The sequence below is a fragment of the Meriones unguiculatus genome, chromosome X (assembly GCF_030254825.1).
Source record: "Meriones unguiculatus strain TT.TT164.6M chromosome X, Bangor_MerUng_6.1, whole genome shotgun sequence".
Classification (NCBI taxonomy): Eukaryota; Metazoa; Chordata; class Mammalia; order Rodentia; family Muridae; genus Meriones; species Meriones unguiculatus.
Window position 1 is genome coordinate 37,391,877 of NC_083369.1, and position 288,358 is coordinate 37,680,234.

The following is a 288,358-nucleotide window of genomic DNA, read 5'->3' on the forward strand; positions in this document are numbered from 1 at the left end:
AGATGAATGAGTTTTCTGAGGGCCAATAAGTGGTAAAGTCTAGGTCCAAACCCAAGTCTCTGACTCCATAGAACACATATGTAATAATCCAATATTGAGAACACATTTTAATTGTTTTGACTTACGTGCACATTCCTTAGATGTCTGTCATGAACCTGTACAGTACTTGTTCCTTCCCTTCCCATTTTGGGCCACCTTTAGAAAAAGACATTTGGAAATCTCCCTCCTTTCACTTTCCACTCACCAGTGTAGAATGACTTTATAAATTGAAAACCATGTCATAGCTATCACTTATTCACTTAGCTATTTATGTAGAAGAAATATGCATATGCAAAGTGACCCTTAGAAAGGATAATAAGACCTATCAGAAATGTTAATTATATGAGGCATGGTCCCATGCACCAGTAGTTCCGGGTAATTTGAAGGCTGAAGCATAAGTAAAGTCTTACCTTGATTCAGTAACTCAGAACAAGCATGGGTGATTTGATTTTGTAAAATGAGCTACTTAAATTAAGTGACAGGTGGTGAAAGGTTATTAATATTTAATATTGATTTATACTTCTAGTAAAACAGCAGTTACTCTCTAACCAGCTATATACCCAAATAATTACACAGAGGGACTAGGATTTACTCAATTAGCCTAGAGCACAATACTGAGCAATAATTACTCCTAAACCTCTACACTAGTATAGCTTCCTCCCATTCAGATTTCTCATATTATAATTGCTTTTTAATCATATCTTAGGTCTGGTTCATTCTCCTGATGTTTCCCTGCCCTCTCCTCAGGGATCCAACCTCCACTTCCGTTCTCCTCCCCTCACCAGACCAGGATGTACCACCCTCTCTATTGCTCAGCACTGGCTAGTCAGCTTTTATTGTCAACACAGAGAACAAATGGTGGCACGTTTATACAAATTTGAGACAGGAGATGCTTAGAATAAACATCACAATGCAATGTCTGGATTGAAACCAGATAGTGGGGTAGAGAAATCAGCATTTGAATGAACAAGGGTAAATTGTACACAGTCCACAAGGACTTTATGCTGACAGACAGGTAAAGGCAGTTAACCTTAGTTCTCATCTCCTGAATGTTCTTATTAGATAGTTCTAATGTCTTACACACTCAAGTTGCACCTGTGAAATCAAATTGGTTGGGATAGACCTGATTCTTATTGCAGTTAATACAGATGACTTTTGGAGTCCCTCAGACCAGGTTTTCTGTTCTAGTTTATAAAGCTGAAGAAGTACCTAACTTTCACAGCTACAGTGAGTGTGTTTTCACAATGAATAAAGGGTTTAATATTATTTCTCAACTAATAATAACTACCTTAAGTCTATTTAAACAGTAACTACTTTATTTTTAGTTTTTTGAGACAGGTTTTTTCCTGTGTAGCCTTAGCTTTCTTGGACTCACTTTGTACACCAGGCTGGGCTCAAACTCACAGAGATCCACCAGCCTCTGCCTGCCTAAGTGCTGGGATTAAAGGCATGTGCCACGATGCCCAGCTAAATAGTAACTCTTTTAACTCCACAGATCTCTCTTTTAAAAGAAAGACATGGGCTGGACAGATGGCTCAGCAGCTAAGAGCACTGTCTGCTCTTCCAGAGGTCCTGAGTTCAATTCCCAGCAACCACACGATGCTCATAACTATCCATACTAGGATCTGATACCTTCTTCTGGCCTGCAGGTGCACATGCAGCACTCATATACATAAATAAATAAATCTTTGAAAAAAAAAGACATGACTAAACATAACCCAATTTCGTTCCATTTTGCATTAGTTTTACAAAATTACTAGCACAGTTATAGACAAAACAAGTAATATTTACCTAACAGTTGGGGGAGGCTCAAAGGCAGCTACATCCATTCAACTGTCTGAGAAACCACACACACACAGCCTCTGCATTGCCTCATTACAAGTGGGAAGGGAAATGGCTGGGTGAAGGGGCCAATTGTGTGTTGTTCTGCAGGAGCATGCCATGAGAAAAGCACTCATTAAGAGCACTTGTTGCAGTTGGGCATGATGGCGCATGCCTGTAATCCCAGCACTCTGGGAGGACTCACTATCTGTGAGTTCGAGACCAGCCTGGTCTACAAATTGAGTCCAAGACTACACAGAGAAACCCTGTCTCAAATAAACAACAGAAAGATCCATGTTCAGTTCCCAGAACCTGTGGTGAATTATTTAAGAAAAGAAATAAATTCATCATTTAAACTGGGCTGTGGTGACAGATGCCTTTAATCCCAACACTCATGAGGCAGAGGCAGGCAGATCTCTGTTTGAGGCCAGCCTGGTCTCCAGAGTAAGTTCCAAGACAGCCAAGGTTATACACAGAGAAACCCTATCTTAAAAAAAAAAAAAGAAAGAAAGAAAGAAAGAAAAAAGAAAAGCATTAATGCTTTCATGAGGGTGGTATCCTGTCAAATTTCGGTGAGGCCTCATTACCTCCCAATACTGTCATATCCAGTATAGATGCATGCCAGTAATCCCAGCACTCAGGGGGCAGAAACAAGAGGTCACTACTAGTTCAAGCTCAACCTATGCTACACAGTAAAACCTTGATTCAAAACAAAATGAAACTCTTTTGAGGGGCTATAGGCATGGTGGCATACCCATTTAATCCCAGCACTTGGGAGGCAGAGGCAGGCAGATCTCTGAATTCTAGGCCAGCCAGTACTACATAGTAAAACCTTGTCTCAAAAAAAGTACTTTGAAAAATACAAACCATGTATAAACTGTTGAACCCCAAGATTCATGTTCTTGACAATGCAAAATTTAGTCCATGCAAGTGCTTCCATTATTTTAAATCATTTTAGTATAAATCAAAAGTTCTAATTCTTGTCTAAGACTCAAGGCAAATCCCTCATTGTGAACCTGTAAAATAGAAAGCAAGTTATCAGGCTTGGGATATGGTCAAGTGCCTGCTATGCTCAAGGTACTCATTCAACACCCTCCTGGGGAAAAAGCAAACTGTGTAGGACGTCTGCTTTCAACATACAAAAGAAAAAGAGGAATAAACTTTCCCCATCCAAAAGAAATAGAGAAATAAAATGGTAATGTCCCCAAAACAAGATTGAAACCCAGAAGGGTAGACTTACAGTTTGAAGTTGCATATCTGATAGCCTGTTCCCACTATAGCTTTTCCATACTGGCTTTGCATGCTGCCAGTGATTCTGCAAGTCTCGGGCTTAAGCAGCAAGCTCACTGATCTCCTATAGCCTAGTCTAGGACATCTACAGTATCTCTGCTTCTACTATAAGTGGAGCAGCACAGTTAGTCTTTGGAGCAATGGTACAAGCTGTATTTGGGGGCCACTTGAACAACAAAGGAACCATAGAGAACTTCATTGAAAAAGGAGGAATAGCAATGCCAAGGAAGTCCTGAACAACAGGCTGGGGAAGCTCTTCCCCTCCCTAAAAGCATTTTGCTCTTCTAGACCTTGGGGCCTGAGTTGAAGGGCAGTTTTAAGGATTTTTAAAAATGTCCTCCAGGCCTTTCCTCATTTTTCTTTACAACCACCTGTAGTGCTAATAGTCCTTTAGACATGCACTCATCTTCACTCTGTTTGATTTGGGATTTTCTGGTCACCCTATAGACCAGGCTGGCCTCAAACACCTGATCCTCCTCCTGTCTCAGTCTCAAAGGGATTACAGACTGTCTGTTTTGGCCTTTTGTTTTGCTTTGTTTAGATAGGGTCTCATATAGTCTAGGCCAGTGTCAAGTGTGACCTGAACTTCTGATCCTCCTCCCTCAGCGTCCGCAGTTCTGGAATTACAGGCATGCATCATCAAGTTTGGCTTGTTTTCAATTTTCCTGTGTGTGTGTGTGTGTGTGTGTGTGTGTGTGTGTGTGTGTGTTTGTGTAAGGGAGGGAGGGAAGGAGTGAGAGAGAGAGGAGAGATCTCTGTGTATGCACAGTTTTGTGTGGGTGTATCTCTATGTGTGGAGACCCATGGCTGATATTGGAGAATTATTCTCAATCACTCTTCTACCTTATTTATTGAGGCACATTCAGTCAAACCCAGAGCTCACTGATATAGCTAGTCAAGCTGGCCAGCAAGCCTGCTTGACATTTACTTGAATTCTGGGAATTTTAACTCTAGATTGTTTTGTTTTGTTTTGTTTTGTTTTGTTTTTTTAAGGCAGTTGATGTAGTTAGGTTTCTACTACTTTGACAAGGCACCATGACCAAGGCAACTTCTATATTTAGAAAGCTTATTGGGGATTTTCTTGGTTTCAGACAGTCCACGACCATCATGGCTCCAAACATGGCTGCATGCAGGCTTGGTGATGGCACAGCAAAGGTCTTATATCCTGATCGACAAGTTGGAGGGAGGCTGAGAGGGAGAGAGAAAGAGAGAGAGAAAGAGAGAGAGAGAGAGAGAGAGAGAGAGAGAGAGAGAGAGAGAGGAATGGTATGGAAGCCAGAAAACCTACCCCCAATGACATACATCCTCCAACAAAGCCACACATCCTCCAACAAGGTCACTCCTAATTATCCCAAGCAGTTCCACCCAGTGGAAACCAAGCACTCAAAAATGAGCCTATGGGAACCATGTTCATTTAAATCACCACAGTAAGGTCTTATACTGTAGCCAAGAAACGTCTTAGAACTCTAATCCTTCTGCCTTAGCCTTCTTAAATGCTAGGATTTCAGGTATGAAATCCCATTCAAGCCTCCATCTTCTGATCCTCCTGCCTTGTCCTTCTCAGCAGCTTGGCTGATGGCTTGTGTCCCATGGCAGGCTCTACTAATCTATAGCAAGAAGTTGCTTGTTTTGCCCTTTTTATTTTGTCTTCCTGAACGTGTGTTTTTACAAGACTATGAGTTTTCTAAGGAATCTCACTATAAATCTCATTCCAGAGTGCCCAAGAAAAAAATATGCAACTGCCTAAAATTCTGTGTTGTTTAACTATCTCTTCTGCCACAGACTGAATACGATTGCTTGTAAACTGAGCTTTCTACAGCATGAAGGCATGGACATAATACAGCTTAGCAATAATGGCTGTCTTAGGCTTTCCATTGCTGTGAGGAGACACAATGACAAAAGCATCTCTAATAAAGGAAAACATTTTCATTGTGGCTAGCTTATAGTTTCAGATGTTTAGTCCATTATCATCATGGCAGGAAGAGGTGTGCAGGAAGACATGGTGCTGGAGAAGACTTAGAACTCTACATCTTGATATGAAGGCAGCAGAAGGAGACTATGTTGCACACTGGGCATAGCTTGAGCATGAGAGACCTCAAAGCCTACCCCCACAGTGACACACTTCCTCCAAAAAGAATACACCTACTGCAACAAGGCATACCTTCTAATAGTGCCACTCTCTATGGCCAAGTATTCAAATACATGAATCTATAAGGACCATACCTATTCAAGCCACCACAATTGCCAAGGATGGCTCCCCCCGCCCCCAAACACACCAGTTTCCAATAGAATATACCTCATTTCTCTCAGTATTCTGGTCACAACTACTTACCCAGCCTCTAAAATATGTTAGCTGCCTTCCTGGTCTCACCAACTGTACCCTTTCCCCAGAATCCCCCACAATACTCTATTTACAGCTTTCTCTAGTAAGTCACTCTAAATTCTCTCAACCTACAGCTATGATTCATTTCCAAATCTGCTTCCACATATCCAGGTGTTGTTATAGTGATTCCCTTGGTCTCTGAATTTGTTTCTTTAATGTTATGACAAGGAATCGATATTTTTGTATTGTGAAAAGGTGTTCTGTGAGATATAAAAAAAAAAGTGTGAAGTTGGGAAGGTAATGTGGTGGGGGGTGTCTTAGAGGAATTGGACAGAAAGAGTGGGAGTGCATATGCTCAAAATACATTGCATACATGTATGAAGTTCTCCGCTGGGCACGCTGGTGCACACCTGTGATCCCAGCACTCAGGGAGGCAGAGGCAGGCAGATCTCTGTGAGTTTAAGGCTATCCTGGTCTTCATGACAGCAAAGGCTATACAGAAAAATCCTGTTTTGAGAAACAAACAAACAAAAACAAAACAAAAACATGTATGAAGTTCTCAAAGAATAAGTACTATTTTTTTTAAAGAAATATAATGAACCAGTTGGTGGTGGTGCACACCTTTTATCTTCCAGCATTTGGGAGGCAGAGGCAGGCAGATCTCTATGAGTTCAAGTCCCGGTCTACAAAGTGAGTTCCAAGAGAGCCAAGGTTACACACAGAGAATGCCTATCTTGAAAAACCAAGGGGGGGTGCACACCTTTAATCCCAGTGCTCTGGAGGCAGAAGCAGGTGAATCTCTGAGTTCAAGGCCAACCTAACTACAGAACAAGTTCCAGGACGGACAGCCAGGGCTGTTACACAGAGAAACCCTATCTCGAAAAAAAAGAGGGAGGGAGAGGGGAGGGAACTATTTCAAACCATGTAAAGAAATGAGGTTTTCTAAAGAGATAAACAAGAAAGAGGACCCAGGGTAAGATGATAAACCCTCAGTTAGAAAGACAAATGAGATGGACATTGGATGTAGCCTACCATAGAGGGCCTCTGAAAGACTTTAACTAGCAGATATTAAGACTCATAACCAAACCTTTGGCAGAGTGCAGGGAATCATAAGAAAGAAGGGGGAGTTAATATGACCTGGAGAGGACAGGAGCACCACAAGGACCAAATATATCTGGGCACAGGGGTCTCTTATGAGACTGTTTCTCCAACCAAGGACCATGTATGAATGCAACCTAGAACCTCTGCTCGGATGTAGCCCATGGTAGCTCAGTATCCAAGTGGGAACCGTAATAAGGGGAACAGGGACTGTTTCTGACATGAACTCAATGGCAGGCTCTTTGACACCCCCCCAAGGGAGGAGCAGCCTTGCTAGGCCACAGAGGAGGACTTTGCAGCCAGTCCTGAAGATACCTGATAAACCAGGATCAGATGAAAGGGGAGAAGGTTCTTCCTTATCAGTGGACTTGGAAAGGGGCAGGGAGGAGATGACGGAGGGAGGGTGGGATTGGGAGGGAAAGAGGGAGTGGGATACAGCAGGGATACAAAGTTAACAAACTGTAACTAATATTAAAAAAATAAAGGAAGGAAGGAAGGAAGGAAGGAAGGAAGGAAGGAAGGAAGGAAGGAAGGAAAGAAAGAAAGAAAGAAAGAAAAAAGAAAGAAAGAAAGAGAGAGAGAGAAATGAGGTTTTGGTGCTCTGTACTGTAATTTCTGAAACAAGTTTTCTGCTTACATAGTTGCACCCATTTATATCAAAGATAGGAAAAGCATGATGTGTTTTCAAAATAAGTTTGATCTCATTAACCTTGGTCTGATTATTTATATAAATCCAGCAAGAACCATGATGGTTCTTTAAATTTGCTTTGCTAAAACTTTTTTATAAGAAATCTCAGAGCTAGGGGACTGGAGAGATGGCTCAGTGGTTAGGAGCACTGGCTGCTCTTCCTTAGAGCACTCCCAAGTTCAATTTCCAGTACCCACATGGCAGCTCACAATCTGATGCCCTCTTCTGGTCTGTAGACATATATGTATGCCTGTATATATAAAAGCAGCTGTATACATAATAAACAAACAAACAAAGGCAATATATTTCGAAAGGAAGGAAGGAAGGAAGGAAGGGAGGGAGGGAGGGAGGGAGGAAGGAAGGAAGGAAGGAAGGAAGGAAGGAAGGAAGGAAGGAAGGAAGGGAGGGAGGGAGGGAGGGAGGGAAGGAATATCAGAGGTGAACATGGTTTGTGCCTTAATTCCATCCCGAGAGGCAGAGTCAGAAGGATCTCTGAGTTTGAGGCCAGCTTGTCCTACAGAGCAAGTTCCAGGACACCCAGGGCTATATGGAGAGACCCTGTCTCAAAAAGCCAAAAAAGAAAAAAGAAAAGAAACAGAAAGCAAAGCCAACTCTCCAGCTCCAAGTCAGCTTCTAAGCAGAGCTTTATTGACTCGTATTGGCAGATTTTTATTGGCCTATCTAAAATAACCACAAAAATAAGAGAACTAACAAATAGTTTCTAGATTCTGGCGAATAGGGGAAAAAGGTATCTGGCGAATAGGGGAAAAAGGTAAAGATTTCAATTTTTTTTTTTTTTCTTGGCAGAAGTGTACTCTCTATCAAATTTTTATAAGGTGTAGAGAGATGAAGAAAAAACATTTTCTAACTCTGGGAGAGAAAACATTTAACAAAAAGAGTAAGTCATTAAACTTATGCTCATCATTTCATGAATGAATTCTTGTTGGGTTTGAATGGTTAGGAAGCTTGTGTACCTTCAGATTTCTCAGTACAATTATAGCAGTTCTTAAGCATTAATTTAAAGTTACCACGAATGTGGAAATTGGTTAAAGTCTATTCAGTGACTCTTCTTGAAGAAATAGTTCTGGTCAGGAGCTGGTTGTCACTGTTTTCAGAAAAGAAGGACAATGATAATGGAGTATGCTCTGTAGGTAATGATTAGAAAGGAAGTTGTGTTATTTCTCAAGCATGCAACATTTAGCAAAATAACCACAGTTACATAAGAAATTGTGCTGGTTTTCCAGGCATGTTCTGTTCAGGAAACTCATCAGTAGCCTCCACATAAATAAGGCTTAATGTCAATTATTATTTGACAATGTTTTGTGTACGATTTAACATTAAGTAAACAAATCTGTTTAATATCCTTCTTTTACAAGATAAAATATACACACTTGTACTAAGAATGTAGCTCAGTTGGTAGATTTCTTGCCTACCATGTATGAAACTCTGGATTTATGCCCAATCCTTCATATGCCTGGCATGCTAACACAAATCTTGAATCTTCACCCAGAAAGTGGAGCTAGGACAATCAAAATGTTTTAGGTAATCCTTGGCTACATAACAGGTTCAAGTTCAGCATACCCCATTGAAATAAAAAAGGAGGGAGAGATGAGCAGACTTTGGACATTCCAGGGGCCCAAGTAGAAAATCCCAAATTTAATCTGAAATTCAAGAGCCTTAATGTGATATTTGAACAGGCCTGGTAGCTAATAGTAATCCCAGCACTTGGGATACCAGGGCAGAAAAATCACAAGCCTGAGGCCAGGCTAGGCTACACTGTGTTTCAGGACAGCCTGAGCTACAGAGAAATACAGACCATCTTAGTTAATGTTTCTATTACTGTAAGGAGACACCATGACCGTGGTATTTAATTGGCTCTGGCTTGAAGTTTCACAGGTTTAACCCACTGTTATCATGATCTGCAGGCAGCAAAAAGAGAGAGCAAGACATTGGGACTGGCTTGAACTTTTGAAACCCCAAAGTGTACCCCCAGTGTCATATTTCCTCCAACAAACCCATACCTACACCAACAAGGCCACAACTCCTATTCCCTCAAGCAGTGCCACTTCCTGATTATCAAGCATTCAAATACATGAGCTTATGGAGCCATTCATACTCAAACTACCATGGTCACTCTCGAAGAAGAAGAAGAAGAAGAAGAAGAAGAAGAAGAAGAAGAAGAAGAAGAAGAAGAGGAGGAGGAGGAGGAGGAGGAGGAGGAGGAGGAGGAGGAGGAGGAGGAGGAGGAGGAGGAGGATTCACTAGTAATCACAGCACTTAAGAGGGAGAGGAAGGAGGATCAGGAATCCAAGGTTATCCTCAGCTATATAGGAGATTTCAGGACAGCCTGGGATACATAAGACTGTCTTTAGATAGATAAATAGACAGATTGATAGACAGATAGACAGAAAGACAGACAGACAGATAGAGAGAGAGACAGACAAATAGATATATAAAGCAAAAACTGAATTTGACGATCTGTCAGAAATGTCAGTTGGTGGAGCCAGGTATGGCAGCTCACACCCATAATCCCAGTACTTGGGAAGCTGAAGCAGAAGTACCCTGCATTTGAAGCCAGCCAGGACTACAGAGGGAAAACTTGTCTCCAATAACAGCAAGAAGATGAGGGCTGGAGAGATGGCTCAACATTTAAAAAGTGCTCTTGCACAGAACCCAGGTTCGGTTCTTAGCAACCACATGGCAACAGGCAAACATCTGCTGTCCCTAGTTTCAGACGGTCTGACACCTTCAGCCTACCATGGGCACTAGTCATGCAAGCGTTGCACAGGCATACATGCAGGCAAACCACTCACCCACAAAAAGATGTTTTTCAGAAGTTAGTTAAAGACATTTAATTAGACCTTCAGTATCTATTTAACCAAAATAGCAATAAAATGTAGAGATAAACATGTAAGTCAGTTGGTGGAGTGTTTCCTAGGGTGCATGAATCTGTCCTTAGCACTGCATAAACTGGGGTGGGGGTGTGCACGCCTGGAATCCCAGCACTTGGGAGGTAGAGGCGGGGATACCAGGAGTTCTAAGTCATCCTCAGCTGTGGAGCAAGTTGGAAGTCAGCTTGGGATACATGAGACCCTGTCTCAAAACAGTTCTTATTTTATTTTCTAATATTTTCCTTTTAAATTTTCAACCATAAGATATTTTGAAGACAAATACAAAATTTTATATAGACATAAACAAAATATATCTCTTTTAATGTTGAGAAGACATGTTGAACAGACCTGATAACTAACAAAGTATAAAGGAATTACTTTGATAAAATACAAAGTTTTTGTTTCTTAGGTTCATCAGTTAACCTTTCGAATTCTTAGGCCAATAAACTGAACACAGCCCTCACCTCAGGAGGAAAGGAAAAAGAGATATTTCCTTCTGAGCCAAATATGAGTGACCCGTGAACATGAATTCAAGTTGCCTCCAATAAAATGTTCCACTCCAAAATCAAAATCAATGCATTTTTTCAAGTACAGTCGTTGGAGGACCAGCAAAGCATGAAGACACCGCTCTGGGGTTTGAGATGCTATCTGAAGACTTTTTAGATTTTATTTTTGAAGAAGGGTCTCACAATATAGTCCAAGCTGTCCTGAAATCCACCTAAATTCATGGCATCATCCCGCTTCAGCCTCCTTTGTACTAGGACTAGAGGCATGCAGTTAATATGCCCAGCTCTCTTAGTGGAAATTAGTAGTCTGCTAAAAATGCATTCTGAAGGTTTTTTTTTTTTTTTTTTTTTTTTTTTTTTTTTTTGGTTGTTGTTGTTGCTGTTTTTTTCTTACCCGATCGATACTGAAAAAGATTTTTAGTCAAACAAAGTGGTGAAGAGTGAATAACTATTGGGGACTAAAGATAGCCCAAATTCATTTGGCTTTGGATCGACAACTTTTCAATTCTCCACAATCGGGAAGCTCTGATCAACAAGCCTCGTGAATTTTTAGCACTATTGTCACCCTTTGAGTAGAATGTTAGTTTACAGTTCCAAATAAATTTTATTATATTAAGAAATAACTAGGCTGGGTGGTGGTGGTGCACACCTTTGATGCCAGCACTTAAGAGGCAGAGGCAGGTAGATTTCTGTGAGTTCGAGGCCAGCCTGGTCTACAGAGTGAGTTCCAGGACAACTAGAGCTATATAGAGAAACCCTGTCTCAAAAAACCAAAGATAATAATAATAATAACAACAACAACAACAACTAAACTGGGCCTGGGGAAAGGGTTCGGTGGGTAAAAGCTCTTGCCATGAATGCCTGAGATGCTAAGTTCAGATCTCCAAAAGCCACATAAAACCATTAATATCCCAGCGACCCTACTGGAAGATGGGAAGCTTCCCATTGGGTTGCATGGAGTATGTAAAGCAAAGAGACCTTGTCTGAAGGATGAAAGGTGTGGTCCAACACCCAAATGTTGTCCCTTATTGTGTGTATCCACACCCACACACAAGAATGTACATAGAAATACACTCACATATTACATATTATACACACAAAAAATGGATAACTCCTTTGTATCATGTACTATTCTTATGAAAATGGATTTTTATAATGCTGATTTTAATGAAACATTATAAAACTACATCAAATTTCAACCATCTTTGGTCACACAATGTATTTCCACAACCCTCAGTTTTTCTTTTTTCTTGTTAATGAAATGCATATTTATTATTGTTTTTCAAGACAGGGTTTCTCTGTGTGGCCTTGGCTATTCCGGAACTCACTCTGAAGACCAGGCTGGACTCAAACTCACAGAGACCCACCTATCTCTGCCTTTCAAGTGCTGGGATTAAAGGCGAGCACCACCACTGCTCCCCTATATACCTTTCTTTTTAAAAACAGCCTATTTCCCTTGCAGACTTCTGTTTTTTATAATTTCCAGTAGTGTAATTACACGTTAATTATAATTTTTACACTGCATAACCTTAATTCCTAATGAAAACTAGAAATACTGGCAATTATCTCCTATTTGTATTTTCTATGTCATAACTTCTAGAAATGATTTTTCGTATTTATGAACATGCCTACATATTTAGTTTCATGCCAGGACTGGTTGATGTCTCAGTGCTTAAGTGCACTGGCTGCTCCTCCAAAGGACCCATGGTTCAATTCCTAACACCGACATGGCAGCTCGCAACTGTCTGTAATTCTAGTTCTAGAGAATCTGATGTCCTCACAAAGGCAAACACCACTGCACATAAAAAATTAAAATTAAAATTAAGCACACAAGGAGGCAGAGGTAGGCAGATCTCTGTGAGTTTCAGGCCAGCCTGGTGTACACAATGAGTCCAGGACAATTAGGATTACACAGAGAAACGCTGTCTTGAAAAACAATTAAAAATACATTTAAAGGGCCTGTAATCCCAGCACTCAGGGAGGCAGATGCAGGAGAATCTGTGTGTCTGAGGCTAACCTGGTGTATAGAGAAACCTCCAGGACAGCCAGCCAGGGCTACACAGAGAAACACAATCTCAAAAAACCGAGAGAGAGAGAGAGAGAGAGAGAGAAAGAGAGAAAGAAAGAACGAACATGCCATACAAATAACAGTATATATACTCAAGAAGCTATATTTAGGATATATTATGAACATATGAATATACAAATACATATATACATGCAATAACAGTTGTGAAAAAAGAAACTATGCATTTGAAGAAGAGCATGAATAGGTATATGGGAGGGCTTGAAGTAGGAAAGGGAAGAGAGAAATGTAATTAAATTATAAAATTAAATTATAATCTCACTGAGCAGTGGTGGTGCATGCCTTTAATTCCAGCACTCAGAAGGCAGAGGCAGGCCGATCTCTGAGTCTGAGGTCTACAGATTAAGTTCAGGACAGCCAAAGCTATATAGAGAAATCTTGAACCAAAAAATATATATGTATATGTATATGTATATGTATATGTATATGTATATGTATATGTATATGTATATGTATGTGTATGTGTATGTGTATGTGTATGTGTATGTGTATGTGTATATGTATATGTATATGTATATGTATATGTATATGTATATGTATATGTATATGTATATGTATATGTATATGTATATATATTCATTCACAATAATAAAACAAAAGGAGAACAACAACATCCCAAAGTATATAAGCTTAAACTCAAGCTTATTAAGTAGTCCAGCATTCTAGCTCACCCACACATTTAAATCTTTTGCCTTGTAATTTCTCTTTAAACTTTTCAAATTCAAATTACCAAAAGTTTTGAAACCATGTTCAAGTAGAAATAGACTATAAGCCACAAACATTGAAAAAAATTCATCTATAAACATCCCATTTCTATCTCACTCTGTTTTATTTTAATTTTTAGACTGGGTCTCCAGACTGGCCTTAATCTCCCTATGTCTCTGAAAATAACCATGAAGGTCTGATCCTTCTGCCCACGTACAGATTACAGGCCTGCATCATCACCCATACTATGGGTAGAAACCAGAGCTTCATGCATGCTAGGCAAGCACTTTACCACATGAAGTGTAACCCCAGACCCTGGGTCTTCTAAGTTATACTTGAATTGTTAGTGAATTTTGCGAGACACTGAACAAAGCTACCCATAAGATTTACTAGTTTGGTTGGTTTGGTTGTTTCTGGCAAATCAAACAAGTATCAAAATCACCATGGAAACTAGGAAATTAACTTCTAAGTTCTCTTTTTTTTCCCTCTTTTTTTCTCTTGAAACAGGGTTTCTCGGTATAGCCTTGGCTGTCCTGGACTAGCATGTAGACACGGCTGGCCTTGTCACAGCGATCCACCTGCCTCCCCAAGCCCTGGGATCACAGGAATTACCAGCGCACCCATCTTAACTTCTTTTTAATAATACTTTATTTACAAAACAAAATAACGAAACTGTGGGAGCTAGTTAATGGAAACTAACACGTTAAACTTGTTTCTTCTCTTCTCTCTTCCTTTTTCTGAGAGTAATTTCCTGATGTTTGTGTTTTCAAAAGGTAAGTATTATGCTCTAGAGAAGACCTGGTAGAAAATATGTCTCAAAGGCTCAGAAAAAAAATACAAGATTTTTTCCAAGAAAGAACTGAAGGTGTATCACATTTGAGAAGGATTTAAAATGAATAAACAGGCAACATAAAATTATAGTAATTTACTCCAGGATTTTACAAAGTATATAAGTGGCCATAAGATAAGGTTCAAATTTGGCAATAAAAGCTGAACTCCTTTCTTGCTGCTTGGTCTCAATGGTTTTCCATCTTTTCACTACGAAGCAGAGAAGTTATCATCAGAGATTCAAGAGAAGTGGGTAGAAGAGCAAAGATGGCAAAGGAATGCAGAACTGCAAAAGGATGTTGAAAGAATAGGTTTGAGTGGAACAGATATGGGGAAGAGACGAAATTTACCAAAAGGTTAGTGACATTCCACGTTATCCAAGAAAGAAGGAATCAGACACAGGGAGTGTGTTAGTCAACTTATTCATAATAAATACAATTCAAACCAGTAACACCATGGCCACACATGGTATTCTCAAATTGGACAAGGAATTCCCAGCTCCCTTAAGCCCAACAGTTCTCTCTCAAACAGCCTACAGCCAGGCATGGTAGTTCATGTTGATAACCTCAGCACTTGGGAAGACTGAGGATTCTGAAGCTGCCCTAGGCTACATAGTGAGTTTCTAACCATTTTGAGCTAGAGGTAAGATCCTATCTCAAAAAGATCACCAAAACAAACAACTCCCCTTACCTTTTATTTACTGTATTTTGTTGTTGTTATTGTTGTTGTATGTCTTAGAATCTCATCTCCAGGCTTTGGAGTAAATCACAGGTATTGAATGCCAGAGACTGTACAGGTAGAACAGTGTGATATGTCAACTCACCTATCAGGGTCACAACAAGACATTCCATGTTGCCTGAAAAATCAGGGTCACAACAGACACTCCACATCACCTGAAAGTGTCCAAACTCATCTTGGAGGAGGCTGTGGATATAGCTCCCCAAAAGAGCTCTTACCACTGATGCTCAAGGCCCTAAGTCGCCCACCACCACCACCACCAGCAAGTGAATGAAAGGAAGAGAGTGAGGGAAGTAAATGTCTGTAGTCCCAGTACTTAGGAGGCAGAGGGACGTGGATCTCTGTGGGTTCAAGTCAGCCTGGTCTACAAAGTGAGTCCAGGACAGCCAATGCTACACAGAGAAACCTTGTCTCAGAAAAACAAAAAGAAAAGAGAAAGAAGATTAACAAAGATGTAACAAGTTTATTTTATCAAAGTTGTATTTTTTTATGTATTTATGTTTAAGTCAAGGTCTCTAGGCAGCCCTCCCTGGCCTGAAAGAGCAGGCTGGCCTCAAATTCTACCTGCCTCTACTTCCCAAGTGCTATGATAAAAGGTGTACATTACCACACTTAGCTCTCCAGCCTATCTTAACTGCTGAGCCATCTCTCCAACCCAAAGATTCAAATTTTATGCTCAGGTTTGCTAAGGGATGGACAGCCATGGGGACTGCACAACAGGATAGGACATAATTCGATCAGAATAAGGACAGAAAACCCAGGCTTAATCAGATCTTTCTTTCTTGTAATATCCCTTAGTCCAGAATACAGGGCAGGAACCTTCAGAGTGTGAAGGTCCTCAAAGAAGATGGGAGAAAGAAGGGAAGGACCTTTCTTGGCTTAATGACTTGTTTGGGGAAAGGAAGGCTTCAGTTTCTCTGACCTGGTTTCTGAAGTTCCTTTTTGGGGAGGAAAGGGGACTGGGGCTAAGAAGGGAAGGTCAAAATCACGGGTCTACCTCGCCCCTGATGTTGCTTCTTAGACCTTCCATTATCCTTTAGTTCAAAGCATTCAGAACGTAAAGTGTCATAATTTGGTGTACAATTTTCTGAGTTCAAAAGGTGTCTGATCATGTAATAAAAATGTTGGTCAGGTGGAAAAAGCAATCAAGTTGGGAGATAAGACCAACATATAATCCATTTGAAATGTATCAACATTAATGAACACCGCCAGGTAAAACAATGAGCTGACAGAATTGTATCTGTGACTAAAGTGTTTGATTCTGAAGTAGCTTAAGGGAGAATAGATGGGTCTTGGACAGGTTCTCAAGACAGGAATAAAGGAAAACAACAGAGATGATAGGAGCAGGGCTTGGGACAGATTAAAGAAAGGCTAACAGCAAAGTTCAGCATTGGAAGGGGTTAGTACACACTACATGTTTCAAATGAGAAAATGTGCTCAGGTATTTAATATCAACAAACACCTTCTCCATCCATTCCAGCTCACTGCCTCTCAGACCTGAATGCCTGAGAATCACACAGGGAACACTTTCAGATTTTAAAAATTGTGTTTTGCCAGTCCTGAAGATACCTGATAAAATAGGATCAGATGAATGGGGAGGAGGTCCCCCCCTATCAGTGGACTTGGAAAGGGGCACGGTGGAGATGAGGGAGGGAGGGAGGGGCTGGGAGGGAATGAGGGATCGGGACATGGCTGGGATACAGAGTTAATAAAATGTAACTGATAAGAAAAAATAAAATTAAAAAACAAAAAAAATGTGTGTTTTGATTACACCACAAGAGTGTGCTTTTTTTTTTTTTTTTTTTAGTAGTATTGAACTGTACACCTAACAATGGTTGAGTTATGTGTGGTACTTCATGCCTCTAATCCCAGCCCTTGGGAGGCTAAGGCAGGAAGATTGCCCTGAGTTTGGGGCCAGCCTTGGCTATATCATGAATTCCAGGCCACGCTGAGGTACAGTGTGATACCTTGTCTCAAAAAGAAAGAAAAAGAAGAAGAAAGGAAAGGAGAAAGAAGGTGAACATTTTGCTATGGATATCTCATACAGTTAAAAATAAGAATTTGGGGGCCTAGGGATGTGGCTCAGTAGTTAAGAGCATGTGCTCTGCAGTCATGAGAACCAGGTAGCAAGCCAGGATCCCCACAAAGGCTTATAACTCCAGCTCTAAAGGGGCTGAGACAAGAGCACTGTTGGAACTTGTTAGCATCAAACCATGCCAAGAGGCCTCTGCACATAAGACATGCACACACCTATGCACATATGCACATATACTCACACACACATGGACACATATACACCTGTGCACACATGCACCTATCCTCTCTCACACATACATAGACACACAGAAATTAATCTTTTCAAAGAAAATTTAAACCTATGGTCTTTGCCTCATCTGTCTAATTAGTTTTCAAGAGACCAGAATCTCACTACATTTCCCAGATTGGCCTCCATCTCCTGGGTGCCCGCCCACTTCTGTGCCTTGGATTGCTGCTCACACAAAGTGGCCCGGTTCAGCCTCTTGTACCTGACCTTGTCAGCCCTGCCCAGCCTGCCCATCTACCTGTGATCAGAGTAAACCTGCATTTCCTTCTACCTGTGTAGGCAAATGTAGCTCATGAGCAAGCACATCAGCTACCATCCCTGCTAAAAAGAGAGCCCTCTTAATCCTGGTCAAGACTGTTATCATCCTAGGGACAAACGTTGGATGTCGGGCTAAGGTGGAGCTGCTCCTGGTAGTCTGGACTGTAAGTTCAACAATGGGCTGTCTGTGAAGAAATATTTCCTGCATCTGGCCAATGCCAACCATCAGGTCAAGGCTATAGTATACTCCTGTGGAGACACTGAGCTGTGCAGTACCTCCCACAGTTCCTTTGCTGCATGTGCTTCCACTAGTACACTCAAAATTCTGCCTGCTCCATACCTACCACATACTTTCTGAGAACACCCACGTGTTGATTCCACCTTGGACTACAGCAGGAGGCAGCAGGTACCATATTGCCAACCATCAGCCACTTGCATAGCCCCTGGCTCCACCCAACCTGTGCAACACATGCTGGTCTGGTGTGGTCCTGCACTGCTTCTCAAGCCCATAGTTCTGCATGCCTTAGGACACAGATTATTGGGTCAACTCCAAGCACCTTGGAGAACATTGGATGGATCCTGAGAATCTGGCTTTTCAGTCAGTCACCACCAGTTTTAGAGGTTTTTTTTTTTTTTTTTTTTTTTTTTTTTTTTTTACCCTGGTTTTTCCTTTATTAGTTACAGGAAATGGAGATTTAACATTCAGGCTTGTTATATGGTTTTACATTATCCATGCATTTATACCATACACTTTACATGCCACCATTTTCAGACACAGTGTTGAAGCTGGATAAAAATCTTTTAAAAGGGGCTGAAATTTTGCTCTGTGGAAAAAAGAAAATATAAAAACTTTGTGTTTTCCCCCTATTAGCTGTGTACAGTGTAACGCACCTCCCTTTGAGCATGGTTTCTCACATTTCTTGAAATACCAGTGATTTCTAATGTCCCAGTAACGGCTTCATGGGATGATTATGTGGGAGACATTCTAAATTGTACTTGACACCTCTGATATAGCCTGTGGATTGCTTTCTCTTACACCATGCTGTAGGTGTTCAGGGTGAAAGAGATAAGAACAGTCCTGTGCTATGTCGTCCAACACGTCTTCCTTTTTTTTTTCCCTTTTTCTTTTTCTGAGACATAGTCTCACAGCCCAGGCTGATCTTGAACCACACTATGTAGCTGAAGATGACCTTGAACTTCTGCCTCTCAAGTGCTGGGACTAGAGCTGATGTCTTAGGCATTCTGAGCAGTCTTTGAAGGCTGTCCTGTCTCCATTAATAAGAAGGATATCCACAGCCAGGCATAGTGGAGCACACCTTTAATCCCAGCACTCTGGGAGGCAGAGGCAGGTAGATCTCTGTGAGTTCCGTGTCAGCCTCGTCTACAAAGTGAATCCAGGACAGCCAAGGCTACACAGAGAAACCCTGTCTCAAGCAAAAACAAAAACAAAAACAAAACAAAACAAAAAAAGAAGGCTATCCACAGGATAGCATGGAACAGAGGAAATCCTTTCCACTGTGAGCTCACCAAGCACCTTTGTCATCAACTCAATTTGTCCCGGTATTTTGGAGTAATTGATCATAATTGGGGCTAACAGGAACTCTTTCACATTGCACCCCCCCCCCCACACACACCGTGTTCTCTCTTCTCTGTTTTTCAAGACAGGGTTTCTCTGTGTAATAGCCATGGCTGTCCTGGACTTGCTCTGCAGACCAAGCTGGCCCGGGACTCACAGAGATCAGCCTGTGCCTTCCTCCTGAGTGCTGGGATTAAAGGCATACACCACCATACCTAGCCTATTTTTTTTTAAGACAGGATCTACATGGCTCAGATTGGTTTTGGGCTTGCTATGGAGGTTGACTTTGAACTCCTGATTATTCTTCCTCCACCTCTTACCTGCTAGGATTACAAGTGTGTGCCACCACACCTAGTGTCTGTCTTTTTTTGTCCAAGTCTTGCATCTGTTTCCTCTGCCTTTACCTTCTTCTCCAGCTTTCTCTTCATCTGTCTTTCTCCTTTAGAACCTGGGATGGTTTCTGGTCTGCCTGAGCCTTTCCTCCCATATGCGCTTTTTGGGGTTTTGTTTTTAAATATCTAATTTATATTTATTTATATAGTAGATATGTATGTGTGCCTACATATAAGAGAGAGAGAGTGTGTGTGTGTGTGTTTGTGTGAAAGAGAGAGAGAGAGCAGGCACACACAACCCTTAGCATGCAAGCATGTATCTACCAGTGCCCATGAGGGCTAGAAGAAGGCATCAGAAGTTGGAGTTACAGGCATTTGTGATTACTGAGAAGTAAACACTGGCCCTCTGCAAAGCCAGCAATAACAGAATAAGAGATCACTGTTGAGCCATTTCTTCAGCTTCAGCCCTATCTTTTTTTTTTTATTTTTATTTTTTTTTTTTAGTTTCACATTGTATATGGTGCAGGCTGTCTTGGAACTCACTGTGTAGTTCAGCCCAGCCTCAAACTCTCAACCATCTTTCTGTTTCAGCTTCCTTTGAGTGTTAGTTTTGACAGCCCTGAGCCATCACCCTGAGAGGCAGCTCATGGTTACACAGCTTGGAAAGGGCACAATACACACGAGGTACTAGAGAGACCCCTCAGGAAGGGGCCTCAGCATTCCGCAAACTCTGGAAATAAGTCACAAGCTCAACTGGACTCTTTCCTTTGTGGTGGCTTGAATGAAACTGCCCCCCTCCAAGCTCATAGGGAGTGGCATTATTAGTAGGTGTGGCCTTGTTAGAGGAGGTGTGTCACTGGGGGTGGGCTTTGAGGTTTCAAAAGCCCAGTGTCACTCTTCCCACTGTTTATGGATCCAGATGTAAAACTCTCAGCTACCTCTTCAGCACCGTGTTTGCCTGCCGTGACAACATGCTTCTGCCCTCACAATAATGGATTAAACCTCTAAACTGCAAACCAGCCCCAAATTAAATGTTTTCCTGCTAAGGCTGCCATCGTCATGGTGTCTCTTCACAGCAATAGAAACCCTAAGACATCCTTCCTGGCTCCGCAAGTCCTTACATGAGCCAGGCTCAAGATAAGGCTCCTCTCTGCCCACCCTCTGGCATGCATTGTTTGCCATGAATTGGATTCTCTGCTCCTCCTTCACTTAAGGGAGTCAGTGCTATACCTGTACTTCACATTCACATGCTGAGTGACAGCAGGGGTTTGAATCTCTGTTCTAGTAAAGGCCAAATTATTTTTTAACATTTGTTTATCCGTATGTGCACATGCACTTTCAAATGCGTGCCACAGAGCACGGTTAGGGACCAGAGGACAACTCACAGATGTCAGTTCTCTCTTACCATGTGGGTTCCTTGGAATCTAACACAGGGCTTCTGGCTTGGCAGCAAGTAGCACTATCAGCGGAACCACCACACTAGCCCCTGAAGCCAAATTCTTTTTGTTTTTTCGAGACAGGGTTTCTCTGTGTAGACTTGGCTGTCCTGGACTCCCATTGTAGAACAGGCTGGCATCAAACTCACAGAGATCCGCTTGCTTCTGCCTCCCTGAGTGCTAGGATTACAAGCATGTAATGAACCCATTTCTATGGAACTAAAAATGCCTACGCCCTTCCTGCTTTTGTGTTGCTGATGATGAACTCTGGCCTTTCATGTACTATACAAGTGACCCTTACTGAGCCTCTGGAGTCTGTCTTAGAGCAAACAGATGGCAGGAGGTTTCATAACGTGGGAGAAGGGGTTGGTGTCCACTCCATTCTTTTTCTTTCACTTGAAGATCTTTTTGTAATGTTAGGAGTCCTACACATTAGAGACTAAAGACCTATGATGATTCTCTCTGATTTTGGGAATACCTACGGGTAGGCACACAGTGAACGCAAAATAGTAACCATATGCCAGCATCTTCTTTTTTGTTTTGGTTTTTCTGTTTTGGCTTTTTGAGACAAGGTTTCTCTGTGGAGCTTGGTTCTCCTGAACTTGCTTCCTAGAACCCACAGAGATCTACCTGTCTTTGCATTCTGAGTACTGGGCTCAAAGGCGAATGCTACCACACCTCAATTGTGCCAGCATCTTCTATGCCTGGGATTATATAAAGGAAGATAATAGCACACCTTTAATCCCAGCACTAGGGAGGGAGGCAGAGACAGGTGGATCTCTGGGAATAAGAGGCCAGCCTGGTCTACAAAGTGAGTCCAGGACAGCCAGGGGTACACAGAGAAACCTTGTCTCGAAAAACCAAAAAAAGGGGGTGGGGGAGAGAATAAGCAAACAGATGAGGTTACTCTTAAGCTGTACAGAAGTGTGATTTCTCCAGTGGAGAAAAGCAAGCACGCAGGTCTGACCTCCCTGACACCACCACACACCTGTGCCTGTCAGCAAGATGAAAGGGGCACAGAATGCACCAAGAGAAGAGAGCTCCTGATGACCCACATGACTATGAACGAAGGATGCAGTAGGAAACCCTACATTGGTCAGAGCTCAGAGATTCTAGAAATGAATTGGTAACACTGGGACTGTGTCCTTCAGGCAGGACTTGATGATTGCAATCTTGAATTAGAGTGTTTCATAGAGAATGGTGGAGCATATGAGGGTGTTCCTCTTCTCAAGGATGTAGAAGCCTGTTAACAATGGCAGCAGGGAGGAAGATGCTTCAGTGGCATAGCTGCAAGTGAGTCACTCATGCTCCTGTAAGTAAACCTGGATAAATTTATTCAACAACAAAACCATCTGCTTTCTTTCAGTACCCAGCTCTATTCTTGTAGTGGTATTAAACTTGTTGAATAAATCATTGCATCTCTATTTCATCGATGTGGTAGGAGTTTATGAGGTTATTTAACTTGTTAAAGTTATCTCCCCAATAAAGAGCTGAACTTGTATTGAAACTAAGACCTTGCTTCCAGAATGCACTTCCTTCTGCTTCCAGGTCTTTTGGCATCTGCCTTCTCTACCTTCTCTATGGGCTATCACCACTGTAGTTTCTCCTGGGTTGCATATGCATGTTAAGGGTCTTGTATTTAAGTAAGAAAGCAAATCTGAACAAGTTTTAGCAAGAAGGGGATTTTTAAAGATGGAAGCCTCACAAAATCCAGGGATAATGCAAATGGGCCTTTGGAAAAAACAAAGCAGCTATTTTGATATACCTGGGATTTTCACCTCTCCTCCTCTAACTCTATAGCAAACTCTCTGGCAAAACACATGAAGGGTAGTCCCATACAGCCAAAACAATAAAGTAAAGGAGGTGGTAGGAAAGGAGAGCACAGAGACAATCCAATAGGTGTTTACTCATAATGCTCTTCTTGGCTGCTCTATACACATGTATGCCATTCTCCTATTCATACAATTAGGAACATGCCTATATCAACAAACCCCATGAATAACTGCAAGCGATAAATAACTATTAATCCAGTTATAATGGGATCACATGGCCACATGCTTTCTTCCTCTAGTTCAGTTATAATAAAATGTGGCTCCTTGTAATCTCGATATCTTTGATAAATGTAGCTTCCACCAATAGATTATGTAACTGTATAGAAACACACACACACACACACACACACACACAATCAAAATTCCCTTTTAGGGAAGGCGAAGTCACACACTGATCCATCACTGGATCTGAGGATGCACCCTTTTTACCTGGATGGGAAGAATGGAAATAAATCACAGGTATGTGAAAACTCATGGGAGTCCCTTTTTCATTATTTCCTTGCCTAACCAGTCTGTACTTAGGCCAGGTTATGCTAAAAAAGAGGTTCTTAGATGTTGAGATGTGTTTGAATTTCCTGGATGGCTAGAGGAGTCTGCAAAATACACCAGTATGTTCCTTTCATACCCCTGCACTAAGACATTTGGCCTAATTAACAAGGCTTCTAGCAACGTTAAGTCAAATCACTAGGAAAATTCAGTGTGCCATTCAGTAAAAACAGGGTTATTAAAAGAATTCAGTTCCTTGTACCCCATAACTGATCCACTTTAGAGTGTTTACCAAACAGGGCTTATAATTGTCAATCCTTCCTCTTTTACTTAGAGACATGTACATTTCTCCTCCACCTCAGGAGTGTCCTTCCTAAGGACCTGTGAGACATTCCTTGGAAACCTAATTGTCAGGGACAATAGGGCCTGTCTCTCTGTCTCTGTGTTAGTAGGATAGAAATCTAATTGCCAGCCAGCATACACATTTGGACTAATCACATTGACATTGATTGGTCCTCTGTATTTTTTTTTTTTTTATTTCTTTGATGCTATTCTGCCCCTACCCTATATCCTCTTATATTTCCCCATTCTCCCACTCATGTCTATACAAATGGAAGCAAAACTTAGCTCTTCCCTTTACCACCAGTAGTTAGTAAATAGACTGTTTCCAATACTTTAACATCTGCCTGGTTTTATCTTTGATACTATTAAAACCACAGATTTCTGGTCCTGTGCTCAGTGTTTCTAATGTTGGAAATCTAGGGTGAGGGTTGAAATTATCCTGTTTAGAAGAGTTCACAGGCATTGCTGATGTGCTGGTCTTGAATTATTACTCTGGCTGGTCAATTAGGATCCCAATTCCCTAGATGTGTTTTTCTACTAACAGAAATTCTCTAAATCTTTATTTGATTGCCTATTGGTTTCATGTGAGAGCTCTTTCAGTAACAGGAATTACTAAGAGGTAGTAAAAGCATCTTGCTGTTGGTCTCCTTTCTTCTTTCCAGTGCTGAGGATGGAACTCCTTGTCTCACACATGCTAAGGAGGTGCTCTCCCACTGTTCCAGCTTCTATCTCTTAGCACGATACCTAAGGTTTCAGGTCATTCCCTCAGCCATTCTGCTCAAGATCCTCTCAATCATAGATGCAACAGGAAATAGTAAGCTGGGCTGAGCTCAATACTGTGAAACTTTTTTTTTCTCTTTGTCCTGCCCTGGGTATGTTCACTTGTTTCTTCCAATCCAGTTGGATGTGCTTATGTGAGAGATCCTCATGCTGGGGCGGAGTTGGTGTTTGAGGAGTTACTATTCCTTAGAGATGTGTAGGTGATTTGGTGGTGTCAGTTTGTTAACCAGTGAAATCTGAGATTTTCACTGCAAGTCAGCAGGGCTTGCAGATATCTGTGTGCAGAAATCAAAACTCCTGAAGACAAGCGTAGACACTGCTTCAGTTGTTTTTGTTTGTGGGGCTGAGGGATGGAAACTGGGTAAGAACTCTACCACTGAACTGCATGCCCAGCTCCCAGGGCTTCTCTTTTGAGTCCCAGGAACATTAAGTAACTGGTTCACTGCTGTAACCATATCAATTTAACAATGAATTTCAAGAAAAATGATGCTGGGCAAACTATCAAGTGAGCACATTTTACTAAAAACACCTTATTCTCTCCATCTTTCATCCCTTCAAGATACTGCATTTCTTTTCACTTCGCCTCACATCCCTGCCATTCTAGATGTTCTACTTTTATGAGAAATTCTTGTATAGAATCCGCAGCCTGTTTGCATCTTCATCCTAAGAGATCATTCTGACGTCATTCATCATGATCAGTCCTGGATGCTGCACTTTCATGTTCTGCAAATTCTAAGCCAGATACAACTACTCTGCACTGCAGATCTTGTTTTCTGCTGTATTCTGGCTGAAGGGGTGGGTCCTAATAGCTTGACAGAAGACAGACACTACATGCATTTCATTGGAGAGGCATGATGAAGACATATTTTTCAAAGGATTGTGATCAAATTAGAACTTTTGAATTGCCCCTACATGAACAAATTCACTAGGTTTGAAAACATCCCTGAACCATATGGTAGGGAGTGCAATAAGGTCCAGGTAGTAGTTGCTTTTGTGTGGGTGTTTAATGTCCATGACGAGAGAGCCTGAGGGTAAGTTATAGTCAATATCATGTTGTCTCTGCATTCATTACTTCATGTCGTAAGTAAATGTTTTATCGTTCCTATGGGGGACAACTCTTCAAAGAATGACAGTTGCTTAAAAGCAAATGGATTGATATAGAAATAGCAGTGGTTGTTATGTTTTATATGTGTTCTTTTCCATTCATTAAAAGTTATGCATATCATCTTTTCTATGGAAGGAACAAATTCTCCCTCTCAGGGAACTTTAGCTCACTTTAGCCAAATTCAACCACTCCATCACCTCCATTCCTTTCCCTGGGAATGGTGGTATAATACCCTGAGGCAAATCGGTTGGATGCCAGGAGTTCTGGTAAATCCTGGCAAATCCTATACACACGATTTCACGCCCTGCTTCTTCAGACCGTTTGAAAACCAAGGCCTGACATGGGTGATCCTCCAGTTCTTTGCATCCTGAGGCCATCAGGAAAAGACTACAACTCCCAGGATGCCCATCCGCCCCGCCCAAACACCCCTCCCCCAGCTAGAAAGGGAGTATCACAGAGAAGACGAGGCAACATGGCTCCCGGAGGTGGAAGGCAGAGGCTTCACCCCCTTTGAAGCGGTGAAGAATAGCAGCGGAGGGGAACGGGAAAAGAGAAGTGACTACGATTTGTCATCGCTTTTATCTTCCCAGCCTCTTCTGAGTCTGGTCAGCCTCACCTCTGCTCTCCACCCGCACCCAGTCTGTGGTCTCCTCCCCTCCCCGCCCACGTTCCCTCGCCCCTCCGGTTTGCAAACCCTTTCCCCGCCCACCCCTCCTCGCCTCTACCCCACCCCCTGCGGAGTGCGCCCGCGCCCGCCTCCAGTTTCGCGTGGGGATCGCCTACTGGCCGGCTTGCGCAGCCGCTGTTCCTTCTGCCCACGGAGGAAGCATGGGCGTCCAGGGCTTCCAAGAGTTCCTGGAGAAGCGCTGTCCCGGGGCTGTGGTGCCTGTGGATCTCCTCAAACTTGCGCGCACCGTGTCGCGCCAGCAGCAGCAGCAGCACCTGCACCGCCAGCTGCCACCAGCAGCCCTAGCGCCAGGGGCTCCACGCATCACCAGGGGCTCTGCTCCTCTGCCGCCACCGCTCCCGCCCGCTGCCTTTGGTGCTTACTCCAGGGGCACGGGGCCGACTCGGCACCATCACCCTGCTCACCATTTCCACCACCACGGCCAAGCGCCGCCAGGGCTGCATCCGCTACCGCCCCCTCCGCTGCCTGGGGCTCGGGTATTGGTAGACGCGGGCTCGGCGCTGCCACGGCTCTATGGTGGCTACCAGACGGATTGGGTTTGTGGCGGCCAGTGGAATGCCATGCTGGGCTACTTGTCAGCGCTGTGCCAGGCTTGTGCCTATCCGGGCGGCGACGGCCTGGAGCTAGTGGTCATGTTCCCTGGGGGCCTGGGAAAGGACCGACTGGCCGAGTGGGGCCGTCGGTGCCAGGCGGAGCGACAGACGGCGCAACTGATCGTGGGACACGTGGGCAACAAGGGCACCCCTCCACCGCGGGCCTGGTTCCTGCCACCTGCCTGCCTGAGCCACTGCGTGAGGCTAGCACTCATCCACTTCCGGGTCAAGGTGAGGGAGGGGTTAGATTTTAAATGAAATGCCCCACACCTGTTCCTTCCAGACTAAACACTTAACCATTTACTGACTTAGCTGCCACTCACTCAAGTCAGCTAACCTCCTGGCCACCATTTTAGCCACCCGTGCCCCCTTCATATGGCCTTCTACCAGTTCACTTACCTACATGACTATCTCTATCCATGTCATCCTAGGAACCCATTACTTACCCAATTGGTCTACCTATTGGTTTTAGCAGAACTGACTCAAAATTACTTCTTTGGGTCTTCACATTTCTATTACTACCATCTCCCTCAAACTGATACAGGTTTTTTTTTCCCCCTTCATTTTCCAGTTGACATTCCCTCCTGTATATCTTTTTTAAGCTCATGACAAATAAAACAGATAGCAGTCGAACACCTTTCTATATTTTCCCCCATTTGACCTAGTGCTGCTCCCCCGCCCCTGATTCCATTGAATCTTTTTCATTTCAACATGCTTTTATCTTGGCATGCCTTAGCCCAAATAAACAACCCACTGATTGAATCACTGTTCAGGAAGATGAACACTGAGTAGGGGGTTTCAAAGAGTGTTGGGTTTTCAAGATGTGAGACACTGTTCCTGCCCTTGGAAGATCAAATATAGAACATTTATTTAATGGTGTAAATATGCATGGTGACTGTTTTCTGGTGCAGAGAGTACAATACCTGTATGAGTAGAAGGGTGGGGTGATAATCTGTGGGCTAAAATGGTCCAGGGAAACTTCCTGAAGAAGACAGACCTTACTTAAGGGTGAGAACGGGCTGGATTTGAATGGCTCACATGTTTCAGAGAGGGTTGTTTAAAGTGGTTGAAGAAATGAAGCAGAGGCAAAAAGAAATAGCATGTGTGTGAGACCCCATGAGCTTAAATTTAAGCCCTGTCTGTGAGCATTTGGAGCTTAGGGAAAAGCTTGGCAGCATCTCTGGTTCTTGGCACCACTGCTATAACGCTGTTGCTTTCCCATACTCTTAGGTTTCAAGTTCCTACGTGTAGAGAATAGCAAGGCTTGAGAAGTAAGGAGGTGGGCAGGAAGGAGCAAAAGAAAAGCAGTGTGGGGTTTTAGAGGAAGAAACTGCAAATCCATTTCCTAACCAGAGTTTTGCGGCATGTCCTCTCAGGATTAGGGGTTTGGGAATTCTGAAACCAAACAGGTGACAGCTGGTGGAGTAAGGAGGAACTCGTGACTGAAAGATCTGCCACGTAGAGAAGTTTGCAATGGTTGGAGAGTGTGACTAGAATCCTATTATACCAGACATGTAGGGCTCAGCAGCAAATCTGTGCCTCCCCTGGATAGATTGTAGCTTTTTTTTTTTTTTTTTTTTTTTTAATTTGAAAAGCCCAGTAATGGGCTGGGGGCATAGCTCAGCTAGGGAGTGTCCTTACTAACCAGGAGGTCCTTGCTTCAGTCTCTTAACACCATGCATGCAAAAAATGCAGTCATGAGCTAACATAAAATTTAACTGTAACAAAACCCACTGGCCTGTTCTCCTGACTGAACATTTTAAAACAGATTCATTTACAGTCATTCCTTCCACGTTGTTTGCAATGGTACCACCAAGGCTTTAAGGGATTTCCCCCCCCTTTATTATTATTTTTTTTAATTTTGCTGGTACTTGCAATGACTATGTTAATGGGGCAGGGTTTTCCTTTCTTTGTTTGAGGAGGGGAGGTCGGGTAGTGCTGGGGAAGTGCTTTACTGTGTACTTGTACCTGGAGTTAGCCCTTCAGTGTTTGAAAATGGTCTCATTGGATCTTTACAGTAACTCATGAAACAGTATTACCTCTGTTTTCCAAATGGGGAAAACCACACCCAGGAGCTTTACACACTTGCCCAGAGATAACCTAGTAATAAATGGTAGAGCTGGGATTCTGGGGTTTATGTGCATGTAGTCTGACTCCACAGCTCATGCTTGTAACAGTTTTTCGAAGATGAATCTTTCTAAAAAGGTACTGGGATCAGATTATTTCCACACTGGAAGAAGTACATCATTAGCACCTGGATAAAAACAGGTTTGGGTTATTCATTAGTTTTATTCCTTTGCCAAGTGCTTGCTGTAGGGTAAGTACTGTGCTGGTTGCAGAAAATGCATAAATAAGTGCTCTCCAAGAGGTCAAGGTTTAATAAGGATTGAAAACACAAAATTCCAGATGTTCTGTGCTGATTGCTCATGATGAAAAAATATAGCCCCATATGCTAATTGCAGTAGGTGTGGTAACACACACACTCTCTCTCTTGGCTTTTTGAGACAAGGTTTCTCTGTGTAGCCTTGGCTGTCCTGGACTCACTTTGTAGTGGCCTCAAACCCACGGAGATTCCCTTGCCTCTGCCTCCCTGAGTGCTGAGATTAAAGGTGTGGGCCACCATGCTCAGGTTATGGTAATTTCTTAGTGAGATAGTAAATTTTGGGAGCACCTTTGTAGACTGGCCATGAAGTTCAAGAATATTATACATAGTGAACAAGGGTATGGGGACCTAAAACAGCTTGCTTGTGAGTTCTGAGTAGGTTATTACTTATTTATAGCATATTTACAACTTGTTTTCCAAATATATTTTGATTGGTGGTTGGCAGGAGAGAGGAATACTGTAGGTTTGTATGGATAAATATTCTCCACCAGTCAAAATTTTTGAGAACCAATTGGAAGTGTATTTGTCATATTTAGCACAGGTTTTTGTCTGTTTCTTTTGTTTTTTTGAGATAAGTTATCATGTAGTTATCATTCTACCTTTAAGTTCAATGTATAGCCAAAGCTGACCTTAAATTCATCCTGATTCTTCTGCCTCCACCTCTCAAATGCTGCCATCACAAGCATTCACCATCTTGTTCACCATGAACAAGAGTTCGTATTTGATGCAGTCTCACTTAAAAATTATCTCAGCAGTGTTCATGGGCAGTTGTGTATGTCTGTGTAATTCCAGCTACTCAGGAGTCTGAGACAGGAGGATGGCTTGAGCCTTGGAGTTTGAGGTCATCCTGGTAATATGTGAGACACCATCTGTAAGTAAATATCCTAGCAATATATAAAAAGTGATGGCTTGGATAGATCCTAAGAGAAGATACTATAGGTGTGACTTCTGAAAAGTGTTTACTGTGATAATTATGATATCCCAGTATCCAGGGAGCCTGAGGCAGTTCTGGGGTACATAGTGACACATGTCTCAAAAAACAAAAGTCAGGAGCATGTACTGCTCTTGCGGAGAACCTGAGTTTAGGTCCCAACACCCATATTGTGTGGCTTACTACGGCGTGTTATTCCAGCTCTGGAGATCTAACATTCTCGTTTGGATTCTCTGAGCACACACACAAAATAAAGCTATATATATATATATATATATATATATATATATATATATATATATATGTAAACTGTGGCTATTAGTGTAAAGTGACTTAAGACTGACTGCAGAATTGTATAAATGGTGTTGATGCTCCCTGAGTTCTCCTGGCTGTGACTGGTGACTTTTTTGGTGTGGGAGTGATGAAGAATGTCTTGGGTTGTGGTATAGGCACAAAAGGGTGTGGGCCAATAACTGCTCATTGCTTTTTCAGAACTCTGTTCTGTCTTGAAGGTGGCAGTTTTTCACATGGTTGATTTGCATATGGAGCATTTCTTTTGTTTGAATATTAGTGCTTTGGAACAAAAACTGGATCTCTATTATGCCTTGGTTTTTGTTGTTTAGTTTAAGAAGGCAGGGTGAACCTTTATTTCTAGTCTCATTTTCATTTTTAATAGAGAATACAGAAGTGGCAGGATTAAATGCTTGTTAAAGTGTGCTGGGTTGTCTGTTTAGCTTTTGACAAATTTGGACTTGATAAAAATGTTTGGTGTCTATTTTTGGCATGATGTTTGCAATTTCATGTGTTATAATTACTTGCTCAGTATACCTTTGTAAGTGAAAACAACCAGTAGCAAGAAATTTTAGTAACCCCCAAGTTCCTGGCCCAGTCTCCTTCCAAGGGTCTCAGAAATAGAGTAATTGTGACTTGGGGTATGGAGGAGTGATGTGCTGTGATTCACGGGAATGGAAGCTTTATTTAATGTTAATTGTAAATGAGCAACAAGATAACCAGCACATAAAGCCCTTCTCTTCCCATCTGGAAATTTTAGAAGGAGTCTAAATGGATTCATGAAAACAAAAATTTGCCTATGTCAAAAATCATACTGGTATTACATGACTAACTAGACTTTGAGACATTTGACCAGACAAGTGTCATTTGGCTTTCTTCCTTGAGGAAGGAAATGGCTGATGTGCCTCCTGATTTTTTACTAACCCTGCCATCCAGACCCTGAAAAGCCTACAGGTAGATGAAAAATGATCATAAAGTAACCACTATCACTTCTTGAGTGCCAAGTTGGCTATAAAATATTTCTTAAGCAATGTCTTGTTTTGCCCTCAAAGAGTTGCAAGATGCACATTATCACACCCCTACTTTACAAATAAATAACTGAAATGCAAAGAGGTAAAATGGGGGTCTGGGATATAACTCAGTGTTGAATAAGGAAGATCCTGGGTTTAGTCCCCAGGCTCAAAGCCAAACCAAACCAAGCAAACAAACAAACAAAAAACAAGATTAGTGGTTTAAAAATTTTTTTGGTGCTGTGGATTAGTACTTATGCAAGGTAGGTACATACTGTACCATTGGACCAAAAGCTAGGTCCAGTAATTTTCTATGAAAGCAGGATGGGCACTGCTAAGTGAATAATAAACCTATTGCTTTAGATCTCTATTGCTTATTTTTTCTGCAGAATCCCATCACTTTTTTTTTCTTTTTAAACATTTCTTTTGTGTAAGGTTGTGTACTTGTCTCGATTAAGTGCAAAGAAATGGTAAGAATTGTTGAGCATTGCACTTGTGCCAACAATGCTGAAATCCACAGTCCTGCCAATACAAGACAAATGTGTTAGCTAATTGACAAGTGAGTCACACAGTGATGTTGAGGAATTCAGAAGTAGCAATCCCTTTCTATGCACAAATAATTGAGGTGTGTGTGTGTGTGTGTGTGTGTGTGTGTGTGTGTTTTGAGACAGTGTCTCCTCCGTATAGCTCAGGCTGGCCTTCTACTGAACTTTTTTTTCAAAGGTCTTGTTATATAGCCCTTCCTGACCTGAACTCACCAAATCGGCCTCCCCACTACTGGAAACCCAACTGTGCACCACCACATTTGGTTTATTTGGTGCTGGGGATAAAACTGAAGGCCCTATGTATTCTAGTGCTCTACCAATTGAGCTATGTGCCCAGCCTAGGCTTCCTCTTCCCCTCCCCCCCTTGCATCTTTTCCCACCTCCATAGTGCTGAGATTACAGGCATGCACCACCATGTCCACCTAGAATATATATTTCTACCAAATTCCTTGGTGATTATGGTTGTGGTCAAGGTTACATTGTTTTGTTTTGCTTTGTGTGTGAGGCAGGGCCTCACTATGTAGCCTTTTCTGGCCTATAATTTAGTATGTTGACCAGGCTGGACTGTTCTAGAGATCCAGCTACCTCTGCCTTAGAGTGCTAGGATAAAGGGCATGTGCCATCATGCCCAGCTCTGCATCCTTACCCACATCCTTTGTTATTTGTTTTGTTTGTGATAGCCATTCTGAATAGAGTGAAATGCAGTGTCATTATAGTTTTCGTTTTCCTTTTCCTGACAGCTAAGTATGTTGGGCATTTTCTAAATATTTATTGGCCATTTGTACTTCTTTTTAGAGTTATCTGTAGTCACTTGCCTGTTTATGAACTAGATATTTGGGGAGGTAGGATGATGTTTAATTTTTTTTTTTTTTTTTTTTAGTTTGATAATATACTCTTGGTATCATTCCCCTGTCAGATGTATGGCTGCAAAGATCATCTATTCTGTAAGATGACTCTTTACTCTGTTGTTCCCTTCTTGTTCAGAAACTTTAATTTAATGCAATATCATTTGTCAGCTCTTTCTATCCCTTCATAAATTTTGGAGCCTTTGAGAAAGCCCTTGCATATACTTATATCTTGAAGTGTTTTTCCTCCCCCCCCCCCCCCCCGTGGCAGTTTGAGAATGTTGGGTCTTGAGGTCTTTGATAATTTTGAGCTATTTTTCTTATTTTTTTATTTTTATTTTTTGCAAGTGAAAGATAGGGATCTAGTTTCATTCTTCTGTCTTATGACTATCCAGCTTTTCCATCATTTTCTTCAATGAATATTTCTAGCACTTTGTTAATAATTAAGAACCTGTAGCTATGCTGATTTTATTCCATTTCACTGGTCTGTGTATCTGTTTTTGTGCACAAACTATGCTTTATTTGTTAGTCTGTCTCTGTATTATAATGTGAAATCAGGTAATGTGATACTTCCAACATTACTCTTACTGATCAGGATTGCTCTGACTAATCCTGGTCTTTATGAGACTATAGTCATCTTAGAATTTTTTATCTATTTTCATGAAGATACCTTTGGAATTTTTACAGGGACTATATCAAATCATATCTGTAGATTGCTTTCAGAAATATGCTATTTTTACATTTTCTGTTTACTTTCATGTGTTTCTACGTGGGTATGTTTATATGTGCCATGGCATGTGTGTGGAGGTTAGAGGACAACTCGTGTGAGTCGGTACTCCATTCCTATCATGTGTATACTGAGGATCAAACTCAAATCATCAAGCGAAGCCATTTTGCTGGCCCTGTTATTTTAATTGTTAAACATTTGTTTAGTGTGTATTAAGACCAGAGAACAACCTTTAGGATTCAGTTATCTTCTTTCACCGTGTGAGTCAAGAGAATGGAAGTGAGGTCTGGGGCCTCTGAAGGAAATTCTAGTCCGTAGGCTTGGTGGTACATACTTTTACCATCAGAGTCATTTTGTAATACCACTTTTTATAGTCTTGATGCTGTCAATCCATGAGCATGAGTGGTCTTTCCATCTTCTTCAAGATTTTAAACTTTTTATTAAAGAGATCTTTCACCTCCTGGTTAGATTTATTCCTAGGTGTTTTTAAGGGCTATTCAAAATAAGATTTTTTTTTATTCTTTTCTAGAGTTATTTCTCAAAATGTTCATTATTAATACACAGAAACATTACTGATTCTTGTATGTTGATTTTTTTATCTTCCTACTTTAGTGAAAGTGTTTACTAGATCTAAGAGTTTTATGGTGGTGTTTTTAATATCTGGATAATTTGAATTCTTCCTTTCTTATTTCATACATTTTATTTTTTTATTTTAACTTATTACTGTAGCTAAGTCTTCAAATATTCTGGATAAGAAATAGTGGGCACACCCTTGTCTATCTAGTTTCTGATCTTAAAATGAAATTCTTTCCCATTTGGTATAACTTTGGTATAGATTTTTGTATGTTCCTTTTACGTGTTGAAGTTAGTTCCTTTTCCTAGTTTCTTGCAGTTTTTTTTTATTATGAAATGATACTGAACTTTGCCAAATGCTTTTTCTGTATCTCTGTGATGACCATGCAACTTCTGTCCTATAATTATAATATATATATAATATCCTATATAATATATAATAGATAGCTTATGTGCTATATTATATATTACATTAATTGGTTTGTATATGTTGTATCATTCTTGCATTCCTGGAATGAAACCTAGTTGACAGTGGTATTTTTTTTGGTGAGGGTTATTAGGGGTGAAGACAGAGTCTTACTATGTAGCTCTGGCTGTCCTGGAACTCACTACATACAACCAGACTGGCCTTGAATTCAAAGAGATCAGCCTGTTCCTGCCTGCTAGTGCTAGAATTAAAAGTGTGTGTCACTATGCCCATCTTACAATGGTATATTTTTAATGTGTTGTTGAATTCAGATTGCAAGTATTTTTTGTTGAAAATTTTTGCACTGTGAGAGAGAGAGAGAAAAAAAAAGAATTTTGCATCTGTGTTCATTAAGGACTTGGGTTTATAGTTTCTTTTTGCTGTGTTCTTATATGGTTTTTGGCATAGACCTTTTATGTTAATTCTTCCTTAAAAGGCTGGCGGAATTGGTTTCTAAACCTGTCCAGTCTAGGTGTTTTGGTATAGGAGACTCTCATAGATCTGTTAAGATTATTTACATCTTTTCTTTAATTTTGATGTCACACTTATGAGTTAGGAATTTAATTGAGATTTTTTTTTATTTTTAGCATATATACATTTATATGTTTATTGTATATGTATCTGGATGCATGTGTGCCATAGTGCACAGGTAGAGGTCAGAAATGAGAAGCTTTTAGTATATTCCTAAGGGTATAATTAATTTCATTTTATTCTAGGGTTTTAGAAATATTTCCTTGGTGATTTCTTCCATGATGCAGTTATCATCCGGAAATGTGTTGTTAAGCCAGGTATTACTTGGCTGAAACCCCAGCAGTTGAGAGGCTGGGCCAGCCTGGCTGTATAGCAGATGCCAGGATAGCCAGTTCTACATAAGACTGTCAGTACACAAACTAGAAAATTTGTTGTTCAATCTCCATGCATTTGCATAATTTCTATCATTTCTTTTGCTGTCAGTTTCTAGTTTTATTCCGCTATGATCTGATGAGATACAACAAATTATGTTGATTCTTTTGTATTTGTTAAGGGCTCACTTCATGGCCTCATATGCATTGTATTTTAGAGAAAATTCCTTGGGCTACTAAAAAATGTGCATTTCATAGTTATTGGATGTAATATTCTGTAGATATTTGTTTATTAAATATATTTGACCAGTGGTTCAGTCTAGCTCTGAAGGGTTTTTTTGTTTATTATTTTTATCTGGTTGAACTATTAATGAGAGTGGGGTAGTTAAGGTACCTACTATTATTCTATCTGTATTTTTTTGTTCATTTATTACTTCTTTTCTATATTGTTTTTAATTATTTTCCAGTATACCAGAACATGACCTACTGCTGCAGAGATTTACAGAAAGGGGGGAGGGTCATATATACCTATCACACTAACTTTTCCACAAAATATTACTCGGTGTATCTTTGGTGGAAGTATGTCAGGATGTTGATTACAAGTGACACTTTCAGGTTTTTAAATTAAGAATTTCATACATGCCGGGTGGTGGTGATGCATGCTTTTAATCCCAGCGCTCAGGAGGCAGAAGCAGCCAGGTCAAGGCTCACATGGTCTTCAGAGTAGGTTCCAAGACAATCTGTCTGTCTGTCTGTCTGTCTATCTATCAATCGATTGATCTATCAACCTAGTTATTGGGTTTTCAAGACAGGATTTCACTGTGTCTGATTTCACTGGCTGTTCTGGAACTCTGTAGGCCAGGCTGGCCTTGAACTCACAGAGATCCACCTGCCTCTGCCTCTCAAGTGCTGGGATTACAGGTGTGCACCACCACTGTCTGGCTCTCTCTCATTATTTTTAAAACCTACTGCATCCACTTAGTGCTGTCAGTATGTTCATGGGTATAGAGCCATCTATGGGAGGGAGTATGAGTAGCCTTTGAGGGGCCACATCCCTGAAGAAAACAGACTCTTATTCCTCTTATTCCAGTGGCCATTCATTGCCAATAGCTCCTGGTGTTTTTAAAATCTCACTTTTCTTGCTTTCATTTCTGATGCTGACTCTTTTTTTCCCCAGGTCCTGAATTAATGCCTTTAAAAAGTTATCCTGTTGTTTATTGGTCATTTTTACAATTAGACTTTCAAATACATTATGCAACATCTTAAATATTTCTGTATTTTTGGATTTGGAAATTGGGGAATTAGGATCTTTTAGAGGAATCCCCTGTCTTTTCACTCTGAGGGTGTGTGTTTCTGTGTTGTTCTTAGTGCACCTGTTGGAATGATACCGCTTATGGGGTGGTTTTTCTTATTTGTTTGTTTGTAGGTACTAGTTTGTAGGTTTGGTTTCTTAAACCTCTACCTTCCTTCCACTAAACCCCCAACACTAGGTAGCAGAGAAAGAAGTTTAGTGGGGAGAGAGGATGGAGTTCTCTTTGGTTATTTCCAGCTGCTTAGGGTCGTTGGGTTCTTTGGGGCAATACCAATCTTAGTCTTCAGGATATCTAGCAGTCCAGCAAACCGTCAGCCTTCTTACTCCTCTGACTGACTCCCCAAAGTACTCCCCCTCTTTCTCAGAGCATCCCTCGAAACCTTCCTGACCATCTCTTCGAAGCATCACCTCCCCACCATCTCTCAGAGTGTCCTTTTTCTCTCTGAGCTCTAGTATTTATACCCTCTCAGAGTCTTCAGAATTAAACTAACTCCAGCTGGCAAAACCATGCCTCTCTCCAAGCCCCATCAGGCTGTTATTAGCTGTAGATAAACTAAAAGCAGCTCCATATCCCACACTTGGGATTAAAACAAAAACATATTTACATAACAACTGAGTTTTTTTAAGAAACCAAAACTTCCACTACATGTCCCCCTTTTTGTTTTTAAAAAACGATCTTTTCTCTAATGTGAATAGACTACACACAATAAGAATAATTATGAAAATTATCAGGTAAAAATTACATTTACAATGTCCAGTCTATTTATATTTAGCAGTCTTGGAGAAAGTGTTCCACCATCCTATGCTGGTGAGTCCAAAGTTCTGTACCTAAATCACTTTCATGTAACTTACATTTATTAACCTAGAAACATCTTTTTAGACCCAAAACATTATCTTAGTTCCTAAACAACTAAGCTTAATTGTAGTAAGACTATCTAGTTTTCAACCCCATCAGAGACTTGAGAAGAAAATATTAACTAAGTTTGTAGGAAGCGTAGAGCAAGCAGCTTCCAGAGTTAAAGAAATGACAGAGACAGCTGACTGCCTGGACAGTCACCAGAGGTTTCTCTGTGTCTTTGGAGCATCCAATCTTCAGCCTACCAGCCCAGAATATCTGACAACCTTTTGTGTGAAGCAGGAATTTTGAAAGACTGGCCTACTTAGTCTCTGCAAAATTGGACAGTCAATTTCCAGTGTCATGCTTGTTGACAGTTTAGACAGCCTGCTGTCAGCAGTTGAAGTAAGGACAGTTTTTTGTCCAGTGGCTATTTTGCCGTATTTGTTTCTTTAATGCCCATCATCTTTTTTTGAAGTAGATTGGAGGTGCTGTCAAGAGCAGATATGTCTATCTCTCAGAAAAGTTTTTATTATTATTATTAAGACATCTTTAAATGCTATATTTTGTAGGTCTCTGAAGAATTTGAAGACCACCTATCTATCTCAGTATATCTAAATAGACAAACATTACTTATTTCTAGCTATTTGCTATCGGCTTAACCTTGAAAACCTATACAAGAGACTAAATAAATCTTATTTCTGTAATTAACTAAATTAGTACCTAAGAAGACCACAATTAAGTTTATGTACAGGAGACTAACTACTAACATGCATCTCCAGTCATCCCGAAAAGTTTATAATTTGTTAGCTTTTTTAAGACTGGAACTTTACATCACGTTTTAAACGGGTTGCATATGTGCAATACATTAAGCAAGAGTGGAACAAAATAACTTTCAATTTCTATCGACATACAATAAATGAGTTGTATATGTACTATACATTAAGCAAGATTGAACAAAATAATTTTAAGTTTCTATCAGCATACAATAATCCATACCAATATATTTGGGACTTGTAGATTTTGTAATCTACCTTTCATTTGATCATCCTATTCCCCCCTGTTTTTCATACCCCTTTCCTCTCCCCTAACACTAGATGATAAGAAAGAAAGAGGAAAAAAAAGGATAGAGGGGGAAAGAAAGAGATCCCTATTCTAATCTTTACTTTGTTTCCTTGCTGATCATGACCAGTAACAACTTATAACCCCCACCCCTGCCACAGATGACAACAGACATCCATAACCCACCAAATCACCTAAAACACTTAACACAACTCTTGGGAATGGGGCCTGTCATGTTCTCAAAATTACTTCTTGCTCTCTGTGGATAAAGACATCTTTTGGGTTCCCTAAGAAAATTGAGATATTGGCCAAGTGCTGGAAGAGCTAGCTGTATCTTTTTCTGTCCAGTCTCTGTGGGATTGATCATCTGGGCTAGCCCTTTTGAAGTTGACCTGGATACAAATTCTTGAGGAAACAGTAACTGAGGCAGTATGTGAGGCTGAATCATCTAGGCTACTTGCCTGTCTTCATTGTTATCTGGTCTTTTGCTCTGAAAATAAACTTTTAATGGTAATGTTATAGATACATTTCTCCATATATGGAATAAGTAAGGTGCACAAATCATCTAAAGATAATTTTTTGTTCTATGTTTGAGCAGGTGAAAGGCATTTATCAACTTTATAAGTCTGTTTGAACTGTAATATAAATCTCCATGCTATATGAAAGGATGACATGTTATGATGACCAGGTAGCCAATAAGATTCATTTGCTATATGAAGACATTCATGTCTTCAGTTAGTAGGAGGTCTTCCTTGGTCAAATCTAATCTTTATAAATTTTGTTGGTAACTATATTTTTTTCATTCTCCGTAGATACATAAGCATAACTACATCCCTATCTCAAAACTAGTGCAGCTTTCCTTTCTGATGTCAACACATTCTTATAGCATATGGGTTGATCTAGTTCCACATTTTTTTCTATAACCCAGTATTTCTAGGCTGCTGTTTCCCTTTCACTAACATTAAGAAAATTTAGAGTTAACAAAGCATTATTTAGTCTGTCCCTTAGGATCTTATGCTCCCTTATTGTTTAATTAGCACCTCTTTTAAAACACCATTGGCTCTTTGTACAACTGCCTGTCCTGTAGGATTGTGTGGTATACCCATAATGTGCTTTATATTGTAACAGGTAAATAATTGCTCCATCTTACTGGATACATATATGAATGCAGTATCAGTCTTAATTTGTGTCTCCATAATTGCCATTATTTCTAATAAATGTGTAATTATGCAATCACCTTTTCAGAGCTTATAGCAATTGCCCATTATTGAAATCCTAAATATGTATGAGTGGTATGGTCTACATATCTTTGTTTTCCAAAATCTGCTAAATGAAACACATCTATTTGCCAGATTTCATTTCTTTTGGTACTGCTAGGGTTACTTCCAACAGGTAATGGAGTTTGGTTATACACAGAAGATGTAGGACATTAAAACAAAATTATTTCTTTGGCTTGTTGCCAAGTGATAGAATTTTTTTCTTTAAACCTTTACTGTTAACATGTTTTTCATGAAAATTTGAGGCTTCTAACATATTTATTAGTAATTGCTCAATTTCCTCATTTTCTTATGCCAGTGGATCTGGTAAGAACCAAATATGGGTGATGTACAATGGATAGTTTCTACTTCTGATGGCCTGTTGCAATTGCATAAACAACAAAGTTAATTCTGAGTTATTAGGAATAAATTCAGCAGTTTCTGTATGCAAAACAACTCTCTACATATTGAGAGTCAGTAATTATATTAAGAGACGCAGGAAAACCTAATATCATAAGGATTGCAAACAATTCTGATTTTTGAACGGAAATATATAGGCTTTGAATCACTGCTTATTTTGTGTGACTTATTAACCTGACATTCCCATCTTGTTTGCATCAGTATAGAATGTATACTGTATAGTATAGGTACCTTAGGAATTGGTTTTCCCTTTATAATATGTGGAAGAATTCAATTAGTTCTTTTTTTATAAACTCTAAGCATTTGCTTTTAGGATATTTATTATTAATTTCTCCCAACTAGTCACTAAAAGCTCTTTGACAGTCTTCATTGATTACCCACAATAACATAATCTCAGCATTAGTAAGGCACTACAATTTCAGCCAGGTCTGTTTCTGACAATTGACGTAGTCTTATTCTATCTTTTATAATTAATTCAGAAGCCTTTTCTATGTACATCTTAAATCTTTTTACTTTGTTTATGTGCTAAGAAAATTCTTTCCATAATACTATCTTCCCTTTGCGTAATGAGCCCAGTAGGAGAATGAGTTGAAGGCAAAATAACCAAAATACAATCAAGTTTTGGATCAATTCAATCCATATAGGCATCTTGCAGGCTTTGTTCTATCAGAGTTAACTCCATTTCTGCTTCAGCTGTTACACATCTTGGACTGTTTAATTCTGAACCTCCTTGTAATGTTTTAAACAAATTACTTATAAATACTTGATCTAGTCATAGGTTTCAGCCAGTTAATATCTCCCATTAATTTTTGAAAATCATTAAGCGTTTGGAAATGATTTCTACGGATCTGTACTTTTTGTGGTCAAAATTTTTGTTGACTTATTTTATAACCCAAATAGCTAATGGAACCTTTTCTCTGTATTTTTTAAGCAATTTGTAACCCCCAACATGGCAGAATTTTTTGTTTCCTTACATTTCCGCTAAAGTATTTTCGTCAGAATCAGTCAACAAAATACCATCCATGTAATGATAAATAATAGATTGAGGAAATTGCCTACGAATTATTTCTAGCAGTTGTTGCACAAAATATTGACATAAAGTTGGACTATTTAACATTCCCTGTGGAAGCACTTACCAATGGTATCTCTTTATTGGACCACTATTGTTAAAAGTAGGTACTGAGAAAGCAAACCTTTCCCTATCAAGCTCATGCAAGGGTATTGTGAAAAAGCAGTCTTTTTAATCAATTACTATTCTAAGCCATGATCTATGTAACAAAGAAGGTAAAGGAATTCCAGGCTGTAAAAGGCCCATTGGTTGAATTACTTTATTTGCTGCTCTTAAATCCATTATTGTTCTCTATTTTCCTGAATTCTTTTTTACAGGGGAATTCTATGACCTGGTAGACTCTTCTATATGTTGAAACTCCAGCTGTTCCTTTATCAGTTGTTCAAGTGCCTTCAATTATTCTTTTGTTATAGACCATTGCTCTTGCCACACAGGTCTGTTTGATATCCATTTTCAGGGTAGGGTTGTTGGTTATCTCAACCATGGCACCTCTTATAAATTTAGAATCTCAATCCCTGTGATGTCCTGTACTTGGAGAGTGGGCACAGCTTGTAATTGGTTTTAACTGCACATATCAATACCTTCTGCAGGAAAATGTACCATTTTACCCCTAATTTCATCATTGCCTGTCTCTGGGATTGTGGAAATATTTGAGTACTCCATTGTTGTGAAAGACTTCTTCACCATAAAATTTATGGATATGTCAACCACATAGGGCCTCATCTTCCCTGTTTGTCCTTCTGGTCCCACACATTTAATCCATACACTTTGTCTTATTTGGGATAATTTAACAGTTCCTGTAAACTTTTTTTCTTTTTTTTTTTTTTTTTGTTCTTCTCAATGCAGTTTATTCAGGAACCTTGAACAATCTTCTGACCCTGGGGAAAGCCAGCCCACAGCTTAAAATAGCCTCTGGGTAGCCAACCCCAGCCTCGTGGGCAATGCAGATAGGTCCACATACATGGAAGCAAGCCAGATCCTCAGCCTTAGCCAAATGTGGAGTTGTTCGTGACAGAGAGCACTCACCATCGGGAAGGTGGAAGGCGGAAACCAGCTCCATCTTTAAGACATAGCATTCCGCAGCTCTCTACAGTTCCCCCTTTTTGTTTTAGACGTATCAGGCAAGAGTAGAGGTCTGATCTCTGATATTAGAAATAAATTGGGACTTTGTACCAATGTTCATTTAGGTGTCATCCACCCAGAGAGCATCAGACCCGTCTGATACCTTTTTCTCAGAGGCGGGACCTGGGGCATCAACCCGCATGCAATCAGACATGCTCTTCTCTGGGTCCAAAGCAGCTGACCCTGAGTGCAGTGCTTAGCCTTGCATCCTGAGCGTAACATTTTAGCTTTTTATGATAGCCAACCATGCTTGGGGAGACTGTCCTGCTTCAATGGCTGTAAAGGCCTGAATGATCATGGCTGCATTACGCTGTTGTGAGACTCTAATCTTGCATATATACCACAGGCAAACCAAGGAGACCAACACCAGAAAGGCTGCTAATGCTCCCATGCCCACCCATTCCTTCAGATGATTCATGGCTGCAGCAATCCATGATGATAATCCTGTGGCTAGTCCTGCGTCCACTCTGGTAGAATTTGCCGTAACAATGGCCACTCTCAGGTGCTCCATCATAGTATCGAATTCTCCCGTCCAATTACCTAAAATATAGCTAGACAATTGTTTAGACAGATTTGCAGCACGGGAAAAATTCTCATATTGTATGCTAGTGACACAAAGTCCAGCATACTTCCATTGACAGCCAAGTTGAGCAATTTGCCATAGGGTATCAATTTGCTCCTGCACGAGGTCAATCCTCTGATTGAACACCATCAAGTCTCCTTTTAGTTGAGCATTAATTTCTTTTTGTACATCTAAAGCATGAGCTACATTGGCTAAATGATTATTCAGGGTCTGAGCAGTCTGCCCAGTATGACTCATGGCTAATGCCCTGGTGGTAGCTCCAACAGCTGCCAATGAGATGGTAGTAACAATGGTGGCTGTAGTTCCAAGATCCCTTTTCTGTCTGAAGAGAGTCATAGCGTGAGGGGCATCAACGGGCACAGGCACCCAGCGAGGCATGCGAGTAACCAGGGCATACCTAAATTCACTAGCATTCCAGCATTGGGCAAAAAAGCAAGTGTCATTACCACAATTACTTGGCTCTATCTGGCTAATAATGAATAAAATGGGGGTTATAAACAAACAGGTGTGGACTTATAGGAAATATTATGAGAAGCCTTAACCCCCTCGTTGGAACATCCTGCATCTGTTCTAGAACTAGCAGTGGTGGTATCCGAGGTCTGAATAGGTTCAGGAGACCATTGCCCCCAGGGGCGAGACGTGCTCCATGTAAATTGACTAACTCCATGTTTTCCTCCACTTTTGAAAGTCATTTAAGGTTCTTAAATTATCTTTTCTTTTTTTTTCTTTTTTTTAAATTTTTCATCAATTACACTTTATTCATTCTGCATCCCCCCACAAGCCCCTCCCTCCTCCCCTCCCGATCCCACCCTCCCTCTCCTTTCTGCATGCATGCCACTCCCCAAGTCCACTGATAGGGGAGGTTCTCCTCTCCTTTCTGATCTTAGTCCATCAGTTCATATCAAAAGTGGCTGCATTGTCCTCTGCTATGGCCTGGTAAGGCTGCTCCCCCCAGGGGGAGGTGATCAAAGAGCAGGCCAGTCAGATTATGTCAGAGGCAGTCCCTCTTCACATTACTATGTAACCCACTTGGAGACTGAGCTGCCATGGGCTACATCTGTGCAGGGGTTCTAGGTAATCTCCATGAATAGTCCTTGGTTGGAGTATGAGTCTCTGGGAAGTTCCCTGTGTTCAAATTTTCTTGTTCTGTTGCTCTCTTTGTGGAGGCCCTGTCCTCTCCAGCTCTTACTATTTCCCAGTTCTTACATAAAATTCCATTCACTCTGCCCAACAGTTGCCCATCAGGCTCAGCATCTGCTTTGATAGTCTGTAGGGCAGAGGCTTTCAGAGGCCCTCTGTGGTAGGTTCCTAGGTTGTTTCCTGTTTTCTTCTTTTTCTGATGTCCATCCTCTTTGCCTTTCAGGATGGGGATTGACCGTTTTAGGTAGGGTCCTCTCTCGCTTAGTTTCTTTAGATGCACAGATTTTAGTAGGTTTGTCCTATATTGTATGTCTATATGAGTGAGTATATACCGTGTGTGTCTTTTTGCTACTGGGACAACTCACTCAGGATGATCCTTTCCAGGTCCCACCATTTACCTGCAAATTTCATGATTTCCTTATTTTTCATTGCTGAGTAATATTCCATTGTGTAGATGTACCACAATTTCTGCATCCATTCTTCAGTTGAGGGGCATCTGGGTTGTTTCCAGCTTCTAGCTATTACAAATAAAGCTGCTACAAACATGGTTGAGCAAATGTCCTTTTTGTGTACTTGAGCCTCTTTTGGATATATGCCCAGGAGTGGTATGGCTGGATCTTGAGGAAGCGCTATTCCTAGTTGTCTGAGAAAGCGCCAGATTGATTTTCAGAGTGGTTGTACAAGTTTACATTCCCACCAGCAGTGGAGAAGGGTTCCCCTTTCTCCACAACCTCTCCAGCATGTGTTGTCACTTGAGTTTTTGATCTTGGCCATTCTGATGGGTGTAAGGTGAAATCTCAGGGTTGTTTTGATTTGCATTTCTCTAATGGCTAATGAGGTTGAGCATTTCTTTAAGTGCTTCTCTGCCATTCGATATTCCTCTGTCGAGAATTCTCTGTTTAGCTCTGTTCCCCATTTTTTAAGTAGATTACTTGGTTTGCTGCTTTTCAGCTTCTTTAGTTCTTTATATATACTGGATATGAGTCCTCTGTCAGATAAAGGGTTGGTGAAGATTCTTTCCCAATCTGTAGGCAGTCATTTTGTTTTGATGACGGTGTCCTTTGCTTTGCAGAAGCTTTTCAGTTTCATGAGGTCGCATTTATTGATTGTTGCTCTTAGAGCCTGTGCTGTTGGTGTTCTGTTCAGGAAGTTTTCTCCTGTACCAATGAGTTCTAGGGTATTCCCCACTTTTTTTTCAAGCCGATTTAATGTGTCTGGTTTTATGTTGAGGTCTTTGATCCACTTGGACTTCAGTTTTGTGCACGGTGATAAGTAGAGATCTATTTTCATTTTTCTACGTGTAGACATCCAGTTGGACCAGCACCATTTGTTGAAGGTACTATCTTTTTTTCCATTGTATGGTTTTGGCGTCTTTGTCAAAGATCAGGTGTCCATAAGTGTGTGGGTTTATTTCTGGGTCCTCTGTTCGGTTCCATTGATCCACCATTCTGTTTTGATGCCAGTTCTATGCAGTTTTTAAAACTGTTGCTCTGTGGTACAACTTAAGATCAGGGATGGAGATACCTCCAGAAGATCTTTTATTGTAGAGGATTGTTTTAGAAATTCTGGGTTTCTTGTTATTCCATATGAAGTTGAGAATTTTTCTTTCCAGGTCTGTAAAGAATTGTATTGGTAAATTGATGGGAATTGCATTGAATCTGTAGATTGCTTTGGTAAGATGGCCATTTTTATTATGTTAATCCTGCCAAGCCATGAGCATGGGAGATCTTTCCATCTTCTCATATCTTCTTCTAAGTCTTTCTTCAGAGATTTGAATTTTTTTTCATACAAGTCTTTGACTTCCTTGGTTAGGGTTACTCCGAGGTACCTTATGTCACTTGTGGCTATTGTGAAGGGTGTTGTTTCCCTAATTTCTTTCTCAGCCCTTTTGTCTTTTGTATACAGGAGAACTACTGATTTTTTTGAGTTAATTTTGTATCTGACCACTTGCTGAAGGTGTTTATCAGCTATAGGAGTTCCCTGGTAGAGTTTTTGGGGTCACTCATGTATACTATCATATCATCTGCAAATAGTGATAATTTGACTTCTTCCTTTCCAATTTGTATGCCCTTGATCTCCTTTATCTGTCTTATTGCTCTAGCAAGGACTTCCAGAACTATGTTGAAGAGATATGGAGAGAGTGGGCAGCCTTGTCTTGTCCCTGATTTCAGTGGGATTGCTTTAAGTTTCTCTCCGTTCAGTTTGATGTTGGCTATAGGTTTGCTGTATATTGCCTTTACTATATTTAGATATGTGCCTTGTATCCCTGATCTCTCCAATACTTTAAACATGAATGGATGTTGGATTTTGTCAAATGCTTTTTCAGCATCTAGGGAGATTATCATGTGTTTTTTTTTTCTTTCAATTTGTTAATATGGTGGATCACATTGATGGATTTCCGTATATTGAACCACCCCTGCATACCTGGGATGAAGCCTACTTGGTCATAGTGGATGACATCTTTCATGTGTTCTTGTATTCAGTTTGCGAGTATTTTTGCATCAATGTTCATAAGGGAGATTGGCCTGAAGTTCTCTTTTTTGGTTGGGTCTTTGTGAGGTTTAAGTACCAAGGTGACTGTGGCTTCATAGAATGAGTTTGGTAATGTTGCTTCTGTTTCGATTTTGTGGAATAGTTTGAAGAGAACTGGAGTTAGCTCTTTTTTGAATGTCTGGTAGAATTCCGTGCTGAAACCATCAGGTCCTGGGCTTTTTTTGGATGGGAGACTTTCGATGACTGCTTCTATTTCCTTGGGGGATATAGGACTATTTAATTGATTTACCTGGTCCTGATTTAGCTTTGGTAAGTGGAATCGATCAAGAAAATTGTCCATTTCATTTAAATTTTCAAATTTTGTTGCGTATAGACTTTTGAAATAAGTCCTAATGATTGCTTGGATTTCCTCAGTGTCTGTAGTTATGTCCCCCTTTTCATTTCTGATTTTGTTGATTTGGATGGTGTCTCACTGCCTTTTAGTTAGCTTGGCTAAGGGTTTGTCTATCTTGTTGATTTTCTCAAAGAACCAGCTCTTGGTTTCATTGATTCTTTTAATTATTTTATTTGTTTCTAATTGATTGATTTCAGCCCTGAGTTTGATTATTTCCAGCCATCTGCTCCTTCTTGGTGTGTCTGCTTCTTCTTTTTCTAGGGTTTTTAAGTGAGCCATTAAGTTGCTTGAATGCGCTGTCTCAAATTTCTTCTTGAAGGCACTTAGTGCTATGAACATTCCTCTTAGCACTGCCTTCATTGTGTCCCACAAGTTTGGGTATGTTGTGTCTTCATTTTCATTGAGTTCTAGGAAGATTTTAATTTCTTTATTTCTTCCGTGACCCAGCTGTCATTTAGTAGCAACTTGTTCAGTTTCCATGTGTGTGTAGGCTTTTTGCTATTTCTGTCGTTACTGAGGTCCAGCTTTATTCCATGGTGATCAGACAGGATACAAGGGATTATTTCAATCTTCTTGTATCTGTTGAGGCTTGCTTTGTGACCAACTATGTGGTCTATTTTGGAGAAGGTTCCATGAGGTGCTGAGAAGAAGGTAAATTCTTTTGTGTTTGGGTGTAAAGTTCTGTAAATGTCTGTTAGGTCCATTTGATTCATGACCTCTGTTAGAGATATTGTTTCTTTGCTTAATTTCTGTTTTGTTGATCTGTCCTTTGTTGAGAGTGGGTGTTGAAGTCTCCCACGATTAGTGTGTAGGGATCTATGTGTGGTTTAAGTTTTATCAATGTTTCTTTCACAAATGTGGGTGCCCTTGTATTTGGGGCATAGATGTTCAGGATTGTGATGTCTTCCTGGTGGAATTTTCCCTTGATGATTATGAAGTGTCCTTCCCCATTCTTTTGATTAATTTTGGTTGAAAGTTTAGTTTATCAGATATTAGAATGGCTACTCCTGCTTGCTTCTTGCATCCATTTGCTTGAAAAGCCGTCTTCCATCCCTTTACCCTCAGGTAATGTCTATCTTTGTGACTTAGGTGTGTTTCTTATATACAACAGATTGCTGGGTTTTGTTTAAGCATCCATTCTGTTAGTCTGTGTCTTTTTATTGGAGAATTAAGTCCATTGATATTGAGAGAGATTAATGACCAGTGGCTGTTAGATCCTTTGAATTTGATGTTGGCTGTGGTCATATGGTTGTGTGCTTGGTTGCTTTTTGTTTTACTGTAGTGGGGTTAATTATTTTCTGTGTTTTCTTGAATGTAGCTAGTTTTCTTGGGTTGTATTTTCCCTTCCAGTGTCTTCTGTAATGCTGGATTTGTATGTAGGTATTGTTGAAATTTGTTTTTGTCATTGATTATCTTGTTTTCTCCGTCTATGAGGACTGAGAGTTTTGCAGGGTATAGTAGCCTGGGCTGACATCTGTGTTCTCTTAGGGTCTGCATGATATCCGTCCAGGCCCTTCTGGCTTTCATAGTCTCTGTTGAAAAGTCAGGTGTAATTCTAATGGGTTTGCCATTATATGTTACTTGGCCTTTTTCTCTTGCAGCTTTTAGTATTTTTTCTTTGTTCTTTATACTTACGGTTTTGATTATTATGTGGCGGGAGGATTTTCTTTTCTGGTCTAATTTATTGGGTGTTCTATAGGCCTCTTGTATTCTTATTGGCCTCTCCTTTCAGTTGGGGAAATTTTCTTCAATGATTTTTTTTGAAAATATTTTCTGGGCCTTGGTGCAGGGAATCTTCTTTTTCCTCTATTCCTATTATTCTTAGGTTTTGTCTTTTTATGTTGTCTTGAATTTCTTGGATGGTCTGTGTCAGGAGTTTTTTAGATTTAACATTTTCTTTGACAGATACATATATTTCTTCCATTGTATCTTCCACACCTGAGATTCTTTCTTCCATTTCTTGTAGCCTATTGGTTATGCTAACCTCTGTAGTTCCTGCTTTCTTCCCTAAGTTCTTTCTCTCCACAATTTCTTCCATTTGTGTTCTTCTTAATTTTTCCAATTCTATCTTCAGGTCTTGAGCTATTTTGTTGGTTTCCTTCCCCTGTCTGACTGTATTTTCATGTTTTTCCGTCAATTCCTTCAGCTGTTTGTTTGAACAATCCACTGTTTCTTTTATTTCATTCAGTGATTTAAGCATTTCCTCTCCAAAGGCCACAAACTGTTTGGCTGCAGCTTCTTCTATTTCTTTTCGTATTTTATTTGTTTCCTCTGTTATCATCTTCGTGAGCATAGATGTCAGGTCGTCTCCTTGAATTTCATTTATGCTGGGGTGTCTAGGGCTATTTGCCCCTGGATAACTGGGTTCTGGAGATGCCATAATGCTCTGGCTTTTGTTGGTTGGACTTTTATGCTGTCCTCTACCCATTGGGCTATCTTAGTTATTTGAATTTAGTTTCTGGTTGTTCCTGGACTCTTGTAGTGGAGAGAATCCTTTTGGCAGGAAGATGGTTTTTCCTGAAGGAAGCCTTCCCAGCTTTTTGGGTATAGTCCCTGGATGTCCGGTGTTTTTCAGGTGTTGCTACAGCTCACCTCAGGCATAGAGACCTGGGTGGTAACTGTGGTCCTGATTAATCAAGAGGGCTCTCCTCTCACCGGGAGAAGTCCTGGAGACAGTTGCCCTCCTTCTGGGTTTCTTGCTGTAAATTTAGTGATCAGCTGCTGTAACCTGTGTGTCCCGTGGTTTGGTCGGTTTTGTTAGGGATAACTGGTTGCCCCTTGGAGCAGTATCTGGGGGTTGATCTCAGGGTTCCCGGTTTTTTGTAGGTCTGAGGTTGGGGCTCTGTGCCCCAGAACCCAAGAGGTGATCTGTGGCGGGTGAGTACTGCTCTGGTGTCTTGGGGCACACAGTTCTGTTTGTAAGGAGTAGTTGGTACAAAGCAGGCCTCTGGGCTGGCGGACCGTGCGCCCACCTGCTAGTCTGTGGGAGCTGAGTTTCCAATTACTCTGCACTCCCTGTTTAGGCCCAGATCTGTGATGGCTGGGCGTACTCGCCTGTTTGTGATCTGCAGTCTGCTAGACTTTCCCTAGGTGACCCCAGCAGCACGGTTTCTTCCTTCTCTGTGGGGTCCTCTCCTGACAGGGGTTCCAAGTGCCTGTTGTACTAGGGTGCGCAGCTTGTCTGTACAGCTGAGCTGAGCACACAGCTCTCCATGCTGGGCAGGAGCTCAGCTGTGATGGCAGCGGGCAACCGCCGTCCCGGAGACCTTCCGGGGAAAGACTGGGTGACCCGCGATCAGACCCGCAACCTTGCTTCCCCGTGGGGTCCCCCCACGACTGGGACTCCCAGCCTCAGGCACCCTTGTGCCCACAGATCAGCCTGGGAAAGTGATGGGGACACGCAGGTTTAAGGCACCAGCCCGGAGACCCAAAGCCCGCGCAACCCGGGATTTCTTCCGGGTTCTGGCTGGGCAGCCGAGAGTGGACCCGACTGATTCCCACACCGTGGGAGCCTCCCCTCACCTGGGAAACATGACCGCTGTGGTTTCAGGGCCCAGAGTTCAGTCTCCTGGTCGCTGCACGTAGAGTGCTGTCCTGCTTCTCAGACACAGTGCTCTCCCGGCGCCGCCATCTTGGCTCCCCCTCCTGTAAACTTCTTTTAAGGCTTCTGAATTGGCCATTCTGGTTTCCAAGACTTTTGAGAAAGGGTCATGACATCAGCTTTTCTATATGTCAGACCTTCTATTTCAACATGATCCTTTTGTAATATTAATTTGGGTCTCTGATTAACTACTGTTTTCCAAGAACACATGTTTTCCAGTACTCCCAAATACCCCTGTTCTTTCTATTGGAGCGGTTTTGCCCTTGATGTAGGGAAACAATAACAGTTAAACAATTCTATTCCCTGCATTAATTTGTATCTCCTTTTTGACATGTGCCATGATTTTAATTTCTTCCTTGCAATCCCCATGTATATAATGGCTAGATGCAAAATAAATCTTTAAGAAGTTACTCCATTTTTTCCCCAAGATTATTCCTACTGACCCTGAAAGCAAAGGTCCATAAACACAAGTGGTTGTTTTGTAACATTCAACTCTTGGGAATAGGGTAAGGGGTTTATATATAGTATGAACATTTAGTAGCATATATGAGATCAGCAATACTTAGTTTCAGTTTCCCTACCTGCTTGTTACCTCCTGGATGACCAGAGGAAAACAGCTCACTTTTTTTTTCTTTTTGCTGTGTGAACTCAAGTTGACAGGCCTCTCAGTTTGTTTCTCAGTGGCAAGTGGGTACCTTGTGTGTCTCTCTTCCTAGTCAAATGATCCCTTTTACTGTAGTGTTTACAAGCCCCAGGAAGCCTGGACATTTCATTGCAGCTAGAAACTGCTTGTTTGTGTCTATGAGTGAAAGTACTTTGTTCCTCAAGAGTTAACACACCTACCATTTTGAGCTCTAAAGCTTTTAACCTTACAATTTTTTTCTTTGTAAATGGTCGAAGTCATCACAATTAAAGAATCAGGTTTTTGATATCTGAGATCTCTAGCTATGCCTTGTCATATGATATTGTCATGATGCTCCTGAGAGCCAATATCAGTTGTACTCATCCATTTGTCTATTGCTGTTGCTTTTAATAGTCTAATTACTCTCTTACATTCATTATTTGCATTTGCAAACACCAAAGGTATCTATCAATACCTTTCTGGCATTAGGGTTTGATAGAGTTTTGTTTAAAGCTGAAGACAATCTCTAAGAAATCTATGAAGGCTTCTCTAGAGCCTTGTATTGTCTTGCTAAATGAAGTGGATCTTTTTCCTGGCTTCTTAACTTTATCCCAAGCTCTTAAAGCTGCCAAACGACATTGTTCTATGACATCATCAGATTAAATTTGTTCTTGTAGGGCAGCATAATGCCCTTCATAAAGCAACTGATATTTAACAACATTTATCCCCCTTGCTATATTTCATTGTTCTATTTTTGTGGCTTCATCCCTCCACCACTATAAGCAGTATCCAGCACAGCTGATACCATTCCTTTCCAATCTTGGGGAATAAGTCTATTTTGGATAGCCCACTTAATACTTGTTTAACGAATGGGGAATGCATTCCATCGGGAACAATAGACTCTTTAAAGTGCTTAAAGTCTAACATTTCTATTGATCACCATCTTATCTCATCATATTCATGATCTGGCATGTGCTGTACAATTACTGGGAAAACCTGTTAGTGACTCTAATCCCAGGCAACCCCTCTGGTGTTGCAGTTGGCGCAAGATTAACCCTTTTGCCCTCTACAGTTTCCTGTTCTTCCCAGCCCCTTGCCTCATGCAGGGGCTTTGTATACCTGGCAGTGAAAGTGAGTGGACCAGGGTAGGGCAGCAAACTCTGGCTCTCAGTCTCCAGGTGTGAACTTTATTTTTCTCTCTGGCACTTTTTGCTTTCCAAGCACTTCAACCTCTGCTCGCAAACTCTCTAGTTGCATATCCAGCTCTATAACCTTTTCTAACACTGTAGAATTGAGTGACACTTCCAGTTTTTCAGAGATTCTCCTGAACTTTTTAAAAACAAAACACAGGAAGAAGATGAAGAAGAAATAGAAAAATCCACTCTGGGGGCAAAGCGGGAGAGAACCCAGTAGCAGCCGCTGCTATGAACCTTTTGCTGACATCTTGAAACAGTATTTTCATTCCTTTTTATCCTGATGTCTCCTCTATGGCATTAGAAAACATTTCCCATTATGTCCAGCCATATCTAGTTGACACTTGTAGGTGCTATTTTAAAATCTTATTTTAATAGGGTTTCTTACTCCCCCTCTCTCTTCTACCAACCCCCCACACACTAAGTAGGAGAGAAAGGAGGTCAGTGGAGAGAGGGGGTAGAGTTCTGTTTGGCTACTTCTAGCTATTTAGGGTCATCACATTCATTGCAGCAATAGCAGTCTCGGTCACCAGGATATCTAGTAGTCCAGCTAACCAGCAAACACAGCAGCAGCTTTCTTCCTTCTTGGAGTGTATCTTTAAGTGTCCCCCCTCAGAGCTTCATCTTTTTCTCTCTCTCTCTCTATCTCTCTCTTGCTCTCTCTCTCTGGACTCTGATATTTATACCCTTTCAGAGTTCTCAGAATTAGTAACTCCAGCTGGCAAAGACCAGGCCCCCATTCAAGCCCTATGAAGCTGTTATCAGCCCTGGATAAACTAAAAACAGTTCTATATCCCACAATTGGGATTAAAACAAAACATATTTATATAACAACCGAGTTTTTAAAGAAGCCAAAACTTCCAGTACATTTGTTTGTTGGTCTTTCTCTTTCTTCTTTCTCTTTTCTTTTCTTTTCTTTTCTTTTCTTTTCTTTTCTTTTCTTTTCTTTCTTTCTTTCTTTCCTTTCTTTCTCTCTCTTTTCCTTCCTTCTTTCCTTCCTTCCTTCCTCCGTCCTTCTCTCCCTTCCTCGCTGCCTCCCTCCTTCCTTTCTTTTCTTTCTGTTTTTCGAGACAGGGTTTCTCTATGTAGCCTTGGCTGTCCTAGACTTACTTTGTAGACCAGATTCACAGCAATCTGCCTGCCTCAGCCTTCCAGAATGCTAAGATTAAAAGTGTTCACCACCATACCTGGCTTGGTTGGTTTTTTGAGACAAAGAGTTTCTCTGTGTACTCTTGATTGTCCTGAAACTTGATCTGTAGATCAGGCTGGCCCAGAATTCACAAGAGAACGGGAGAGGCTGAGATAGGTACTCCTGAATGCTGGGATTAAGGACATGTGCCATCAATGCCCAGGTATTTATGGTTTTATTTGGGTATCTTTAAGGAGCCATTGTAGGTTCTATGTTCAGTACTACTCATCAAGTAGAAAAGAAACTGTTGTAACAGTAACAATGCCAGGCAAGATCAGACTTAAAAATATACTTCCAAGCTAGTGAACCTGACAACTGGACCTGAGTCCCAGGACCCGCATGGTAGAAGGAAAAAACTGGCTCCTGTACTCCTGCATGTTGTCTTCTGACCTCCACATATATACCATAGAAATCGTGCACACACTACTACTACTACTAATAATAATAATAAATTTGAAATATACTTAAGGTCAATTAACGCCATATTATATACAATCAATGACCATAAAAAAGTACGGAAATAATGTAGAGTTTGGTATGAAGTTAAAAATTAATAGACAAAGTAAAAAAAAAAAACAATAATAAGAACAAGGAAAAGGATATTCAAAAGGCAAAGCAAAGTTAAACAATAAAAGAAAAATGGCAGTTATGGTAGTACACGCCTGTAATCAAATCACTTTGGGAGACAGAGGCAGGCAGATTTCTGAGTTTGAGGCTAGCTTGGTCTACAAAGTAAGTCCAGGGCAGCCAAGGCTACACAGAGAAACCCTGTCTTGAAAAGCCAAAAGAAAAATGATACAGAAGAGCAGTAGAGAGAGAAGAGCAAGCAATTAAAGTAATTGATTGTAAAATAAGAAAAATTGAGTAGCAAAAATTGATAGTAGAAATAAAAACATTAAAAATGAAATAAAGTAAAACTACTAAGCATGTAAAAAGAGGGAAAAAAGAAAAACAGTTTTTTTAATTTTTAAGATGAAAATGTATTGGAGTAGTGTGTTTCTGAGTAGTATTAGAATCTGCCCATTGGAGGGCACGGTTAATTTAAGTTTGGGTATCTTACCTTTGGGTCACTAGTGACTGTGGACAGCTCAAGGTTTTGATGTTCAACAGAGCCTCCCTTCTGAAGCCTCTCTCTCTGCTGGCCACACAGTTCTTTAGCCTATGATCCAGGCAGCGTCTAAGTTGCTTCAGAGACATCCCTGTTTCTATACTTTTGGCTGGCTAACATTCAAGCCTAGGGATGTCTTCTGGGTATGTTGGAGAGTTAGGGAAGCTGTGCAGAATGGTGAGATCTATTGTGGAGGTAGAGCCCAGAGCTTCAGAGTTCTCAGTGTCACCAGCAGGAAAGCAGGAAACAAGAATTGTTCCCCAGAAGCTCAGCAGTCTACTAATGCAGGTGTGGCCTTTGTAGTTTTTCTCAGACGATTGCATTTGTGTCTTTCCACAGAGGGCAGGGCCAGCATGCAGTGTACCTTTTCACAGCATAAGTCTCTAGCCACTTGAACAAGTTAGCATGCCCAACTCAGTCTTTCCCCTTCTCTTGTACTGTTTCCAGTGGCAGTATCCCACTCAGGAGCACACAGAGTTGTGTCACAGTATCCCTGGCTCCCTGACTTGTAATTATTCTTTGTGTTCAGGTTTCTAGAATAACTTAGTCTCAAACAACAGGTTCTCTTTCAAGATGCTAGTGACTCTGGCCTTCGCACAGTTAGTGACAAAATGGATTTAAACCTCCTGTGCTTACAGAGGAGAAGATATAGCCATACTGAATTCTCCAGCTGGATTTGTGGCTTTTTCTATGGTTTGATTGCCAGTTTCTTTTTCTCCTGGGCTACCTGGCTCATCTTTGGGTTATTCTCCCAGCTTTGGATGGAGTCATATACTGCATACTACTTAACACTTCTTAGCCTTTTTTTTTCTTTGTGTTTCCAGTGCTCTTATTATTTTCTTTGTGTGTTTTATCATGGCCTTCCAATCTTCCTGTCTTTGGAATAGTCTATCCTTTGTTACCCCAGTTCTCATTTAGAATGTCATACAGGAACAGTTTTTTTCATTTTAACATACGTATTTATTCACTTTATATCCTTATTGTAGTCTCCCACTCTTCTTAGTTCCCCACCCCCTTGTGCACCTCTTCCCCTTTTCTCCCCTCCTCTGCAGAGAAGGGTGAGGTCCCCCTTGGGTACTGACCTGCCCTGGCACATTAGGTCGATGCAGAACTAGGTATGTCCTCTCCCACTGAGGCCAGACAAGCAAGGCAGTCTGGTTAGGGGAATGGGAACCAAAGGGAGGTGTCAGAGTCAGAGAGGGTCCCCACTTCAGTTGTTGGGGAGTCCAATCTGCAGTTTTTCTAACAGAATTCCTTTTGGAAAACAACAACAACAACAACAACAACAAAACAAATACAGTGACTTACTATATAGCATGGCTGGTATCAAACTTGTGATTCTCTTGCCTCAACATCCTGATTGCTAGGATTATAGGCATGTCCTTCATGCCTGGCCTCAGCTCTAAACATTTCTGAGTTCCCTTAAATATAGTATAGAAAATAATTTGTTTTTGTTTGTTTGTAAAACACAAGAGCCCACTCTGCTTTATGCATAACACACAGGCTGTCTGTACAAGTAGCCAACCAGTATTATTAAAAACAAGGTGAGTAATAATTGACACTTTTTTTGTTTTCCTTTCTCACTCCACCATGCTATAGTATTCCAGTTTTGAGCAACCATGCTGGAACAGGGGAGCCCCAAATTAAAATACAACCGGTGTATAAGAAAGTCAGTAGGAGTGAAAGAAGAAAATATGAGGCGAGAGTTCTGCATTTACACTCCAGTTTTCAATTAGCAATAATCATGCCTCATATAAACCTCATTGGCTACAATACTGCCAGTGCGCAAAGCTTACACTCCAGTTTTATAGACAACTATCCCATTATATCCCAGTTTGAGCCCTGGCCCTGAAAGTGAGAAGGGAGGCAGGTTTACTGGACAGAGATTTTTGTCTACAGATCCAGCCTCCCCTGACCCAACTGTAATGGATCAATTTCAAGTCCATGGAGGAGGAAGGACAGTAAAAGACACCATTTCCAAACACGTCTGTCCCCCTTGGGAATTCTCAGATGGGGACAGTGTTCTCAATTCAAGGAAAGGCTGAAGATGATAAGGCTCAGGTTCCCAAGTAATAATCAGAAATTCCAACCTTATTATTGCCATCAGGGTTCTCCAGGCTTGGGAAGACCCCCTAACAGGCCTCTGGCCGAAATTACTTGCATTTCTGGCAATAAAAGATTTCAGGAATGTTTTTTTTCCCCTTCTTAATCTTAACACAGGAGAGGTGGATCCATGTCCCACACAGGCTTCACTCAACCATAGGCTGCCCAGCAAAGGGCTTTCTGCAGTAATGTGCTAGATCCAGTGAGTCATCACCTCCTACAATGATGCCCTCATCCATGACCTGCATCTTGCTTTCTGTCTTGGCTTGTTTTGTGCTGCCCACATCTTTGCATTCACTGTTAGTAGGGGGAGCACCTTCAGGGTGCACTGTAACAGGGGGGCTGGGGCCTCAAGGGGGTGTTTGGAGCACAGAGGCTGCCACTCCACTCCTCACCACTGCTGTCATCTCTTCATCATCATTATCGTCTTCTTCCTTTTCCTCTTCACAGTCTGTATCACTGGGAGGAGCCCTAGGAGGGCCAGGAGGCAGGAGTCTATACCCTGTGTCTGCTTTTTTCCCCCCAATTTCTGCTTCTTGCTCATTTCGGTTTGAGACTGGTTTTTCCTAACCCCAGGAGCCGGTGGAGACCTCTGAAGCACCCCAAAACCAGCCCCACCTCCTGGTCTTAACTTTCTGTTCTCTGGGTCCTTCTTTTTGAGTCTGAGAGAGGTCCTCCCCCCCCCCCCCCCGGAAAGTGGCATTAGGGTAAGAGCAGCAAGGGCCCAGGAGGTATGCATCAGGGGGATGGGAGACAGTAGAAATGCTACTTTGGGCCCATCCAAATAAAACAGAAGTCTTTGAGCTTCATCATCTCGAGCAGAGTGGCACTGTCAAGGGCCTTCAAGCAAGAAAAAGTGGACCTTGGGAGCCCTGGCTAGGTAGGACCTGCTTGAGCTGCCCTTCCCTTTACCGACTTTGCTTTTTTAATGAGTGGTGCCTGAGTCCCAGCCATCACCATCTTCTGCACTCTCACCTCGAAATGGAGAGCTAAAGCCTTAGGTGCTACGTGTTTCTACTACCTCACTCCACTCAAGTGCCCACCTTGGCACAGTCCGCCACTCCCCCGGCATGGCTGTCTGTCTGCTCCTTCCTTCTCCAAAATTTTTGTTTGAAAGTTGTCAATATCAAGTGCTAGAGAGGTAGCTTAGCAGTTTGGCTGCTCCTCAGAAGGCACAGGTTCTATGTCAGCTCACAACCACTTGTAACTCCAGATTTCAGGGGATCCAATGTGCTCTTCTGGCCTCTGTACACATACCTGGTACACTCACTCACATGCAGGCAAAACACCCATATACATAAATAAAAATATTTTTTTAAAAAATTGTCATTATGAAATCTTTCATTCTGCTACCATGAATGGTACCTTTCCATGCACTACCTGAGTACTTTTTTTCTTATTTCTTATGTTTTCTGTTTTTCTAGTATTTACATGTCAAATTATAGTTCTCTCTCTGTCTCTCTCCTTTGAAACAAGGTCTCTCTATGTAGCCTCGGTTCTCCTGGAACTCAATATGTAGGCTACAGTGGCCTTACACTCACAGTGATCTGTCTGCTTTTGCCTTCTGAGTACTGAATTTTCTTTTAAATGAGTTCTAAGAGAGCAGGAATTTGCTTTAGAGCTTAACATACTATGTGCAAGAATCTAGAGCCAGTGGTATGTGCTAATTCTATCTAGGTTAATCAACTCTGATTCCAAACTGTATTACCAACCACTTGTAACTCCATTTTCAGGGGATCCAATGTTCTCTTCTGGTCTCTGAGGGCACCAAGCACATGCCTGGTACACACACCTACATGCACTAAAGTTTGGTTAACTGTATTCAGTGATGAATTTATAGTATATAATCCTATTTCATAAAAATAATAGGTATTACATGGGCTGGGCAACATGCATATATGTCATTTAGTCCTCAGAATCTCCTTGTTTATAGATAAGATAAAAATAGTCTGAGTATAGTCATTGGCCTCATTGTACTGCTGTAGTGTAAATGGGCTAAGATGCGAACCTTGCACTTGACATCAAAGCCTTTATCTCAAAAGAGCAGCATTCCCTTTTGTGGTTGCATTTTACTTTCCTTATAACACTTTTACTTATATTTAGTTTATGTAGAATAATGCCTGATAACATTGATTTTGAACCAGACATCTTGGGTTGAAATCTTTGTTTTTTTTTTTCTACTGGCTGTTTCTGGAAGATGAGAATAGCATGAGATAGATGAGAATAGCAGACTTGAGTGTTCAACTATTTAATATAATAAATATTAGATCATTATAAGGCACACATAAATACCTTCTACTCTTACTTTAACAAAAACAACTGTGTGCCAGTTGATTGAACACAGATCACCTCATTTTTAGATTTTATTATGATTATTTTTGTTGTTATTTTGTTTTTTTCAAGACGGGGTTTCCCTGTACCCCTGGCTATCCTGAAACTTGCTTTGTAGACCAGGCTGGTCTTGAACTCACAGAGATCTGCCTGCCTCTTCCTATTGAATGCTGGGATTAAAGGTGTGTGCCACCATCACTCCCTGGCTGATTGTGATTATAAATTATTATTGTGTTTGTATGGGGGGAGCACTCATGTTCCATGGTTTGCATATGGAGATCAGAGGACAACTTTTGGGAATTGGTTCTGTCCTTCCACCATGGGATTCAGGAATCAAACTCAGGACACTAGCCTTACAGGGAAAGTAGTTTTGTCTGCTGAGCCATTTCATTAATCACCTCACTCTTATGCTTTAATTTTAGTATGGGTTGGTATGCAGGGTTTTCATGATATATCTACTATTCATTCTTTAGCATCATCTTCTGGTTTTTCTTACTAGGATTCTAATTCCTTTTCAGGATTCTAATTTAGTTAACATTTTTGAGCACCTATTTTGTGCCAGACAATTTGTGCTAAATAATGTGAACAGTGGAATTCATGAATTCCACCAATATTCATTGGGTTCTTAGTCTAGTTGATAATACAAGAAAAAAAAAATAGCGTATGATTCCCTAGGTACATTTTTTTTCTGGCCCTGTCACAAGCCCCTCATTTTTTATTACTCTGATGAAGCAAGCTGCCATGTGAGCATGCATGCCCTGTTATGAGGCTCACATGATAAGAAATGAGCAGCCTCCAGCCATCACCAAGTGAGGAACAGCCTGCAGTTCCACAATCTGCAAGAAGCTGGATCCTGCCAACACTATGGGTCTGGTCTTAGAAGTGGATACTTCACATTAATCCTTGATGACTTGATTGTAGCCTGATGGTGCTGCTACTATTCAGATAATAAATGTTATTTTAAGTCACTAAGTTTTTTTATTAATTTGTCACATGGAAATGGATGACTCCATTATTAGTTGTGTTTATACTATTAAAATAAAAGTTTTGATGTTTTTGAAATACTCACTATACTCTGTGCAAGGTAAAAAAAGATTATGCAAGAAGAACCACATACTTTGTATATGTTGATATATCTCCATGGTATGGTATTTGTTAGCTTGTAGTTTTAGCTTTAAAATTACAAAATGAAATAAGTAGGACTGGGCATGGTGGCTCACATCTGTAATTCTACCCCTTAGGAGACTGAGGTAAGAGGATTGCTGTATAATTTGAGGCCAGCCTAAGAGATGCAGTGACAACTTGCCTCAGTAAACCTGTGTGTGTGTGTGTGTGTGCGTGCGTGCGTGCGTGCGTGCGTGTGTGTGTTTGTGTATACAAGAAAAAAGATCATATGCTTAAAGGAAAATAAGAAATGTATTTTTTTTGTGAAACTGATTAACTTCCCCATGTATCTAAATAAAATGTGGTTGCTGAAAGAATACAACTTAAGATATTTAAAATTAAACCATTGCAAGAGGTATGACCAGAAGGCAAAAATGATGAATGCTGAAATGCACTTTGAAACTGGCTTGGAATTCAAATGTCTGTGTTCTAATACAGACAGAATTAAGCGATGTGTTTATGAAATGCAGGGATTTATTAAGTAAAAATACCTACAAACCTCCTGTAGGCAGTGGTTTTATTAAAAAAAAATTTGTGTTGAGCACAGTAGAAATTATACCATTAAGCAAGCATTTGTAAAGATAGAAAACTACTGTTGCTTGGTATGTTAAAGATAGTGGTTGAAAATTTATGGGACAAGTAGTGCTGGGATGTTTACTTATTTGTGAAGCTTTTTACAAAGCAGCCACGGAAAATAATAAATAGCTACCATAGCTGCATACTTAGCTTCACCTTAGCTAGTGAGTTGTAAAGTGTGGTCTGGACCTACAGCAGTGCACTATCTAGAATTTTGTTAGGCAAATTTTCAGGCTCTGAGATTGAGGGAAACGTCTGACCCAGCACCTAGTGAAGACCTGAGATGCTCTGCCCATCAACCTGCAAGGAACTGAATCCTACCAAGGACCTCAAGTATCATCTTAGGAGTGAAGCGTTGATGTGATTGCAACCCGCACAATTAGATTGTAGCCTGTGAGAATGCCTGAGCCAGACTTAACTGAGTCAGAAAAGGGGAGGCTCGTTGTTCTATTTTAGCCATGCACCCAGCTGATGAAGATTCATGCTACATTTGACAATTTTTTTTGTTTGTTTTTCTTTTGGTTTTTCAAGACAAGGTTTCTCTGTGTAGCCTTAGCTGGATTATAGGCATGCACCACTGAGCCAGGTCAGTCTATCTATCTATCTATCTATCTATCTATCTATCTATCTATCTACTATCCATCCGTCTATCTGTCTGTCTGTCTGTCTATCTATTTTTATATACATTGGTGTTTTGCCTGCATGTATGTCTGTATGAGGGTGTTGGGACTCCTGGAACTGGAGTTACAGACAGTTGTGAACTGCCATGTGGGTGCTGGGAGTTGAACCCAGGTCCTCTGGAAGAGCAGCCTGTGTAGCCAAACACCTGCAGTGCATGCCTGTAATCCCAGTATTTGGGAGGGAGAGGCAGGCATATCTCTGAGTTTGAGGCCAGCCTGGTCTACAAATTGAGTCCAGGACAGCCAAGGCTACACAGAGAAACCCTGTCTCAAAAAAGAAAAAAAAATGGTTGTAAAAATCAGTTGTTGTTACATGTGCTTGTAATCTCAGCACTGATGAACTGAAGCAGGAGGATTGTTGCCAGTTTGAGGCTATCCTGGGCTAAACAGCAAAGACTACTGTGCCATTCAGGGCTACATAGCAAAAGCCTGTCAGAAAATCAAAAAGAAATAAAGAAAATGCAGCATGTCAGTTAAAGCTGGAAATACCTGAGTTTTGTCTGTTGGAAACAAACAAACAAACCTGCCAAGTGTGGTGATACATGCCTTTAATCCTGCCACTACAAAGACAGACAGGTGCAGGCAGATCTGAGTTCAAATAGAATCACTGCTGGATTTAGGAGACTTCTTTTTGAAACAAATCCAGACACCTGCTCGGCTTCCCTGGAACTGGAGTTAACAATGTTGTGAGGCTATCATGAGGGAGTTGGGACTCGAACATCAGTTCACCAGGTCTTAGCTGTTGAGTCATCTCTACAGCCCTTGAACTTTATGTTATAAAATAAACAAACATTAAGAACTGAAGACTTCTTGGTAGTTACAAGCATTAGGCTTATTGTTTTAAGGAGAGTGTTTTTGTTTTTGTCTTTTTAATGGAATGATTGAAGTTGTCTGGGGTTTTTGTTGTTGGTTTATTTTTTCTCTCTGTAGCTTTGGCTGTCCTGGAACTCACTTTGTAGACCAGCCTGGCCTCAATCTTCCAGAGACACTCCTGCCTCTGTCACCCAAATGCTACGATTAAAGTGTGTTCAAGGTATGTGCCATTGCATTGGCTTTTCTGGGTTTTTTGTTTTTTTTTTTTTCTGGGACAGCCTGTGTAGACCAGGCTCCCCTTGATTCACAGAGATCTGCCTGCCTGTGTTTCTTGAATGCTCAGATTAAATACATGCACCACGAAGCTTGGCAATTGTCTGTTTTCCTTAAACATTAATATCACTGTGTGTGTGTTTATATGCATGTATGTGTACATGTATGTGCAGGTATGTACATACATATGTATGGAGGACAAAAGCAGACACTGATCCCTTGGAGCTAGAGTTAAAGGCAATTGTGAGTCACCTGACATGGGTGCTGGGATTTGGACTCTGGTCCTCAAGATTGAGCAGCAAGCACTCTTAACTACTAAGCCATCTTTCCAGCCCCAGTTATCCTTTTCCTTCAAACAATTTTCACTTTTGATTTATGTGTGTGAATATTTGCTTGCACGTATGTATATACACTACATATGTAGCTTGTGCTCTAGTAGGCCAGAAGAGGTTATTGGACTCCATGAAACTGAAGTTATGGATAACTATAAGTTACTGTGTGGGTGCTGGGAACCAAAGTCCTCTAAAACCAACAAATGCCCTAAACCACTGAGCTATCTCCCCAGTTCTCACTTGTCGGTTTTTTTTTTTAACGCAAGTGTTTAACCTGCAAATCCTAATATGTTGCTCTACATATTGTCAGTATCCAGAAACACAATTTTGTTTATATTTCTGGAAATTGACTTTTGATTCGGCTTCCTTCATTTATACACACTAACTGCCAGCCTTCTGTAAGTATTTACAGCCCCTAGTTCAAGAACACTTAGACCAGAGGTTCTCAATCTTCCCAATGCTGTGACTCTTTAATACAGTTACTCCTGTTGTGGTAACCCCCAACCATAAAATTACTTTTATTGCTACTTCATAACTGCAACTTTGCAACTGTGATGAATCATAATGTAAATATGTGATATGCAGGATGTATGATATATGACCCTGGTGGAAGGGTTGTTCAAACTTAAAGAGATCATGACCTAAAGATTGAGAATCACTGCCTTAGAATATCTTGTTTCAACTCTCTTTCCTCAACATTTGTCTTATGCTTTCTTTCAAGATGGAAGGTTTTAATCTTGGAAGTAATACAAAACAAGGTCAGAAAATAGTATTATCTGTGGTGTGAAGTTACTTTAAACAATTTATTATACTATTTTCATAGTCCTGTCCGAAGATATAAATGGCTTTAATAATTATGCTGCTGACAGGCTCACAGCCTAGTTATACCTTGTGGCCTGATGTTGACCAGAAAAAAAAAAAAAAAGGATGTTTTTCAGTTGTTTGTATTAAAGAGATAATGTATTTGGTAAGAAAGAAAAAAAATAGTTTTAAAATTAGAATTCAGTTTTTGCTCTATAACTACCTGTGTGATTTGGACCAAGTTAATAAAAAAAAAATTAAGCTTCAGTTGTCCCTGTTTAAGGGAAGGAAGGGGGAATTAATGATATAATACTCATGTCAACAGGATTAGAAGGATAAAAAAGATGACCCTTCCATTGGCCTTGAGCTCACTAAGTATCCCAGGCCCAGGCTGGCCTCAAACTTGAGACATTCTTCCAGCCTCAGCCTCCTGAGTGTGAACTTTATGCTTGTACGATTATGCCCAGCTAAAATACTTCTTAAATTGTATAGTCTAGAGTCTTGATTATCAATCTCTACAACATCAGCCCTATGAGAGCAGGGATTTTTCTCTTTGCTTCAATGCAATATCCACCACATGTAGACACATGCTGAATGTAGTAAATATTGGTTTTTGCCTCAGCTCTTGAAGCCTAAGTACAATAAACTCAAGTGTCACTAAATTATCAATGTATAGAGGAAGTAGTAACTTGAGAAAGTCTTCAGTGAAGCTAATGAGAGCAGCAGCCTCATGGGCACGTGCCTGGATTCTCTGCTTTCCCGTGGGTTAGAGAAGAACTGCAGTCCGCTCTTGAAGTTCCTTTTGGAAACCACATAAAAATCTGTAACCATCTGTCCTACAGCATTGTGTTATATCTACCTTACTCTTGGATGAATACAGATTCTAGAGGAAAGGCAAAACAAAAATGTTTTGAGGCAAGATGTTGCTGTGTAGCCTTGGCTGGCTTGGGACTTGCTACATAGACCAGGCTGGCCTCCAGCTCATAGATGCCTCTCTATACTCAAATTAAAAGCATGTACCATTATGCCAACACAAAACAGAATCTACTATCTTAGAATTCCTTCCGATTGATGATGACCCCCATCCTAATGGCAGATTAATCCTGCATCCTGGTAACTTGTCACTGTTTTGAAACATTTTCGTAATGGTGATCATTGGCAGAATGACTTTTCTACCAAATCCATGAAACCACATTCAGTTGAAAGTACTCTTAACACCACAGTGTTGCTATCACGGTTGTCACCTTGTTCATCATTTACCCAGTCCTCCTTTTCTGCCAGATGAACCATCTTTTCTAACATCCGAGGAACCGTGTGTGTAACAAGATTAGTATGCTTTCTTCTTTCTCTCTCCCTGACTCCCTCCTGCCTGCTATCCCTTCCCCCTCTCTCTTTTTTTCTTTTATTTGTTCATTCATTCTTAGAGTCTTAACTACGTAGCCTTGGCTGCCCTGGAACTCACTACATAGACCCGCCTTGCCTTAAATGCACAGAGATCTTCCTGTCTTAACATTCTGAGTGTTGAGACTAAGAAATAGGCACCTCCTTGCTGGGCCTCACCTCCTTAATGTAGCAGTTGAAGTCTCAATAAAGGGTCTTGATCACTTCAGGAGCAGGTTGGTACTGCCTACTTTCTTCACATGTTACATTTAGTGGTAGAATTGCCTCCAAGTGAGATAATAAATACCTTGAAGCGGTATCTGCAATCTCAGCGAGGGGCTTTAGGACCAGATCATCATTTGGGTAGCATGAGTCATTAAGTCTGCAAAATTTTTGAACATTACGGTCATTTACAAGCATAAATTCCCTCTGTTTTGAGGGAACTCTACCAGAGTGTACATACATGAACACTCTTTTCTTCCCCTCTCTTTTTTTAAAATTTATTTCTTTTTCATCACTTACAGTTTATTCACTTTGTATCCCAGCTGTAGCCCCTCTCTCTCGTCCCCTCTCAATTCCACCCTCCCTCCCTCATCTCCTCCTTGCCCCTCCCCAAGTCCACTTATAGGGGAGGTCCTCCTCCCCTTCCCTCTTGACCCTAGCCTGCACAAACACTCTTTTTTTTATTTTTATATATTAATTACAGTTTATTTATTCCATTCTTAACGCCTAATAGAGAGTTTTTATTGCTGGCCAGAGGCTGCATGGGGAACTTGCCCAAATCATGCAGCCCTGAGCTTCACTGTCTTTCATGTACAAAAACCACATCCTGGTTGAGACACTTCAGTTAGCAAGAACAGTTAGTAAGAAGCAAAACTACAGAAGCTATAAAGCAAAATTAGGACATTTAGGGACTTTCTTGGATCTTGAAAAATACAGACTAGGTCTTTGATGGATTAGATCTTTGGTCCCATTTTGACAGGTGTTGAGGCCTGCATGTTAGGTTCTAAGGTCAGATTGGTGCCTCTAACATGGTGTCATTTACGTTAAGGTCTTGGGGCCTGTTACAGCTCCAGCAGATAATGTCTTAGTCTTCCATACAGTAACCCAATATTCATTTGATGGTGACTGAATAGTGCTATTTCTGATTTCTAAATATTGCAGAAAAGTTCCAAAATACATGAAGCACGGGTTCTCCCAGGCCCAAGTTTTAGGAACTGAATGAATGAGTGAATGAATAAGTGAATGAATGAGTGAAAAATGAACTTCGAACCTTCAGGCCAGTATTTGTTGCCAACCTCATCTGTTAAATTCATGGTTAATTCAGTAGCAGGTTTTTGTTTCGTTTTTGTTTTGCCCTCATGATAAATTATTTCCATCTGTGTATTTGAACATCTGACAGAAGAGTTGGATAGGAGAATACCAGCCATTTGTCTAGCCTCTTTAGTAGCCGATGTATTTATTACAAGCTGGTTTGTAAGAGTGATTTAATCTTTTATTGGACTGGGAATTCCTATAGGCTTTCTCTATCCATCTCCCAGGCTGAGAGAGCCTCTCAGGTAGGACTGTTGTTGCTATGCAAAAGTGACCTCCAGTGTGCTAGGCCTGAGAGGAAGGGTAAAGGGAGGCAAGACCAGGAGGCACAGAAACACAGGCAGAAGTGGCAGGGCAATTCCTTATCTTTTATTGTTTCTAACATATATCACCGTTATGATTGTGTATGCATGTGTGGGCATATGTGGAATGGTGCAAAATGTGGATGTAGAGGACAGCTACGTGGAAATGGTCCTGTCCTTCCACCTCTTTGTGGATTCCATAGATGGATCTCAGGTGGCCAGGGTTGCATAGCAAGTGCTTTTACCTTCTAAGCCACGTCTCTGAACCTCGTTCCTTATTTGTTTTTGATGGGTCTTTGTTTGTTTGTTTCCTGCATCGTAACTATCACCTTGTTTTTGTTGTTGTTGTTGTTGTTGTTGTTTTAAACAAACTTCTAAACTCTGGAATTAGCCTCTTCAGGGGATAGGACCAGAGAATGAAGAAAAGCTACTTTTCACAATATTCCTTCCTATATCGTTTAGCTTTCTCCCATGTTCTCCTTTATTCAGCCTTAAATTTTATTTATTTATTTATTATTTATCTGTTTATCTATTTATTTATGTCGTGCTAGGGTCTTACGCATGATAGGCAAATTTTGTACACCTTTTCTTTCCTTCTTCCTTTTTTCTTCTCTTTCTTCCCTCTTTCCCTTCGTTTTTTATCCTTTCTTTTTCTTTTTTTGTGATATACCATCTCACTTTGTACTAATTGGGAATTTATTACGTAGTCTAGTGAGTCATAGCAGTCTCCCTTTATCAGCCTTCTAAGTGCTGTAATTACAGCTATTAGTCACCATGACTAACTCCCCAACCTACTTTTTACTTTTATTTTTTGTTTGTTTGTGTATTGACACATGGTCTCACTGTATACACTTGGCTGGCCTAGAGCCCACTATGTAGACCAAGCTTGCTCTAACTTACAGAGATCCACCTGTCTCTGTCAGTTGAGCATTAGGATTAAAGGCATGAACCACCATACCCCAGCTTTATTAACATTATTATTATTTTTTTTTATTTTTACTTTGAGAATTCTTGCAAAGTTGTCCAGGCTGGCTTTGAACTTATGCTGTACCCTATGAAGGGCTGTAACTTAACAATCTTCATGGGCATCAGTCTCCAGAGGAACTGTGGATTACAGACCTGCACTAGCAAACAAAGCTGTGTGTGTGTTTGACATTTTTATTATGGCATTTCTATACATATATATGTATATAACATACTTTTATTGTCTTCACTCTTCCTCTGTTGTCTCTGTCCCTCCCTCTTTCCTGCTACTATCCCCCTTTCTTTTCTCAAATAATCCCTCTTCTACTTTCATGCCTTTTTATTTAACTTATATTATATATGAGAAAAATTGTATTTGTCTTTCTTAGTGTAGGTTATTTCATTTGATATGATGGTCTCCATTTCCACCCATTTTCCTGTAAATGAAAGATTTTGTTGTTTATGGCAGAATAACACTTCACTGCATGTGCGTGTGCATGTGTGCTTGCATGTGTATTGCATTTTCTTTACCAGCTCTTCCATTGATGGTCATCTTGGTTAATTCCATAACTTGCTAATTCCCAACAATGCTAGGATAACATGGCTGCACACATATTTCAGCTTTGTAGCAACTCTGACTACTTCTGATATAGCTGGGTCCTATGATAATTCTATTCTTGGGTATTGAAGGACCTCCATACCATTACTCAAAGTACATTCCCACTAACACTGTTTGAGGGTTTCTTTTTTCTCACATCTCACTAATATTTCTTATTTATTTTCATATGATAATCATTCTAACTGGGGTGGTATAGATTTTCAATATTGTTTTGATTTTTATTTCCCAGATGGAAGTAAGTGTTCAAGGAAGTAAAGAAATGGAACTTCTGTGCAGTATTGGTAGGATTCTCAAATAATGTGATCACAATGCAAAACACTATGGAAATTCCTCAGAAATTAAAATGAAACTGCCATAATCCAGTAGTTCTATTTCTTGACATATATCTTTAAAAACTGAAAGCAAGAGACCAAATATTTTTACACCTATGACCATAGCAGCATTATTAACAGTAACAAATGTCTCTCATCAATGGATGAATAGTTAAATAAATAGTTAAGTACATGTATATGTTTGTAGTTGAATGTTTTCCAACTTAAAAAAAGAAAGAAACCCCATCACATGCTACAACATGGAGTGTAGAAGACATCGTGCTAACTGAAATAGGCTAGTCACAAAGGGACAAACACCGTTACACATGGTATGTGAAGTAGGCAAATGAATAGAAACAGAAAATAAAGCTGAAGGGAGAAAAAAATGAGTTGTTTGGCTGTGAGTTATAGGATTTCATGATTAAAAGTTCTAGAGATATTTTGCACAACATTGTCATCATTAACACATCTAAAGTATATAGTTGAAAATGGCTAAGATGGAAAACTTTGTGCTTTTTATCACAAGTAAAATATAAGAAAAAGAGGATAAGTAGATGAGAAATGTTTGATTTTAATATTGTTAATTAGATTGCTAATGACTTGGGTTTGATTCCCAGTATGCCCATGGCAGCTCATAGCCATTTAATGCCAGACTCAGGGGACCCACCACCTCTTCTGATGTCTGTAGTGAGTTCTTGCACATGGTGCATGCAGGCATGCAGGCATGCAGGCAGGCAAAATACCCATACATATAAATAAAGGGGTTTTTTTTTCCCCATAGTGAGAAATTAGTCATTGTCACACTACTTTTTTTCGGTGTCTAGCTCTGTAGCTATTGCTGGCTTCAGATTTGTGATCATCTTAACCCCAGTGTCCATGTGCTAAATTATAGGCTGGGACCACCATGCCTAGATTGAATACACTTCTCTTTTCCCCTCTAGTAGACAAGTACCATAAGTTATAGCCCAAGTCCTTGTCATTGTTTTTATTTTTGATGTTCTCATTGCATTGTCCATGTTAACTTTAAACTTGTGCTATAGCCCAAGCAGTTCTTGAACTTGTGATTCTCTTGCCTCAGCTCTTATCTAAATAGAATTACAGATCTGTGCCACCAGGCCAGGTGAAAGAATTTTTGGAAGTGATGTTTGAAGCACTTCTTGGCCTTCATGGATACAGCCAAATTTGAGTCCAGGCTCTACTTAAATAAATAAACATATCATTCATATACCATGAAATTTGCCATTTTTAAAGATTTATTTATTATTGTTTATACAACATTCTGCATTTATACCAGATCTCATTATAGATGGTTGTGAGCCACCATGTGGTTGCTGGGAATTGAACTCAGGACCTTTGGAAGAGCAGTGAGTGTTCTTAACCTCTGAGCCATCTCTCCAGCCCAAAATTTGCCATTTTAAAGTGTGTGAGTTGGTATGTTCACAGTATCACAACTACTATTGTCTGATTCTAGATCACTTTTATAACCTCTAAAAGTTATCCAGCACCCATTCGAAGCCACCGTTTTCCCTTTTCCTTCATTCCAATCAATCATCAATCTTTTTTTTTTTCTTTCCATTTCTATAGATTTATCTCCTCAGGAGATTTCCTATTAAAGGGATCATATAATGTTTGGCTTTTGTGTCTGGTTTGTTTCCCTTGCACAATGTTTTTATTCTTTTGTGTGTGTGTGGGGGGGGGAGGAATTGTTGTTTTGATTTGGAGACAGCCTTAATTCTTAGTTCAGGCTTACCTTAAACTTGTGTGCTCCTGCTCCAGCTTCCTGAGTACTAGGATTACAGGTGTATACTGCCATGCTTGCCTTAGCATGTTTATAAGATCCCTTTACATGGTAGCATATATCCACACTTTATTTCATTTTGTGGCTGAATGATAGTCCCTTGTATAGTTTTATACCACATTTTGATTATTTGTTTATTGTGACTTTCTTTGTGACTATTCTGAATAATTCTTTTATGACCATTCATATAATATTTTCAGTACAATCATAGATTTTCAGTTATTTTTGAAAAAGACTCATTTTTGTGTGTATGTGTGTGCGTGCATGTGTGCCTATATGTGTTTATGCATATTATGTACAGGAGAACATAGAGGCAGGATGAGAGCTTCAGATCTCTTGGAAATGAAGTTACAGGCACTTGTGAGTTGCCTGATGTGAGTTCTGGGAACTGAATTCACTTCCTCTGCAAGAACAGTAAAAAGTCCTGATTCCTGAGCATCTTTCAAGGCCCTATTTTAGTACTTTTAAGTTATGTCTCCTAGATCATGAGGTAATTGTCTAGTCACTTGAGGACGTCCTAGATTCTTTTCCAAAATAGCTAACCAGTCTATATTCCTGCTCCATCTGTCTCTCCGTCTCTCTGTTTCTGTCTGTCTCTCTATCTCTGTCTCTCTGTTGTTGTTATTATTGCTGTTTGTTTGTTTCTTTTGTTTAATTTGATTTCATTTTGAGATAAGGTCTCAGGTAGCCCAGGCTGACTTCAAACCCAATAGCTACCTGAGAATGTCCTTTAACTCCAAATTGTCTTTCACGTTCCCCCTAAATGCCAGGAATATAGGTGTTTAACACTATGACTTTTTTTCTGTTTTGCTACATAGTCTGGACTGACCTTGAACTCATGATTCTCCCGCCTTAGCCTCTTGAGTACTGGTATTATAAGTATGTGCTATTACACTTAACTTGATGATTCCAGTTTCTCTACGTTCTTGCCAATACTCATTTTTCATTTTTCATATTACAGTAATCCTAGTGGGCCCTAACTCATTTGTAGTTATGGTTTTGATTGGCAGAGAGTAGGTGACTGTGAGTGCCCAATCCTAATTGCATCATCTATAGCATAGCCTTTATACCTAAGGCTCAGGGAATACCATGGAAAAGGGGGCAGAAAGATGGTAAGATCCAGATGACTAGGATACCTGCTGTTAGACATTATCTTGTAGACGTGATAGAGAAGTTGCACTTATGAAACCTCAGTGTGGTTTCTTAAACAGGGACTGAATAATGGCAACACTAGTCAGCATGCCCATGCAGCTGGGTAAAGTTTCCCAGTGCTCTGCCCTTAGATGAAGAGCTGCAGGCAATCAAAAGGTGCTGAGAAAGGGAGACTCAGTCTTCTCCAGAGACGAGCCCTTGTATGCAATCCCAAGTGGTCTTCCCTAAACACATACATAATCACCACTAAATGTTCTTAAAAGATATGTGTGTATGTATGTGTGTGAGAGAGTGTGAGTGAGGGGTGTATGTGTATCTGTGTGCATGTGCATGTGTGAGTGAATGTTCTGCGCGTGTGTATGAAAGAGAGAGAGAAGCATAGTAGATAAGGAACTTGGGACTATCAGCTCTATTGGAGATCTTGGAAAAGGCTAGCAAATGAGTAAAGATTACTGTAATAAGCTAGATATGGTACTACATGCCTTTATAGGCAGGTGGATCTCTGTGAGTTTGAGGCCAGCCTGCTCTACAGAGCAAGATCCAGGACAGCCAGGGCTAGACAGAAAAACCTTGTCACCTCATGTGGAGTGATTGGGACACTAACCCAGCCACAAAAACCTTCAACCTACAGTTTTTCTTGCCCATAGAATGTTCTGGGACTGGAGCCTAGCAGAATCATCATCAGGAAAAGTTCATCCAGCAACTGATAAGGAACATGCAGAATCTCACAGCCAAACATTAGGTAGAGCTTGGGGAGTCCTGTGGAGTCTTGTATAGGAGGGGAGAGGATTAATAGGGGGGTTAGGGAAACCACAAGAACAAGGCCCACAGAACCAACTGACCAGGACTCAAGCGGACACACAGAGATCAGGGACCCGGCATGGATCTGACCTAGGTCCTCTGTGTATATCTTATGGTTAGGTAGCTTAGCCCAGTGTTCTTGTGGGACTCTAAAAGTGGGAGTGGGAGTAGGGGTTGTATCTGACTCTCTTGCCTTTTACTGAATGCTTTGAAATCCAGCCTTGATTGGAAAATATGTGCCTGGTCTTATTGTAACTTGTTATGCTGTGGTTAGTTAATGTCCCTGGGAGGCCTGTTCTTTTCTGAGGGGAGATGGAAGGGGTTTGGATCTTGGGGAAAGAGGATGTGGGAGTGGGGAGAGAGAACGGGGGAGGAGGATGGGGAAACTGCAATTGCAACGTAATATATGAGAGAAAAAAATTTAATTATACTCATGAAGTTGACAAAATGAAGTGGAAAATTCTCTTGAAGTATTTGTGGATGTAATCCCAGCACCAAGAAGGCAGAGGCAGGCAGATCGCTGTGAGTTCCAGGCCAGCCTGGTCTACAAAGAGAGTCCAGGACAGCCAAGACAACACAGAGAAACCCTGTCTCAAAATAAAACAAACAAAAACCCCAGCCCAAACCAAACAAAAAACACTGCTCTTTCAAAAGACCCTGGTTTGGCTGGGCACAGTGGCACACGCCTATAATCCTAGCACTCTGGGAGGTAGAGGCAGGCAGATCTCTGTGAGTTCGAGGCCAGCCTGCTCTACAGTGTGAATCCAGGACAGTCACGCTACACAGAGAAACCCTGTCTCAAGAAACAAAAAACAAACCAAAACATATCCAAAAAAAGACCCTGGTCTGAGTCCCAGAGTCCATATGGTGGCTAACTAGTATCTGTTACAAGGCATCTACTGCCCTCTTCTGGCCTCTACAGGTTATGCACACAATTGGTGGCTAGACATTCATGGCAAGCAAAACACTCATAATACATAAAACAAGAATAAAAAAAAGATAGAACCTGTCGCGTTTGAAAATTGAAGATGATTATGTTGACAAGTTACTCTGTGCCTTTATGATATGTCTTGATGCTGTAAGACTGAGGGGCTCTGTGTGAGGTGGGGAATTAGATGGCTCAGTATATGAGTAAAGGTCTGCCACTAAGCCTGATGATCTCCAATTTCAGTCTCTTAGTCTTTAGTCTCTCTTTAGTCTCACATGATTGGAAAGAGAAAACCAACTCATGCAAGTTGTCATCTGACCTCCACATACATACTGAAGAATGTTCCACCCAAAATAAATACATTGATTAACGTAAATAAAATCAAATTTAAGAAGAATGAAGAGGAGAGAATCACCTGGGAGTATTCAGGTCTTTCTCAGGTTGGACAGCACGGTGGCAGTAGAAAGGAAAGAGCAATTTAGTAGTTATTAAGGTGGAAACTATATTGAAAATTTTTAAAAAGGAGATGAAAGCTCTCATGCGACTAAATGAGCTAGGGTGTCTCGTAGGAGGACTCCCCTATTCTGAGGAATAGGAAAGGGGGAATGTGGGAGGGAGGGAGGGAGGGAAGTACTGGAAGGAGAGAAGGAAGGGACCTATGACCCAGATGTAAATTAAATTAATTCATTTTTAAAATGGAAAATGTGTTTAGATCATAGGAATCATTATAGTACATCAGAACTGAAAGACATTAAGACTTTAATTTATTTATCTGATTATTTATTTATTTATTTCAATTTATTCACTTTGTATACTGGCTGTAGCTCCCTCCCTCATCTTCCTATGCCCCATCCCCAGTGCACTGATAAGGGGAGGTCCTCCTCCCATCCTATCTGACACAAGCCTATCAGGTCTCATCAGGACTAGCTCCATTGTCTTCTCTGTGGCTTGGTAAGGCTGCTTCCCCTCAGGGGGAGGTGATCAAAGAGCCACTGAGTTCATGTCAGAGACAGTCCCTATTCCCATTACTAGGGAACCCACTTGGAGACTGAGCTGCCATGGGCTACATCTGTGCAGGGGTCCTAGTGATTGTGACTTATATTACTAGTGTTCAAAGATCCACCAGATTAAAGATCATTAATACTACTATATCTGATGGTGCAAAAAAATCCCAACTTTGATGCCTACTACTTTGGGCAACTAGTAACACCCTCCTCAAAAAATGTAAAAGGTCTATCATTCACAAAGCTCTGCATTCAATCCACACTGCCATAGACATACAGAAAGTCTTCAGTTATTTACCTGTTATGGAAGCATGAAAGTATAGTCCCAGATATTCAGGAGACAGAGACAGGAAGATCACTTGCATCAAGAAGTGTGAGAGCAGTCTTGGTAATATAGCAAGACCCCACATATATCTCTCCTCCCTGGCCCCCTTCCAAAAATCACCACTCCTTGGCTTTGTAGAGTTGAAATCACTTGGGCTGTGGTATAATCAGCTTCAGTCAGGCTGAAAGTTACGTGTCATAGAAAGAACATGGATATTAGTGGCAGTCTGACCCAGGTTGCTGTTTTCTAGGTTGGGCTCTGGGCATGATACCTTTCTTTTCCAAGTCTGAATTTCCTCATCTATATGATTGAACTTATAATGGCAGCCTAATCAGGTTATGGTGATACAAGAGGTTAGATCATATTTTGTGCTCACCTAGCATGGTGATGGATGAGCTAGAACTTGTATGATAGGTATGCTGGAAGAACTATCATCATAGGACAGCACAAACCAATTCTATTACTCAGAATTAATTGCATCTGTAGGTATAAATATGCTATAATACTTTTTTGGTTCCTTTGCCTAGATATTCAATTAATACTAACCCCGCTTCACTTTCTGCTTATTAGTGCTTTTGTCATTATGAGTCCTCACACGTGACATGAATATCCACAGTGATTAAACTCTTTCTCCATCCTACCAAAAGTTTAATGTATGGAAGCTCCTGTTAGACTCCAGAAAATTATTACTTTAGAACTTAAATGAAAGTTAGATCAGTTGAGCGAGGCATGGTGGTACACACCTTTAATGTGACCACTACACAGATCTCTATGAGGTTGAGGCCAGCTTGGTCTATATAGTTTCTGGCCAGCCAGAACTACATAGTGAGACCCTGTATCCACAGTAGCAGAAACAACTACAGTAACAAACCATAGGTTTCTTGAGTTAACAAACAAACAAAAAACATTATCAAGATCTTTAGACTGCAGAACCAAAGTCTGGGTTTTGTTCCTTCTAGCTATATGATTTTGGAGAAAAAATGGCCTCACAAGATTATTTTTAAGTTTAAATGAATTAATGCATATCAAGTATAAAGGTACATGACTTTGCACACAGCACACAGGCAGGATCTGTCAGTCATTGCCATTAGTATTACTATGCACTAGGGTGATGGTAGAGCTAGACACACAGCGATAAAGTCTTTGTAGTCAAAGAACTTAACCCAGTGGAGCCAGCATATGAATAACTTTGGTATGCTTCAAGTACACCTAGTAGAACATGTGTAGGAAGGGCCCTTCCTTAATAGTCCTCCATTTCCATAAGAAACAGTGCTGTTAAGAGGATGTTTGGCATCAGCAGTGTATTTGTTCTGGAGTTAGTTTAGCTTAAGCTATATCTTGTCTCACTCATGTAACTTTGAGGCTAGCCAACCTTTTGCTGCTTAGTTTATCTATTTTTAAAATGGGGTCAAGTTTTTGACCCTTGTCAATTTAGAAATAACCTCTGTGGGTTACCTCTGGGGAACACTATTAGAAACTTCCCTTGTGGAAGTATCCTCTCCTTCCTAAGAGGGTAGGGGAAAGCACATCAAAAACTGTAAAAGGAAGGTGGCGGTATACTTGGACCTGGGTTCAGTTTCTTGCACCTACTTTGGGCAGCTTATAACTATTTGCAAGAGTTCCAGGGTGTCCACTGATTTCTGACTTCCACACGATGTTGCACATGCATGCACCCAGCACACACACCATACACGGAAATTTAAAAAGTGTTTTACTCACTTTGTAGACCAGGCTTGGGCTAGAACTCACAGAAATCTACCTGTCAGTTCCTCCCTGAGTGCTGGGGTTAAAGGCGTGTGGCATCACGCTCAGCTACATATAATCTTACATTTTATCATTAGAAATTAGGAACTATGAACATAGTTAAGCAAATGTCCTTGTTGAATGGTGGATCATCTTTTGGGTATATGCCTAGGAGTGGTATAACTGGATCTTAAGGAAGCGCTATTTCTAATTGTCTGAGAAAGCACCGGATTGATTTCCAAAGCGATTGTACAAGTTTACATTCCTACCAGCAGTGGAGGAGGGTTCCCCTTTCTCCACAGCCTCTCTAGCATGTGTTGTCACTTAAGTTTTGATCTTAGCCATTATGATGGGTGTAAGGTGAAATCTCAGGGTCGTTTTGATTTGTATTTTCCTGATGACTAAGGATGTTTCTCTGCCATTGGATATTCCTCTGTTGAGAATTCTCTGCTTAGCTCTGTAGCCCATTTTTAAATTGGATTATTTGGTTTGTTGTCTAATTTCTTTAGTCATTTATATATTCTGGGTATTATCCCTCTATAAGATATAGAGTTGATGAAGATCTTTTCCCAGTCTGTAGGCTGTTGTTTTATTCTCTTGACCACTTTACAAAAGCTTTTCAGTTTCATGAGGTCCCATTTATTGTTTGTTGATCTTAGAGCCTGTGCTGTTGGTGTTCTGTTCAGGAAATTTTCTCCTGTGCCAATGAGTTCAAGGCTTTCCCCCACTTTTTCTTCCAACAGATTTAGTATGTTTCGTTTTATGTTGAGATCTTTGATCCATGTGGACTTTAATTTTGTGCAGGGTGATAGATAATGGGCCTATTTGCATCTTTCTACATATAGGCATCCAGTTAGACCAACACTGTTTGTTGAAGATGCTATCTTTTTTCCATTGTAGAATTCTGGCATCTTTGTCAAAAATCAGTTGTCTGTAGGTGAGTGGTTTTATTTCTGGTTCTTTAATTCGATTCCATTGATCCACCAATCTGTTTTTATGCCAGTATCATGCAGTTTTTATTACTGTTGCTCTGTAGTGCAGCTTGAGATCAGGGATGGAGATACTTCTAGAAGATCCTTTATTATAGAGGATTGTTAAACTATTCTAGTTTTTTTGTTTGTTTGTTATTCCATATGTACCAGCTTTGTTTGTAATATCCAGAATCTGGAAACAACCTAGATGTCCCTCAACGGAGGAATGGATACAGAAATTGTGGTACGTTTACACAATTTACACAGCTATTAAAAACAAGGAAATTATGAAATTTGCAGGCAGATGGATGGAGCTAGAAAAGATCACCCTGAGTCAGGTAACCCAGAAGCAGTTAACACACATAGTATATGCTCTCTTAAAAGTGGATATAAGCCATATAATATAGGATAAACATAGTAAAATCTACAGACCTAAAGAAGCTAAACACTAAGGAGGACCCTATGGAGGATGCTTAATTCTCATTCAGAATGGCAAACAAGATAGCCACCAGAAGTGGTAGAAGAGAGGGAACAGGATGGAAGCTTACTATAGAGGCTTCTCTGAAAAGCTCCACCCAACAGGGGATCAAAGCAGATGCTGCGACTCACAGCCAGACTTTGGGAAGAGTGCAGGGAGTCTATCGGAAGAAGAGAGGTTGGGGATAGAAGTATATGGAGGGGACAGAAAACCCATGAAGAGACCAACAAAGCTAAAAATCTGATCCCCAGAGGTCCTGCAGAGACTGATAAACCAACCAAGGACCATAAGTGAAGAGGACCAAGATCCCCTGATCTCTGAGTAAGGGGAGAAGGGACAGCTTCTGTCATGAACTTGGTTGTCTGCTCTTTGATCACTTGTCCCTGGAGATGCAAGCCTTGCCAGGCCACAGTAGAAGAGGATCCAGGAAGTCCTGATGAGACTTGATAAGCTATGGGTAGATGGCAGAGAAGGAGAACTCCCCCTTTCAGTGGACTAGGGGAATGCAATAGAGGGGAAGAGGGATGGAGGGTGGGACTAGGAGAAGTTGAAGAAGGGGGCTTCATTCAGGATATACAATGAATAAATTGTGGGAAAATGTTGAATTGAAATTAAAAACAAAGAAATTAGGAACTAACCTTCCTGATTTACAGTTTTGTCAGTTGTATATAGATCTGTTTCTGTGTCATGACAACTTGTCATTTTCTTCTTTCCTAGGTCTTTCAGAGCCTTGAAGACCACCATTTGGAAGTGGTGGCTTTTTTCAGGGAGAATGGCTTTCATGGCCTTCTTGCTCACGACTCTGAGTACGCGCTCTACAATATTCCGTCCTACTACAGTTCCCATGCTTTGAAGCTGAGCTGGAATGGGAAGAACCTCACAACCAACCAGTTCCTCATGCAGGAAGTGGCCAAGCAGCTGGGTTTGAAGCGAATGAATTTTCCCATATTTGCTGCACTGCTAGGTAGGTCATCTAAAACAGAGGATCCATCAAGGTCAGCCTGAGCAATATGAGAAAGACTCAGTCTCAAAAACAAAACATAAAGTTCTCACATCATGTGATGCTGTTAAAAGCAGTAGGCCGTAGGGGATTCTTAGTACAACAGCCTAAAAACTCAGTATTTTTTTGAATGTATTAGTGATAAGAATGTGAGCATAAAAATATAAGTTGTGAACAGGAGCATCTTACGAAGTGTTGCATGATATTCTAGGACTGCATTTTAATTCTCATAAATCTCTTTTGTTCTATTCCAGGACTTAAAACAGAGTCCTATGTTTCACTAGTCCCAGAGAGCTTTGCTTCTCTACTCAGACTGCTAGCATTTCTTTCAACAATCAGGATGTAGAACAGGAAGATATGTGGACTATGCTTTTCTCTGTTTCTTTTCTGTTATTTATTATAATAATTTCTGAATAACATTCAGCAAAATTGTGTTTGCAGTGAAAACTCTTTATCTACCACTTGTACCCCATCATTAACATTTTACAACACTTGCTTTCTCATGTACCTAGCTGTTCCTCCATCCACTTACCTACCTACCTTTTTCTTTTCTTCTCTGTTATTTTCCTTCCTTCCTTCCTTCCTTCCTTCCTTCCTTCCTTCCTTCCTTCCCTTCCCTTCCCTTCCCTTCCCTTCCCTTCCCTTCCCTTCCCCCTTCCCTTCCCCCTTCCCTTCCCCCTTCCCTTCCCCCTTCCCTTCCCCCTTCCCTTTCCCCTTCCCTTCTTTCTCCTTCCCTTCTTTCTCCTTCCCTTCTTTCTCCTTCCTTTTTCTTTCTCCTTTCCTTTTTCTTTCTCCTTCCCTTCTTTCTCCTTCCTTTTTCTTTCTCCTTTCCTTTTTCCTTTTTTTGTTTTATTTTTGATCAGGATTTCATTGTGTAGCTTAAATTGGCTTCATTCATAAGAGCCTCTTGCCTTAACCTTCCTAACGTTGGGGTTGCAAGCATGTATCATTACATCCAACTTTCAGTTCATACAATTTCTACATTTATCCAGCTGTAGCCCCCTCCCTCATCTCTTCCCAGTCCCATCCTCATTCCTTTTTCTTCCCCCATGCCCCTCTCCTAGTTCACTGATAGGGAAGGTCCGCCTCCCCTTCTATCTGACCCTAGCCTATCAGTTTTCATCAGGACTGGCTACATCTTCTTCCTCTGTGGCTTGGCAAGACTGCCCACCCCTGCCCCAGGTGGAGGTGATGAAAGAGCCAGCCACTAAGTTCATGTCAGAAACAGCCTCTGCTCCCCTTACTAGAGAACCCACTTGAAGACTGAGCTGCCTATGGGCTGTATCTGAGCAGGGGCTCTAGGTCCTCTCCATGCATGGTTTTTGGTCAGAGCATTAGTCTCTGCAGCCTCCCCTGGGCCCAGATTTTTGGCTCTGTTGCTCTCCTTGTGGATCTCTCCAGGTCTTTCTATTTCCTCCTTCTTCCATAAGGTTCCTTGAACTTTGCCCAAAGTTCGGCTAAGTGTCTCAGCATCTGTTTCGATACCCTGCTGGGTAGAGTCTCTCCGAGGCTCTCTGTGGAAAGCTCCTGTCCTGTTCCCTGTCTTCTCTGATTCCCAATGTCTATACTGTTTGCCCTTCTGAATGAGAATTAAGCATCTTACCTAGGGTTCTCCTTGTTGTTTAGCTTCTTTAGGACCATAGATTTTTGTATGTTTATCCTATATTATATGGCTAATATCTACTTATAAGTGAGTATATACCATGTGTCTTTCTGCTTCTGGGTTACATCATGCAGGATAATCTTTTCTAGTTCCATCCATTTGCCTGCAAATTTTATGATTTCTTTCTTTTTTTTTTTTAATTTGCTGAGTAGTATTCCATTGTGTAAATGTACCACAATTTCTGTATCTATTCCTTGGTTGAAGGACATCTAGGCTGTCATTTCAAACTATAGAATTGCTGATATTTTGAATTGGTTTTCCAAGTCTTGACAGCATGAGCATTAAATAGGCTAACTTAGCTGTGACCTCTGCCCTATAAACCCAAAGAATATCACTTTGCGTAATCTAATTGAATCAGCCAAGTTTTAGAATTAGATTTTATGCAATTCACTGAAGTCACACTTCCCTGGATTCAGTTTCCTTATCTCAGAAATGGAAATAGTAATATCCTATGGTGTTTGTTTGTTTATTTGTTTGTTTCTTGAGACAATGTCTCTCTGTGTAGACTTGGCTGTCCTGGACTCACTTTGTAGACCAGGCAGGCTTCGGACTCACAGAGATCCTCCTGCCTCTGCTTCCCAGAGTACTAGGATCGTAGCCATGTGCCACAGTGTCCAGCTCACAAGGATTCATGAGATTGAGTGAGAAGAGATATGTACAGTGCTTTGTACTTGTTAAGAAGTCAGTAATTTGCTATTACAAAATAAGAGTGGGATATACTTTTAATCCCAGCACTCAGGAGGCAGAAACAGGCAGATCTCTGAGTCTGTGTCCCATCTGATCTACATAGTGAGTTTCCAGCTAGCCAGGGGCTACTTAGTGAGATCCTATCTTAAAAACACTGGAGAGGATGTGGAGAAAGGAGAACCCTTCTCCATTGCTGGTGGGAGTGTAAACTTGTACAACCACTCTGGAAATCAATCTGGCGCTTTCTCAGACAACTAGGAATAGTGCTTCCTCAAGATCCAGCTATACCACTCCTTGGCATATATCCAAAAGATGCTCAAGTATACAACAAGGACATTTGCTCAACCATGTTCATAGCAGCTTTATTTGTAATAGCCAGAAGCTGGAAACAACCCAGATGTCCCTCAACTGAAGAGTGGATACAGAAATTGTGGTACATTTACACAATGGAACACTACACAGCAATGAAAAACAAGGAAGTCATGAAATTTGCAGGCAAATGGTGGGAACTAGAAGAGATCATCCTGAGTGAGGTATCCCAGAAGCAGAAAGACACACAGGGTATATATTTACTCATAAGTGGATATTAGATGTATAATATAGGATAAACATACTAAAATCTGTACACCTAAAGAAGGTAAGCAAGAAGGAGGACCCTGGGTAAGATGTTCAATCCTCCCTCAGAAAAGCAAATGGGATGAACATCGAAAGAGGGAGAAAACAGAGAATAGGACAGGAGCCTACCACAAAGGGCCTCTGAAAGACTCTACCCAGCAGGGTATCAAAACAGATGTTGAGACTTATAGCCAAATTTTGGGAATCTTATGCAGGGAATCTTATGAAAGAAGGGGGAGATAGAAAGACCTGGAGAGGACAGGAGCTCCACAAGGAAAGCAACAGAACCAAAAAAATCTGGGCACAGGAGCCTTTTCTGAGGCTGATACTCCAATTAAGGACCATGCATGGAGGTAACCTAGAACCCCTGCACAGATGTAGCCCATGGCAGCTCTGTCTCCAAGTTGGTTCCCTAGTAATGGGAACAGGGGCTGTCTCTGACATAAACACAGTGGCTGGCTCTTTGATTACCTTCCTCTGAGTGGGGAGCAGCCTTACCAGGCCGCAGAGGAAGACAATGCAGCCAATCAGGATGAGACCTGATAAGCTAGGGTAAGACAGAAGGCGAAAACAACCTCCCTTATCAGTGTATTGTGGAGGGGCATGGGAGGAGATGAGGGAGGGAGGGTGGGATTGGGAGGGGATGAGGGAAGGGGCTACAGCTGGGATACAAAGTGAATAAACTGTAATTAATAAAAATTAATACATTTTAAAAATAAAATAAAAAGAACACAGGCCTATGTTTCATTCAGTTATTTCCTCTCCTGGGAGGATCTTCTTTATAACCTAAAAGATCTACACAAAGAATTGTATAGTGAATGAATGAAATATATATTTTATAGGAAACCACATTCTACCAGATGAGGACTTGGCTGCTTTTCACTGGAGCCTTTTGGGACCAGAACATCCTCTTGCATCACTTAAGGTAATATGCCTTATTTTGTCCTTGTACAATTAGAAGACATCAAGTTTTGATTGAACTTTGATGGAATAGAAAAGTTGTCTTTCATTAGATTTTTTTAAAAAAAATATCTTTGTTTCTAAAATCTTTTGCTTGTTTTTGAGATCATATTTTAATTACAATCTTTCTCCCTCTCCTTCCTTCCCAAGTCCATATATATATATATATCTCCAGTCTCCTTCAGTTTTATTGTCCCTCTTTTTTTAAATCAATTGTTATTGCATGTATATATGTATTTGTATATTTTCTTAAATATAACCTGATGAGATCATAAAATGTTACCTGTACATATGTTTCCAGGGCAGACGGTTTGGCCCTGAAATACCAATTGGTATACTTTTCCCCAGGAGAGCCTCCTCTTCCATTCCCAGCTCTCAGAACTACTTGCTTGTAGTTCTTTGTGTACGGTTGAGGCCTTATGGGCTTTTCCCCATGCAGTTTGGCATTGGTGTCCTCTTTCATTAGGTTTTTAAATATTTCCGATTTAGTCCAGGTTAAGGCTCATCTGTTGCTCTTGAGATGTGGTGACTCCTATGATACTCTAAAATGCAGGAAACTTGACCGCATAATTCATGGTAGCATGGGACTGCGCTCAAGTTTCCCTTTAAAATAAAGTAAAACTGTATTTTTCATGCAGATAAAATTAGTTCTGATAATACCCACAACTTAAGAATTCATATAAACTGGAAAAGAAAAATACTAATTCCTCAGTATTGAAAAAAAAAATGAGTAAAAGCCTGAACCAAAAAAACTGACAAAATGGTAGCTCAGTGTCCAAAGGTGTTCTCTAACAAGGGGAACAGGGACTATTCCTGACATGAACTCAATGGTGAGCTCTTCGACCCCCCGCCCCCCAAGGGAGGAGCAGCCTTGCTAGGCCACAGAAGAAGACATTGCAGCCAGTCCTGAAGATACCTGATAAGCTAGGGTCAGATGGAAGGTGAGGAGGTCCTCCCCTATTAGTGGACTTGGAAAGGGGCAGGGAGAAGATGAGGGAGGGAGGGTGGGGTTGGGAGGAAAGGAGGGAGGGGCTACAGCTGGGATACAAAATAAATAACCTGTGATTAATATAAAAAATAAAACAGTTTAAAAAACTGACAAAACTAGAAATACAGTGGCTAATCATATAACAAGATGCTCAACCTCATTAATGATCAGACATGTACATCAAATGAGTGATGTGATCATTTTTGTTAACTGTTTAACACATAATAAAAAATGAGTTTACTGCTATGAAGCCTGTAGAAGAAACAGTATTCTTTGACACTTGTGGTAGTGCTGTAAACTGGTGATAGCACATATCCTGTTTTTCAAGCTCTAGAGATAATTGTTTTATACTTTCTCCCTCTTTCTAATTGACTCACCCACGTTGCATGATCTCACTTCCTATTTCACTGCGCAAATGGAAGTGATGGGAAAAGAATTTCTGTGAATTTCCATTTCCTCTTCACAGAACCTATTTTAATCTGTGTTCCGAAATAGTGTACTGATGACCATGGGTTACTTGTCCATGTCCCATCTAAGGCAAGCTCTTCCATTTATGAAGATCCTAGTCACTCATGCCAGTTAAAAGGTTCAGCAGTTCTCCTTTCTCTAGCATCATCCATTTTTCTCTCAATTCATTGGTAACTTCTTATTTGATGTATAAATATGATCCTTTGAAAATTATTTGTTTATTTTTCAATTTCAATTTATTTATTTTATATGCATGGATGTGTTTTCTGCAAGTATGTCTGTATATTACATGTGTGCATAGTGCCTACAGAAACCAGAAGAGGGCATTGGATCCCCTGGGACTGGAGTTACAGGTGTTTGTTTGCTGCCATGTAGATGCTAGGGATTGAACCTGTATCCCCTGGAACAGCAGCCATTGCTCTTTACCCCTGAGCCATCTCCCCATGAGTTATCTCTCCAGCCCCAATCCTCTTTTTTAAGTGGAGATAGGGCCTGGTGCCAACTATCCTTAAACCCAAAATGCTCCTTTGTCAGCCTCCTGACTGCTAAGATTATAAGCATGGGCTACTATGGATGTCTGTACATGATCCAGGTTTACAAATTAAAAACAAACAAAAAAACAAAAAAACAACTCTGTGTGCATATATTTGCGTGTGCTTCCATTTCTGACTTTATAGAGCAATAGGGATCTGAGCTCTGTTTTGTATTTATACAGAAAGCACTTTGCCAATTAAGCATCTCTCCAGCCCCAAGCCCACTCTTGATTTTACTCCCTGCCACAGAAGCCTGTTTTTTCTTTTTTTTTTTTTTCAAGAATGTATATAAACATGTTTTTTTTTTTTTTTTATTCTTTATTATATACACAGTGTTCTGCCTTCATGGACACCTGCACACCGGAAGAGGGCACCAGATCTCATTTCAGATGGTTGTGGGCCACCATGTGGTTGCTGGGAATTGAACTCAGGACCTCTGGAAGAGCAGCCAGTGCTCTTAACCTCTGAGCCACCTCTCCATCCCCCTGTTTTTTCTTTTTATATTGAAGAATTATCTAGACGCTAGGAGTGGGAGATGGTTCCATTGATAAAGTAGCTGCTGTATAAACATAAAAATGAGGGTTTGATCCCCAGACATGAAAAAAAAAAAGCAAAACAAAACAATAACAACAAAAAAAACAGGGTTGGTAGCACATACTTATAATCTTAGCCTTGAGGAGGTAGAGACAGGCAGATTCCTGGGGCTCTCTAGCCAGCCAGCGAGGCCTGCTTAAATGGTGAGCCCAGGTCCTAAACAGAGACCTTGTCTTAAAATACAAAGTGGTTGGTTACTGAAGAAGGATGTTGACCTATGTCCCCACCCCACCCCAATCAACACACATTCATACACAAAAGATGGGGAGACTATACTTGAGCTGTTGAGTATCTTCTATGATCTGGTTTGCTGAAACTGCCCTTAATAAAGTTACCAGTAAACCCAATGGCCAGCTCTCTATTTTCATTTTACTGATCAGTCTCCTAACAACTCAATTATCACCCCAACCCCTATTTTTGATAGTTTTTATAAAGTACTTTTATTTTTTAAGATTAATTTATTTATTTTACATATGAGTGTTCTATCTGCATATACACCTGCATACCAGAAGAGGGCATTAGATCCCAGCATAGATAGTTGTGAGCAACCATGTATGTGGTTGCTGGAAAATGAACTCTAGAAGAACAGACAGTGCTCTTAACTACTGGGCTATCTCTCTCTAACCCCCATAAAGGCCTTTTAAAAGCTACCATGGATGTGGCCCGTGGTAGCTCAGTAACCAAGTAGTTTTCCAAAGTAAGGGGAACAAGGACTCTTTCTAACAGGATCTCAAGGGCAGGCTCTTTGACTCCCCCTCTCCCCAAGGGGAGGAGCAGTTAGGCCACAGAGGAGGACTTTGCAGCCAGCCCTGAAGATACCTGATAAAACAGGGTCAAATGAAAGGGGAGGAGGTCCTCCCCTATCAGTGGACTTGGAAAGGGGCAGGGAGGAGACCTGGGAGGGAGTGTGGGGTTGGGGAGGGAATGAGGGAGCAGGATACAGCTGGGACACAGAGTTAACAAAATGTAACTAAAAAGAAAAATAAAATCTAAAAAAAAAAAACAAACAAAACTTGGAGATGTAGCTCAGTGATAGAGAGCTTACCCATCATGTGTGAGGACCTGGGTTCTATCTCTGGTGCTGTCAAAAATGTCTTAAATTTATAGGAACTTCGAAGGTGAAACTCAGATCGCTGTTTGGGGGTCAATCATTCATATTGTGTACAAAACTATTGTGTTACATGCTATTTTAGTGTTTTGGGAAAGTGTACAATAAAATTTTCTCTTGGGTCTGATGAGATAGCTCAGATGGTAAGCTGCTTGCTGCGTAAGAATTGGTTCCCTAGTAATGGGAACAGGGGCTATCTCTGACAGGAACTCAGTGGCTGGTTCTTTGATCACCTCCCTCTGAGTGGGGAGCAGCCTTACCAGGCCACAGAGGAAGGCAATGCAGCCACTCCTGATGACAACTGGTAGACTAGGGTCAGATGGAAGGGGAGGAGGACCTCACCTATCAGTTGACTTGGGGAGGGGCATGGGAGGAGAAGAGGGAAGGAGAGTAGGATTGGGAGGGGATGAGAGAGGGGGCTACAGCTGGGATACAAAGTGAATAAATTGAAATAAATAAATAAATAAATAAATTTTAAAAAATGAGGACCTCAGTTCTAGCCCCAGCACCCCTATAAAAAGCCAGGTAATATGGCTTGTGCTTGAAATTCCATTGCCAGGAAGTTGGAGAGAGGTGGATTCCTGAGGCATATTGGCCAACTGGCCTGCGATATTTGAGCAGCCCAGTGTACTAGTGACTGACTCTATCTTTAAAAAGCAAGAACAACCATTTCTGAGGAGCAGTACTGCAGGGTGACCTCAGATCTGCCTATGCTTGTGCATCTGAACCCCCTCCCCAAATATGCACAGACATACACAATATGTATTTGGGAGGTACACACACATGTCACCACACACACATGCATATCCTATGCAAATTTGTTCTGAAAAAACATTGACAGTACTAGGGATTAAACCCAGAGCTTTAGACACTATAGAAAATCACTGTACCTCTGAAGTATATCCCAAGCTCTAAATTTGTTCTTCGATGTTATGAATCTGTCTTATTTTGTCTGTGTACAAAAAATAAACACAGATAGGCTAGGAGAACTAGATTATTTGGGACTAATAAGTAGACTATTGAGAGGGTGAGGTTGAGAGGGTAATGAGAAGGTAAATATGATTAAAATTTATGATATATGTGAAAATATCATAATGAAACCTACTCTTATATAATTAATATATACACATTTTAAAAAGAAGACTCAGAGCATGTCACTTTTCTATTAAAAATCTTATAATAATGTTTTTTTTTGGTTTTTGCGACAGGGTTTCTCTGTGTAGCCTTGGCTGTCCTGGAACTCACTTTGTAGACCAGGCTAGCCTGGAGCTCCAGAAATCTGCCTGCCTCTGCCTCCCCAAGTGTTGGGATTACAGTTGTGGGCCACCACCACCCAACTAAAAAGACTCTATGCTACTCAGTCCTTCTCATAGCCTGCTGACCTCAGCACTTCCTAGCCCCTTAGAAGCTTCATACTTAACATTCTCTCTACTTAGATTGCCTTTTTGATTACATAGCTGTTTCCTTCTAAAAGTTTTGTCCAATGTCATGTTCTCAATGAGGCCTTTCCAAATCCCACTATTCAAAAATTATGGCACATAGGCATGCATGCATGCATTCACATCACTTAATTCTGACACACTGAAAGCCTCTTGTCTTTAATATTTCCTACTGTGTCCCTGGTACCGTAGGACAGTGTCTGGGCCAATGCCTGGCAGTAACCGTTTGATTGCCACAGGATTTCTGTATATAGCCCTGGCTGACCTGAGGCTCACTAGGTAGACCCACTATAGAGATCCACCTGCCTCCACTTCCAAGGATTAAATATGTGTGGTACTACACCAGGCTTAGTAACTATTTTTTTTAATTCTTTTTGTTTCTGTGTAAATTGATGTATATGGGTGGTTTGCCTGTTCGTATATCTATGCACTGCCTGAATTTTTGTTGTCCATGGTGGCAGGAAGATGGTGTTGGATCCACTAGAGTTAGAGACTGCTGTAAGCTGCTATGGGACTGCTAGAAATTGAACCTGGGTCCTCTGGAAGATCAACAGGTGCTCTCAGCCTCTGATTCATCTCACCAGCTCCACCAATAGCTATTTTTTTTTTTTTTTTGTGAAGAGTGAAAGAGACAGTAGGTTGGCAAAATAATTATTTTTTTCTCTCCATATAAATCCTTGTGACTCTGCATAGTTATGAAGCTTGCTTTTTAAATTCATTTTAGTTATGCATATGTATATAGGGAGAAACTGCACATGGGTGCACTTTGCCCACAGAGGTGACAGGTGTGCATTCCCCTGGAGCTGGAGTTACAGGTGGTTGTGAGCACCTGGTGCATGGTTACCTGGAATTGAACAGAGGTCCTCCTGAAGAGAAAGATGTGTTCTTCACTGCTGAGCCATCTCTCCATCTCCTAACAAAATTAATTTTTAGGGTCAAATAGAAGAAGAGGAGGACCTTCCCTATCAGTAGACTAGGGGAGGGGCATAGGGGGAGAAGAGGGAGGGAGGGTGGGATTGGGAGGAGACAAGGGAGGGGGCCACAGCTGAGATACAAACTGAATAAACTTTAATAAATGGTAATAATAAAAAATGCTTAAAAAAGAAAATTTATACTATTTGACTCAGAAATTATAGTGTGAAGGAACTTATACTTCTATTTATTTAATTTTCTTTTATGTGCATAGGTATGAGGGTGTCAGATCCCCTGGAACTGAAGTTCCAGGCAGTTGTAAGCTATCATGTGGGTGCTGTGAATTGAATCTGGGTTCTCTGGAAGAGCAGTCAGTGTTCTTAATCACTGCACCATCTCTCCAACTCCATACTTATAGAATGATCAAGGGGGCAACAAAATCCTACATTTCTACATAGCGTCAAAAAATTTCACCATAATCGTGGGCAAAATAACAGATTATTGCAATTACTTACCATTGTTTAATCATTTAGATCACCTTCCTGGGTTTTGCCATACTTGCTGGATTTTATTGGTTTTGCCAATATGGTTTTTAACAAATTGCAAGGCAAGTTATTTCACACATTCTTTGTATACATTTCTAAAATGTTTGCTCATTTTTGTACATATACAGATGGACATTATCACTCCCAGCAAAAGTAATGCTAATTTCTTAGAGCTATCTTTTTATTTGGAGGACAGTTTTTTTTTTTTACATTTAGTGTATGTGTTTGTGTGTGTGTGTGTGTGTGTGTGTGTGCGTGCATGCACGCATGCATGCATGGATGCATGCCACAATGATCGTGTAGAGGTCAGAGGATACCTTGCAGGAATTGGTTCTCTCCCTCTATCATGTGACTTCTGAAGATCATTAGGTCATTAGGATTGGACATAAGTATCTTTATCCACTAAGCCATCTTGCTGGCCTGTTATCATTTTAATATCTAATACATTTGATTGTTTCATAAAGGTCTTTTTGTGCTTAGTTCAACTCAGGATATGAAGATCCTCCATATACAACAAAAATATTTTTATTTTAAAATTTTGTAACAGTGAATGTGTGTATGGGTAGATGTATGTATGAATGTATGGTATATGTGCACATGTGTGTGGATGTGAGCTCAGAGACCAAAGATGAACACTAATTGTCATGCTGTATACGTTATTACCTATACTTTTAAGATAGGGTCTATAGTTGAACCTAGGTTTACAGATATGTGTGACCATACCCAGCTTTTTATGTGGCCCTGATGTTGTGTCTTCCTGATCATCCAATATAGTGAAGCTTTCTACTGTGCTTTTAATTTAACTTGCTACATTTTTAATTTTCAATAATTCAGTTTGGGTTTTTATTAGTAGTTCTGTATTGAATTTCATTTCAATATCTTGCATTGACTTTCTTATTTCATTCAGTTGTCTCCCCCTCCCTTTTTGAAATTCAGTTGGGATTTTGTGTACTCCTTGATTTCTTTGAACATATATATGGTTATTATGTTGAATTCTTTGGAATTTTGTTTACGTCGCTATCATTGGTAATTTTTAGAGGAGACATGTAACATTGTATTTTCCTGTTTCTTATGTTTTTATGTTGGGACTTGCAAGGATACAGTTAGGTCACTCCTTCTATTTTCTAGTTAATGTCACCTTTATTTTTTTTGTGCAAATGTTTGCAGAGTTCAAGAGGAGGTAGTTTTTTAATTGGTTGAGGTATCCTTCCTCTGTTACATTGGTGCCTAGAGCATCAGACTTGATCCCTAGTATTCCCCAAGGATATAATGCTGTCACGACAGTAGTCACTATCCAGGCATAGACCCATTATGACACTGTGAAGTAGTAGTAAAATACAATACTATTACCAGTTAAACATCAATCATTTTGAGAAGAGGCAGTGTTAGTGTGGGTGTGCTAATATATCAGTTATTATGGATCTGAGGAGAAAGCATAGTAGTCTAGTGGTTAGAACTGAATTGATAGAAAGGAGAAAGAGCATAAATAGAAGGAGAAATGGCAGCACTCAAAAGTGGAGGACACAGCGGTTTTCACTAACAATAGACTGAAAAGAGAATGGTAATGATATGAAGTCAGGAGGCTGGTGAGATGACTCAGTGGTTAAGAGTGCTGGGCTGTTCTTCCAGAGGTCCTGGGTTCAATTTCCAGCACCCAATGGCAGGTCACAACTGTCTGTAACTCCAGTTTCAAGGGATCTGACACCCTCACACAGACATGCATGCAGGCAAAACACCAAAGGACATAAAAGAAAAATAAACAAATCATTTCAAAAAAGGTATGAAATCAGGTAGCAGAACCGTCCCAGTTTTTAGAAGGCTAAGACATGGAGACCCTCTGCATACTAGGCAAGGCTATGTTATTTGAAAGAGGAAACTGAAAAAGGAAGTTGTGAGGAGAAAGAAAAAGAACAGCTATAAAAAAAAATCCAAATCAAACCAAACAAACAAACCAAAACAAACAAACAAACAAAACAGAGCAGGACCAAATCTGCTTGCTAAATTGACGCATGATATTGAGTAAAGGAGAAATAATAGTGAAGGGGAGAGTGCTGGGCTTGGGCATATAGTGAAGAAACACTACCGAGCTTGATTGCTGGTTAAGTTCAGAGTTTCTTGGCATTCATTTCCAGGTTCCCAAAAGACTGGTTTGCCTTCAGAGTTTTCTTGAGAGGTCAGGTGGCAGATGCTGGCCATATCCTGGGTAGCTATGTTTTTGTTTCCAGGTCTTCCATTGGGAAACCAGCTTACACACGGGATTCCACTTCATGTGCACTGCTTCACAGATGGAGTCTCAGGTGTCACTTACACATCTTAGGGTTCCCTAAGGAGGCTCGTTGTAAATGCTGGCTTTGCTCCTGTTAAGTCCTCCCAGTTGGCTAGAGTGCTACTTTCAGTTGATAGGATGTTCCTCTGCAAATTCTGGCTCCTAGTAGGTTTTCTGCTCGCTTAATACTGTGCTTTCAATGTAAAGTTCCTTTATCTGGTCTAGCAGTATTCTGCTGGCCAGATTTCAGTATCGTACCTCAAGAGTTTATCTTGGTTAGCCTGCCCACTGACACAGTATGGCATCTCACTACTGCTCCACTGAGTTCTGAGTGCCAACCACCCAGCCCTTGCATTATTCCTGATGCTATACAGAATATGCCCTGATTTTTTTTTCCTCCTGCTGCTTAGAATGTCTGTTATAGACCAGGCAAGATGGCTTTGTAGGTAGAGATGCTTGCAATCAAACCTGACAACCTGACTTTAATCCTGTGGACCCACATGGTGGAAGGAGAGAACTGACTCCTACAAGTTGTCCTCATACCTCCACACACATAAGTAAATGTAATAAATAAAATTTCTGGTATTGAGACAATTGTGCAGATTGTGTAAGCTTCTCGGGCTCATGCCCAGCTACTCTTGATGCTCCCTCTACTGAGAACAGGGAGCCTCTCCAAAGCAGCCACTCCCACTAGGCATAAGCTGAACTTTTCTGCTTGGTAAAATCCCCTATTTTGTTATTTATCCTGGAAATCTTTGAGTGTCAGCTACCTCTTCCAATAACTGTTTTATCTAGTTTTTTCCCCCCTTCTGTTTCCTAGAGACTCTGGCAAACAATGCCAGGCTGCCATTCATATTTGGAATTTCTCTTAGTGATCTGTCTTTGACTTTGGTATCCTTTACTTATCTTTTCTCCTCCAGGTCCGAGCGCATCAGTTGGTTCTTCCACCTTGTGATGTTGTGATCAAGGCTGTTTCTGAGTATGTTAGCGCCATCAAAGACCCCTCAAACCTGGATGTGGTTGGGAAGGATGTTTTCAAACAATCTCAGGTGAGCTAGTCTTTCCCTTCCTAAGAATCACCAGCTTACTTCATTTTTAATAAAAGAATACTTTGGGTACACACTTGTTTGCAAGTATAGATATGCCATGCTGTGTGTGTGGAGGTCAAAGGGTAACCTGTGGGACCTGGTTCTCTCCTTCCACCATGTGGGCTCTGTAAATCAAATTCATGTTGTCATGTGTGGTGGCAAGTGTCTTTACTTGCTGAGCCATCTCACTGACCTTCACCAGCTTTCTTACATTCTCCTGCTACACTACCAAGTCCTCTGGTCTTCTTTGTAGCCTCTAGCTTCCCTCCTTGCTACTTGATTTCTTCTTACTGGCTGAAATTCTAAAATTTTCTTTAAAAAATGTCCTACAATCCGAATAGAAATGGTCCTTTGTATTTGTTTTTATTTTCCACTGATAATTAATGTACTACAAACATAGTCTGAAAATTTAGAAAATAAACAAGCTGCCTAAAATCTCATTCCCGAGAAACAAATTACCACAAGTAATTATGTGTCTTCTTTCAGTGTTGTACGCAAGGCTTCAGACCCAGGGCTTGGCGCATGCTGGAGAAGTACATTACATCTAAGCTACACCCTCAGCTAATATACATATATGTATATGTATATATATAAATTATTATTATGTTTGCTTATTTATTGCATGTGTAAGTCGCAGTGCACATGTGGTAGCTAGGGGTCAACTTTGGGTAGTTGGTCCTCTTCTTCCACCATGTATGTTCTGGGGATTGAACAGGTCAGGTTTCCAGGCTTGGTGGCAAGTGCCTTTACCCGCTGAGACAGCTTATTGTTTTTAATGTATATTTTTACATAAAGGATATCTTACTGGAGGATAAAGTGGATAATAAGAAAAGGCTATTTTAAAAATGAGTCTCCATGAAATAAGAATCAAAATAATGGTTAACATTGGAAGAAAGGACCCAACTAGGATTTTCTGTTATGAAATAAAAATTATAAAAATAAGTTAGTCTCATTTTATAGCAATTTGATTTATCTATGCAACTTTTAAAAACTTGTATTGCTGTTTTTTTTATTAACAGTCAATTTGATCTTTTTTTGTAGATGTGTGCAATGAAATTTTGACTTATTGATTTGTGTAACCATCATTAAAATCAGAATTTAGAAAAGTTGTAATATCCCATCCTTCAGTAGCCTCCACTCCTGCCCACTGGCAGGGAGATCAGGGCGGGCCAAATAGGCTGGCAGGGAGGAGGTGGCCACTGGTTGCCATTGCTCTGAGCCCACCTATCAGAGTCTGCATCAAGTGAGCCTCCCTGTGCCAAGGTGTCTGGTTGCTTGAAGGGAGTCAGCGGGATAGTGCAGCCCAGTGCCAGTGGCAGCTGGAAACCAGAGCCATCTGACCCGGCCTTCTCTGTGGACCTGCTCTCCTCCAGAGAACCCTATTTTCCTCAGGTAGAGCGAGTTGTGCTAAGAGAGCCCCAGACCAGTTGCCTGAACACCTAGAAACATCCACAGCCATTGTTGAGGCTCCCTCAGTCTGCACACCTGTCTGAGGGAGGAGGTGGGCTGTGCTCCAAGCCCAGAAACCCCAGGTCTGTGTTCTTCCTGTTTGCTTTCAACTCTTTCAGACCATTTCCCATCTGTGACAGGGCAAACCCAGGAAGATCACCCAGCTAAGACTGAAGACAGTTGGCCAGCCGTATTTTGCTCTACTTCCCTTCAACATGGACCTCCCACCCCCATAGCCTCAGGACCTGGAAGAGAGGCCTAGCCACAACAGGTCTCAGGGGATGTTGTGTATAAATATCTTCCACCTCCCTCACATAAATTCCTGTGCATTGGGGCAGATCCCTTGACTGCACAAGCCCCAAGGAGCCAAAAGTCAGGGCTAGATCTGTGGAGCTGGCACCATGGGGATTACCCAAAGGAGAAAGCCTCCAGGCACAATAACAGACAAGGGACCCAGAATGCTGTCTCTTTGTAATACCACTGAAACCCATTCCTAATACCTGGGTATTCTCTGTCACTATAGTTATGGCTTCTAGATACTATTACATGGATGGAATCATAAAGTAGATAATAATGTGAGAATGTCTTGTGTCATTCAACATAGTTTTCTTAAGATTCATTCAAGCTGAGCTAAAGAGATGGCTCAGTAGTTAAAAAAGCATGTACTGTTTCTACAGAGGACTGGAGTTTGCTTTATAGTACCATGTTGGGAAGCTCACAAATGCTAGTAACTCTCGATCCAGGGGATCCAACACTCTTTTATGGCCTCCAGGGCCACCTCCATGTATGTGACACACACTCTTCCCCCTACACACATATACATGAAAAGAAAAATCTTAAAGAAAAAAAAAAGAATTTTCAAGTGGTTGGATGTTTTGTGGCGTGTGTGTGTGTGTGTGTGTGTGTGTATTCAGTAATTCATTTTATGGGTATATGAACAGCACATTCATCTGCACATGCCTTAAAATATTTAAATTGGATATAAATTTAGGTGGCTATAAATGGAGCTGCTGTAACACTTGCATCCAAGTTTTTGTGTGAATATAGTGTTTCATTTCCATAGTGTAAATATCTAGCACTGAGATTTCTATAACATATATATGGTAAGTGTATTTATGAAAAAGCCAAACCATTTTTCACAGTAGCTATCTCTTTTCCTAGCCATCTTTGGTCAATATTTTAATGAAATTTTCTGTATTTGTATGTTTGTGTGTGTGTGTGTGTGTGTGTGTGTGTGTGTGTGTGTAGAGTGTGCATGCTATAATGCTTATGTGGAGGTTAGAAGACCAACTGAAGGAGTCTGGTCTCTACCACTGGAATCCAACTCACATGGTCAGGTTTGGTGGCAAGCATTATCTTGCTAGTCCTGATCTACCTTGTCCTTCTAAGCAAGTACTCTACCTAACTCAGCTATACCCACAGTGCTAATCATTGTTTTAGTTTGTATTTATAAATTGCTCATAGTGAACTCTTGTGAGCTTGTTGTTGTTGGGTTTTTGTTTGTTTGTTTTTCGAGATAGGGTTTCTCTGTGTAGTCCTGGCTGTCCTGAACTCACTTTGTACACCAGGCTGGCCTTGAACTCACAGAGAACCGCCTGCCTCTGCCTCCCCGAGTGCTTGGGATTGCAGCCATGTGCAACTACACCTAGCTTGGATTTTAAGTTTTAATGCATTATGCTCAGATAGAATATACTGTTACTCCAGTTTTTCTGAATTTTTAAAGATTTGTGTTGTGCAAAGATGTGGTCTACTTTAAAGAATCCTCTGTGCGCTGCTGAGTAGAATGTGTATTCTACTGTATTTTGGTAGAGTATTCTCTAGATTCTGTAGATATCTGTAGATTCTGTAGATATCTTTTATCTATTTAATATATGTCAATTAAGAATGTTTCTCTGTTTTTTTTTACATTTTTAAATAATTTATTTAATTTTATTTTATGTGCATTAGTGTGAAGGTATCAAATCCCTTGGAACTGGCATTACAGACAGTCATGAGCTGCCATGTGGGTGCTGGGAATTGAACCTGGTTCCTTTGGAAGAGCCAACAGTGCTCCTAACCACTGAGCGATCTCTCCAGCCCCTTCTCTGTTGTTGTTTTTTTTTTTTTAATCTAAATGAACTATCTATTGGTGAAAGTGGGGTATTGATTTATCTTTCTCTTTTATTTATTTATTTTTTTAAGAGAGGCTTTCTTTGTGTAGCCCGGACTGTCCTGGAACTCTTTTTGTACTCCAGGCTGGCTTCCTACTCACAGAGATCCCTCTCTCCTGAGTGCTGGGATTAGAGGCATACACCAACCACCGCCAGACTGATAGTGTAGTATTGAAATCACCTACTGTGTCTTTATTCCTGTAGTATATAATTTTATGAAATTGATTACACTGATTTGGAGCATATATGTTTAAGATAGTGATGTCTTGTTGGTTAACTGTTCCATTGATTAGAATGAAGCACCCTTTATTTCTTCTGATTAGTTTTAGTTAAAGTCTGTTTTGTCAGATATTAGGATAGCCATGCCTCCTTGCTTTCTTGTCCTGTTTGATTAGAGTACTTTTGTCCATTCTTTTACTCTATGCCTTTTGATTAGAGAACTAAAGCTGTTAATATTTAAAGTTATTGCTAAAAGTATGTGTTGATTGCAGTTATTGTGGGCTTTTTTTTTGTAATTCAATTCATAGAGTCTGTAGTCTACTGTTTGGTTTGTTGTTGTTGTTGTTGTTGTTTTGTCAGATATGTACACTCACAGTTCAGTGGTGAATTCAGCTGTTCAGAAACAACTTTCTGGTCTTGTTTTTTGAGCCCCTCCCTTCTCAGTCCTCTTGCCATAAAGTCAGGACATTCATTCCCATTTTTTTGTGTGTGACTAGGCCCGTGATAGAAGAGAAAATTACATACAATAAAGCATTGCTCCGCTGATCAAAACAAGGAAGGTTTTTATCATCCTGTCTTAGTTTTCCCTATTTCCCCATTACTTCTACCGCCAAAGGTTTTATTTAGACTAAGCCCAAGGGAACGGGGGTGGGGAGAAGACAAGAAAAATGTAATTCCTGTACACCCTCTTAGTTTCTGAAAGTATTTTGTCATTCCCCCAGGCAGAACCAGACAGGGTTTTCTTTTGGCATGCTCCTTATTCCAGCAAATGAATAGCTGTGGGTTATATTTTACATTGTTTTCTTACCAGGGAATATCAGAAGAACAAGAATTGCTCAACTTGCTACTGGGTCAGTTTACTTCAGACTTCATCCATCTGCCTACTACTGCTTACCTATTAGAATTAGCTCTGTGGTGAACAACATATTTTCATATGTTGATGATGGGAATATACCCTGAGATACTTGCTTCTTGGTTAGCTGTGGGAACCCATGTTCACTTCTCCCTCTCAGTGATGAGACCCTACCCTGTTTGGCTTGAGCCTGTACATGTTTCTTCAGTCTCTGTGAGCTCATATGTGCATCAGTCCTGTTGTGTCTGGAAGATGCTGTTTCCATGGAGTCATCTACCACCTCCGGCTCTACAGTCTTTTCCATGTATCTTCCTGAACCCTTGGAGAGGGTGTTGAGGATGGCATCCCATTTAGCATTGAGTGTTCCAAAGTCTTTCACTGTCTGCACCTTGTCCAGTTGTGGGTCTCGGTGTTAGTTCTCATCTACTGCAAGAAGAAGCTTCTCTGATGGTGGCTGGGCAAGGCACTGATATATAGGTATAGTAGTATGTCATTAGGAGTCATTTTATTGTCATGTTTCTTTAGCAGAATGATAGTAATAGCTTTCTCCTAGGCCATGCCTTATCTAGTCTCAGGTTCTTGGCCACGTTAGCAGTATCAAATATCAGTTCTAGCTCATGGGAGTGGGCCTTAAATCCATCTTTTTCAGCAAGTGGTTAGTTACTCCCATAGTTTTGTGCTACTGTTGTAGCAGTGTCTCTGGCAGGCTCTGTTATAGATCACAGGGTGATACTGATGATTACCTCTTTTCTCCAGTAGCATGCAGAGTAACTCCCAACACCATAAACACTAGTCAGTATGTGTGAAGCTTCCAATTAGGCTCCAGCTTGACTTCTCTGTGTCTGTTACAGAAGTAAGTGTTGTTTTCAGCAATACGGCCTTACCGTCAGATTGTTAACAGCAACCAATAGCCTTGGCAGTTGGTTGTTTGGGAACAACCCATGATGTTTGGGAACCCCTTTGGTAAACTCAACAGAATTTAACCCATTCTTGCCACCGGAGGTTACATGATGGCATAAGATGTCTAATTGGGACATCATCTCTACTATTTGGTAACTCCATTCAAGATTCCTTTAGGTATGTATTTTACGAAGCTTCTATATAGTAGTAGATTTCCATATGGTTTTTCAAAAATTTCTTTTGTGTTAGTTGTCCCTCACCATATTCCTTCCTTTACTCTTCTCTCCCATGCCCCTCCCTAGTTAATCCCCTTACTCTAGTTTCTCTTTCGTCTCTCCATAACAATATATTCTATTTTCTCTTTCTTGTGAGATCCTTTCATTCATCATGCTCCCTGACTAAATGCCTAACCTCTGTAGTATTCAGGTTGTAGCACATGTGTTAAATAGAAGCTAACATCCACATATAAGATAAAACACAATGGGAATATGACTTGAGGTACCTGCTTCTTGGTTAGGGGTAGGAGGCCATGTCTGGTTTACCTCATTCAGGGTAATTTTTTTTAGTTCTGTCCATTTAAATGCAAATTTTATAATTTTCCTTTTTAACAGCTGAATATTATTCTGTTGTGTAAATGTACTATATTTTCTCTAACCACTCATCTGTATATGGACATCTAGGCTATTTCCAATTTCTGACTATTATAAATAGAGCAGCAATGAGCATGAATAAGAAAGTGTCTCTATAGTAAGATACAGTTTGGGGTATATGCCCAATAGTGGGGTAGGTGGATCTTGAGGTCGATCTATTTCCAACATCCCAAGGAACTGCCACACTAATTTGCATAGTGGCTGTATAAGTTTGCACTCCCACCAGTAGTGGGTAAGTGTTACCCTTACTCCAAATCCTCGTCTGCATGAGCTGTTACTTGTTTTATTGATCTTAGTCATTCTGACAGACAAACTGAAATCTCAAAGTACTTTTGATTTTTATTTCCATGATGGATGAGGATGTTGAACAGTTCTTTGTTTCTTTTTATCATTTTATCATATTTCATTTCTAATGGTGCTCAAGTTACTCATTTTCTATAGATATACATTTGAGTTTCTAGTTTGAGAAAATTATGAAGAAAACTGCTATCAACAGTTCATGTATTTTAGTGGATATACACACTCTTTTCTCTTGGTAGGACTGCAGTACCATATGGTGAATATTTTTGAATTTGTAAGAGACTGCTAAACTATAGTAGAAACTGCACTGATGCACAGTCCTACTACCAGTGTGATAGTTTCACTTATTACATATTTTGCCATTGTTTAAAACCTTTATGGTAGATACGTAATTGTATCACATTATGGTTTTGTATGTTTAAGTGATTTGGGTTTTAATGTTCGTGCCTTTAGAACTAAGAATTTCATCTATATGGTATTTTTCTAAGGGTATGCTAATCCAGGCAAAAAGTAAATGGGTATCGTATCTGTTTTTTTTTTTTATAACTTATAATAGCCAAATTTGAAAAATAACCTAAATGTCAGGTATTATATATGTGATTATAAGAATGGTATATTCACAATAATAAAATATGGAAGTATTCAGATATCAACATCAGGATAAAAGGTTATATATACAGTACTATGTACATGGATTAAAACAGACTGACTGTACTCAGTGGGGCATGGTACATACATAAAAATACCAGAAATCTAGAGACTGAGGAAGGAGGGTCATGAGTTTGAGGCTAGCTTAGGCTACATAGTAAATTCCAAGGTGGGCTATAGAATGAAATTCTATGCCCAAGAAACAAACCAAGAGAAAGGGAAGGGACACAGTTCTTTTAATGAGTATGCTTTTGGACTTCTGAGCAAGATGGCAGTTTAGAGGCTGAATCAGAGTGAGCTAGTCAAGGAGAGAGGCAGAATAATTAAAAATAGAGAAGAGAACTAGAGAAGAGCTTCAGAAATCCACAAAGGAAGTACAAGGATATGAAAAAACCAAACAGATTAAAAAAAAAATAATAAACCAGAGAAAAAGAAGTCATGCAATGAAAAATATCTTAGCTTACCAGGAATTGTGGTGCATACCTTCACTCCCAGCGCCAAACCAGGGACAGAGCTGAGCTCCGAAGATCCCCTGGAAGATCCCCTGGAAGAGAAATGGATGTTCTGCAGGAGACAGAATATAGCACATGCCTTGGCACTGACAGAGCTGTGTAGATGCAGAAAGGGAGACCATGTAGGGGACAGAGCTCTACAGAAGCTGAATGTATGCGAGACAAGCAGCAAAGACCCAGAGACTAAGAAGAGCTGCTCCTTTCCTGGTGCCCAGCCTTGTGTGGCAATCTCCAAAGTTAGCCCCAGCAACCATCAGAGGAAGAGATCCCTGGAATCTCAAGAAAAAGGATGACAAAACGTGGAAACTGCTGTGGCATCACGATTGGCACCAAAGACACCAAGCTAAGCTTCCTGAGGAGAGAGTGATAGAAACATGGTAAGAGTGGCAAGCTAAAAGTTTCTCAACCTGATAGCTTTCACCTTGGCCACAGCAGGAGAAGCTGTGTTCTTCACAGGAAGTTGACCACCTGACAGATGTAAGGTAAACACAGAGAATGGGTTCTCTCCAAACCAGAAGGAAGCTTTGACTAAGAATTTAATGCCTTCTATGCCATTTTATTCCTTCTGTGTTTATACACTTTATTTTTTAACCTTTTATTTCTATTTTCTCTCTCTATATATATCTGTATGTATTTTTAAAACTCTTTACCTTTTTCTGTCTTTTAGACCCTTAATATGTACACTTTGGTAAGTTGTATACTCTAAGTAACTTGTATATTTTTTCAGCTGTTTTTTTATATACCTCTAACCCATATATTTTTCTGCTTACTGCTACTCTACCTTCTCTTACACTCTACCCCATTAATTCCCACTCACTATTTAAATATGTTACCTGTTCCACATGGGACTCTAGTATTCTTATCTCCAAAACTTACTGGGAAAGCAAGTCAGGAGCACAGTATGTTTTTCTTCAGCTAACCGTGTCTTCTGTCAAACTATCCTGATTTTTACTGCAGTGGATTTTCATGAGCCCAAATGGGCTGTCTAACCACCAGGAAGACTGATATAAAATAAACAAGGACGAATAAGATGTCATCGAGTAAAACACTTGCTGCGCAAGAATGAGAATCATAGTGCGAATGCCTAGCATCCACCTAAAAAAAGCTGAGAAGAGCTGCATGTGCTTGTAACCCTGGCATTGGGTAGGGGAAGAGCAGAGACAGGCAAATACTGGGAGGTACCCTAATTTCTTTCTCAGCCCTTTTGTCTTTTGTCTACAAGAGAGCTACTGATTTTTTTTGAGTTAATTTAGTATCCAGCTGGTTGAATTTTTGGGGTCACTCATGTATACTATCATATCATCTGCTAATAATGATACTTTGGCCTCTTCCTTTCCTAACCGAATCCCCTTGATCTCCTTTAGTTGTCTTATTGCTCTAGCAAGGACTTCAAGAACTATGTTGAAGAGATATAGAGAGAGTGGACAGCCTGGACTTGTCCCTGATTTCAGTGGGATTGATTTTAATTTCTCTCCATTTAGTTTGATGTTGGCTATAGGCTTGCTGTATATTGCTTTTACTATATTTAGCTATGTGCCTTGTATCCCTGATATCTCTGAGAATTTAAAGATGAATGGGTGTTGGGTTTTGTTGAATGCTTTTTTCGGCATCTAAGGAGATGATCACATGGTTTTTCTCCTTCAGTTTGTTTTTATGGTAGTTTACATTGATGATTTCTGTATATAGAACCACCTCTGCATGCCTGGGATCAAGCTTACTTGGTCATGGTGGATGATATCTTTGATGTGTTGTTGGATTCGGTTTGCATATGTTGTGAGTATTTTTGCATCCATGTTCATAAGAGAGTATTGGCCACTCAACCTACCCGAAGTGGCCAGCTTCTGATTCACCAGAAGATACTGTCTCAATGCAATAAAGCAGAGAGGGATAAAGAAAGATACAGATATCCTCCTATGGATCTCACATTTTTGTACATGAATGTGCACACCTGCACACTTACATGCATGCATTATACACAGAGACAAAAACAGTGTGAGAAAGAAAAGACCACAAACTGGAGATAATATACATTCTAACAGATACATGAAATACAATAAAGAAACTCAAGAAATATGAGACAATACTCCACTTAAGCACCTCCATAAGCATCCTCAAAAACATGGGGAAAAGATGAACTAGTTGAAATGCCAGAAGTTTTCATGGTCCTATATTTTGAAAGGATCAACAACCAAATATAGGACTTGAATAAAAATGCAGAATTTAATTCAAGACAGAGAAAAAAATTACAAAACCAAGAACCAAAGTGGATAAAAGAGTCATTAACTTAGATGAAAACCTTAAATCAGGGAGAACATAGTCACAAAGGAAATCAAGATGCTGAAAAAGAATCAAGCAACAATTTTGGAAATGGAAAGAAACAATCATTTATATTAAAAACAGAAAGAAAAAAAAACATCAATAGACAAGAACAAGAAGAAAAACAAATCTCAGGGTGGGAGATCTACATCTGAATAGGGGGTGTAGGTCCTCTCCATGCATGGTCATTGGTATTGATTAGTAGGGAAGGGGGAACACCCCTTTTAGTGGACTAGGAGAGGGAGATAGGGAGGAAAAATGATGGAGGATGGGACCAGAAGATGAGGGAGGGGGCTACAATCAGGATATAAAGTGAATAAATTGTAAAAATAAATAAATACATAAATAATAAAACACAAAAATCAGCAAATCTGATCAAAACTTCCAATAAGACCAAATTATATTCAAGAAACCAAAGAAGAAATCTATGGCAGAGGAGACGAGGCTGACATGAAATCAAATGGCTTACACAACATACTCTATTAAATTATAGCAATGAATTTCATGAACACATAGAAATACACATCCAAACACAAGAAGTGTATGGAACCCCAAATACATACAAATAAAGGAGAACCTCTGTATGTATAATCCGGGTGTAAAACATACAAATCTAAGGAACAGTACTAAATGCTATAAGGAAAACACACAAAGTAGTATGTGGAAGCGGAAACATCAGAATAATGTCTAACCTGCCATCAGCATTCCTAAGAGCCAGGAAAGCTAGATACTAAATTACGAACAAATTGATATATCACAAGCATTGAAAGTAAGCAATTGGCCGGGGGTGGTGGTGCACGTCTGTAATCATAGCACTGGGGAAGGCAGAGGCAGAGGCAGAGGCAGGTGGATCTTTGAGATCGAGGCCAGCCTGGTCCACAAATCAAGTCCAGGACAGCCAGGGCTACACAGAGAAAGCCTATCCTTGAAAAACAAACAAACAAACAAACAAACAGATTAAAGAAAGCTTCACACATGAGAACAGAGGAAAGAATGCATTTCATGAAAACAATAGATGAAAAGAGGAGAACTGAGGTCTCAGTAATGTCCAACACATTAAACAAGCAAACATCCATACTACTAGAGTGGAAAACCAAAACTACCAATCAATCAGAAGGAAAAAGAAAGCCAGAAATAATAGCAAACAACCCATCTTCAATTGCAATGGTCTTATCAGTTAAAGACAGAGGCAGGATTAAAAAACAGGATTTGACTATATGCTATTTTTAAGAATCTCATATAAAGAAAGACTGAAAGTAAAAGACTAGATACTAAATTACCAATGCAATAGAAGCTGAAAATAAATTGATATAGCAGTTCTCATATCTGATAAAGTAGGTAATAAATCAAAACTAATCAGGAGAAAGAAAAGAAGGCCACTTCATGTTAATAAAAGGACAATGAATCAAAAGGCCATGCCCATTGTAAATATATATGTACCAAATCATGGGAACCCTAATTTCATAAAATAAACACTAAAAGGCATAAACACATATAGTTAAGTTCTAATATAATAGCAGTGAAAATTTTCAGTATCATACCTAGATGGTTCTTCCTAATAAAAAATATCATCAAAAGACTTCAGAACTAAATTATAACACAGATCAGTTCGATTTAACAGATATCTACAGACTCTCACACCCAACAGATAAAATTAATTCTTCTCACTGACACATGGAGCCTTCTCTAAAGTTGACCACATTATAGGCTAACAGGCAATATTTATCAAATAAAAATCTGAAATGATGTCCTGTATCTTATCAGACAACAGTGGAATAAAACTAGAAATCAACAGAAAACCTAACCTCAGAAAATATACAAATACTTGGCTATTAAACAATATACTTTTGTGTCATCAAATAAAGGAGAGAAAACAAAATTTCTAGAATCAAATGAAAATAGTACAACAAACCAGAATGTCTGGGATTTCTTCTAGTCAGTCCTAAGAGTAAAATGTAAAGTTATACATGCTCACATTTTTTAAAAAAATGGTGGTGCATGCTTTTAATCCCAGCACTTGGGAGGCAGAGGCAGGTAGATCTGTGAGTTTGAGGCCAGCCTGGTCTACAGAGTGAGTTCCAGGACAGCTAAAAATACACACAGAAACTCTATCTGAAAAAACAAAAGAAAACAAAATCAGATACCTGGCAACATGGCTCTATGTGTAAAGACACCTGCTATCAAGCCCAATAACTTAGTTCAATCACTGCAACTTATGTGATAAAGGAAAGAAATGGCTCCTACAAGTTGTCCCGGACTTCCACATGTGTGCATACACACACAAAATAAACAAATGTAATTTTTTTTTCAATGCAGTTTATTCAGGAACCTTGAACAATCCTCGGACCCTGGGGAAAGCCAGCCCACAGCTTAAATAGCCTCTGGGTAGCCAACCCAGGCGTGCCACGTGTGCAATGCAGATAGGTCCACATACATGGAAGCAAGCCAGATCCTCAGCCTTAGCCAAATGTGGAATTGTTCGTGACAGAGAGCACTCACCATCGGGAAGGTGGAAGGCGGAAACCAGCTCCATCTTTAAGGCACAGCATTCCGCAGCTCTCTACAGTTCCCCCTTTTTGTTTTAGACGCATCAGGCAAGAGTAGAGGTCTGATCTCTGATATTAGAAATAAATTGGGACTTTGTACTGATGTTCATTTAGGTGTGATCCACCCAAAGAGCATCAGACCCGTCCAATACCTTTTTCTCAGAGGCGGGACCTGGGGCATCAACCCGCATGCAATCAGACATGCTCTTCTCTGGGTCGAAAGCTGCTGACCCTGAGTGCAGTGCTTAGCCTCACATCCTGAGCGTATCATTTTAGCTTTTTATGGTATCCAACCATGCTTGGGGAGAATGTCCTGCTTCAATGGCTGTAAAGGCCTGAATGATCATGGCTGCATCACACTGTTGTGAGACTCTAATCTTGCATATATACCACAGGCAAACCAAGGAGACCAACACCAGAAGGCCTGCTAACGCTCCCATGCCCGCCCATTCCTTCAGATGATTCATGGCTGCAGCAATCCATGTTGATAATCCTGTGGCTAGTCCTGCGTCCACTCTGGTAGAATTTACTGTGACAATGGCCACTCTCAGCTGCTCCATCGTAGTATCGAATTCTCCAGTCCAATTACCTAAAATATAGCTCCACAATTGTTTAGACAGATTTGCAGCACAGGAAAAATTCTCATGTTGTATGCTAGTGACACAAAGTCCAGCATACTTTCATTGACAGCCAGGTTGAGCGATTTGCCATAGGGTATCAATTTGCTCCTGCAAGAGGTCAATCCTCTGATTGACCACAATCAAGCTTCCTTTTAGTTGAGCATTAATTCCTTTATGTACAACTAAGGCATGAGCTACATTGGCTAAATGATTATTCAGGGTCTGAGCAGTCTGCCCAGTATGACTCATGGCTAATGCCCTGGTGGTAGCTCCAACAGCCGCCAATGAGATGGTAGTAACAATGGTGGCTGTAGTTCCAAGATCCCTTTTCTGTCTGAAGAGAGTCATAGCATGAGGGGCATCAACGGGCACAGGCACCCAGTGAGGCATGCGAGTAACCAGGGCATACCTAAATTTACTAGCATTCCAGCATTGGACAAAAAAGCAAGTATCATTACCACAATTACTTGGCTCTATCTGGCTAATAATGAATAAAAATGGGGGATATAAACAAACAGGTGTGGGCTTATAGGAAATATTATGAGAAGCCTAACCCCTCATTGGAACATCCTGCGTCAGTTCTAGAACTAGCAGTGGTGGTGTCCGAGGTCTGAGTAGGTTCAGGAGACCATTGCCCCCAGGGGCGAGACGTGCTCCATGCCAATTGACTAACTCCATGTTTTCCTCCAATTTTGAAAGTCATTTAAGGTTCTTAAATTATTTTTTTCCCTTTTTTTTAAAAAATTTTTCATCAATTACTCTTTATTCATTCTGCATCCCCCCCATAAGCCCCTCCCTCCTCCCCTCCCAATCCCACCCTCCCTCCTCCCTCTGCTTGCATGCCACTCCCCAAGTCCACTAATAGGGGAGGTTCTCCTCTCCTTTCTGATCTTAGTCTGTCAGTTCACATCAAAAGTGGCTGCATTGTCCTCTACTATGGCCTGGTAAGGCTGCTCCCCCCAAGAGGGAGGTGATCAAAGAGCAGGCCAATCAGATTATGTCAGAGACAGTCCCTCTTCACATTACTATGTAACCCAATTGGACTCTGAACTGCCCTGGGCTACATCTGTGCAGGGGTTCTGGGTTATCTTCATGAATAGTCCTTGGTTGGAGTATGAGTCTCTGGGAAGTTCCCTGTGTTCAAATTTTCTTGTTCTGTTGCTCTCCTTGTGGAGGCCCTGTCCTCTCCAGCTCTTACTATTTCCCAGTTCTTACATAAAATTCCATTCACTCTGCCCAACAGTTGCCCATTAGGCTCAGCATCTGCTTTGATAGTCTGAAGGGCAGAGGCTTTCAGAGGCCCTCTGTGGTAGGTTCCTAGGTTGTTTCCTGTTTTCTTCTTCTTCTGATGTCCATCCTCTTTGCCTTTCCGGATGGGGATTGGACATTTTAGTTAGGGTCCTCTCTCTTGCTTAGTTTCTTTAGATGCACAGGTTTTAGTGGGTTTGTCCTATGTTGTATGTCTATATGAGTGAGTATATACCATGTGTGTCTTTTTGCTTCTGGGACAACTCACTCAGGATGATCCTTTCCAGATCCCACCATTTACCTGCAAATTTCATGATTTCCTTATTTTTCATTGCTGAGTAATATTCCATTGTGTAGATGTACCACAATTTCTGCATCCATTCTTCAGTTGAGGGGCATCTGGGTTGTTTCCAGCTTCTGGCTATTACAAATAAAGCTGCTACAAACGTGGTTGAGCAAATGTCCTTTTTGTGTACTTGAGCCCAAATGTAATATTTTTAAAAGAAATCAGTGATCTTGAATAAAGAACCCAACTATACACCCTGAGACTCTAAAAACACATAAGAAGCCAAACCCAAATGCCCCGATAGCAAGAAATAATAAAAGTGAAGGTAAAAATTAATTGAATAGACACTAAAAGGGTAATACGGGGGCATGGGCCTGGAGAGATGGCTCAGAGGTTGAAAGTACTGTCTGCTCTTCCAGAGCTCCTGAGTTCAATTCCCAGCAACAACATGGTGGCTCACAACCATCTATAATGTGATCTGATGCCATCTTCTGTCATGCAGGTATACATGCAGATAGAGCACTCAAATACATAAAATAAATAAATCTTTTTAAAAAGAAGAAAAATACAGGGGCTGGAGAGATGGCTCAGTGTTTAAGAACAGTTGTTCTTGCTGGATACCTGGGTTTAGTTCTCACTACTCACATGATAACTAACAATCCTGTTACTCCAGTTTCACAGGATCCAACACCTCCTTCTGGCCTCCATAGGCACTGCACACAGACATATATGCAAGTAAAACACCCATACATATAAAATGAAAATAATTAACCTTTAAAAAACAAATAGAATTATCAAACAAAAAGTTTGTTCTTTAAAAATATTGACAAAGTCTGGAAAATTAGCTCAGTTGGTAGTAGAGCTTGCTGTGAAAACCTGATGACCTGAGTATGATCCCCAGAACCCACAGTGGAAGGAGAGTTGTCCTCTCAGAGGTTGTCCTCCATATGCATGCTCTGTCATGCTCATGCACATGTGTGTAAAGAAAAATAAATAAAATAAAAATTTGAAGAAAAGTATTTTTAAAAAATTTTAAAAGGAGCCCATAGTTAGCAGACTTTGGATATTTAAAGAGGCTTTGAATATTTTGGAGAGGGTTTAAATGTTGAAAGAGACCTTGGATGTTTAAAGTTAAGTATGTTTGGGCTAAAGAGATGGCTCAGAGGTTGAGAGCACTGGCTACTCTTCCAGAGGTCCTGAGTTCAATCCCCAGCAACCACATAGTACCTCACAACCATCCATAATGAGACCTGGTGCCCTCTTTTTGTGTGCAAGTAGATATGCAGTCAGTACACTGTATACATAATAAATAAATCTTTTTTAAAAAGTATATTTCATATTTTGGTATTAATATTAATGTGAGATCTTGAGAATTATTAAGAAATGAAAGGTTATGGTTTAACAATGATATGTTTGTGTGTCAAGTGACATGGGGTTAATTGTCCTGACTAGTTTTATGTCAACTCAGCACAAGCTGGAGTCATTCAGTTAAGAAAATGTCCCTACCAGCTTGGCCTGTGGATAAGCCTGTGGTGCTTTCCTTGATTGATGATCGATATGAGAGGTCTCAGATCACTGTGGTCATTCCATCCCCTCAGCTGGTGGTCCTGGGTTTTATAAGAAAGCAGGTTGAACAACCCAGGAGGGGCAAGCCAGTGAGCAGTGTTCCTCCATGGTCTCTGCATTAGCTCCTGCCTCTAGGTTCCTGCAGTGAGTTCCTGACCTGATTTTCCTCATGATGGAGTGTGACCTGAGAATTATAAGATGAACTAAACCTTCACCTCCCTAAGTTGTTTTTGATCATAATGTTTTATTATAACAATAGAAATCCTAACACAGCTCCCAAAACATAGATCTATAGTTAGTCCTGTGGGTGTAGAGATGGTAGCCTACAGAGAAGGAAAGGAGAGGAAAGAGCCAGTCAAAGATGGCTCTTGATGAAAGCAGGTTCAAAGGCCACAGATCTGGAGCTAGACCTTTAAGTGTGGAAGTAGCTAAAGCAGGGGGAAGAAAATTGGAGGTTTGGGGAAATGGGTGATGGAGAAGAGAGGAAGGGACTTATCCAGGCAGAGTGTCTCAGGAGCAAAGGGAGTTCGTTGCCATGGTGTAGAATTTGGCTTCTACACCATGAGGGGACAGGGAGGAAGAGATGGCAAAGGGAAGAAATGACTGGCACATTCGGCAAAGGGGATTTACATATGAAGATTGTTCAAGGCCACAGGTCTGGAACTAGGTTTGGAAATGCAATGGGTTAGAAAAAGGGTGGAGTTTTTGTTTGTTTTGTTGTTTTTGAGACAGGTTCTCACTGTGTAGCTCTGGATGGCCTGGATCTGACGATATAGACCAAACTGGCCTGGAACTCACAGAAACCTGACTTTTTTTTTTGCCTCTTGTGTGCTGGGAGTAATGTTTTTCTCCATCTTATCTTATGCTCTCTTGGTTGTTCTCTTGGGTTTCTTTAAATATTTTATTTCTGTTATCATTTTGACTTCCAATGTAAACATTGTATGAAAAAGACACTCTCATGTTGTTTCTTTTTCTGAAAATCTGATGTTCCAATACCCAGTCTAGGACAGAAGACAAAATAGAACGATTCAAGAAAGCAGTTGAGTACTATTCAGTCACAACCAAACTCTCTACACTGCCAATGGGTCCTTCCTTTCTAGGTAAGGCTTCCAGCTACTGTTAAATTGACTATCCTTAGGACCAGAGTTGAATCCCTTGTTTCTGTCTGTGTCCTGCCTTTTCACATTTATAGGTTTGGGGATAATGCTATTTTCATAGTTTGGGCTTCTTCTAATATTAACCCCCATTGTGACCCGGTGTATGTAAAAATAGCCCTGTCTTTGGCAGCAAGCTCAATTTTGAATTGTATTTCTGTTGCTTACTAGCGGAGTGTATCTTGTCACTTTTCATTTGTATGTAACATGGCTCACAATACCTACTATGTAGGGTTGTCATCAGATTAAATGCCTTATATAGGATCCCTGGCATGCCATTTATCCATTCCACCAGTATTATACCAGACACATGCTATCTGACCACAGAACCTTCATGTCACTTATTTTCTTGATAGAAAAAGCTAGAATTAATTGCTGCCACTGTAAATTTGGCAGGTTTATCAAAGTGAATTGGGAACTCAGTTCAGAAGAATTAATCTTGAATATACCACCCAAGGAACAGCTTGTGAATACACCTATACATAATTTCAGGCTCACGGGCTCAGTTTAGATATCTAGAGGATGTCAAAGAGTGCATAAATAATTCACACAGGGAACAAAAAAGCCAGATTAGTGGAATAGCCCATAGTAGTCAATTAATTAAAATGTTTTGTGGTGCTAGGGATCTAACCCATGGCTCCAAACATACAACACAAGTGCCCTACCAGTGTTATACATCCTCAGATAATAAAGTAGAACTTTATAATAGATTTATTTCATGCAGTGATGGTTTAACAGGCTGTAATAAAGATGGTAAAATGATTAAGATTGGCTGAAGCATAGCACTTTTCTTGGCTTCAGGCTTTCGAAATAATCGACTGGGAAATCCTCCCCTTCCACGGAATCAAATGGGCCCTATTTCTACTGGAAAGCCAATGGTAAGTGTTTGTTTATCATGTATTTATTAAGAGGATTACAATCACTTCCTTGTGTTAGACTGGGACTCATTCCTGATTTTTATAATCCGAATTGATGAGTTAGGATGACTCAGGGTTAGACTATAATATATGGTGGATAATATCACAAAATATTTCCAAAAGGTCTAGTTTAGTTAATTTTCCTGGCTGGTAAATTATTTCTTAATATTTTCAGTGTGTACTTCATACCTTAACAGTTCCTACTATTGGCATCATTTACTATGTCACAGCTTCTGAGGAAACCATCATGTATCCAGGTAAAATGTTAAATAGCTTTTCTATCTGTTTTATCCTTTAGTTTTCTCGCCAGTTGCCCCCGAAAATGAAATATCCACCACCATTTCCAATGGGACCAAACGCGTCTCTTCTCTTCTCCCATAGTGTGGGGGATTCCCATGCTTTCTCTGAGGATCCCATGCTACAGGACAATTCCTTTGCCAATTGGGCTATTTCTTATGACTCTTCTACACCCCAATTTCCTAATTGCCTGACTTCCAAAACTTCACCTCCTTTGGGACCAGATTCTTCCCACTCCTCCTCTTCTGAAGGTGATGAAGCAAATGGAGCTGGTTCTGAGTAAGTTTTGTATAAACAAGCATAACAAAAAATTTCAGAAGAAATGTGGAAAAATGTATGTACTCACTCAAAAGGATAACAAAAGAAGTCCTTATAGGAAAGGCAGTTGCTTAGGAAATCCTAATGTGGATGTACTGTCCTTTTTCAGTTTGTGAGGAACATAGATTGAAGGTTAAAAGAATAAAATAATTTATATAGTTGAAATATTGAAACAGCTCCTTAGTAATGAATATAGGTCTCACAAACTGGCTTGATTGGTTTTTAGAGTATTCCTCTAAAGAGATTATTTCTGGGAAACAGAGCTACTTTGAGATTATAATTTTAATTACTTTCTTAGACTATGAATAGCCTCTCAACAAGATGTCTTAAAGGTATAAAGGATCCAGAGTGACTTCTATGACTTTTGATTCTTTGGTCTATGTCAAGTGAATAAGGCCAAGGGGACAGTGATGACCACTGAAAAGAAAGGTGTCAAGCCCAGTTCTAACCCAGTGTGTTGACCATCAGGGAGTTTGTGAGAGTGCTTGGGATCAGGACTTGAGTGGAAATATCTTCATCAACTTCCCTTTTCTGTCGTCTGTTTTTTTTTTTTTTTTAGTCATGTCACAGAAACACTTCAACAACAGCCTGGATGGGAAGATCCAAGTGGTGACAGAGGGTCTTGGGTACAGCCTGTTGATGCTGGAGTTTCAGAAACTAGCATAGGTGATGGTGAACCTCACATCCCATCTCTGTTATCTATGTCTACAAGGAACCACATGGATATCACCATTCCACCCTTACCGCCGGTAGCCCCAGAAGTCTTGAGGGTTGCTGAACACAGACACCGAAGGGGTCTTATGTATCCATATATTTACCATGTCCTTACTAAGGTGAGAGAACACATACATATCTACCTCCCTGTTCTCTGTAGTATTTCCTAGTTACTAAGTTACAAAGTCACCTGAAGAAAGTCTGATGATTGTTATTTTTATTCAGGGAAAGCAGTCCTGGAGATTGAACATAGGGTTTCACATGCGAGGCCAGCACTGTAACATTAAGCTATATTCCCAGCCCAATGAGCATTGCATCTCAAGAGGTACAAGGAAATCATGTATGTTTGTGCCCTTCCTTGCATTAAGGGCCTCAGAAAAGGAGAGATGAGTAGGAATTGGGACTAAGCAATAAATAAAAACTCTAAGAACTATAAATTGTAAAATTTTGAAGTAATATGCTAAGTTGATTGTGCTTCTGAAGGTACCATCTAAGAAGTGGTCCTGCCCCCTTGTTTCTTATCTCCTCCTCTACTTCTACATACCTGCTCCCTTCCTCTGGTCTTAACACACTAACTACCAACAGAATGTCTGAGCCAGCACATGGAGACCAACAAAGCCAAGAAATTTGGGCCCAGGGGGTCCTGCAGAGACTATTGCACCAACCAAGGACCATACATGGAAAGGACCTAGACCCCCTGCCCAGATGTAGCCCATAGGCATCTCAGTCTCCATGTGTGTTCCCTAGTAAGGCTGCCTCTGGTACAGACTCTGTTGCCTGATCTTTGATCACTTCCCCCTGACAGGGTGTCCTTGCCAGGCCACAGAGGAAGAGGATACAGGCAGTGCTGTGAAACTTAATAGCCTAGGGTCAGATGGTAGGGGAGGAGGGCTCCCCCTTTCTGTATACTAAGGGAGGGTTATAGAGGGGAAGTGGGGAGGGAGGGTAGGACTAGAAGGAGATGAGGAAGGGGTCTACAATCGGATATAAAATGAGCAAATAAATTACACACATATGTTATATTTGACATAATATATTATACTAGACATTATATATAATGTCTAAACCAGGCATGGTAGCAACCTTTTAATCATAGCAGTCTGGAGGCAAAGGCAGATGGAGCTCTTGAGTTCCAGGCCAGCTTGATCTGCATAGTAAGTCCCAGTAAATCCAGAGTTATATAGTGAGACCTTGTCTCAAAAAACAAAAACAAAAACAAACAAACAAACAAATAAAATGTATAAGGTAGATTCTCCCTGATAGTCAACTCTAGTCCGTCAGATATGAGACTTTACAAACAAAACAAAGCTTGTAAACAGGCTGCAGTCATCTGAGCTTCTTATAGCTTCCTTCTAATCTGAAATCTCTCTCTAAAAAATATATATATATATATATATATATATATATATATATATATATTAAATTTACTTGACTCCAGAGCCTACAGTTCATTATTTGCTTTTTTCAGCTCTTTTCTAAACCTTGAAGAATTCATTTTCTTCTTTTCCCTGATCATTTTCTTGTTAGGGTGAAATTAAAATCCCTGTATGTATTGAGGATGAGTGTAACATGGAGCTGCCTCCAGCTGCTCTCCTGTTCCGGTCAGCTCGTCAATATGTATATGGAGTTCTTTTTAGCCTAGCAGAGACACAGCGGAAAATGGAACGCCTGGCCATAAGGCGAAGGTTACCTATGGAAGGTAAGTATTATTTATAGCTATTCTAGCTATGACAGTCTCTCTATACTTGGCACAAGGCACACACATACACACACACACACACACACATAAACCCAAAGCCTGTGTGAATATACCATGGGCTATAAAACATTCTTTAAGATAATGCATCATTCACCACATTACACAATGAAATAGGACATATAAAAATGTAAGCCCCAATAATGAAATCATGAAACATTCAGAATATGTATTACTTTTAAGAACAATGGTTGTAGACTTTGAGAGTTCCAGAACTTTATCTCATAGTCTCTCTTCCCCTGTGAGGTTTTAGTTTTAGAAAATGATGCTATAGGTAGTTGAAATTATTAGATTGTTTTAAACTATAGAATGACTTAGTCACTTTAATAGATCCAAAAGAATTACATGGGTTTCTACTTCCTTGAAGGTAAATTAGTTAGATATATTTTCCTTATTCTTCTTGTTAAGTACAACTAAAATTCTGGGACATTGTATCTGGGGAAACAAACACCACAATATAGTCCTGAAAGCAGAGATTGTTTGATGCCCTTGTAACCCTAGGAATGCTAGAGTACTGAGTTCTCTGAGTTTCTTTTAGTTTCATATGTCACAGACTGGATATGAGACAATTTGACAGGGAATCTATAAGTATCAACCACTGCAGACCAATACCCTCTGCCTGGAGGCCTGCAAAGGACCAACTTCACAACATAGAAGTTTTTTATGTAAAAACTGCGCTATATGAGCCAAGCACCACAGAAGAAACTGTGATTTACCTCACCCTTTACCCTCACCAGCAAAGACTTCTATTACCAGGCTGTACTGAAGAGTGTTGCTTTACCAGATACCAACTGGAGAGGTATCAGACAAGGTCAACTGAGGAATCAAAGCATACTCTCCCACCTGTCAGCAATGAATAACTACATTTACATACTACTGAAGTCATAAATACAAGATTTGAATAAGATTCAGAATCTTAAATTAAAATTCATGTATTTGGGGTTGGAGAGATGGCTCAGAGGTTAAGAGTACTGGCTGCTCTTCTAGAGGTCCTAAGTTCAATTCCCAGCAACCACATGGTGACTCATGACCATCTGTGATGTGATTAGCCCTCTTCTGGCGTGCAGGTATCCATGCAGATAGAGCCCTCATATACATAAAAATAAATATATGAAAAAATCATGTATTTGGACTTAAATTGAAATTTTTTTATCATACCAAGAACTAGGAAGGTTTAAAGTTCAGTTCTCAGACAGACAAAAAAGAAAATGAACAGACAAAAAATTGCAAAGGAACTCTCATAAAAATATTTTTAGCAAATAATTGCAGACATTATCAAAACAAATTTGACACAGACAGCCAGCTAAATGGCTCCATGGTTTAAAGTATTTGTGCAAACCTGTGGAACCCATGGTGAAAAGAAAGAGCAATTCCTGAAAGTTGTATTCTGGCCTTCACACACATGCCACTGCATGTGCGTATGTAACACACACATACCACATAAAATTTTTAAAATTAAAGAAAAACACACTATTTAAATCAAATGGAAATTAAGACCTAAAAATAAAAACAATAACCAAAGTAAAATCTTTTTCAGTGGAAAGTAAGGCCTAAAAAAATACAATAACCCAAGTAAAATCCTTTCTAGTTATATGGTATGCTTTCATCCCAGAACTTTGGTGGTAGAGGAAGAAAAATCAGGAATTCAAGTTCATCCTATAGGCTGCATAGTAAATTTGAAGCCATCCTGAGCTGCATGAGACCCTCTTTCCACAAACAAACAACAAAACACAATGCTCACGAATAGGCTAAATGGTGGAGTGGACACAACAGCCTGAAAAGAATAAAGACCTGTAGGACTATAGCAAAAGATCTACTATTTGTATTGTCAAACTCTCAGAGAAAATTAGAATGACATCTGTACAAAAATTCCATAATAAAGCTAATTCCTTTATATGATGTTTACTTTTAAAGGAAAAATAATTATAAATAACAGGTGGTCTTTGATCAGAAGCCTTAGAATTCAGAAGGAGTTACCAAAACATTTTCAAGTACTGAAAGAAAAGAATAACCAACTGTCTTAGTTACTTTTCTATTGCTGTGATGACACAACATGACCAAGGTAACCTATAAAACAAATGTAATTGGGTTTATGATTTCAAAGAGTTAAAGTCCATGGTAGTGATGGTAGAGCAAAACCATGGTGGCAGGAACAGTTAAGAGCTTTTATCTTTAGCCACAAGCATGAGACAGGAAGGAGAGCCCACAGGGAATGGCAAGAGTCTTTTGAAACCACAAAGCCTACTCCTAGTAAGACAACTTCTCTAGCAAGGCCACACACCCCATCCCTCCCAAACAGTTCCCTTAACTGGATACCAAACATTCAAACATATGAACCTATGGAAGCCATTTTCATTCTAACCACCACAGCAACATACAATTATTTATCAAATAAGATTCTTTGGTAATGAAGGAGAACTATGTTAATTTACAAGCAGAATGGCTAAAGGCAGTTCATACAGAAAAAAGAATGGTAAAATAATGAATCTTGCAATACCAGAAAAGAAAAAAAAAAATGGTAAAAAGAACAAAATAATTGATTAACCTAAAATAGACATCCTTGAAGTTTCTAAATTGTGTTTCACTGGAACAAAAATTATAACACTGTTTCAGTGTATATATAGAAGCTATTTAGGGCCAGGGAGATTTAGCAGTTCAAGTCCTGTCACCAGTGACAATCTAAATTTGATTCCCAGAACCCACATGGTGGAAGCAGAAAATCACTTCTGCATGCAGGCTGTGAGTTCGAGGCCAGCCTGGTCTACAGGGTGAGTCCAGCACAGCCAGGCCTACACAGAGAAACCCTGTCTCAAAGAGAAAAAAAAACAAAAACGAAAACAATAAAACAAAACAAAAAATAACAAGAAGATAGTTATCTGTAAATTAGAAAGCAGGACCTCAAAAAATACATCCCTCTGCATTTGGGTCTAAAACTCCTGTTTCTAGGACTTTGTGAAATAGATAAATGTGCTTGATAAGCCATCTATTCTAGTCTATGGCTTTTTGAGACAGAATCTCACTGTGTAGCTTTCATTGGCCTGGAACGCACTATAACAACCAGAATGGACTTGAACTCACAGAAATCCACCTATCTCTGCTTCCAAGTGCTGGGATTACAGGTGTGCACTATTACTCTACCTGTGGTGATCTTTTTATAGCAATAGATTAAGATAATATAAACATAAAAATTCTTTAAATGTTAGCCTGTATCATGTGTATATAGAGAGTTGAGGGCCATCCTGAGCTTCTTAGCATGGTGCTGCCTTAGAAAATCAAAGAAACAAAAATATTAATAGAATTCAACAACATAGAATATATATATTGAGATTTAGAATTCTCAAACAAAACCAAAACAAGTAGTGTGTTTTGTTTGTTTGTTTGTTTTGCTAAGTAGGCTTTATTCTGTTGTGGCAAGCTTAATCTAATATTTAAATTTATTTTTAATTTAAAATTAATCTGTCTAAATAAGGTCAAGAAGAAAATTGTATGGTTATATTAATGGATCCAGAAAAAGCATTGGAAAGAATTTGACATATTAATAATATATTAATATATAGCTTTAAAAAGTGGAAATTGAGAGGAAATACCCCAGTTGGATGACTGAGTGGATACTTGCATCTCGAGCAACAGACAAAGGACTAGGCATCTGAGCTGAAGCCATGGTTTTCTGTGTTTTCACCTTTGTAAATCTACTTGATGTTGGATTTGAATGGCTTGGAGGCTTTGGTTTTAGAGACAGTTTCTTTTGTCCAGGCTGGCCCCTAACATCTGATAAACTTCCAGAGTTGCTAAGATTTGCAGGGGGGGGTTGGTTTTGTTTAAGAATTTAAAATCTTTGGGAATATCCTATAATCTTTTATGAAACTAAGTATTCACATAATTCTTCCTTGGATGTCTTTCCTTGGTCTGGTGTATCTACTTAAAAATAAGTTTCAGACCTGTCCAATACCTTTTTCTCAGAGGCGGGACCTGGGGCATCAACCCGCATGCAATCAGACATGCTCTTCTCTGGGTCCAAAGCGGCTGACCCTGAGTGCAGTGCTTAGCCTCGCATCCTGAGCGTAACATTTTAGCTTTTTATGGTAGCCATCCATGCTTGGGGAGACTGTCCTGCTTCAATGGCTGTAAAGGCCTGAATGATCATGGCTGCATCACACTGTTGTGAGACTCTAATCTTGCATATATACCACAGGCAAACCAAGGAGACCAACACCAGAAGGCCTGCTAATGCTCCCATGCCCGCCCATTCCTTCAGATGATTCATGGCTGCAGCAATCCATGGTGATAATCCTGTGGCTAGTCCTGTGTCCACTCTGGTAGAATTTACCGTGATAATGGCCACTCTCAGCTGCTCCATCATAGTATCGAATTCTCCAGACCAATTACCTAAAATATAGCTCGACAATTGTTTAGACAGATTTGCAGCACAGGAAAAAATCTCATGTTATATGCTAGTGACTCAAAGTCCAGCATATTTTCATTGACAGCCAAGTTGAGCGATTTGTTCCTGCACGAGGTCAATCCTCTGATTGAACACCATCAAGCTTCCTTTTAGTTGAGCATTAATTCCTTTTTGTACAACTAAGGCATGAGCTACATTGGCTAAATGATTATTCAGGGTCTGAGCAGTCTGCCCAGTATGGTCTGATGCTCTTTGGGTGGATGACACCTAAATGAACATCAGTACAAAGTCCCAATTTATTTCTAATATCAGAGATCAGACCTATACTCTTGCCTGATGCGTCTAAAACAAAAAAAGGGGGAACTGTAGAGAGCTGCGGAATGCTGTGCCTTAAAGATGGAGCTGGTTTCCGCCTTCCACCTTCCCGATGGTGAGTGCTCTCTGTCACGAACAATTCCACATTTGGCTAAGGCTGAGGATCTGGCTTGCTTACATGTATGTGGACCTATCTGCATTGCCCATGTGGCATGCTGGGGTTGGCTACCCAGAGGCTATTTAAGCTGTGGGCTGGCTTTCCCCAGGGTCCGAGGATTGTTCAAGGTTCCTGAATAAACTGCATTGAAAAAAAAATAAGTTTCAAATTATTTTAAAAACTGTATGGCATGGGATCTTAACTTTTTCCTTCTGCAAAGTAAACATTATGTTCTAGTAAAATGTCATGTCTGTTCCCTTTTCGGGATCTTTGTGAGAATCAATGTGAGAATTAGGTATAAATTAGATGGTGTATATACCAACTGCTAAACAAATGCATGTGACTTCTAGTAGTTACTAGTGCTAACAACAACAATTACAGTGACAAAAATGAAAAGATATCAAAATTGAATAGATTCTGTCATTTGAAGGCAGCAACAGTAATGTTCCGATTCTCTAGAGTCCATTTATCCTTGCTTTCTGTTTTTCAGTTCCTTCTGTGATCCTTAAAGAGTGGTCTGCCTATAAAGGGAAGTCACCTCAAACCCCTGAGCTGGTATCTGCACTCACATTTCGGGAATGGACTTGCCCTAACCTCAAGAAGCTCTGGTTAGGCAAAGCAGTTGAGGACAAGAACAGGAGGATGCGGGCTTTCCTGGCCTGTATGAAGTCAGATACACCCAGTATGCTCAATCCAGCCAATGTTCCCACCCACCTGCTGCTCATGTGCTGTGTACTCCGGTAAGCTGCAGGACAGACTCTCCTATTTTATTTTTTGACATCTTCTTCAAGTGTTCTCTTCAAGCATTTCAAGGGGAAGAGGTTTTTTTGTTTGTTTGTTTTTTGTTTTGTTTTCTTTTGTTTTATGTTTGACTTAGCCTTCAGGAACATTAGGAATGATTGTTATATGGATAGTTTCAGTTTATGATCCCATGTTCTCATTAATACATGCATGAATTTATGTTTTATTTAACAATTTTGTAGATTCATTCGTTTCTATTTTATGTGGATGAGTGTTTGCCTCATGTTTGTATAGCATGTGCATGCAGTTCTCCCAGAAACTAAAAAAGTCTTTGTATCCCCTGGATTGGGAGTGACAGATGACTTGTGTGCCACTATGTGGGTGCTGGGAATCAAACCCTTGGTCCTCCGGAAAAGCAGCAGGTGCTCCTAATCACTTAACCATCTCTCCAGCCCTAATTTGCTTTATTTTACTTTAGTTTTTGTTGCCAACAGTTCTCATTCTTTTTTTTTCCCATTTGTTTTTGGTTTTTTGAGACAGGGTTTCTCTGTGTAGCCTTGGCTGTCCTGTGCTTGCTTTGTAGACCACACTGGCCTTAAATTCATGGAGATCCACCTGCCTCTGCCTCCCAGAGTGCTGGGATCACAGGTGTGCACTACCACACCCAGCTCATTGTTTAATTTTTGATTAGCTCACTTATTATCAAGATTCCTCCTGTTTTTTATGCATTCCTGGTTTCGGTTGATTCTCTCCCTCACCCCTCCTTTCTTGCATCTTTCTGCTCCTTCTTCCTAGTTAACCCCTCTTTATCTCCTTTTCCATTTTTATTTCACATGTGTTCTACCATCCTCTTTCTCTTAAAGCCTCTTTTTCTCCCTTCATGGACCCATTATCTTGACCATACACACATTCAGTTCCACCTGATTACACAAATATAAAAATTACCAGCTAAGATAGGTTATTAGAAAAAAGAACATGTGGTATTTCTGACCATGGATTACTTTACATATCATTTTATTTCTTACGGTTTTTTTCCTTTATTTCTTTGAATTTTAATTTATTTTATCTTATTTAGTACAATGATGTCTTAGGGTTACTATTGCTCTGATGAAACACTATGACCAAAGCAAGCTGAGGAAGAAAGGGTTTATTTGGCTTACACTTCCACATCACTGTTCATCATTGGAGAAAGTCAGGGTAGGAACTCAAACAGGGCAGGAAGCTGGAGGCAGGAGCTGATGCAGAGACCATGGATGCTTACTGGCTTGCTCGTCATGGCTTGCTCAGCCAGCTTTCTTATAGAACCCAGGACCACCAGCCCAGGGGTGGCATTACCCACAATGGGCTGGGCCCTCCCCATCAATAACTAATTAATAAAATACCTTAGAGCCCGATCTCTTTTTTTTTTTTTTTTGAGCCTGATCTTAAGGAGGCATTTTTCTCATTTGAGTTTCCCTCCTTTCAGATAACTGTAATTTGTGTCACGTTGACTAAAACTAGTCAGGACAAATGGACTCTTACTATTGTCTGAACTACAGTGCGTAAGCCCTCTTCTTGACTTAGCCTCCCTAGCAGATTGGACTATAGGCACAGATGTCTAGATTCATTCAGTGTTATTGTTTTCAATATATCAACATTCCTATATGGTTCCCTCTCCTTGATTGTTGGGTCATATTCCATCAAATACTATTTTCACAGTATTTTACTGATTAATTAGTAGATGCTTCTTTCCAGTTCTCTGGGATTTTACTCAGTGTGTTAAAAAAATTTTACAAAAACTGTGTTTATTGATTTTATGCATATAGGTATTTGCTTGCATGTATGTCTGTATACCACATGCATGCAGTGCCCACAGAGGTCAGAAGAGGCTCTAAGATTCCCCAAAAATGGAATTAGAGATGGTTGTAAGCCACCATGTGAGTGCTATGAACTAAGCCACTGAGCTATCTTTACAGTTTCCAGGATATATTTTCATGAGATGTTCATTTTAGTGTTCCTTTGTCAATGTATCTCAAGTAAATACCCAGGAATAAACCTTCTTTATCTAATAAACCAGTGGTTCTCACCCTTTCTAGCACTGGGACCCTTTAACACACTCCTTCATGTTGTGGTGACCACTGCAACCTTAAAATTATTTGCATTGCAACTTCATAACTGTAATACTGCTACCATTATGAATCATGACGTAAACATTTTTGGAGATAGAGGGTTGCCAAAGGGGTCATGATTCATAGGTTGAGAACCACTGCTATGAAATATGCCTGTAATTTTGTTAGTAAATATTACCAAATTGCAATAGATTATAGCTGTACTAACTTATATACTTAGAATAACAGCTAGCTTCTTCTGTTTCTTCATATTCCCAGTTATATGTCACACAATCAAAATCCAGTAGATTTCATGAAATATGTAGATATTTATTTTTCTTTAACTAGCCATGGGGGTGACCTTTTGTTTTTGGTTTTTGGTTTTTTCCTTTGGTGCTAAAGTTTTATGGGCAAAACAGTTGCTCTAACCTTGAACTCTGTAACCCAGGTTAGCCTTCAACTTGGCTTGAGGCTGATCCTGCGTGTTGGAATTACATTTATGGACCGCCACACTAAGCCTCAGTTTAGAGTTTTGTTTTCCCCTTTTTTATCTTGGGTAACTCACTTTAGCCTTTCTGAACACTTTCTTTTTCACTGTAAGTGGGAATAATAATTCTTCTCAGCCATTTGAGCATTTACATAATTCTTGCATCGTCCCTCCTACATAATAAATGTTCAATACAATGTACTGGTCATCTAAGTATCTTGACAATCAGATTGGTGAACCGTGATATTTTCCAGGAAAAGAATTATAGTTACAAATTTTATCTTTCTCATGAGTAACATGTTCCTGAGCCACAGATAAAAATTGTCCCATATAGGGGGCTAGAGAGATGGCTCTGCAGTTAAGAGCACTGACTGTTCTTCCAGAGAACCCAATTCCCAGCACTCACATGGCAGCTCACAACTGTCTGTAACTCCATTTCCAGGGGATCTGACACTCTTACAGAGACATACATACAGGTAAAACACCAATGCATATAAAATAAAAATAAATCATTAAAATTTTCTCATATTAACTCTGAAATTGGGCATTTTGTTTCCTTCTTTCATAACCTTTATTTCTTTTATTATATATGTGTATATATGGGTATATGGTGTGCATTTGCCACAATTCACATGTAGAGGTCAGAGCAGCTTGTGGAAGTTGGTTCTCTCCTCCTATCACGTAGGTCCTGGGGATGGAATTCTGGTTTGTGAGGTTTGGTGTCAAGTGCCTTCAGAGCCAGTCCCATTTTATCTTTGCTCTAAATCTTTTCGTAATAGCATATTTTCCCATTTACGTGGTTGTCTTGTTTATGTGGAATATGTCCAGGAGCTACAGTATCTAACACAAATACAGTGTTCAGATATTTTAACAAGGCCTGTGAACGTCAAAAGAGAAACCCTCAGGCGCCTGTTCAACCTGTTTATTCTTAAACACATTTCTGACAATTTAGTCATCTGAGTTTCTAGTGCTTAACAGATCACAAAGGACCAAGGTAAATGTCATTTCTTTTCCAATTTGCTGTGTTGAAATACTCTGGTAAAAGCAACTTATAGGAGAAAGAGTTCATTTCGATGGTTAGTTCAAGCATAGAGTCATCATAGTAGGGAATAGAAAGTGACTAGATCATGAGACAGTTAGTCATGCTGTATACATTGTCCTGAAAAAGAAACACAAGGGTGGTGCTCAGCTGTCTTTCTCCTTTTTATACAGTACAGGATCCCAGATCAGGGAATGGTGACACTCATAGTGGGTGCTTCTTCCTACCACGGTTAATGTAATTAAGATAATCCCATCTCCATGGTGATTCTAGATCACATCAAGTTGACAATTGAGGTTAATTATTACAATAAGCAAAACAGATACTTTTACAGACATCCCTACCAATAGCAATGACAAATGATACTACACTGCCCCAAACTCAAAGAAAAAAAAATAGAAAGATTACATTTCTCAAAGATTCAAAATGAAGAGACAGTATCTGAAGGTAAAATTGCCTATTTTGATCAGTACCCCAGTGTTTTTATTAAGTCATCAAGAGTAGGTACTATTCTATTTCCTACCATCTGCCTGTTGTTGATGTTTCTAATCCTTTTAGTAATAGTGCCAAATACACTGCCTCACAAATGAGGAAATAAACTGGTAGAACAGCTACTGACAGCAATCATATAGGAAGACACAGTAGTTAAAGAATTTAAATCCCTAGTTTTTCTGGCTACCAATTCCTATATTTTAAGAAGACGAAATATTTTCAACACAGTTTTGGGCCAGTAAGATGGCACAGTGGATAAAAGGGCTTGTTATCAAGTCTTACAACTAAATCTTGACCCCTGGCACTTACGTTGTGGAATGTGAGAATTAACTCCTTAAAGTTGTTCTCTGACCATACACAATATGCACGTTCAGGTGAGTGTGTGCACACACACCTTCAAAAAATTAAGAAATGAAACCAGGCATGGTGGCACACACCTTAATCCCAGCACTTGGGAAGGCCAGAGTAGGCAGCTCTATATGAGTTTGAGACCAAGCTGCTCTACAAAGTGAGTCCAGCACAGCCAAGGCTACACAGAGAAGCCCTGTCTTGAAAACAAAAAATCATTTAATTTTTCCATTATATGTCCTACTGACATACCACAAATGGAAAAACATTTATTCCATAAAATCTATGAGGGCCACCAAGATGGCTCAGCAGATAACACATCTGCCAGCAAGCCTGACAACCTGTTTAAATTCAAGACCCACATGGTAGAAAGAAAGAGCTTACTCCCATAAGCCAATATCCTCTGCCTTCCACACATGCACCATGGCACACACATATAGCCCACACATATGTACATGCATATATACTATACATTCAGAACATTTAAAACTTATTGTAAAAATAAAATCCACCAAGGGAAGTTGTTAGTGGCTAGTGTAGGGATTTCTTCTCCTAGAGGGAGTCATAAAAGCAAAGGATTAGTTGGTTTTTGCATGATCAGAAAAGTAATTAACATCATAGAATGGTGCCATTTAACACCTCAGAAGCCATTTATTCTAATAATTAAGCAGTGTTAGTACAGTTGGAGATAGCTACTCACAGAGTCTTGAGGTGAGCAGCTTCTACCAGGAGGGACAGAAAAAGGAAGAAACCAAGCAAACTTGCACGTGTGAAGAATATTATGAAAGCCTTAGACTGTGACTTTACAAGGTGGCACGGATGCTTGGCTAGCTGACATGAATGACCTTGGTCCTATTGGTGAAACCTGAAACAGTACTTTAGAAATGGTTTTCCTTCTAATGCTGCTTTTCAGGTTGTGGCTTTGCCCAGTGGAAGCTGTGTTATTTGAAGCAAACAGCAGTGCAAGGAACTCTCTTAAAACAGTGTGACTATAATTGGGCCCAGTGCTGCTTACTGTTTAAACTAGCATTTTCATTATGTTTTTAAAACATCTGAATTTTTAAATCAATGCTGGTAAGTGTCAATTGGACTAAAACATCTGATATTATTATTGAAATGTCATATAACAGGGATAGTTGAGGATGAAATAGAGACAAGGAATCTAGTTACTGATATACTATAAATTACATGCATAAAATTTATATTGCTAAATATGGGAAAAAGACTCATATAGTTATTCAAATGCATAAAAGTAGAGAGAAATAACATGTACAAAAGTTATGCTATTGTTTGGAGAGACACTGAAAACCACAACTAATCCACTTACATGCTATTAATAATATGAAATGTTTAGTTGACAGGCAAGAGAAGTGATTCTCGTTTTACTTGAATAGAATTAAAATATGTAAATTTGACCAGTGGTATTAAAGGCAAAGGAAGTGGTACAGAATTCTATATTGACGACAATAGTTTGTTGTTTTTTTTTTTTTTTTCTAATGGAAGTGGACATGTAGGTTTCAACAAAAAGACAGTCTGAATCTGCTCGAGGCATCAGTAAGTCTATAGTTTTGAGTCAAGGTCACTCCCTTGCCCTCACCTCTATTAAAGTGGGTCTATTTCAAGCAGGAATAGCCAAGAAGACAGGGACTCCTTCTCCCAGCTCCTATTCTTGGGCTGTTATTTTACCCTGGAAAGGGAAGGCTGCCATTTGTCATCAATCCCATCCCTGTGTCCAGGTAAGTGTGGCCAAGGGGATTATTGACCCCAATCCCGTTCATAAAAGGGCAGAAACTCTAATCCAGTGGTATTCAACCTTGTTAATGCTGTGACCTTCAACGCAGTTACTCGTGTTGTGGTGACCCTCAACCATAAAATTATTTTCATTGCTATTTCATAACTGTAATTTTGCTACTGTTATGGATAGTAATGTAAATGTCTGATATGTAGGATATGAGATGTGTGACTCCTGTGAAAGGGTCGTTTGAACCCCTAAAGTGCTCATGACCCACAGGTTGAAAACCACTGCTCTAATCCAAGGGAAGCTGGCTGATGATAGTTGAGGCTCTAATTGCCTCCTTGCAGTAGATATGATGGAGGGAGTTTTCACAACTCGAGGGGTAAACTGCAAAGATCAGGGCTGCCAACGCCAGTGTTTTCATTTTCAGTGCTCACCTGTAGAGTAGAAGCATTACATTTCATACTGGGAAAAACATCCCTAGATCCAATAAAACAATCAGAAGATCTTTGCTGGGGTAGGCAAGCCATAAAGGTGTGTGTGTCCTGGCTAGCTTTTATGTCAACTTGACACAAATTACAGTTATCTGGAAGGAGGAAACCTCAAATGAGAAAATGCCTCCATAAATTTTGACTATAGGGCATTTTCTTTAATTAGTGATTGATATGGGAGGGCCCAGACCATTGTAGGTGGTTCTGGGTTCTGTAAGAAAGCAGGCTGAGCAAGCTATGGAAAACAAGCCAGTAAGCAGCACCCTCCATGCATCAGCCCCTGGCTCCAGGTTCCTGTCCTGTTTGATTCCCTGTCCTGACTTTCTTTGATGATGAACAGTGCACTTGGTCATAGTGTTTCATCACAATAATAGAAACCCTAACTAGGAAATGAAGGGAGTGGAGACTGATAAGATTTAGAATAAGATTTGGAGAACTCTGTGCCTACAACTATGTGGAAAGCATAGGGGGTCTTAATAATAAGCAAATAGGAGGCTGGTAGGTAACTGACATAGTAAAGTGTCAGAAGATCTGGAAGTTTTATAGCAAGAACCATAAAAAGGATCAGCCTCAGTCCATCATGGTGGTGAACACCTATAATCGCAGCACTCAAGGAAACAGAGACAAGCGGATCTCTAAGTTCAAGGCCAGCCTGGTCTACAAAGAGAGTCCCGGATAGCAGGGGCTATACAGAGAAATCCTGTCTCAAAAAACAAAACAAAATAAAACCAGCCTCTTGTCTTCCTGGAACCACAGTCAACTTGAGAACAGAAAAATTGTACATGCTAGATCAGGACAAACATCAAGTCATTCATAAAGACCCATACACTCAGACCCATCAATGAAGGATACATGCCTCTATAGCACAAATGAAATACCACCTCTGACTAAAAGATAGCCTGAGAATAACTTCGAAGAAGCTAAATGTAAGACTAAAATTAAATGTATCCTTTTAGTCTGTGTGACTCTTTTTAGACGTGACCTGAAAGAGATCTGCATGTTACTTGTCCCTTTCTGAATGTGTAGATGAAGTGTGTAATATCCTAAAGGCCCTGTAAAAGTCTTACTCCTGAAATATATTCAGTGATAAAAGGTAAAACTCTAACTGGCTGAGAAGACTTAAGCATATTCTTTAACCAATTATTGGCTTTTGCTCATCACGAGTGACACAAAGTCAAGTTAAGATAAAAACAAAAGAGAAAACTTTCAACAGAGACATCAAATGTTCCACTGTGCATGGAAAATATGCTTAAGTTAACAAGAGAAAATTTAACTAATAATATTGACCATTCCTGATCAATCCACAGATCTCCAAAAGCCATGCTAAGAAACACAAATATGTGACAAACAAACAATTCAGGCTTTCAAAGGAGACTGAACACTGAAAAGCAGTATAAATATTTTCAAAGAACCAAAATGAAGAGTTGGGGGGTGTAGTTCTGTAGTGGTGTGCTTGCTCAACACACACAAAGCCCCAAGTTTAAATTCTAGCACTAAAAGGAAAAACAAACAAACAAAAAAACCCATCTCACTTGAATAAAGCCATGGTTACAAAATTAATGAAGGTATGATAAAACACATCAACCTGATAAAATTGGGAAACACCTTGGAGATTAGCAAAGCATACTTCTAAGTATATCTGAGGACATAGCCAGCGACAAACAGATCATAAGGGTTTTAACCTAGTGAGTGCTTTAATACTCTGATGCAGCCAGGGGTGGTGGCACACACCTTTAATCTCAGCACTCAGGAGGGAAAGGCAGGCGGATCTCTGTGAGTTCAAGAGCAGCCTGGTCTACTGAGAGAGTATCTGAACAGCCAAGGCTACACAGAGAAATCCTGTCTTGAAAAACCAAAACAACAACAACAAAAACCACTAATGGATTAAAATATGAATATTTCATTGGAAGATGGCAGAACTGTGACAATTGAGGCCTAGTTAACAGGAAGTAAATCACTGGATGGAAGTCCCTTTATGTTACTTTTCTGTCCCAACTCTGTGTCATCATGCAAGCCGATTAGCCAATGCCCTCCTATCACCTGTCCCTTTGAAACCATGAATAAAATAAATATTTTTCTTCTCTTAAATGGTTTCTGCTAGATGTTTGCTTATAACAGGTCAACAGACTGAGTTCCAGGACAGCCAGGACTACACAGAGAAACCCTTTAAAAACAAAAAACAGAAAAAGAAAAAAAGATAGAAAGAAAGAGAAGGAAAAATATAAATGGACGTGTTCAATTAAAGAATAACAATTGGAATGCTTAGCATGCACATGGCTCTGAGCTCAGTCCTGAGTGGACTTACAAGATAATTAAGCCAGGTGTGGTGGCGCACGCCTGTGATCCCAGTACTTGGATCTCTGTGAGTTCAAGGCCAGCCTCGTTTACAAAGTGAGTCCAGGATAGCCAGTGCTACACAGAGAGACTCTGCCTCCCAAAAAACCCAAAACAACAACAAAAAGATAATTAAATATAGAGTGCAGTATGTTATTTTCAAAAATGGATAAAGAATAACTGAAGAAATTCAGACATAAAAGTCCTGAACTACATAGTAAATCAGTCCTGTAGTTATCTATAGAATCCCTAACCCAACACTACCAGAGTACATACATCATTTCTATGTGAGCATGGAACATTGTACATAATAGACAATATGTTAGGTTGCAGAGCAAGACGGGATGAATGTAAGAGGATTGCAATTATTCAAAATACGATCTGTGGCAGCTGCAAATTAGAAATAATCCATAAAAGGAAATTTGAAAAAAGTCACAAGTATGTGAAAATTGGAATTGCACAATCCTGCATAATGAGTCACAGGAGAAACCACAAAGGAAATCAGAAAATAGAGATGAATAAGAAAAAAATGGCAACATGATAATTTATGAGCACCTAAAACAATGCCGATAAATATATAGCTGTAAGTGCTTTTAATATAAAAGAAGAAGAAACCTCAAACCAATAACTTAATTTTGTATATTAAACTAGAAAAAAAGCCAAAATTGAGCTCTACACATGGCCAGTCCTGGCTGTTTGGGAGGCTGGGCGAGGAGAGCTGCATGAGCCTGGTAGTTAAGCAGTGGAGCAAGGGTACAGCTCGGCAGGAATGCACTTACCTGACATGTACGAGGTCCCAGATTTCCCCAGCACTGCACACTGAATAAACGCAAAGAATCAGAAAGAAGGGAACTATTAAGTCTGCATTAGCTATAAATACAGCGAAGCACACAAAAAGAATAAAGTCAAATAATACACGATTTTGTTCAGGTTTTTTTCTCGGGTATATTAATTGTACATCCTAAGGGGTCTCATTGTCATTTTCGAACATAATGAATTCTGATCACACCCCCAGTACTCTCTCTCTCTCACGATTCCTCCCACCATGACTGAAAAAAGGAAAGTGTCAAATAACTGAAATTTAAAATGGCAAATGCATATTATTTGGCCTCGGAAAAATAAAGTATGGGGAGTAATATGCTAACAAATTAAGAGATAGATAAAATTAACACATTGCTAGAAAGTCACAAATTATTTAAATTAACTCAAAGAGAAATGGAAAATCTCAGCAAGTATATAACAGGACTCAAATTACTAATCAAAAACTACCAATAAAGTGAATACCAGGCCTAAATAATTCAATATTATAACCTTCAGTTTCATCAGTTTTCCTACAAATGACATAATTTCATTCTTTGAGACCAAATTATACCACACTATATAAACAGCACATTTTATTTACTCATCCAATTGATGGGTACCTAAACTGACTCTTTAACTTAATTTGCAAACACTGTTGCTGTGAATATGAACATGCACATTATATCCTCTTCTTTGCTATACGGACATTTTGAATTTGATGCAATCCTATTGTCTATATTTCCTCTTTCACTGAGCTATCAACATCCTAGTCAAAAAATTTTACCTGTGCCAACATCTTGAAGTGTTTCTCCTGTTCCCCACTTGTAGTTTAGTAGTTTCAGCTTTATGTTAAGGTCTTTGATCTATTTTGCTTATAGTTTTACATAGAATAAGAGAGAGCCAGTGTCAGTTTTCTACACGGGGTTGTTAGTTTTCTAAGTACCATTTATTCAAATGATTCTGGCTTTCAGTATATGCTTTTGTCACCTTTGCCAAGAATCAAATTCCTGAAGATCTGGATTATACATATGGCCCTTGATTTCTGTTCCATTGCTATCCATGCCTATTTTGTTCCAGTACCATGATTTTTGTTATTAACTCTGGTTTGGTAGTATAATTTGAAGTTAGGTGTTATGATAACTTTAAAAGTGTTTTTTTTCTGTTCAGGGTCTTTGCTACTTCCATATGATTTTGAGGATTATTTTTTTAGTTCTCTGTAAAGAAAGCTGTTGATACTTTGATGGAAGTTACACTGAATCTGTAGCTTCATTGGCATAGCAACTTTAACAGTATTAACTCCTCCATGAACATGGGGGGGACCCTTTCTTCTTTTGTCCTGTTTCTTTGGGGTATTATAAGTATTAGTGTAGTCTTTTGGTCTGTTTAGCTGTTCTCAACCTGTGGGTCACTACACCTTTGGGGTTACAGATCAGATATCCTACATTTCACATATTTACATAACAATTCATAACAGCAGCAAAATTATAGTTATGCAGTAGGAATGAAAATAATTTTATGATTGGGGCACCACAACATGACCACAACTGTATTAAAAGGTCACAGCATTGGAAGTCCGAGAACCACTGATGAGTTAGAGTTATTATTAGGTGTAGTTTTATTCGTTTGTTTGGTTTTTTTTTGAGGTTATTTTAAGTTAAATTATTTTTATGATTTTCTTCCTCAGCAAGTTCACTTTCCATCAGTGTGTAGGCTACTGGTTTTTCTAATTTTGATTTTTGTATCTTATCACCTTTGTTTAAATTGTTTATCAGATCTGATGAATTTCTGTGGGATATTTTAAGTATGAGATTGTACCTCTGAAAACAGAGGCAGTTTGATTTTTCCTTCCCTATTTAGTGCTCTTTGGTTTTGCCTTATTACCCTAAGATTTCCAGCAGTTTGTTGAAGAAAAGGGATAATAATAGTAGATACTACTTCACTCAGTCAAAAGGATTATAATTAAAAAGACCAATAGCAAATATTTTTAAATGTTGAAAAACTACAGGAGGTATAACTACTTTTGAAACTACTTTGCCATTTTCTTATTTTAAATTCAATGCTTTTTTTTTTTTAAACATGGCTTTGCACACAATAAGAAATGCTTTATCAGTGAGGTACATGTCCATCTGGTTTGTTTGTTTTTTTTTTTCTTTAATATTTTTTCAAAATTTTGTATTTTTTGTGTGTGTGTGCATGTGAGCATGCATGTGTGTGTCACTGTCTGTATGTGTGTATGAGTGTTTATGAGTGTATGTCATGTATGTGCAGATGTCTGTGGAGGCCAGAAGAGGACATCATCTTCTGAAGCTTGAGTTAAAGGTAGTTGTAACCTACTTAACGTGGGAACTGAACTGGGTCCTCTCGGAGAGCCACAAACCTTCTTAACCACCAAGCCATCTCTCCAGCCCCAAATTTATTATTTTCTTAAAAGTTTAAACATGTATATATCAGATAACTCATTCATTTCACTCCTAGCTATTGCTCCAAGAGCACTGAAAAGATATGCCCACAGAAATACTTGAATATTAATGGAAATATTAATCATAATAGCCAAAAAGCTCAAAGAACCTAATTGTATATCAACTGGTAAGTGGACAAACGTACTGAGGTATGTCAATCAATGAAAAATTATATAGCAACTAAGTCAATTTATGGATCATGAATCAACCTTAAAATCTTTATGCCAAGGGCTGGTCAATTGTAGAGTACATTCATGTGAGGACCTGGGTTCAACCCCCAGCACTTCAAATAATTAGTATGCTAAATGTTTATGAAAAAGTCAGACAGTGTAAGTAGATGGATAGTTTGTGGATTAGACATCTTACTATTATAAACGTGCTGTTCTCTTTGATCTATAGCTTTCATACAAGATTTTTTAGATTCAATGAACTTATTCTAAGTTTATATCAAAAGTGAAGTCACATGGGCACAGACCCTAGCTACTCAACAAAAGTAAAAAGATCCCTTGTGCCTAGTTCAAGGCCAGTTTGGACACTTAGTACAACCCTGTCTCAGAAAAAAAAAAAATAGGTACTGACCCTTAATAATTAAAACAATCTTGAAAAAAAGGAGGAGATTAGAAAATGGAGGCTTATTATAAGTATCGAAGACACAGACAGAGCTATTTGCTAAAGACTGGGGGACAAAGTTCTTTTGTGGGACAAAGAACTCCAGAATATGTGTCCACACTGATATATTCAACTGATATTGACAAATATAGAAGCAGATCACTAGACTGAGGTGTTTTTTTTTTTTTCCAAAAATTAGTGTTGGAGCAGTTACATTAATCTGTAGTCAGGAAAAATACTGGACCATAACTTAAAGCCCCAATGAACTCAAAATTATCTAACTGCAAAAGGAAAAGAAAGCAGGACATACTTGGGATCTGGCGCTATGTAAAGAGTTCTTAGACTTGTCATAAAAAAAGACTGATTCATAAGAGAAAATATGCATGAGTTGGACTTTATCAAACTCTTATCTTAGGTCTTTTTTGTGGTGTTTTGGTCTGTAGAACTAAGGATAGCCATACCTAATGGCAGTGTTGCTAGTCATTTTATTTTTGGTTTTCATTTTCTTTATACTTTCTGTTTTACAATGTTAAGTATCAAACCTTTTTTTTTTTCCAAAAAAGCTTTACCACTCAGTTCCAGCCTTTTATATTTTTCTGAATCAAAATGAACTTGAAAGTTTAGGATCAAAATGAAATTATTTATGTTACTTACAATTAAAAATAGAAATGGTATAAAAGGAAAGACTACCAAGTATTAATCATGTGCATAATTTAAGTCAGTAAGATATTGGCTTGACAAACAAACACAAAATTAATAGGCTAATAACAAGTCTTTGTATGTGTAAGAATTTAGTACCTAATAAAAGAATTTTACCAAATGAGAAGAACTGCATACTGTCCTGTGTACTAATGCTGAGTGCTTTTACATGTATGTTCATCTTTATTACAACCTTCTCAGATGTAGGCAGTACCAGCTCCATTCTAGAGATTAGCAAACTAAGTCTTCCAGAGGTTAAACGGTTGCCTACAGTCACAAAGTACTAGAATCTCAATGCTAAGGAAGTCAGCCTTCAAAGTATGTATTCTTTACCACTGTATTCTATACAAATAATGATCCTATCTATGTGTCTACAATATCACAGGAACTTACTATATGTGAATAAATTATACCTTACTGTATAAATTATAATAGATTGTACAATAGTTGCATTATTATGTGTAATTATGTAATTCACTGGAAATGAAAAATATAGGCTTTATTGTTTTTTATATTTATTTATTTTATTTTATATGTATGGGTGTTTTTCCTGCGTGTATGTCTATGTACCATGTACATGTCCTGCCCATAGAGACCAAAAGAGGACATTTAATCCTCTGGAACTGAAGTTACAGATGGTTGTTAGCCCCCATGTGGGTGCTGGGAACCAAACCCAAGTCCTCCGCAAGAGCCAAAAGTATTCTTTACCAACTCTTTAACCTCTATGATATAGTTTTGCCAAAGAAACTCCTCAGTGGAATCATATAGTTTGGAAAATAGTACATGATGACCAGCTATAAATACTGGTATATTTCGTTTTTTTTTTTTTTTTTTTTTTTTTTTTGCTATCCTTACTCTGTTGACTTATGATTTCTCATAATTTATTCAACACTAGTTGAAAAGCAGCACTGATTCCGAAATGGAGCTTAGCATATGCTGACAGTGACTTATTTGTTGAACAAATATTTATTGAACACCTGCTGTGTTGTACTTTATACTAAGGCTAGAGAGAAATTTCAGATTAATGCTGGAGTATAAATCAAACCAAGCACAAACCTCTAATCCCTAATAAAGTAAGTTAATTCCTCCTCTGTAGAGCCTTCTTTGATTTTTGAGATATGTTTAGTCAGCATTCAGACCAGCCTGTATGATCCTGCGTTGTGCATTGTATTAGACTTTCTGTGAGCTTGCCTTTCTCTCACAGTTGACTACTTTAGGTCATTAAAAAAAAAAAAACAAAACAAAACATTCAAGATGTATGTAATTCAAACAATTCTTCTTCAGAAGCAGACGGTTAAGTTTTTGTTGTTGTTTTGCCTTTTATTTGCCATTTGTTTTAGTATGACCTGATTTATACATTACTCATCCAATAAATATTTACCAATATCCCTTTGTACTATATACTAAAAGGTTCATGATAAGTGAGAAATAATAAACAAAGATGATCAAGAACGTCAAGATCCTAGACCTCCTGGTAATTCACATAGGTACTTGAATAAATTCTTTGTGGATAATCAGTAAAGCCTTCCAATTTTATTCTGTTAATCACACAGTCTATAATTTTAAATGTCTTTTATTTATACTTTTTGTGTCATAGCTTGATGGTAACATTTGAGCTCTTCAAATATAAATGCATTTGTGTTCATTTTCTTTCTTCCTTTCTTCCTTCCTTCTTTTCTTTCTTGCTTGCTTCCTTGCTTGCTTGCTTTACATTTGCCAACAAACTAAGATAAAAAGTTTTAAAATAAAAGCTTAAGTAAAGCTAAATAAAAAAAATATACGAAACAGTCTTCAAGGCAAAAAAAAAATGGTAAAAAGAACACTTTAGGAAAGATACTTGCTATGAATTATAGCTAAGTGATATATTACCAGAAAATATAAAATAGGTTATAAAGTATGAATAAATTTTCCAAGAGGACAATGTATGAACAGGAAAGATGACACAAAATGCTCTAGACAAAGGAAAGTTTTGTGGGATATAGACTTCCTGCCTACGTATCCTAGATATTTAGAATATAGTTGCTAAAGAAGTCACAGGATTTGTTGTCATTCCTGCCATTCCAGAATCATTGTAACATGCAAAGGAATTTGAGCTTGGAGAAGAGTATTGGTGGTAGGGATGCTTATAGTGTCGCCACCCACACCTACCCACTCCCACCCCCTCCACCCCCAGAAAGGACAGTAGCTCAGAGAGATTTCTAGATTCCAAGCCAGATGGTGGCTGTAGTAATTGGGCCAGAGTCCCCAAGAATATATTCCATGTGTTGCTCCACCACCTCTTGCCTTAAATGCCAAGTTTCCAGAATCTTGTACAACTCTACAAGTTGTGCACGTTCATTTTCTTATAAGTTTTCAAGGAGTTGAGTACATATTTTATACTGATATATTTGTAGGATTTTTCCACCTGTCTCTACATTCTCAGTATCTATAATTGTAAGACACATTCCGTTCCTAGGTCAATTCAAATACTCATGAATAGGTACTTAATTAGATTTCCTGTCTTTAAAAATGGTGCCATGTCATCTTCCTAAGCCAGAGTTCTTGGAGTCTTGGGCTCTTCTCTTTACTGTCCTCCTGTAAAACCTGTAGTCATGGGTTAGAAGTGACAAAGCATTTGCCTAACATGCATGTAGTCCTGGATTCCATTCCTAGCACTGTGAGAAAAGAAATTCCCATGACCGAGGCTTGGGTTTATATACTGATAGCTCTTATCTTCATCCCCAAAGGACTTTGGGGATTACCTCCTTTGTTTAGTCCATCTTTGGCCACAGATTTACTCACCTCAACTGATATACATGCCAGTATTGCTTTCCTGCTGACAGTCCTTAAATATCTTCCTACCATTTGGTGACAAAGATTTACATTCCATGATTTTATTTGCTGTCTATGAATGTAGTGACCTACTTTATAATTTTACCCACTATCATTTAGCAATGTCAAGCCAGGTGCATCATTGCCAAATCATGCCTCTATATTATTCTTCCCTAGAAGAGCATAGAGCACCCTGCCTTGTGTCTCACTCAATTATAAAATCCCCTTGAAATTCTGCTCCAGCTGAGAGTTTTTCAGGGTGACTTCCTTGACCTTTGGGACACGTCTGTGTTCTTGTAGAGCTCTGTGCATTTTTTTTCCTTGATACACAACACTGTCAATATTGTTCATGCCTATCTCCTCTACCACTCAGATTTGGAATCAGTATAAATTAGCCCAGAGTTTGATTCCTGTTAAGCTGTGGAGTGTGTGTGTGTGTGTGTATGTGTGTGTGTGTGTGTGTGTGTGTGTGTTTGTTTTAGAGTTTGAGGGACTTATTCCAGAGCCGTGCGCATACCAGGCAAGCTCTCTACTACCAGCCCTTGTTATTATCATTTCTGATAGTGTCTTGCCATGAAGCTCATGCCAGCCTAGAACTCTGTATCCTCCTGCCTTTTCTCCTCATAGGATTGCAGGTATGTGCTATAATGCTTGGCACCATTTTAGGTTCTTAGTAAGTGTCTGTGACATGAATGATGGGAACTGTGATCAAATAATGATGTTTTGGTTTGTAGATACATGGTTCAGTGGCCTGGTGGTAGAATCCTGCATCGCCATGAACTTGATACCTTCCTTGCACAGGCAGTGTCTACCCAGCTCTATGAACCAGATCAGCTTCAAGAACTCAAGGTAATTTATTCTACCTTCATTTAAATTCTTTTTTAATTTTTTTTTGGTTGTGAGCCCAGCCTTTAGTGGCTGAGTAAGCTATTTCTCCAGCCCTAGGTTTTGTTTATTTGTTGAGATAGGGTCTCAGGCTGGGCCTGAGCTTGCTATAATAAGTAAAGATGACCTTGAACTCCTGATCCTTTTGCTTCTACTTCCCAAGTGCTGAGATAATAGGTGTGTCCCTCCACGCTCACCTTGCTTTCTTTCTTTCATAAGCTCCTAGGTCTACTTTAACTTGTTTTTTTTTTTTTCTTTTGGAGCTAAAGAAAAATAATTCTATAGGTAAATGTTTATTTACCCTACCCAGATAGAAACTTCTATTAATAAAACCAAGAGATGCCTGCTATACATTCCCCATAATGATGAATGAAAAGAAACAGAAAAGGTAGAGATTTTGGAAGGCTTGTAAACCATGGTAAGGTTTATCACGTATAAGATAAGCTGCAGGGACCTTAGTGTCACTACTTGTCTCTGAGTAAATGTCTAGTTCCCATTACTTCATTTGTATTTATTCATTTAGTGTGTGATTGTAGGCATGTTGTACCACAGTATTCATGTGGAAGTCAGATGACAACACTCAGTAGTCAGTTCTCTCCTGCCACCTTGGGAGATAGAGTGATTAAATGTCAGTGATCAGTCCTGTGTCCAAGTGCCTCTACCTGTGGAGCCTCCTCATCCTTGCCCCTGCTCCCAACACACAAACTTAACAAAGGGTAGTGAATACTGGGAGAAATATAGAAAAGCATAAAGAAGAAAATGAATATACCATGAACTGCAAGAAGTAGAAGATAGTCGTATAGCAGTTGGACTATAAAGATAGGTTGCCCTGTGCTTCAATCTTAGATCATTGCCTCCTATCTGCCTAATTCCGTCTAGGTTACTCGGCTTTCTTACCTTCTGTTTCTTTACTCTTGGGAATGTAAAGATAATAAGTAAAATAATGTGTGTAAATAGAAAAGTATCTTATATGTTTGTATATTTTAAATATACTGTATATAAATACTAGCTATTAATGCAAAACACCCCTTCCCTGGTTTTAGTAGCTATGCTCCCTTGAGGCCTATATTTGTAACTTTTCTCATTGCTGTGACAAACATAGTTATTCATTCATTCATTCATTCATTCCTTCATTTATTCTAGCTCAGTTTAAGGGTGTCATGTTCATCAAGTCATGGTAGCAGAAGCATAAAGAGTTGGTCACATTGCATCCACAGTGAGAGATGACTTGTTTTCTCCTTTTTAATCACTCCAGTACTCCAGCCCTAGAGAAAAAGTGAACAAATCCAGTAAGACTTACAAAATCAAACCAGATATGGTAGAATGCACCTGCAGCTGAATAGGGAGGGTAGTATACTAGTTTGTAAAAGTTCGTGTGGTTGTGATAAAACATTGATTATTGCCAGCTTGGGGGAGGAAGAGTTTTATTTCAGCTTATACTTTATAGTCCATCACTGAGGGAAACCAGAAGAGGAATTCAGGACAGGGACCTGGAGGCAGGCACTGAAGCAGAGGCAATGGTGGAGTGCTGCTTACTGACCTGTTCCTCGTGGACTTGCTCACACATTAATCATTAATCGAGAAAATTCCCTAAGGTTCCCCCACAAGGAGCAAGGTGATGAATGTAATTTCTTAACTGAAGTTCTTTCTTCTCATAGAACTCTAGGATGTGTCAAGTTCACAAAACAGAAGAAGCTAACCAGCACAGGTAGTTTATAGCTTTAATATTAGACTAGTTAGAGGGAGATGGCTTCTGGGAGGGAAAGAACAAGCTAAGCAAGGTGGCACAAGCTTAAAAATCGGAGGCAAGAAGGTAAAGAGTGTGACACCATACTGCAGTATGTGGCGATTTCAAACAAAACAGTAAAATAGACTTGAAGTTTGGCTGCAGCTCAGTGGTAGAATACCTGGCTAAGATGGAAAAGGCTTTGGGTTTACCCACAAACATCAAAGAGTGAGAGAGAGAGAGAGAGAGACTTGCAGCATCATAATTTAAATTAGGTCAGCCAAGGAAATACTCAACAACCTAAGACATGTGGGATGGTTCTTTTGATAGCAAATATATTTCTGAGTCCTAGACCAATTATTCATGCCAAATCACAACCAGAAAGGGACTTGAAAATGCATCAACTTTTCTATTGAACCATCTGACATACTAGCCTTAAATAAGCACTATGATCAACTTTAACTTTTGATTGATGAGAGAGAAATGTATTGTGCTTTCTTTTTACTTATCATATTGCATGTTTCCTATGTGTTAAAAAGTAAGTAATTTTTCTGCCATAAAGATATATCATTTAATATCATTATAATATTATCCATTTAAATTATTTCCTTAATAATAGATATATTATATAATGTGTATGATAATTCCATGTTTATGCATAGAGCTTTATTGCCATGTGCACTTTCTTAGAATATAGTCTATAATCCTGTACAACAGTTTTAGTGTATCTGTATTTTGACTATATACCTACCACATGAGACCGGGTATTGAATCTTCCAATTTTGACATCATGTCAGCACTCAGAAAGCTTCAGATTTTTGGAACGTTTTCGTTTCTGAAATAGAACTTGCTGCATTACCGAGGCTGAACTCAAATGTCAAGGCTCAGAAGCTCCTATCATCTCAGCCTTCTGAGTAGCTGGGACTATAGCTGTACTCCAGCATGTGTAGCAGAGAGAGTTGTTTTTTGCTTGCCTGGCTGGGTGGCTGGTTAGTTTGAGAGAAGATATATTGTCTTAGTCCAGGCTGGCCTGGAACTTGTAACAGCCATCCTGCCTCAGCCTCCAGAGTCCATATGCCATCACCTTGCTAGAATTGATTCTTAAAAGTAAAGTTCTGAGTTGACAGATGTGAACATTTTCAGAGTTCTTACTCTATATTACTTAGTTGCAGTGTATATTCCTCAGCATTTTTAAGACTTCCCATTTATTTCATTGCACTGTCATCAGTATTGAATATTCTTTTGGTTTTTACTTTTTGAAAATTTCAAATTTGATGGGCAAAATGAGTATCCTCTAAATTATCTCAAGGAAAGGTGGACACAAAAGCTACTTATTCACTCAAGTGACTGTTGAAAGGCAATATGTATGGCAGCTCATAACTAACCCTACTACTCAGGAAGCTGAGGCAGGAGGATTACACTGTGAGACCAGCCCAAGCTATAGAGCAAGACCAATATTTAAAGCTATTTTACTTTTATTATTTATTTATTTATTTGGGAGGACAATGCAGAGGGGTACATGTGTGCCATGAAGTACATGTGGAGATTGGAGAACAACTTGAACAAGTTGGTTTTCTCCTCCTACCATGTGGGTCCTGGAGATCAAATTCAGGCGATCAGTCTTGGCAGCAAGTGCCTTTACCCACTGAACCATCCTGACAGCCCAACATGTTATAATTTAACTGGAAGAGTCAACATGACAGGAATAATAATCAATGCTACCAATGACAATCTGGGTTAAATATTTCTTATCTGAAATGTATAGACAAGACCAGACATAATTCAGGTTTGAGATTTTTTCAGACTTTTTAATATTATTAACTTTTTAATATGCATTCTATATATTTGCATATATATAATGAAATATTTTGGGATAGGAACCAAATCTAACTATAGTATTCAGTTATATTGCATATAAACATACACTAAAGATAATTTTATACAGTATTTTAGGGCATCTGTATTTTAACTGCAACCAACCACGTGAGGCCATAAGATTTTAGATTGTTTTAGATGTAAAGTGTTTTCATTTCTTTCTTTTTTTCCTTGTAGTTTCTTAATATTTTTCTCTCTGATGGTTCCAGATTGAGAAACTGGATGCTCGAGGGATCCAGCTTGCCGCTCTGTTCATGAGTGGGGTTGACACAGCTCTATTTGCTAATGATGCCTGTGGCCAGCCAGTCCCTTGGGAGCATTGCTGCCCCTGGATTTACTTTGACGGAAAGCTGTTTCAAAGCAAGCTCATCAAAGCAGGCCGAGAGCGAGTGTCCCTGGTTGAACTCTGTGATGGCCAGGTACCAATCCACACCTCTGATCTGTTATGTGGATGAAGTCATGAAGGGGGGAAAGAGCTAAAATGTTTGGGCAGTAGGGAACAGAAGTGAAACAAGCTGACCCAAGCTAAATTTAATCAACATGGTCCCCAAAGACTATGATTTAGTGTATGTCTATTACAAAAATCATGTATTGGAAAGTTGTTTTATCCTCACTTAAAGTTTTTATAACTTTTTCCTTACTGAGATTTTTTTCTTCTACATAGAATTCCCACATATACTATACAATATGCCCTTCCAGGAATTCTTGAAATTTCGTTTTTCTTTATTTACACACACACTGCATGTCACTTTTCTAAGTGATAATTTTTTGCTGAAAGGGGAGTTAGAAGAAAGAGACTGCCAGTGGTGATACACACCTTTAATCCCAGCACTTGGGAGGCAGAGGCAGGCAGATCTCTGTGAGTTCTAGGACAGCCAAGGCAATACAGAGCAATCCTATCTTGGGGGAAAAAAAAAGTGGAAAAGAGTAGAAAATAGATGATAAAGTAGGCTTTATAATAAACCTTGGGAAAGGTTAAAAAAGAAAGAGAAAAGAAACTTTATTCACTATTTTATGTACTTAGTGGGGAATGAGCTGATGGACCAGAGCAGAGATCAGCAAATTATTCCTATCCTGCCCCTGTTCTTTATAAATAGCATTTTATTAGAACATTCATTCATTTACATATCTGTGATTTCTTTCATGCTAGAATGGCAGAGAAGAGTAGCTGTGGCAGACACAGTTGTGGCCACAAAGCCTACAGTATTTACTTCCGTACCTTTTCCAGAAGTTTACCAACCTCTGGAACTAGGTATATGTATACACACCCTCAACAGAGCTAAGGGTCTCCAATCCTGAGTATGGGAAAGATTAAAAGGCTCTGTAAGTGTTTGTTTTTTTGTTTTGTTTTGTTTTGTTGCCTCTTCCTTAAAAGAATGACCTAGCCTATTGTTCACCCGCAGTCAACCATTTAGTGATGTCCTTATTGTTATATCTTTTCTTTTTAAATTTTATTTATTTATTATAACTTATTCACTTTGTATCCTGTCTGTAGCCCCCTCCCTCATCTCCTCCCAGTCCCACTCTCCTTCCCTTCTTCCCCTATGTCCATCCCCTAGTCCACTGATAAGGAAGGTCCTCCTCTCCTTCTATCTGACCCTAGCCTATCAGGTCTCATCAGGACTGGCTGTATTGTCTTCCTATGTGGCCTGGCAAGGCTGCAACCCCCTGCTCCCAGAGAGAAGTGATCAAAGAGCTGACCACTGAGTTAATGTCAGAGACAGCTCCTGCTCCCCTTACTAGGGAACGCACTTGGAAACTTAAATGCCTATATGGGCTACATCTGAGCAGGGGGTCTAGGTCCTCTCCATGCATTGTCCTTGGTTGGAGTATCGGTCTCTGCAGGGACCCATGGGCTCAGATATTTTGGTTCTATTGGTCTCCTTGTGGAGCTCCTATCCTTTCCAGGTCTTTCTATCTCCCCCTTCTTCCACAAAATTTCCCTGCACTCTGCCCAAAGTTTGGCTATGAGTCTTAGCATCTGATTGTATACCCTGATGGATAGTCTTTCAGAGGCCCTCTGTAGTAGGCAAATCAAAACAACTCTAAGATTTCACCTTACACCCATGGCTAAGATAAAAAACTCAAGTGCTGGAGAGCATGTGGAGAAAGGGGAACCCTCCTCCAGTGCTGGTGGGAATGTAAACTGGTACAACCACTATGGAAATCAATCTGGTGTTTTCTCAGAAAGTTAAGAATAGTACTACCTCAAGATCCAGCTGTAACACTCCTAGTCGTATTCTGAAAGATGCTCAACTATACAACAAGGACATTTTGCTCAACTATATTTGTAGCAGCTTTATTCGTAATATCCAGAATCTGGAAACAACCTAGAAGTCCCTCAACTAAGGAATGGATACAAAAATTGTGGTACATTTACACAATGGAATACTACTCAGTAATTAAAAACAAGGAAATCATGAAAATTTGCAGGCAAATGGTGAGAACTAGAAAAGATCATCCTAAGTGAGGTATCCCAGAAGCAGAAAGATACGCATGGTGTATACTTACTTATAAGTGGATATTAGATGTGTAATATAGGATAAACATAATAAAATCTATACTCCTAAAGAAGATAAACAACAAGGAACACCCTAGAGAAGATGCTCAATCCTCATTCAGAAGGGCAAATGGAATAGACATTGGAAGCTGGAGAAGACAGGTATATTCGTTTTCATGATCATAGATAATGTTCGTTACAAACTGCTCACCAGAACTAATCTTAGGGCATTGTAGGTTTCTTGAGAAGAATGTTGATGCCAAACAGGCTTCCTGAGGCTATAGTCTAGACGCATTTCATTCTGGGCTCAATTCCCACAATGGGAATAGAATTGCAAGAGTGTGCCTAGAGTGTTCAATACTGTGCATGAAACATGGGGAAAGTTCAAACCAATGCTAATTCTTTTCCTCATTTGAAGGCTGACCTGGCAAGCAAAGTGGAAAAAATGAGGCAGAGTATCCTTGAAGGCGTCAACATGAATCATTCGCCACCTTCTGCTCTACTTCCATCACCTACGCTCGTGCCGCCCATGGTACCCTCTCTCTACCCTGTTTCTCTCTATTCCAGAGCCATGGGCTCATTTCCACCTCCCCTTCAAGCAAGGAGTAGAGGGTTTGCAGGTCAGTATCTAAGAATGAGGTGTCATGTAATATATTTCATAATGAACTGTCTAGTTCACTGCCAGTTACAGAATCAACAGTCTTATGTATATCATGCTGTGGTATACTAGTTTGAAATATATCCTAGGGAAGAAAGTCTATTGAAACCCACGACTGTTCTCAGTAGAGGTGGTTGGTTCTCGGTTATTTGATTCTCATCATCCAACCTCGTATAGCCTGGACTGATGGAAAACCAAGATCACTTGTCACTCCATTATTTTGATAGTTATAATTCATATGAACTGGATCTTCATGGTCACTGTTAGTTCATTCATTCCTTATAGGCAATTGCAGGAAGGTGTCTGTAGGCAAAGCATTGGAAGTACATGCTAGTATTGGAAGATAGCAGTAGCCTGATGTAACTACATTCACTCTAGGGGTAGAGCTGATGCATTACCTACCTTTCGCTGTAAAAGCATGGAAAGAAATGAGATCATCTACACCTCTCAAAGGATTACATCTTGGTAGAGAAAGCAAGTGCATGCATATATGTATAAATATGGTGACTCCCAAGCCTCTGCTTAATGGGAAATAGACAAGCATGATTCAGGCAGCTCAAATCTTAATATATTAAACGACATGCTTCTGGATTTTACATGTGTATGGTGGTTAGTGCCAACCCCAGGACTTTCAACATTCTAGGCAGACATTCTGCCTCTGAGAGACATGCATCCCCAGCTCTGAAATAAGATAAACAATAGGGATATTTTAACACGAAATAGCAAGAAACACTGGTGTGTGTTTCTTTGCTCTTGAACATGTGTACTGTTACTCTATTTAAAAATAATAAAGCTGGAAGTTGAACTTAGTCTTTTAGGGTCACCAAACCCAGGAGTTATAGTTAGTTTATGGGTGGGCTTCCATGAGCAGTATGAAAGTCATCCCCTTGTACAGAGCTCTCAAGGAGCCAACCATTCCATCCCTTTAAGTTGACTTAACATCTCTGACTCTCTCTGTGTTGACTGTATTGTGTGAGACTCAAAAGATGCTTTAATTGAGGCCAAGTTCTTGAGAAATTCCCAGCATTGCTTCAGCTCTACTGAAAGATCACAAGCTTCCTGCCTGCTTCCTGCCTCCTGAAAGGACATTATAAAATCACCTTATAAGAATAGTAAACCCAGGGCTGGAGAGATGGCTCAGAGTTTAAGAGCACTGGCTGCTCTTCCAACGGTCCTGAGTTCAAATCCCAGAAACCACATGGTGGCTCACACCATCTACAGTGAGATCTGGTGTCCTCTTCTGGTGAGCAAGTGTACATGCAGACAGAACACTGTACACTTAATAAATATATCTAGAGGGAAAAAGTAGTAGTAAACCCTAGAATCTAACTTTCATACAAAGGTTACAATGGCTAGATTTAACTTTCATCTTGATACAATCTAGAATCACCTGTGAAGAGAGTCTCAATTTGGAACTGTGTAGATCAGGTTGCACTATGTGGATAATTGTCTTGGTTGCCTTAATTGGCATGGAGAATACCCAGAGAATACCCTTAAATTGGGCAGCATCATTGCCTGGTTTAGGGGCCTGGACTGTCTATAGAAGTAAATTCCTCAAATACTAAGCACGTGTGGATGCATTCTCTCTGCCCTTCACTTTGGATGCAATGTGACTAGCTACTTTAAGTGCTACTTTAATTTTTCTGCTGTGATAGAACTGTAAGCTAAAATATAAAATATACTCTTTTCTCTCACCAGTTTTTTTTTTTTTTTTTTTTTTTTTTTTTTTTTTTTTTGCTAGGTTACTTTTCCACAGCAACAGAAATAAAACTGTAACAGGGGGCTGAATGTATTCCATGTTTTTAACCTTTGGTTTCTTCCCACATGTGGAAAGACCTACTAGAACTCAAAATTCATTGTTATTTTTGATATAGAGTGTCATATAGCCTAAATGCCTTGAATTCCTGATTCTGTTTCCCTTAACAACAACCACAACAACTCCTCCTCCTTCTTCTCCCCCTCCTCCTTCTTCTTCTTCTTGTTTATTTGTTTTTTTTTTTTTTTATTTGTTTGCTTTACATTCCCTCCCTGCTCTCCTCCTGGTCCCAGTCTCCCACCATCTTCCCCCTTTCCTCCCTTCCCTTCTTCTCAGAAAAGGGAAGCCCCCCCCCAATATCAACCCACCTTAGCATCGGGACTAAGCATCTTCTTCCACTTAGGCCAGGCAAGGCAACCCCACTCGGGGGGAGTGATCCAAAAGCAGGCAACAGAGTCCATGTTAGAGACAACCCCTGTTCCACTTGCTAGGGAACCCACATGAAGACCAAACTGCCCATCAGTTACATATGTGTATGGGGTCTAGGTCCAGACCATGCATGCTCTTTGGTTGGTGCTTCAATCTCTGTAAACCCTCCTGGGCCTAGTTAGTTGACTCTGTTCGTCTTCTTGTGGAGTTCTTGTTCCCTTTGAGTCCTTCTATCCTTCCTCCTACTCTTCCACCAGGCTCCTGGAGCTCCTCCTAATGTTTGGCTGTGAGTCTCAGCATCTGTTTTGATCTGCCTACTGGGTGGAGCTTTTCAGAGGACAGTTATGCTAGGATCCTGTCTGCAAGCATAGCAGAGTATCATTAATAGTGTCAGAGGTTGGCTTTCTCCCATGGGGTGGTTCTCAGGTTGGACCTGTCATTGGTTGGACATTTCCTCAATCTCTGCACATCTTTATCCCTGCACATATTTTAGGCAGAGTAAATTTTTGATTCAAGGTTTTGTGGGTGGGTTGGTGGTCCCCTCACTCCACTAGAAGTAGCTAGAAGTAGACTTCAGTCTTGATGTCCCATGCTGCTAGGAGTCTCAGCTATAGTCATTTCCCATATTCTCCCAGGAGCGTACCCTGTTGGAGGTTTCCAGCTTGTCTCAGAGATACCCTCCCTCCGTTTCCCTTCTTGTTCCCAGCCCTCTTAACCTCCTGACCCTATACTCCCCACATCTGATTCCTACCCTCATTTCCTTCCCCTCACCATCTCCTACCCAGTTTCCTCTCTTCATCCACTTCTACTATCTGTTCTATTTCCCCTTCTGAGTGAGATTCAAGCATTCATCCTTGGGCCTTCCTTGTTACTTAGCTTCTTTGGGCCTATGGATTGTAGCATGGTTATTCTGTACTATATGGCTAATATCTGCTTATAACTGAGTATATAGTATACACTCAGTATACATATGTATATAGTATGTACATAGTACGTCTGTCTGGGTTACCTCATGCAGGATGATCTTTTATAGTTTCATCTATTTGCCTGCAAACTGTATGATGTCTTTGTTTTTTAAATAGCTGATGAGTATTCCATTGTGTAAATATACTACATTTTCTTTACCCATTCTTCACTTGAGGGACATCTAGGTTGTTTCCAGTTTCTGGCTATTATGAATAACGCTGCTATTAACATAGGTGAACAAGTGTCCTTATGGTATGGTGGAGCATCTTTTGGGTATATGTCCAGAAGGAATATAGCCGGGTTTTGAGGTAAAACTATTCCCAGTTTTCTGAGAAAACACAAATTGTTTTCCATAGTGGTTTGCACTCCCACCAGCAATGGAGCAGCGTCCCCCTTTCTCTACATTCTTGTTAGCATATACTGTCACTTGAATTTTTTATCTTAGCCATTCTGATGGGTGTAAGATACAATCTCAGAGTCATTTTGATTTGCATTCCCCTGTTGACTAAGGACTTTGAGCATTTCTTTAAATGCTTCTCAGCCGTTAGGGATTTTTCTGTTGAGAATTTTCTGTACCCCATTTTTTAAATAGATTACTTGATTTGTTGCTATTTAACTTCTTGAGTTCTTTATATATTCTGGATATTAGCCCTCTGTCAGATATAGGGTTGGTGAAGATCCTTTCCCTATCTGTAGGCAGTCATTTTGTTCTGATGACAGTGTCCTTTGCTTTTTAGTTTCATAAGATCCCATTTATTGATTGTTGATCTTAGAGTCTGAGCTGTTGGTGTTCTGTTCAGGAAGTTGCCTCCTGTGCCAACAAGTTCAAGGCTCTTCCCCACTTTCTCTTCTAATAGATTTAGTTTAGCTGATTTTATATTGAGGTCTTTGATCCATTTGGATCTTAGTTTTGCACAGGGTGATAGAAATGGATCTATTTGCATTTTTGTACATGCAGACATCCAATTAGACCAGCACCATTTGTTGAAGATTCTTTTCTTTTCCCATTGTATGGTTTGGGCTTCTTGTCAAAAATCAAATGTCTGTAGGTGAGTGGGCTTATTTCTGGGCCTTTTATTCCATTGGTCAACCTGTCTTTTTCTATGCCAATACCGTGCAAGGTTTTTTTGTTGTTTGTTTGTTTGTTTGTTTGTTTTGTGTTTTCAAGACAGGGTTTTTCTGTGTAGCCTTGGCCCCCAGTAGTGCACATCACCCAGCTAGGCTAAACCTCCTAAAGGCCACATGACTTTCCAAAAAAATCACTGCTAGCCGGGGACCAGTTGTTGCAACATAGGAAGTTGTGTGGCCTATTTCATATTCAAACTGCCACACTATTTCAACCAGACCAGCATTAACTTGTTACAGTCTTCCTCCCTCTGTCTCCTGAATTCTGGGATTAGTTAGGGTTATGCACCATGATGCTCATCAAGTCTTAGTTTTTTAATTATATATTTATTTCATTTTTCCATTTACTTTGCTCATCTGGTTAATCCTCTATTGTATTGTGAGGCATATTTGTGTGGAAATAGGTTTAACCTACAATTTTCTAATAACTAGATTTTAAGAATTCATTTTCTGTTTGAGTGCAGAAGAGTAGCGAGGGTATGAGGAAGGATAACTAATACTAAAGCCTTTGACAAAGCCATATGGAAATCTACTACTGTAGAAGTTTCCTAAAAAAATTATAATATATATATATATTAATTTTTTTAATGGAGTTACCCTATAATTTGGGAATAGTGCCTCTCTCACATACCAAAGGCCACCAAAAAAAATGTGTTGCCAGATATGGATTACCTTTTTACAAGTTGTTGGTCAGTGAGATCCCCTGGGGTCCCAAAACAATGCAAGGTATTTCCATTGGTTTTAATTTACCCTCTAAAACTTGATGTTAAGACTCTTTTGCTCATCATACCACATATATGAGTCATAGAAGATGGAGAAATTAAGCTGGTGCCAACTTGAAAGCTTCATCCCTACTGGCTAGCTCTCATAGTGCTGGAAGGTGCTATTCATACTACGGAGGGAGAAAAGTAATCTTACCTATGAACATGTAAGCCAAAAGAATGACTGGCTTGGCAAGATGTGCCCACTGGTCCCGTAGTTGAATGAATGCTGTGGTAGTAACCAACTACTTTCTGATTGGATTTACTGACTACTGTTATCCTTCCAAATACACATGTAGGAAACTATTCATCTGTCAACCCTTATCAGAGAAGCTTCTATCTGCAGTAGATAGAAATTAACACAGAGACCCACAACTGGTCAATGTAAAAGAATAAGACACTGCCCAGTTCTCAGCCCTACATGAAATATTTATATTATGCTCTCTCCCCACAAGTCTTTGGGGTCATTACAGAAGAGGCAGAGGAAAGATTGTGAGAGCCAGAGGTAGTAGGTGAGTTCTGTGAAATAGTGTTTTCTGGATACAACAGAGCCATTGCAGACATGGACTCACAATGGCTGTTATTGGTTGCACAAGACCATCACAGGATCATGCCAGGCAAAATTCCAGCATGGATTGGGAAAAGAAGTCTAGCCACACCTGAGAGCTATTGGCAATCAATGACCACTGGAAGAGCAAGAGTCAGTTTTCTTCAGGGATATGGCTCCCCAGAGGCTGCCTATTCTCTAGCAGATGGCCTCACACCCATGCACATACTGGCAAGACTAAGTGGATTCGGTGGTTTTTGTTTTGTTTGGTGGGGTTGTTTGTTTGTTTTTTAAAAGAAGGCAAAGTTGGGAGAGAAAAGTGATGAGAAGGATAAATGAAGATTTAGAGTGGAAAGGATTAGCATGGTGATCTAAACCACATGCATTTATGAAAGTTCTTAATTAAAAAAAAAGAAAAATATATGACTATTTTTTTTCTAAACAAGTTCCTCTTAAGTAGCAGAGTTGAAAAAAGTCAGTCATTTCCAGTACAGTTATTAAAGTGGATCTACAAAGAGAGATCTCCTTTTCTGTATTTACTTCCTTTGTTGTTATCATAATCTTATCAGAGGGAAATAGGGATGAAAAGAATAGGTAGACCGTATAGTATCTTTTGTTTCACCTCTTGCCCTATCTTGCACTTGTCATTCACCACTGCTGTTTTTCAATTACCAGGTCTCCATCCAATTCCACCCCAAGGAGGAAAACTGGAGATTGCTGGCATGGTGGTGGGCCAGTGGGCTGGCAGCAGATCTTCTAGAAGTCGAGGATCCTTTGGCATGCAAGTGGTTTCTGTCGGTGGGCCAGGAAGGGGGTATGTACTTGAATGGATTGGTATAGCTAGTGTACCTTTAGGAAAATGCCCAGTTATTGAATCCTTCTATTAAGGTAAGAGGTATTAATCAAATCTCCATACTTGAAATAAGCTTTAACTTTAGCTCATCAAATGTGTAACAACAAATGCCCTGCTTGATAAAAAGAATGTTTGTACTGGAGAGCAATAAGGAAAAACAGAATAATTCAGCATAGCGTAGAAATGGTAGGACTAGAGATGTGCAGTAGTAATACTAAAGAGGGCCATCTGAATTAGTAAAATAAGAGGAGTAGTGAGCCAAATGAAAATGGGATTGAGTCTTCATGTGTTCTCATGGTCACCTTTCTTCCTCTTGCAAGGCACGGAAAAGAACAGGCTGGAAGAGGAGCCAAAGGTCACAAAAAAGGAAATAAACAAGTAAGTATCTTTCTTGAGATTATCAAGTTGGCCTGACATCTTTTGATCCTTCTGGCTAAATAAAAACAGATCATGTCAAGCATGGAAAGTTGAGCTTCCCAGCAGGAGTTTTCATGCCTTTTCTAGACATTTGATTTCAGTGCCCACTTCACTAGTGTGGTCAGTGTTTGTCACCATGAATTGTTCCCACAGGGCTACAGGGGCTCTTTCTTTATTCTGAATGAAGGTGCAATGTCCTGAAGACCTGTGCCTAGTATAGTATTGCTACATGCAGCTAGAAGGGAACAGAGTGACACTGACAGCTAGATTGTCTAAAGACTGTCTAAGCTTTGAGGACCCAGCAGAGATGCTTAGAAAATTTGACTTTTGCCTTACAGGAGATGGAAGCATTGCTTTCTCTCTACCCCCTCGTGTGTGTGTGTGTGTGTGTGTGTGTGTGTGTGTGTGTGTGTGTGTTCATTCCTACAGATTAAATGCAGGGCTTTGCATAGGCGGATGCTATGAGCTACACCACCAGTTTTTACATATTGGTGTGTATGTGCACATATGTGCAGGTATGTATACATATGTATGTGCAGTACAGAAGTAGACATCAGTCATCTATCTTTGTTGCTTTCCACCTTTACTCCTCTCCACCTTTTCTCTTTCCTCTCCTCTCCTTCCTGTCCTTCCCTCTCCTCCCCTCCCTCCCCTCTCTTTTCCTCTCCCTTCTCCACCTCTCTCTTTCTTCTTTAAGACAGTCTCACTATGTAGCCCTAGTTGGCCTAGAACACTGTGTAGATAAGGCTGCCCTCACAGAGATCCACCTGCCTCTGCCTCCTAACTGCTGGTATTAAATAAAGGTGTGTGCTACCATGCCAAGCTGTCATCAGATATCAATCCAAAATCTATTCTTCTCTATATAGCCATACTTCACTCTGTCAATAAGAAATCTTATTAGCCAGGCATAGTGGTGCATGCCTTTAATTTCATCACTCAGGAGGCAGAGGCAGGTGGATATCTATGAGTTCAGGGCTATCCTGTTCTACATAGTGAGGTCCAGGACAGCCAGAGCTATGTAGTAAGACCCTGTTACAAAAATAAACCTATAAATAAATAAATCTAACTATTTAATGTTTGTTTTGGTGTTATTTTTTAAATCATCTTTATTGATACAAGAGTGGAGAGATATTTTCACTATTATAAACTAAAGAGCTGAAAGCTTGATATGTTGGAATAGCTGCTACTCACACAGTCATTTGGATTTCTTTAGAAATTAACAGGAACAGAGGGCTTACACTTAAACAAGTGAATAACTACAGATATTATAGTTTAAAAGAGAATTTCAACTCCAAAGAATGCTCTTAGCTACTGTTGTAATTGTATCATGTTGCTTAGGTCCAGGTTCTTTCTTCAAAGAGTCATCTGAAAAACAAGAACAGAAGAGACATTTCAACATTTTCTATCTTGCTGTTGCTGTTTCATGAAAGGAATTTAATTTTTAGTTAAGTATTATAAAAATTTCATTAAATTGCCTGGTGTTGGTGGTGCATGCCTTTGATCCCAACACTTGGAAAGCAGAGGCAGGAAGATATCTGTGACTTCAAGGTCAGTCTGGTCTACAGAGCAAGTTCCAGGAAAGCCAGGGCAACACAGACTAACTGCCACATAAAAATAAATAAATAAATAAATAAATAAATAAATAAATAAAATAAAAATAAATCAGGGTGTTATTTTTGAACCAAAAATTGAACTGTGATACTAAGACCCCCTTCCCCACACTAAGCATTCTATAATGTATTCCAAACTACAAAACACTAACTTTGGGAATTTTCTAAAGCTTCCCAGTTCCTCCAGAGAGTGGTCAATAAGTTAGAAAGCACTGAACTTAGAAAGAAAACTAGCCACCCAGGAAGACGCCAATAGAGTAGTATCATGCAGTGTGAAAAACCTATTTTAGTATGTGAATAATATCTCTGTGATCTATTCATGCAGACAAGACCGCAGAAATAGTCATGTGGATATATCTAGAGTGGGCAGCAAGTGATTGAGAGCTAAGTCCTGATTTGTGATGAGAAGGAATATTTAAGATGACACAGCGCACACTGTCTTCCACTCATATTTACTATATGAGGTCATTGAAACTATGTGAACACCAGTGGATATTTACTACTTCCCATTTTAGGCAGAAACTGAGGCCTAGAGGGAGGACATCATCTCACCTCAAAGTAACCCCCAAGTTAGTTTTCAGAATTGGCATTCCAGCCTGAGCTACCTGATTCCAGTGTCCTGTGCTATATGGATTCCAATACGACAGCAACTCTGATTGCTAGAACCAGAATCAGAACCAAGTTAGGTTTTGCTCATAACCATTATTAGCAGAACTTGATTTTTCTAAGGTCAAGTCAGGGTATCACTAATTTTCTTGGGACCATGAAATAGAAACAGTGAAATTAATTACTATTTTTTGATCTCTTCTTTTAGTTCGGGGGTAAGAAGCTGAAGGTCTGAAATGGGCTCTTTCCATGTAGCCCATTTATTGAGTTTCTAGAGCACACCAGGCACACACTCTTTAAGTGCTTTATGTAGAGTCGTTCATTAAATCATTGTGGAGCATATGAAGGACATGCCATTCTATTGAGTGCTTGAGGAGAATGAGAAAAAAAGGGGGGGGGGCATTAGGGGATCTTCAGCTCAAGGTGCTTCCACCACTATCCTCTTCTCTAGAGGCAATCTGGTCATAGAAATGCTTTATTAGAACCTAAGCCACCACCTTGGGACACAACTGCTGTTGGCTCCCTTGACTACCTTGCTGATTTTCCTTTTTCATTTTAGTGCTGCTCGCAATTCCTTCAGAAACTAAGTGTTCCAGCTCATATGATGTACATACATTACAGTTTTATCTTCCTAAGTTTATTCCTAGGACCTTGAGTATTAATGTTTTCAAACTGAAGTTACTTGTTTGTTCTTTGTTGAATCCATCAGGTGGAAAGTTCTACCCTTCCAGTGGATATTTACTAGTTCCATAGTATTTCCAAGTTCTCGGGAAACACGTCCAGCAGCGCCTGTGTGTTATAAGTTAAAGAGAAAAAGAGATTGCAGGCTCATGGAAAGAAGCTGACAGGAGACTGCTGCTGCTCAGAGGAGCTGTATTTGAAAGGGGAGCCCTGGAAGGGAGAACATGACAAAAGATCCAAAGAGGAGCCTTATTATGTTTTTATGTTTATAGGCTTTTTTAGAGAAACTTTCAACTTTATTTGAGGGGGGGTTATTTATTATTATTATTATTATTATTATTATTATTATTATTATTATTATTATTTACTTTATATCCTGGCTGTATCCCCCTCCCTCATCTCCTTCTGGTCCCACCCTCTCTCCTTCCCCCCCCCCTTGTCCCTCCCCTAGCCACTGATACCCCTATCAGGTCCTCCTCTCCCACTATCTGACTGTAGCCTATCATGTCTCATCAGGACTGTTTGGATCCACTTTCTATGTGGCCTAGTAAGGCCACCCCGTCAGGGGGAGGTGATTAAAGAGCAGGCAACAGAGTTTGTGACAGAGACAGCCCCTGCTCCCCTTACTAGGAAACCCACTTGGAGACTGAGCTACCCACAGGCTACATCTGAGCAGGGGGTCTAGGTCCTCTCTACACATGGTCCTTGATTGATTCATCAGTCTCTGCAGTCCTCTTAGGTCCAGATTTTTTTTGCCTCTGTTGGTCTCCTGTCCCCTCCAGGTCTTTCTGTCCCCCCTTCTTCCATTTTTATTTATCATTTTTATTATACCATCCTGGCCAAAGGCATGCATAGTAAGGACGTTTTAAAAGGGGAGGGGGGCAGGCATGGTGGCGCAGGACTTTAATCCCAGCACTCCAGGAGGGAGAGGCAGGGGTATTGCTATGATTTCAAGGCTAGCCTGGTCTTCAAAGTAAATCTAGGACAGCCAAGGCTACACAGAGAAACTCTGTCTCAAAAATCCAAATAAAACAAATAAGCAAACAAATAAATAAAAGAGAGGGAGACTAAAGAGATAGATGGGGGGGGGGGTCCTTCCAAATCTGAAGAACAGAAGGGGTTTCTGATTCTTAGAGTGTTTTCAGAAGTGTAAGCAAGCTTTATGCTTACCAAGTGACCTAACCTGGCCTGGCCTATACAGCAGACAATAGAACCATAAATTTACATTCCAGGTTGCAGGAGAAGAGCTCCAAGGCCACAGTGCATCATGCTTTCTCAACTATATTCTAAAGGAGAGCTGCAGGGATTTGTGGCCTGATTTCTGGGTGAGAAAGAAGCACCTATAGGGTCTGTGATCACACACCATGTTGTACACACTTTGAAGCCAAGTAATTTAGTTCTGCCGTTCCAATCTTGTAACTTCAGGCGAATTGTTCTATATTTTCCTGATTTGTAAAGTGAAAAAATTACAAGATTATGAAGATTAAATGAGATGATATAGTGAAAAAATAGCATAAGCCCTGGAATATGGGAAGTACTCAGGAAAAATTAGTTGATATTTATAATTGATCAAAATTCAACAGTTATGAGTGTTTATTATATCTCATTGTAAATAGTAAGGCCATTGAAGTAAAATGGTCTAGGCGTGCAAGGAAACTTGCGTATATCATTTTGCTTTTTTTGAGCCTCTGTCTTACGCATACAATAAACACCAGGATATATGTGATACCTAACCACATAGAAAGAAGCTGTCACTCTTTCTAGTAATAGTCATGGAAAGTCAGCACTATACTACTGACACATGCAGTTCCTGTCAGCAGTCACATTTCCAGGATAAAAGGAGTAACAGCTCTATGGTTTTAGTTGTATAATTGTCTGTGAGATATTGAAATAGATCTGACATTTTTCCCATTGGGCTTTTCCCCTTTCCTGATAGCTTGCTCTTCCGATTATCAGCACATATTCAGTGTTATATGGCAGCTGAGCATGTAGCTGACCCACCTAAAATAGATTTCTGGCTGCACTACTCTCTGCCATGAGCAAATTATTTTAGCATTCCTGTGCCTCAGCTTTCTCATCAGTAAATGGAGTATGATAATATATACTATTTCAGTCGCTATAAGTATTAGAAAAGTACATTTTTGTCAGTAAGTAATGGTGCATTCCTTTAATCTCAGCACTTGGGAGGCAGAGGCAGATCCCTGATTTTTTTTAACATATCATTTATTACAATTTATTTAATTTGTATCTTGGCTGTGCCACCCTCCCTCATCTCCTCCCAATCCCACCCTCCATTCCTCTTCTCCCTCTATGCCCCTCCCCTAGTCCATTGACAGAGGAGGTCTTCCTCCCCTTCTATTTGACCCTAGCCTATCAGGTCTCATCAGGATTGGTTACATTGTCTTCCTCTGTGGCATGGCAAGGCTGCTCCCTCCTTGGAGAAGGGGGAGGTGATCAGAGATCCTGCAACTAAGTTCATGCCAGAAAAAGTCCCTGCTCTCCTAACTAGTGACCCCACTTGGAGACTGAGTCTATGGACTACATCTGAGCCGGGGTTTTAGGTCCTATCCATGCATTGTCCTTGATTGGGGTATCATTCTCTTCAGGCCCCCAGGGCTCAGTTTTTATGGCTCTGTTGGTCTCCTTTTGGAGCTCCTGGTCTCTCCAGGTCTTTCTATCTCCCCCTTCTTTCATAAGATTCCCTACACTCTGCACAAAGTTTGGCTAAGAGTCTTAGCCTCTGCTTAGATGCCCCAATCAGTAGAGTCTTTCAGAGGCTGTCTGTGGTAGGCTCCTGTCCTGTTCCCTGTCTCTCCTGCTTCTGATTTCTATTTCATTTGTCCTTCTGAATGAAGACTGAACATCTTTAGGAGTATAGATTTTAGTATGTTTATCCTATATTATATGGCTAATAACCACTTATGAGTGAGCACATACCGTCTGTGTCTTTCTGCTTCTGGGATACCTCACTCAGGTTGATCTTTTCTAGTTCCCACCATTTGCCTGCAAATTTCATGATTTCCTTGTTTTTGATTGCTGAGTAGTATTCCATTGTGTAAATGTAACACAATTTCTGTATCTATTCCTCTGTTGAGGGACATCTGGGTTGTTTCCAGATTCTGGCTATTACGAATAAAGCTGCTACGAACATGGTTGAGCAAATGTCCTTGTATAGTTGAGCGTATTTTGGATATATGCCTAGGAGTGTTATAGCTGGATCTTGAGGTAGCACTATTCCTAATTGTCTGAGAAAGAGCCAGATTGATTTCCAAAGTGGTTGTACAAGTTTACATTCCCACCAGCACTGGAGGAGGGTTCCCCTTTCTCCACTTGAGTTTTTTATCTTAGTAATTCTGATGGGTTGTTTTGATTTGCATCTCACTGATGAGTAAGGACATTGAACATTTCTTTAAGTGTTTCTCTGCTATTTGATATTCCTCTATTGAAAATTCTCTGTTTAGCTTTGTACCCCATTTTTTAAATTGGATTGCTTGGTTTGTTGGTGTTTAACTTCTTTAGTTCTTTATATATTCTGGATATTAGCCTCTCTCAGATATAAGGTTGGTGAAGATCCTTTCCCAATATGTAAGTTGTCGTTTTGTTCTGATGACAGTGTCCGTTGCTTTACAGAAGCTTCTCAGTTTCATGAGGTCCCATTTATTGATTGTTGATCTTAGAGCCTGTGCTGTTGGTGTTCTGTTCAGGAAGTTGTCTCCTGTGCCAGTGAGTTCAAGGCTCTTCGCCACTTATTCTTCTAACAGGTTTAGTATGTCTAGTTTTATGTTGAGATTTTTGATTCACTTAGACTTTAGTTTTGTGCAGTATGATAAATATGAATTTATTTGCATTTTTGTACATACAGACAACCTGTTAGACCAGCACCATTTGTTGAAGATGCTCTTTTTTCCATTGTATTGTGTTGACTTCTTTGTCAAAAATCATTGCAGAGCCCTGGCTACCCTGGTCTACAGAGTGAGTTCCAGTACAGTAAGGGCTAGACAGAGAAACTGTCTCAGATCAAAAAACAAGTATGTTTTAAAGCTCCGCGAGTAGCGGTTGTGCCATCATTGCTGTTGGATTGCAGTTCTGAGGACAGTATCAGAAGGCATGACCTGCTATTTCTGAAGAATTTCTACCTTATAAATATGCTTGGGGAAGCCCAGCTAGTTTGGGATTACACTTCCACCAAGTACCTCTTGTTTTCGACAGGGCCCTTCAGATGGAATTTCTAAATCCACGGAGCTTCACCAAGTTCGAGCCCGCTCACAGGTGAATGGAAACAACGGCACATTGATTCTGGAAGAAAAGAGTGATCATCTTCCGGCTCCATCACAGTGTGCCTTATCCAGAGACAGTGATGTGTGTAATGATGATGACCACTCCCTCCCTGTGAAGAATGGAGAGAAGAACCACGTGCAAGAGCTAGAGCTAGAAACTGTAGCCCAACAGAAAGAGGAATGACAAACTGAAGATGGCTTCACTTGCCATGGAGAGGAGAAAACGATACTTTTCTGATTTGAGGCCCAAGTTAGAGGAGGATATAAATGTTTACCCTAGATTTACCCAGGATTTTAAGGGGATACATATCTATTGTATCCACCTTCTCTTCCCTATCTTTTCTGGCTCCAGACTTAGAACCTGGGATATATCTGGTTAAAGATGACTAAACCCAGATTGTCAAATATATAGCACCAATATTTTTGTTGTATCTCCTGGAAGTCTAGTGAGACAGTAACTGTCAGAAAGCAGATGTTATCACGTAAGTCCTGTGGAAAGGCTCTGGCTTTTGTTTTCTGAGTACTTAATGTGATAACTCCTTTATAAACTTATATGGTAACTGTGGGGTTGAGAGGTAAAGCTGCCTGTGGCTTCCTGATAGTTTTGTCTTTAAGGTAATGGAACCTAGGTACCTAATCAGTACTCTCCTTATTCTTTCTTCTAACTAACCTATACCACGATTTTGTATACCACCTCTAGCTCTGGCCTGACAATCAGATAAGTAGATGTTTTTTAGGGTAGTAGACAGTGTTGGTTTGGGTTATTTTATTTTTTATTTTATACAATTAGAAAAAAAAACTACAATGGCCTTTGTACTGGGAGATTCAAGTGAGTCAGAAAAGTACTGGGCAGATTTTTCCTGCCTCCCATCCAGTGCATTGTTTATAAACTAGAAGCTATGGTGCAGTTCACCTGCTCTCTGCTGCCCACACTCTAAAAGGGTGAGAATCAATGTTATGAGACTGAGTACAAAAGGGACTCAAAAGACTCTATGTGTGTGTACATGTGTATTGGTGTGTGTGTGGGTGTATATATGAACATGTGTATCTATATGCATACACATACCCTTTATATAAGAGACAGATCTATTTATCTATACATATTTTATATATATAAATGTGTGTATACAGATATATATATACACATACATACATGATAAAGTTCCAGAAGATTTACTGAATTTCCCAGAAATGCTTCCACTGCTATGGAATGGTGGGTTTCAAAAGACCACGCTTTAAATCTGAAATCCTTACTAAGTCAAAGCCTATCACAGTTATGAGAAGATGGGCTACTCTAAATCAGACACAAAGTCCTTTCCAGAGATTGCCTGTTCAGAACAACAAATACTTCACTTTGAACAGAGCCCTCACATCCCATATGGTGAAAACAGGAGGTTGAAATGGGATTGGGAAGAGTTGCACATTTCTTAAGAAGGTTTGGAGACAGAAATGGGATAAGAGGTAATTTCCGTTTGAAAGGGCTTTCAGCCAATTTGGTTTGGAACTCCAGGATCAAACTGGTTTCAGGCAAGAACCGATTGATATGACTCCAAGGAGGGACAACTAATATTGGAATGATGGGGTGGGGAGATGTGAGGAAATTTAATAATTTGATTTTACATGCTTAAATTGTTTCGTTTATTCATTGACATTTTGACTACAGGATCTTTTCATTTGCTTTGCAAGGAAGATGTCAGAGAACTTGGCCTGGGATTTGAGGGGTATTCTACAAAAGATTCTCAGTCCCTGGGGGGCCAAGATCTGCCCAGTATAAAAAAGCTCTTCCTACTTGCTGGAGATAATCTTAAGAAAACCTTGATTTCCACCTTTCCTCATTTTGGGCAACCAAAATACAAGGGATGGAAACAAGACTTGTAAGAAACTAGTAGTGTTATCTTCATTCAGGAATTGAGGCTTTGAGCCACACACATCTCTTTTGAACTTTGATATTCTTGCCGAAGAAATACCATTTCTACAAGAATATAACTGACTAGACTCCTAGCAGGGTTCTCTATATTTGGAAAAAAAGACAACCATGCATCTTAATTTACAACAGATCCTTGGTGATTTTTTTCCAGACAACCAGAAGGCTACTTTTGCTATCTGCCCATTCGTCTCAAGAATCTAAAATGTCCTGGGCTATTCAACCCAGGTCTAGCCCAGTTTAAGAGAACTCACAATTTTCAGGGGACAGGAGCCTTCATATGCCTTGCCCCTTGCCCAGACATTTCTTAAACAAACCTAATAAAGGTTGCAGGAGTATATACTATGCCATATCTAAGAAGAAGAAAGAATATACACCACTTCCTTTTTGAAATGAGCTCCCCAGATTTGGTCCCCTTTCTGATCTTGGACCTGCTCATCCTTTCACAATACCTTGAAGGTTAGGACTTTTATATCCAGCAAGGGAAGGACTTTACAGAAAATGTAGATGGCTTAGAATCACCTGCTGAGCCACAGAAGGATGAATTCTTTGGAGCTCTAAGAATAACCAGAATCACTGAACGAGTGAATGGTTAGATATATGGACAAATACTGAATAAGAAGTACTTGGAGTTAAATGTTAGAGTATCTTCAGTTGCTGTTTTTGTGCATTGTGAGTCTATCTGACACAGTTAGGTGACAGTATTGTTAACTCTTACATCCTTCTCACAACATGAAGATTTATTTTGTAGCCATTCACTGTGAGAGGTAAAATTGCTGCTTTGACAGAAGGAATTCCAGTTTGCCAAAAGATTTGCTTTTCTCCCTTTCACAAACCTCTGCTTCTCTTTAGCCTGGCCCAAGATGAAACAAGTAGCTTGCTTCTAACTTTGAATTTTGTTTTGATTAAGCTTTTGGGGTTTGGGAAGTTACAAGAAGTAACTATAAAGGATTATGTTCTTAGATTTCAGTGTACCTCCCCAAAAACACAATTTAAAAGCCAGAAAAACAAAGGTTCATTACTGAGAAATGAACTTTTTCTAATTGGAAGACAAATTGGGGATATTTGCTGTACCTACTTGAGGTTCCACTTCTGATTCTCACTGGCTGCTCTTGGACAAAGTCATCTTGGAATCCCAAGAAATGACTGCTTTACATTGTAGGGAAAGAGCAAAAACAAAAAACAGAACTCCAAACCTGGTTGTGTACAGCCACTGACTGCCAAGGTCTTGCAGCCTTTCTGCCTGTGTGTCTTTTGGTCAAACTGTAACTCCTACCTTTTTTAAGTGACCAGCCCTGACAGACTTCTGTTCGTTTTCATCATTTTCCCTGTACATAGGTAGGACTTCAAGCAAACTGAAGCCCAAGAAATGGCACTTTCTTTGGCTAGGGACATTTGATTTTTTTTTCTCCATCATGATTTTCTGACATTGTTGGCCAAGTTACCCTAATATTTTCATCACTGAGAAAAAACAAACAAACAAACAGACAGACAAGGTATTGGGGGAGGGGATGCAAAAGTGCTTATGTAGGATAGAAAGAATAAGAGTAGCCCTTTGAAACCTTAGAAGGCCCCTGTGGGTATACAGTGACACCCTTTCAGCCTCTAACCACCCCCACCCTTTCAAATGACAGTACAAGTAGACCACAGTTTAAAGTAGTTAGTCTAATTCTACTAAAGGTTTGATTATTATACTTCTTCACTTTCAGAGGCATACTTCCTAAATATTCTTGGGGCATCGGGGGAGGGTAAGTTTTCGCTATTCTGTTGTGTGTCCTCCTCATTGTTCTCCTTCCCATCACTTCAGCTTCTTTTTTAATGTTCTCTTTTCTTATCGATGTAGTCTGCTGGTACAGATAGCTCAGTGCACCTAGTCCCCTTTTATTGCTGATTATCTTCAATATCGTCTGAGGATATTTTGATGTTCTAATAAAATGTCACTTTTTACAAAAATCATCTTTTCTAAGTTAAAAGCAAAGTTAAACACTATGCTGGGGTGCCCATTTCAGCTTTTAACATTGTCCCTGTACTTTTATAGATGACTTTTTTGTCTGTGTTGGTAGTAAATAATGGCTAGTGAATTTTCATGTAAATGAAGCAAGTTAAATATTTCAGATTTTATTAATCTCATAACCCTGCCAGATCTGATGAATTCATTTTAATTACTTCCCCAAAAGAACTTTCCTCCTACCTTTCATTTTCTTCTATTTTTAGACTAACGTACTAGATCAAAAAACAAAACAAAACAAAAAAAAAAAAAAACAAAAAAAAATAACTTCAAAGAGTCAGTGATTTTTTAGTGCTCCCTGATAAATGATGTTATTGACAAAAGTAAGAAATTTTTTTGTTGTTGTTTTTTTCCTGTGCTCTTGACAGTGTGTTTAGTGGATGGATAATACGTATTTCTCTTTGCCACGCCCAGATTCCAAGTTCCCTGCATTTTGGCCCACCTCACTACAAAAGCTCCATAGTTTCTTAATGTAAGTTTGAGTGGATGCTTCTTTGGGGGAAACTGCAGGACTTAATGGAAATGTCTCAGAAAGGAATGAGAATGTCTCAGGAGTTCTGTGATGGAATTTGATCTGTTGTTCTGTTAATGCTGATGGAAAGAAACTTACAGCGCTTAATAAAAGTCTATTCTTTTAGTTTAAAAAATGTAAAATGATCTTGAGTATGTGACCTTTGATTTCTTCTCCCATCTCTGCTTCCTTTCTGCAAATGGAGAACATCATTTTCTCAGTTCAGAAGTGTTCTGCAGAGTACCAGGGCAAGAAACCCCGTGTGTGAACCATCAAAATGGAGAGCATGTTTCGCTTCCTAGCTAACTTACTTATTTTGATGTTCCCAAAGTACCTTTGACTCAATATTTTCCAAACTGAACGCATCCTTCCTTCTGAAGTCTGTTTCTCTCCAAACTAGACTGTGGGAGGTTAACCTAGACGCATGACTTTCCCTTATTTCTCAATTTCAATTTGTGACAAAATCTGTTGGTAACACACAGCTGTATAACTCATCATTCCTGTCCTTGGTCCTGTGACTTAGTCCAACCTTCATCATATCTCACCTGGAATGTTGCAGTTGCTCCTCATTCTTCCTCCTAACCTTTAAAGGGCCTATACAGTTTTTAAGTTTTTAAAGGGTTCTATGGCAGTAGAAAGTTAAAGACCATTGCTTTAATCTGACATGCTAATGAGCTTCCAGAATAATATATTCTGGGGCTGGAGAGGTGTGTCAGTGGTTAAGAGCACTTGTTGCTCTTGCAGAGGACCTGTATTAAGTTCCTAGTACTCACATGGCCGTTCACAACTATCTGTAACTCCAGTACCAGGAGATCTGAGTCCTTCTGACCTCCAAAGGCACCACCAAGCATGCATGTAGTTCACAGACATACATGCAGGCAAAACACACAATAAAATGAATAAATCTAAAAAATAAAAAATTAAATCCATCCAACACACTGCACAAAAACTTTCATGGCTCCTTCGTTATCTGAATGACCCTTGACTACTTTTCTAGCCTCCTTTCCCTCCTTTCCTTTTCCACTCTGGTGAGAATAAAGTTCATTCCCATTTGCCTTTCTGAATGAAGATTGAGCAATCAGAAGAGGGAGAAAACAGGGAACAGGACAGGAGCCTACCACAGAGGGCCTCTGAAAGACTTCCCAGCAGGGTATCAAAGCAGATACTGAGACTCATAGCCAAACTTTGGGCAGAGTGCATGGAATCTTATGAAAGAAGATCTGGAGGGGACAGGAGCTCCACAAGGAGAGCAACAGAACCAAAATATCTGGACAAAAGGGTCTTTTCTGAGACTGATACTCCAGCCAAGGACCATTCACAGAGATAACCTAGAACCCCTGCACAAGATGTAGCCCATGGCAGCTCAGTGTCCAAGAGGGTTCCCTAGTAACGGGAACAGGAACTCCCTCTGACATGAACTTAGGGGCTGACTCTTTGATCACCTCCCCCTGATGGGGGATCAGCCTTACCATGCCACAGAGGAAGACAATGTAGCCAGTCCTGATGAGACCTGATAGACTAGGGTCAGATGGAAAGGGAGGAAGATCTCCCCTATCAGTGAACTGGGGGAGGGGCATGGGAGGAGATAAGGGAGGGAGGATGGGATTGGGAGGGGACAAGAGAGGAGGCTACAACTGGGATACAAAGTGAACAAACTAATTAATAAAAAATAAATTAATTTTAAAAGTAAATAAATAAAAACTGACGCCAAAGCAAAAAAAAAAAAAAGTTCACTCCCCACTAATTAAGCTGTTAATACCTGTTGTATCACAAGACTTTTCCTGGGGAGACACAACACATACTTACCCAGATAAGGTATCCACAATAGACCTCAGTATGGATATCACCAAAGTCCAACTTAGTGAACACAGGAGTGTTATTTGGGGTACAGGAATATAGGTGAGAGGTTACTTACAGAAGCAGAAAGGACTCAAAGACAGCTGCATCACCAAAGCCCACCCCAACATGGGTGACAGCTCACAAACCTGGGAACCTGGAGCACACTGCCCAGCCTGAAGGCAGCTTAACAGGTTGAAGAATGTTCTTTCAAAGTGAGTCTGGTCTAAACTTCTTCCAGGCAGCTTGGCTGATTTCTGCTTCTTCTAGGCAGCTGGCCTGATCTCAGTGGTCTTTGCACCTGTCTTGTCTGAGAGTGACTCTTGCTGTTTTTTTCATTTACTGGCACCAAAACTCCTTTGCGACATATTCTTTGTTACAATGCAGATTGTAGACTTTTGAAGCAGAGAATGCGCTGGGAAGAAGAGAGACTGAGTGTGAATGCTCATCCAGAAACAGTATTCTTTTAAATGTGTTGTTAAATTGGGATTTGTGGAGCTGGAGAGATAGCTCAGTGGTTAAGAACACTGGCTGATCTTACACAGAACCCAGATTCAATTCCCAGAACCCAGATGATGTCTCACAATCATCTCTAATTCCAGTTCTAGGGGATCTGATATCCTCTTCTAACTCCCGAGTCTTTATTGGGAAAAGGAAATGATTGAGATTTTGTTAAAAACAACATCTTCTTGCACCACCAGGCACACATATGGTAGACAGACATACATGCACACAAAACACCCATACATATAAAAAACAGTTTAACTAAATTGGTTTTTGAGGCTGGAGAGAGATGACTTTGCAATTAAGAGCACTTGCTGCTCTTTCAGAAGGCCCAGGATTTGGTTCCCAGCACCTAGGAGGGTGGTTCACAACTGCCTATAACTCCAGCTCCAGCGAATACTCTTCCAGTTGCTGCAAGAACCCATACTCACTTGCATTTACTCAGTTATACACTCAAACATAGTTTAAAATTATTTTTTTTAAAGCAGGCTTTGCAGAGCTAGACTGGTGGGTCAGCAATCAAGAGTACTTACCACTCTTGCAGAGGATCTGAAATTGGTTCCCAGCACTCGTATGGCACGGCTCAAAATCATCCATAATTAAAGTTTTGGGAATCCGGTGCCGCCTTCTGACCTCTATGGACACCAGGCATGCATGCAGGCAAAATACTTATATACATAAAAAAAGAAATAAATCTTTTGAGACTCTGGATTGGGATGAGCACAATGGCACCTTTGAGCAATAGGAAAAGGGTCTGAAGCCAAGACCTGGGGCATTCTTACTAGTACTGCTGAATGACACTGGCTTGTCCTCCCTAACCACTCTGTGCCTCATACATTATAAAAAGGATAGAACTATATGAAAAGGGGAGGGTTAGAGGCCCAGTAAAGCTTGTGAACACTTTACCTCTAAGTGAGTTATTATTTATACCACACTTGTTTTGCATAGGTTCATTCTAGTAGCTACACCTATCTTTTCCTAGCCTTTCATCTTTGGGTGTTGAGACTCAGAATTTCACAGTAAGAAACCTTTGGCATTTGGCTTTTGAAAGTTACTGTTTATTGAGGACTTGTTATATACTGAGCATAGTGTTGGCCCTTGGAAATGATCTCTAATCCTCAGACAACTCTACAAGGTAAGTTCTTCCCACTTTACACACGAGTAAAAGCATTCAATTATACCCTACTTCGGACACAGCTAACAAGTAATAAAAGAAGATTTGTAAATCTAACTCTGGCTTGACTTAATATTTCTGAATGGAGTGGTGGTCTACTCATTCCTGTTACAAAGTAGTAGGAATTATCTGGTCAAAGGTACCCAGTGTATTTGACTAATATGTTTCTGCTTACTCAGTTATTCTGTCATGGAAATTAAATCCATATTCCTCATTGGAAACCCGCTCCTTTCTATCTTGGAGATAGAGGTGTATTAACCATCAATCTTGTAGTCTTCTTCCAGCACGAGGATGGAGAGATATATGAACAAGCAAGGCCATTATAATGCTTTTGCATGGCTTAAAGGATGAAATAAACAAATGATGAAAATATTCCTCTCAAGATCACAAACATTAGAAATAAGTGATCACAGGACAGAGAGATAGCTTTTTTTTTTTTATGAGTGCTCTATCTGCATGTGCACCTGCATGCCAGGAGAGGGCGGTAGAGGTTAAAGATGTTTGTGAGCCACCATGTGGTTGCTGGGAATTAAACTCTGGAAGAGCAGACAATGCCCATAACTGCCAACTCTTCAACCCCGATATATATCTTCTACAGTGAATATTTGTGTTTGATAAATACAAAAGTTCCCTACTCCCTTAATAGCAGATTGAGATGGACAGAAAGTTTTATGGACTTTGCATATGTTCCACTCTGTTCTTTAATTCTTATAATCTCTAAATATAGAAAAAATAGAATGCATTGTATTTGGGTATGATAATCTCTAAACCTCCATAACTTACCAAAAATATACATCTGTGTTAGGCAAGCACTCTACCACTGAACTCTAACCACGCAAATACGCTTTAAAAAACAAACAAACAGTATCTAAGTTACCCTGGCTAACACTGAACTTACATTATACCCCAGGTCAGCCTTTAACTTGTGGTCCTACTGCCCAAGCCTCTTGAATTTCTGAGATTCTAGATCTGTGGTACCAGGACTCAGCAAAACTTCATGCTGCCTTGTCTAACACACACCTTATATCTAACAGGGATTGACAGGCCACGTGTGTTCATACGTAATCACTTTGGACTCAAACTAATAGAAGGTCTATCCACTGAGGTAGGTGATGGCATGTGACCAAAATATACATTTGCTTCTAAACTTAAAAGTAGAGTACTGTACACAAAAAGAATAGAATTGAGTAAGTTTTGTGAGTTCACCCCAAGAGGAGATGGCACAGTTCTCTATATGCTTGACTCATCATCTTCAGGTTGTTGCTATTTCCTAGCTTCTTGAGTATGTATGTAAAGAATATAATAGTGACCCATTCTTTCCCAGTGGTAAGGAATCTTCGTGTGGTCAGGGGTACCTATCCTATTTTGACCAATACATTCTGGCAGTACCTGACATATACTAACAGCCTCAAAAAAATGTAAGTTGGTTGTATGGCTATCCAGAGACTATATCTTGCTGCCTTTTTTTTTTTTTTTTGAGTGCTGAGATGACAGACCTATGCTCCATAACTAGCTTACTTCTATGCTTTGCACTCAGCTCATTTCTTGTTTGCTTTTAAAATTGCATTGTGACACATGTAATTATATCTGAATAATGTTTTATTTTACTTTATTTTCAATTTTAAGTGTGATTTTATGTCACTTTTTGAAACTTTCTTTTAAAACCCAACCTGATTTCTCTAACATTCAGATATGTTCTTCCATGTAGCAATGGTTAATTAATTTTTATTTCTGTATCATATGTGACTATGTCATAATTTACCCATTCTTCTGTCCAGTAGAAATATTTTCATTAACATGATAGATCTTTTTAAAATTTTTTAAGACTCTTTTTAATTTTATGTGCATTGGTGTGAAAGTATCAGATCCCTTGGAACTGACATTACAGACAGTTGTAAGCTGCCATGTGGGTGCTGGGAATTGAACCCAGGTCCTTTGAAAGAGCAGACTGTGCTCTTAACCACTGAGCCATCTCTCCAGCCCCATGATAGATCTTTTTAAACATGTCTCCTACAAGGAGTTATACCATGCAAATGCTCAGCTTTATAAAGTAATAATTTTGTTTCAAAAAGGCATTTTAACAGATTATTTTGAGAATATTACAAATTATTGGATTTGAAAATACTTTCAGTACATTAAGGTATAGGTGACAAACTGGGTTTTTTAAGTATATGGTTTATTTTAAGTATATGAGCATTCTATCCGCATTTACATCTGCCAGAATAGGGAATCAGTTCACATTATAGATGGTTATGAACCACCATATTGTTGGTGGAAATAGAACTCAGTACCTTTGGAAGAGCAGGCAGTGCTCTTAACAACTGAGCCACCTCTCCAGCCCCAGAAAAACTGGTTTAAGTCCAAAGTAAAACCCATTTCTGATTTTAGAACCAGAAGGACCAAGACATTTTCACTTTCATTAAAAGGTATTTCTAAGCTTTTTTAGGAAGATGACTACACTTTTGAATTTTGAGGCAGATGCTTACCTTCTATGTGTTCTCTGATATCACTGCCAGCCCTTCCTCATTTCTTCTAATAACACCACCTTTGTTTCCCAAAGAAAGAACCCTATTCTAGTTTCATAAGTGCCCTTACATATCCTGCTCTCCTCAGGCAACTCACTGGAGTATTTTGCTGTTGTTTCCATGGCTTTCATTCTGTTTGTTTTATTGTTTATACCTTAAAGACTCCCTTCAATAATAGTAAATCTTGTATAATAGATTGGTTACAAAGATATACATAATGACCATATCTCTGCTATCTACACCTTTTGCAGCCCCTCCCAGTAAGAGGTAACATCTAGTGCCAGGCAGTCAGTGGTGCAGGCAGTCAGTCCCAGAACTTGAACTTGAACTTAGAGATCTGCAGAGGCAGGCAGATCTCTAAATTCAAGGCCAGCCTATTCTACAGAGTGAGTTCCAGGACAGCCAGGGCTACACAAAGATACCTTGTCTTGAAAGACCAAAAAGAAAAAGTTAATATCTAATGGTCCGGAGAGATTGTTCAGTGGTTAAGAGCATTTGCTTCTCTTCCAGAGGACCTGGGTTCAATTCCCAGAGGCTGACATGGTGACTGGCAACTATCTGTAATTCCAGCTCTAGAGGATCGGACACCCTCTTCTGGCTTCTGCAGATACATGACATACATGTGGTACACAGACATATACGTGAGACCAAACACCCTTATTTCTAATTTTTGTTTTGTTTTGTTTTCAAGACAGGGTTTCTCAGTATAATAGCCCTGCTGTCCTGGACATACTTTGTAGACCAGGCTGGCCTCAAACTCACAGAGATCCACCTGCCTCTGCCTTCCAGAGTGCTGGGATTTACAGGCATGTGCCTCCGTGCCCAGCTACTTATAATATATTTTTTTAAACAAGAGTTAACATATAAGCCAGGGACATTGCTACACACCTGTAATCCAAGCATTCAGGAGGGAGGGGCAAGAGGCTCATGAGTTTGAGGCCAGTCTGGGCTACATGGCAAATTCTAGGCCAGCTTGGGCAACAAAGCAAGACTGTAGTTCAAATCAGTAGGAGGGAAGGTAGGTAGGTAGGAAGGTAGGTGGGTGGGTAGGTGGCTAGCTGGGTAGGTAGGTAAGTAATTGTCTAATTCTATCATTTGAGTATTTGAGTAAAATTTGTTTTGATCAATAGACTACAGCAGAAGTCCAGTTCTGGGCCTAAGTTTTCCTTGCATATTTTAATCACTCTTTTGGACCCTAGAACTATCACATTGTTTCCCTAGAGTACAAAAGGCCTAACTCATTCTCTAGTCAACCCACCAAAAGACCACCAGTAGACAAATAAGCACAGCTACCACCAGCCAAGCCTAGCCCAGAACAATAGAGATAAGTAGCATAGCTCATGAACACAGATAAATGATTGTAGTTTAAAGTCACTGAGTTTGGGGGTGGTTTATACACAACAATTGATAACTCACCTACCTAGATGTACAATGAAAATTATATTTGTATATAGAATCTGTTCTTTAGTTGGAAGACCCTTCATAGTATCTAGTCCTTTTGTATTTTCTATGACTTTTTTTTATTTTTTTTTACTTAGCATACCCCTTTTAAGTTTAGCATTCCTCAATACAAGTTTTCTGTTCTTAGCCATCATCTTACTCTACTTTCTCTTGGATCATTTAAAACCCATACACTGCCATTGCTTTACCTGTTACCTTCATGTAGATGACTCCAGATCCCCCTCTAACTGAACTCTACTGAGCTGTAAATAATGTTCAGATGTATGGTGGACAAATTCACCTACTATTCTCCCAGAGGAAAACATGCAACTGAATTTAAAATGTATTTAAAATGTGAAGTCTTACTCTGACTCCTCCATCAGTTCCTATACCTTCTCCTCTTGTAGCTTGATTCTTCTCTGTGACTAGTGTTATCATCTTCATAGTCACTGAGCAAAACCTGTTATTCTAGATTTCCCTCATCCTACACATCCTAACATTCTACTTCTGCAGTTTCTCATCTTTCTGCTTCACTCTACCTCAGTGGCTTCCTCCTGTCCTCTTTTTCCTTCCTCTTTCATTTTTCAAACTTGTGAACTCGAGGGATCCTCCCATTTCAAACACCCATGAAGCTGAAACTACAGGTTTGGGCCCTGAGGCCCTACTATAATTCTGTTGTAGTCAGTGACTCAGGAATATTAACATCACCTCAGAATCTGTTATAGCTGAAAAGTATTGGGCCATTCCACAGATGTACTCTCTCAGAATCTGGGTTTTAGCAGGATCCCTAAGTAAGTTTTTAAAGATTCATTTATTTATGCATTTATGTATAGGGGTACTTTTGTCTGTACGTACACCTGCACAGCAGAAGGCAGCATCAGACAGTTATGAGTTGCCCTGAACACAGGACCTTCAGAAGAGCAGTAAGTACTCTTAACCACTGAGCTATCTCTCCAGCCCCAGAATCCCTGAGCGATTAATAAACACATTAAAATATAATAAGCAGTAAGTAGTTGAATATTAACTTGCAAACTTGCAAACTTACAGCATTTGCCCCATTACAGTGGCACTTAAGTCTGACTGTAAATGAGAAAACCTGATAAAGCTTTTACTATAATATTTTTTAATGATTTATGGCATTTATTAGTCATATTTTTCAATATAAAATGTTTTCAGAACAGGAGGAAATTTAAATTTGCTTACACCTTGCTCAGATCACTAAAAACAAATAAATGCGAAGAGGAAATCTGTCTAAGGTGAAACAATTCAATATACAGAGAAGACTGAAAAACTTGTGTCATCACTAGTATCCTGACCCCCCACATACACAATTAGGGCCATTTTATGTATTTGTTTTTAATCAAAATGTAATTACCTAATATCCTCCCTCCCACCCTCTACATGCTCCACTGCCCTGCTCCTGCTCAAACTCATGGCCTCTTTTTCTTTAATTATTATTGTTACGTATACATAAATGAATAAATACATAAACACAACCTGCTGACTCCATTTAATGTTGCTTCTATATGTAGGTTTCTAGGGCTTACCACTTGGTATTGGATAAACAGTCTGGGAAACCACACCTGGAAAAGATGAATTCTCTCTTAGCACCCATTGATTGTCCATGGCTCTTCATTTAGGGATGGGATCCCTTGAGATTTCCCCCACCCACCTTGTCATGTCAACTCATGTTATCATTGTTCAGATTTCATTAAGGTAGTCCTATTGCTGAGTAGGAGTAGCTTCACTATCCTATCCAGAAAAGACATCTCACAGCAGACTTCCTGGTCCTCTGGCTCTTATAACCTTTCTATCCCCTCTCTATAGTGTTCTCTGAGCCTTAAGTGTTGGGCTTTTGTTAATGTATCATTTGGGGGCTGTGCCCCCACAGTCAGTTGTTTTCTGCATTTTGAATAGTTGTGGCTTTCTGTAACGGTCTCTATCTGCTGCAAAAAGAAGCTCTAACACGGGCATGGTAGCCCACAACTTTAACACCAATACTCTTGAGATGAGGCAGATGGATCCCTCTGAGTTTAAGGCAAGCCTGATCTACATAATGAGATCCTAGTTCAAACAAAACAAAAATGAAGACGCTTCCTTGATGAGTGGTGTTTGTTTTCTTCCATTAGCAGCCTCCACAGCACCTATAAAGGTGCTTATAAAGGTGTTTAACCCTCATGGAAGAGACTTTCTGCTTAGAGCTAGATAGAACTCTCTAAGTCCAGTGTCCAAACTGCGTGATGTCTTCAGCAGTAGGGACTTACCTTCAACTTCTGGAGGGCAAGCAAAGGCAAGTGCAATCGATTATATTGTTTGGGGAGTCTCTTGGACTCCGCAGACTAACAACTAGAGATGAGGTTTTTCACACCTGCACTGGGATTTTGGTTAGATAGTTTATGGCTTCTAAGAGGACCGTTACCCCAAGTGGTGTAGCTTTATGTATATTTAGTTGAATATAAACTAGAATGGTTTCCCCTCTTTCAAACAGCTTTAGTGTTACTTATCCCTCCTCCCTCCCTCTTCTTCTGCACTTTCCTCTCTCCCCCACCTCAATAAAAGTCCTGAAACTTGTTCTGCACACTAGGCTTATCTTGAACTCAGAGATCTGCCTGCCTCTGTCTCCTGAGTACTGGGATTTAAAGGCATGTACCACCACCATCTAGCTTTTTTTTTTCTTGAGATTTTAAATATAATTATACCACTTTCCTCTAACCTTTCCTCACTTGAAACTCTGCTATATACCCCTCATTGCTCTTTCTAATTCATAACTTTTAACATTAATTGTTATATACGTATATGCATATACATATATTCTTAAATATATAAACACACTCTGCGCAGTCTTTATAACGTTACTTGTATATATGTTTTCAGGGCTGACCATTTGGTATTGGATTGGGAAAATACCTATTTTTCCTTAAAGAAGACTATTTCTCCCATTCTTAGCATTCTTTAGTTGCCTATATTTCTTTGTGTAGGGTTTGAGGCCTTCTGGGACTTCCTCTGTCCACTTTTGATTGTCTATTGTTGTTGTCCTTGTTTAGCTCATATATGAGAAGTCATGTTAGTAATATTTTATGAGTGTAGCTTCTGACATTAATGGGAGACACAATCTCACATCAAACTCCTTGATCCTCTGGCAGATGCATTATTTATATGTTTGTTTGTTCACTTTACAGCCTGATCACAACCCCTCCCTCCATTCCTCCCAGTCCTGCCCTCTTACCCCTTCTCCCCATTCACTCCATCCCTTCTCCTCAGAGAAGAGGAGCCCCTACCCCCATTGGTACCAACCCACCCTGGCACATCAAGTCTCAGCAGAATTAAGCACATCCTCTCCCGCTGAGGCCAGACAAAGCAGCCCAGTTATGGGAAAGAGATCCAAAGGCAGGCAACAAATCATGGGCAGCTCCCACTCCAATTGTAAGGGGACCCACATGTTGACCAGGCTGCTCATCTGCTACACATGTGTAGGGGGTCTAGGTCCAGCCAATGCAATGCTCTTTGGTTTGTGGTTCAGTTGCTGTGAGCCCCCATGGGTCCAGGTTAGCTTACTCTGTCTTTTTGTGGTGTCCTTGGTCCCTTCAGCTCCCTCTATCCTTCCTCCCACTCTTCCACAGAAACTCCACTAACTTGGCCTATTCTTTGGTTTTGGGTCTTTGCATCTGTTTCCATCAGCTGCCAGATGAAGCCTCTCAGAAGATAATTATGCTAGGCTCCTGTCTCCAAGATAGCAGGGTATCATTAATAGTGACAAGGCTTGCCTCTCTCTCATGGGGTGGATCTCAAGTTGGGCCAGTCACTGGTTGGACATTCCCTTAATCTCTGCTCCATCTTTGTCCCTACACGTCTTGTAGGCAAGGCAAATTTTGGGTTGAAGGTTTTGTGGATGAGATGTTATAGCCCTCCCTCCACTGGAAGTCCCACTGGGCTACAGGAGGTGGCTACTTCAGGCTCCCCATTTCTAGAAGTCACAGCTAGGACCAGCTCCACTAACTCTTGGGAACCTTCCCTGCCCCAGAGATGCCCTCCCCCCACCCCATTTCCATTCTAGGAAGATGCATTATCATCATCATTATTGTTATTTGAGACATGGTTTCTCTGTGTAACCTTGGCTGTCTTGGAACTCACTCTGTATAACAGGCTGGCCTCAAACGCAGAGAAATCTGCCTGTCTCTGCCTCCTGAGTGCTGGGATTAAAGGTGTGCACGAACACCGCCTATCGGTTGACATATTCTTCATTTATTTATTTATTTATTTATTTATTTATTTTAATGTGTGTGGGTTGTTTGTTTTTTGTTTTTTGTTTTTTTTTTTTTTTGAGTCAGGGTTTCTCTGTGTAGCTCTGGCTGTCCTAGAACTCACTCTGTAGATGAGGCTGGCCTTGAACTCACAGAGATCCGCCTACCTCTGCCTCGAAAGTTCTGGGATTGAAGACATGCTCCACCAGTCAGATGCATGATTAATCATTGTTTCAGTCTAGGAAATAATTAAGCACGTCTGCATACATTTTTTTTTTGTTTAAAAATAAACCATAAGCATCATGTTTTATTTTTAGTGCTGTGGATAGCCCCAAGATTTTGTACATATTAAGAAATGCTATACCACTATAGCATTTTGAGTCAGGGTCTCACAATATATCTCCAAATGGCCTAGAATTTGGTATGTGCTGCTGATTATTAATATTTAATATTGATTTATCTTTTAGTTAAACTGCAGTTATTCTTAAACCAGCTGAATGAACAAATCACCACAAAGACTAGGATTTATTTAATTAAACTAGAGCACAATGCTTAGCAGTAATTATTCCACCTCCAAGCCCACATAGCTTTCTCCCATTCAGATTTTCCACTTTATACTTGCTTTTTAGTCACATCTTAGGTCCAGTTCATTTCTCCTGATGTTTCCCGGTCCTCTCCTCTCAAATCTTTCCTCCCCCTCCTTCTTTCTCCACCCCTCTGGACCAGGATGTCCCACCCTAACTTCTTCATTGCTTAGCATTGGCTGATTGTTTTTATTGGCAATACAGAGAACAAATGGTAGCATGTTTACACAAACTTGAGACAGGTGATACTTAAAATAAGCATCACAAATGCAACGTCCAGACTGAAGCCAGATAGTGGGGTAGAGAAATCAGCATTTGAATGAACAAGGGTAAATTGCATACATTCCATAAGAACATTATACCAATAGGTATGTATCCCAAGTGAACCGTCAACTCACTCATCCTTGTAAATGATAGGATTATAGTCATGCACTCCATGCTCATCTTTATCATTATGTCTTAATGATAGTTAATACTTAATATGGCTTAGGTGCCTTTCTCTAGAAAGACATTTTAGCCTATTTTCTATTGCTATAAGAAAACACTTGAGACTTGATTTATAAATAATAAGAGGTTTTAGGGTTTGAGATGTAGCTTCTTGATGAAATCCTGAGTCTTATCTTCAACACAAAAAGGAATAGTGTATTTTGTCTTACTATTGCAGAAACTGACTAGTCCATGGCATGGCACCAGCAAGTGCCTTACACTGGTTCCAGCCATGGCTAAAAGCAGAATGGCAAAACATGAGGGACTACAGGATGTGGTGGTGCATACCTTTAATCCAAGCACTTGGGGAGGCAGAGGCAGGTGGATCTCTGTGAGTTTGAGGCCACCTTGGTTTACAAAGCAAGTTCCAGGACATCCAGGGCTACACAGAGAAACCCTGTCTGAAAACAAACAAAAAACACAAGGGATGGTTTCACTTTGTAACAACCCTGTTTTTCAATAATTAATCAGGTTCTTCAAGAAAGCTCACATAAAATGTGAGGGTGATCTGTTTGTGACGTCTCTCTTGCCCCAATGATCACAAGAATTAATTTGGCTGTTCTAGCTGGCTGGGCAGATGTCCTCTTCCTCCCTGACTAGTCAACTGTATCAGTCTGGAAGCTGTATGCTTGGTGGAAGAGGATCGCCTTCCTTGAATAAACAAGGCTGGTCAAGAGCACACAAGTAGCTGTATTCTCTTACTAGAACTTCCAAATAAGCTGTCAAGAGAAATCACATACTGCCAAGAGAATTAACCAACTCTGTGAAAAAAAAGGCATTAATCTATTCATGAGGGCTCCACCCTCACTACCCAAATGTCTCTTCCAAGGTCCTTTCAGCAATGCCCCACTGAAAAATTAAACACAAAGTTTTCATAATCACACACACACCATAGCAGAACAAATATAAACTCTTCCATAATTTTTAGCACTATAAAAATTATTAAGGAGGAAAAAAATGGGGAATGGTTGCTGAGGAAGTACCACTGAAACTGAAACTACAGAGTTGAGGGCATACACATTCTATTTTAATGCATATGGCCAACTGTACCCTCAAAGGATTATATTCACAGTCCTCCACCAGCCATACATGAAAGCGTATTTCTTGATACTATCACTAGCCACACACATAATCAGATTTTAAAATGTTTTCCAATCTCATAGGTAAATATATTTTATTGTTTTGATGTATATTTCTTTTTAACTTTTTAAAATTTTTTTATTCATTTTACATCCTGGTTGTAGCCTCATCCCTCCCCTCCTCCCAGTTCCACTCTCCCTCCCCCTTCACCTATTCCTCAGAAAAGGGTAGCTCCCTTTCCCATCCACCCCAGTTCATCAAGTTGCATCTTTAATCATGAAGAGGTTTAAATATCAAGTCTCTGGTAATATGTGTTTATTTTTCTTTAAAGTAATTGTTTATTCTTTCAGTCATTTACTATTGGGTTTTGAATTTGTCTTTTTTAATACTTTGTTTGATGTGTATGTTTTTTTTTGTTTGTTTGTTTGTTTGTTTTTTGTCTGCCTGTACGTCTGTGCACTACTTGAATGACTGGTGTCCACAGAGGCCAGAACAGGGCATCAGATCCCCTGAAACTGGAATTACTGTGAGTTGCCATGTGGGTGCTGGGAATTGAATCCAAGTCCTGTGGAAGAGTAGCCACAGGACTACTCTTCCTGTTACTGTTTCATCTCTCAATCCCCAAACATTTTGTGTTTTTCCATGCCAACTTTCTTTATAAATTGAAACCTATTGTCATATATGTAACTAATGTGTGTTCCCAGTTTTGTTGCTCTTTTGAATTTGCTTTATCATATTTTTGCCTCACAGAGCTTTTAACTTTTGTGAAGTCAAATTCATTGATATTTTCCTTTATGGAATCTAAGTATGGGATTCTGCTATAAAATATAAAATGGTCTTTCTCATTCTAGAATACAGAGAAGTATTATTTTCTTTAAGAATTGTTGTATTTGTTTTTGTTTTTGTTTTTTTTTTCCTATTTTCAATTCTGATCCACCTAGAATCATATTTTGGTGTGAGCTAAAGATACTTTCTTTTTACTACCAGTTATCTAAGTGCTATTTGTGGAATAAGCCCCCCTTTCCTCATCAATTTCAGTTGTTACCATTATCATAAATTAAATTGCCTTATGTATTTTGGTTTTCTTATGGAACCTACTTATTCCATTGATCTAATTATTTTCTTGTACTAAAATGCTTTAATAATTTTAACTGTAGTATTTTTAACATAGGATAGAACTAGATTTCTTAAAATTTTTTTCATATGTGTTTGTCTGTGTGTATGTGTGTGTGTGTGTGTGTGTGTGTGTGTGCACGCGCGCATGTGCGCGCGCCTGCACCAAGGCATATGTGAAAGTCAGAGAACAACTTGCCATAGTAACTCAGGTCATCAGATTTGGTAACAAGGGCCTTTACCCACTGAATGATATCACCTGCCACTGACAGATGTGCTTTCTAACACTCATTTTTCAGAAATATTCTAGTTATATTCCCATGTGTGCTCAGGTATATATTAGTATGTTTTATCAAGTCAGTAAATTTATGTATTTATGTATTGATTTATTTTTTATTTTTGTAGCTGAGGATAGACCCCAGGCCTTGTGTGTGCTAGACATACATTCTACCATTCAGACATACTCCCAGACCTAGAGGAGCTTTTGAAAATTAAAAATCTGGGACTTTCCTCTAGACATGATTTAAATATGAATTTTAAAATATGATGCTCTCATGCTTGCAATACTAGGAGAATCAGAAAAATCAGCAAGAGTTAAAGGTCAACTTAGGGTTCCAACCTGGATTTCCAACCTGGGGTTCCATGAGAATGTCTACCTAGCTCAGGACATTCTGAGATAGAGGGTAAAACCCTGTCTCACAAAAATATGATGCTCTGTACTGTTTTAAAGAACATTCCCCTAAATTTCATGAGACTTGTGACATTACTAGGAAGGTGTCTTTGCAGATATTACCGCATCAAAATAAGGTCATAGTATGTCAGGACAGAAGAAGAAGGATAGCAGAAGAAGTTGAAGATCATCCTTGGCTACCTACACAGGGAGTTTGAGACCAGACTGGGTTACATGAGAGTCTCTGCTGTGACAAAAAAGTCAAGGATTGCAACCACCAAAAGAGACAAGAATGTAGTACTGCCAAGCCAACATTTTGATTCAAGTCCTGTTGTTGTTCTTCTTCTTGTTGTTGTTCTTCTTTGCCTTCTTCTTCATTTCTTTTCTTTTTTCTTTTTTTTTCTTTTTTTTTTTTTTTGAGATGGAGTTTGTCTGTTTGGCTTTGGCTGTCCTGGACTCACTTTGTAGACCAGCAGACCAGGCTGGGATTACAGGTGAGCACCATAGTGACTGGAGATTATAGACTTCTTACCTAAAGAATTGTGAGACAGTAAATTTCAGCTTTAGAGACAGGTGTGGTGGTGCCCTAGACAGCTAAGGACAGCCAAACTACATAGAGAAACCCTGTGTCAAAAAAACTAAAATCGACCAACAAACAAATAAGTTTTAGTTTTAGTAAACCACCTAATACATATAATATGTATATATACATTTTTTTGTAAGACAGGAATTTCGAGATAGGATTTCTCTGTGTAGCCTTGGAAGTCCTGAAACTCACCCTGTAGTCCAGGCTGGCCTCGAACTCATAGAGACCTGCCTGCCTCTGCCTCTCAAGTGCTAGAGTTAAGGGCCTGTGCCACCACTGCCCAGCTAGTTTATAATATTTTAAAATTATTTATTACTTTTTTATGTGCAGTGGTGTTTTGTCTTTATGTATGCCTGTAGGAGGGTGTCAATCCCCTAGAACTGGAGTTATAGTTGCGAGCTTCCATGTGGGTGCTGGAAATTGAACCTGGGTCCTCTGAAGGAGCAATCAGTGCTCTTAACTGCTGAGCCATCTCTCCAGCCCCTAGTTTATAATATTTTGTTGAAGTAGTTAGAGGAATTTAATACATACTTTATGTCTAAAATTTTTAAAAATCGCCATGTGGTGGGTGACTGTTACGTCAGTGTTACAATGTATGCTTAGCATGCTTGAGATCCTGGGTTTCTTCCTTAGCACCACCACCCCACCAACAATGACAAAAAAAAAAAAGTCTAGGACACTGAAGTGCTGACTCAGTAGTTAAGAGCACATATAGCTTTTCCAGAGGAGCAGAGTTTTATTCTCAACAAATATGTCAGGTAATTCACAACCACCTCTAACTCCAACTCCAGGGGCCTCCAACATCTCTGACCTCTGCAAGTACCTGCACTCATGGGCACACACATACACATAATTAAAATAATAAATATAAAATTTAAAATTTCCTAAATGTGATTTTGATAAACAGACAGTGTTGACAGAATAGAATAAATAAGAATTGTAACTATCAGTCATGACCATAAGCAACTTGGGGAGGAAAGTGGTTTTCTCATCTTATAGCTTGTAGTCCATTGTCTAAGGAAGTCAGAGCAGGAACCTGGAGACAGGAACTAATGCAGAGACTTACTGGCTTGCTGTCCATGTCATGCTCAGCCAGCTTTTCTTTCTTTTTTTTTAATTTTAATCATTTTATTTTAAGCATATTTAAAAATCATAAATTAGGATTGTAATCCAAAGCTGAAACATGTATTCTTCAGAGTCTGACAAGCAATTCAGACTATACATCCCAAACCCATTTTCTTTGCTAATTTTTTTTTTCAGATTTCTGAGGCCAGGTATTTAAACTGCTCTGTCCTAAATGTACATGACTCTTGTACACTTGTTGACATGAGTTTTCTGAAAACAGTGCATCCAATATAAATAACAGTTTCCATCCAAAGATTAGCAGTGTGGGAACAACAGTAAACATCCATCAAGAATTCAGTTCTGTCGGAACCAGTTCAGACAGAGTTCTTAGTGCCACCTAGGACCACCAACCAGCCCTGGGGTAGCACCACCTGTACTAGGCTGAGCCCTCCCACATCAATCATCAATCAAGAAAATGCACCACAGGCTTGTCACAGGCCTATCTGATGGATGCATTTCTCAAATGAGGTTCCATCTCGTAATGAACTCAGTGGCCAGCTCTTTGATCAACTCCCCCTAGGCAGGCTGCAGCCTTGCCAGGCCACAGAGGAAAATGATACAGCCAGCTCTGATGAGATCTGTTAGGCTAGGCTCAGATAGAAGGTGAGGAGGTGCTCACCTATCAGGGTACTAGGGAAGGGGCATAGTAGGAGAAGAGAGAGGGGGCTACAGCGGGGATACAAAGTGAATAAATTTAAACAAACAAACAAATAAATAAAATTACTCTGGCTTGTGCCAACTTGACACAAAACTAGCAGCACACAATCTTCTATTCATTCAATCTTTTCTTAGTATAGAAAAGCATACTAGCTGAAATAATTATTTTAGAGAAGGCAGTCCTGATGTTAAGATAATTAGCTACTCTTTCAGACAAAAATAGTTATTGCTGTACCATATTTGTATTAGACTTTCAATGCTATGACAAAACATTCAACATAAACAACTTAAAGAGAGATTTTTCTTGGCTCATGGTTCAGAGTTTTCCCTGCATGGTCAGCTGGCCCCACTGCTTTCAAGTCTGTGGTGAGATTGAATGTCATGGTGGAGAGGTGGAGAGCATGTCATGGAGCAAAGTTGCTCACATCATAATAGCCAAGAAGTAGAAGAACAAGAAGGAGCCAGGAATCAGGTAAACCTTTGAAAGGTTTACACATTCAATGACTTACTTCTTACTAGATCCCACCTCCTACTATCCATGATCATCCAACAATGCCTCAAATTCTGTAAAATAGAGTAATCCATTGATTTTGTTCATGTTCCCACGAACCAGAAGCCCATCGCTTTGCAAACAAGCGTTCAGGGGACATCTCACACTCAAACCAAAATACTGAATTTACTAAAGTAAACTCCGAGAGATGATCTCTGATGAAACGAAATCTAAGTAATGAAATACAGTACAATATACCCTAGAGCAGCATGAGAGAGCTAAGCATGGTGACCAGGACATGACTCTGAAAAAGCAATATTTGAATTAAGCTATGAAGCAGGCAGCCATAAGAAGATCTAGGGGAAGAGAATAACAGAAAGGAGAGAGGATAAAATGAGTTTAAGATTAAAATTAAAACTTTAAATAGAAGGAACTATAACATAATGAGAAGAAAAGACAATATAGTTGTTCCTTGAGAAAAGGAAGATGTTGAAAATAAAGTTTCTACCCATTGTCCCAGATGTCAGTGTGCCTGAGCACCAGAGCCTTTGGGACTTTCCTGTCACCCCAGAGGCTAACATGCTTGTGCCACAGAGGCTTTGTCCCTTACCCATTGCCCCAGAGGTCAACATACCCCAGGCTGTTTCTCCAGATGTCAGTAAGCCAAGAGGCTATGACCACTATCTTGCTGTTCCCTAGACAAGGCTGGAGCACTTCAGTCATCCTAACTATGAATCCCCAGTTTCCACAGCTTAATTTTACACATACCAGAACCCACTCGACTGTATGGGTGTACATCCCCCTTTCACCTCCAGCACACAGTCTTATCAGACTGCATGCACTCTGGCTTAGGAGGACTGAGATTGGTTGCCCCTAATCCCAGCACACTTCTTTGCTGCTAGTTCATGAGAATACACAGCAGTCAGCTGCTGTCCCTAGCCCACCCTCCAACACTGTGTGCATAGCGGTCCATAAGGTCTGAGTATATATGACCTCCAGATATGAGTTATCACTACAAGCACCCTGGCCCATGAGATCGGAGGGTGAGCAACTCCTTAACTCCACCTCCTGTATACTTCCTTGCTGCACTGTGTGTAGTCAGAGGTCATGTCACCCCTATCCATGGGGGGATAATCTTACCTATCCCACCCACAAATCAGCAACAAGTGACTCCACAACTGAAGTTCAAACATCACCAAGGTGAGCCAACAAATGGAAGACCAAACACCAGTCAAAATGCTCATTCAACACAAGAGTGACAGAAAGAGTTAACCAACAAAATTATTCCGGATGTGCATGTCCTAGTGGAAAAAATACAAGTTCCACAAAAAGCCAAGACAACTTGTCTCCTTCAGAAATTACCAGTACCAGGCCAGGCAGTGGTGGCACTTGCCTTTATTCCCAGCACTTGGGAAGCAAAGGCAGGTGGATACCTGAGTTCAAGGGCAGCCTACAGAGCAAGATGCAGGACATCCGGGGCTACACAAAGAAACCTTATCTTGAACACCACCCCTGTGTGCATGCACACACAAAAAAACCAAAACAGTAATACAGTAATGATGGTAAGTTACACAAAATTTCAGAAACTATGAATACAAATATGTGCAGAGAACTCAAAGAGGTCAAGCATAATACTCATGAATTAATTCAAAGAGCATACCGATAATCTCCTGGATGAAACTGAATGAATTCCAGAAGAACATAAATACCTGAATGAAATTAGGAAGTCAATTCAGGATTAAAAAAAAAAAAAGTATTCAATAATGAGATAGATATACTGAAGAAAAACCAAACAGAAACAAATCTATAAATGGAAAAAAGCATCAAATCAAATTTTAAAAAATCCAGTGGAAAGCCTTGCTAATAGAATGGAACACGTGGAGGATAGAATATCAGGACTTGAAGACAAAGTAAAGGAACCGGATCATTCAGACAAAGTCACTAATAAATTTAAGAAAATGTGAGGCTTTTTGGCAGTTGGTAGGTGCTGAAGGAAGAAGAGTCAGCTTTCTTCCATAATATATATGTTAAAATAGATCATATACTAGGAAGCCAAGAGGGTTTCAACAAACATAGAAAAATAGAAGTAATTTCTCATATTTTGTCTGACCTTACTGGACTAAAATCAACAGGAAGTGTAACAACCGAAATACCCAAACCCATGGAAGATTAAGCAACTCACTTGAATAATGTGTGGGAGCAAGTCCTTCTCTGGCAAGATAACTGAGTGGATAAAATTACTTCCTTAACAAGCCAGAAAATATGAGTTTGATCCCCAGAATTCACAATGGAAGGATAGAAACAACTTCTGAAAATTGTCCTCTTACCTCCAAGCACCATGTACATAAGGGCCCACATTTCACTCCCCCCCATACACACACACACACACACACACACAGAGAGAGAGAGAGAGAGAGAGAGAGAAATGCACAATAATAACAGTGATACACTGATGATAAAATAATGATAATTGATGGAACCACTGAACAAATCAAGAAAGAAAGAAATTTGTAGAAGTGAATGAAAGTGAAAATAAACCCTACCTAAATCCATTGGATACAATTGAAAGCTGACACAAGAGGGAGTTTTATAGGTCTAAATGCATACACTATAGAATCAGTGAGATCTTAAATACCTAACTTAATGATACATCTTAAGAAACTGAATAGACAAAAACAAACCAATACCCAAACTAGAAATAATTGAGACCAAGGCAGAAATCAATGAAGTAGAAAAAAAACAACAATAAAATAAATAATAAGAATTAATGAAATGAACTGCTGGCTCTTTGAAAAGATACACAAAAATGACAAACTCTTACCCAAATTCACACACACACACACACACACACACACACACACACACACACACACACACAAAACCAAAAAAAAAAAAACAGAAAAAAGATCCAAACCTATAAGATGAAAAGGCAGACATCACAATGGTTTTCAATGAAATTTAGAATATTTGTCATACCTTATATTCCTTCAGATTGTAAAATCTAAAAGAAGTGGATGAATTATAAAATACTTATTATATACAAAGTTAAACCAACTTGAGATCATTTAAATTGATCCACAACAAGCAACAAGATTGGTGTAGTAGTAAAAAGAAAAAAAAATCTTCTGACTTAAAAAAAAAGCCTACATCCATATAGATTCAAAGTAGAATTTTAACCAAGCCTTCAAAGAAGAATGAAAAACAATATTTATCAAATTATTCCATAAAATAAAAAGGAAAGGATGCTTCCTAACTCTTTTTAATGAAGCCAGCAAAATTAGACAAAGACACAACAACAAAAATAACTATAGACCAATTTCCCTGCGGAAGACAGGGGTAAACATTTTCCAACAATAAAATATTTACAATTGGTATCCAAGAACACATCAAAAAGATCATTAACCATGATCAAGTTGGCTTCATTGCAGAGGTTCAGGGATTATTAACATATGTAAATCAATGTAATTCATGAAGTCATTAGACTCAAGGACAAAAGTCACACTATCATCTCAATAAATGCAGAAAAGACCTTTGAGAAAATGTGTCTCTTCATGATAAGAGCTCTGAATATACTAATGATGGAGGGAATATGGGAGCAGGCAAAGCCCTGAGTGAATGTGTGTTGTTAACCTGGGCACAGCCAAGCCAAGTGCCAGAGTCTCAGACGCATAGGGAAAATGGCAAAGCCATCCTCCCGTATCACCTCTGACCCAGGGTGAGGGTCAGAGGGATAGCAAAGCTGCCTTCTGGTCCTTGTGTGAACATTGATAGTGTGTACAGAAAATGTCCACTATAGCTTTCTCCCCCTGGATATTTACCATCTGAAGATTCCCCAACCCCCTACAGAGACTGCTTCTAGCAAAATAAGCTAAACCAACCTTATATAATAATCACATCACCTTGTCTAGTTGTATACAATAACCCTGTCTCTCTGTTTAATAAACACACTGCGATTCCAGTTTCTCTGTCAGAAAGCCCAGTTCACCTGATCCCAGCTTTTCTGTGTGCCTTTGTGTTTGTCTTTTCATTTCTTCATTGCCTCTGACCCCAGAGCTGTGCAAACGTGTTTCACCATAATAAAGGCATGTATGACAACACTGTAGCACAAATTATGCTAAACTCAAAGCATTAGAATCAAGAACAAGGGTGATCCCTCCTATTCAATATAGTGCTTAAAGTCTTAGCTACAGCAATAAGATAAGAAGGAAATAAAAAGATAACAAATAAACAAAGAAATTAAAATGTTCCGGTTGTGGTGGCACACACCTGTAATCCCAGCACTCAGAAGGCAGAGGCCAGCCTGATCTACAAAGCAAGTCCAGGACAGCCAGGGCTATACAGAGAAAGCGTGTCTCAAATGATATGATTATCTACTTGCAGATGATATGATTCTATCTATAAGAGACACTAAATCTTGTATCAGAAAAATCCTAGAGCTGATAAACACTCCCAGTAAAGTGGCAGGACACAAAATTCACATAAATATTCAGTAGTTTTCCAATATATCAGTGACAAGCATACTAAGAAAGAAATCAGAGAAACAATCCCACGCACAGCAGAATAAAAAAAAAAGTCTTTGAATAAATCCAAACAGGAAGTGGAAGAGCTCTACAGTGAAAACTTTAAAGCACTGAAGAAAAAAAATTGAGGAGGACATTAGAAGACCTCTGTGCTGACTTTTTTTTTTTTTCCTAACTTGACACAAGCCTGGGCCAGCCGGAAAATCTGGGGAGAGGGACTCTCAATGGAGAAAATAGCCCCATTGAATGGTCCTGTAGGCAAGACTACGGGGCATTGTTTTGATTAATGATTGATGCTGGGAGGCTCCAGCCCGCTGTCAGTGGTGCCACCCCTGGGCAGGTTGTACTGAGTTCTAGAAAAAGTCTAGACAAATGAGCCATAGGAAGCAACCTAGTAAGCAGCATTCCTCTGTGGCCTTTTTTTTTAGTTCCTGTCTTGACTTCCCTCAGTGTAAGCTAAAATAAACCCTTTTTTTCTCATGTTGTTGTTGTTGTTGTTGTTATTTTTGTTTTTTTGGTCATGGTCTTTATCATAGCAACAGGGGGAAAAAAACACTAGGCAACCTCCAATGCTCACCTAGTGAAAATTATCATTGTAAAAATGGCCATCCTACCAAAAAAAAAATCACAAATTCAATAGAAACCCCCCCCCCCAGAAAAAAAGAATTCCAGCAACGTTCTTCACATAGAAAACAAAAATCTGAAAAATTCATAGGGGAGCACAAAAGACCCACATAGACAAAGTAATCCTGAACAAAAATAATATTGCACAATGTCTGATTTCAAGATATACTGCAGAGGTGTATTAATAAGAACAGTACGGTACTGACACAAAACCAAACATAGAGATAAATGGACTAGAACAGACAATTCAGATAGAAGCCCACACAACTACAGACCCTTCATTTTCACCAGAGGGCAAAACATACACACTATACAAATGACAGCATCTTCACCAAATAGTGTAGGGAAAACTGGATCTGAAGACATGGAAGTATGAAACTAGATCCTTACGTCTCACCTCGCATAAAAGTCAACTCCAAATGAATCCAGAACCTCAACATAAGATCTAAATCTCTGAAACTATTAGAGGAGAAAGTACACAGTATTGCCTCAACTTACAGGTACTGGTGAAGACTTTCTGAACAGGGCTCTGATCACTCGAGAAATCAGATCAACAACCAATAGACAGGAGCAAATGAAAAAAGCTTCTGTACATCAGAAGTAACAGTCAACTGAGTGAAAAGGCAGGCTACAGAACAGGAGAAAATCTTTGCTGGTCATACAGTGTTCAAGAGGTTAATATCTATAATACACAAAGGATTCACTTAGTGGTAACAGTGAGATCGTATACATTCAGGAAACATATGAACTGAGCAGGTTGTATTTATATATTTAGGAATATATGTGCATATATATGCATATATATTAAAGAAAAAAAGACCGAATTTGAGAGAGAGCAATGGACCATTTAGGAGGGGTGGGAGGGGGGAAATTATATAATTATAATTTCAAAAAATAAATTATTAAAAAAGAACTGAAAAAATACTAAATATCAAGAAAACAACCTAATTTTAAAAAACAAACTATGGAATTGAACACAGGGATCTCAAAAGAAGAAGTAAAAATGGCCAATATATACTTTTTTAAAGTGTTCAACATCCTTAGCAATCAGAGAAATGCAAATAAAACTACTTTGGGATTTCATCTCACCCGAGTCAGAATGGCTCTCCTCAAGGAAAGAGATGCTGATAAGGATGTGAAGAAAAGGAAACCTTATTTACCATTGGCACAAATATATAGTACAGCCACTACGGAAATCAGTGTAAGATTCCAAGAAGTTAAACCAGAGCTACCATATGATACAACTATACCACCCCTCAGCATAACTCAAGGGTTCTTGAGTATTCTTCTACTGTAGAATCTAAGGAGAGATTTGCACACCCATGTTCATTTCTGTTCTCGTCATAATAGCCAAAACATGGTAACAGCCTAGATATCTATCAACTGCTGAACAGATAGTGAAAGTGGTGTACATATGAACAATGTACTTGTTTTCAGTTGTAAAGAGAAGTGAAATTTACAGGAAAATGAGTAGAGCTGGAAAGTATACTGAGGGAAAAACAAAACAAAGAAACAAACAAACAAAAAAAACAAAAAGAAAACCTGGCCCCAAAAGGCAAACACCATATGTTCTCTTTCATATGTAGATCCAAGCTCCAAAGTTTTATATTTCTGTATTCAAGTTAGACTGAGTACATGTATAGGTCAGGAAGCAAGAAAAGAGCCATGGGGCATGGGGCGGGGGATAAGGTCCTTAGTGAAAACTCATAAGATGTGAAAGTTGAGAGGGGAACACTATCATGGAAAGGCTTAAATTGGGATGGGGTGGGGAGATGGGAGTGGGGAAAGGGTAGATGAAACAATATATAATCCAGGTGTGGTACTGCACCCTTTAAACCCAGCACTCGGGTGGCAGAGGCAGGTGGATCTCTGTGAGTTTGAAACCAGTCTGATCTACAGATCGAGTTCCAGGGCAGCCAGGGCTACACAGAAAAACCTTGTCTCCTTGTCTCAATTAAAAAAAGAAAGAAACACACTTCTACTTATGAAGTAGAGTTTGAATATGGAAAATATAATGAAACAGCAGAAGCCATAGAAAGGAATATTGATATAAATATACTAAGTGACCATATCAATATGTATAATTTTTCATGTCAATACAAGCCATAAACAAGTTAAATGTTGTGGTGGTTAACCTTGATTGTCAACTTGGTTGGCTCTGAAATCAAATAAGAGATGTGTCTTTTGACTACTCTATGAGGGTATTTCCAGGAAGGATTACCTGAGGGAAGACAACTTCTCCCATACCAGACTACCTTCTAGCTGTGACTCAGATATAGAGATCCAAAGAAAAAGTGTTGCATGCTTGCCTGCCTGCATGAATTCCTGCCTTTCTTGCTGTTGAATGTGTCTATCTCTGTTGCTATTGGCATTCTGTACTTACATAAGAATCCACCTTGTTCAGGTTCCAATGTGGACTGACACAGTAACCTTCCAGGAATCTTTCAGGTTTCCAGCAAAAGATTGATTCATGGACTGAGTAGTTACCATGTTCTTAGCCTCTCCAGCATCCAGAGACTACCACTATTGTATTACCAAGCCTCTGTTTTTTCCATTTTCCTTCAAATGAAGTAATTTAATTTTGTATAGCTGAATAAAACTTCATTGTGTACAACTACATTTCCTTTACCCTTTCATTTCTGATGGACATTTTCAGCTGATCCTGTAACTGGCTATCATGAAGTCCCTCAGCAAAAATGCATATGCCTATTATTAAGCTTAATATTATATCACTATTAGGCTTATATTAAGTCACTTCTCCCAGAAGAAATATGGCTGGATGGTTGGCTAAGAGCTAACCTATGTAGTCCAGTTTGGTTTGAACTTACATTCATGCTCTTGCCTCAACCTCCTGAGTGCTGCACCTCACTTGATAGTTAATTTTTTGAGGCGGTACTAGTTACTTTTTTGGTTGTTGTTGTAACATGCAGATTTCCATGGGCAGGAGGGCCTGGGCTGTATTTTTTTTTTTTTAAGTAGATGAGCATGAGCCTGGGAACAGGCAAATCAGTAAACAACATTCTCATTAGCACTAAATAATAACCTCTTGGTATGCTCCCACCAACACTTGTTGATTGTACAAGCCATATATGTTATGATAACAATAAAAACAGAAGCAATCTAGATATGGTATCTTATGGCTACAATCCCAGCACTATGCAGGCCAAGGCAGTTTGAGGCCAGCATGGGCTCACAGTATGAGGTCCTGTCTCAAACAAAACAAAAACACAAAAAGGGAAGAAAACAAAGATGTTATCATTTTTCACCCTCCAGACTGACAAATAATATAAAAGAATTTAAAAGCCATGTTTTAGGAAATGAAACATGTGAAGATATGCTGTTGATAAGAGTAAAAATTGGTATATCCCTTTATAATGACAATTTAGCAGTATGCATTGTTTTCCTTAAAAAATAGTACTAGTGTTAAACCCAGAGGCTTATGCACATAAGGCAAGTACTGTACTGTGAAGCTATACTCCTACCTTTAATAGCATATATTATAAATGAAAATACCCAGTAAGCCACCTCTGAGTGCCTACTTAGAGAAACACACCTGGGCACAATACTGCCCATACTACCATGTTCATTGCATTCCTACAAAAGTGCAAAAAAATAGCTGTGCAGTGGTGGCATATGCTGGCCTTTAATCCCTGCACTCCAGAGGCAGAGGCAGTTGGATGTCTGTGAGTTCCAGGGAAGCCTGTTCTACAGAACAAGTTACCAGACAGCCAGGGTTACATGGAGAAACCCTGTCTCAAACCCCTCCCCCCGCCACACACATACACACAAAAAGTGAAAAAATAAAGTCACTTTATCCCAGGGTAGTGGAGAAAGAAATTCAGACCCATGCAAATGAAGGAATCCCTTTTTAAATATAAAGGTGTGGGAATCATTTTTTATAGAAAGGCGTGGAAGTTATCTTGTCAAATGATAAAAGCAGTTGGGCCACATAATGCAGTATAATTCTGTTTATGTGAAAATGAGAAATAGATACATTAGTCTACCCATTTCTGTGATCTTGTACTGCATCTAGTCAGCCCCACACTAACTTTCAAGGGGAGATATCCGAATCACCGTAATCCAAGTTCAGCTCACAAGAACTATGAAGAAGAAGCGGAAACCGGTAATTTTGTGGGGGCATGTGCAAATTGAAAATGCAGTGCTTCTCATTCAACAGTCAGTGAAATAGAACCAGGTGCAGTTGCACATGCCTGTTATCCCAGCACTCAGGGAAGCAGAGGCAGGTGGATCTCTGTGAGTTCAAAGTCATCCTGGTCTACAAAGTGAGTCCAGGATAGGCAAGGCTACACAGAGAAACCCTGTCTTGAAAAGCAAAACAATACAAAAATCAGGGTAACAGAAGGGAAGTGCATTCAAGAGTCTTAAGTAAGAAGGGTTTTTAAAAAGAATATTTTATTACTTATACATCTTAGGGATAATAATGATATACAATACTGCAACAGTGCACAAACTACCAACTTTAGAACAATATGTTCATCAAAATTTTATATAATAAAATGTTATTAATGTGACTTCTTAGTCACAAGATTTTTTTTGGCCTGTTTTTCTGTAAATTCAATCACTTGATCACCAACATTTATATTTTTGGTAACTTTGGGGATTTTTGTTTCCTTGCAGGGCTGGGATTGATCTTCTACTGAGCTATACTCTCAGTTCACAATCGCAATTTTAATATAATTGAAAACAACATCTCTGGAGCTAGAGAGATGGCTCAGAGGATAAGAGCACTGTTTGCCCTTCCAGAGGGCCTGAGTTCAATTCCCAGAAACCACATGGTGGCTCACATCTATAATGTGATCTGATGCCTTCTTCTGGAATGCAGATGTACATGCAGATAGAGCACTCATATACATTAAATAAATAAATAAATCTTGAAAAAGAAAGAAAATAACATCACTTATAAAACCACAATAATATTTGATGATTTTTTACTTTCAGATTTTCTTGTTAGTATCACTATTGCTAGCACTATTAAAAGAAGTTTGTTCAACTGCACAAGACCTGCAGAGATGATCAAGCTAACAAGTTCTGTCAGCATTTCAATAGGTAGTACAAATAAGACTCAGTGGGTTACTGCAAAAAAAGAAAAAAAAAAAGAAAAAAGAAAGGAAGGAAGGAAGGAAGGAAGGAAGGAAGGAAGGAAGGAAGGAAGGAAGGAAGGAAGGAAGGGAAGGTGGGAGGGGGCCTGTTGGGGGTTCCTGGGAGAGTAGGAGAGTGGAGTTGGGGGTGCATATGATCAAGATACATTGCATACTGTCTTAGTCAGTGTTCCATTGCTGTGAGGAGACACCATGACCATGGCAACTCTTACAAAGGAAAATATCTATTGAGCCTTTGCTTAGAGTTTCAGAGGTTTAGTTCATTGTCATTATGGTAGGAGGCATGGTGGAACACAGGCAGACATAATACTGAAGAAGTAGCTGACAGTTCTATATCCAAGGATCCCTGGGCAGCAGGAAGAGAGAAACTCCTGGCCTAGCTTGGGCTTCTAAAACCTCAAAACCCATCCCCAGTGATTCACTTTCTCCAACAAGGCCACACCTATGCCAATAAGGCCATTATAGGAGGTATGGTAAGTGCCATACCAATAAGTGCCACTCCCGATGACTAAGTATTCAAATATATGAGCATATTGGGGCCATTCTTTCTTCTTCTTCTTCTTCTTCTTCTTCTTCTTCTTCTTCTTCTTCTTCTTCTTCTTCTTCTTCTTCTTCTCTTTTTTTTTTTTTTAAGACAGAGTTTCTCTAAAAGAGCCCTGGCTGTCCTGGAACTTGCTTTGTAGACCAGGCTGTTCTCTAACTCACAGAGATCCACCTGCCTCTGCCTCTCAAGTGCTGGGATTAAAGGTGTACACCGTCATGCCTGACTGGGGCCATTCTTATTTAAACCATCACACACATACATATGAAACTGCTAAAGAATAAATAAAAAATATTCTTTAAAAAGAGCATTTTATAGGACTAGGGGTGTTATTTTGTGACAGAGTGTTTGTTTAATCACTATGTACAAGGATCTGGCTTCCATCATGAGCACTTCAAAAAAGTGTTTTGTATACTATAACAACATTTTGTTATGTTCCTCATTTCCCCACGATACTGTTTAGGTGCTGGAATAAAAACCAGGGCCTAGTCATTGTTTGGCAAGTCTGTACAACTGAGCTACTTTTGCCAGTCTACCGGCAAATTTTTTTCCCTATTTATCTTAGGCAGATTTTCACTATAAGACCTTGACTGGCCTGGAACTTGCAGCAGCCACCTTCTTTTGCCTCCCAACAGCTGGGATTACAGGTATATATCACTGCTCCTGGACTAAATAAACTCCTTTATTCAGCACTGCATATTTAATACAGAGCCTACTGCATACTAGTCAAGCACTTTACCATTGAGCTACATCCCCAGCCCATAGAGATAATTTTCTGATAAATTATTTCAAAACATGAAACTTCAGTATCTCTACAGCTGATGCTTCTTACAAATATTCTCCCAAAGACGGAATTATCTATGCAAATCAGTTTCCATTTTATTTAGTTTGATTTCAGTTTCAAAGAAAAATCCATACAATGTCATTTTAACATTTCTCCAGTAATGTGTTGTAAAATACAGAGACCATGAAATGAATTGGAAAGTGGCTTTATTATTTTTATGTAATTTAAAGCTTCAGTTTATGTATTCTTGCACAGTGCCTAGTTTGGCACTTGTGTCATCACCCTGATTTTTTCCCGAGGAGCATGCAAACCATACTTGGTTTCTGAGACTATATGACGCAAAGAACTGCTGATTACATTCTCTCATTACATCCATATACCAGTTGCTGTTAAATTATACCAGTGAAGCTGGGTATAGTGGTGAATGCCTTTAATCTCTTCAAATTCAAGGTCAGCCTGGTCTGCAAAGTGAGTGCAGGACAGCCACAGCTACACAGAGAAACCTTGTGAAAACAACAACAGCAACAATAACAACAAAAATCTACATCATTGATACAACTGAAGAGACAAGAACCTGGACTCTGGAGCTGTGTATTAGATGATTTTTCTCATTGCTGTGAGAAAACACTTGAAAACAGCTATTATAGGAAGGGTGGTTTGTTTTTGGCTCACAGTTTGAGGGTATGCTCTGTAACTGCATGGAAGTCATGGGAAGTATAATTTGAGGGGCTAGCCACATTCTATCTACTATCTGAAAGTAAAGCTGGAAATAGATACCCATCCTGTGCTCTCCTCCTCCTTTTTGTTTAGCCTAGAACCCCAGCCTGTGGAATGGTGCTACCCATGATTCATATGGATCTTCACACCTCAAGTAACCCAATCTAGAAATTCCCTCACAGTCAGGGCTAGAGGGTTATTCCTAGATGAGTCTAGTTCTTATCAAGTTGACAATCAGTATTACCCATTACAACCTGCATCAGGTAATCTTGGTTGAGTGGATACACACTAGTTATGTGACCCTGAGCATGTAAATTAGAAAGTGGTTTTAGTCATTTTTTTTTAATAAAATGTAGATGTTAGTGGTACCATCTCAAGAGGTTGATCTGAGGACTGGATTAATACATGAAGAGCCTTTTAAACTTTATAAAGACTCAAGAAGGGAGACTGGAGATAAAAGAGAAAGAGATATCAAGATAGTGAGTTGAGCCATAAAATCGTCAGGTCATCTGGATGTTTTGGACTAATCGAAAGCTTTAGGTAAATGAGAGAAAGAAATATAAATACATTTTTGAGTTGAGTGTCAGAGTGAGTGTATGATGGTATCATTGACTTAGCCAGAGCATACAGAAAAACGGGTTTTATGGGGACAAATAAAATGTTGTTTTTACTTGAATATGTTAAGTTATGTTATGGAACAATAACTCATCCAATCATTACTTTCTTCTTTTTTTTTTCTTTTCAACTTTTCCTCCATTCTTCTTTTGTTTTATTTTGAGACTGAGTTTCACTGTCTAACCAAGATGGCCTGAAACTCATTATGTAGCCCAGGCTAGCCTCTAATCCATGCTCCTACTTTCCATGTATTGTTGTAGGACACAGCCAACAATTCTTTTTATTTATTTTTTCTTATTTTGAGACAGGGTTTTGTTAGAACTGTGCAGCAAAGTTACAGGGCAGGTTCACAAATCACTACACTTGACTGGTTCCATGTGGGTGGTTTATTAAGGGAAGGAGGAAGAGATCACAGAGACTGTCTCTGGGTAAGGCAAGAGAGGGGGGTGCGAGTTCTCTTATAATGTGACCGACCCAGAGCATGCGTAGGTGGTTTCAGATGGACTGCAGGTGATTTGTAGGTGGAATCACTGATGCCTGACGTCCAAGTTTGTCAGATCCTTCGGGGCTGGCTGTAGAGATGCCTGATTATGGATCCTAACATTCCTCCCTTTTTGTTTTGTTAAAAAGTGAGGAGCTAGGAAGGGGTGATGGTGGGGAGGGCATAGGGGCAACCCTTGCTCTTTAAGCTATTCCTTGCTGACTAGGGGCATTGTCATTCTCAGGGTATAGCTTGTCCCCACCATGAGGGTCGATTGGAAGGTCATTGTCATCTGGTTCTGTGGGCAGAGGTTGATAATCCTGTAAGAGTAACTGATTAATGGTTTGGTTAGCGAATTTTTGCATTTGTTGTTGGAAGAATGTAGAGAGGAAGTTAATAAAGCAGGTGCAAAAAGCAAAATCAGAAAGATGAGCAGAAGAGGTATGAGGAAGGGTAGAATTCATTTCCATGTGACCTTCTCAAAGTCCTGAGAGCTAGAGGCCTCAAGCTATTCCCTTCACTTTTGTAGATTTGTCTGGAGTTGTTGGATTTTGTTTTTCACTCTACCTAGCTGGTTGACATAAAGACAGCATTCCCCAGAGGAAGATGCAAAGGCCACCTTCTTCAGCTGTGAGGAAATCCAATCCACATCGGTTTTGAAGTACTAGTGCTGCCAGTGAGTCATTTTGTCCTTGGAGGGTTAGTATCATCTGAGCCACTTGCTGGAGGTCCTGGATGAACTGGGAAGAAAGCTGATAATACAAAGTTAGTAAGTCCTGCTAGTCCTGCTGTCCCCGTCCACAGGAATCACAGCTGCCGTGATTCCTGCAACAGCCAAGAGGGGCAAGATTTGAATTGCTCTCTTATCCTGCTGGGCAGCTATTGAGTCCACTACCGGCATTGGTAGAGGCTCCTTTTCATTTATCACCCCCAGCTCAGGGAAGAGGTGCAGCAGCATGCAAACTCCTGACCAGCCAGCAGGCAGACGATGGTAGACCTGAGTACCATAAAGAATTGAGGTATTATTAGCAGTAGGGCATTAGGGTTAAGATGAGGTATCAAGGATTATAGTTTTATTACAGTCTAAGGAACTTAGCCTTCCTACAGAGTATGTCCTGGATGCCTTGAAACAGCTTGCCACGCCAAAGAGGGTGATATAAAAACAGGTTGTGGTAACATCAGAGTCAGGGCAGTTAGTGAATAGTAAGGTTACTTGAGAAAGGCACCAGAGAAGCTGTCAGCAGTATTTCTAAATTGGTCTCAGGTGGGACACACAGCCAGCAAGCTTTAAAATGGCCCCGTTGGGTCATGCCAAAGAGCTTGTAGGCCCAGGTCAGAGTCTGCAGCAGGAGATGAAATGACAGGTTTGTATTATTTAGGAGGGGGGATGTTAGAGAGACAGTGACCTTATTGGAGTGTTTAATTACCTTCTCAACTTTTCCCATCCCCAAAGATTGGGTAATATACCGGGTGGGATCCTGTAGCTGAATGACCACAGGGGAATGGTGCCTAGTGACAGAGGGTTTTTGGACATCCCAGACTTGGGGAGGCTTGAGAGGCTGGTAAAGGAAGCAACATTACACAACAGGTAAGGTAGCTAGGAGAAGGAGGAGAGAGGATGCTGGCAAGCTTAGGGTCAAGCAAATGGGTGGAGTAAAGGAGATAGAGGCTCCCACTTTGGCTAAAAAGTCCCTTCCCTGTAAGGGGACTGGACAGGTTGGCGTCACTAAAAAGAAATGAGTCAAGGGAACACCCCTGAAATACAATTAAGTGGTAGAGTCTGGCAAGGCTGGCAAGGCTGATCCCCTACCCTGACAATAGGGGAACAAGAAGGAAAGGTTGGTCCCCACTACTCCATCAGGACTGAGTAAGTGGCTCTGTTGTCCACAAGAAAGAAGATGGGCTGCCCTGATATGATAATTACCCGTGGCTCCCTGCTAGTGATGACAGTGGTTGGGTCAAGGAAACCCAGGCATCTTCAGTCATCCATAGTCAGGCCTAGGATATTGGCCGGAGGGCGATCTGGGAGTGATGCCCCCATATCATGGGAGAAATAGTGGCAAGTCAACACCCCAATGTCCCTCTTGGTGGCATTTTGGACATGGTCCTGGTGCCTTGTGGGGGTTAGGACAAAACCTGGCCCAGTGATCTTCTTGACCACATTTGAAACAGGGAGCCTGTGGTCCTCATGCCTTAGGAGGCAAGGGAGCCTGGGTAGTTGCTGTGGCTGGTCAGATGGCCTTGGCCAGCATTTGGTATTTTGCTTGCGGGCTTTCTCATCTCTCCCATGGTACACCTTAAAGGCCAGTGCTAAGACTTTTGCCTGTGGAGTCAGAGGTCCTCCCTCCGAGCATTTAAGTTTAGAACTGATGTTGGGAAGAATCATATATATATCATGCATGGAAGGTAAGACTTAAGATTGAGTGAGGTACTGAAATTCTTTAATGAAAGTGGAAGGATGAGAGGTATAGGATCCTAGTTTCTTTTCTACTTGAGAAAGTTCAGTTAATGAGAAGGGAACATGCACCCTAACTAAGCCATCTACACCGGCCACCTCCTGCAAGGGAAGAATTGAGGCTAGTTTATGCTGAGTAGAAGAAGAAGGGGGCTTCGCTATAGAGCAAGAGCAAGTTGCAGGAGGGCCAATTGTTATTGGTGGGGTGAAAGTAGATGCTAAAGTAGGACAACTAGGGCAGCCTGTTACTGGGGAGGGGGCTGGAGAGGTGGGTAAAGATACTGAAGAACCCAAAGAGGAAGAGGAGGAAGCAGAGGAGGAGGGAGAAGATGGAGGTTGAGAAGAAGCCAGAGGTTGAGAATGATGAGGTGGAAGTTCATCTGCGGGATCAAAGGTAGAGAACTCTTGAGGTTGAGACCTTATAGGTAGAAGAAATTGGGTAGGAGAACAGCAAGAACAGACAGAAGTTTTACAGTGAAGAAGAAAGAAAGCTTGAACATAAGATACATCCTTCCATTTACCAGATCGCTGACAGTTGTTAAAAAGATCCTGTAAAATATTGGGATTTAATGTGCTATTAATCGGCCACTTTGAGCCATTATCTAAGGAATACGTAGGCCAAGTTTTGCTACAGAGGCATATGAGCTAAGAGGCCTTTATCTCATGCTCCAAGCAAAGGGTTTTAAAATTCTCCAGAAGACATCCCAGTGGGGATGCTGGGGGAACAGACGAATGGGCAGTTCCCATTGGGAGAGTAGAAGTCAGTACCTGCCAGGGGCATCCCAAACTCAAGGTTTGGCTCAGTAGAGTAGTATGGCCCTACTTGATCCAACAGCTCATCAGCTTTGGCCAGAGACCAAGGGCACACCTGCCCATAGGAGACATGGTTTACCTAGTGCTAGGATTTTTGTAGATGAACAAGAGAAGGGGGGAACCATGCAAGTAGAAGGGGGAAAAAATCTCACCCAAGGAAAAAGGAAGCCCTAAATGGAGGTCAGCAAAAAGGGTGGACCATGGCCAGTGAAGGCCATGGTTGGGGGTTCTTCCACCTCAAAAAGTACCAGGAAGTTGCTGGATGCGCAATGGTCAATCTTCCCGTACCAAAAGAGACATTTATGCTGACCAATGAGGGGAACTCACCAGTCAAGCCAATGTTGCACTTAGGAATAGCGATCTGGTTGCTGGAAAGTGGGTCATAGGCAGAATTGAAATGAATTAGGTTTCCAGCAGCTCTGGTAGGGTGCTGGCGCCAAAAGCAACCACCACGTGGTGTGACCACTGGAAGTGCCTATTCCTGGCCAAGTGCACCAATATTAAGACTGTGCAGCAAAGTTTCAGGGCAGGTTCACAAATCATGCCATGCAACTGGTTCCATGTGGGCGGTTTATTAAGGGAAGGGGTCACAGAGACCATCTCTGGATAGGGCAAGAGAGTGGGGTGGAGGTGGTGCAAGTTCTCTTATAAGGTGACCCAGAGCGTGCACAGGTGGTTTCAGGTGGTCCACAGGTGATCCGTAGGTGGCCTCATAGATGCCTGATGTCCCATTAGTCAGGTCCCTCGAGGCTGGCTGTAGAGATGACTGCTTATGGATCCCAACAGGTTTCCCTGTGTAGCGCTGGCTGTTCTGGAACTCACTCAGTAGTCAGTGCTCTTAACCATTGAGCCATCTCTCTAACCTCCTTGATCTAATTCTTTACACTATGACTCCCCACAGGGTTTCTCTGTGTAGATCAGGCTGTCCTGGAACTCACTGATATCCACTTGCCTCTTCCTCCCAAATGCTGGGATTAAAGGTATGTGCCACTGTTGCCCTTGCACATTATTTTTGTGTTCAATACTATTAAACTTTTTTTTTTTTTTTTTTTTAGCTGTGATTTCTTGTATCCCAGGATGGCTTGCAACTTATGTAGCTAAGGATGACTTTGAACTTCTGAACCTCTTGAGTATCTAGGCTATTGTCCAAGGTTTATGCAGTGCTAAGGATTGAACATGGGGGCTTTGTGCATGCTAAGCAAGTATTCTATTAACTGAGCTACATCCTATGCCAAGGAAATCTTTCTATATCCTCTTAGTATCCCTGAAGTATATCTTAAAACAGCAAGTAGCCTGTGAGGCTCTTAGCTTATTTTACTCTTCTTTTTCCTCCCTCCCTCCCTCCCTCCCTCCCTCCCTCCCTCCCTCCCTCCCTCCCTCCCTCCCTCTTTTTTGTTAAACTTGTGAATTTCCTGCTCCATTTTCTCAGGTGTTTTTAAAGAGTTCTTCACCAGCTGATAATCACAGCACTCAAGAAGCCTCCACCGAGGTGGAGAGAAGAAAGGAGAAATGGAAAACAAGGAGAGAGGGAAATTATTTTTCACTGACAAGGACTTTTTAGTCCTTGTATTTCTGTTCGCCAGCTAGAAAAATTGTACTCAAAATCTTTTTTCCACCCCATTTTTGCCCTTGCTGTAAGAAAACAATTTTTTCCAACATTTATTTATTCTTATTTCAAACGAGTTGGTGTTTTACCTGCATGTGTGTCTGTGTGAGGGTGTCAGATCCCCTAGAACTGGTATTACAGACAGCTGTGAGCTGCCCTGTGGGTGCTGGAAATTGAACCCGGGTCCTCTGGAAAAATAACCAGTGCTCCTAATCACTGAGCCATCTTTTCAGCCCCAGAAAAAAAATTTAAACACACTTTATTTATAAAGTAATGAGATTCACTAGGAAAGTGATATAGTGAGAAAATTAGGGATATTTCATTAATGTTTGAGGAAAAATAAAACAGTGCCATCTTAAAATATACTATATTCAGTCAGAAAATTCTGGTACAGATGCATGGAAATCCTTGAACTGTATTTGCTCTTTATGGAATTGTACCTGCAAGGTCTGTCGGTGAAAAGAGCCTGGGAAAAGATGGGGGAAAATTGGAAGGTGCTGTTTTCAATTTTCAGGCTCTCAAATCACTTTGCTTTCTCTAAACCTGTTTTCTTCACATAATTTCCTCGCGGAGTTAAGATCAGATGCTACTCCAGCCGTAGGAAAAGGACTTAGTCCGCTAAAAGTGCTCGATGTACAGGGGCTACGGGGAGTATTCGTCTTTCCCGAGGATGAAGCCCGCCCCCGCAGCCCTTCCTATCAGTGTAGTTGTTTGGAGTCAGAGTTCACCCCCTCTCATAGGAGGAGACTAGGGAGGAGCAGTGAGTGTTAGGAGGGAGGAGGAAGGTGCCGGGTTTGTGTTTTTAACTCCCAGTTTGCCCAGGGGTGGGGAAGACTTGCGTTCCAGGCCCCACTCAAAATGGAGCCAAACTACCGCCTCGCCTAAGATGGCGGTTTCTCCGCCTATCAGCTCAAGGTCTCAAGCGGCAATTGGGCCACCTAAAAGAAGAGCACGTCCTAAGATTAGTGTGCACCGCCCCGCTCAAGGTGTCGTCCCGCCCAATGACGTCACGCGAGAGCCTCCAGCTTGACACTCTGGGCTCCACCTTCACCTCGCGTGCCCGGGCCTCATAAGATGGCGGCTAGCTTGGTTCCTCACCGAACGCTGCCACTCTCAATATGGTAGCTGTTTACCATATTTCTCCACCCCTCTCCGCTTCAACTTCCTCGTTATTTTGAATAAACTTTATTGATCACTTTCAGTCTCCTACCACTATTATCGGCTTCCCTGGGGGACTTCTCCGGCAGACTTTTCCAGATCTGACGGCCAGTTCTACGGCGTGAGGCTCTCTCCTGACCGTGTAGCGACAAAGCCGTTTGCCAGTTCGCCCGGCCGCGCCCCCCCTCCCCGCCCACTTCACCCCCCCTTCCTCCCTCCCTCCGGCTTCAGCTTCGGTCTCTAGAAAGCCCTAAAGGCCAGACTGTGGGAGTGCGGTGGTGAACATTGCCCTAAAGCCCCGTCAGACTACAGGCACTGCGTGACGCGGCATGTGGTTTCTAGGAGAAGGCAAGTAAGGTTCACAGTTTCACAGCGGCAATCCCAGAATCCACCGCGCGCTGCCTCTGGGGCCGGAACTGGCCGGATAGCCTCTGCTTAACATAGAGCTGTGTTGCCCCGGAGCGAGGCCAGTCGCTGCCGAGTCTCTGGGGCTAAGCTCTGCGCCTTGAGGAGTCTCTTGCAGCCGTGGGTATGGAGAACTCCCTGTAGGGTTTGGGACCGAGGACGTTCTTGTCAGGTTTGGGGCGTGAAAAGGTTCCTGTCAGTCGGGGAGGCGTGAAGAGATCCTCGTAAGTTTTGGGGGCTACAAGCAAGGTATTTTTGTCTAAGATGAAACCTCTGTCAGCTGAGGGGTACAGCAGAGCCCTCGACAGTCTGAAGGGACTGCAAGGAAATGCCTGCCATTTGGGAGCTGTGGGGGGAAAATCTTTGCTTAGTTTCCTGGGTGTAAGGAAATTCTAGTCAGTTTATTGGGGCTTCGAAGAGATCGTTTTTAGTGCCAGGGATGAGATAGGTTCCCTGTCAGCTTTAAAGTGGAGGAGGAAATTGCGAATTATTTCATTTTGGAGCATAACGAGACTCTTGACTGGTAGGGAAGGAATGATTCTGAGAATGACGACAAGAAGCATTTAAACTCTCCGAATGAAATCCCAGAAGTAGATTTGAGTTGGGTGCTGAGTGTTGTTTGTCTTGTTCCTGAAGGCTTTGGGGGGTAATTTGGAATAACCTGCGCAGACTTTCAGGGATTTCCGCATCTCTGGTTCTTTCTATTTGGGGGGGCTAAAGAGGGTCTCTCCATCAGCGTCCCTCTTCCTAGCCTCATCCTTTATGCCGTGGTTTGCGTCATAATAAAGGGAGCTGAGAGTACTGGGAAGCAAGAGCCTAGTGAACAGAGGGTTCAGTGAAGGATTAAAGAAGCTTCCCGAAAGCTTTCAGATATTTACATGAAACCCGGAAAGAAGTTGTCACTGACTTGAGGGCCAAAGAAGGTAGGGGGCTGGGGGCGGCGTTTGGGAGGCAGGGCAGAGCAGAGCGCAGAATGTTCTTTCTGTTCCTTGGAAGTGAAAGAAATCCCGAAGGGTGGGTGGACTTTACTTAACTCCTGCACTCTCCACAGCTGCGTTGAGTCCCGGTTGGGTTATTCCCTCTTTCAGAATGGAAGGTTGATACCCAGGGGCTGGTGTGGTGTCAGAGACACCAGACGATCTGGAAACCCGGGGCTGAGGAGTTTGTAAAAAAAAAGTATTGTTTGTGTCCTGCCGCGGTCTAGGAAAGGCGCTTGTTGCTGCCTTTTGACCCTCTTAAAGCCACAAACCTGGCACGACGCAAAACGATCCACCACCCTGTGAAGATGGCCTCAGTGCCTGTGTATTGCCTCTGCCGACTGCCTTATGATGTGACCCGCTTCATGATCGAGTGCGACATGTGCCAGGACTGGTTTCACGGCAGGTAAGAAGGGCAGGCCAGGCTGGTCGGGGTGCGCTGGCCAGGTGTATTGTGTTTTCACTTGTTCTCTCCTCTCAGCCCCATTTTCTACTCCTGCTTAAAAAGTAGCCCTATTCTCAATTTACTTTCAGCTCCCCATTGCTAGACTTAGGTTTTTCTATTCCTTCTTGCAGACTAGGTCCTAGCTGACATTGGTCTCTGGTTTCTCCTTACCCATATGTATTTATTGTACTTTGTGTGTGTGTGTGTACATGCATGCATACTTTACTTTGCAGCTACCTTCCATATACAGAGAAAGTATCCGTTTTGTATCCTGCTGGCTTTGGGGGAGGCAGCATTGCATTTTTGAATATCTGAGAATAACATGTATTTCTTTGTAACTTACTATCAGTGGCCTTGGAAGAGTTGCTTTTGCTTCTGTGAGCCTTACTTACAGATCAATAAATACCTCTTTCATAGCTGTAAAGCAGTTTGCTTGCATTCAGTAAATGGAGGCAGAACTGCAATAATATTTTATTTCTGTGCTGTCTGCAGGACCAGCTAACTAAATTAAAATTAAAAGACATAGGGTAAAACAATAGGATGAATGCACCTGTCACCCAGGTTTCTAGTGAGGTTAGTGTATGTAATAGAAGTCATGATGTTATCCTATTACTGGGGGGATTTGTACACTGGAGTAATAAAAACAGTATATGGTACCATTCTGTTATATGTTAGGTTGTAGAATTTTCAGTTGTCAGTCTTAACTTTCAGATGAGGTATTCCTATTATGCTCAAAAGCAAAGTAAAGGTACTGGTATTGCCAAAATTCTGACCTAAGGTGTGACTACTTTGATGCAATACATCCAAGTTCACATTTAATTGATCTTTACTGATTATTATGTGTCTGGTACAGAGTTCTACTTTCTGCCCTATGTTATTTTGTGTAAGACATGACAAACTTAGGGGTGAGATCTTTCCCTTTAATCTGGAAATAAGTGGGGATTAATATGTCTTCCATAAGGGTTGGGAAATGAAGTGCAGTTAGTAAAATGTTTGACTAGAACACTGGAAGATCCTAAAATGCCTGTCTAGAACACTAGAAGATCTGGGTTCAGTCCCCACCACTACATAAACTGGGTGTGGTGGCATACACTTGTAATCTTGTTACTTGGCAGTAACATAGTAGTTCCATGTCAGCCTGGGACACATGAGACTTTGTCTTCAGAAGGAAAAAAAAATTCATAGCTAGGCGTTGTGGCACACACTTGTAATCCCAGCTTCCTGAAGGAAGTCCTGTCTAATTTGCAACCCTATATAATTGTACTGGCTGAGGCCAGTGTGTCTCATGTTCAAGGCCTGCCTGAGCTATAGATCCAGTTCAAGGCCAGCACAGTCAACTTAACAAGACTGTCTCAAAATAAAAATAATGTAAAGAATTTAGGATATGACATAGTGGTAAGCTCTTGCCTGGCATGAATAAGGGACTAGTTTCATGTCTCACTGTCATACACATGCAAAAATGGTCAATATTCTTGCTGATCAGGTCGTCATTCCTCAGCTTAAATTATTCTCTCAATGCTTCCCCTACAGAATAAAATTTAGTTTTTTTTTTTTTTTTTTCTGTTACAGACAGACATTTTATGATCTACTTAGTTAATCTAATTTCCTGTCATACTGCCCCCTCCTGTTTTTGGCCGTGACTTCAGAGATCCACCTGCCTCTGAATCCCAAGTGTGGGGATTAAAAGTGTGAGCTCCTGGGCAGCTGGATCTTTGTTGAGTTCCGTGTCAGCCTGGTCTACAAAGTGAGTCTAGGACAACCAAGGCTACACAGAAAAACCCTGTCTCCCTGTCTCCCTGTCTCAAAAAAAAAAAAAAAAAAAAAAAAAGAAGGAAGAAAAAGAAAAAAAAATAATTATTTTGCTAGTCATGGTGATACATGCTTTTGATCCAGAGCTCAGGGAGGTTAGGCAGTCGGATCTCTGTGAGTTCAAGGTGAGCCTGGTCTATAATGAGTCCGGGACAGCCAAGGCTACACAGAGAAACCCTGTCTCAAAAAACAAACAGAAAAATTTAGCTGGGTAGTGGTGGCAGCAGCAGTGTACACCTTTAATCCCAGCACTTGAGCGGCAGAAGCAGGCAGATATCTGTGAGTTAAAGGCCAGCATAGTCTATAGAGCTATTTCCAGGACAACCAGGGTTAGAGAAACCCTGTCTGAAAAGAAAAAAAAATCAAGAATAAAAAAACATTTCATCTTATAGTTATATTTGTCTGTGCTACTTTCTGGGGGCAGAGATGTTATTTTTCATTTTCTGGTTCAATGCTAAACATGCAATAGATGTTGAGTACGTTTTTTAATAAATGAACAAGTCTTCATGATAAAAGCTATTATACTATGGCCCATAGTTTGGATTGTATAAGAAGTATATAAGTTCAATATCTCTGGAAAAGGGCTTTTGCTCACAGTATAGAAATCTGGAAACAGAACAAGAATGAATGCTTCCTAAGCTTCTACTCTGTGTCAGACTCCATAACTGACATTCCATAAATTATTTTGTCTATACCCAAGTCTGAAAGTTAAATTTTTTCTTCTACTTGTGAGTATTTATGAATGTGGGTGGGTACACCTAAGTATGTCTGTATGTGGAGGCCAAAGGTCAACGTCAAGCTTCATTCTTCTGGAGCCACCCAGCTTGTTTTATTTGAGATAGGATCTCCTACTATGCTGGTGCTTTTTAAGTTGGCTGGCTAGATAGCCCCAGGCATCATCCCATTTCTGTCTCCTAATGTACTACAAGCTGTTTTACATATGTTTCTGGAGATTGAACTGAAGTGTTCCTGTTGTCTGGTAACTTTACTCACTGAGCCGTCTCCCCAGCCTGAAAGCTAGGCTTGAGAGAGTGTACTTCTGTGAGAATGGAGTATATGTATCCATGTGTGTACATGCAGAAGCTTGAAGAGGATGTCAGGTATCTTAGTCTTCACTCCAAACCTGGAGCTTGGGTTAGACTATGTGGCTAACAAGCTCCAGAAATCCACTTGTCTATTTCCCCTCAGTGCTAGGGTTAGAAGCACTATGGCCATGGTCATTTCTATGTTAATTTTGGGGATTTTTAACTGAGGTCCTCTTGCTTTCATAGCAAACACTCTTTACTCACTGAGCTATCTCCTTAGTGCCTGAAAAATAGATTTTAAAATTAAATTTATTTGTTTGTGTGTGTTTGGCTTGTGTATACCATGGCATGATATGAATGTGGAAGTCAGAAGACAACTTGCAGGAGTCAGTTTTCTCCTTTTACCACGTGAGACCAAGAATGAACTCAGGTTGTCAGGCTTGGTGACAAGCAATACCTGCTGAGCCATCTCATAGGCCCCAACCCAGATTTTTTAAAAGAACCTTTTTTTTAAATTTTATACTGGGCTTTAGGGCATAGGTCTGTAATTATAGCTACTTTAGAGACTGAAGAGGAGGGATTACAATTTCAAGGCTAGCCTGGGCAAAAAAAGAAAAAAAAAGAAAAGAAAGAAAGAAAAAATGATTTTTTTTCTTATTGTATAAGTGTGACATGTCCATTATAGAAAATATAGAAAAATAATAGAAAGAAGTAAAAAGTCATCTATGAATATGTTGGGTACAATTCAATATTATTATTATTATTATTATTTTTTGCTGCTGTTGTAGTTGTTCTTTTAGTAACATGTTTTTATAGGTTGGGATTATACATAAATACCATTTTGTGACCTCCTACCCCCCACACACCTAAAATTTTAATGTGGGTATTTGCCAGACTGCTAAATAATCATCTAAAACCTATTTCTGATACCATGTTATCTATATGTTTGTCACCTGTTACTTGATCATTCCTTTTATACTTGTATGCTTAACATTATTTGTATTTTCTTATATTATAAATAATATGAGGTAATAAAAATGGATTATGGGAAGGTTTTTTCATATTGATATGATTGTTGGTCAAAACAAAAAGAAGAACATGACTAGTGAGCATCTTTTTACAGTACACATTTGACATTTATAAGGTTAAAACCACTGAAATTTTAAGAATTTTGTTTGTTTGGTTGGGGGGGGTTGTGTGTGTGTGTGTTTTGGTTTTTTTGAGACAGGTTTTCTCTGTGTGGTCCTGGTTGTCTTGGATTCTGTAGACCAGGCTGGCTTTAACTCACAGAGATCTGCCTGCCTCTGCCTACCAAGTGCTGGGATTACATGTGTGCCCCATCATGCCCATCAGAATTGTTAGATTTTTGTTTATATTTTTCGAGACAGGGTTTTTCTGTGTAACCCTGATTGTCTGGTACTTGCCTTGTAGACCAGGCTGGCCTCGAACTAACAGAGATCTGCCTGCCTCTTCCTCCCCAAATTCTGGGATCACAGTCGTGTGCCACCATTGTCTGGCTAAGAATTTTAAGCTTACAAATGTTTATGGGTTTGTGGGTCAGATCTATCTTTAATCACATTTCTAAGCTATATTCTGCTTGTTTGTACATTCTGACACAAGTTTCATGAAAACATCCAGTTTTTAAAATTTCTTCTGCTTCTTTCTGTGGGCTGCCAGAGAACAAGGAACCTACTTGAAAAACAGATCCTTAGTGGGCGGTTGGCTGTTCTTGCTTACTCAGTACATCCCTACCCTGCCGTGCTCAGTTTTTACTTTAGTTCAATCGGAAATTACTAAATATTGTAGAATTTTCATGATTGCTCACAGTGGTTAAACCACACAGACCCAGTGTGTGTGCATTGTGTGATTATGTGTATGCTTGTATGTGTATGAGTATGAACATATGTTTGTGAGCCCACAGAGGCCAGAGGAAGACATTAAATGTTTTGTTTTATCATTCTCTGTTTTATTCTCTTGAGACAACCTCTCACTGAACCTTGAGTTAAACTGTTGGCTAGCAAGTCCCAGTGATCTTCCTGCCTTTGCTCTTCACAGGACTGGGGTTACTGTCATACCTGACATTTTACTTGTATGCTGGATCTGCTAACTAAGGTCATCAAACATGCAAAGCACCCTCTTAGCACTGAGCCATATCTCTAACTCCAACCTCATAGATTTCATGTCCACAAATACCTAGAAATGATAGCAATCTCTTCATATCTTATAGACTTTTGAAGTTCAGTTAGGATTTTGGTGTGTAATGACAAGTTACCACCTGGAGTGGTTATAGTAAAGAGGCCAGCTATACTATTTTGATGATAAGAATCTGGAACTGTGGAGGTTAAGTAAGTTTCTGAGTGTGGATTTGAATTTCACATTATCTGATTTCAAAATATGAAAAAAATACTGAATAGCTTCACTCCAATTTGTGGAGCAGTGCTTTTTAAACTTCAGTATGCATCAGTTATTTCAAAGACACACTAAAAACAAAAAACAAAAAAACAAGATAGATCCTAACCTCAGTTTCTGATTCAGTAGGTAAATGGGGCCCACATTTGAGAAATATATAATTTTGTTTGTTTGTTTTGAGACAGAGTTTCTTTCTGTAGCCTTGGCTGTCCTGGACTTGCTTTGTAGACCAGGCTGGCCTTGAACTCACAGTGATCCGCCTGTCTCTGCTTCCCAGATGTGGGGCAGGGCCTGCGTATGAACCACAGCACATGTGGAGGTCAGAGGACAACTTTTCAGGAGTTAGATCTCTGCTTCTGCCTTTTTGAGGCAGTGTCTCTTGTTTCTGCTCCACTATTACTCCAGGCTAGCTGGTCTGTGATCTTCTGGGTAACTGTCCTGTTTTTACCTCCCATCTGTTTCCACCTTCCATTTCCCTATAGGAATACTGGATTTACAGATGTGCACCACTGCATCTGGCTATTTTATGTGGGTTCCAGGGATTGAATTTGGGTCTTAAATGACACATGTTCTTACCTGCTGAGCCGTATTCCCAGATAGACCTATTCATATATGTATTTTTATCATATTCACTCCCCATTACCCTCTCTCACTCCCTCTCACTGATTCCCTCCTTTTCCCAACTCCTTTCTTCTACTTCTTTTGTTTGTTTGTTTTGTTTTTAGATTTTTCGAGACAGGGTTTCTCTGTGTAGCCTTGGCTGTCCTGGACTTGATTTGTAGACCAGGCTGGCCTCAAACTCACAGAGATCCTCCTGTCTGTCTCCCTGAGTGCTGGGATTAAAGGCATGTGCCATTACACATGGCTGTTTGTTTGTTTGTTTCTTACTATATAGCCTCAGCTAACCTGGAACTCATTCTGTAGACTAGGCTGACATCTAACACAGAGATCTACCTGTGTCTATCTTCCAAGCACTGAGATTAAAGTCGTACACCACCATGATCAGCAACAGAAGCTTGCTACACCTGAGAACAGTAATATTCTATAGGCATGAACATAGTTATTTATATGGCAGTTTGATGAACACATCATGTCCATTGAACAGAACTGTAGTAGCTTTCTCACTAGGGCATGTGATCTTCTTTGCTACAAGCATTTGACCCATTTTATGGTACCAGTTTTTCTTTGTGTGGAATTCCCTGTTTGTTTGGAGGAAAATATTCTTGTTTAAATGAAATTTGATGGTGTGAGTCTCCCCCTTCTTTGGCTGAAGAAAACTGACTCTTCTTACCAAGCAGCCACTGACTGCTAATAGTTTCTTAGCAAGAGGTAGAACCTCATTGAGCCCCTTTCTTATCTGGGCTGGAGTTTTAACTGGCTTGATCTTAGGCAGGTTTTGTGCTATCCTGACTACCATATCTGTTGTGTATTTGAATGCAATGACTCAAGGCTGTCTAGAAGATATTATTTCACAGCAGTCTTCCCTATTCTTAAAATTTTTCTGCCCCTTCTTCCACAATGCTTCCTGAGGGGGAAATCCTTGAGGAGGGAAAGAGTGTGATATAGATCCTTAGTTTTGTTTTTTTTTTTTTTGAGACAGGGTTGTCTGTGTAGCCCTGGCTGTCCTGAAACTCACTCTGTAGTCCAGGCTGGCCTAGAACTCAGAGAGCTTCTTGTTTCTGCCTCCCTGAATGCTAGGATTAAAGGCATGCGCCACCACTGCCTGGCTGATTCCTATCTTACAATCTTCTCCTTTCATTATGTTTCCCGAGCCTTGGGGGAAAAGGGCTGTGATATAGATGTCTCATTCAGGTTGAACACTCCACAGTGCCTTATTCTCTGCATTTTGACCAGTTGTGAGGCTCAGTATTAAACATCTTCCACTACATAATTCTCTGGTGAGGGTGTCTATAGATATTTAGAAGATATTTAGAAGGTGGTATAATGTAGGAAAGGTGAATAATAAAGGTAAAGGTTTAAGTATGGAGTAGAACATGAGTGGTAAAGTAGAGAAGGCAGAGCGATAACCAGCACCAAGGATGTTTGAAAAAGCCATGTAGAAATGATACCTTCTAAGCTTCCTATTATATGTACATACATACACATAGATGAGCTTAATTCAAGTTACCCTACATAGAGGGATAATGCTCATCTTAGAAACCACAGAATATCAAGAAGACCAGTACCAGGTGTGAAATACTCCGTTTGTCAAGGTGGTCCTAGAAGCTCCTTCCCCTAAAAAAACCAATATATCGTATTGTTGCTTTTGGTTATTCACTAGAACTTGATGGTAAGATCCTGTTGCTGAAGATACCATATACTTTGATCACAGGACACAGAAAATTCATGCTGGTTCTGACCTGGAAGCATTCTTTCTACTAGCTAACTTTTATAGTATCAGACGGTGTTTTTGTAGGCTACTCAGGAAGAAAAACCATTAGTAGTCTTACCCAGATGTGAACCCTGTGAGCTAAAATAACTGGCCTGGCAAGATATGCTCACTGGCACAACAGTAGCATGAATGCTATAGGGTAACCAACAGCTTTCTAACTGGACTCGAGGCCTGATCCGTAATGGCAAACTCATGTTGTATTCTATAAACCTGGCTAAGAACTTGTGGCTAAGGAAGTTATAGGCCCCGTTGCTATTATTTTGCTAAAGGGACATAAAACTACCTTCTGAATTTTTAAAATAATCTTTAAGATTGATTTATTTATTATGTAAACAATATTCTGTCTGCATGTACGCCTGCACACCAGAAGAGGACACCAGATCTCATTATAGATGGCTGTGAGCCACCATGTGTTTACTGGGAATTGAACTCAGAGCCTTTGGAAGAACTGAGAGTGCTCTTAAACTCTGAGCCATCTCTCCAGACACACTTCTGAGTTTTTAAACATTTTTTAGTTGTATTTATTTCTTTGTTCCCCCCCCCCGCCTCTCCCTTTCCTCTTTTTCCTTCTCTTTGTGTGTGAGTATTTGTATACGTTTGTGCTATGGTGTTTATGTGAAGGTCAAAGGATAACTTGTTGGAGTCAGTTCTCTCTTTCCACCATGTGGGTCCCTGGGATCAGACTCAGGTCATCAGGTCATCAGGCTTACAAAACAAGTACCTTTACCCTTCTTAGCTATTTTGCCAGCCCTCATTTTGTCTCTCTCTTTTTCAAAATTTAACTATTTATTACTATGTGTGTGTGTTTATTTGATATATGGTATTAGTGAGGGTGTACATGTGTCATACAGCTGTGTTGAGGTCAGGGGGTAGCTTTCAGAAGACAGTTCCCACCTTTAGTCATGCTGAGGTAGGATCTCTCTTGTTTCTGCCTTGTTGTGTAATCTAGGCTACCTGGCCTGTGAACTTCCAGATGATTCTCCTCTTGCTGCCTCCCATCTCCCTGCAGGAGAGACTGTTGGGATTACAGATGTGCACCACTTTCAACCTGCTTTTTACATTGAATCTGGATATCAAACACAGGTTTTTAGGCTTATGTGGCAAGTACTTTTACCCAGTGACCAATCTTGCTGGTCTCTTTGCAAAGAACTGTACTTTATCTGATATTAATATGACCACTCCTACTTTCTTTTGATTAAGGGTGACATTGTATATATTTTTCTATCCCTTTTCTTTTTGCAATGCTAAGGCTCATTCCCAGACAATGCCAGGCAAGCAGTCTGTCATTGAACCATACCCAGTCTTCATCCCTTTTCTTTCAGGCTACACTGACATAAAATGAGATTTTGTTTTTAAATTAAGTGTATGTGTACATGTGTATGTGTGTGTGCACTTGCGCAAAAAGTTTTTACTTGTTGAATCATCTTGCCAGCTTCTGTTTTGGTCTTTGAAAGAGGGTGTTATATAGCTCAGCTGGCCTCAAACTTGGCTATGTAGCTAAGGGCGACCTTGAACTCCTGATCTGGCAGCCACAACCTGAGCTCTGGGTTACAGGCCTGAGATAATATACTTGGTTTTATTTGGTGCTGGGCATTGCACCCAGAGCTTTGTGTATGCTGGGCAATCATGGTACCAACTAAACTATATCCTCAGGCTTTCCTCTGTTCTGTGTGCCTCTGTTTACATTCTTCTGCCTTTCTGTGGCTTACCTATTTAGTATGAACATATGTCTCTATACATTTTTACTTCTTTTGTTTGTTTGTTTGTTTGTTTTTTGAGACAAGATTTCTGTACATAGCCTTGGCTGTCCTGGACTTGCTTTGTCAACCATGCTGCTCTTGAACTCACAGAGATCCCCTTATCCCCCTGCTTCTGTCTCTGGAGTACTGGGATTAAAAGTGTGCACCACCACGATTGGCACACATTTTTCACATATAATTTACTAGAATCACCTGGTATTTATATTTTTTTCCAGTTTGAGTGAGGAATAAAAATTTAAGTTCCTCAGGACAGGAACCTTCCACAGGGGGCCTCTGGGAGACTCTACCCATCAGGGTATGGGAGAAGATACCGAGACTCATAGCTAAACTTTGAGCAAAGTGCAGGAAACCTTACAGAAGAAGAGAGAGATAGAAAGACCTGGAGGGAACAGGAACTGCACCAGGAGACCAACAGAGCAAAAAACTTGGGCCCAGGGGGCCTTCAGAGACCGATACTCCAACCAAGGACCATGCATGGAGAGGACCTAAATCCCCTGCTCAGATGTAGCACCTAGGCAGCTCAATTTCCATGTGGCTTCCCTAGTAAGAGGAGCAGGGGCTGTCTCTGACATGGCCAGCTCTTTGATCACCTCCTCCTGGAGGGGGTGCAACCTTGCCGAGCCACAGAGGAAGATGATACAGCCAGCCCTGATGAGACTTGATAGGCTAGGGTCAGATAGAAAGGGAGGAGGTCCTCCCCTATCAGTGGAGTAGGGAAGGGGTCATAGGGGAAGAAGAGGGAGAGTGGGTAGGAATGGGAGGAGATGGAAGGTGCTATAGCTGGGATACAAAGTAAATAAATTGTAATAAGTAAATAATTTTTATAAGTTCTTTAACATTTTCTTATGTACATTAAGAACTATATCAGATTGCCATAATTTTTATTATGGCTTTTAATAGGCCCTCTAGATGTTTATGATGTTTCTTAAAAATTGAGAAACATAAAAAATAAAAATAAAATAAAATTGAGAAACATGCTGGCAGTGGTAGCTCATCCCTTTAATCCCAACACTCGGGAGGTAGAGGCAGGCAGATCTCTGTGAGTTCAAGGCCAGCCTGCCTTATCTACAAAGTGAGTCCAGGAAAGCTAGGGTGACACAGAAACCCTGTCTCAAAATGCCAAAAAAAAAAAAAAAAAAAAAAAAAGAAAAAAAAATGAGAGAGTTCAGTTGGGGCTGTGACTCAGTTGGTAGATTGCTTGGCTAACATTTTTGAAGCCAGGATTAGATCCCTGACATGGTTGTACATGTCTAATTCTAACACTCAGGATGTGGAAGCCAAGAGGATGAGAAATTCATGGTTGTCCTTGCTACATAGTGAGTCTGAGACCAACCTGGGATACATGAAACCTAAAAAATTCTGGTCTAGTTAAAAAATGTTGATTTAGACTACTGTCTGTTTTGATGGGAAATAGTTTTATTTTGAATATATATCAATACAGAATTTGCTGATAGTTTCGATTAAGAGTGTGGAAAAAAGAGGTCAGGAATGACTTCATTTTGAGGAATTTTAATACAAGTGGGACTAGAGTAATGGTACAGTGACAGCGAAGCTCACAAGAGATATAGAGAATGGTCTGTTTTGTCTGTAACATCAAGGTATTCTGGAATTTAGTGAGGTCTTTTAAATGGCAGATTCATGTGTCAGGTACTGAGCAACGAAAGTAGAAATTTCTCAGGTACATGGAACTTGTTTAGTTTTTTTAGCACTACTCTAAGTGCTTTGTGCCTGGAGTCAGTGAAGCCAGTGCAGGGGCGGGGGTAGGGGGAACGACTGTGAGTGCCTTTGCTTCTGATTTTGTAGACTGTATTCTATCTGATAAAGGTTGTTGTAAGAAACCAAAAATTGATTTTTTTTTCTGAATTTTTTTGAATGAAGAAAGGTAAAATATACTCTTTTCCTTCTTTATTTATGAATGAAGATATTGGCTTTCCAAGGCACAGGTTGGTGACAAGATCTGGCTCCTTGAATATTCTTAGAGATCAGAGGCTGAGTAGATAGGAAGCCAGATAGGATCTTGAGGAAAACTTGTTACTGTCTGGTTCCTTTGATCTTTGGGTCCTACTTGTTCCACAATGCTGGATGAAACAATCAAGTGCCTAACTTTGGTCAGGCTGTGGTGGAGCACGCCTTTAATCCCAGCTAAGGCAGGAAGATTTCTGAGTTCAAAGCCAACCTGGTCTACACAGAGAATCCCTGTCTCAAAACAAAAAAAAACCAAAACAACAAAAAAACAGGTGCCTGATATTGTGTTCTTGTAGCATTTGGTTCTACTATTGTATTTTAGCTACATACTTGCTTAGATATTATATATTCATGAAGACCAAAATCTTTATATCGTCGTCCTGCTACATAAAATAATTTTGTAATTGTCAGCAATTTGCCTAACTATTCAAATTCATTTTCCCATCTGTTATAGTTAATATTTAACAGGTATTAGGCACTTGAGTATTTTCTTTAAGTTCATTGAATCCTTGTAACAAGTCTGTAAGTTGGTTGCTACTAATTTTTCTGTTTCACAGGTATAGAAACTGAGCCACAAAGAATTTATATAAATTGCCTAAGTTCACACAGCTATACATGGAAGAGGTGAAATTCAAACCAAGATAGTCTGGCTCCCATATCTTTGTATCTTTTAACCTCTGTGTTTTAGTGTCTCGGTGCTGTACAGAGTGCCCCTGATTTGTTATAAAGCAAAAGTATAATATAAAGTCCATAGCTCAGTTTTTTTCTCCAGTTGCTTTTATGTAGGCTTTAAATTTACTCATTCACTTAGCAATCATTGTTCTGTTTTACTTACTTTGTAGCACTTAATGAAACTGTTCTGACATTGCATCTTTTTCCCTCTAGAATGTTCATTCTATAGGTATCTGTGTACAATTAATATTTATTTATGAGCTCATTTACTTAGTAAATATTTGTTGAGTACGTACACTGAGCTCAGCTTAATTTAATGGCAGATTTTTCAATGCCTATGCTGTAATTATTCTCTTTACCCATGAAGCTACCCAGAGCAATCCATTTTACTACCCTTGGTACCTGGTAATGTGTATTGAGGCAGTGTGTTAATTTTGGTATACCTGCCTCCTTTGTCTGCAGAGTTATCTATCTCGCTCATTTCATGTTTGCTGAATTAATAAATGAAGCAAGACTTGAGAGATGGAGGAGCTGAAAACTTTTGGTAAATACCAGAATTTCTGTGCTAGATGTAGTAAGCACAAATGGCAAATAAGTGAACATTTGTTGTAGGTCAGCATAGGTAGAGCTGAAATAGGTAGTATATGGCAGGAGTGTCAGAAATAAGGAAGAAGAAGAGGAATAGAAATCATCATGGGCTGGCACTAACAATTCAGCTGGCTTTATTTTTCTTTTGCTCATTTTTTGTGGTGCTAGATATCAAACACTTAGGGCCTTGTTCATGTTAGTTAAGTGTTCAACCTCTAAGCCACATCCCAGGACTTTTTTAGATTAACAGTGGCTTCCTGAGTATGTGAATGCTGTTGTTATATGGAGCCCTACAGTTGAGATTTAATACACTGCTTCTGTTGTGTATAACTTTTGATTTTTGTATGTGACATCAGTGGTTTATGTGCTAAGAACTTAGAACCTTGAGTTCTGGAGTCTTACATCTTATTTGTTCTTACTTCCCTGACTAGAACCCTGTCCCCAGGTGGAGAAATTTCAGGTCCAGAGCATGTACTCTGTGTACCGAATGATGTGCCCTCAACCCCCTAGGAGAGTGGGACAGGAAAAATAAAAAACTGTACTGCCAAGCTTAAGCCTGTCATTATAGCTATTCAGGAAACTGAGGCAGGAGAATCACCAAGGAAGTTTAGTGAGACCCTATCTCAAGTAGGATTTTTGTTTGTTTGTTTGTTTTGAAACAGGGTCTTACTATATTTTGAAGCAGCTATGCTGGTCTACAAAGATAGTGCAGGACAGCCAAGGCTACACAGAGAAACCCTGTGTAGCGCCCACCCCACCCCCCCCAAAAAAAAGAAAGAAAGAAACAGCCATTCTTGAATTTACTATGTAGATCAGGCTTGCCTTGAACTCAGAGAGATGAACCTGCCTCTGCCTCCCAGTTGCTAGAATTAAAGGTGTGCACCACCACACTGGACTTGAGACCCTATCCCTAAAAGGAGAAATAGAGCTAGGGTTTTAACTTAGTGACAGAAAACTTACCTAGCATGTATGGCCCTAGGTTCAGTCCCTAGCCACAAAACAAACAACAATAACAAGTGAATTTAATGTTACTTTTCTGTTGCTGTCATAAAACATCATGGCCATACAATGAAGGGTTTATTTTGGGTTTATGGTTCCAGAGGGATACAATCATGGTATATGTGTGTGTGTGTGTGTGTGTGTGTGTGTGTGTGTGTGTGTGTGTGTGGAGGGGGGGTGATAGGGCATGGAAAAAAATACCACGCATAGCAGCAGGAGTAGCGACAAACAAATAAAACACATGGCTTTTGAAACCTCAGATTCCACCACCAGTATATACTTTCTTTAGCAAGACCACACTTCCTAAGTCTACCTAAACAATGTAACCAACTGTGGACTAAGTATTTAGACACCCAAGAACATGGATGATGTCTCATTCAAATCACCACACCAAGGTAATCTGAGAGATCACAGAAAGGAAAGAGCACTTTCTTTTAAATGTTTCTGAAGGGGTCCTTGCTTTTCATTTATGGTAAGCATATACAATTGGTGATATGTATGAGGGATAAAATGTAAGACCAGAGAGGCAGGGCCTTTTTAGGCCATGGTCAATTCATTCTCCAAGAAAAATAGAGAGGGACCGACCGGAGAGATGGTTGATCGGTTAAGAGCACTTGCTGCCATTCCAGAGGACCTGAGTTCAAATCCCAGCAGCCCTGTCAAGCAGATCATAACTACTTGTAACTTCAGCTCCAGGAGTTTCAACACCCTCTTGCTGCTTCCAAGGGCACCCCCCAACACATGTGTGTATAAATGAAATTTTTGCAGTTTTGTTTTTGTTTTTGTTTTGTTTTTGTTTTTGTGTAGCCTTCGCTGTCACTTTGTAGATCAGGCTGGCCTTGAACTCATAGAGACCCACCTGTCTGCCTTCTCGAGTACTGGGATTATAAGCATGTGCCACCTCTCCTAGCTTAAATTTTTTTAAAAGTTGATAAAAAAGAAAAATAGGGAGCTTTTGGGAGGTTTTAGGTATGAGATAGCAAGATCACATTTGTGTTTTTATTTAATTAATTGATTTTATGTGTTTTTGTGTGCTTGAGTATATATGTATACCATATGTGTGCAGTAGCCTGAGGAGGTCAAAAGAGGGTGTTGGATCTCCTGGAACTGGAGTTTCTGGATTCTCTGCAAAAGCAGTAAGCACTCTTAATTGCTGAGCTATCTCTCTCTCTCTCTCTCTCTCTCTCTCTCTCTAGCCTATACTTGGTGTTTTGTTTTTTTTTTTTTTTAATAATTGTTTTGGTGTGGAGAATCATTTTGTGTGGAGACAGGGTAGAGGTTGGGAATCTAGTTGAGTGGGCAGGACAATAATTCTAGTTAGAGATCATAACAACCTGTGTTATGGCAGCAACAAATAAAAATGGTGGGGAGGTACACAATTGATAGCTAAAGAATTAGGATATAACACCAGGCATAGTGGCACACACCTTTAATCTCAGCAGAGGCAGGTGGATCTCTGAGTTTGAGGCCAGCCTGATCTACAAAGTGAATCCAGGACAGCCAAGGCTACACAGAGAAACCTTGTCTCAAAAAAAAAGTTGAGTTTTGTACCATGTTTAAATTGTTACCTGTTCCAAAATGGGTCGTTTCGAGCTGAATAATTGTAGATAGAGATGTTTGGCTGTGAACTGTCAAGGGCAGACTAGAAGGGATGAGAGGAAAGAAGAATGAGGGTTTTGTTGTTCATTAAGGGCTGTGTACTTGTTTAAATAGTATTGTAAAGAAAGAGAAAGAAACAGGGTGAGGGAGTGAAGATACTTTAAAAAGAAGGGATAGTTAATTAATAAAGTAAAATAATGTGTGACCTAGATGCCAACACTGGCTTTAGGAGGAAAGAACAATAGCACTTCAGATGTAGCAGGAGGAAAGGATGGGTGAAGGAAGTAGTTGGTACAAGAAGTCAAATTAGTTCTTGTATGATTATTTCATTTCTGTTTTATTTTCCAAGAAGGAAGTAAATCATTTACATGGAGAGAAGGGAGAGAGAGTGGGATCAAAGATTTGAAGCTTGCTGTGGCTTGTGGGAAGGAAGGAAACAAATAAGAAATTTTAGGGGCATTATCAGGGAATATAATCTATATATTTTAGACAGTGAATTCATTTTGCCACCAGTCCAATGGGTGATTTTTTTTTTCCAGCACACCCAATGGTCTAGTGTTAGGTAGTAAGATGACCTAGCAATAGGTTTGCAAATGTGATGAAAGGTAGGGGTCAAATGAAGAATTCCAGAGTTTAGGCTAGATAGTAAGTAGGTTCAAATCAAGATTAGGTGGATTTGGCAGGGGTTTGGTGCCACAGGCCTATAATCCCAGTGCTTGCCTATAATCCCATTATTCAGGAGGCTGAGGCATAGGGATTATGAGTTCAAGGTCAGCCTAAGCTACACAGTAAGAACTTCTCTGAAAACAAAGCATAAAATTAAAAAAAAAAATACACTTAGTGTGGTGTGGTGGCATAGGCCTTTAATCCTAGTGCCCAGTAGGCAGAGGCAGGTGAATCTCCAGGCCAGCCAGGACTACACAGTGGGACTTTGTTTCTTTTCAAACAACAACAAAACAAGATGAACAAAGAATTGGTGAAAAGCGGTAGGAACAGATAGGGCTTTTTGTGAGCAAAGAACAGGTGTAGTAAGAGCTTGATGGATGTAATTATGGTCAAAGAAATGATGCATGTATTTCATATTCCAGAAGTGAATCAATTGCTGGACAAAGTCTGAGGGATGGTCATGAGAGTAGCTGAAGTGAGAGTAGAGGTAACTATTTGAATATGATCAGGTCAAAGAAGAGGGAACCCAGAAAGTTGGGTACTGATATTATATATTGATATTATGTATTGAAAAGACTTGGTGTGGAGAAACATCTGTGAACAGGTTCTTTATTGAGTTGAAGGGATGTGTTCAGGAGAAGGGTAAGTGGAAGTTAAGAGCAGGATGTGGTATGGCTGCATGGTATGAAACTCAAAGAGGAATGAGTCATCTCACACAAAGCCTGATGGTTAATGTCAATTGTTAACTTGATCAAATCTAGAATCACTGGGAGTTAGAATTTCAAGCATGCCTTTGGGAAAGTATCATAATTGTATTTTAATCGAGGTAAGAAGACCCAACCACTGTGAGTGATACTGATCTGGACTGTATAAACAGAAAAGGAAGTAATCTGAAGCAGACTTCATTACCTTCTTCTTCCTGACTGTGGACTCAATGTGACCAGATGTTTCAAGTACCTGCTGTCTTGACTTTCCTACTGGGACATACTTTTTGAACTGTGAACTATGGGCTAAAATACCTTTATCCAGGGGCTGGAGAAAGGGCTCAGGAGTTAAGAGCACTGACTGCTCTTCTAGAGGACCTGGGTTCAATTCCCAGCACCCACATGGCAGCTCACAACTGTTGGTGACTTCAAGATCTGGCACCTTCACACAAACATACATGCAGACAAAACACAAATGTACAAAAAAAGGAAGTTAAAACACCCCTTCCTTAAGTTGCTTTTTGTTCACACAGTCTGTCATAATAACAGGAAAAGAAACCAAAGCATAAAGGTAGAGATAATTTCAAATTGTCACTGGAGAGTTAAAAGAGTCATCTACTGAAATTCCCTGAGTTGTATGTGAAGTTTTCATTTGATTGAACTCTTAAAACAGTGTTCCGTAGACTGTAGTGCAAAGAACCAGGACATATTTTCCTTCAAGTCAAATTATTATAATGGACCAATTATTTTATAAAATAAAAAGAGAATGACTAGAAAAATAATGTGAACAAAAAGCAGTATAACAAACCCTAATTTTTCATTATTAGAGTCAATGACTGTTAAAACATCCTGCCAGATTGCTGAAAAGTGATGCCTTTTCTCATTTTCCGTACTTACCATAGACCTGTAGTCAACAGTTCAAAGATCAGTATTAGTCTCTGAATTATACCAGTGACTCTCAATATTCCCAATGCTATGACCCTTTTATATAGTCCCTCTTGTTGTGGTAACCTCCCAACCATAAAATTATTCTCACTGTTACTTCATAATTGTAATTTTGCTACTGTTGTGAATCATAACATAAATGTTTGATATGCAGGATATCTAATACGTGACCCCTGTGGGGGTCGTGACCTAAAGGTTGAGAACAACTGGATTACACTTTGAATATAGCACTGGTATGGAAAAAATAGTTTCGTTGTAGAAAAACTGTATTTGGTTAAATTTAGAAAATAAAGGAGAGTTCTTTTTTTGTATTGTTTTGTTTTAGGACAGGGTTTCATCTTGCCAAAGCTGGCCTTAAACTCCTGATCCCTGTTTCCATCTCTGACGTTCTGAGATTATAGGTGTATTAGTTACTTCTCTGTTACTGTGATAAAACACCACGACCAAAGCAACTTAAAAGAAAGTATTGAATTAGATTGATAGTTCCAGAGGGTTAGCATCCATGATGGGAGAGAGAAGGCATGGCAGCAGAAAAATCTGAGAGCTCACATGTTGAACCTTAAGGAATTAATTAGTGAGCACATTGCAGATGGGATGAGTCTGTTGAAGTCTCAAAACCTGCCCCCAGTGACATACCTCCTCCAACAAGGTCACATCTCATCCTTGTCAAATAGGTCCACTAACTGGGGAACAAGTATCCAGACATATGAGCCAATGGGGGCCTTTCTCTTTCAAACTACCACAGCATACATGTACCACCATGCTTCATAAGTGCTTCTTGAAGGGGAAGCTCGTGAGATAGAATTGCTGAGAGTGTAACACAAAAGTTGAGAGAGAAGATGGGCAGTGGCTGTTTGGGTTAGAAAAGGCATATACCTATATGTGATAAAAGTTCAGGAGTGACAGCTGCAAAGTTTCTTTTTTGAGAAGTGTCCAAATGTAGTAGGGATGTGAGACATAAAACATGTGTTTTATGGAATTGAGTTATTACCTCAAGGTCCAAACAATAGATTTAGAGGTTTAGGCTAGGTGTGGTAACAGAGGCTAGTAATTCTGGCACTCAGGAAGCTAAGGTAAGTTTGAAGCTAGATTGGGCTCCATAGTGAGACAGTATATCAAAAAGCAAACAACAACAACAAAAAGCTTTAGACTAGTGAGAGGTGATATTTGGATTTGGCAAAAAGTAATATTAACAGTCATTTATCATTTACTCTGTGTCAGCCTCTGAGTTCATTGTGCTATGAACTTTATGTATGTTTTCTGCTTGATTCCTCTAACCTCGGCAAAGTTGATGCTGATGTCCTGATTTCTTGATATGCTATAGGTTTCTAGCCATAGAGTTATTGTTAGAACGATAAAAGGTAAGGGAGGGACTTGATTTTTGGAAATTTACCATTATGATCTTGGCGGAAACAATTTGAACTCTACCATATATTTTTATGTACTTAGTTGTATGTAGTTGATGAAATACTTTTAAAGCATTTAACTATAACCAGAAATTATTTGAAGGGTTCTTAGTCACCTTTCTTGCTAAGGGCAGGATTTAATATGTGAAATTACTGCTTTTTGTATATATACATACAAAATTAAATCTAAATGAGGCTGCAAAAATGATTACCTATATATTTCTTCACTCATAACTGTTGTTGGCTGTGAAAAATTTCTAGTGACTTTATTTAATAAAATATGTCAGTAAAGTTCTAAGTTTGGGTTCTGTGTTGAAATAGTATTTTGGGTGTGTTAGGTATTTTGAAACATTTTTCCCTGCATAGTTGAGACTGATCTAATACTTGAGGGTATCCTGAAACATATGATAATCCCCGTCTCAATTTCTAGAATATTAGAATTAGACTAGAATGTCTGGCTCTTTTTACCCTTTCCCCCCCCCCCCTTTTTTGTTTTGTCTGTTTGAGATGGGGTTTCTCTGTGCAACAGCTCTGCCTGTTCTGGGCTTGCTCTGTAGACCAGGCTGACCTCAAACTCACAGAGATCCACCTGCCTCTGCCTCCCAAGTGCTGGGATTAAAGGTGTGTGCCACCACTGCTCTGTTCCTCTTTCTAACTTTGAAATGTGACTAGTTGGAACAGGTAAAATTACTTGTTTGGTTTTATATTTCTGCTTATTCATATACTGATGCTGTAGTCTCAGCTTTGACCATTCTGAATCCTATTGAAGTTTTGTCATAATTGTTTTAAACCAGTAGAATATTGCATTTGTTAAAATATTTTGTAATCTCTATAATATTATGATAGCCACTAATTGCAAGTGGTTAGTGAAATATAGCTAGTGGGATAAAGGAACTACATTTAAATTTTATTTAACTTTATTTTTAATTTAATTTATTTTTATGTGTATGAGTGTTTTACTCATTTGTATGTCTGTCTGTGTACCATGTGCTTAGTGCTGGTGGAGGCCAGAAGAGGGAACCAGATCCCCTGGAACTAGAGTTAGGGAGGATTGTGGGCCACCATCTGGGTGCTAGGAAACAAACCCAGATCTTCTGGAAGAGCATCCACTGCTTTAATTGCTGAGCCATCTACCTAGCCCTCAAATTTACTTAACTGATGTAATTATAAATAGCCACATGTACTATATACAGTACTTTATTGATCTAGAACTTGTAAAAAAATAAAAGTCTTATAAACCTTGGTTACTTTATTTTCTTTTTTAGCTGTGTTGGTGTTGAGGAGGAGAAGGCTGCTGATATCGATCTTTACCATTGCCCCAACTGTGAGGTCTTACATGGACCCTCCATTAGTAAGTAGATTTTATGGTTTTCATAAGGAAGTGATGAAGGAGAGAAGCAAAGCAAAGGTAGATTTGGAGAGCAATTGCCTTTGCCTACGTGCCACAGATATGTCTTCCTTAGGAAACATAAAAAGCCTGTAGCTATTACACTGAGAGGGTAAAAGTGCATGGCTTTCTCTCTCTCCTTTTTTAGCAACTGCCTAGAGGAAACACACTCTTCTTGACTGGGAACTTTCCTGAGTGTAAGAGAGTCTCTTTAACTTTAGATGTTTCCTGGGGTTTTAGATTAGAAAAACCTAAAGAAGAACCTATTGAGTATGGAGACCTTTGTTTTTGGAATCTTAGCTCCTGGCCATTTTAATACATGACCTCTTGTCTTTTTCTGGTTTAGTGAAAAAACGCCGCGGATCTTCCAAAGGACATGATACTCACAAGGGGAAACCAGTGAAAACTGGGAGCTCTGTGTTTATTCGTGAACTACGGGGTAGGACTTTTGACAGGTGAGGACCCTTTGTCCAAAGAAATGTTATGCATTAGGGCTATGGAAAGCTTGTCATATTTGCCTTCAGCTTTTCCGCTGGCTGTACAATTAGGTACCTCCTTCATGTCTGGATATCTTCTGGGCCCAGTAAAATTGCCTCTGGGGTGAGAATTTCTGTTTTGGTCAGTTTCTAAGTAACAGAGGCCAGAGTTTCACTTGGTGTTTAGAGTACATTATGACCTATTTAAAAAAAATCTGCAGTAGTTGGGAAGCAGCATTTGTCTTAGTCAACTTATAAGCATCTAAGGAATGCTAGAATTGGAAGAATTCTTTTTGTTTCTCCTTGTGTATATTAATTATACAAAGTAATGGGTTTCACTGTGACATTTCCATGTATGTTATAAAATATACTTTCATCATAGTCACCTATTCTATGACCCTTTTTTATGACCCCTTTCCTCATCCATATTCATAACAGTCCCCCATTTAGTGTTTGGAAGAATTTTTAATAATCAGCAAATTTTAATTCATTATAGAGGAGAGGAAATTTTGTTTTTTATTTTTATTTTTTTAATTTTATTACACTTTATTCACTTTGTATCACAGCTGTACTCCCCTCCCTCATCCCTTCCCAATCCCACCCTCCCTCCCTCATCTCCTCCCATGCCTCTTACCCAATCCACTGATAGGGGAGGCCCTCCTCCCCTTCCATCTGACCCTAGGCTATCAGGGAGAGGAAACTTAAAAACTTAAAAAAAAAAAGTGCTGTCATGTATTTCTCTCTCTTTCTTTTTCTTTCTTTCTTTCTTTCTTTCTTTCTCTTTTTCTCTCTTTCATTCCTTTCTTTCTTTTTTTAGAGAGAGGGTTTCTCTGGGCAACCTTGGACTCACTTTGTAAACCAGGCTGACCTTGAATTCACAGAGATCTACCTGCCTCTGCCTCCCTGAGTGCTGGGATCACAGGTGTGCACCAACATGCCCAGTTCATGTATTTCTTTCAATCAAAAAGATACTTTTTTTCTTTAAAATTACCTGGATCAATTAAAAATAAATTAAATGTATTATGAATTGAACAAAAATAATAGTTGAAAATTAATAAAAAATATCATGTAGTTTTCTGTCCATTGAACAGGCTTCCTGTACTTCAAGTATTATTTAGATTGTTTTTCCAATTTACTATTTAAAAAAAATTAAAGTCCCCATTCTACCTCAGAACCCTTAGATCCCTTCTATCTATGTCAGCTAATTTCTTTTATATTTTTTCAAAGTCTTTCTAGCCACATACATGTGTTTGTGTGTCATTTATCATTTTTTGATACAAACGGAAGCACTATATTTTGTACATTACTTTTACTTTTAAAAACTTAAATAATATGTCTTGGTCATTTACTATTTCATTGAATGGATATACATTTTATTTAACCAGTCATCTAATGATGGACATTTAAATTGATTCCAGCATTTTGCTTGTTATTCAGAACTTCTTCAGTCAATATCTTTTCTTTTTCTAAGCAATGAGCATTGCTAGGTCTCATGCATGCTAGATATATATGAGATATATTTGAAGCCTCAGCAAAAATCTCTGTACTTAAGTTTTGCATGTGTGACAAGTATAGGTATAGATTTAACTGTGCAAAAGTGAAATTGTTAGGTCAAAAAGGATATGCTTTGCTGGGAGCAGCACACTCCTGTAATCCCAGTGTTCTGGGAGGCAGAGACAATCAGATCTCTGTGAGTTTGAGGCCATCCTGGTCTACAAAGCGAGTCAAGGACAGCCAAGGTTACACAGAGAAACCTTGTCTCAAAACCAAAATCGAACAAACAAAAGAAACAAAAACAAAACAAAACAAAAACTCAATATGCCTTAAAGATCTGTAAATGTTACCAATTATTTTTATAAGGGTTGTGGTTTCACATACAGACATTTTGTCAAGGCTCTGATTTTTCTATAACCTTGCCAATACTTTTTTACTATTAAACTTTTTGTTCTAATCAAAATTTTGTGAAATCTTTATTTTAACTTTTGTTACCTTAATTATGAAAGAAGTTGATTTTTATATATGTTGTCTTTATTGATAGTTTTTTTCAAAATCATTATCCATATTTTTATTGAGAAAATATTTTCATGCAACATAGTCTGATCATTTTTCCCCCAGATTCTTCCCACCTACCCAATTCTGCACCCTTTCTTCCTCTTTCTTTAGAAAAGAAACAATGCAAAGTGAAAAAAAACAAAACAAAACACAAACCTAACTCTCTCTCACTCAACTCACACACACACACATACACAAAACACCCCCACAAAAACATTAAATCAGCAAAAGACCAGTAAGACCGAAAAAGAAAATCCCTAACAAGGCAATATGAAGCAAAAAAGTGTTGGCCATCTACTGCTGGACATGCAGCTTCCTCTTAAGTGTGGTTAATAAGCTAGGCGGTGGTACATGCCTTTAGTACCAGCAGTCAGGAGGCAGAGGCAGGCAATTTCTGTGATTTCAAGGCCAGCTTGGTCTACAAAGTGAATTTCAGGACAACCAAGGCTTCTCAGAGAAATCCTTTCTTGAAAACACACACACACAAAAAATGTGTGGTTAATATATCCAGCAAGATGCTTTTGGAGAAAACTAATTTATGACAGCTTCCCTTGCTGATAATTTTAGTTTTTAATGCAGAGCAGTTTATTTATTACCATTTTATTAACAATCAGGTCTTGTCTCTTCCATGTTTTTTTTTTTCCCTAGTACCTTTATGGCTTTACTTTTGTAGTTTAATTTTTGGGCCATTTAGTATTACACAAAGAGTGAAACTATCAGATCAAGAGCTTAATATGTTTGTTTCAGTGCGACACATTTTCCTTTTCTTCATAGTCTATTTGGTTTTTTCATTTTATTTTTTGGTTCTGGAGGTTGAAACCATAGACTTGTTACAAGCTAAGCAAATGCTCTGGCACTTATCTATACCTCTATCTATCTACTCTTTCTTTCTCCATCATGACTAAGGAGGGAAAAGCATATGGTCAAAATATATGAATGAAATGTCTGAAAATTTTAAAAATGATTTCCCATCTTATAATTACATGTATTGAGAAAGTGGTTGTAAATACTGTTTCTTTCTTTTTTTTTTAACAGTCTTTGCTCTTTCTTCACTAACATTTTAAATTGGGTGTTGTTATTTTGGGTTAGAGCAAATGAGTCAAAACTGTTCTATCTATTTTTAGGAAAGCTATTGACTAATTTCCTTTGTTATTCAGAGAAGAGCAGCCTGTTCATATATTCCCCACCTCTATCAGTGACCTTGTCTCCTGCTATGGAGAGGTCATCTTTTCCCCTGGCATATGAGGTTTATGCCATTAATTTTCAACCCATATAAGACTCCTCAGGAAGACTATACCCCTTGAGTGAGAGGCCATTAAGGCCTTTAGTGAGCAAAATTTCAAGGTCAGATTTTCTCTCCTGTGGCCCACACAGCTCAGACGAAGTGATTCTGAAGCCCACTGGAAGTCAACTGACGGTAGAATTTCTGGAAGAGAATAGCTTCAGTGTGCCTATCCTCGTCTTGAAGAAGGATGGGTTGGGGATGACACTACCCTCTCCATCATTCACCGTGAGAGATGTGGAACACTATGTTGGTAAGACACTACAAACCCTCTTAACTGACATTAGCTTTTCCCATCAAGACTTGAGTCACGCTTCGTGTGGTGGCATATACTACTTTTAATCCCAGCACCCAGAAAGCAGAGACAGTCAGATCTCTGTTAGTTTCAGGCCAGCCTGGTCTACATAGTGAGTTCTAGGATAGCCAAGGCTACATAGAACAACCCAGTGTCAAAAACAAAATAAACAAAGACTAGAGTCACTTATCCACTTTTTAATATTTTCTTTCTAGACATCTTGGGAATACAATGTAAAGTGCTTTGCTCAGAGTCATTCTTTGGCAAAGCAAAAAAAAAAAAAAAAAAACCAAAAAACTAAAATGCTAGTCTTTTTTCCCTTTTTTTATTTTGTGTGTTTGTGTGTGTGTGTGTTTAATGACAATATTTATGTTATTCAGTTTCCTCTTTATTAATAGACCACACAAAATTCGGTAGAGCTCCTTTTTTTTTTTTTTTTTTTTTAACCTGGCACATTTTAAGGGATCATAGTCTCTGATACTGGTTCTTATGTACTATTTATCACTGGAGTATAAGTTTGGGGTTAGCGTGGAAGAGAAGAAATAAAGAAGCAGATCCATGGCAGGTAGACTATGTAAGAGTTTCTGTCAGGTAGCTCTGTAGCCCTACCAGTCCCCCATCCAGATCTTGAGAGAGTGTGATAGATTCCTACTCTCTGCCCTGAACACATACAGTATCTGAAGACAGAATTCCTGAATATAAGGCCATTCTAGATGCTGGTGAGAGGACAAGAAATTTTTGTCCCTGAGATACAGAACTTGGTACAGAACTCATTTCTTGACTTTAGGTTCTGACAAAGAGATTGATGTGATTGATGTGGCCCGCCAGGCTGACTGCAAGATGAAACTCGGTGATTTTGTGAAATATTATTACAGTGGGAAGAGGGAAAAAGTCCTCAATGTCATTAGTTTGGAGTTCTCCGATACCAGGTAGGAGGGGAAAGGTAACAAAAAAGCCTGACAGTGTGTCTAAAACTTGCAGATATACTTGAATTTATATTTTAGTTTGTTTCCTTCTTTCTCTAGTGGTTTTGTTTCTTCCTTTGGAGTATGGAGGTGGCTTATATTTTGTAGGGTAGTGATTCAACTTTTTATAACTAAACCAGTTTCTTCTCCAGTGTGTAATGGTAGCTAGATTGTATAGTATCTATTTTACTTAGTTTGTCTCCTTCATTCTAGGGTATCTTTCTTTGACCTTTTCCTAGTATTTATATTTTTACTTCATAACTGTCCTAACTGAAGAATAAGTCTTCAGTCTTTGGAAAATAGATTCTAAAATTAATCATAAGTAGTTTTTCTAAGGGTAGGTTGTCTACATTGAAAAGGGAAAGGTTATAATCTTGAAAATATTCTCTGTGGACTTACATACTCAGAACTGTGATGAGTACCAAGAAATCATAACACATCTTTTTGTTGTTAGGAAACTTAGTGATTATTGCTTATTGGCATTTTAAGCTTTTAAATAATTAGTAAAAATTTAGATTTGCAAGAAGTTGCAAAACAGTGGACAGCAAGGGCCTGTGTACTTTTCAGTTACCCACAGTGTCAACATGTTTATTATATTAAAACCCTTAAAGTTTAAATGAGTATTTTAAAGTGACAACAAGCTTGAGAGGAAGAAATACTGCATACATTCCCTAATCTCATGCATGTATCTCTACTAAGTATGGAGTGGAGAAAATCCCCTCAATGGCACTGCTGTGGTAAGAAAGTGTTGTTCCACACTGATGCAAACACATGGAAGGCACAACCCCAATAACAAACCCCAGTGTAGACTTGGACTTTGGGTGATAATCAATGTGAGTTTATCAGGTATGTAAATAAACTACTCTGCTAGAGGCTGATAATGGGAGAAGATATGCAGGTATCAGGGAAATGAATCTAAGGCATCTCTGCACCTTCCTCACAGTTTTGCTGTTTAACTAAAACTGCCTGAGGAGTTCAGAAAACGCTATTCTAAAGTATGTCACTTTGGTGTGACAAATGGGGTTAACTGCCTAGCTGTACATGTGTGGAGCTGATCCTCATCAGCCTTCCAAAGACATGGAGAATTGATGGGATGGTGAGTGGCTACCTAGGCTACAGACCGGCCACAAGGTGAAACCATGAAGGAAGAGCCAGCAGACTGACTGCAAAGGGATCACAGAAAGGAACTGGCCAATCACATGACCATTCTGCATGCAGACAGGTTGTATGAGCATCCAGTCAGGTTGTACAACTTGTAACAAGGTGTGTTCAAAAAGTACTAAATAATTTTCTATTTAGTAATTTTAAAACAAGAAAAAAACCCTTGCTGATGCTTTTAAGATTAAAGAACATAAAGGTATTTAGAAACTATAATTTCTTCATATATCAATCCAGAAAGCCTGTGAAATAGCTAGCAATGCAGAATGCAGAAAGGAAAAAAAAAACTGGAATAAAAAAATTAAAAGTGGGGGACTAAGATGCATATGGAAAGGTACTAATGAATGTATAATTCTTTGTTAAATAGTTGGTAAACATGGACTGCCGAGTTTTCTGTGAATTTCCTGAAGGTCAAAACAGAGAAGAGTAGAATGTTATAAGATTTGTGTTTTATATGTGGTAAAAGCAGCCATATTTACTTATGAGTTTTAAGAGGTTTCTGTTATGTAAGGGCTTTTCATCAAGAAGACTCAAGGTAGGGAAAAGACAACTGTTACAAACTGAGTGCTGAATGAGTAAATTGGAAGTGAAATGAGGGTACAGAAATCTAGTAATAGAAGTGACCATTTTGTCTACTGAGGAGGGATTTGAAGCTAGGATTTAGGATTTTGGAAGCTGAGTGGAATGAGACTACTGACCAAACTTGGAGGAATAAATGATTTATGTACCTTTGGGTTCTGTGAAGAAAAAAAAGATTTGTATTATCTGACCATGGTACTTTATTCAGGCTTAAATCTTCAATTTTTAGTTAGGTCACACTATTTTCCTTCTTTACTAGGCTTTCAAACCTTGTGGAAACACCTAAGATTGTTCGCAAGCTGTCATGGGTGGAGAACTTGTGGCCTGAGGAAAGTGTCTTTGAGAGGCCCAATGTACAGAAGTACTGCCTCATGAGTGTGCGGGATAGCTATACAGACTTTCATATTGACTTTGGCGGGACCTCAGTCTGGTATCACGTACTCAAGGTAGGAATGAAGATGATGCCTAGAGGCAGCCAGACATATCTGCTTCTCATATTCTATTTGACATAATTAACTCAATCAAGATTTCTTACTTGGTGGGCATGCCTCTACCGTTTTGATGCTTAAGCAAAAAAGTTTTTGAAGGTAGGCATGGTAGCTTATGCCTATAAATTCAACACTTGAAAGGTTGTGGCAGGAGGGTTGCCATGAGTTAGAGATCACCCTGACCTACATGGTAAGTTTTAGATCACGTAAAGCTAAAAAATATGTCTAAAGAATCAACTAGAGATAAAGAATTGTGTCAAAAAAAAAACCTAAATCAAAACAATCAATAACAACAACAACAAACATGAAGAGGGAGGCATACAGGAGAAGGCCCTACTAGGCTACACCCCCAACACTAAAACTATTTTTTGAGTTCTGGGGTATAGCTCAGTGGTGCAATGCCTACTGAGCATGTACAAGCCCTTGTTTTCTATCTGTCTCTAGCACTATAGAAGTAGTTAAGATATGTCCAACTGTTACCTTCTTAAAAAAAAACATTTTCTATTCCTACCAACATGTATGAAAATGTCTGTATTTACTGTAGAGAGTATTGTTACAAGTAACATGTCTGTATTTACTGTAAATTTAAGATTTAAAACATTTTCTATTCCTACCAACATGTATGAAAATGTCTGAATTTTACTGTAGAGATTATTATTACAAGTAACATGAGTTTTCCCTCCCTCAAACTTTAACATTTGTACTATAGAATTTATTTATATAAGTTTGTGAATTTTACCGATTATATAGTCAAGCCACCACAGATAAAATAGACACATTGAAATTTCTTTCAAAGTAGTAATTCCTATGATTTTCTTTTTAGTGTTTTTTACGGTTTTGTAATTAGTATATGATTGCTATAAGGGATTTTTTTTGCAGTTGGGAAAACAATAAAATAATTAAATATTTTGATTGTTTTCACCACTGTTTTTTCTACTTACTTGTCAGAAGTACAAAGGAACAGAAAACTTGCGTTATGATTATAGTACAAAATGATCATATATCTTCAGTTAGTTGTTACTATTGGTTTAACGTGAAGAATTGAAACATGTAAATGAAGTACTTTCTCAAATGCATGTTTTAATATTTAGAGTTTTTTTTTTTCCATTGGAAAATGCAAGAATAATGAGATGATGATTTCTTGTGTGTTTTCATCCAGATTCAAAATGCCATCATTTTCTTTCTCTAAAACATTCAAAATAAAGTGGCTCTGTATACAGTTTTTTCTTAGACATTTGGAAGTAGTTCCAGATATTGTGTCTTCTTATCTCTAATAATTAATTTTATAGTTCTTAAGAACAAACGTATTTTCTTAAGTAATTACAGGATAGCTATCAAAGAAAATTAATGTAATACTATTATTGCTTACTCTATGAAGGTTGTCAGTTTTCTCCAACTGTATAGTACACATAGCTAATTTTGTAACATATATCAGTTATATATATTGAAATCTCTGATGTATTAGCTAAGCTACCAGAGTTATGCTTATGGTAGGATATGGTTCTTTTTCACCAAATTGTCTATCAAATCATTATCCAACCATAACACAATTATTAGGTAAAACATTCTTCCAACAGATAATCATTTAATAAAGTATAATTTTCTAGAAGTCCTTGGGCAGTTACTGATTTTTAAATTTATTAACTTTGATTCCAGGTGTAAGAATGAACACTGTAACTGGCATTTAAAAGCAGATTCAATTTTCTTATCAATAATGTGGCCTTAAATTCTAGGGCTAGTATTGATTTTATCTATTTAGAGGTCATTTTTATTTAATATTACATCTAAAATGAGATTTGGTATATATTTTTCCTAACTTAAACAGATTTAAATACGTTTCACAAATTCCTTTTGTAAAATTTGAAAAAAAATAATTGAGCAGTTGATATAAAAATGTTACTTGGAGGGTTTTGGAAACAGTTCTGGCATACTGATATGGTTGTGTATAGCGCATGGGAGAGAGATTTGATCTTTTTGAACACCTCTTTCCCCAGAAGGACTTTTCTTGAAACCTTTGGAATGTTGTTATCTTTTTATTTCAGGGTGAGAAGATCTTCTACCTGATCCGCCCAACAAATGCTAACCTGACTCTCTTTGAGTGTTGGAGCAGCTCCTCTAATCAGAATGAGATGTTCTTTGGTGACCAAGTGGAGAAATGCTACAAGTGTTCTGTGAAGCAAGGACAAACACTTTTCATTCCTACAGGTCATTCCTGAGTCCCTCTACAAGGAAGGATGGGAGGATGGGAAAGGCAGAAAGAAGGGAGATAGTGACACTGCGCCAAACCCTGCCCATAACTTATTAATCTCATCATGTGACATTTCTTTTTTTCATCAGCTGAGAGGTTAAGAACTAGACCTCAATAAAATTTATGTAGTGCCCAGTAGGTAGTGTGGTTGCTTATGAAGGTTGCAGATAGCAGAGCAGGTAGGAGGAGGCTGATGGACCATTTTATACTAGGTTAATGTCAACTGGGTATATCAATAGAGAACAGGACTCAGCTCTATGAGTCTAGGAATAGTAACTGGGAGGCTGATGTTGTAATCTACATTGAATGATCCATGCTGGAAACTAACTTTGTTTGTTCCTTCCTTCCTTTTCTTTTTCTTTCTTTCTTCCCTTCTGTCCTTCCCTTCCTTCCTCCCTCCCTCTTTCTCTCTTTCTTTTTTTCTTTCTTTCTTTTTCATTTTTTTGAGACAAGGTTTCTCTGTGTCCCCTTGGCTGTCCTGGACTCACTTTGTAGACCAGGCTGGCCCCAAACTCATAGAGGCCACCTGCCTCTGCCTCCCTGAGTGCTGGGATTACAGGTGTGCATCACCATGCTGGGCTGGAAACATTCTTTCTTAATAGTTTATGCCTGAGTTTTATTTCTAGAATTCTTATGTTTCATGTGAAGTCTGAATTTGTGTATTTTGCTAGGCAACTGTTTTTCCACTGAGCAATATCCTGAACTTGAGTATGTACATATGGAAAAAAAAAAAGCCCTGTTGTCTCAATCTGAGGAGAGTTGATATATGGAAGCTAATTGAGTCAGCTATGAACAGTTCAGGTTACATGTTTCTTGATTATTTAATCAGAATTAACATTAAATTTCTTGAAATTTGTAGTGAAATACTTTATGTGGGCATAGTGAAACACACTTGGAATCTTAGGTACTTGGGATACTGAGGTAGGAAGATTATGTTTTTAATGCTAGCCTGTGCAATTTGGTGAAATTCCATTTAAAAACAAAACAAAATAAATATTTTAAAGTTTTTTGTTTTCTGAGGCAAGGTCTTACTACATAAATAAGCTGGTCTCAAACTCAGAGATCCACCTGTCTTTGTCTCCTAACTGCTGGCATTAAAGGCATGAGCTACTATGACCAGCCCCAAAATAATAAACAAACAAATAAGTAAATTGTGAAATTTTGTGAAATCACAAGGACCTGAAAATTTAGGGAGGAGTTTTAATTTAGCATTCAACTTCCTTAATCTTTACAAAGCTACTTGCATTATTTAGCTCGTGCTGTTTTTACCAACAAAACCATTTTGCCAGCCCATCTATTCCATGTTAGATGTGTTGTGATCATTTATGCTTTTCAAATAATTGCTCTATATTCATTCATTCTTTTATGCATTCTCTCTCTGTCCTTCCCTCCTTCTCTTCCCCCTCTCCCTTCTATTTCATTCCTAATACTAGCTACCTGTATCTTTTCTTTTACTTCTGTCAGTCTTGATAGAGGTTTATCAGTTTTATTTGATGTTTTTTCTCTTTGTTTTCAATTTTAATTTCTACTTTTATCTTTATTTTTCCTTCTGTTTGTTCTGGGTTTATTTTATACTTTTTACCTATTTTTTTCTAGTACTGAGAGGGATTATAGATGATTGATTTTTAGACATTTTTGTTTTGTAATATGAACATTTAGTGCTATAAATTCCCAGCACCAATTTAGGTCTTAGACAGATTTTTGTGTTGTCATTTTTATTTCGTTGAGTGTGCCTTTGTAGAAAATGAGATAGAATTTATATACCATAAAATATGATCATCACTTTAAAAAGAAACACTTTCCACATTAACAGTTACTTTTTATTCTATGCTCCTCCCAGCCTGGGACAACAAATAATTTTTAAACTTTTCTTGTTTATAGATTTGCGTCTTTTGAATATTCCACATACATGTATTATTTTCATTTTTTTTCTGGTTCCTTTTTCACTGAACATGTTCTCAGTTCATCCATACCACAGCCTGTATTATCACTTTAAAAGTTTTTGATAGGGTCTCCTATAATCCAGGCTGTCCTTGAACTCAAATCTGTAGCTGAAGTTGGCCCTGAATGACTGTGCCCAGTTTTTTTGGTTCTGTTGCTCTCCATGTGGAGCTTCTGTCCTCTCCAGGTCTCTCTATCTCCCCCTTCTTTCATAAGATTCCTTGCATTCTGCCCAAAGTTTGTTTATGAGTCTCAGCATTTGCTTTAATAACCTGCTGAGTTGAATCTTTCAGAGGCCCTCTGTGGTGAGCTTCTGTCCTGTTCCGTTTTCTCCCTCTTCTGATGTCCATTCCATTTGCCTTTCTGAATGAGGGCTGATCATCTTACCCAGGGTCCTCCTTGCTTAGCTTCTTTAGGTGTGCAGATTTTAGTATGTTTATCCTATATTATATGTCTAATATATATTTATAAGTGAGTATATACCATGTGTATCTTTCTGCTTCTGGGATACCGCACTCAGGATGGTCTTTCCTAGTTCCCACCATTTGCCTGCAAATTTCAAGATTTCCTTGTCCTTAGCTGCTGAATAGTATTCCATTTTGTAAATGTACCACAATTTTTGTATCCATTCCTCAGTTGAGGGACTTCTAGGTTGTTTCCAGATTCTGGCTATTGTGAATAAAGTTGCTACAAACATGTTTGAGCAAAATGTCCTTGTTGTATAGTTGAACATCTTTCAGATATATGCCTAGGAGTGTTACAGCTGGATCTTGAGGTAGCACTATTCCTAATTTTCTGAGAAAACACCAGATTGATTTCCATAGTGGTTGTACAAATTTACATTCCCACCTTCAATGGAGGACGGTTTCCCTTTCTCTACATCCTCTCCAGCATGTGTTGTTACTTGAGTTTTTCATCTTAGCCATTCTGATGGGTGTAAGGTAGAACCTCAGGGTTGTTTTGATTTGCATTTCCCTAATGACTAAGGATGTTGAACATTTGTTTAAGTGTTTCTCTGCCATTCGACATTCTTCTATAGGGAATTCTCTGTTTAGCTCTGTACCCCATTTTTTTTAATTGGATTACTTGGTTTGTTGCTGTTTAACCTCTTGAGTTCTTTATATATTCTTGGATATTAGCCCTCTGTCAGATGTAGGGTTGGTGAAGATCCTTTCCCAATCTGTAAGCTGAAATTTTGTTCTGATGACAGTGTCCTTTTTTTTTTTTTTTAAATGAGTCTTTTACCTGCAGGTAAAGATATGCATCAGGTGCTTGCCTTGTTCCCTCTAGAGGCTTGAAGATGACATTTGAATCCCCTGGAACTGGAGTTACATATGGTTGTCAGCTGGCAAGTGGATGCTGGGAATTGAAGCTGGGTCCTCTGGAAGAGCACTCAGTGCTTTAAATCCCCCAGCCACCTTCAGCCCATCACCTTATTTTTTAAAGTTTAATTTCTCACTAAACTAGACTATCTATACAAGCCTGAGGAGTCCTCCTTTATTTAAGCTCCCCAGTGCTGAGGTTACAGATATGTGCTGCCATGCTTAGATTTTTTTCCATGAGTTTGATTGTAATAGAACTTATGTCTTTGTGCTTACATAGCAAATACTTTACTGACTGAGCCATATCCTCAGTCCTGAAAACTTTTGAGAGCTGAAACAACTCTGTAACTAGAAAATTTCCCATCTGACTAATGTGATGAGGTCATTCTCAAAGACATAAGTGCATTAAAGTATGTAAAATTTCCTTCAGGCTGTTTGTATAAAGTACATTCAGGTCATAAGTGTTTTATTTAGACATGGGTCCCATTCCCAGAATAACTCCTTTTATCCTTAAGATATTGGTATATTTGTAAACATTACAATTTTTTAAAAAATGTCTCAAGTCTGAAACATTTCTGATTTGAAATATTTTAGATAAAGGATATTCAGGTTTTCTTGTGTATCTGTTCGGGAAAGGAATGCCCCTATCATGTGGTAACTCCATTCTTTGCCTTTTTGAGGAATTGCCAAGCTGTTACCAAAGTAGTGCTCTATTTTACATTCCAGATAGCAAAGTCTAAGGGTGGCAATTTGTTCATGTCTTCTCACAAACTTATTATTCCTGTCTTTATGATCATGGCAATCCTAGTGAGTAAAGTAGTATAACACCAGGGTTCTAGTTTGTGTTTCCCTAAAGACTATTAATGTTGACCATCTTGCAAAAATGCTGTTTTGTGAAATCCTTTACTTATTCTTTAATTAAATAATATTTAGCTAAAACTTATTTATTTATTTAAATAGTATTTAACTGTTTAACTGTACTTTTAACCCAGTGGCCATCACACAGTGATCATCACAAAATGGTTATCATACTGTGGCCATCACTAAATTACCATCATACAGTGACCATCACATGGTAGCCCTGATACACTGATCATCACACAGTTGCCATTATATTATATTTTTTAGTATATTTTTTTTCATTATATTTTTTGTACTGTACCTTTATCAGATCTATTGTTCAAAAATATTTTCTCTCATTCTTGAGTTTGTCTTTTGACATTTTAAATTCATTAAAAAATTGATTCAGTGACATTTTCATATATACATATATGTATACATAGTACATGTGTGTATATATATGTTTTTTTTGTTTGGGTTCTTATATTTAGAAGATCTTTTATTAACTTTGTATTAGTTCATTCATGTCCCCCATTATCTTCTCTTATCACTCTCTCCCTTATCCTCCATCCCACCATCCCAATAAGTATCCCTCCTACTTTCACACCTTTGTATGCTCCAGTACATTTAATTAGGGTTGCTTACATGAACATAAATGGGTATTATTTTACCAGTGACAGTGACTCCCTTTGCCACAGCAGCCATTAAATTAACTGCCTATAGCTCCCCAGAAAGCGTTGAGTCTTTTCACATTCTTTGATCATGTCCCATAAATCATGAAAGTTATAAATTCTTTTCAAGGGCTAGAGAGATGGCTTAGAGGTTACGAGCACTAGTTGCACTTCCAGATGGTCCTGGTTCAATTCCCAGCCACTACATCTATATATTGAGATCTGATGCTCTCTTCTGGCATGCAAGTGTACATGTAGATAAATTCTGTTTGACTTATCTATTTTTTTTCTTTGTTTGCTCCTGCTACTGATATCCTATATATTGCCATAACGTTTTACAGTCCCCCCCCCCCACACTTTGACTCACTCAGGCTGTGCTCAGACTTTCTGTATTCCCCAGCCCTCAAACCTGTGATCTTGCCTCCTTAACTTCTTGAATGATAGGGTTATAGGTGTTTCTATAGGTATTGGGAATTCAGGATCATAAATATTTATTTATAAATATAGTTTTTTGAGATTTTATTTTACTCAGACTGTACTGTCTTACTTTGTAGTCTAGCTAGCCTCAAACATGTCATCTTCCTGCCTCAGCATTCTAGTGATGGGATTATAGGTATGTGTCACTGTTTCCACTTTAATTTGGGTTCTTCTATTTAGATCTTTTATTAATTTTGAGATAGTTTTTATATATAGATTGAGGCAAGGGCCCAGTTTTATTCTTCAACATGTTTACATCTAGTTGTTCCAGACTAGCCTGAAAAAAATGTTTCTTATTGAATTGTCTTGTTATCTCTCCCAAAAATTGGTTGATTTGAGGTTCAAGTTGTAGTTCAGTGATAGAGTACTTGCCTAGTATGTCCAAGGCCCTGAGCTTGATCCCCAGTATTGCAAACCAAAAATCAAATGAAAAAAACAAACAAAGCAGGAAAAGTCAGCTGAATATGTGGGTTTATTTTTCGATCTTTTATCTTCTATTGATTTATATGTCTGTCCCTATTGTAATGCATCCTTTTTTGGTTACTGTACAGTTTTAGTAAGTTTTGAATTTAGGAATTGTCAGTCCTCCAACTTTGTATATCTTTTTTTGAGGTTAGATTATTAGGATCCATTGAATTTTCATATGAATTTTTAGGCTTGGAATTTGTTTTTGTTTTTAGTTGTTCTAGTTGTTTATTTGCTCTTGCTCTAGTGGTGGCTATATTTTCTGTATATATGAAACATATCACAGATTATTTATGTTGTTTTACCAGTTTGAAAGGTTTTAGTCATACCTAGAGGTATTTTTTTGAAAAAAAAATTTAAAAATTTGGCATAGTAGCCAATATAAGAGATAAGGATGGACATGAGTCTTCTGGATAAATGGGTGGGGAAGGGAGATGAATATGGAAAAGATTTAAGAAAAAAACATAATGTTGCAAAATAAACAATAAATAATTGTGTTCTAGTCTTGTGCATTTTAGAAGAAGTAGTTCTAGTAAAAGAGTGATGTTCTTTTAGATGAGAGAGAGTAGGTAAAGCAACAGAAAGATTTTTGAAGTGGAGAGAGATGAAATAGAACTGCATTAACTTCATAAATTGATCCTGTTAGGGTTACTATAATGACAGAGTAGGCTAGGTTGGATGTTGCCACAGTGAAAAAAAAAAAGAATATTTTGAATCAGTGGTAGGCAATTTTTAAGGATTCAAGGTTAAATAGACCAGGCAGTGAAGTATCCAAAGAAAGAAAGGCCTCTGTTAGCTTTGATTTTTACCTTGGTATACTATAGGATGGATCCATGCTGTGCTGACTCCAGTTGACTGCTTAGCCTTTGGAGGAAACTTCTTACACAGCCTTAACATTGAAATGCAACTCAAGTGAGTTTCTGAAATTGTTTGTCCTTGTGTTTTCCCCTCTAATAAGGAATGCAGTATAGTAGGATGAAGATAACCAGAAAGGAAACTAACTTGGTTTTTTTTTTTTTTTTTGGTTTGTTTGTTGGTTTGTTTGTTTTTTTTTTGTCTGTTGTTTATTTCAAAACAGAGTTTTTCTGTGTAGCCTTGGCTGTCCTGGAACTCATTTTATAGACCAAGCTAGCCTCGAACTCACAGAGACCTGATTCTGCCTCCCTGAGTGCTAGGATCACAGGCATGAGCCACCACTGGTTCTTAATGACAATGTTTCTTCACTTGGTTGTTATAATGTGCTTTTGGGGTAGTCACATAATCTTTGAGCCCAAAATTTCTCTGAATATAGAGTTTTATGGGGTCACTGTAAGGGTTAAATAGAGTGGATACATAGCACTGAGAATAATGCTTGATACATAATAGTTGCTCAGTAAATAGATCATTTTTATGGTCATTGTTTCCTTACAGAGCCTATGAGATTGAGAAACGGCTAAGCACAGCAGACCTTTTCAAGTTTCCCAACTTTGAGACTATCTGTTGGTATGTGGGAAAACACATTCTGGACATCTTTCGAGGTATGGTTCTCCTAACCAACTTTAAATTTTGCAAAGAGAGAAGAAGAGGGAGTGTGAAAATTGAGGAGAGGAGGTTTGGGAGAAGAAACCTTGCTACTGCTGATACCTTTTCTGTGTATATCAAAACAGCATTAATTCCTTTAATATAACCAACAAACAAGATATATAACAAGCCTATAGGTCCATGATAAAGAAAATGTGCTACTTGGAAACAGTGAAACTTTATTCAGCTGTAGTGAAAAATGAAATTGTCACATTTTCAGAAAATAGATGTACTGGAGATCATAATGCTAAATGAATTAACCAGACTCAGACAAATATTTTGTTTTCTCGCATATATGGAATCTAGATTTAAATATATGGTGTGTGTGTGTGTGTGTGTGTGTGTGTGTGTGTGTGTGTGTGAAAGAGAGAGATCAAAGTAGAAGGGGACTATGAGTGGAGGGAAGGAGATCTAGCAGATGTGTCCAACCTGTGGTCCAAAAGTTGCATACAGCTGTATGTATCAAGGACAACAGAAAATGGGATCCGGCACAAAATTGTGAACTGGCTTAAGATGTTTTAAAATGTTTTTGCAATTTGTTTTGGTAACTCAATAGCATGGTTATCTAGTATGAACTTTGAAAATACCGACATTGGGTTGCAAAGTCAGAAGGTTGGACACACTTGTTGAGGGATGGGCAGGACAAAAGGGGAATAGAATATATGTAGCATAGAAGCAGAAGTTGGGACTCTGGGGTAAAAGGGACAGAGGAGGGCAGTGGGTTGCGTAAATTAGAACAATATATAATGTCACAGTGAAGCCTCTTTGTATTTTTCCATACCAGCTAAAAAATAAATAAGTAATCATTACTTCTTAAAAATTGCTACAACTCTTATATTTCTCTCACTCTCCCCATAACTTTTGGAAACCACTGATCTGTTTTCCATCCCTATGATTTTTGTCGTTTGAAGAATATTATATAAATGGAATCATAATCACATCTATTAGGATTTACTCTCTCATGAGAAGCCTAGATGTGCCCCCTCAAGATAAGGCCCAGTCCTTACATCCTGGCATCATTGTTCTAATTCCTGGGTGTTAGCCCAGGTGGAAGCCAACTTGCTGGTTTTCCTCATAGTTTTGTCTGAAGTAAAGTAAGTTACTTGCTTGGACCTGAGATTGATTCTTCAATGTGACTTGGCCATAAGGAATAAAGTATCTAAGTTATAAAGGTTCTCATAGCTCATACCGCATACTTGAAGCCCTTACTCTGACACTTTGACAGATTGTCATGTAAGTGTTTAAAAATGGAAAAACTGATGACTCATTTACCTAGTCTGAACAGCTTAGAAAATTTTTTATAAAGCCTAAAATTGGCTATTAATAACCTCATAAATTAAGGTGGAACGTAAACAATTTTGAGACCTAAAAGGCAGAATAATTTCATAGAAGGAATACACATCTCATATTCAAATAGATATAACTTTAGTCTATGTTCTGGCACTTATGTATATTCTTCATCAAGACTTCTCTAAGACTTTTAGTTTCCTGAACTATAAAATGAACTTTGCTTACAAAGTGGATATCAGGGTTAAATGACAAACTACCTAATGTATAGTAAGTTATAAGTAAGTGAACACTGTTAATGTAACAGATCTGAGGGTGTGCTCAGATCCCTCTGCATTTTCTTTGGTTGTCTGACAAAGGTAACAAGTTCTTCACCCCGCTTGAATAGCTGTATTGACAGTCGTCTTTTTTTTTTTTTTCTCCCTGTGTTAGGTTTACGAGAGAACAGGAGACACCCAGCCTCCTACCTGGTCCATGGTGGCAAAGCTCTAAACTTGGCCTTTAGAGCCTGGACAAGGAAAGAAGTAAATATGATTATTTCTATACCTACTCAGTAGTTCTTCCTTCCATAAAGACTAGCTATGGATAGATGTTGGGGGGGACATAAGAAATCAGAGAAGCAAGTAGGCTCTTGGGTTAGAGTAGAATACTGGGCTAGGAGCGTTTATTTCTGATTTTAAGAAATAATACATGCTTATTTTTACAACCATATAGATGGTTGTAAAAATGTCACCTGTAATTTTAACTGAGAAGAATTACCATTAATATTTGGCTATATTTACTTTTGGTCTTTTTTGTGTGTATTATATATTTTTTTCTGTTTTATTTATGCCTATGGGTGCTTTGCCCAAATGCAAGTGTACAACTTGCATGCAGTGCCTGCAGAGATCAGAAGAGGCTATCAGATCCCCGGGAACTGGAGTTGCATGTTGGTGTTAGGAATTGAACTTGTCTCCTCTAGAAGAGCAACAAGTGCTCTTAACTGCTGAACTATCTCCAGCCTCCTGTGTGCATTTTTGAGGATGCTGGAGGTAAAATCTGGAGTCTTGCATATGCTTTGCACCTTGTATCTCTGTGCCCCATATGTGCATTTAGAAATACTGGTATTGCACTATTTATTCAACTTTGTATCTCACTAGATTGGCTTAATTTCCTTGTGTTATTCAAGTTCTCCATAAATACTTAATTGCTACCTGCTATTTTTCAGGAATCATCTAATTGTTTGTTTATAGTTGTTTTCTATTTCTTTTTTTTGAAGGGATGTAACTATGGCGAATCATACAGTATAAAACATCTGTAGACATTAGTCTTTGTCCCTTATTCCTTTAGGATAGACTCCTGAAAGATCAATTACTGGATCAAAGTATATGAAAAAAAATGTAAGGTTCTTGATTGCTTACTGCTGAGATGGCTTTTTAGAAATTTTCCAAAATTTCATCTATCCAACTGCATATAAAACAACTATAAAAGATAATTCTTATCTTTCTTAAGCTCTCTATGTACTGATTTAGAAAGACCTACAGAATTTTTCAAATAAAGGTACAAAACCATGTATAGAAGCAGCTGTTTCTATAAAAAGGGAGGAAAACAGAATTTTGTCTGTAAATTTTATATTTGCCTTATAGAAGTTAATGAAAAATAGTTACCAGTGGAAGAGAGTTGAATGATAGGGAGGCTAGGGGAAGGGTAGTGGGGAGGCTTTTCAACATACCTTTTTAATATTTAATTTTTGAGCCATGTAAATATATTAATTTCCAAATGTTAATTTAAAAAATTCAACCTTAAGAAATGAAAAAAAATAGCATTGAGTTGAACTTGTTTTGTGTTGGCCAACTGTTCTGGGTTATGGGGCCTGCCCTGAGGTGTGGTTAATATACCCAGTGAGACTACATTAGAGAAAATTGATTTCTCCTTTGTAAGCAAGTATCAGTTGCAGATACCTTTTACTTGCTAGGGGTGGGAGCCCATGTTGGTTTCTGTGTGTGCGTGCGTGTGTATGTGTTGTTTGTTTGTTTGTTTGTTTGTTTTAAAGAAAGAAGAAGAATATTAAGTTGGGTGGGTAGGATCTGGGAGGAACTTGGGGAGGGTAAACATGTTTAAAACATATGAAAAATTTTTTCAAAGTCTTAAAAATGTTTAAAAATGCAAAAATAGAAGAAATATCATGACAGTCTCAGACTTTCAGATTCTCCATAATCTCCTTCCTTCCTTCTATACATTGACCTGTTCAGGGCTGGTTTTAGACATTTTAGTTTTAACCCATGTAATCTCTTTACTTTATATTGCCTGCATTCCCCTGATATTGTTTTTATTTACATTTTTTTAACTTTTATTAATTATACTTTATTCACTTTGTATCCCCCCATGAGCCCTACCCTCCTCCCCTTCCCCTGATATTGTTAAACTTCATGTTTTGGGCTTTCCATTGTCGCTTGATCTCAAGTACACCTGGCCTTTACCCTGTAGTTCTCTTTTTCCATCCTCCTTCAATGTGACTAGCTTTAGTGTTATCTCTGATCCCTCTTTTGGAGTATACTTCAGACTGACTCTTCAGGAACACCAAAGAGAGTGAGTGAGTAGTTCTTAAGCACTCATGACCTGAGTCAATATGGAACTAGAAGCCAGGGAATGGTTCCAAACAACATGGCCAAAGGGAGCTCGAGGACAGGAGGACATTTTTAAGGAGCAGAGGCTCATGGAAGAAGTCTTCTTTGAAGTACAGATGATTTGCATGGGAAGGATTTACTCCCTTCCCTGCAGCACCCTTTCTAGCCTGGAAGGGAGAGAACCATTACAGTTCTCATTTCCCTACATAGCCTCGCCCTCAAATTCCAGATTAATTAACTGTTAAGAAGGGAAATAATTGAACCATGAATAATGAGAAAGTACTGGGAAACTGGATCCTCTGCCTACTAAATACAAAAGCAAAATGAAAATTGGTAGAAGAAATAATAATGAGAAGCTTGATATCCAAATAAAAACTTAAATCTCAGTACTCAAAAACCTGACAATAAAAGACACATTCCTATCAGGTATCTCCCAGAGTTGCTGTTGAGCTAGCTATGGACCTGTAAGTGATGATACTGAGTTTTGTTCTCCCAAGTGGAGAGATTGCTTTGTTCCAGTTGATCTCCCTAAGGTCCCTAAGTGGTATGGCCCCAGTTTATAGCTTAATTCTTGACACTTCTTAACACTGTGCTTTACTAGCTATGTGTGTTTTTTGTTTGTTTTAGACAAATTTTTGCTACATAGCCCAATATGGCCTTAACTTTGGAATCCTCTTGAGTCAGCCTCCCAATCATTGGAACTATAGATGTGTACCTCTACACTCAGCCAGATATGTGTTCTACAAAAATTTTCTCTCAGTCTTTGGATTGTCTTAAAGTAACAAAGATTTTTCCAAGATAGGTTTTTGTCTTCTATAAGTCCATTTTATCAGATTTTTCTTTTGTGGTTCATACTGTTTGTGTTGCTTAGCAAAAGTTTCACAAAAATTTTCTCCTTGATTATAGAGGGCTTATATTTTTAAGTTTTATGTTTAGGTCTGTAATCCTCTGTGTGTATTTCAAAACCTTTTTTTTTTTGTGTGTGTGCTTTGTTTTGCCTATGGATATATCCAGTATCTAATTGGTTCCCTATTAGCTATTGAAAAGACTGTTCTTCCTTCATTGTTTGCCTTTGGCATGTTTGCAAGAAATCGGTTGTCTCATGCTTCTTATTTGACAGGCTCTGCCGGACCATGAAGATGAGATCCCGGAGACAGTGCGGACCGTACAACTCATTAAAGATCTGGCTAGGGAGATCCGCCTGGTTGAAGTAAGAAGCATGGGAGGAGGGAAGTCATTTGGGAAGGGCTAAAGTGGCAGGTCAGGACTTTGTAGTTGGCATAAAGCCCAGGGAAGGAATGGGAAGACTCTTATCAAGGCCCTTATTCATTCATTTAGTCATTCATTCACATAATTATGTGTTCTGAGTGCATGCCACACACTGGGCTAGTTTCTAGGGATCCATGAATGATATAGTGCCTGCTTACAAACTCACAGACACAGTTAAACCTCTCTGAAACTCAGTTTCCTTATCTCTAAAATGAGATTAATGATACCTACTCAAGGTTGTTAAGAGGACTGGATAAGGTAATGTGAATTGAACATTAAGTATAATGCTTGGCATGCAGTTGGCACGTAATAAATTCTAATGTAGGCTATAGTGATAGTTGTAGTTGCTGCTTTTACTAATTTGACTCAATCTCTGAATTCTACAAAATAACAACCTTAGGTTGAAGATGATGGCAAAGGCATGTTTCAACAGGTGGCACATACCATGAGGCAGGAGGTATAGTAGTAAGAAACTCAGAGAAACCTGGGTTCTGGTTTCTGCTCTTTCACTTGAAAGCCTTTCAGAGTCCCAGTTTTCTGATCTGTAAAGTGAGGAATAACTTTACCAACCTTTCAAATCTTTGGTAAAATTGAGGTAATATAGAGCCCCTCGCATAGTGCCTGGCAGAGTAAATACTCAATAAATGTGATTCATTGTTAATAATAGACTTTGTAGCAAAAAGAAAACTCAGTGTGGGCTGGTGAAGTAGCAGAAGCATCAGAGGAAAATTGGACTTGAGGATGTTTAAGCTGTGTTAGGAGCTATAAAATTCTATTTAGTGCCTAAGAGATAACTGTGTGTCTGTCTTTCTCTCCCTTTCTTCTTCCTTCCTTCCTTCCATCCTTCCTTCCTTTTTTTTTCCTTCCCTTCCTTCCTTCCTTCCTTCCTTCCTTCCTTCCTTCCTTCCTTCCTTCCTTCCTTCCCTCCCTCCCTCCCTCCTTCTCTCTCTTTTATATGTATGCATGTATGTGTATCCATGCTACAGAATGGTTTGCTTCTAAAAGTTGGACTTCTTCCCTCACTGCTTACAGCACATTTCACTATCTATACTGTAGTCTGCAGTGTCTACATCCTACCTCATTTTCCTCTATTTCACCCACTAAAACCTTTCAGGAGTCAGTCAAAGGACTGTCTTATTTCCAGTTCTTACTTAACCCATTTTTATACATATAGAACTTTGGGCTGGCTAGAAGAAAACTCACGAGATGGAACACGACTTGTTCATGGCTTTCAAACATTTTAAAGCAATGGAGTGGAGTCCTTTTTTTTTTTTTTTTTTTCAAATAAGGTCTTGTATGGAAGCCAGTTTATATAATAAATCAAAGCATAAGTGGTTTGAATAGGATAAAAGTCAGAGACCTAGAGCTCCCCTTGTTCCTGTCATCTGCCTTCCACATACCACCCATCCCCAAAATTTCTCCCAGGAAGCTCAAAGAAAGCACAGAACATTTCTGAAGAACACCTTTTTAGTCTTGACTGTTAATTATACAGCTAAGCAAACAAGCTTCTTGAGCTTGTTCCATCAGATAACTTTCCCCAGGTCAGAGAGATAGCTGGTAGCAAAATTAGGGCTAGAAACTTTCTTCAAAAGTTCTGTAGTCCTTGGAGTTTGAACCACGCAGATAAGTACTTGATTTTTTCTTTTTTATTATTTTGTGTCAGCTAATCTGGGAGTCTTTCCCTCCAGTTTTGACAGCAATGCTGGGCTTTTTCTTTGCTCGTCTTCTCTTTACTTGTCAATGGCTGGGTAAAGAAATGCCACCCAATAAATTTATGATGACTCACTGTACAGAAACCAGGGGTGTGCATATATGGAGCACCTGTGTAAGCCACTTCCATGGCAGTACCATGAGTGCTGGGAACAGACCTCTGCACTTAGCATAGAGAGAACCCTTGAGTAAGCTCTAACCCCCTCATGTATTAATACTCTTGTAGGACATCTTCCAACAGAACGTTGGGAAGACGAGCAATATCTTTGGTCTGCAGAGGATCTTCTCAGCTGGCTCCATCCCCTTAACCAGGCCAGCCCATTCCACTTCAGTATCCATGTCCAGGCTGTCACTGCCCTCCAAAAGTGGTTCAAAGAAGAAAGGCCTGAAGCCCAAGGATATCTTCAAGAAGGCAGAGCGAAAGGGCAAGGAAAGTTCAGCCTTGGGGCCTGCTGGCCAGTTGAGCTATAATCTCATGGACCCATACAGTCATCAGGCACTGAAGACAGGCTCTTCCTTGAAAGCAAAGGTGGGTGCTGGCCCATGGGTTCAGCCCAACTCTTTTGGGTCCCTTGGAAGAGCAGTATTTCAAAACAAAACAAACAAACAAAAAAACCCCAGGCTATCTTGTTCCATATTTTAGGGTCCCTAGTGTTTGGCTACCAGTTACACTCATTTAACAGGCATTTATTGAGACATTTTCTGTGCTGGGCACTGTGATAGGTGCTGTGCATGGAACTCAAAAGGCTGACAGGCTAGTAAGAATGATAGGCATAAAAATAAATGAGTTAAATGAAGTGTAGATGTCTCCCACAATCAAGGGCATGTGTGGGATTTAGAGACACAGAAGGGGGTTGATTCTATCTGTGTAGGGCTCAGGAACTCTTTGCCATGTACATGACACTTGAGTTGCATCTTGATATACTCAGATGGGAATGAGATCTGAGAATGTTGTGTGTTAGGTTAGAATCTTGTACAGGTCCAACAGGTCCTTGTCTCCTCCCTCAGGGCTTTGCCATGCCTACATACTATATTACCCTATGTGGGTATCTAATAATGGTACCCTCTTCCTTTCTTAGGGAACATGTTTCACAAGCTATGATATGTTTTCCCCAAGCCAGCTAAATATTCTCTACCTCCTACTCCTGTAATTGTTGGATTTGGGGGTTGTGGATAGGCATATCAGAAGGCCTTGGTTTAGAGGGTTTTTGACAGTTTTGCAGTAAAACCAGAGGGAACTGGCCCTCTTTACCTGGGAGTCTCAGACTGGTGACAACTGAGCCTCCTCCTTCTACAGTTCAACATCACTGGTACCTGCTTGAATGAATCAGATGATGACTCGCCAGACATGGACGTTGGTAGCAGTGAGAACCCGATGGCCCTGTTAATGGCTAATGGCAGGTAAGATGGGTAAAAAAAAAAAAAACAGAGATAACTAAGATTGCCAGTGGCAATTAAAATGTGGACCAAGGAGTTGGGACATGGTAAGGGAAAGACAGTATTTAGGGTAATATCCAAATGTAAGTAGATATTTACTTTGTTCAGAAGTCATGATGGACAGGGAGAGGTCTAGAGACTAACTGACAACTTAAAGATCTTGTATAGGTTCTAGGATTTTAGTAAGTTATTATAGTAGAACTACTAGTAAAAATAGTGGTAATAAGTATACAGGTTAAGAGCACAGGGGTTTGAGTTGGAGATGGCTCAGCTGTTAAAGAGCACTTACTGAACTCCAAGTTGTTTTCAGTGCCCACCTGGTGGTGGTTCACAATCATCCATAACTGCAGTTCCAGGGAATCCAATGCCTTCTTCTGACCTCCATGGGCACTAGGCTCACTTGTGATGCACATACATACATGCAGGCCGAAGACTTATATACATAAAATAAAAATAAATAAATTTTTGACAAAAGAACATAGGGGATTTTGTTAATTTTTTATTCACCATGTATATGGAGGGAAGGGGGTCAAGGGCAGTAAAGGGGTACCACAGCATGGATGTGATGGTCAGAGGACAATTTTTGGAAATTCATTCTTTCCTTCTGATGTGGGTTCCAGGCATCAAACTCACTTTGTCAGGCTTTGTATACCTAGTCTTTTTACCTGCTGTCCCATCTTGCTAGCTCAAGAACATACTTTTAAAAATATGTTTTTATAATTAAATGCATAATAATTCACATTATGGGTTGTATATTGTACACATTATTGTACAGATTATAAAAAGTGTTTAGTGCATACTGCATCATTGTAATATGTGCCTGGAATCACTCAAATGTTCACTAACATAGGTTAAATAAGATATAGTATATCTTCAGAATGGAGTCTACACATTAGAGAATTACAAAGAATAGAACATTTTAATATTTGTTAGCACAGAAAGATGTCCAAGTTAGTGTCTTTTTTCCATTGAGATGGGTGTCTCATTGTAGCTCAGGCTGGTCCTGAATTTCTGATCTCATGTATTGCTCCAACCTCCCAAATAGTTGCCACTATAGCTATGCCCTGCTTCAAGATGTATTTTGAAGGTTTTTTTTTTTTTTTTAATTTATGCCAGTGATCGTATTTAAGGCTTTATATATCTTAAGACAGGCACTCTGCCACAAAACTACACCCTTCAGTGTGTTCCCCCTACAATCTTTTTTTTTTTTTTTTTGAGACAAGGTCTGCTTATGTACCTCAGGCTGGCCTTGAGTTTACTTATATAGACTAAGTACATCTTGTAATCATGATCCTCCTGCCTTTGTATCCTGATTGTTGGGATTTTAGACAGTATAGGGGTGTTTCACCACCATTTCTGTGTGTGTGTGTGTGTGTGTGTGTGTGTGTGTGTGTGTGTGTATGTATGTACATATAGTATAACACATGCATGTATGTGTGTGTTCTAATAGCATACTTTTTTAATATTTACTTTTTTGGGTTTTTTTGAGACAGGGTTTCTCTGTGTAGCCTTGGCTGTCCTGGAACTCTATTTGTACACCAGGCTGGCCTTGAATTCACAGAGATCTGCTTGCATCTGAGATTTAAGGCTTGTACCCTCATGCCCAGCCTTAAGGTTTTCTTTAAGTTTGTATATATGAGTATTTTCGCCTACACCAGGTGCATGCTGTGCCCAAGGAGGCCAGAAAGGGAGTCATATTCCTTAAAACTAGAGTTACAGACAGTTGTGAGCCTCTACCAGGGTGCCAGGAATCGAATCTGGGACCTCTGGAAGAGCAGCCAGTGAATGGTCTTAACCATTGAGCCATCTCCAGCCCCAAGATACAGTTTTCAGTGAAACAAGGTTATAAAATAGCATTCAATTCCACCTTTACTTTTAAAAAGGCATACATTTAATTGTAGGGGGTGGTGAAAAGCAATATATGAGGGGTTTGTTTATATTTTTTTAATTTTTAGAGGATACTTAAGAGTTAGGTGGGCGGTGATAATGCACACTTCTAATCCCAGCACTTGGGAGGCAGAGGCAGGCAGATGTCTGTGTATTTGAGGTCAGCCTCGTCTATAGAGTTCCAGAACAACCATGGCTACACAGAGAAACCCTGTCTTTAAAAACAAATAAGAAAGAAAGAAAGAAAGAAAGAAAGAAAGAAAGAAAGAAAGAAAGAGAAAGAGAGAAAGAGAGAAAGAGAGAGAGAAAGAGAGAGAAAGGAGGGAAAGAAAAAAAGATGCTTAAAGTTCAGTTTATATGGTTAAAAACTCAAAAGGGTCAGTCCAGGAAGGTGGCTCAGTGGTTATAGGCACTCACTAACAATCCTGATGAGGCCTGTTCATCTCTCTGGAAGAAGAGAGCCAACTCTCTTGACTTAGCCTCTGATCTCCATGCATTCTGTAACATGTATGTACCCCCTCCATGAGATAATAATAAAAAAAGTTTAAAAAAAAAGGGTGACAGAGCACATAGTAAAAAAATTCTGTTCCCATCTTTCTTCCTTTGTTCTCTCCATAGACAACCATTAAGTATTTTAGTCAGCATGTAAGTAGTAGATTTCATGGACATTTTTCTTTAAAAATTTTTTTGAGACAGGCTTTCTTCATGTATAGCCTTGGCTGTCCTGGACTTGCTTTATAGACCAGGCTTGCCTCGAACTCACAGAGATCCTCCTGCCTCTGCCTCCCTCAGTGCTGGGATTATAGGCATGAGCCACCTTGCCCAGCTTTTAAGTTTTTAATTTAATTTTTTATATAATATATTTTGAACATACTTTCTCCTTTCTAAATTCTTCCTAGATGATCTTCCTACCCATCCTATTTCATGTGTATATGCATGTTCTCTCTTGCTTTGTTAATATTTTTCTCTATAAAAACAAACAAAAGCTGAAATTCCAGACAAACAAAAAAACAAGAGAAAATAACAGTAACAGTGATAATAATGATGATGATAATAATAATAATAATCGTAAAATAAACAGCTCACCAAAAAAGAACATGGAGTTTGTTTTGTGTTAGCCACATACTCTTGGGCATGAGGCCTGCCCTGGACTGTGGTTGACATTCCACTGTTGCAAATAGATTCTTGGTTGGGGTTGGAACCCGTGTCACTTCCCTGTTTTAATACTGGGACTCCCCCTCTAGCTTGAGCCTTTGCAGGTATTGTTCATGCTGCCACAGTCTCTTTGAGTTCATATGTGCATCAATCCATTTGCATCTGGAAAACACTTTTTTTTTTAAATCATCTATTACCTTAGGCTCTTACTATTTTTCTGTCTCCTCTTTTGCATAGATCCCTAAGACCTGAAGGGAAGGGTTTGATGGAGAAATCCCATTTAGAACTGAGTGTTCGAAAGTTTCTCACTCTGCATATGATCCAATTGTGGGTCTCTGTTAATTCTCCTCTACTGCAAGAAGAAGCTTCTCTTACGTGTGTTGAACAAGGAAAGCATTGATCTATGGGAATAGCAATATGTCCTTAGGAGCCTTTTTGCTATGTTCCTTTATTAGAAGTCATTATGATATTTTCATGTACACATAGAATTTTATTTGGCTTGTATTTACTTCCCTAATACCATCATCTGTTCTTCTTAACCTCTGCCACTGACCTGCTTTTCCTTACAAATATTACTCCTTTTGCTTTTATATATGATATGTGTGTGTATGCATATGTATAAATACATAGTGTATTTACATATATGTATATATAGTTAAATGTAAATTCTACATGAAAATGCAATATCTTTCTTTTCCTTATTATCCTCTTTCATTCTGCCTCTTCCTCTAGGTCCCTTCTTTCCAGATACATGTCTATGCGTTCAAGCAAGTATATATATATTTATTACATATTTTATACTTGCTGTTCCAAACCTTTGACAAGACAGTGGTTATCTCTAGAAAGTTGGATAAAGGGAGAGAAGAAAACAAAACATTCACTTATATGGAAATTTTTTAATGTTGCATCAGCGTTTCACTCTGTAGTCCAGACTGGCCTGGTATTTGCTTTGTAACTCAGGCTGGCCTTGAACTTGAGGCAATTCTAGCACCCCAGCCCCCAGATGCCAAAGTTACAGATGAGTTCCAACATGCTCATCTTTAAAAATTATTTTAAAAATACGTAAATATTCAGTAGTGAAAGTGTAAAATCCAATGTGAAGCTCCACAACTTCAGAATGGCTACTCTTAACTGTACAGATATTAATTGAGATATATAGAGCATGGATCTGGTTAATTTCATTGTGTAATCTTTTTCAGTAACATGTTATAATTGTTAGAAACATTTTACAAAAGAATAAAGGAAAAGTTGTTAATACAATCATGATCTTGGTAACCAATCAGTCAGTTCGTCCTGAGTTTGGATTCCAGGTCTAATATATATTTACTACTTGACATGGCAAATTAATATTTGGTATTTTAAAAATATCTTTCATATAAATAAATTTACTTTAAGATTTGGAGGTGATTAAATCAGATAATGTATATTTCATTCTTATAAGACATAGTACATAGTATTGTGCACTTAATAAAGGTAGCCTTTACAAATTTGTTGATAAAGAAGAAAATGAAAGATGATGATGATGTGATTATGGCCAGAGTCTTAAGTATGTTGCCTAGAAACTATAATGGATGTAGAGAATCAGAGGGAGAAAAAGGCAAGCGAGAGTTAGCATCAGGAATCTAAGAACATTATCCAGCAGAATTTAAGAACAAAGTGCAAAGTACAGGTGATGTAGGAATACAAAAGGACAGCTAGTCTCTTTATAGAGAAACATTGTCTTCAGATCTTAAGGGAAAGTGTATTAGGTCTACCTGACCAACAAAACAAGGGAAGGAGCAGAGTCTGGAAGAAATGAGATGTCCTTGGGATTTGAGAACTCAGTTGCTAAAGAATACTATTGAAGAGATTGTTGAGCTCTGCCACGTTTTCAGACCTTTTGACAGGTCTCCTGGGTAGGAGACAAATGTGAATACTAAATGATCAGTTACAAATGACTAGTAGGATACAGTATAAAGAGATCTCTGTGCTCCTTCTTGTTCTTGTCCTATTTCTATTAACCTGCCACTGCTGCCAGAGGTATTTTTAAGAGAACTGAGAGGGTATAGAAATTTTCAAGAATAAAGTATATTTGGACTTTTTCCAGTATGAATATATTACAGTATTGAGGTGTAATTGAAACAAGATTGGCTATATGTCATAAATCTTAAAATTTAGCTAGATGATAGATATGTGGGAGTTTATTATACATTTACATTTTTCTATGTGTTTAAACTTTTCATAACTAAAAATTAAAAGATTAGGGTATAAGTAACTGTCATTGAATAGCAGCTATGTATCAAACTATCTTAAGCTGTTTACATACACTATTTTATTTAATCCTTACAGTTCTCAAGGTTAACATAGTTATTCCCATGTTATACATGTGAAAACTTGTGGCCCAAGCATTTTAATTATACTCTTTGTCATCAATGGGCCTTTGCTGTGTAGCAGACTTCGTATTAACATTAACTCTATGAGCTAGAAAATAGGCCAATCAAATAACTAATTCACTGAAAGACATTTTGGCAAAATAGCTATTTGCTAAATATATGGATCTTCTGATTTTACTAGAAACGTTCCATTTTGACTATCTAAAATTATTTACCTTGTGTTAACGGTAATGTAACCTATTCCCTTTGCATATGTGTTGTATATATTATATATAGAGACATATACAATATATGTGCATATATATATATAGTTAAGAGAGAGACAGACACAACACACCACACACACACATTGGGTGGGGGGTGTGTGGTTATTATGTAGCCCTGGCTGGCCTAAGGCTCCCCATGTAGACTGGGCAGGCCATGAACTCACAGAGATCTGCCTGCCTCTGCCTCTAACTGCTGGAATTAAAGGCATGTGCTACCATGCGTGATATGAATTTTTTTTATTAACAGATTTTTCTATATATTATGAGGTACAATGTAATATTGGATAGTGACTGACTCAGTAATTTTTTTAAAAAAGTTTGAATACATTCTGTACTTTGAGATATGTAAGATCATTGTTAATTATATTTATACTGTTATACTATGGAACTTATTCCATTGATAAAACAATAACATTATACCTATTGATTGACCTCTTTTTCCTTTCTATTCTTCCCAGTCTCTGAGTTTCTGTAAAAATAACTCTTAAAAATTATACTTAGTAGTAAGATTTTGTATGGTATAATTTGCATGCAATAAATTAACCTGATTAAGTGCATAATTAATGAAATTTATTAAGTTTATAGAATATTCCATTATTACAGTTCAATTTTAGAACATTTCTTTTACCCTTCTTATTCCAGACTAAAACTATCTTATCACCTACCTCCCCTCTCTCCAGATGCACTCCTCTGTTTCTTCCCAGGGATATCAAACACACATGGCATATCAAGTTACAAGAAGACTAGGCACCTCCCTCAAATTAAGGATAGACAAGGCAACCTGGTAGGAAAGGGGTCTCAAAAGCAGGCAAAAGAGTCAGAGTCAGCAGTCAGCCCCTGCTCCCAGAAGACCTAGGTCAGATCCATACAGGCTCCCTGATTGTTGGTTCAGTCTCTGTGAGCCCCTTTGAGTCCTGATTAGTTGATTCTGTGGGCCAATTTCTTATGATGTCCCCTCTCCTTGCTTCAGTCTTTCCCCTGCCTCTTCTGCAGGATTCCCTGAGGTCTGCCTAATATTTAGCTGCATCTTCTCCCAACAGTTATGGATGAAGCTTCTCTAGTCTACAAATATAATAGAGTATAATTAGGAATTATTTCAATGACGTTTATTTGTTTGTTTATTGCTAGTTATGTTTGATTTTATCCCAGGTCTCTGGGCTATCTAGCCTCTGATTCCTGGACTTCCAGGCAGTATCATACAAGGGCTCTCTCGTATGGCATGGATCTCAAGCTGGACCAGTCGCTGGTTGGCCACTCCCACAATTTCTCTGCCAGCTGTACCCCAGCACATCTTGCAGGGAAGACAAATTGTAGGTTAAAGGTTTTGTGGATGGGTTGCTGTCCCAATCCTCCACTGAAAGCTTTGCCTGGTTACAAAGGTGGTTGGTTCAGGCTCCTTATCTCCCATTAATAGGAGTCTTAACTAGGTTTGCCCTCGTAGATTCCTGGGAGTTTACATTGCACTAAGTTTTTACCTCAGTCCTGAAATATTCCCCCTTCCCCCGCCCAAGTTCCAGCTCTCTCTCCCAGTACTCTCTCCTTCCACCCCACCCTGCAGTAACATATATGCTTCTTTTCATTTAGGATATATGTTTGAGATTCATTTATAATATAGGAAAGAACTGATACTAGTTGTTTCATTTTATTATTGAATAGTATTACTTTTCTGGATATGCCACATTTTTCATAATCATTTGGATTGTTTGTCTTCTGAATAATGGTGCTGTGGATATTCATGTTCAGTGCTTTGGTTTTGCATATGTACATCTGTGGTATGTGTGCACGTGTATGTTTATGCACACTTGAATTAGCCAGCTTGCTCTGGAAATTCCCTGTCTATGCTTCCTACATCTAGGGATTACAGTCAGCTATCACAGGCCCACTTGATATTTACATGGGTACTGGGAATCTGAATTTCTACTGAATCATTTCCCTAGCCCCATGTTCAAGTTTTTATATAGGTATACATTTTGGTTTCAGGAAGTGGCTAAAAATTATTTCAAAGTGTATGTGTGTTTCATTTTACATTTTTGACCAGCCATCCTAAAGTGGGATCTGCTCTGTATTCTATATGATTCACTTGAGACCTGGTTTTAGAGTTAAGGGGTATGGTTTGTTAGAACCAGCATGCACTTAATTGTTTACTTGTAATGTATGGTTTGGCATTGTTTCTCTTATTTTAAAATATTTTTGAATAGAGTCTCTTGTAGTTCAAGCTGGCCACAAAATTGCAGTATAGCTGAAACTGCCTTTGAACTCCTGATACTTCTGTCTCCACCTTCCAGGTGCTTGGAGTACAGAAGTGTACCACTATGCAAGGATCATTGAATGTTTCTTTTGAAACACACACACACAAACACACACACACACACACACACGTACACACACATGCAGGTATCTGTGGAAGCCAGAAGAGGGCATCTGATCCCTTGGAGCTAGAGTTACAGATTATTGTGAGTCACCTAGCTGAGATTCAAACTTATATCCTCTGCAAGAGCAGTAGCTGCTCTTACTGCTTAGCCATCTGTCTAACCTTATGTGTTGTTGTTTTAAAATAAAGATTATGGAGTGTTTGTTTTGTTTTGGGCTGTTGTGGATGGAACTCAGAGCCTCATGCATACTAGACAAGTGCTGTACTACTGAGTTACATTCCTAACCCCCAAATATCTTATAGTTACTCTTAACTATAAAAATACCTTGTATATTTATATGTAAGATATTTATATACATATACGTAAATATATATGTATTTATATACATGTATATGTAAGATATTTGTGTGTATATATTTATATACATACACATATATCTTACATATAAAATATCTTGTATCTCTTACTGTGTAATGTTTTATGATACATCTACATGTGAAATGAATACCAACCTTAAAATAATTAACATATCTATAGAATTAGAAAGTTTCAAGTGCAGGACAATATGGCTGATTAAATAATCTATAAGACCTCTAGAACTTACTCATCCTACCTAAGTGCAACTTTGTACCGCCTAACCAATATCTCTCCCACCTCACCTTGTCTCTCATAACCACCATTGTACCCTTTACTTAAACAAAATTCTGACTTTTAAAAAATCCTATATAAAAGTTAGATCATGTATTTTCTTTTTCTGTATGGCTTGTTTCATTTAGCATAATGTGATGCTGCAGATGTATCCATACTATCAAAACTAATCAGATTTTTTTCTTTGTAGCCCGGGCTAACCTCAAATTCACCATCTTCCTACCTTAGCCTCTGGTGTACAGGGATGATAGATGTACCCCACCATATCTGAATCAGTGTGGTTTGGGTTTGGATTTGCCTAGTGACTAAAGATATGGAATATATTTTTGTGAAATTGTCATTTGTATATCACAGTTGTATATATTGTATATATTTGGATCTTTTGCTTGTTTTAAAATTATCTTAATTACTCTCATCTAAGAGTTCTTTAAATATTCCTTAGTAAAGGTACAAATCTTTACTAAATAAATTGTTTGCAAATATTTTTCAGTCTTTGGCATGTCTGCCTTCCTCTTTTCTTTAATATTGAGGCAGATCTTTGCTATGTATCCTAGCGTATAGGTCTTGAGCTCATCCGCCTTCCCTCAGTCTGCTGAGTGCTGAAATTACAGGCATGTGCTACTATGTCTACTCTGACTTTTTTTTTTTAAGATAAAAAGTTTTAAAGTTTGTTCAATTCTAGGTCACAAAGATATTTTCCTGTGTTTCCTTCTAGTAGTTGCTTTTACTTCTTTGTGATATATTTTGTATTATCGTTATATGTAAAGTGAGGGTAATGGTTCATTAGTTTGTTTATATATTAATAAATTACCAGTTAACTCAGCATCCTTTGTTAAAAGAACAATCCTTTTCTCCTATCAGATTGCCTTGTGATAAAATGAATTGACCATAATTTAATTATGTATTCTAGATTCTTAATTTTGTTCCATTCATGAACTTACATCCATTCTTTATTTATTTAATACTTTTATTTTTTTTAAAGACAGTGTCTTTTTATTTTGTTTTGTTTTGTTGTGAGACAGGGTTTCTCTGTGTATTTCTGGCTATCCTGGAATGTGCTCTGTAGACTAGACTGGCCTCAAATGCAGTTCTGCTTGCCTCTGCCTCCTGCGTGCTGGGATTACAGATGTATGCCACTGTACCTGGATAATTTTCGCAAATTTAGTCTCAATATGATCAGCTAAACAAGACCTGCACAATGACCACAGCAGTTGTCATCACAACATGAATGACAGCAATCACATAAGATCTCAAACCGAGAAAAAGAGCTATAGTCAAGAGAGACTCAATCTTCTCCAGGAATTAGGCTCCAAATAGGTTATCCAGTCCAGTATGATCAGCCCCAAACACATAAACATACAAACAGCACTAAATGGACTCAGTAAGCTGTATTTACATGTATATATGTGTGTATGTTATTATTGTAACATGAGCAACAATAAGAAGTTATAAATTTGAAAGGGAGTAGGGACAATATGAGTGGAGAGTGTTAGTGAAAGTGATGTAAATATGGTACTTGTATACATGTCAGTTTTTACAAAAATAAAGAGATTTTGATAAGGATTATACTGCACAGTCACTTAGGGAGAATTGCCTTTGGGGGAGAGTAATGAGTAGGGATTGAGGCCAGAGATTTGCATATGTTAAGCATGTATTCTACCATGACTCATTTTATGGTCTTGTTCTAATATTTCTAGTACCAAGAGATTAAAGAGCTTATCCAAGTCTCGGAGAACAAAAATTGCAAAGAAGGTAGACAATGCAAGGCCGGTAGCAGAACAGGTCATGGCAGGTGGATTTGACCTGGATTCAGATGATGAGCTGCAGATTGACGAGAGACTGGGAAAGGAAAAGGCGAGCCTGTTAATACGATCAAGTATGTTTCTGTTTTATTTCTTCCCTGACCTGACATTTCATATTTGTATTTTTGTTGTGTTTCCTTTGAGTGTTTGATTCAGATACATTATAATCTTAGCCTCATACTAATAAATTACCTTATATTTTAGAATTTCCCCGGAAGTTGCCCCGTGCAAAGCCTTGCTCTGACCCCAACCGAATTCGTGAACCTGGAGAAGTTGAGTTTGACATTGAGGTAGGAGCATGCCCTGGATCTGGCATAGAGACAATGATATTGTGCATTTAATTTCTGAAATATTTACAAGATAAAAGATTTCATGCTAGGCTAGGGATATTCTTCACTGTAGAGCACTTGCTTATCATATGCAAAGCCTTGGATTCAATTTCTGTCCTACAGAAAATCAAATTGATGCTAAATTGTGACTAGCCTTTAAGTGGAAGATTATAATTTAATTAAGATATCTTTAAATCCTTTAATAAAGAACAAATACAAGGCAGTATCACTTAGCAAAAAGAATATCTGATTTGAAGTTCATGATGAGTCCTTTCACAAATTCTTTTACTTCATTGGTCCCTAGATTGCTCCTCTGTCGAATAGGAATCATAGTACTTTACAAAGATGGTAATAAAGTTTAAAATGAAAGGATAAATACGTTGTGTTATAAATGGTCTATATTTAGGATGTTAGGACTCACAATGTCAACCCTGTATTAGAAACTTTTCAGACCCACCCTGTACAATTGAGGCAGTATGCTCTTTCCTTAACAGGAGGACTATACAACAGATGAGGACATGGTGGAAGGGGTTGAAAGCAAGCTTGGGAATGGGAGTGGAGCTGGTGGAATTCTTGATCTACTTAAGGCCAGCAGGCAGGTGGGGGGACCTGACTATGCTGCCCTCACGTGAGTAATCTCCATTTCTTAGGATATAAAAAGAGTACCACCCAAAGGATTAGGCCAGCTAATTATTTATTAAGCATTTTTATTTGTTTTAGGTTTTTGAGACAGGGTCTCTTTATTTAGCCCATGCTGGTCTGGAACTCCTACTCCTTCTCCCTTGCCACCAAGTGAGTGCTGCTTATTATAGGCATGTTCCACCATGCCCAACTTACTGAACCAAATAAACAGCTAATTTGCTAACAAGGATATTTATGTTGAAAAAATAATGTGAATGTGAATGTCACTGTCCTTAGAATCTGAAAGTGACAGGATATGGAGACTAGAGGAAGAATCAATTTTAAGCACAATGAAATGGGCCAGGGGAGAGTCATAGAAAGAAAATTGTTAATAAAAAGGAAATAATGCAGCATAGATAATTCTGTGTCTTCTCATTGCTTGTCTTTAGAGAGATTTGAGGTAAAACTAACTTTTCATGAAAACAGTTATTTTCTTCATTCTTAACCATGGATAGTTCTCTCCTTTGTAACACCTTGACTGCCATACCTGAATGTTCTGACAACTGGTTTCTTCTGACTAGAATAACTTCCCTAGTGTTTCTCCTCTGTCCTTTACAGTGAGGCCCCAGCCTCCCCCAGCACTCAAGAGGCCATCCAGGGCATGTTATGTATGGCCAACCTGCAGTCCTCATCATCCTCACCAGCTACCTCCAGCCTGCAGGCTTGGTGGACCGGAGGGCAAGACCGAAGCAGTGGGAGCTCCAGCAGTGGGCTGGGCACTGTGTCTAACAGTCCTGCTTCCCAGCGCACCCCAGGGAAGCGTCCCATCAAGAGACCAGCATACTGGAGAAATGAGAGTGAAGAAGAGGAGAATACCAGTCTTGATGAGCAAGACAGCTTGGGAGCATGCTTCAAGGATGCTGAATATAGTAAGAACCTATTAAAATATGGGGCTAGTTCAGAAGGGTTCCCTTTAACCCAGTTTCAATCCTAACTTTTAAGAGAAGACAGGCCATACCTTAAGCTAGATACTTATTTTTTTTCCTGAACCATGTTTTCTTGTTCTGTAAAGTGGGGGGTATCTGTATCCCCATAAGTAATTATAAGAATTAGAGATTATACTTATACCTAGCACTAGGCCCTTGATGGCTTACTTATGAATAGCCTCCAATGTAGTATAGTTCTCTTATACTACATCAGACACTATATGTCTGGTTTTGGTACTATTCACCTTTTCCTTCAGCAAACTCTCTTCTTGCTTATTTGACTGTCACTGTCTGTATTTGTTAATGGTCTGTGTTAACAAGTTCATTGCTTACAAAGGTATATACCATCAACTCTCCATAACTGAGCATTCCATATCCATAGCTTCATCCATAGATCAAATGTGAGAAAAATTACATTTGTACTTAATATACAGACTCTTCTATCCATTTTCCTCTAACTTGTATAGTATAACTATTTACATTCAAAGTATGCATGATGAATGGCATGGAGTATATGTAAATGCAATAACATTTTATAGGAGGAATTTTTAATTGAATTTTTATTTTTTATATTAATTACAGTTTATTTATTTTGTATCCCAGCTGTAGACTCCACCCTCATCCCCTCCCAATCCCACCCTCCCTCTCTCATCTCCTCCTATACCCCTCTCTAAGTCCACTGATAAGGGATGTCCTTCTCCCCTTCCATCTGACCCTAGCTTATCAGGTCTCATCAAAACTGGCTGCATTGTCCTCCTCTGTGGCCTGGCAAGGCTGCTCCCCCATCAGGTGGATGCAGTCAAAGAGCTAGCCATTGAGTTCATGTCAGAGAAAGTCCCTGTTCCCTTTACTAGAGAACCCACATGTATGCTGAGATGCCATGGGCTACATCTGAGCAGGGACTGTAGATTATATCCATGAATGGACCTTGGTTGGAATATCAGTTTCAGAAAAGACCCCTGTGCCCAGATATTGTGGTTCTGTTGTTCTCCTTATGGCGCTCCTGTCCTTTCCAGGTCTTACTATCTCCCCCTTCTTTCCTAAGATTCCCTGCACTCTGCCCAAAGTTTGTTTGTAGTCTTAGAATCTGCTTTGATACATTGCTGGGTAGAGTCTTTCAGAGGCCCTCTATGGTAGGTTCCTGTCCTGTTTCCTGTTTTCTCCTTTCAATGTCTATCCCGTTTGCCTTTCTGAGTGAGGATTGATCATCTTACCCAGGGTCCTTCTTGCTTTAAGTGTACAGATTTCAGTATTTTTATCCTGTATTATATGTCTAGGATCCACTTATAAGTGAGTATAAACCATGTGTGTCTTTCTGCTTCTGGGATAACTCATTCAGGAAGATCTTTTCTAGATCCCACCATTTGCCTGCAAATTTCATGATTTCCTTGTTTTTAATTGCTGAGTAGTATTCCATTTTGTAAATGTACCACAATTTCTGTATCCATTCCTCCATTGAGGGACATCTGGGTTGTTTCCAGTTTCTGGCTATTAAGAATAAAGCTACTACGAATATGGTTGAGCAAAATGTCCTTGCTGTATAGTTGAGTATCTTTCAGATCTATGCCTAGAAGTGGTATAGATGGATCTTGAGGAAGCAGTATTCCTAATTTTCAGAGAAAGTGCCAGATTGATTTCCAAAGTAGTTGTACAAGTTTACATTCCCACCAGCACTGGAGGAGGGTTCCCCTTTCTCCACATCTCTCCAGCATGTATTGCCACTTGAGTTTTTGATCTTAGCCATTCTGATTGGAGTTAAGGTGAAATCTCAGGGTCATATTGATTTGCATCTCCCTGATGACTAAGGATGTTGAGCATTTCTTTAAGTATTTCTCTGCCATTCACTATTCCTCTACATAGAATTCTCTGTTTAGCTCTGTACCCCATTTTTTAATTGGATTACTTGATTTGTTCCCTTTTAACTTCTTGAGTTCTTTATATATTCAGGATATGAGCCCTCTGTCAGATATAGGCTTAGTGAAGATCCTTTCCCAATCTGTAGGCCGTCCTTTTGTTCTGATGACAGTGTCCTTTGCTTTACAGAACCTTTTCAGTTTCATGAGGTCCCATTTATTGATTGTTGATCTTAGAGCCTGTGCTGTTGGTGTTCTGTTTCAGAAACTGTCTCCTGTGCCAATGAGTTCTAAGCTCTTATGTTGAGGTCTTTGATCCATTTGGACTTCATTTTTGTGTGGGGCGATAAATATGGATCTATTTGCATTTTTCCACATGCAGACATCCACTTAGACCAGCACCATTTGTTGAAGATTCTATCTTTTTTCCACTTTATGGTTTTGGCATCTTTGTCAAAAAATCAATTATCCATAGATGCATGGATTTATTTTGGGGTCTTGAATTGATTCCCTTGATCCTCCTTTCTGTTTTTATGGCAGTACCATGCAGTTTTTATTACTATTGCTCTGTAGTACAGTTTGAGATCAGGGATGGAGATACCTCCAGACAATTGGTTGTTGTATAGGATCGTTTGGCAATTCTTGGTGTTTTGTTTTTCCATATGAAGTTGAGAATTGCTCTTTCAAGTTCTATAAAGAATTGAGTTGGTATTTTGATGGGAACTGCATTGAATCTGTAGATTGCCTTTGGCAGAATGGCCATTTTCACTATGTTAATCCTACTGATCCACAAGCACAGGAGATCTTTCCATCTTCTGGTATCTTCTTCAATTTCTTTCTTCAGGGACTTAAAGGTTTTTTTTTTTTTTTTTTTTTTTTTTTTTTTTTTTTTTCAAACAGGTCTTTCACTTGCTTGGTTAGAGTCACCCCAAGGTACTTTATGATATTAGTGGCTATTGTGAATGGTGTCGTTTGCCTAATTTCTTTCTCGGCCCTTTTGTCTTTTGGTATACTTTTTAGTCTTTTTGTATACCTTTTGGTAAAAAGAGGGCTTCTGATTTTTTTTGAGTTAATTTTGTATCCAGCCACTTTGCTGAATGTGTTTATAAGCTGAAGGAGTTCTCTGGTTGAATTTTTGGGGTCACTCGAATATACTATCATATCATCTGAAAATAGTGATACTTTGACTTCTTCCTTTCTGATTTGTATCTCCTTGATCTCCTTTATTTGTCTTATTGCTCTAGCTAGGACTTCAAATACTGTGTTGAAAAGTATGGAGAGAGTGAGCAGCCTTGCCTTGTCCCTGATTTCAGTGGGATTGATTTAAGTTTCTCTTCATTTAGTTTGATGTTGGCTATAAGCTTGATGTAGATTGTCTTTACTATGTTTAGGTATGTGCCTTGTATCCCTGATCTCTCTAAGACTTTAAACTTGAATGGGTGTTGGATTTTGTCAGATGCTTTTTCAGCATCTAAGGAGATGATCATGTGGTTTTTCTCCTTCAGTTTGTTTATGTGGTAGATTACATTGATGGATTTCTGTATATTGAACCACCCCTGCAAGCCTGGGTTGAAGCCAACTTGGTCATGGTGGACGATATCTTTTATATGTTCTTGGATTCAGTTTGTCAGTATTTTATTGAGTATTTTTGCATGAATGTTCATAAGAGAGATAGGTCTGAAGTTCCCTTTTTTGGTTGAGTCTTTGTGTGGTTTAGGTATCTAGGTGACTTGGCTTCATAGAATGAATTTGATAGTGTTCCTTTTGTTTCTATTTTGTGAAATAGTTTGAAGAGAATTGGAGTTAGCACTCCTTAGAAAGTCTGGTAGAATTCTGCACTGAAACCATCTGGCCCTGGGCTTTTTTTGGAAGGGAGACTTTTGATGACTGCTTCTATTTCCTTGGGGGATATAGGACTATTCAATCTTTCTGCCTGATCTTGATTTAATTTGTAAAATGGAATTTATCAAGAAAATTGTCCATTTCCTTTGGATTTTCAAATTTTGTGGCGTATAGGCTTTTGTAGTATGACCTAATGATTGTTTGGATTTCTTCAGTGTCTGTAGTTATGTCCCCCTTTTCATTTCTGATTTTGCTGATTTGGATAGATTCTCTCTACTTTTTAGTTAACTTGGCTAAGGGTTTGTCTATCTTGTTGATTTTTCTCAAAGAACCAGCTTTTTGTTTCATTGATTCTTTGAATAGTTTTATTTGTTTCTAATTGATTGATTTCAGCCCTGAGTTTGATTATTTCCAGCCTTCTGCTCCTCTTGGGTGTATCTGCTTCTTTTTTTTCTAGGGTTTTCAGTTGGGCCATTAAGTTACTTGTATGTGATGTTACAAGTTTCTTCTTGAAGGCACTTAGTGCTATAAATTTTCCTCTGAGCACTGCTTTCAACGTGTCCCATAAATTTGGGTATGTTGTGCCTTCATTTTCATTGAGTTCTAGGAAGTCTTTAATTTCTTTCCTTATTTCTTCCTTAACCCAGCTGTCATTGAGTAACAAGTTGTTCAGTTTCCATGTGCATTTAGGTTTTTGGTTATTTCCATTGTTGTTGATGTCCAGCTTTATTCCATGGTGATCAGATAGGATACAAGGGATTGTTTCAATCTTCTTGTATCTGCTGAGGCTTGCTTTGTGACCAACTTATATGGTCTATTTTGGAGAAGGTTCTACAAGGTGCTGAAAAGAAGGTATATTCTTCTTAATTTGGGTGAAAATTTCTGTAGACATCTAATAGGTCCATTTGATTTAGGACCCCTGTAAGTGCCTTTATTTCCCAATGTAGCTTCTGTCTAGATGATCTGTCCCTTAGTGAAAGTGGAATGTTGAAGTCTTCCACTATTAAGGTGTTAAGATCGACATGCAGTTTAAGCTTTAACAATGTTTCATTTACAAATATAGGCACTCTTGTATTGGGGGCATAGATGTTCAGAATTGTGATATCCTCCTTTGATGAGAATGAAGTGCCCCTCCTCATCTTTTTTGATTAATTTTGGTTGAAAGTCTCTTTTATTAGATATTAGGATAGCTACCTCAGCTTCTTTTCTGGGTCCATTTGCTTGAAAAACATTTTTCCAGCCCTTTACTCTGAGGTAGTGTTTATCTTTGTTGCAGAGGTGTGTTTCTTGGATGCAGCAGGATGTTGGATCCTGTTTCTGCAACCATTCTGTTAGTCTGTGTTTTTTTATTGGAAAGTTGAGTCCATTGATGTTGATAGATAATAGTGACCAATGAATAAAAGTTATTGTGGAGTTGGTCATGTTACTGTGATTCATTGCTTGTTTTCTTTAAATTTTTGCTGTGAAAGTTATCTGTATCCTGTTTTCTTGGGTGTAGTTGTTTTCGTTGGATTAGAGTTTTCCTTCTAGTATCTTCTGTAGGGCTGGGTTGCTGTGTAGATATTGTTTAAATTTAGTTTTGTCATGTAATATTTTGCTTTTTCCATCTATGTTGATGGAAAGCTTTGCTCGGTAGAGTAGTCTGGATTGGCTTTTGTGGTCCCTTACAGTCTGCACGACATCTGCCCAGGCCCTTTTGGCTTTCATAGTTTCTGTTGAAAAGTCTGGTGTGATTCTGATAGGTCTACCTTTATATGTTACTTATCCTTTTTCCCTTGATGCCTTTAATATTTTTTTCTTTGTTCTGTTGGTTTAGTGTTTTGATTATGATGTGACGTGATGTGTTTCTCTTCTGGTCTAGTCTATTTTCTGTTCTGTAGGCCTCTTGTATGTTTATGGACATCTCTTTCTTTAAGTTGGGAAAATTTTCTTCTATGATTTTCTTAAAAATATTTTCTGGATCTTGGAGCCTGGAATCTTCTTTTTCATCTATTCTTATTATTCTTAGATTTTTGTCTTTTCATGGCGTCCTTGATTTCTTGACTGTTTTGTATTTGGGACTTTTCTGAATTTACTTTTGCTTTGAGAAAATTATCAATTTCAGCAAGTGTATCTTCAGCACCTGTGATTCTCTCTTCCATCTCTTGTATTCTGTTGGTGATGCTTACCTTTGTAGTTCCTGATCTTTTCTCTAAGTTCTCCACTTCCAGGGTTTTCTCTGTTTGTGTTTTCTTTATTGCTTCTAATTCTATTTTCTTACCTTGAACCATTTCCTTTCCTTCCTGCCTTTCTATGATGGCGTCAATTTTTGTTTGTTTATTTCCTCTCTATATTTCCTCTCTATTTCTTTGGCTGAATTTGCCTGTACTTCTTTGAGAGCTTTGTTCATTTCTTCTTTATTTGCCTCCACTTGTGTGGTTATTTCTCTGAGAGATTTGTTTGTTTCTTTTTTATGTGCCTCTAATAACTGGATAAGCATAGCTTTAAAGTCATTTTCCTGTGTTTCCAATGAATTGAAATATCCATTGATTTGGGGGGTTGTTGGTGGAGCCATGATGGATTCTTGTTGGATGTGTTCTTATGCTGACCTGACCATCTGCTTATCTGTAACCTTCACTCTTTGTTCCTGGAATCTATACTTCAGACTGGGTCTGTCTTTCTCTGGTGTCTGGAGTATTCTTCAGGACAGTGAGAAAAGTCCACTGGTTTGAGAGTATGCATTGGTGTTTCAGCTGTACCTAAGGGCGTACCTACAGTCCTTAGCTGTACCTAAGGACTGCTGGCGCAGAATCACAGTTGCGGGGGAGTAACCGTGTGTGTGTGTGTGTGTGTGTGTGTGTGTGTACACATGTGTGCATGGAAGTATGTCTTGAAGGACAGAGTGTTAAAGAGTGGATGCTTGGAATATGTCGGGGGTACAGGCACAGGAGGTGGTGTGGATGTTAGCGCTGTTCACAGGTGCAGTTTGCAGGCGCTGTTTGCAGATGCAATGCACCTGTGCCAGTTTCCTGAATACCTCAGTGGTCTACAGTCCTGTCATACTGTCGTTTTGATATTCAGATCTGTCTGGGCTCCAGGAGTTGTTTGCCTGAACTTCACTGGTAGACCTGCAGAGCAGGGGCTTCAATGTTGATAATGCTGTCCCAAGAATACCTATGTTGTCGCGGAACTTGGGGGCTGGTGTTGTGGTCCACTGGTAGTTCATTCCCCTCCCTCGGCAGAACTAGGAGGCTGCTGGAACAGTTGTCTTCTGGAAGACCCTGGGTAGCTGCGACCCTGGTTGGCTTGGTGAAGCTGCCGGCACTGCGCTTTGTGCTAGGAGCTGTGAGCACTGTGGACCGGACACTGCTCTTTGTGACAGGCGCCGTGTGCTACTTCTGAAGCCTCCGCCTCCACCAAGGAGAGAGAAGGGAGGCCTGTCGAGGGGAAGTGCCAGGAATTGAGAATTCTCTGTCTCAAATCTCAAGCAGGGGGTTCTGTCTGGGACGAGCCAGCACTGTGCTCTGTGCTAGGAGCTGTGTGTACTATGGGCTGCTTCTGTTGCCTCCACCACTGCCTCCGCTGCCTCCTGCAGTAGAGTAGGGAGGCCTGTTAAAGGGGAAGTGGCTAGGAATTGAGCCCCCAAGAGAATTCCTCAGAGAAGCCCGTGGTTGACCTGAATCCTAACGGTCTCAACTCAGGGTTTGTCCCCTTTCTTCCTGGAAGCCTCAGTGTTGATGTTCTCATTTCAGCTGCCCCTCCACTCACCAATTTTGGGGTTTCAGATCCTCTGCCCCTCGATAAGGTACACGCTGGTCGCCGCCATCTTGGATCTCCTTATAGGAGAAATTTAAGCACACATAGGTTTTGGTTGGTGGAGGACATTCTGGAATTGGTTCCCTTCAGGTATTGATGAAATGACCTTCATTGAACTTTGCATATTTAAGAAAGAAGTCCTAAAATTATGTTCTTAGAAGGGTGATTTTTGGAATGATATAATAAATAAAGCACTGGCTTATATAATATAGGTAACAATAGTGTTGGTTTTTCTTTTACTGTTTTCAAAATTATATAAATATAATTTTCATTGTCTGAGACCAAAAAAAAGAAAAAAGAAACAGAGAAAGCCAAAATTCTGTAGACCTGATATTCTTCCTTCTGATTCCATTTCCTTTTGTTGTGTTCATGCAATTTACATGTAGACATATGTAGACAGAGTATAGTTTTGTTTAATGTGTGTGGCTTTACAGTTTGCTTGGATATCTTTCAACATCAGAACAAGGAGATCTGCTTCAATGAGTAGAAGTTTGCTGGCTGCAAAGTATTTTGTACCATCATAATGTTTAATCACCCCCCTATTTGATTGACATTTAAGTTGTTCTTAAGTTTTTTTTTATAGCATTGAAAACCCTTGCAATAATCTTTTATGTCCATTTATCAGTAAATGTCTCTCTAGAATAGAAATACTTATTGTGTTGAAGATTGTTTGAGATATATATGATAGTGTCAAACTATGTTTCAAAAGAATGATTTATGAATAGTGTATGAAAAGACCTTTTCTCTTAAAATCTTACCAGCAGTGGACAGTATGAGCCATTAAGATTCCAGAGCTAAATGTGGTTTTTGCTTGCTTCTTTGCTCACCCTTCTTTCTTCAACTGTTTTTCTTTTCAAATGTTTTTTTCTTAGTGATTTGTAGTAGTTCTTTTCTCAGTGGTTTTTCCTCATTGTTTTCTTGTTTTGTTTTTTTGTCATACTGAGGATTGAACTCAGTGCTTTTGTGTACTAGGCAAGTACTCTACCATTGAACTCTATTCTTTGTTTTTTTGGAAACAAGGTTTTTCTGTGTAGCTCTGGCTGTCCTGGGACTCTGTAGACCAGGCTGGCCTAGAACTCAGAAATCCACCTCCTTAGTGCTGAGATTAAAGGTGTGTGCCATCACCACCTGGCTTCTTTTTAGGATGTCTTATTCTTTGTTACATTACTTTTCATATATTTTGGCTATGCTAATTTTTCTTCCTTTTTTTCTGTTAGAGAGGAGCATTGTTTTTGTTTTTGTTTTTGTTTTTGTTTTTTCTCATGTCTGTTCAGGCCTCATAAAGTTGAGATCTGCTGGGGAGAAAACAAAGACAAGATCCAAGAAGTAGAGAATTTTTCTAGTCCTTGCTACCATTTGACTAAATAGCACAAGATAGCCTCAAACTTGTGATCCTCCTGACACAGAGTATACATCTAAACTGCAAGCAAGAGACAGAGCACTGGGCATGACACAAATATGTTGAAACCTCATCACCCATTCCCAGTGACCCCTAACAAAGCCACACCACCTAATATTTCCCAACAGTTCCACCAATTGGGGATCAAATATTGAACCAATGTATATGTAGTACATTCTCATTCAAACTACCACAGAAATCTGATAACATTTCTATCAGGATTATCAGGTCTTACGTTTAAGTCCTAAATCCATTTGGAGTTGACATTTGTGCAGGGGGAAAGATGAAAATCAAGTTTTATTCTTCTACTTGTAGCTATCCAGTTTGACCAGCTGCCTTTTCTCTAATGATTGTTATTGGATTCTTTGTCAAAACTCAGGTGTGTTTATTTGTGAATGTTCATTTTAATCTGTTGATCAGTGAGTCTCAGTTTTATGTCAATAACATGCTATTTTCATTAGTGCAGCTCTGTAGTATGATTTGACACTTTGGATGGTGGTATCTCCAGATAAATTTGTTGTTATTTGGGACTTTTACACTATCCTTGGACTTCTGTGTTTCCCTTATGAAATTTAAGATTGTTTTTTAATTTCTATGAAGAATTGTGTTGGAATTTTGATGGGGTCGGAATTGTGTTGAATTTGTAGGTTGATTTTTGACAGGATGGCTGTTTTCTTTTTTTAATTAATTAATTTTTTATTAATTACAGTTTATTCACTTTGGATCCAAGCTATAGCCCTCTCCCTTGTCCCCTCCCAATCCTATCCTCCCACCCTTTCCTCCTTCCATGCTCCTCCTCAGTGCACTGATAGGGGAGGTCCTCCTCCCCTTACCTATGACACCAGCCTATCAGGTCTCATCAGGACTGGCTGCATTGTCTTCCTCTGTGTCCTGATAAGGCTGCTCCCCATCAGGGGGAGGTGATCAAAGAGCCAACCACTGAGTTCATGTCAGAGAAAGTCCCTGTTCCCCTTACTAGGGTACCCACTTGGAGACTGAGCTGCCATGGGCTATATCTGTGCAGGGGTTCTAGGTTATCTCCATGCATGGTCCTTGGTTGGAGTATCAGTCTCAGAAAAGACCCCTGTGCCTAGAATTTTTGGTTCTGTTGCTTCCCTCCAGATCTTTCATTTCCTCTTTCTTTCCTAAGATTCCGTGTACTCTGCCCAAAGTTTGGTTATGAGCCTCAGCATCTGCTTTGACAGACTGCTGGGTAGAGTCTTTCATAGGCCCTCTGTGGCGAGCTTCTGTCCTGTTCCCTGTTTGCTCCCTCTTTCAATGTCTTTCCTCTTTGCCTTTCTAAATGAGGATTGATCATCTTACCTAGGGTCCTTTTGCTTAGTTTCTTTAGGTATACAGATTTTAATATGTTTTTCCTATATTATATGGCTAATATCCACTTATAAGTGAGTATATACCATGTGTATCTTTCTCCTTCTTGGATACCTCAAGAGGGTGATCTTTTCTAGTTCCTACCATTTGCCTGTAAATTTCACAATTTCCTTGTTTTTAATTGTTGAGTAGTATTTTATTGTGTAAATGTATCACAATTTCTGCCTCCATTCCTCTGTTGAGTGACATCTGTGTTGTTTCCAGCTTCTGACTATTACAAATAAAGCTGCTGTGAACATGGTTGAGCAAATGTCCTTGTTGTATAGTTGAGCATATTTTGAATATATGCCTAGGAATGGTATAGCTGGATCTTGAGGACGCACTATTACTAATTGTTTAAGAAAGTGCCAGATTGATTTCCAAAGTGGTTGTACAAGTTTACATTCCCACCAGCAATGAAGAATGGTTTCCCTTTCTCCACATACTCTCCAGGATGTGTTGTTACTTGAGTTTTTCATCTTAGCCATTCTGATGGGTGTAAGGTGGAATCTCGGGTTTGTTTTGATTTGCGTCTCCCTGATGAGTAATTACATTGAACATTTCTTTTACTGTTTCTTTGCCATTCGATATTCCTCTATTGATAATTCTCTGTTTAGCTTTGCACCCCATTTTTAATTGAATTACTTGATTTGTTGCTATTTAACGTCTTGAGTTCTTTATATATTATGGATATAAGCCCTCTGTCAGATAAAGGGTTAGTGAAGAACCTTTCCCAGTCTGTAGACTGTCCTTTTGTTCTGATGACAGTGTCCTTTACTTTATAGAAGCTTTTCAGTTTCATGAGGTCCCATTTATTGATTGTTGATCTTAAGCCTGTGCTGTTGGTGTTTCATTCAGGAAGTTGTCTCCTGTGTCAATGAGTTCAAGGCTCTTGCCCGCTTTTTCTTCTAACAAGTTTAGTGTATCTGGTTTTATGTTGAATTCTTTGATCCACTTAACTTTAGTTTTGTGCAGGGTGACAAATATGGATCTCTTTGCATTTTTCTACATGTAGACACCCAGTTAGACCAGCACCATTTGTTAAAGATGCTATCTTTTTTTCCATTGTGCTGTTTTGGTTTCTTTGCAAAAATCGAGTATCCGTAGGTGTGTGGGTTTATTTCTGGGTCTTCTATTCAATTCCATTGATCCACCATTCTGTTTTTATGCCAGTACCATGCAGTTTTATTACTATTGCTCTGAGGACAGCTTGAGATCAGGGATGCAGATACCTACAGATGACCTGTTGTTGTACAGGATAACGTAATGAGATGATTCTGTGGTTTATGTCCTTCAGTTTATTTATGTTGTGGATTATGTTTATTGTGTTTTGTATGTTGAATTATCTCTTTATTTCTGGAGTAAAGCCAACTTGATCATGGAGGATAATCTTTTTGATATGTTCTTGAATTCTGTTTGCAGTTATATTGGGTATTAAGGGTCCATTGCATTCCATTCAAATTTTAGAGCCAACTTTTCTGCTTCTGCAAAATTGTTTTGAAAGGGATTGCATTGAATATGTAGATCACTTTGGGGACTATTATTGTCACAACAATGTTAAGACATACAATCTTCGAGGTCTTAATCTAAGATTGGGTGTCTTTTTATCTATTTTTCCCTTGTGGTTTTTCACCTCTTATACTTCCTTTGTTAGATATAGATAGCCCTTCTTATTTTTTGATATTACTATAAATGGAATTTTCTTAGTTTTTTTATTTTATTTTTATATTAATCATAGGTTGTTTACTTTGTATCCCAGCCATAGCCGCCTCCCTCATTCTCTTCCAATCCTACCCTCCCTCCCTTATCTCCTCCCTGCCCCCTTTCAAGTCTACTGCTAGAGGAGGTCCTCCTCCCCTTCCAAAGATTTATATATTTTTTTGTATCCAATGTTCTGTCTGCATGTACACCTTCATGCCACAAGAGGGCGCCCAATCTCATTGTAGACAGTTGTGAACTACCATGTGGCGGCTGGGAATTGAACTCAGCATCTCTAGAAGAGCACCCAGTGCTCTTAACCTCTGAGCCATCTCTCCAGACCCTTAAATGGAATTTTCTTAATTTCCTTTATGGTTTATTTATTACTAATTACTTTATTAATTAATAGAAGCACGATTCTTGTGTTGGTCATACTTTTCAACTTTGTAGAAGTCTTTTATTAGCTGTAATCCCCCCCCAACCCAACTATGGTGGGTTCTGATTTTATTTTCTCCTTTCCAATTTGGTTTTCCTTTTTAAAATTTTACACCGATATTTAATTAGTTTTGTTTAGAAGCAGGAATTTATCAATTTCCTTTTCTTCTTTTTTTTTTTTTTTCCAAGAAAGGGCTTCTCTGTGTAGCCCTGGCTGTCCTGGACTCACTTTGTAGACCAGGCTTTGAACTCAGAGATCTCCCTGAGTGTTGGATTGCAAGTGTGTGCCACCAGGCCTGGCTGAATTTACCTATTTCTAATAGTGCTTATATAATATCATTAGGTAAGAATGTCAGTTTAAAAGAAATTTACACAGAATTCTAAACAGTAATAGATGTTAGTACTCCGTAAAATGAAACAAGCTTGACTATTAGCAACCCTCTGGGCCTGTTACTTAGAAGCAGTGAGTTCTGTTTTGCTCTCCATATCCTATGATTTTTAAAACAAGGGCTTTAATATTATTATCAAAATCTTAGCACAATTCTTCCTTTCTTTCTTTTTTTCCTTTCTTTCCCTTCCTTCCTTCTTTCCTTTTCTTTCTGGTATATTCTGACCTGGAAATTTGTGATCTGCCATACACATGCACCCAAAATCAAGGTATTTGTTGTATTATTTCAGTATTTTGGTTTTACTAATTTGGTATTACTGCATCCTGTGGATCATGCTTTTCTGCCATTGCCAGTAGTAACAGGAAACTACAAGGAAAGTTATTATTGCCGCTTGTTGATATTTTAAAATATCCAAGCAAATAGCCCCTATGACAAACCTAATTATTACGGTGCCATATTTTAGTGACAAAGCAGATGTTTGAGGGAGTAAGTGGATATGTTTCAAGTATATTTTGCTTTTTGGCTTTTATGGTGATTTTAAGACAGGTTCTCACATAGTACCACTACCAAAGGCTTGTCTGAACTCACTGATGTAGCTGAGGACAACCTGAACTCTTTATCCTTGTCTTAGTTGGTGTTTCTATTGCTAAAATGAAACCCTTGACCAAAGCAACTTGGGGAAGAAAAAGTTTATTTGGCATATACTTCCACATCCATAGTCTATCACTGCAGGAAGTCAGGACAGAAACTTAGAGCCGGAGCTTGGAGGCGGGAGCTGATGCAGAATCCGTGACAAGGTGCTGCTTACTGGCTTGCTCCCCATGGCTTGCCTAGCCTGCTTTCTTTTTCTTTTTTGTTTAAAGATTTATTTATCTGTATATATAAGCACTCTCTTTGCATGTATACCTGTATGACAGAAGAGAGCATTAGACAGAAGAGAGTATCAGATCCCATTATAGATGGTTGTGAGCCTCCATGTGTTTTCTGGGAATTAAACTCAGGATCTCTGGAGTATTAGCCAATGTTCTTAACTGCTGAACAATCTCTCCAGCCCCATAAGCCTGCCTTCTTATAGAACCCAGGTTCAGCAGCCCAAGAATGGCACTACCTACCATGGGCTGATCTCTCCTACATTAATCACTAATTAAGAAAATGTCCTACATACTTGCCTACAGCCTGACATTATAGATGTTTTTTCTCTTTTGAAGTTCTCTCAAATGAGTTTAGCTTCTGTCAAGTTGATATGAAACTAGCCAGCACAATCCTCTTGCCTCTAGTTCCAAGTAACAGAATTATCAGTGTGCACCACATCTGGCTTTGCTCCTGATTTTCATCTCTAGTTACTGTTTTCTTCATATATATGGTATAGCTGGAGATCTTGATATAGCTTGTCTTCATGCTATAAAATTCTCATCTGCTTTATCTACTTTTAATTGACTTTGCTAATCTGTCCTTATTTTTGTTCCCTGAATTATAATTCAAAGGGGAAAATGATTTTTTTTTACTCTAGAGAAAGAAAACATTCACATATATATTAGTTACTTTTCTTATTGTTGTGACCAAATACCTAATAAGCTTTAACCTAAAGGATGAACAGTTTACAGTTTAATATGGGACACAGTGGGGAAGAGTGGAGAAGAGTGGCAACAGGGATATGAGACAGCTGATCATATTTTGTCTGTATGCAAGAAGCACAGAGCAGACAGGAAGAGGGGCCAGGCCATAAAACCTCAGTACCTTCCTCTGTGGACCCACTTCTGTAGTAAGGGTCCTTCAACTAAAGGTCCACAACCTTCCATAACAGTGACACCACACCAGCTAGGGACTAAGTATTCAGACGTATGAACCTAAGTAGGACATTACACTTTCAAGTCCCAAAATTCTGACCCTGTCCCCATTTGTTCATAGGTATCTCATAATGTAAAACATATTCATTACAAACTCAAAAGTCCCCACAGTCTTTAATAGTTCTAACACCATTCAAAAGTTCTAAGAATCAAGTCAGAGTTTCTACAAAATAAAATAAAATAATAAAATCAAATACATACTTCCAAAATTCAGGGACATATAGTAAATGTTTTCATTCCAAAAGGGAGAAACAGAAGTATAGCAATGAATGATAAGACCAATGTAAGATTGAAACCCAGTAGGGAAAGCACCAAATGCTACAGCTTTCCATGTTGGGTATCTACGTCTTGTCATGGAATCACCTGAGTTCCAATGGACTGAATAGCCCCATTCCTCCAGCTTTGTTCCCTGCTCCACTCCTTACCTGAAGCTTTTCTTGACAGATAGATCTTATGGTCTGGCTTCTCCAGTACCCTAGGTCTCTTTTGTAACTTGGACTTCTTCACCTTTATAGCTTCACACAGTTGTCTGTCATGTCCCTTTGCAGGAACTCCAACCCTGCCACACATTGCCTGGATTCAACAACTCTGTAGAACCATGGTACAAAATTTGATCATCCTGAATTTTTCATGTCTGCAAAACCAGTATTATGTGGGTGATACTGTCATGTTCGGCTGCCAGCTCAAGATAAATATTGTCCCCCTTAGACCAAAGATATGGTGGCCTGTGTATGTTTTGGTGACTGAATCTGGGAAAACACCTTTTCATGAAGTGTTTTTTGTTTTTGTTTTTTGAGACAGGGATGAAGTTATTTTTAAACCAGAAACCCCTTCAATGATATTTTCAGTTCAATGCCTGTCTTAAAATGAATTTACATGTTCACTAGATGGAGCCTTAATGGATGAGTTTCACCATTAGGATACCTTTCCTATCATTCCACTACTCTTTAATAATGTTAATCTCTAACAAGTACATCTACTTTTGTACCTTCTACAGCCACATTTTAAAACTCAGTCAAGCTACTTTTTTATCATACCACATACTTTTCGTATCATTATGATGAGAAGAGATGAGAAAACCAAAGAGTAACCAAGACACATCCTAACCTGAATGCTATACTGTCTTGAGATTTCTTCCACCAAAAAAGAAAAAAAAAAAGAAAAGGAAAAAAAAGTTTATTACCTTTTACTTCAACTCTATTGAATTTCTCAGGACACCGCCAGAATACAGCCAGATCAATTGCTGCTAGAATATGAATGACCTCTAAGCTAGTTCCTGATAGGGACCTTGTTCCCTTATAAAGCCTCAAGAACTAGGCCTCCATGGTCCACATTTCTTTTGGCATCCTGTTTGGTTTTCTTATCCCATTAGAATGTCTCAGTTTTCTTTCTTTCTTTCTTTTCTTTCTTTCTTTCTTTCTTTCTTTCTTTCTTTCTTTCTTTCTTTCTTTCTCTTTTTAAGGGCTTTTCTAGCCTATATTTCCAAAGTCTTTTACATTACTCCTACAAAACCATGTGAGTTCTGGGAATTGAATCCGGCTTGTCTGGAAGAGCAGCCAGTGCTCTTAATCACTAAGGCAACTCTCCAGCCCTCCTTTTTATTTTTTTATTTACGTGGTTTTCTTATGTTGAACTGCTGTTACATTTTCAAGATCAATCTCATTTGGTCGTAGGATGTAACCCATTTACTATTCTTCTAAATTCAGATTACTAGTATTTCATTGAGGATGCTTTATATGAACAATCACCAAAGCAGAGGCTGAGACTCATAGTCAAACTTTGGGCAGAGTGCAGGGAATCTTACGAAAGAAGGGGGAGATAGAAAGACCTTGGAGGGGAGAGGAGCTCCATAAGGAGAGCAACAGAACCAAAAAATCTAGGCACAGGGGTATTTTCTGAGACTGATACTATGGAGATAACCTAGAACTCCCGAACAGATGTAGCCCGTGGCAGCTCAGTCTCCAAGTGGGTTCCATAGTAAGGGGAACAGGGACTGTCTCTGACATGAACTCAGTGGCTGGCTCTTTGATCACCTCCCCCTAGGGCGGGAACACCCTTACCAGGCCATAGAGGCATTGCTAGAAGTCTTACCTAGGTTCACCCCCATAGATTTCTGGTAGATTTCATTGCATTATGTTTCTAGCTCACCTTTAAAAAAACTCCCCCAATTCCAGTTGCCTTTTCCAGTACTCTCTCCTTCTGTCTTACCCCTACCTTATCCCACCTGTTTTCACCCTCCAACCTGGCCACCCACAATGTCTATTCTACTTCTCCTTTCCAGGGAGATTCCTTTGTCCCCCTCCATGATCCTGCCTTGTTACTTAGCTTCTCTGGGTCTATGGATTGTAGCATGGTTATCCTTTACAGCTAATATCTATTTATAAGTGATTGCATACCATGTTTTTCTTTTTGGGTCTGAGTTACCTCACTCAGGGTGATTTTTTTTTTCCTAGTTCCATCCATTTGCCTGCAAATTTCTGTCCTTGTTGTTAACAGCTGATTAATACTCTGTTGTGTAAATGCACCACATTTTCTTTGTCCATTTTTAATTAAATTTTTATTTTTTATATTAATTACAGTTTATTTACTTTGTATCCCAGCTGTAACGCCCTCACTCATTCCCTCCCAATCACACCCTCTTTATCCATTCTTTAGTTGAGGGACATCTAGGTTGTTACCAGTTTCTCACTGTTTGTTATGAATAAAGCTGCTATGAACATTGTTGAACAAGTGTCCTTCTGGTATGGTGGAGCATCTTTTATGTATATGCTCAGTAGTGCTATAGCTGGGTCTTGAGGTACTTTTCTGAAAAACTACTGAAGTGATATCCAAAGTCGCTGTACAAGTTTACACTCCAACCAGCAATGGAGGAGTGTTTCTCTTTCTACACATCCTTGCCAGCATGAGCTGTCACTTGTGTTTTTAATGAGATTCCTCCGTTGAGAATTCTCTGTTCCCCATATTTTTCATTTTGGTTTTTTGTTTGTTTGTTTGTTTTTTATTTTTTACACAGCGTTTTTCTGGACTCACTTTGTAGACCAGGCTGGCCTCTAATTCAGAGATCTACTACCTCTGCCTCCCTGAGGGCTGGCATTACAGGTATGCACCACCACTCCTGGCTATGTTCCTTATTTTTTAATTGGATTATTTGTTCTGTTGATGTCTCATTCTTGAGTTCTTTATGTATTTTGGAAATTAACCCTCTGTCAGTTGAGGGGTTGGTGAATATATTTTCATGTAGGCTGCCATTTTGTCCTGCTGACAGTGTCCTTTGCCTTGTCCCATTTATTAATTGTTGATCTTAGTGCCTGTGCTATTGGTTTTCTGTTCAGGAAGTTATCTTCTGTGCCAATGAATTCAAGGCTATTCCCTACTTTCTGTTCTATCAGGTTCAATGTGTCTGGTTTTATATTGAAGTCTTTGATCCACTTTGACTTGAGTTTTGTTCAGGGTGATAAGTATGGATCTATTTGTATTCTTCTGCATGCAGGCATCCTGTTTTACCAACACCATTTGTTGAAGTGGTCTTTTTTCCAGTGTCTATTTCTGGATTGTTTATCAAAAATAGGGTGTCCATAGGTATGGATTTATGACTGAGTCTTCAATTTCATGGATCTACATGTCTGGTTATTTTTGCTAATTGTTGTGTCTTTACTTGGTATTGGTATTGCTTTAGAATAATACTGTCTTAGAAATTAAGGATCTTGCAGATCTGTTAAAAATCTTCTGTGAATACATTTGGGCCTGTACTTTTGAAGTCAGAATGATTTTTATTGCTGTTTCAATGTCCTATTTTATAGTTTTGTTTAGGTTGTTGATATTGTCTTCTTTGGGGTTTGGGTGAATCTAGAAATTTGAACATTTCTTTTAGATTTTTCAAGTTAATGAACTACAGGTTTTTTAAGTATACCATTATAATATCCTGAATTTCCTCATGTCTGTTATAAATGGTTTCCTGTTCATTTCTGATTCTGTTAATTTGGGTCACCTTTTTCTTTCTTTGTTTTAGTTGGGTTGAAAGTATCGATTTTGTTCATCTCCCTATAGAACCAGGTCTTTGATGTGTTATTCTTTATATTGTTTTCTTGTTTCTGTTTTAGTAGTTTTTGCTGTCATTTCTTTTTATTTCTTGTTACATACTGCATTTGAATTCGTTTTCTTCTGGTTTTCCAAATTCTTGAGCTGTATCTTTAAGTCAAATATTTGTGCTCTTTCTGGGTTTTAGTGGGTGTTTTGTTTTGTTTTGTTTTGTTTTTGAAACAGGGTCTTTCTGTGTAGACTTGGCCAGCCTGGAGTGTGTGATGGAGACAAGGCTGGCCTGGAACTTAGAAAGATCTGTCTGCCTCTGATTCTCCAGCACTGATTAAAGGCATGAATCACCACACGTGGGTCTTCCTGATTTTAAATATAGGCACTTAGAGCCATAAATTTCCCTCCAGAGATTTTGTTGTGTTCGTTTTCATTAAGTACCAGGGCTTTTTTCTTTTATTTTTTTTCTTGATTTTTTTTTCAGCAATAAGTTGTTTTATCTCCTTAATGCCATGAATTTGGGAACTTACGGAAGATTTGCTTGCTTTTGATTTTATGTTTTACTTTCTTGCAGTACGATATGATACACAGAGTCTTTCTGAATTTATACACATTTATTTTGGTCCTAGGGTATAGTCTGTTTTTAAAAAGTAGTCATGATCATTGTTTCCCCTCCCTCAACTCCTTCCCGATCCTCTCCACCTCTCCCACCCAACTTTATTCCCTATCTCTCTCTTTAGAAAACAAATAAGCAACCAAAAAATGTGCAAGCAAAAGATTGTTTTAGTCTGTCGTGGAATGTTTTTTTTATTTTTTTTCTCCTTCAACTATGGCAGATAGTTGCTGGGTACTGTAGTCTAGGTTGGCAGTTGTGGTGTTTTAGAACTTGAAGTGCATTGTTCCAAGCTTTTCTGGCTTTCAGCATTTCCATTGAGAAATCAGGTGTTCTTCTGATGGGATTCCTTAATATGTGACTTGTGGGTTACAAACTACAAACAGTTACAAACTACAAACAGTTCAAGGATTGCTTGTAGTTTGGTTTTACAGGGGATGGTGACTGACTCTGGAAGTCTCTTAATTAGGACTTGGGGTCTTGCTTCACAGAGAGTTTCAGAGCCAGAACTAAGGGTACCCAGGGTTTGACTACAGATGGCCACAGGTCTGAAGGAAATGGAGACGAACTGGAAGGAGGAGGCTAAGCACTAGAGAGAGAGCAGAACAGAGGATGGGAATGAGGACACTGGTATTTTACCTGTGTTCCAGCCTTGTGTGATTTCCTTGGGGTCTCTTGTAGAATCTGGTTCTGATGATTGGCAGGGAGTCACAAAGGAATGGAAGTAGGCTAGGAAGAGTGCCTGAGGGGTGAGGATGGGGTCAGGTCATGGAATTTATCAATTCCATCTTCATTTCAGCCTGAGTTCTCTCCAATATTTTTATCTCATTATTTGGTTTTTAAATCCTGAATTCTCTTCATCATTTCATTCAGTTGTATATTTATATTTTGTTGAACATTACTCAAGCATAACCCTCTTGAAGTTCAATGAGGTGTTTGTGCCTTCTTTTAAGCTTCTTGAATTCCTTAATGAAGCTATTTTTTTTCTCTGTGTCCTGAGGTTCATCTAGACAGTTCTTATTAGAGAACATTTTTATAGGACTAGTAGGTTTACTGGGACACATACTGTTTGGCCTTTGATATTGCTGTGGTTTTTGTTTTTGTTTTTATATGACCTGGGCATGTAGATTTCTTTCTTTGGTTGTGTGTGTAATGTGACCTTTTAGCTTTCCTTAGATTTGACCAATGCAGAAGCTATCTGTTCAGAACTAGACCAAGTAAAGCTGATATATGTCTGAGTTGTTTGATTGGACCTAGGCCAGGCAAAGCAAGTATTGGAGCTGTGGTTTAGAGCTAGGCCTATGGTTGTGGAGAAGGGGTTGGAGGAAGCTTTCAGGGGAGAGACTTACCAGCTCACATCTTCACAGGTCTGGAACTAGGCCTATGGGTGTGGAGATGGAAAGGGGTGGATGATAGTGGGGGTGCTCATCAGGCAAGGCTGGTTTGTAAACTGTGGCTCCTGAGCTAGGCCTGTGGGTGTGAAAATGGCAGGGGTAGAGAGGAGAATTATATATTTATTTATCCTCTCCTATATTATATCCTGACCACAATTTCCCATTCTTTTCTTTTAGTTCTTTTCCACATCCCCTCTCCTCCCCCCATCGACTCCTTCTCCTTCTCCTCCTCCACTTCCCTCCTTCATTTCCCTTCAGAAAGGGCAGTATATCAGGTTGCAGTAAGACTACGAACCTCACCTGAACCTCAACTCGTATTAAGGCTGGATGAGGCAACTCTGTAAGATGACAAAGATCCCAGAAGAGACAAAAGAATCAGGGACCACCCCCTCCACTCCTCACCCTGGATTCTTTTTGTTCCTCTTATATTCATATTCTCTCTCATCTCCATCCTAATATTTTTTTAACTTAGAATTTAGTTTGTTCTTTTCCTCCTAGTTTTCTTTTTTTTTTTTATTTTAACTTTTTTTCATTCACCTCCTAGTTTTCTAATGTATGAATGTAGGTTATTGATTTAGAGTCTTTCATCATTTTAAATGTAGATAGTTGCAATTTTAAATTACTATCTGTGTACTGTTTTGCTGTGTCTTTTAAGGTTTGGTATGTTCTAGTTTTGTTTCAATTCATATCATAATCTTCAAAAACTTTTGTGTACCTGCTGTATTTATTTACTTATTTATTTATTGTTATACATGTATGGAGGTTAGAGGACAACTTGTGAGAGTCAGTTTTCTCTTTCCACAGTATGAATCCCGGGGGTTGAGCTCTTCAGGTTTGGTGCTAAGCATTTTTACCCACTGAGCCATATCACTGGTCCCATATCAAAGTCTTTAAAACCATACACACATGATTATTTCTTTTATTATTTTTAAATGACTTTGTATAACTTTCACCCAGTTATGAATTTCCCATTTATCTTTCCATTATTGATTTTTTAGTTTTATTGTAGTTGGAAAAGATGCTTTGTTCTGTTTTATTCTTTTAGAGCTTATTGAGATCGAGAACAGCTAAGGGAAGGCATAGTCATTTGTGCAAAATACACTGATATACATGCATAAAATATCATAGCTCATTATTTTGTATATCAGCTAAAATATTAATAAAAAAGAAAACTTATTCAAAAGTGTTACTGAGAGCTAGTCACAGTGGTTTATACCTGTCATCCCAACACTCAGGAGGCAGAGGTATTTGGTATTTGAGGCTAGCCTTGGGAGCAGAGTGAGACCTGGTCCCAGAAAAACAAAAGAAATAATTTGATCATGTAGCAAGGCTTTTTTTCTACACTTCATATTTTTCTCATTGGTTTTTATACCTACCTTTATGCGAGTTGCGCACGCACACTGAGTTAACTACTATTGTTTGGTAATATCTTTGAGATCAGGAAGTAGCTTCAGCCTTATATTTTAATATACATATTTAAATATTTTCTTTCAATGTGTAGACTTAATTATAATCTATACCTTATTACTTGTTCACTAAAATGTGAAGCTCAGAATAGAAAGTGTAAGTTACTTTACACATGATCTGTTTTTCTTCTTAAAGAAATATTGTTATGTATATGGGTGGGTACACATGCCACAGAATATGTGGAGGCCAGAGGACAACTTTGGCCTATTCTTCCCAAAGTTTTCACCTCTTTACTGAAGGAAGAAGGTCTGAAAAATAGACTAGTTTTTGTAGAGAAGGAAGTAAAAGGAGCATTCTGTAAAATTGTTACTCTTACAGTTCTCTTCTAGGCTTAGGAGTGACATTAGAATTTTACTTCATCAGTAGGATCTTTCCAGATCATATTCCCATTAAATCCTAAGTGTTGGCATATGGATTTTGAGAAATTACCTATGTATTTTGTGATAGTCAGTATACTTGTGTTTGTTTCTCTAAGATAGGATACTTGTACATGGATATTAGATCGTGCAGTTCCAGTAATCTTGGTCCCAGTCCAACTTAGTCTTTTTGTTCCTATTATGTGTATTAAATGTGTACTATTTATTTTTCCCATTATTTCACAAAAAAATAAATACCTACTATTCATTATATGGGGTTGCTTTAGAATAAAATCAAGCATACATCCCTGGCTTCATTTGTAAATCAGAGGTAGCAGATACAACAATCAGTTTCTAAGTACAATATAACATCTCCTGTGCAGGCATAAAAAACAGGTTGCTATGGAGAGCTGAGAAAGAGGAATCTGAATCAGATTATGAGACTGAGGGAAAGCTTTATATAGGGCTAAATCTAGAGCTGAATTTTAAAAGGTGAGTCAAGTAACTCATCTGAATGATGCTAACCAAATGGCTAAGAATCGGGTGAATGTAGGAGGACTTTCATGACAAGGGTACAACTATGGAAAAAGCACAAAATGAGAGATATTTAGGGACCTTCTGTAGTGTAGTGTGGATTAAGTAAATGAGTATACTTGAACAGGAGTTGGAAGAACTGAAGTATGTATCATTGTCTTTGTCCTTTTGGATGAGATTTCATTTATCCTGCCTTTACCTCTGCCTACAGTCTATCCATCCCTGGAGTCTGATGATGATGACCCTGCTTTGAAATCTCGACCCAAAAAAAAGAAGAATTCAGACGATGCTCCATGGAGTCCTAAAGGTAATCTAGTATTCCGTATCTTAAACTCTGTAGGAGTGGTCAGGTAAAAAAAAAAAAAAAAAAAAAAATAGATTGAAGTAAAAGATATGTAATTCAAGAAGTTCTTATTCAGTCACTTATTTGCTTAGTCAGCAAACATCTGTTACATTTAGTACCATATTAGCTTCCAAAGCTAAAATGATTGTGTGACACAGTTTATGTAATTTAGCTAGGAAAATCATAGCTGTTGCTTTCTATATCATATGGCTTAAGGTGAAGGAAACCAGGAAGAGTTCACTAAGTCATCTAGAGCTTGTAAGAACATTCTGGTAACTATCATCCCAGCCCCACTATTTTGTTTTCACGGAGGAAAATTATACTGACTCTTGGGCTCCTCAAGAGTTCCAGGACTGTCAACTTCTGAGAAGTCATTGCTGAGGAAGGGAAGGAGGAGAAGGAAAATGGGTAACTGATGTGAACATGGAATTTTGAGAGATAAAATAATTTTCTTCATCTCACTGCTGGTGTTGTTTATGCTGAAGAGCATTTGGGACCTTTTTAAAAATTGAATATATATATGATGTATGTTTCTGTGTATAGTGTTTGTGATTGTGAATGTTCACACATATGTGATTGTTCATATCTGTATGAACAATTGGGTGTATGTTTTGTGGGCCCTGTCTTCCACCTTGTTCGAGGCAAGATCTCTCTTTCTCTGTCTGTCTGTCTGTCTGTCTGTCTGTCTGTCTTGGTTTTTTGTTTCGGTTTTGGTTTTTTTTTCTACTACTAATAGATTTAATACTTTCTGTAATGTTTCGAATTATCATCAAAATAGAATATTTATACATCATTCCTTGAAAACATTCATTTGTGTGCCCCTGGAACTTATTTGTTTGTTTGTTTGTTTCTTACAATTTATTCACTTTGTATCCTGGTTGTAGCCCCCCTCCCTCATCCCCTCCTGATTCCACCCTCCTTCCCTTTTCTCCACCTACGCCCCTTCCCTAGTCCACTGATAGGGGAGGACCTCCTCCCCTTCTTTCTGACCTTAGTCTATCAGGTCTCATCAAGGCTAGCTGCAACATCTTCCTATGTTTCCTGGCAAGGCTGCACCCTTCAGGGGTCATACCACCCTGAACACACCAGAGCTCATCTGTTTTTGGTTTTCTGAGACACGGTTTCTCAGTACCCTTGGCTGTCCTGGAACTCACTCTGTAGCCTTGGCTTTCCTTGAACTCACAGAGGCCTGCCTCTGCTCTTGAGTGCTGGGATTAAAGGCATGTGCCACCTTACCCAGCTGAGGCAGCATCTCTTGTTGTTCATTGCTACATATGCCCCATTTGCAACGGTTCTCCTGCTTCTGCTCCTATCTCATTGTAGGCATTCTAGGACTATAGATGTACATCGCCACGTTTAGTTTAGGTATCTAAACTCCAGTTTTCATGCTTACATGGCAAGTGATTTGCCATTGAATTATCTTCCCCTGCCCATGGGACTTTGCTTAACAAACTATACAAATGTTAATGGCCTAAAAGAATATTTATCATTTCTCATGATTCTGTAGGTTGGTTAAGCTATTCCTACAATTTCAGCCATCTTGATTGTGGACTAAGTAGGATGAAAATAGATAGGCCCTTTTTCCATACACTCTTTTATCCTCCAGGAACCCAGGCCAGGATTTTTCACAGAGCAATAAAGGAATTTCCAATAGCAATAAAGAACAAATTTCAATGTATGCATGTTTTTAAGCTTCTACTATTGTCACAATTGCTATTGTGTACAACTAAGCTTATGATCTCTGTAATTTTTGGAATGTATTTTTAATGAGTACATCAATAATATATAAAAATTAGGTATTTTCTCTCTATTTCTTCCTATAGTTGGTACCTTTCATTTCTTCTGTAAAGGTAAAAATTATTAGTGTACTAGAAAAATGTAAAAAAGTACTAAAAGGAAACTATGAAGAAGTAGTCATTGAGGATGGTGTCATTCAGAAGCAACCGCTTAACATTTTGACATTTTCTTCTAGTGTTTTATTTTTCTATTCATTTTTTTTCTGGTTGAAACAATGCTGTTGGGCCTGAGGATATTGCTCAGTAGAGTAATATCCTTATCATGTGAGAACATGGGTTTAATCCCCAATACTGGGGGGGGGTGTTGAAATAATATTGTGTATAATAAAACTTTATACTCTTTTTCATTTAACTATTTGATCAGCGGCAGTGTTTGTAGCAAATAAAATGATATGGAGGATTTCAGGTTGAACAACAGTGTTCTCCCTCTGCTTCCTCTACCTTCATATCACAGCCTGCAGCCCTAGTCCAAGAGAAATAGAGACAAGAGGACCAAATTATTGCACATTTGGCCTTGCAAGATGGGCTTGCTGAAGCAAGTAAAAACACCTACCATCAAGCTTGAAAGCCTGAGTTCAATCCCTGTTGGCCACATGGTAGAAGAGAATTGACTCCTGCAAGCTTTTCTCTGAACTCTATATTCATACCCCTCCACAAAAGATATATATATATATATATTTTTTTTTTGCTAAAAGTTGAGTAAGTTAACTATGCTTTGCCTTGTGATTAATACTTCTGCATTTACTAAGTATTGACTGTAACCAAGGCAAACAATTAAATTGTAGCCTTTACATCAATATGTCACAAGCATTTTCCTTTGCAGTTGTTTATTTTGACAGGCACATACCTTAATCCCAGCATTGAGATATAAAGGCAAGCACATCTCTGTGAGTTTGAGGCCAGCCTGATCTATGTGGTAGGTTTCAAGCCAGCCAATCTTCACAGTAATACTTTGTCTCAAAAGATAAGGTATTGCAGGCTTCTGGTTAGCTTGAGTTACATGTGAGGTTGAAATCATTCTGGTCTACATAGTGAGACTTTGTCTCAAAAAGAGAGCATATTATTAACTTCATTTCTCAATTCATCATCCTAATCTCTATTTCTCAGTTCAGTTTCTGATGCAGTCCCTACTGTTTTTTCCTATCTTTCCATTAAGTGTTCTTTCTCAGTTGTATTATCAAAGTTGTTAACTATGCTTTGCCTTGTGATTAATACTTCTGCATTTACTAAGTATTGACTGTAACCAAGGCAAACAATTAAACTGTAGCCTTTACATCAATATGTCACAAGCATTTTCCTTTGCAGTTGTTTATAAATACTTCATTAGCTAAAAATACCTCTCCATGAATATACATAACTTATCTTTAAATGTGGGCCATTTATTCCATTGCCAAGTTTTATAATTAGTAATAACAGTTGAGTAGGCATATTTACATGTATCTCTGGAAATTTACTTAGACTGAATCTCCATGAAATCATAAAGTGTTCAGAGTATATAAGGATAAATATTGAAAAGTCTTTCTTTTACCCTATTCTATAGCCTTCTAATTCTCCATTTGGAGTAAAACTACTTTAATACTTCACACCTGTGCTTTCATACATCAATTATATCTGAGTACCATATATATTTTTTCTTTGCCACAATTGGAAGATTCCTTCATGCACTGTGTTTTGCTTTTCTCACTTAACATTTTGCTTAATTGTTTTTGACAGGGTTTTACTGTGTATCCTTGGCTGGCCTTGAACTCATAGAAATCTACCTGGGTACAGCATACCCAGATCTCACCCAAAAATATATCTTAAAGAATTTATACTCCCACAAAGCAATTGAACTGTAACCAATATGAACTTTAAACCAAATCAAAATAAAGTTTTTCTCCTTTAAATTATCTCTTGTCAGACATTTGGTCACAAGGATAAGAAAAGTAACATCTACATACATAAATACCCATATAATTAATATGCAAATTATATAATATTAAAATTATATATAATTTTGTCATGGGTGTTTCATCCATCTTTCCATATGTATCTAGCTATCAAAATAATACATAACTATCAACATTTTGCCCATTAATACTTGAGTATTTCCTAAGAGTGCCTCCCTATATGGTAACATTATTTATATTAATGTTTGTCAGTTAATAATTCTACAAGATAGTCTGATGCTCAGTCTATAACCAAAAATTTTCCAACTGCCCTCCAAAAATGTCTTTTATAAGTCACTTTAAAAAATATAAAAATCTCCAAAATACAGATCCAGTCAATGAGAGACTATTTTTTTTTCTAGTTTAAAACAACTACTGTTTTATCTTGTTTATGTGTCCTGGGTTTCAAGAACTGGGAAGGACACAGTTTGACTCTAGTTTATGATTTCTGGCTTAAAAAACTTTGAAGGCTGAAGGTAACTTGGTAGCCAAGAGTTTGAGTCTTCACAAGTCTCAAAAGCCTGGTGCCTTCTCAGAGACTTTTAATTCATCTGGTTTCTCCATGTGACTAGCTTCATTACCTTGTGATCTCAGAATAATTAAACTTGTGAATTAGCAACTCAGGTTTCCAAGCGTGGTGTTCAAGCAAGCCATCAAGAACTTGCCTTTTCCACCAAGGACCATGTATGGTTATAACCTAGAACCTCTGCTCGGATGTAGCCCATGGTAGCTCAGTAACCAATTGGTTTCCCATAGCAAGGGGAACAGGGACTATTCCTGACAGGAATTCAATGGCAGGCTCTTTGACCTCCCCACCCCCCAAGGGAGGAGCAGTCCTGCTAGGCCACAGAGGAAGACTTTGCAGCCAGTTCTGAAGAAACAGGGTCAGGGAGGAGGTCCTCTCCAATCAGTGGACTTGGAAACAGGCAGGGAAGAGATGAGGGAGGGAGGGTGGAATCGGGAGGGAATGAGAGAGCAGCATACAGCTGGGATACAGAGTTAATAAAATGTAACTAATAATAAAAAAATAAAATTAAATTTAAAAAAATTGCCTTTTCTGACTTTACCTAACAAGTCACACATGATATCACTTGAGCCATAGTCTATGGTTTCCAAATGAGCCTCCTCAAAATCAGTGGGGGAGACATAGACTCTTTTTAATGACTAACTTTTCTTTGAGATTTTTAATATAATTAACTCATTTTCCCCTTCCCTTTCCTGTCTTATACCCCTTTCTGCTCTCTTTCCAATTCATGGCCT

At 39.4% G+C, this 288,358-nt stretch overlaps 2 protein-coding genes and 2 pseudogenes across 6 annotated transcripts in view; 2 read left to right on the forward strand and 2 right to left on the reverse strand.

Annotated features, from left to right (window-relative positions):
- The first annotated feature begins 25,933 nt into the window (after positions 1-25,933).
- Positions 25,934-162,488, forward strand: Fam120c (family with sequence similarity 120 member C). 2 transcript variants are annotated; one of them, XM_060374918.1, is made up of 16 exons: positions 25,934-26,995; positions 78,656-78,902; positions 82,746-82,828; positions 92,637-92,765; positions 110,068-110,167; positions 111,023-111,099; positions 111,437-111,714; positions 112,313-112,586; positions 113,995-114,166; positions 119,588-119,837; positions 136,965-137,079; positions 140,926-141,135; positions 143,635-143,836; positions 150,134-150,272; positions 150,632-150,689; positions 157,835-162,488. In XM_060374918.1, exons 1-16 carry the CDS (start codon positions 26,312-26,314, stop codon positions 158,084-158,086), a joined length of 3,270 nt encoding a protein of 1,089 aa, XP_060230901.1. In that variant the 5' UTR covers positions 25,934-26,311; the 3' UTR covers positions 158,087-162,488. The 2 variants fall into 2 exon arrangements, with proteins under 2 accessions (XP_060230901.1, XP_060230902.1); XM_060374919.1 differs by lacking the exon at positions 143,635-143,836 and having other exon boundaries at positions 157,835-158,037.
- LOC132650285 (U4 spliceosomal RNA) lies at positions 56,497-56,569 on the reverse strand (annotated as a pseudogene).
- On the reverse strand, positions 56,880-57,704 carry LOC110540795 (PHD finger protein 23-like; annotated as a pseudogene).
- Positions 162,489-200,562: 38,074 nt separating the features above from the next.
- The window catches only part of Phf8 (PHD finger protein 8), a 101,835-nt gene continuing 14,039 nt past the window's right edge, over positions 200,563-288,358 (forward strand). The window contains exons 1-19 of one of the 4 annotated variants that reach the window (XM_060375270.1): positions 200,563-200,819; positions 201,900-202,078; positions 222,322-222,407; positions 222,790-222,898; positions 226,346-226,506; positions 227,336-227,477; positions 229,510-229,696; positions 231,781-231,943; positions 238,527-238,614; positions 239,113-239,219; positions 240,982-241,073; positions 244,276-244,365; positions 246,361-246,663; positions 247,432-247,535; positions 257,969-258,147; positions 258,278-258,363; positions 258,897-259,030; positions 259,642-259,952; positions 283,243-283,338. In XM_060375270.1, coding sequence (XP_060231253.1) covers positions 201,981-202,078; positions 222,322-222,407; positions 222,790-222,898; positions 226,346-226,506; positions 227,336-227,477; positions 229,510-229,696; positions 231,781-231,943; positions 238,527-238,614; positions 239,113-239,219; positions 240,982-241,073; positions 244,276-244,365; positions 246,361-246,663; positions 247,432-247,535; positions 257,969-258,147; positions 258,278-258,363; positions 258,897-259,030; positions 259,642-259,952; positions 283,243-283,338 — 2,536 coding nt within the window. In that variant the 5' untranslated portion in view covers positions 200,563-200,819; positions 201,900-201,980. Of the gene's footprint in view, positions 200,920-201,899; positions 202,079-222,321; positions 222,408-222,789; positions 222,899-226,345; positions 226,507-227,335; positions 227,478-229,509; positions 229,697-231,780; positions 231,944-238,526; positions 238,615-239,112; positions 239,220-240,981; positions 241,074-244,275; positions 244,366-246,360; positions 246,664-247,431; positions 247,536-257,968; positions 258,148-258,277; positions 258,364-258,896; positions 259,031-259,641; positions 259,953-283,242; positions 283,339-288,358 lie in introns of all 4 variants that reach the window. The other 3 variants (XM_060375268.1, XM_060375267.1, XM_060375269.1) reach the window with 3 other exon arrangements.

Coding starts and splice junctions, on each gene's coding strand:
- Fam120c (XM_060374918.1), top strand. CDS start 26,312: ATGGGCGTCCAGGGCTTCCAAGAGTTCCTGGAGAAGCGCTGTCCCGGG. Junction 112,587..113,994: donor TTTACCATGTCCTTACTAAG/GTGAGAGAACAC, acceptor TTTTCTTGTTAG/GGTGAAATTAAAATCCCTGT. Junction 137,080..140,925: donor ATCAGCTTCAAGAACTCAAG/GTAATTTATTCT, acceptor TGATGGTTCCAG/ATTGAGAAACTGGATGCTCG.